At 43.4% G+C, this 288,358-nt stretch overlaps 1 protein-coding gene and 1 non-coding gene across 2 annotated transcripts; one reads left to right on the top strand and one right to left on the bottom strand.

The window, feature by feature from the left end:
• Window positions 1–56,096: 56,096 nt before the first annotated feature.
• Window positions 56,097–208,533, bottom strand: LOC126237115 (enhancer of split mgamma protein-like). The gene is made up of 5 exons (XM_049946928.1): window positions 208,432–208,533; window positions 129,948–130,037; window positions 92,010–92,132; window positions 59,375–59,581; window positions 56,097–59,293 (listed from the first exon to the last, which is right to left on the bottom strand). The coding sequence occupies exons 1-5, from the start codon at window positions 208,516–208,518 to the stop codon at window positions 59,135–59,137; spliced, it is 666 nt and encodes a 221-aa protein (XP_049802885.1). The 5' UTR covers window positions 208,519–208,533; the 3' UTR covers window positions 56,097–59,134.
• On the top strand, window positions 88,883–88,957 carry Trnat-ugu (transfer RNA threonine (anticodon UGU)). Its single transcript has one exon. It is a non-coding gene; the product is annotated as a tRNA-Thr (tRNA).
• Window positions 208,534–288,358: the final 79,825 nt, after the last annotated feature.

Genomic DNA, 288,358 nt, shown 5'->3' with positions numbered 1-288,358 from the left:
TAACATCACGGATACACACCGATTGTAAAGCGTTACGTGCAGGTGAGGAATTAATATACTAGTATATCAAGACGATGAGTATCAAGAACTCATATGGCAAGCCGAACTACACAAAGAAGGGAAAGCTGAAAGGTGGAATGAATATATAGTAGAGTTGTATAAGTGATACGATAGTAAAGGCAGTATTATGGAAGAGGAAGATAATGCAACTGAAGACGAGACGGGAGTCATCATACTGCGAGAAGAGACTGACAAAGCATTGAAGGACCCAAATTCTCTCAGAATTCTCTCATAATTATTTAGATCTTTGAGACCCAACCATGACCAAATTATTCCTCTTGGGGTGCAAGAAATTTGAGAGGCGAAATCCTCTTGGACTTCAACAAGAATGTAATAATTACAGTTCCAAAATAGTGAAACATGAATATTCCTGGTCTATCAGTTGAACAATTGGTGGATGCAAAATACTGACACGGATTGTTTAGAGAAGAATGTAAAGACTGGGAAAGTCGGACCTCAGGGATGATTTGTTTGATTTCCAGAGAAATGTAGGAACACTCGAGATAGCACCGAGGCTACGAATTACGTACGGAAGTGGACTGAAGACAGGCAGATCTACTTGTATACCCATTGTACATTTTGAGAAAGCGTTCTACATTGCTGAATGGAATAAGCGCGTTGAATTTCTGAAGATAACTTGGATACAGTGCAGGGGGCAAAACACTCGCAGCTTGAACAGTAACCAGACCACAATTGAATGAATCATTTTTGAAAGGCCGTATGTCACGCTCCACCACATTTCCATTTTAGTTCAAAATCTGGAAGTACTCGAAGAAACGCGCCGGCTGATGTCGCCGAGCGGTTCTAGGCGCTTCAGTCTGGAACCGCGTGACCCAGGGGCGGGCAAACGTTGCACGCGGCTCGTGAGCACACAGCGCTGCAAGTGTGCTGCTCGCGTGCAATCGTCGACCGGGGCAGTGGCGGCAGCCGGCAGATTGCGGCAATGTACTGTCAGGCTAAACTGCTGACGTTGATGCGAAGCGACCACTACGTAGTGGACGTTGTATTTCAAGAACCGGAAAATGCAGAGTGAAACAAGGAAACGGAGAAGTGGAGATTTGCTATCTTTTAAAAAGTAATGGGAGAATCATTTTTTCTTTGTGCAAAAACGTGAAAATTAGAAATGTTTAATACGTGGCAGTATTCTCGCTGGTCAGTGGAAGTTCAGTATTGAAGGCCATTATAACAAATTTCACAAGGCCGAGTACAATTTATTGTCGGATTCTGAGCGGATGGGGAAATTGACTGAGCTTAAGAAGAGCGATCTGACGATAGTAAATGAATCTGTCGTAGTTGCTGTTGTCACGAGAGATCTGCAACTTTCTTCCGTCATGCCTCTCATCTAACTGATTTAACATTTTATGGATCACTGTTTTCAATTTTTCAGGACGACATCAATAACAGCCCAGCGGTACGTGCAAGTTATAAGATTGCGCTTAATATAGCGAAAGCTGGAAAAGCATTTGCTGAATTAGTAAGTCTCGGTTAAGAGCAAACATCAGTGGTGAAAATTTACGTAACCGTTTGTGTTTGTCTGTATGTAGAAATTTTGTTCCACTCCACCTATGATAATTAAGTAAAACGTATCGTAGGTAATAGGTACTCTTTCTAACCACGATATCTTTCAAGCGCTCCTACTAACCTTATTCCTTCTTTCAATAAAGCAAGCTAGGAAACAAGACGCATTGCAGAGGAAGGAGCGGGCAGAAGGTATCGAGGGGAGGGGAGATAAGCGGGTGGCCAGCTTGCCCCTGTGTGCACGCAGAACATCTGTTAACTGCACGCGTGCAAGTGCACCGCACACGTGCAGGATTCCTGCCCGCCCCTGGCGTGACCACTACGGTCGCACGTTCGAATCCTGCCTCGGGCATGGATGTGTGTGCTATCCTTAGGTTAGTTAGGTTTAAGTAGTTCTAAGTTCTAGGGGACTGATGACCGCAGATGTTAAGTCCCATAGTGCTCAGAGCCATTTGAACCATTTTTCGAAGAAACGCGCATTACTTGTGAAAAGGCCACATCCCGCTCACTCCTATGTGGGTGATATTAAAAGTCGTATTTCACGTTCCGTGGGAAAGAGCCATATCTCCTGCGATACGGTCTTTTCGGTGTCGCCGTCTGTTAGGTCATACAGGGTGTTTCAAAAATGACCGGTATATTTGAAACGGCAATAAAAACTAAACGAGCAGCGATAGAAATACACCGTTTGTTGCAATATGCTTGGGACAACAGTACATTTTCAGGCAGACAAACTTTCGAAATTACAGTAGTTACAATTTTCAACAACAGATGGCGCTGCGGTCTGGGAAACTCTATAGTACGATATTTTCCACATATCCACCATGCGTAGCAATAATATGGCGTAGTCTCTGAATGAAATTACCCGAAACCTTTGACAACGTGTCTGGCGGAATGGCTTCACATGCAGATGAGATGTACTGCTTCAGCTGTTCAATTGTTTCTGGATTCTGGCGGCACACCTGGTCTTTCAAGTGTCCCCACAGAAAGAAGTCACAGGGGTTCATGTCTGGCGAATAGGGAGGCCAATCCACGCCGCCTCCTGTATGTTTCGGATAGCCCAAAGCAATCACACGATCATCGAAATATTCATTCAGGAAATTAAAGACGTCGGCCGTGCGATGTGGCCGGGCACCATCTTGCATAAACCACGAGGTGTTCGCAGTGTCGTCTAAGGCAGTTTGTACCGCCACAAATTCACGAAGAATGTCCAGATAGCGTGATGCAGTAATCGTTTCGGATCTGAAAAATGGGCCAATGATTCCTTTGGAAGAAATGGCGGCCCAGACCAGTACTTTTTGAGGATGCAGGGACGATGGGACTGCAACATGGGGCTTTTCGGTTCCCCATATGCGCCAGTTCTGTTTATTGACGAAGCCGTCCAGGTAAAAATAAGCTTCGTCAGTAAACCAAATGCTGCCCACATGCATATCGCCGTCATCAATCCTGTGCACTATATCGTTAGCGAATGTCTCTCGTGCAGCAATGGTAGCGGCGCTGAGGGGTTGCCGCGTTTGAATTTTGTATGGATAGAGGTGTAAACTCTGGCGCATGAGACGATACGTGGACGTTGGCGTCATTTGGACCGCAGCTGCAACACGGCGAACGGAAACCCGAGGCCGCTGTTGGATCACCTGCTGCACTAGCTGCGCGTTGCCCTCTGTGGTTGCCGTACGTGGTCGCCCTACCTTTCCAGCACGTTCATCCGTCACGTTCCCAGTCCGTTGAAATTTTTCAAACAGATCCTTTATTGTATCGCTTTTCGGTCCTTTGGTTACATTAAACCTCCGTTGAAAACTTCGTCTTGTTGCAACAACACTGTGTTCTAGGTGGTGGAATTCCAACACCAGAAAAATCCTCTGTTCTGAGGAATAAACCGTGTTGTCTACAGCACACTTGCACGTCGTGAACAGCACACGCTTACAGCAGAAAGACGACGTACAGAATGGCGCACCCACAGACTGCGTTGTCTTCTATATCTTTCACATCACTTGCAGCGCCATCTGTTGTTGAAAATTGTAACTTCTGTAATTTCGAAAGTTTGTCTGCCTGAAAATGTACTGTTGTCCCAAGCATATTGCAACAAACGGTGTATTTCTATCGCTGCTCGTTTAGTTTTTATTGCCGTTTCAAATATACCGGTCATTTTTGAAACACCATGTATGTTGACCACTGCAAGGCTGCACGCCGAGCATATGTTTGCGTAGATAGTTGACAGTGCTTCCTGTAGGGTTATTTTATACTTTTATCTACAATGAGCAGAAGTGATAGTTTAAGTGATAGCGAGGGTATTAACACAAAGGGTAGTTTGAGTAAATATTATGGAATAAAGAAAGCATAAGTCCAAGGAAAATAGCATGCGAACATGTGAACTACGGCGGAAATGTACCAGCACGCAAAACGGGACCTCACTGCAGTTAGGTATAGTTACTGATGTTGCGCAAAGAACGCAATAGCAATACCTTAGGTGATAACTTGCAGCCGTATTGCGCAATACGCTTAGAAATCCTAACTCAACTAGCTTTAAAACGTACTTTGAAAAATGTGCTGTTTGATAAAAAATTGATTGATTCTGTTGGTGTTTTCAGGTGTCCAAGAAAGTGTTTCGAGACTGTGACAGAGGATTCGCAAATGCAAATGCTGATACACATGAAAAGCTTTGCTGAGAAAAATACTCAGGATGGTTATTTACAAGGTCTAATTGATGCGCATCTCATAAAAAGAGAAAGGAAATCAAATGCTACAAATGTCACAGTGATAACGGCTAATTTTCGTTATCACGTGAGCAGTGATGGAAGACGCACCTGAGTTTGTAAAAATGCGTTCGTGAGTCTCCATAGAATAAAGAGAAACGTGTTCATCGTTTTAATCATCTTCTACTGCTAGACAGCTCACCGGTTGACTTGCGTGACGAATCGGAGGGTTCAAGACAATACTTAATCCCCAGAGAAGAATGATCCCTGACTAAGGGCTGTACTGAATCATGAAGTACATTATTCGAATAATATACGAAGAAAATACTTACCAGCATAGTTAGATGACGGTGGAATGCAGGAGTTATTTAAACAATGATATCCTGATGCTAAAGTGAACTACAAATTTCATTTGAAATTCGTCAAGAACAATTTTTATTACAAATTTGGAAAATCCGCAGAGATTGACGCATACTCGACAAGTGAGGAGCTAAATCAAAAAATTAAAAGTCCGAATTTGAATGACACTGCGAAAAGAGTTGCTGTACCAAAACTCATAGAGCATAAAACAGAGCCAAGAAATTTTACGAGAAAAATGACACAATAAAGAATCTTCACGCAATAAAGAATCAATAAAGAGTCTAGGTGGCATTACTATTGACTAAATGTCAGAAGATCCCACCGCTGGCTATTCCAGCGCAGGATGTGTTTTATTAAAGACGATTGTGGGTTTTGGAATTTTGCGTTGTCAACTTGCAGGATCATAAGCCAAAATTTATCTCATACCATGAGGGGCAGGCTCGTAAAGGACCCAATAAGGCCTGCCCATTGCTAAACAAATATTTTCAGGAAAATATTCCCAAAGAGGTGACAGAGCTACGTATCTTCTCAGATGGAGGCCTTCGTCAGACTAAAAATACACCGTGACCAGATTTTTGTTAGCGACATCATTGCCTGGGCGACTTGAAAAGATTATTCATTATTTTCCAATCAGCGAACATTCATTCCTGCCTTGTGATACGACTTTCGCCACAACAAAAAGATTTATTTGCAAGACTGAACGAATATACCCTTCAGACGAAATCAACACACTAATAGGAAGTGCAAGTTCCAATTTCCAAGTCCATTCAGTGCAAACTAGTGACATCATTGATTTTAAGGCATGATGACCTAAACATTTCTAAAAAATCTGTCCTATAAAGGCAATCACTGGCCAAAATTCCACGTGAACAGAAAGTGACCCTAGAACTGTCGCAGTATATGATGTATGAATACCGTGAAGTCATCCTCGGTTGTTGAAACCATTCCAGAGGATCGATTGCTTGCAGCGAGAAGATTTTTTGCTAGGAAAGCCTGTGGGGTTCACGCCTGAACTACAAAACACTGCTGTATACAGAGGAAAATTTCCAGACTTTGTGAAAAAATTTCAGACATTAGAAAACTGATTCAGTACATACCAGACGATACATTAGACTTCTACAATGAACTTTGTGAATGACCTACAAACGCCCTGTATGAACATGAAGAAGACTTCTGATTATAAACAGTTTTTCTGTTTTGTACTGTTCTAAACTTAAAAGATTGTGCAATAAAAAGCACGGCAACATATGCATCATGGTACATTCTTTATTATCGACATTTTTTATCATTTATATACTTGACTCAGCTGCAAGGTATCAACGATTTGTAGAATATTATTTATAAAAATAATTCCACTCGGAAAGACCATATCTCCACATCGGTTGCTCGACCACAACATGGGCCACGTTTTATTCTGGCACACAATTTTATGGTCACATTATGTTAAATGACCTACACTATACAGACGAAAACATTTTACACTTTGGTTTTTAACCCAAACGGTTTTTCCTTTCTCCTGAAAATTTTACTTTGGTGGATATATGGCCTTTTCGACATGGCTTATTCAGTTATAAGAGTCGAAGAACGTTATGGAAAGTAACAGTTGAGAAGGTAGTGACATAGGTTTGTCGCCTATCCATGATGTTATTCAATCTGTACACTGACCAAGCTGTCAAGGGAACCAAATAGAACTTTTGAAATGGCAATTTAAGGAACTAAAGTTCAGTGAGAAGAAATGAAAACTTGAGTTTGTCCTAGCGTATAGAATGATGAAACAGCTTACGGAATTGCATCTTGGTGACGTCTTGGACATTCGGCGATGTTTCGTTTGGTAAACAGTTTGTCGTTTTCAAAGCAAAAATGCGAGAGAACGTTGCGCAATGAAATTTAATACCTCTGTACGTAGGGCTACCCCAAACAAGAATCATAATACGTCTTATGCAGAAAGGCAAAAAACACACATACAGAGTAAATTACTTGCACACCGTACAGCTAAATATGTCCACCAGATGTTGTCGATAGTGAGTAACCATAATCAATGTTGTTTGACCAGGGAGACCGGACCAGGGACACAGCAGGATTCCAAGAAGAACTTAAGCCAGAACATCCGTCTCTACTTATAAAGTCACTTACTAACTTAATCTCACTGCTTCCTTGACGATAATATGCCAAATGCTGAAAGTGCACGCCAGAATCTCTTTGCTGTTGTATTCCATGGGGTGACCAGTCACAAGGGAATGTTCTGAAATGGTAGTTTGGTCCACTATTGTAAGCTTGTGTGACACTTAATGCTCAGCACACTGTGCAACATGCCATAACTGCAAGACATACAGTAGACGCCCTCCCAACGCAAACCAAGATCATCCTGATCTTAATTGATGGTCAAAAACACACTTCACACTGTGTTTCTGTACAGAATGGCCAATTCTCATAAAGGCAAAAAGGCCACAATCTTAGATGCCTCCTCCTTATTTCCTTCACACACTCAAGCGCAACGCGCGTCTGATTTGTCTTTTGCTATAACTATTATGGCGGAAGGCAACTTCGAGGTGGGCTAACTCAACTGACAAACTATAACGGTGTGAGGTGATACGACCCTATGAACCAAGGTAGGGGCTAACCTTCACGCTGAGTTGGATGATGACAACTATCAATCTGAGAATACTAATCAATGTGAGTCAGTTTTCTGTAAAGGACATGTCCCAACGTATCATCAACCGTTCTTCTTTCAGATAAGGTAATACAACTATTATTTTCCACCTCCATAGTGAAGCAAATATTCGGGTGAAATGAATTCAGATGTTGTGAATAGTTGTTTAAATTGTCATTTTCACAAGGTCAAACAATAAAAATATTATCTACGTTTCTAAAAAAGTAACTAGGTTTTAATTCCGCCAATCATAGAGGTCGTTCCTCAAATCTTCCTCAAAAAAGTTTGACAGTGACACGTGACAGCAGGCGCCCCTTGAAGAACTATCTTTTCATAGAAATGGTCACTGAAAAGTAAGTGGAAATCGACACATGTCAAAATAGACTAGTTAATTCAACACCAAACCTAACCTCAGCTAGCATTGACGAATCAGTTGAAGGAATCGGAGTAAAAGAGAGAGTACATCAGATCTTGATAATGAATGCAGAATTTTTGGAAGATCGTTATTAGCCAAGATCACCTTTTCCTATATGCTGTCTTGACTACTAAAGATTTTACAAAAAGCATCAAAATTCATTGAAATCACAGATCGGTGTCTCTACGCCGCCAGTGAGGTAGCTAAAAATTACAAAAATATCAGAGTCATAACTTCTGACATTGGTCGTCTTTTGCTGCATGGGGCGCTAGCTAGTTATATTGTGTGTAATCTTTCTGCATTTTTGGCTTGAAAAGACAGGTTGTGCAACTGACGATATATTGACGGTTGTCGAAGACGTCACCCTGCTTCATTCCCCTAAGTTGTTTGAATAATTACAAACATTAAGGTTTGCTGATGACATTGTAATCCTACCAGAGGAGGCCAATGGCTTGGAAGAGCAGTTGAACGAAATGGATAGATAGATGGTATAACATGTAAATCAACATATGTAAAACAAGGTCAGTTCAATGTAGTTGAATTAAACCAGGCGGTGCTGAGGGAATTAAATTCGGAAATGAGAACTGTGGTGCTGTTTTACCTATCGATATTTGGCAGTAATAATTCTCAACCCAACCTTTAACCATTTATATCGGCCACTTCTGATGCAATTCTGATTTTGTTAAATGATACAAGCTTTTGCCTTTGGCCTCGTTCATCGACGTCAAACATTTCCTCGAAAGAAGAAGGAGAGAGAATGATAACAGTTTAACTTCTCGTCATTAGAGACGGACCGCAAACGCAAATTCGAGATATACGGGAAAAGAAATCAGCCGCGTTATTTTAAAAAGAACCATCCTCGCAGTAGCCTTAATAGATTTAGGGAAACGTAAATGAGATTGGGGAAACACAGGAAACGTAAATTTGGATGACCAGGGTCTTCCCACTGCGTCACCTCGCTAGGCCATTGGTTTCAGAATGAGGTCATGTCAGCGACACAGCTTCAATTATTACTTTTCGTTTTTCATTTCTGACGGAGGAGATGTAGAGAAGTAATATAAACTTTTTAATGCTGCTGTAACTAAAGATGTTTCGCACCGGTAAAGCTGCGAACCGAGGCTGTTATTTCATCTCGTAGAAATTGCTACAATGTTGCCGACGGAAGACACATTTGTCGTCCACCTGGTGCTGATTACACGTTTTTCGCTCTTTCGCAGTTTTTGTTGTGAGATTGCCGTCCTCTCAGAAAACTAAATTCCGTACGCGTCATGCTTGTACTTCCATCTCAATTTGTGAGAAACGGAAGATTAAATGGTACGTCATTTATAATTCTGGAGCACAGCACAGACGTGGTACGAGTTTCTTGCTTCGAAATATACGAAGTCGTAATAGCATACTAGTGTTTCATTTTTTTGTTTTTATTTTTGTTTTTTATTCCACTGAGACTTGAAACGGATCTTTACTTTCGTCGTCTGTTTTTATCTCAGGGGTAAAATCCCACTGTATTATAAATATGAAGACAAATTAAGACTCCTTGTTCCGAGAGGTAAATTCCTTCCTTCCTCGTGCCTAGTTTAAAGCACTGTCGCTAATGACCTCATCTTAGACGGCTGGTTAAGCGATTACCTCCCTTAGCTTATAGCAGAAAACTGTCGTTACAAGAAAATGATTGAATCAAGTTTGTAGCGTCCGACACGACGCAGACGCTTGTGCCGAGAAGTGAAGCGTTCTCATGGTTTGTGTACAACAGCTAAATCGCGGCTGTTATGATAGTTCCACGCCGGCCGCCAGAGGCACTGTATTTCGCGTGAAATAAGTGAATCGCGGCTGTCGAAGAGTTCTGCGCCCGGCCGCCAGAGCGCTGGTTATTATATTTTTTCGTGTGTGCTTGTACCTTCTTCATGTACGACGTTTACCGTTTATTACTGTGTTTTTATGTTTCATGGATTTTGATGTTTTATGTTGTGTACAGTCACTCTGAGTCACAGTTCAGGTAGCCTCCAATAAAGAGCTGCCTTTCTAGCCTAATACTTTGGCGTCGGATTAATCAGTATTATTAAGTCGATCGGTTCTAACTACACTGATCTCGACAAGTGCAGACTCCAGATTTAGCCTCTCGCATCAGCACAACAGCTGAAATTAACTTGTGTCTGAATAACGTCAGATACAAATTCTCAAATAGTGTTGCAAGCTCTCAAGTTATAGTCCATGTACGCTATTTCCCACGATGACATAGTTTCTGCGACTGATATATTCCTTGGATGGAATCAAAGGTACTACTACCAGTCTCCCAGTGAAGCCCAATCATCACGCTGCAGGAGGCGGCAAGAACAGAAAAAAGCTACTGGAAAATGAGCCACATTGAACAGTAAAGACTAAGATTAGAAGGCCCCAACAGGTCTTATCACTCAGCCATCTCGAGTTTCTAGTTTGATGCAAAAAAAAAAAAAAAAAAAATAGAGATGTTGAATAAGGCCTGGATGAACAAACAGATAATAATATCCCGTGTCCGAACATGGGACTAACATTTAAGGGTACCTCACTCGAGTACCACGTTTCACTATCTTCTTATTCTTCACTGCGGCAAACATTCATGCATAACAATACTGAAGTCAACGTCCTTTAACGCAAAGGAAGGCAAATGAAATCGAACAAGGACTACGGGATAACTGAATAAGGAACACTAACGAAGTAGCGTGTAACATCTGTTTTTCCCCGAAAGCATCATGGCGTGGATTCAGCGACAGACCACAGTCTCAGGGGAACCATTTAACCATGATCGCTCATCCACAGCGCACGAAGATACGTCGGAGTTGGACTGAAAGTGCGCCAATGTTGCCCGATGGCATCCCAAATGTAGTTAATACGTCAGATTACCTGGTGTCATTCTTGCGGCGGAAGAGTTTTAGTCACATCATTCTGACAGGAACCGGAACGATGGGGCGGTATGCTGTCTTTCTAAAAGAACAGGTTTCCTGCAGGAGACACAAGATCAGGTAATAGGCACGTCATCTCACACGAGAATACCTCAGCCACTTGCATGAATGATGCCCTATTGGTAAGCGGGTTATTTTTCCGCTCGTACCTTTCGAGCCTGAGAGCCGCATTTACACAGTCAAGTCACATTACTGTGATAACCGACAATGTTCGACGTCAAGATGCAACGACCTCTCACAGACAGCAGGTGGCAGCACTAGCGGTGGATATGGAGAGTATGTAAAGCGTGTATATATTTGTTGCAGTAAAATGGTACGAATCCTCTTATACACATAAATGACGATGACATAATTATTTCGTATGGGCTTCATCGGCTGATGTTTTCAGTACACAGCTGACATAAATTTGTCAGAATTTCACCCTCAAACCTCTCATTATTTCGCGTAAAATTATCAGCGGAGTCAGATGATATGAGTGACACTCCATTTAGTACAATCAAAAAAACCTTTAAAATAATAGATGCTGGAAATTCGGTAATTCGAATTTTTTGAATCTGCAGAAAATGCATTTCCTCCATTTCACCCCAATAAGGACTGTAAAAAACTACAAATTAGTGTCACCTAACTCGGTTTCACAAGTTCTTGAATCCGGGGCAGAACATTTTCAGACAATTCGAAATGTACAAGACGTCTTAAGATCACTAGCTTCTTGTACAGTATGTTTCTGAGGTTCTTCGAGAATCGTCAAGGCGTGAGAGATTACGCCATGGGAAACAATTTTTTTTAGGGAAAAAATGCTAGCTGACACGTCCCGGAGACGATGGGTGTCGTTTTATTGAATTCGCCGGCCGTGTGACAACCAGATTTGGTCCCATTAGTAGGGTGTACTAACCATTTGTGCTGTACCTGCGTGATGCTTATTCCAAAAAGTTGATTTTCAACAAGAAAACATTAAGAACGAACGTCTCTAAGTGGAGAAAGGAGTTTTAGAAACTCGGCATACCACATTTCACGCAGAGCAAAACGACTGGTTTATAGACATCACACACTACATACGAACATTGCGGAGTGACTATGCTCTGCCGCCTCTCAGGGGTATATAATCACCAAACGTTATGCCTATAACGTAATTTTTCCCCATGACGTCATCTGTCATCCCCTTGACGATTTTTCGCCAAGTATATATCTGTATACAGCTTACTGTTGACGTCGTAGCAAGGTCACGCTACCACTGTGAGTATTTTAGAGAGAAATTCCAAAGTCAAGTAAAGATATGCGGATTTCTTTAAATACAGATGAGTGAAAATTTTTTCTCATAATAGTTATACCGTTTACTTATAGTTTACTTATAGTTAAGATATATTATCTTTGTAATGGGAATTCTGAATTTGGCGTGGACTGCTTTCAGTACCTTAAGTAGTGGAACTGGGCCAGTTCAAAAACAAGCTCACAGTGCAATGTGATATCACACCCGCGCCTCTAGGGCTATTGCGTGTGTTAAATTCAAGGCCACGGTGTAGCTCAAAACCTGTCACGTGTCAAGATAAGCTCCCACCCTTTGCTCTACGCACGGCATTATGCCAATTGTATGGATAAAATGATGGAAAAATGGAGCCATCCACTTTGCAGTACAGGAACACTCATTGATCAAGACCAATGGTGTGACTTAAGAGTGGCGGGAAAACCAGGTGCCCCGTTCCCCTTCCTTCCCCTCTCCTCTAACTCTAGGGCAGTTTGATAGTCTTGTCATTCGTACGCTGTGTATCGTAGTTTAAGGATCATCATGAAGCGCCAGCAGCAGAGATCAGCTGCCGCCTCCGTCCAATCCTCTACGCGAATTGTGTGACAGGGTGTTATCCTAGTTGAAGCTGATGACAAATGCTGTATTAATTGTCTTAATATTATCATAGTTAATTATCCAAAATGGTCACATCAATATCTTATATTAGTTATAACAATTACCAGTAGAGTGTTGGGCATTAGTTGTAAGCACTCCAATGAATAACCACCTACCGTTCTTTTTTACTATTTTGGGGTAATGTGTTTCAACTTTTGACCGATTTTCTCCTCCAACTGAACACTAGAGTTAAGATGCTTAGCAATTACCACTGTGTCATATTATGAGAATTACAACACTATCCCAGTTAAAATACTAGCACAATGCAATATTTTAGCAGATGTACAGACACCTCACGTTAACTAATTGGCACAGTGCGATATTTTAAGAAATACACCGACGTCACATGTTGAACAGTTTAGCACACTGCAAAAAATACGCTCTCGCTACGTACCAAGAGTATTTCACTGCAGGGAACTAACCCTGCATTATTAGTGGATTAAAAACGATGACGTCAGACTCAGGTTGTCTTATTGGAGTCTGACACTATAATATTAAAGTAAACTGGTAAAGGACGGCGGGATATTCGAGTGGGAACGTTTCTGCAGACAGGACATCATAAAAAATTAGAATGAAGCAACTTCATGCTCTTGTGCTGCTCCCACCGCAGCTGGGGATGGGATCGGAATAGTTTATTTAAAATAAACTAAAAATACAATGTGGAGTCCCACATGTGATTGCCTCCGTGGCCGCGTATAACTCTGCAGATAGTTGGCAAAGGGCCGACTGCCTCAGCCAATGCCTGCATACACTGATCAGCCAGAACATTATGACCATCTTCCTAACACAAGCGACGCGTCGTGGTACGGAAGCAGTGAGGCATTGGTAGGTCGCTGGATTGAGTTGGCACCATATCTGCACACACAAGTCACCTCATTCACATGAAGTCCGGGGAGGGGGGCGATGAGCTCTGACGCCACTTTCAATCACAGTCCTACATCTACATCTACATGACTACTCTGCAATTCACATTGAAGTGCTTGGCAGAAGGTTCGTCGAACCACAATCATACTATCTCTCTACCATTCCACTCCCGAACAGCGGGCGGGAAAAACGAACACCTAAACCTTTCTGTTCGAGCTCTGATTTCTCTTATTTTATTTTGATGATCATTCCTACCTATGTAGGTTGGGCTCAACAAAATATTTTCGCATTCGGAAGAGAAAGTTGGTGACTGAAATTTCGTAAATAGATCTCGCCGCGACGAAAAACGTCTTTGCTGTAATGACTTCCATCCCAATTCGCGTATCATATCTGCCACACTCTCTCCCCTGCTACGTGATAGTACAAAACGAGCTGCCCTTTTTTGCACCCTTTCGATGTCCTCCGTCAATCCCACCTGGTAAGGATCCCACACCGCGCAGCAATATTCTAACAGAGGACGAACGAGTGTAGTGTAAGCTGTCTCTTTAGTGGACGTGTTGCATCTTCTAAGTGTCCTGCCAATGAAACGCAACCTTTGGCTCGCCTTCCCCACAATATTATCTATGTGGTCTTTCCAACTGAAGTTGTTCGTAATTTTAACACCCAGGTACTTAGTTGAATTGACAGCCTTGAGAATTGTACTATTTATCGAGTAATCGAATTCCAACGGATTTCTTTTGGAACTCATGTGGATCACCTCACACTTTTCGTTATTTAGCGTCAACTGCCACCTGCCACATCATACAGCAATCTTTTCTAAATCGCTTTGCAACTGATACTGGTCTTCGGATGACCTTACTAGACGGTAAATTACAGCATCATCTGCGAACAACCTAAGAGAACTGCTCAGATTGTCACCCAGGTCATTTATATAGATGAGGAACAGCAGAGGTCCCAGGACGCTTCCCTGCGGAACACCTGACATCACTTCAGTTTTACTCGATGATTTGCCGTCTATTACTACGAACTGCGACCTTCCTGACAGGAAATCACGAATCGAGTCGCACAACTGAGACGATACCCCATAGGCCCGCAGCTTGATTAGAAGTCGCTTGTGAGGAACGGTGTCAAAAGCGTTCCGGAAATCTAGAAATACGGAATCAACTTGAGATCCCCTGTCGATAGCGGCCATTACTTCGTGCGAATAAAGAGCTAGCTGCGTTGCACAAGAACGATGTTTTCTGAAACCATGCTGATTACGTATCAATAGATCGTTCCCTTCGAGGTGATTCATAATGTTTGAATACAGTATATGCTCCAAAACCCTACTGCAAACCGAGTCAATGATATAGGTCTGTAGTTCGATGGATTACTCCTACTACCCTTCTTAAACACTGGTGCGACCTGCGCAATTTTCCAATCTGTAGGTACAGATCTATCGGTGAGCGAGCGGTTGTATATGATTGCTAAGTAGGGAGCTATTGTATCAGCGTAATCTGAAAGGAACCTAATCGGTATACAATCTGGACCTGAAGACTTGCCCGTATCAAGCGATTTGAGTTGCTTCGCAACCCCTAAGGTATCTACTTCTAAGAAACTCTTGCTAGCAGCTGTTCGTGTTTCAAATTCTGGAATATTCCATTCATCTTCCCTGGTGAAGGAATTTGGGAAAACTGCGTTCAATAACTCCGCTTTAGCGGCACAGTCGTCGGTAACAGTTCCATCGGCACTGCGCAGCGAAGGTATTGACTGCGTCTTGCCGCTTGTGTACTTTACATACGACCAGAATTTCTTCGGATTTTCTACCAAATTTCGAGACAATGTTTCGTTGTGGAACCTATTAAAGGCATCTCGCATTGAAGTCCGTGCCAAATTTCGCGCGTCAGTAAATTTTAGCCAATCTTTGGGATTTCGCGTTCTTCTGAACTTCGCATGCTTTTTCCAAATCGATCGGGTTCAGATATGGCGAGTTGGGGGGCCAGCACATCAATTGGAACTCGCCATTGTGTTCCTCGAACCACTCCATCACACTCTTGGCCTTGTGACCTGGCGCATTATCTTGCTGAAAATGCCATTGCCGTTGGGAAACATGATCGTCGTGGAGAGGTGCACGTGGTCTGCAAGCAGTGTACGACACTCCTTAGCCGTCATGGTGCCTTGCACGAGCTCCACTGAACACATGGCTGCCCACGTGAATGTTCCCCAGAGCATAATGGAGTCGCTGCCAGCTTGTCTCCGTCCCGCAATACGGGTGTCAAGGAGATGTTCCCCTGGAAGATGGCGTATTATTACCCCCATCTGCATGATGAAGAAGGTATCGGGATTCATCAGACCGTGCAACGTCCAGTGCTGATGACCACATGCCCATTTCCGTCGCAGTTGCCGATGTCATGGGTTAACATTGGCTTAGCTCTCGCCGTCGGCTGCGGAAGCCTATCATTACGAGTGTTCGGTGCACTGTGTTTCCAGACACACATGTACTCCACCCATCATTAAAGTCTAATGTTAGTTCCGATACAGATCGTTGTCTATCCTGTTTTGCCAGTTTGCCCAGCCTACGACGTCCGACAATTGAAATGAGTGCTGGCTGCCCAGCCCACTATGTATGGACGTGGTTTCACCATCGTTTCGTCACATGTTGAAACACTCGCCAGAGCACTCCTCGAACACCCGACAGGTCGTGCAGCTTCCAAAATGCTCGTGCCGAGCCTCTGGGCCATCACAATCCGCACTCAGTCAGACTAAGATAGCTTGTGTGCCTTCCCCACACTACACACTGACAGCACATTACATGCACCGTGCGTATGTCTGACTAGCAGTCATTCCACGACAGGTGGCGCTATTATCGCCTGGGCGGGTTTATATCGATAGCAGGTCAGTGATCATAGCGCTCTGACTGATCAGTCTACGTGGTAACATCTCAATTGTATTAAAACTCCAGTAGAGTCCTGCATTACATCAACATTCATCATGTAGTTAATCCATTAGAACATGAATTTTAACATTGGCAAGCTCCACTTCACACATCATAATCATAGGTTTCCTGCATTTAATCTTGGATTTTATCAGCCGACTTTTCTTGGAAGGCGGGGAAGAAAATGAACACCATGCCACTGACTGGCGTTTGGTCTCCGGATCGTACTGACAGCACCATGTAACAACTCCTACGATGGCGCGAATATCCAACAACGAGTGACCACGGTTCTTCGATCAAGTCCACAAGAAGAGTTTCCAACAGCTGTACAACCGATGTCAGAAGCGTGCTGTAACTGATGGTGATTACTTTGAAGGCCATTAAAAGTATTTAGCTTGCAACTCTTGTTTCCTTTATTTTATGAGACCATTCACCGAACTTTTCAGGCGCACCTTGTGTGTACAGGGTTTTTCAAAATGAATACATGAATTTTAAGGCTTTGTAGCATTTATTACATTCAACTTATAATTCTAAATAATATATCAAATGAAAGAGCTGCTCAGACGCCTTTCTTAAAAGTATTCCACGTGAGCACCATTCGTCACACATCGAATCAGTAGGCGAGTTATTCCCAGACTTTGATCAATATGACTGGAGTAACTGTTGCAACAATGCTGTTTCTGAAGTCGGGTTGATCAGTGGGTAGCGGAGGCACATTGACATGATCCAATATGAACCGCAATGGTAAATATAGCATAGCATCAGATCAAGTGTGAAAGTGGCGGTCATGCTAAACAAGCTCGGTTATCCGGCCCCACGAGGCGAATCCAACGGTCGGGTACAACGTCGTTTAACCAATCGCATACAGAGAAATTCCAGTGAGGTGGCGCACCATCTTGCTACTTAATAAAGTTCTGTGGCTCTACTTCTTCCATTTGCGGAAAGAGCTATATCTCTAGCGCATCAAGATACGAAAAATCAGATACAGTTGCTCCGCCGAAGAAGTAAATCCCATTAACTTTCCGCCAGGATATGGCACAAAAATCATTCAAGTTAGGAGAATCTCGTAGCAACCTTAGCATCTCGTGGGGATTATCTGACCTCCCAGAAGCGTACATTATACAGATATCAAAAAATGCTTTTCATCACCCCGCTTCCCACAACTCCTGAAGATAGTCCTTGACTGTGGATATTGTATCACAGACACAGTCCCTTCGACTGTTCAGAGATGTCACTAAACCCTCCCAAAGATGTAAACAACCAGGCATGAGTAGCGCCTATTAGACGGAGGGGGTCCGACAGCCGATCAGTTCCAGTCATTCCACCAGAAAGGAGGTACACGGCTCGCGTTGTCTGTAGTTCAACCATGCCTAAACGGTCAATGCTGCAGTTGGATCGCGTCCACATTGTTACTTTGTGCCAGGAAGGGCTCTCAACAAGAGAAGTGTCCCGGCGTCTCGGTGTGAACCAAAGCGATGTTGTTCGGACATGATAGAGATACAGAGAGACAGGAACTCTCGATGACACGCCTCGCTCAGACCTCCCAAGGGCTACTACTGCAGTGGATGACCGCTACCTACGGATTGTGGCTCGGAGGAACCCTGGCAGCAGCGCCGTATGTTGAATAATGCTTTTCGTGCGGCCACAAGACGTCGTGTTACGACTCAAACTGTGCGCAATAGGCTGCATGATGCGCAACTAGACGTCCATGACGAGGTCCACCTTTGCAAACACGACGCCATGCAGCGCGGTACAGATTGGCCCAACAACATGCCGAATGAACCGCTCAGGATTGGCATCACTTTCTCTTCACTGATGAGTGTCGCATATTCCTTCAACCAGACAATCGTCGGAGACGTGTTTGGAGGCAAACCGGTTAGGGTGAACGCGTTAGACACATTGTCCAGCGAGTGCAGCAAGGTGGAGGTTTCCTGCTGTTTTGGGGTCGCATTACGTGGGGCCGTCGCACGCAGCTGGTGATCATGGAAGTCGCCGTAACTGCTGTAAGATACGTGAATGCCATCCTCCGACCTATAGTGCAACCGTATCGGCAGTTTATTGGGGAGGCATTCGTCTTCATGGACTACAATTCGCGCTCCCATCCTTCGGGATAATGACATCGCTCGACTACAGTGGCCAGCATGTTCTCCAGACATGAACCCTATCGAACATACCTGTGATAGATTGAAAAGGGCTGTTTATGGACGACGTGACCCACCAACCACTCTGAAGAATCTACGCCGAATCGCTGTTGAGGAGTGGGACAATCTGGACCATCAGTGATGAACTTGTGGATAGTATGCCACGACGAATATAGGCATGCATTAATGCAAGAGACGTGCTACAGCAGTCTGGAGGTCTCGCTGTATGGTGATACAAAATGCAATGTATGGTTTCATGTGTAATAAAAAGGGCAGAAATGTTAATGTTGATCTTTAGTCCAGTTTCCTGTACAGGTTTCGGAACTCTCGGAACCGAGGTGATGCACACTTGTTTTGATGTATGTATGGTGTTCACAGTTCCACTTAGGTGAAACATCTATTCATCACTGAAGGCAATACACCCAAAAAATGTTCATCATGCACTAAAATTGTTTGCAAAGTAGGCATGTAAACCGTAGTCTGTAAGCTTAAGAGCTTGTAATAATTGCAAACGATGAGGACGTCGTTGTAGGCGTCTCGTTAACAATCTCCGCTCGTTCACAATATCCGCACAGGCGTCACCAGAATAAGTAACTGACAACTAGCCTTCCGAACTACATTGGGATTGCACGTGTAAGATTCCCTCTCTCGTTTGATATGCTCTTCAGTCACTCTTGGTCGTTCTATACTCTTCAGTTGCTTACTCGTGTACAAATGAACCTGTTTGAGTTGCTGTTTCAGTTGATGTGTTATTTTTACTAATTGTAAATTGAATGTAATCAACACTACAAAGCATTAAAACCCGTATATTCATTTTGAAACACCCTGTACGCTGCTCAGAGATGATAGGAGCTATGCTCGAAACTGGGCCGGCAAAAAAGTCTGAATAAATAAATTTTACGACCCTAAAGTATCAAAAATGACTCCAGCGATAACAAGTGTTTGGAAATGAGAATGTTACTCCCTATTACGATACAAAAATCAGTACAAATTCATCATTGTATCTCCGTGTCCGGCCCTGACAAAATAAAACGTAGTTATTGAAGGTCAATGTAACCTGTCTATAAGCCAAACACGCCTTGGTGGTACTTCATGTACTTTGGTGACCCGTACGAGCAGCGCCCCGTATACCAGGGAGTGACGCAGAATGAAGAGGTGTTCGCTGATCGTGCAGATGGGTTGCAGTTGCGCGAAGCGAAGCTAGAGTCCCTAAGCTTTCCTTTTTTCTGGGCGAAGGCTCCGTCTTTGATATTCTAGACGCGGCCGGAGCGGCATAAATTCGGGTGGGCGGTTCCCTTTACGGCGTTCACACAGCAGGCCGTGTCTGCTTTTTTGCGGCCAGCGCCGGCAGGAACGTCCAATGTACCAACGCCCTCCTCCCCCCCCCCCCCCTCCACCGCCCACCCACCGTACCAAGGGGCTACTAAGTCGCTCTTTTTAGTCCACGCCGCGACTTCCGGTCGCAGAATCCGCGCAGCTGCGTCCTCTGGCCATTCTGCAAGCAAGCCTTAAGCCGTCGACCACTGACCGCACACGCAAACTTTAGGAGGGCCTTGCCGCCCTGGCTGGATTTCGCCTACTCGCTTACAGTGTCCAGTAACATCGTCGTCCACTCGCTAATAATTTTTGCTTTCTGGAGGGTCATACTGCAGCAGCATAGATTTTCATGGTTGTTTGTTGTTGTGCTCTTGAGTCCTGAGACTGGTTTGATGCAGTTCTCCATGCTACTCTATCCTGTGCAAGCTTCTTCATCTCCCAGTACCTACTGCAACCTACATCCCTCTGAATCTGCTTAGTGTATTCATCTCTTGGTCTCCCTCTACGATTTTTACCCTCCACGCTGCCCTCCAATACTAAATTGGTGATCCCTTGATGCCTCAGAACATGTCCTACCAACCAATCCCTTCTTCTAGTCAAGTTGTGCCACAAACTTCTCTTCTCTCCAATCCTATTCAACACCTCCTCATTAGTTATGTGATCTACCCATCTAATCTTCAGCATTCTTCTGTAGCACCGCATTTCGAAAGCTTCTATTCTCTTCTTGTCCAAACTATTTATCGTCCATGTTTCACTTCCATACATGGCTACTTTCAGAAACGACTTCCTGAAACTTAAATCTATACTTGATGTTAACAAATTTCTCTTCTTTAGAAACGCTTTCCTTGCCATTGCCAATCTACATTTTATATCCTCTCTACTTCGACCATCATCAGCTATTTTACTCCCCAAATAGCAAAACTCCTTCACTACTTTGTTTCATTTCCTAATCTAATTCCCTCAGCATCACCCGACTTAGTTCGACTACATTCCATTATCCTCGTTTTGCTTTTGTTGATGTTCATCTTATATCCTCCTTTCAAGACACTATCCATTCCGTTCAACTGTTCTTCCAAGTCCTTTGCTGTCTCTGACAGAATTACAATGTCATCGGCGAACCTCAAAGTTTTTATTTCTTCTCCATGGATTTTAATACCTACTCCGAACTTTTCTTTTGTTTCCTTTACTGCTTGCTCAATATAAAGATTGAATAACATCGGGGATAAGGTACGACCCTGTCTCACTCCCTTCCCAACCACTGCTTCCCTTTCATGCCCCTCGACTCTTATAACTGGCATCTGGTTTCTGTACAAATTGTAAATAGCCTTTCGCTCCCTGTATTTTACCCCTGCCTTCTTCAGAATTTGTAAGAGAGTATTCCAGTCAACATTGTCAAAAGCTTTCTCTAAGATTTTCATGGTAAAGTAAAAGATTGGCTTAAGTCGCGTAGGAGGCCTTCGACCTTAATGTAAACTCGGAGCACTCCTTACATCACGGCTGTAGTACGCCGCTTAAAATCAACAGATCACTTGCTGTTAGAAATTAAATTTGTCGCGTTTCGGACGTCTCTCAGCATCATAATATCAGAAGATGCGTTAACGCATAGAATAGTGTCACATTACAATTCAAACATTGATTTTGAAAATATAGCTACGTGACGCTGTACTTCTCATTAAAGTGCGCGAGTAAATGTCAAAAATTCGATTTTTTTAAATTTTTGTCTTAAAAAAATTTCTGTTGTTTTTCTGATCAAAAAAATGTTTACCTCCAGCAAATGGTACGGAAAGAGAGCCCAAAAATTAGAGGAATTTAAAAGTGTCTGCACACATGACGATGTGCCTATGTCAAGCACAGAGCTCTGTTAGAAACATAATTTTGTTCTCACTCTTTCGTTTTTTTGTGATTTTTAGCCTCTACTGCCTTAGTTATACAAAATTATTTGGAAAGTAGTTCCATGGTAGGACTCAAAACGCAATTGGAAGTTTTAACAGCTGTGTATGGAAACGGATTTAAAAAAGTGTTCGGGTAGGATTAAATACTTTGAAAATAGATGTGCTCGATGCTCTTCTATGTTTCAGTGACGGCGCAGTGTCAAAGTTTAAGGTTATCGAACTGACAGGATTGCCTGGTACTCTAAATATACGAAGAGCTTTAAATACCATTGACCGCAGGAGGCACTTAAAAGCGGAGAAATCAGTGCTGGAAGCCACCAAAGAGCCTAGAATGGAAAGTGAAGCCCGATAAAGAAAGGCGAGGAAGAACAACACCAGAAACGAGGTGAATATGTACCTTGAATGTATTAGTGTTATGCAGGGTAGGCAGAGAAACAAGTTTTAACTTTAACTTGAATTGCCCAAAAGTTCACTTTCTTGACATTCTGGTATATTGGTTAAAAACAAAGAGCGAAATTTTGTATATTGTCTTAAATCATGCTTAACTAAAAATTAGACTATTCTAGTGATTTAAATTTGAAAATTAAAGACTTTTTTTTAAAAAATCTGTAAGTTAACTAATGAAATTTTTGATAAATATTATTGGAAAAATTTTTCAATCGTGATTTATGATAGCAACTATTTTTAAAATCCTGCTTGAAACATAGCAGTGTAACGACCTCCAGAAAAAAAACAAGCTTCTACTTTGTTTTGTTTCGACATATGTGTAACTATGCTGTACATAAACAATTAATATGCTTCATTTCGCTGACAACATAAAATACAATGCAGAAGAACGTTTAAGACCAAATGCTGTGGTTCATACATCGCATTGCTCTCAAAAGAACTTTTAAAAGATGATAAGCATTATATGGGCTTACAACTCTTATTTTTTGAGGTGCACTCTTTCGAAACCTGAAAAAATTTTCAGAATTTCTCCTTGTGTTCACTCACAAGTCCTCTTTAAGCAATTTATAATGTGCTGATGATAGATTGCGTCCTTAAAGCGTTAATTATAATTTATAACAATAAGTGATTCGAATATTTTAACCTATCTATTACAGCAGTGATATAAGACGTTGAGAGGCACCCACATGCCTTGCTCATACTGTGGCATCAAGCAGTCAGGCCTGCAAGATGAGTGGTCTGCCAAGCGAGTGGATTCATTCTTATTTATCGAGTAACGTGAACTCTCGTACTCACAATTAAGTTACAAATTATCCTCCTGTATGAATAATACGCAACGGAAACGCACATCTGACTATCAGTAATTTACAGAACTCTGACTGTTCACTACGCACTGGCTATACCACATTTTTTTTTTTATTTAACGGCTTTTATCAACATGTGGCCATCGCACTGAATATGAGTGGCGCACACATTATAAATTCTGGATATCATGACAACATACAATTCGAAGCAAAAGGCCACCAATCTTTTTCTTTTCACTATCTTATTTATTCCGATAAATTCTATAACCTAAACACACAAATTCTATAACCTACAACAATAACACATGAGAAATTCCGCCCAGTGGGCATGGCTTTACATTGGTGATTCTCTATCTTATGGTCTCGTAATTATTTAACGCTACAGTGCACTTTCTGGATAGGATGGTGGATCTTTTATTATTTCTCACACTTCGACTCTCACAATCATTATCACGAAACTTTCCTCCAGACCGAGCAGTACAAAAGGAACACGCATAACCCACTACCTCTGAAACTACCTTGCTACTCTCCCATGCAAACCACACATACTTAAATTACATGACATACACCACACTACAACATGAAATACAACACGGGGAATAGTCACAACATTATCACTTTCAGCTTTCCCATTTCAATTGATATTTATCCCAGTTTCACACGATACTGCCCCACTTCGTAATTCTACTTTCCTACTATGAACTCTGGAGATATATGCACATCTTCCTGTGCAATGCAAGCCAAGTGGCGTTGCTGGATAGACGGCTGAGTCACCTTGCTTCTCTCTCAGAGTATTATAGTTTGAATCAAGCGTCACACGGAAACATATCACGCAAAGTAATATTAAGAACATATTCATCACACACACGAGTCCTCAACTGATACCATGGACGAGTACTTCTCTTTATCCTTTGTCTCATACACAGATTGAGACTCACACAGTACTCACCACGTGGAAGTACTCGCCTCTAATTTCATGTCCTGCACACGCTATTTCTTAAATATTTCAACTTATAGTACACACGCTAGTAATTCAGCTTAACTTAAGCACACGGAAGTATTTCAACTTATTGCTACACGTGGTTTCATTGTGACCGTTGGTCACTTCCGAAGATTACTACGATCCCATTAATATTACCTGCCTGACATTTAATTCTCCCCACAAAAGTTCCTGAAATACAGAAATTATTATTTCAAACTACTCTTAAATATTCCACATGCATACCATGTCTCCACTCTTTTGTCTTTACGGAGCACAACTAAGACAGGTCTTAACAGCACAAGATCCAGCGGCAGAGTCCTCAAACATGGCCGTTCTTCAGGTCCTCTCGCACCTCTGCCGAAGTGGGGGAGCACCTTGCTACCGTATTGGTCAGCCACATTTCAGGCGCTCAAAGCTCAGGTAAATTTCATCTCTTTGGTCCCACCAAAGGTGGCCAAATGATCGTCTCAAAGATGATCATATATTCACATTCACTATCTGCGGTTAGCAGACGACCATACATTCATTCATTTCACAGATCTCACCAAACTGCATGTAGGGATTTATTTTGTGGGAGTGCACATGTGATCAATTAAATAAATAAATTGTCATTCTTTCCCACACTGGTATCCGGCTTCGCTGTATTAATTGAAACTGAGTTATTTTACAAAAAAAATGTTTTGCTCTGACAAAAATAAAGAAGTATGTTGTACCTATTTTCAATGTCGGGCGGTACTGTACCCTTTCACCACCGGCTACCCATGCAGAAAAAAATGGCACGGTACTATCCTTGCAATGCGAGGGTAGTTCCGAACATTTTTTGAAGAAAGCTGTATTAGAAGAAACGTAGCAAGTCATCAAAATAACCAGGAGGAGACCTTAGCCCCTGGTGACCTCAAATAGACGACCAAATGCTTTTACTTTACCAAATTATTGACACAGTTGTTGCATTATTGTACTCTCCACAATCCGGAGAAACGTACAAATACAAATTTACAACAATCCACATGAGAAATAAAAAATTACATCATACAAATAAAAAATAATGTTGAGGTAAAATTTGCTTAGTTACTGGGATCTTCGTTATTTTTATGAGTAATCCAAACTTCACTAATTCTAAAACAAATAAAAAAATACGAATTGTACTCATAAAATTTTAAATAGCTCATCGTCCAAACACAGAACAAGTAATCTGACATTCATAAATTGCGTTGTAATAATCTTTTACACGGCAATGTCTAAATACAAAACAAAATCAACAAAAGAAAAAATTGCGTACACTAGTTCCATGTATAATGTCGGGCTCCATATCAGTGCTCTAAAATATACATCAAACCTACAGAGAAATAAAACTGAGAAGAAAAACAATGAAATATACCACAAGTTACATACTGGTTACATAATATAGTCAACCTAAGACATCATGTCATACCTCATTAACTTCACGTAAGCAATTGCCACCACTACTCGACTGTGAGTTTAACCTTATCCTTGTCCACCAGTACAAATACCTGCTGCTGAGCTAGTCAGTCCATCAACTTTGATCAATACACGCAGTAAATAGTTAGCAATAAGTGCTTGAATCCACCAGTAGCTCTCGTATCTTACTCTAATGCTCATTTCTCTGTTGTTACACATTTAGACGACAAGAACTTGCATTTCGACTAGCCTTCATTACACTTTAATGTGATATATCACCACTGTGATAATGCAAATAAGCGGCTTCAGTCAACACACCAACAAGATCATTACTGTCCACGACATTAACATGAATCAGTTAATTCCGGTATTTGTTGTGCAATGCAAACTCTTGTCCTCTCTGACAACCTTACTGACCAATGCAACAAGAGCCGCTACGTTAGTATTACGCCACTGGCTAATAATTAAAGCATCATTGTACCAAATATTCTAATAAACATGCTACGTGAACTTGATAACCCAGAACAAACAAAAAAAAACACTAACTATTCTAAACACAAATGTTAATGAAATACAATTAATCTTGCTGTCCTTTCAGGAATGAAACACATAAAAAAAATTTACACAATTACAAGTACAAATACATTATTCCCTATCTTGCGAGTCACATGGAATCATTTCATTCTGTGATTTTCTTGGGGTCAAAAAGTTGCTGATAGTTTTCCTAGAAACACTGTCTCGGTGTCAAAGCTCTCCCATGGTTACCCAGACGAAAGTCTTTAAGTCACTCAAATCGGCATTTTGAACACATTAAACACAAATGTCATAGTCACTCTCAGAGTACCATCCACACGAACCTGGTCGTCCAAAATGGCCCTACAACTACTATTACCCATGGTTCTGTCCTTTCAGTTCATGGTGTAATTAAAAGTCGTAAGTTACAACAAACAGCACTTATTCCCGCACCAATTAAAGAAATGTCTCCTACTACAAATGCAAATGTCAATGTCCCACTTTAGTTACTTTTTTTTGCGTTCAAACAATAATTAGTCACCAAACGACAACTGTCATCTTTAAGTATACCAAGCGTTCCACATGAAATTCACAAAGCACACTTAACAAGTCACTGCCAAAAGTTTATGGATCCCACCGTTCAGTGGTCAAGACAAAACAAAACAATCGTCCTGTCTGCTAAAGACAAAATCTTTTCCACCACTCACACCGTGGAAACACCAGTCCTTCACTTTCCAACTTATTGACACACACGAGCAGTCATCTTGTTTCACGGCTCCACAGTCCAGTACTAGTTAATAGCTGCTGTTAAAAAATGCCCGTCGGACTCTGCCGCGCGTCGTTCATTCTACCGTCGCTCCGCCGCAGCGCGAGCCGTTGAGCTGAAGAAACCACCCGCTGTTGCCTCTGCAGGATACTGCACCCAGTCGTAAGGGTGTGGAACTTATGAATTGCCAGTGGTAGTTGCGTGTCGCCCCAGGCCGTTGACCTGTTGTAGTGGGCGCGTGGAGTGTACCCCCACCGACAGTGGAGTGGGGAGCGCCGCGGCTCTGTCGCCTCTCCCATGGCGATGTCAGCTTGGCCTCCTTCATTTTTATGTAGGTACAGACACGTTCTGCGTGCGCACCTCAGCACTACGACACCCAATCAGTTAGACCCTTCTGTGCATCTCGCAACATTACAGACAAAACGATATTCTTACAGTATTTAAATACTCATTGATTACCTGTATGATCAAGTAGATACATTGGTAATAAAAGAATCTTTGTTCTAAAAAACATAAAATTATACACCCTAGTTTTCTACACATACAACATCAACATTTATCTCTTCTCTATATACAGCCCACACTTGTGCTATTGATTGTACCTGTCGTCCCTCATACAAAACATGAAAGTGTAAAATAAAAAACAAAAGGAATAAGAAACAATCTATACAGCTCATAATTACAATATCAAATAGTAGGCTACTCTAACATCCTATCACAGTGAAAATATTAGAAACTGTTGATTCTAAAATTACAATATACAATGAACCTTTGTGCTTGTGACAGGCTGAAATTAAAACCCCTTGAAAGAGTTCTAACAAAAAAATAAGAAATAATCTACACAGCTCACAATTATCTACCACATGTTATTAAATAGTAAACTACTTTAACATCCTTACACAATAAACTTTTTAGAAACTGATGACTCTAAATCTACAACATACAATGCACCTTTGTGCTTGTGACAGACTGAAATTGGTATCTCTTTATATTTTTTACCTTTTTATTATATATAACAACATTTCTAGGACATGTATGAACCATCCACATGATGTCAGATCCTGACCTGCCATCGAGGTTCATCCAAATCAAACAATACACAATAATGTTTTGGTTACAGATCGGTAGCATCCTCTTTACAGGAGTGTGGGCATTGATCACACTACTCTACGACTCTCACTCACCAGATATCACATTTTCCCTCTCATTCAATCCATTAATACACTAACAGAATAGGTCTAGAAGTCAGCTAACCTTAACACCACCACACTCACGACAACATACCATACCTTTGCTCCCTTATACTCAACCACATAACACATGAAGCTGTTTCGGAGATAGCATTCCAGTCTCCGAATTCGTCCTTTCACTCTAGCACCTCTCTCCATCGGCTTAGCTCTGCATTCACTTTACCGATTATTCATCCTGCTAAATATCAACTTAGAATTGCGACATTTCATCTAAGAACAAAAATACACAAATTATTCATCCTGCAAAATAACTGTACACATTCTTGGTACCGTTTTGATTAGTTATACTGGTACCAGGCTTCAACAACAACAACAAAAATTACTTTTTTTTTCATGTTGCAAATGTTATGGTAAGAATTAGATTTACACTTATATTACATCTTACGTCAGTATTCTACAACGTTCACCACCTGGATCTCATACTCCCTTTATGTCCCTTCACGTTGTGCAGTTGTCCTCATCTTGTCATTCGTATTTCGGCTCTCCGTCCATCCACTACTTCATCATTTCCTGGTCTTCCTCGCCATTGGCATCAATCTCTATTGCAGCATACACAGGCCTCTCTGTAACATACATCTAAGACATCTCCACATTATTAATTCTACTCACCTTCATTTACCACTGTTTCATCACGTCGAATCTCTCTTTATTAATCACACTGCTTCACGTCGCTTCTCTCCTTAAATATCACCTTTATGAACTACTATTTATCACGTCGCTTCTCTCACTATCTACCATCTTTATCCACTCATTAATCATCACGTCGTTTCTGCTTGATCCTTATTCATATGACCAAAAATACGTACATACACCACTCTGTCGACTCCTGTTCATAACGCATTTGACCAGTCTATTCCGTCATACTTCCTGACATCCCGCCTGAAAATTGTTATGTTCGATTTGACCCTGCACAACGTTACACACCACAAATAAATACACTGACTATCTACCATAAATTGCCTACTTGCGATCTATCCTTAACTTTTCCATAATTTGATGTTAGAAGTGTGATGAAGCCCACGAGATTGTTTTCCTTTGATCGTCAGCATTTTCATGGACAATCCGCCTCACTCTGAATGGTCCACTATACACAGTAAAGATTTTGCTAGTTAGGAATCTGAGCTTACATGAAAATTAAATGTGTGCAGAGAATATACAAGCTGGGAGAAATGGGACGGCCCAAGTGTTAGAAACTAGTGGCCTCTTTCCCTAACACCAGATTCCAAACAACCATATGCAGCATCTCATTATAACAGTCACTATGACAATGACATACTACCGATCAGATGGCAGCTAATCTAAAAACTTCGATCACAATGTTGACTTTTTACATTACGCGTTAAGTACCTGCAATAGTCAAATCGCACTAATTAAACTGGACTCATTGGCACTATTACATAACATTTTTAGAAACTGTTTTTTTTTTTTGAGGAAACAGTCCTTTTACTTTAGTGTTCCAAATCAAAATTTGCAAATTTTGCTCTGAGAGACCAGCCTAACAGATTCCAGTACTGGTGTTTTATTCTGTGATCAGAAGTACGGTATTTGCACTCCTACATATCAGTAGAGTATGTCTGCTACATAGACAATTTTCAGTGCCAGCGGTAAGTGTTTTAAGGCAACATGCTAAGGGCTGATATATTGGATTCGTTTCTCCTATCCATCAATCTATTACGACAAGAAAGAAATGCCAGGATTCCATGCTCTCCTGTCATTCTGATAGTTTCTGCCGTTCCTATCCTCGACTCTGTCTGACCTATGAGTCGTGTCGCCGTTCACAATGTTGTTCTCATTACACAGTTCCTGTAACAAGTGCTGAAATGATGCGGAATCGTCTAAGCCTCTGCCTGCTATCACTATATCTCTGCACAATTTCACTGGCAACTTCGTTATACAGATCCTAAAGAGCTCCCCAGGTTCGTATGGCACATCCAAATACCTATTTCGTCTCAGCATTTCCTGATAGCACGCCACAGGATCTCTTATACCACCTTCGTTACAATTTGGCATCATCAATATGCTTTGATTAACCTGGTCCTGCTTACTTTTCGACCAGAATTCATTGAAAAACTTGTCACAAAATATCTTGTAGCTACTAGTCTTTAATAACTTCCTGCATTTTCGCTCTAGCCTCGTCCCTCAAATGATTACACACAAACTTCATTTTGAGGAGCGGTCCCCACGATGAAGGTAATGAATCTTGAAATTGAGACAGCCTTGGACTATACCCAGTTGGGTTTGCCACCTGTTTTATCCGACACAACCGTTCTTCTAACTCTCTGAGTTCGTCTTCCTCTTTCTGCCTATTTTCGTTTTTTGAATTTATCTCACTCTCCCTCTGCAATCTACCTAGTGGTGTTTCACCTTCGCTTCTGCACGCTAATTGCAACTGTGCTAGTTCTTCCCTATGTTTCCTATTTGTTTCTAATTGTGACTCTTTAAACTGTAACAGTGATTGTATCTCCTCCTGGTCGGCATAAATCTCTCGTTGCGTACTGTCAGAGCCTGTTTCGCCTCTTATCCTGATCTTTTCTACATCTGCGGTAATCGTATTCATTCTGACCACTACCTCCGCAACTTCATCCCTGTGTTTATTTAGCGCCGCTTCCTTCCGCGTGACTTGAGCTTCCACGCTGTCTAATTCCCTTTGTTTATCTGCAAGTAAGACCTCCACTAACTCTTTGATTCGCTCATCCGGCAACACGTCCCTACGTTCTGTAATATCACTCTCTATTGCAATTATTCGTACCTCCAAATTATTGGCTTTTTCTTTCACAGCGTCACATACTTGTTTCAATGCACCCAGATTCTTCTCCCCCTTATCTAACCGATTATCAACTGCGGACAGACGCTCATCGATAACTGTGTGTAGCTTCCTCATTGCCTGTTTATTTCCCTTATCCATTGCTTCCAATCTTTCCTTATTATTTTTATCCATCGCTTCCAATCTTTCCTTACTATCTTTATCCATCGCTTCCAATCTTTCCTTATTATCTCTATCCATCCTCTGTAAAAACTGCACTAGCACATTGTCATTTGCTACTTTCGACATGCTCACCTCGTTCGCCTGTGAAACTGTAGCTTCGCTAAGGGTAGCTGCACTTTCACTGCATACCTGGCCTAGTCCCGGATTGCCCAAGTCGTCGGAAAAAGCCCCCGATTGTGGACAAAGCCAGCCGCTTAAAGGATCACCTAGCCGCGGTCTGCTGAACAATTCAGCCCCTTCCGAGTGTTTGCCGTTCTCGCTCATTAACCCAAGGTCGACACCTACTTCCTGCTGCACTGCTACGTAAACCCCAGAATTACTATTCTCCATGGTGACTACACTTTTCGACTGCGACCTAGTTACTACGGACATTACGCAAAAAAAATTTATACAACGATCTTCCAGCCTTGGATGACGTTGAAAGCGATTACATAAAAAAAAATAAAAGATCCTCACCAATCCAGAAAGAAATTACGAACAAAAAAAAATTACTTCTCAGCACTATCACAATACATTCCATAAAAAAAAATCTTAACAGCAAACCCTAACACCAGAATATCCTGGCAGGGTCTAAATTATAAGAGGCACCCACATGCCTTGCTCATACTGTGGCATCAAGCAGTCAGGCCTGCAAGATGAGTGGTCTGCCAAGCGAGTGGATTCATTCTTATTTATCGAGTAACGTGAACTCTCGTACTCACAATTAAGTTACAAATTATCCTCCTGTATGAATAATACGCAACGGAAACGCACATCTGACTATCAGTAATTTACAGAACTCTGACTGTTCACTACGCACTGGCTATACCACATTTTTTTTTTTATTTAACGGCTTTTATCAACATGTGGCCATCGCACTGAATATGAGTGGCGCACACATTATAAATTCTGGATATCATGACAACATACAATTCGAAGCAAAAGGCCACCAATCTTTTTCTTTTCACTATCTTATTTATTCCGATAAATTCTATAACCTAAACACACAAATTCTATAACCTACAACAATAACACATGAGAAATTCCGCCCAGTGGGCATGGCTTTACATTGGTGATTCTCTATCTTATGGTCTCGTAATTATTTAACGCTACAGTGCACTTTCTGGATAGGATGGTGGATCTTTTATTATTTCTCACACTTCGACTCTCACAATCATTATCACGAAACTTTCCTCCAGACCGAGCAGTACAAAAGGAACACGCATAACCCACTACCTCTGAAACTACCTTGCTACTCTCCCATGCAAACCACACATACTTAAATTACATGACATACACCACACTACAACATGAAATACAACACGGGGAATAGTCACAACATTATCACTTTCAGCTTTCCCATTTCAATTGATATTTATCCCAGTTTCACACGATACTGCCCCACTTCGTAATTCTACTTTCCTACTATGAACTCTGGAGATATATGCACATCTTCCTGTGCAATGCAAGCCAAGTGGCGTTGCTGGATAGACGGCTGAGTCACCTTGCTTCTCTCTCAGAGTATTATAGTTTGAATCAAGCGTCACACGGAAACATATCACGCAAAGTAATATTAAGAACATATTCATCACACACATGAGTCCTCAACTGATACCATGGACGAGTACTTCTCTTTATCCTTTGTCTCATACACAGATTGAGACTCACACAGTACTCACCACGTGGAAGTACTCGCCTCTAATTTCAAGTCCTGCACACGCTATTTCTTAAATATTTCAACTTATAGTACACACGCTAGTAATTCAGCTTAACTTAAGCACACGGAAGTATTTCAACTTATTGCTACACGTGGTTTCATTGTGACCGTTGGTCACTTCTGAAGATTACTACGATCCCATTAGTATTACCTGCCTGACATTTAATTCTCCCCACAAAAGTTCCTGAAATACAGAAATTATTATTTCAAACTACTCTTAAATATTCCACATGCATACCATGTCGCCACTCTTTTGTCTTTACGGAGCACAACTAAGACAGGTCTTAACAGCACAAGATCCAGCGGCAGAGTCCTCAAACATGGCCGTTCTTCAGGTCCTCTCGCACCTCTGCCGAAGTGGGGGAGCACCTTGCTACCGTATTGGTCAGCCACATTTCAGGCGCTCAAAGCTCAGGTAAATTTCATCTCTTTGGTCCCACCAAAGGTGGCCAAATGATCGTCTCAAAGATGATCATATATTCACATTCACTATCTGCGGTTAGCAGACGACCATACATTCATTCATTTCACAGATCTCACCAAACTGGATGTAGGGATTTATTTTGTGGGAGTGCACATGTGATCAATTAAATAAATAAATTGTCATTCTTTCCCACACTGGTATCCAGCTTCGCTGTATTAATTGAAATTGAGTTATTTTACAAAAAAATGTTTTGCTCTGACAAAAATAATGAAGTATGTTGTACCTATTTTCAATGTCGGGCGGTACTGTACCCTTTCAAAGTGATCCTAAAATACTCGATAATACGAGGTTAAAGTTTTAATTATCATCTTGGTACGCACTGAAATCTCTGAGTTACAATACCGTTTCACGCCCTTAGAGCAGTCAAAACAAAATGGCGGAGCCCGCTGACGCATTGCTCATTACCGTACTCATTATCGTGTAGTAATTAGTGTCGACGGTAGAAACTTCGGGGCATTCGAGACGGCTGAAGAAGTCATCTACATCGGCTCGCACATCTGTGACATTTCCACATATCCACTATCCCCTAATAACGGGCTTCGCCTTTTTTTTTTGTTTCCCACTAGTATCCAGAAGTTCTATAGTCATGTACGTACGAATAAAGATGGTATTAATTACGTAATTTTTTACACTATGTGATAATTAAGGGTCATCACTACCCCTCATGAGTGAATTCTGAAGTTTCCTCTGGTATATATTACTGGGTGTTCAGCCCGGCGTACAACGCAATCGTTGTGTACAATATTTCTATGGCTGATCAGCTTCTAGTCGTAAGATCAACGAAGCGACGTCCTTTGTTAACCAGCCTGTTGGGTAGGTGGACAAAGAAAAAAGAAAAAAAAAAACTCGACATCAGGTTTAACCTCTCGCCGATGACGAGCTCATTAGAGTATAAGCGAGAATGTGCGAAGCAAGTCAGCAGTGTCCTTTCTGTGGAATCAGCGCAGAATTTTCTGAAGCGATTTAGGCAAATCACGAAAACCTAAATACCAATGGCACGGCGGGCATTTGAACCGTCGTCCTCCCGAATACGAGTCTAGTGTCCTCCCACTACACCATCATTTTCAGTACATTGGCAAAGAGAAAATTTTTCTGCCTGCAGCGAGAGACCTTTAGATGCTTATTTTTCGACAGCTCTCTTCCTTTTAGGTCAGCGCACTTTTCGGACGTTTTTGCAGCGAGAAAGTTCCAATAAATGAGGAGCTACGTTAGAAGGAAAGGAGATCGACGGTGCTCTTTTCAAACCAACTGCCCGACATTTGACTTAAGCGATGCAAACCTAAATGTCGAGATTTGAACCTCTGTCCTCCCGAATAGATTTCCATTGTCTTACCACTATTCCAACTCGCAGTTGCATTAATGATTCACTGAACAGAAATTTAGAAAGTAATCTATAAAATGAGACTTAACTGAATGTTTTAAAACCCGTGGCTATTTCTATGCACCTACGTGAAAGTAAGGTTCCAATTCCGGCAAAAGACGAAGTTAAACACTCTTTAATACGGCTGCTTGCAATAACTATCCAAGTAGATAAGGCGAAGAAAAAGGAAAAGAAGTTCAGACGTTCAGAGAGAAGGAGACAAACAAAGTGAGTGATTTAGACAGAATTTCTAGTTGTGATGAATAGCAGTTCGGTCTAAATTTAGAAAAATGGAAGTTAATGTGGATAAGTAGGAAAAACAGTCCTGTAATGTTCGAATTCAGCATTAGTAATGTGCTGCTTGACACACTCACATCGATTAAATTTCCAGGCCTATCGTTGTTAAGCGATATGAAACGGAATCAGCATGTAAGGACGGTAGTCGCGAAGGCGAATTCTCGGCTTAGTTTTATTGGGAGAATTTTAGGAAATCGTAGCTTATTTGTAAAGCAGACGGCGTATAGAACGCTAGTGCGAGATATGACTACTGCTCGACCTACCAGATCCGATTAAAAGAAGACATCGACACATTTCAGAAACGTGCAACTAGATTTGTAAGCGGTAGATTCGATTAGCACGCAAGTATTATGTAAACGCTTCGTGAACTCAAATAGAAATGCCTGGAGGGAAGATGACGCTCTTTCCGCAAGGCACTATTCCGAATATTTAGAAAACCGGCGTTTGAGGCCAACTGCAGATCGATTCTAGTTCCGATAACGTACATTTCTCGTAAGGCGCATGAGGATAAGATGGGAGAAACTTGGTCTCGTGTTGAGACTTCATAGACGGCCGTTTTTCCCTCTCCCTATTTGCGACTGGAACAGGAAAATAAATGACTGGTAGTGTAGTAGTGGTACGTAGTACCCTCCGCTATGCACTGTACTGTGGCTTGCGGCGTATGTATGTAGACGTAGAATGACATCACGTACCGAAGAATTAAACAGCATTGATAATTCACTCACATTAGCTGTACCATAGTTGTAATCTCAAAAGAGATACACGTTCCAGTATATGGAAAAAGGAGAATTCAGACGATTCGTACTAGCTATAAGAAATCGTAGTAGCCTGCACAGAAGAAGGCGGACGGATACAGGCTCTCGAAATAAATCGATAAACAAAAAAATGATATTCAGTTTGATCTAGACGCTATGTGGATTTCATTCATGAAGCCGAATCCTGTTTCTGAATGTTTCACATTTGACGTCGCTTCACTCTGAGAAGGGCAGACACGAACCAGCTACACCTAGACAGCAGGTTTTGCGAAATTAATGGCCATTACCTGTCACTCCAACGGCTGCGTAAATGATACATTCCTTTATAATTAACGCTCCTGACGAAGCCAGGGGGGGGGGGGGGGGCAGATGCATCGGTCCGGTGTCGTCATAAATAATGGCACGCACTTTTTCGATTCCATTTCTGGAAGGTAATAAGGCAGCATCTGCGCGCCGGTTGAGCTCATCGTTCTCACTCGCGAAGCCGCGCAGGTGTCGTTAATTGTCGATCTCTGTAATTACAGAGGTGGTCTTTTCTTTGTCCTGGCGGGAAACGAATGCTGAATCTTTACAAAGTGCAGCAGATGTTAAGCACACCGTCCGCTCTTTGCCTGCTGCCGTACGGAAAGTGCAACTGTCGCCGCTTTTGCAATTCATGACTGCAATTTTTACTCATCAGTATGCTTCTGCTGCGTTAACAGGCCCATACTAATAGATGTGGTGAAGCTCGAAAAAGCAGACCAGTCTGTTAACAACAGATCAATGACTCTTTCCACTCAGAGGGACTGGTTTTCGTGACTGAGGGTCCACGTTGGATGTCTCCTCAGACCCATTTACAAAATAATCAGAATACCGTTATTACCTTCCGCTGACCATTTTGGGCAGTGTCATCAATCTGGTAATTGCTTGCAAGCTGTAGTGGTGGAGGAAAATGTTTCTAAATTTCGAATCCTACAACACATTCAAGTGACAAATGATGTTAACATCGTATTGGAGCCTTTACTTAAATTAACAGCCGCGCAGGATTAGCCGGGCGGTTACAGTCGCCGTAGTAAAGTGATTGTGATACTAGACTGTTGCATGGAGGGTCCTGAGTTCAAAGCCCACCTGTACTGTAAAATTCGATTTCAACTGTGTTCTCGAGCGCACAGACCAGCACCCCCATTTCACCACATGTCCGGAACTTCGCTTCCTCGTCCGCCGCCTTCGTCTCCTCGACACTTGGCGAGTGGTACCCGGCGACCGCCCGGGGTATACACACATCACGAGCCACTCCGCCAGCCGACTTGGTAGAATATACATCTCTGACGCTCTAAAATCAGTTCTCCTCGACGCGGAACGTTGGCCGTCTGCCTTTTCGGATCATGACATCTACATCTGTACCATTAACCTACGTCGACAATCTATACGGCGCAGTGCAGGACCTTGGAAACTCAATGTCACGCTACTGCGGGACCCTGAATGTCGACAACAGGTCACCGCCACATGGCACACCTGTGTTCAACGCAGGATGTGTTACGAGACCACACTGCAGTGGTGGTTGCTGTGCGCCAAACCGGCCATCCGACGCACATTGATACACTATGGCAGAGCCAAAGCCAGGTGGAATCACCACACAACTGATTTCTACTATAGCGCTCTACGTGAACTCATGGATCATCCTCCATCCCCGGATCGTCTAAAAGAAGCTCAACGCATCGAGGCAAAGATTTTAACCTTGACCAGATGCCGTCTAGAGGGAGCCATTGTACGAGCACGCAGCCAAGATAGGATTAACGGTGAAGAACCTTCTATGCATCATATTGTTCAAAATGTTCGTCGACACCGACAGGATTTAATGACAACTTTAGACCTACCTGATGGACGGCGACTGACTTCGCAAGCTAACATTGCGGATGCATTCACAACGCACTATAGACTTCTCTATCAAGAAGTACCTGCCGGTGGAGAGGCCATTGCTGAGGTTGCCCAGGAGACACTTGGTACTCTAAACGCAGCAGTTGCAACCCTCCTAACTTCTGAAGTGACCACCGACGACGTCCAAGACGCTGTAGCCAAAGGGTCTCTGAATCGATCTCTCGGCCCGGATGGTTTACCTCTCGAATTTTACAGAACCTTCCAAGATTTGATGTTGCCACGATGGAGGGACATGTACTGGGAACTTTTGTCCGGCTCGGCGAACCCGCCACCAATGTTCATGGAAGGCTTACTTGTACCAGTCCCGAAACCAGCAGGAGGAACACGACTCGACAGTTATCGGCCGATCACGTTACTCAATTCCGACTTCAAGATTTTTCACACGCCTTCTAGCAGCGCGACTCAAACATGTCTTACGAGACATTGTTTCCCACGAACAAACATCCATAGGCGGCGATCGTAATATACAGACAGCCCTCAGTGAATATCGAGATGTGATAGCTGTGGAAACACACTCGCGACTGCGAGGCGCTTTAATACCACCGACTTCAAACAAGCGTTTGACCGCGTCAATCATGCATTCCTCAATGCAGTGATGGACCGCATGGCAATTCCCGCGACGTTCACGCAAGTGATTATGCGGCTCCTTCGTGTAGCAACGTCCAGACTTCTCGTCAACGGCAGACTTACAGAACCTATACGGATTGAACGCTCAGTACGGCAGGGTTGCCCTTTGTCTGCGGTGCTTTATGCCATTGCGATGGAACCACTCATTTGCGGATTACGGCGACGTTTGACAGGTATTCCGCTCCGGGATCATATGTTCTGCTGCCGAGCTTACGCGGACGATTTGGCCCTCGTCGTACGTTCAGCGGCCGACGTACAAGCTGCGATGCAGTGGATTACCCGTTACAGTGCAGGGGCAGGGAGCGCTATGAACGTGGCAAAATCATGCGCCATGAAGATCGGCCGCGGCCTTCTCGCAGACAGCGTAGTCCCATTTCAACTGGTGGACACCCTTCGTTGTCTCGGATTGGTGTACACGCGAGACATTCGCCGCACCTCGGCGATCAATTTTCGGGCACTACTGCAACGCATCCGGGCCAACATACAAAATCACATACTACGCCCGCTGAATATGTGCCAGAGAGTCACATTCGTCAATACCCATCTGGCAGCCCGGATACCCCATATAGCGCATATTCTGCCCATCATTGCGACAATGGCGGCCAGGTTACAGGCGGCTTTCGGCTATTTTATGTATTTGTTCTGGACACATCTTCAAAGTCCAGTATGAAGCTCTCACCTTACCGAAGCGGGACGGTGGCCTCGATCTGGTTAATGTGAGAGCCAAGACTACGGCACTTTACACCAATACTATGCTCCGGTTATGGAAAATCCAAAATGCTAGTTTTACTGGAATGTTGACCACCGAGCTCGCACCTGTTTCGAGACGCCCACCGACGTCTCTGGCACACATCCCACCTCCGATGTCACATATCGGCCGTTTCTTTTTGGAGTACAGCTACATATGCACAGAGCTCCCCAGGACTAGGAAGACGACCACCCGCGACATTTATTGCCTTCTCCGAAAGTCTCCACCTCGCAACCCCGTCGAAACACGTCACCCCCAGGTTTCATGGCCTAGAGTTTGGAAAACGATCCACCAGCCATATCACACCACTGACACTACCTCTATGTGGTACCTTCTCGTCAACGGCAAGTATACTACAAGACAGAAACTGCATGGCATCGCACTGGTGGACTCACCCCTGTGCCTCAAGTGGATTGTCGAAGATAGAGATTTACATCGTTTTGAGTGTGGGCCGGCAGCAGCCGTCTGGACCCTCGTACAGAAGATTGTGGCTTTCTACCTCCGAGTACCACCACATCACGTACCTCCTACCATGATGATATATCCCGACACGACCTACTTTCCATCGGCTAAGTGGCACGCCATCACATGGATCAGTGGCATGGCTGTCAACTACCTCTTCCGGGACGACATCGTCGATCCGGCGGTCTTTTGGACACGCCTCCAAATACATCACCACACCCTTCACCGACATCGACACTATCGGGCCACTTTCGCGAACTATTTACAGAGTATTTTCACCAACCCGCCTCAAAGCTGGAATCTCAACGAACCGTGCCAGCCAAGACTGGACGATCCCACGTTCCTCTTTAATGGTCAATGATAGAATGCATTTTGTTCTGATGGCGCGCCAAAGTGGAGCATGGTGCGGAAAGTATTCCTGTTTTATTTCACTTCTCTTTTCTCCTCCTCTTCTAAGTTTTTTTTTCCTTACACATGTTTACACTTTTCATGCATAGCTCTCTCCGCAGCCTATTTGTTTTCTTTATCCTGTGCCCCCACCCCAAAAAAAAACATTAAAAAAATTGGGTTTGCTGCTGATAGTGAGACTCTATACTCATTTATGTTAACAATAAAAATAAAAATAAAAAATAAAGATAAAAAAAAGAAGGGCGTTGCGGCAATATACCTACCTTTTATGTTTTACGTCTTCAAAGGATATTGTGGTATTTTATGAAGAACGTCGTCTTTTATTTTCATACACAAGAGGTGTTTATTTGCTTTCTCCTTACCTGCAACTTAAAAAAAGTAAAAGAAAGGAAAGTTGGTAGAGCACTAGCCCGCAAAAAAAAGGGTCCGGAACCAGGCAACTGCTGAAAAAAAAGTAAAAAACTAAAAAGAAAAGAAACAAAAGTTGGTAGAGCAATAAAAATTAAAAAAAAAACCAAAAAATAAAAAAATAAAATAAAAAACAAAAAAGCGGTCTAAGGCGCTGCAGTCATGGACTGTGCGGCTGGTCCCGGCGGAGGTTTGAGTTATCCCTCAGGCATGGGTGTGTGCTTGTCCTTAGGATAATTTAGGTTAAGTAGTGTGTAAGCTTAGGACCGATAACCTGAAACGTCCCCTTAGAAAAATTATAAATGACTGTGCTTAAACTGACACACAATATTTTTTAGTGCAACGCAATCTAACTTTCAATAATCTCTACAAAAGAATGGCCCTAACTAACAATAACCTATACCTTTCATGAATCACTTACCTCACAAAAATCTTCGTTACTCAAACAACTGCAATACAGCGTGCACCAATACTGCCAGCTGAATAAAAGATTCTAACTACTGAAGGCACTAACTACTGATAGGCATAGCAAATGAAAGATTTTGATAGGGAGCAAACAATGTATTTACCTTAATAGTGTTCAAAAGTCATAATATATATATATCAGTTCATGATATCCAGTATTACAAATTTACTCTCTCTGATGGACACACGTCCAGATCATCCGCTCTCAAAACTCCGCCATCTCTCTTCCCACATCCACCACTGCTGGCGGCTCACCTCGAACTACGCAACACTATGCGCTGTTCACATCCAACTGCCCAACACTACAATGGCGACTATTTCAACAATGCAAACCAGCCACAGACTGCACACAGCACAGTCAGTGATTTTCACATAGAGCCCTACATGGCGTTACCAACATAAAAACCTAAACAGCCTACTTACAGACCTTAGCAGTTAATTCCCGTAAGATTTCACACACATTTGAACATTTTTTGACTTAAATTAACACGCCGGCATCACGAATAGCAGGAGCTGTTTATTCCGTGAAGCACATCCTGCAACACAAACGGAGTTAGGGCAACGCTGAAAAACTCCCCAGATCGAGACCCGGATCAATCTTACAGTGTGAAATGACTTAGAAGTAGACCAAGATTTACTGTGGGAAAATAATGATAATGAATCAGACCAGTGTTAGAAAGTCATTGTTACTATCGAATTGTGTAGAAATAGAAACTCAAATTTTGGTAGTCAGTGGAAGTCAAAGAAGTGTTCTAGCCAGCGATTTTATGAACACGTAAAAACAGAATCTGATGTTGTCAGATTACCTGGTGTGGGCATAAAATTAATCACTGCTGCGGGAACATATCGAAGACCTAGTAAGAAAGAAGGTTTCTTGTGTTACTCAGTTAAATGTTTCACTTGAGAATACGAATTTTTAGATGTGTCTGAAATCAGTACAGATGTCATAGCATAATTAGACAGAATTTTTAGACATGAAACCTGAACCAAATTTGCTATTCTGGGAACAAAATTGAAGAAATTGCGCACCAAATTTCGACTATTTCGTGAGAGCAATGGGAGTATCTCCACAATATTTTGGTTGAATCTACAGAATTGTTTTCAGACAAACCAGGTCTTTTAAAGAATTATGAACATAAAATGAAACCTATGATGCATGAACCTATCTATACACATGTTTATCAGATATCATTGCCTAACGAGAAATTGGAACAAAATGAAGTAGGCCATGACGAAGAATCAGCAGAGCTGTAGGGATGAAGGAAGTACACAATCTAATCAAAGCAATGGGAAACACGTTGACCAAAATGTTTGGACAAAATGTTTCAAAACTTTCGCAATCTGCAGCAGATGATGAGAGAATATTTTACTGCAGGTTATTGGCGAATATCCTTGGTCCCACAATCGAGAAAGCTTACAGTTCTTCTATTCGCAGATACATGCTATCCGCATTAACTTTACTCAAATATGAATTTTGCCTCATTTTTCGATGGATTTTCTTTCTACGTACTTAGAAAATGAAGATTATGTAGACACAGGGTAAATGGATAGTATTTATGAAAGTCGAATAGCAGACGATATTTCACGTATGAAGACATATCAAATAGAACGAGGTAAATACTACAGAAAAGTTGAAAGTTTCTAGAAGTACAACATTACACTTTTTGCTGAATTGAACAAAACAATTCGAAAATATCCTTAAGAACATGATAAATGTTTCAACGAAAACTTGCTAGCAGAACAATCGAAATCAGTAGTGGTATGAAGAAAAGAAAACAGAACTAAAGTTGAATAGACATCACATTTTATTAGTTATGACAAAATAGCGGGTAGCGAAGAACAAAAAAATGGCTCTTATCACTATGGGACTTAACTTCTGGGTTCATCAGTCCCCTAGAACTTAGAACTATTTAAACCTAACTAACCTAAGGACATCACACACATCCATGCCCGAGGCAGGATTCGAACCTGCGACCGTAGCAGTCGTGCGGTTCCGGACTGAAGCGCCTAGAACCGCTCGGCCACCCCGGCCGGCTAGCTAATAACAGGGAGAAAATTGTACAACTATTCAAAAGTTTCTTTAAATGCTTATGGAGTTCAAGAGATTACTCGTGAATAAAGACAGTTGACAATGACAAAATCAGATTCCAGATGTAACTCCAAATCAGGGATATAAAGCCATTCGAGTGATGAAGAAAACAATGTTTTAGTGGAAATGGTTGTGGATGAAGGGAACGTAATGCAAAACTATTTGCGAAATTATTTAGAGTAAATATATGAAAGAAGACCATCTTCCAAAATTGAAACAATGATATTATTTTCCAGCTTTACAAGAAGCGAGGAAAACAAGACATAAAAGTTGTAGATATTTCAGCTTCTTCTTCAGAAATGATCAAGATTTTAATCAACTTCATTACCACCTGTAAAGACTAAACAATGGATTTTAAATAAAGTAAAGAAGTGAGCTGTGCCCTGCAAATGGGTATTGCAAGAGCTGAATCCAATTATAGGAAGGAATAATTAGTATGAATTACCACTTTGTCTGGCACCAATACTTTGAGGAACGTTGTGATACAGTTACGAAAATATCTGAACAAATATCAGTCGAGAAACAAGGCACTGATTCAACTTAACGCAGTATACAGAATAATGTATGTGTTATTCTACAGGTTCCATTGGAATTCATCAGTGTAATGGAAAACTGAAATTGAAAGAAGAGTCAGGCGATGATACTTCATATTTAGACAACTATTCTCAGCAGTCCTAGAGCAAATTTTGGCATCTTTGAACTAAGAAAAAGCAAAACACTGAAAGGGTACAGTACCGCCCGACATTGAAAATAGGTACAACATACTTCATTATTTTTGTCAGAACAACACAGTTTTTTTGTAAAATAACTCAATTTCAATTAATACAGCGAAGCCGGATACCAGTGTGGGAAAGAATGACAATTTATTTATTTAATTGATCTCATGTGCACTCCCACAAAGTAAATCCCTACATCCAGTTTGGTGAGATCTGTGAAATGAATGAATGTGTGGTCGTCTGCTAACCGCAGATAGTGAATGTGAATATATGATCATCTTTGAGACGATCCTTTGGCCACCTTTGGTGGGACCAAAGAGATGAAACTTACCGGAGCTTTGAGCGCCTGAAATGTGGCTGACCAATACGGTAGAAAAGTGCTTCCCCCACCTCGACACAGGTGCGAGAGGACCTAGAGAACGGCCACGTTTCGGCACACTCTGCCGCTGGATCTTGTGCTGTTAAGACCTTTTTTAGTTGTGCTCCGTAATGACAAAAGAGTGGAGACATGGTATGCATGTGGAATATTTAAGAGTAGTTTGAAATAATAATTTCTCTATTTCAAGAATTTTTATGGGGAGAATTAAGTGTCAGGCAGGTAATATTAATGGGAAATGAAACCACGTGCAGCAATAAGTTGAAATACTTCCGTGTGCTTAAGTTAAGCTGAATTACTGGCGTGTGTACAATAAGTTGAAATATTTAAGAAATAGCGTGTGTACCATAAGTTGAAATATTTAAGAAATGGCGTGTGCAGGACTTGAAATTAGTGACGAGTACTTCCACGTGGTGAGTACTGTGTGAGTCTCAAACTGTGTATGAGACAAAAGATAAAGAGAAGTACTCGTCCATGGTATCAGTTGAGGACTCGCGTGTGTGATGAATACGTTCTTAATATTACTTTGCGTGATATGATTCCGTGTGACGCTAGAGTCAAACTCTGAGAGAGAAGCAAGGTGAGTCGGCCGTCTATCCAGCAACGCCACTTGGCTTGCATTGCACAGGAAGACGTGCATATATCTCCAGAGTTCATAGTAGGAAAGTAGAATTACGAAGTGGGGAAGTGTCGTGTGAAACTGGGATAAATATTGATTGAAGTGGGAAAGCTGAAAGTGATAATGTGACTATTCTCTGTGTAGTATTTCATATTCCATGTCGTAGTGTGGTGTATGTCATGTAATTTGGGTATGTGTGGTTTGCATCGGAGAGTAGCAAGGTAGTTTCAAAAGATTAGTGGGTTATGCTTGTTCCTTCGGTACCGCTCGGTCTGGAGGAAAGTTTCGTGATGATGATTGTGAGAGTCGAAGTGTGAGATATAATAAAAGATCCACCATCCTATCCAGAAAGTGCACTGTAGCGTTAAATAATTACGAGACCATAATATGGAGATTCACCAATGTAAAGCCATGCCCACTGGGCGGAATTTCTCATGTGTTATTGTTGTAGGTTGAGGGAATCAGTTTATTTCATTAGTATGGAGAGGAGGATCAAGAACGTGCTTGGTAGTTGCAAATTGTGCCAGAAGGCAAAATCGTTAACTATCTCATGCAAAGCACCGCTTTTTCCGATAGTGCCAGGTAGATTGAGGGAATTCGGAGCAACAGATTTGTTTGGCCCGCTGCCTAAGTCAGTGCAGGGATATAGATATGTTTTAGTAGCAGTGGAATTGGTGTCAAAGTATGTGACTTTTACCGCATTTAAACGGGCGATGGGAAGGACAGTAGCAGCAGCAATCGTTAAAAACTTTTTGCGAGAAGTAGGAACTGTAGAAAAGTTCATAGCTGACAATGGACCACAATATAGATCCAGACAATGGCTAACCACACTGAAGAGAAGAAGGATAAAACCGGTGTTCATATCCCGATACCATGCTGCAAGTAACCCCAGTGAAAGAGTGGTAAAAGAACTGGGAAAGTTGTGTAAGATCTATTGCCATAGGCAACATAGAAGTTGGAGTATTTTTCTCAAAGTTTTTCAGGACATCCTCAATGAGCTACCACATGGAGCAACTGGTTTATCACCAATTACGGTACTAAAGAATGAACTACCACCAGATCGAGTCAGGGAGCTGGTAGATTTTCCGCGATCAGGAAAGGAGAGGCACACAGAAATTGTCAAGGTTGCGATAGAGCGTATTAAGAAAGCAGCCAAGGATAGGCAGGAGAAGCAGAAAGGAAAGATCCGTAAGATCCAATTGGCAGTAGGAGACAAGGTTCTAATTAAAACTCATCGATTATCAAAGAAGCACAGATTCCTAACTAGCAAATTCTTTACTGTGTATAATGGACCATTCAGAGTAAGGCGAATTGTCCACGAAAATGCTGTACTGATTGAGACGATCAAGGGAAAACAATCTCGTGGGCTTCATCACGTTTATAACATCAAATTATGGAAAAGTTAAGGATAGATCGAAAGTAGGCAATTCATGGTAGATAGTCAGTATATTTATTTGTGGTGTGTAACGTTGTGCAGGGTCAAATCGAACATAACAATTTTCAGGCGGGATGTCAGGATGTATGACGGAATAGACTGGTCGAATGAGTCATGAACAGGAATCGACAGAGTGGTGTATGTACGTATTTATTGTCATATGAATAAGGATCAAGCAGAAACGACGTGATGATTAATGAGTGGATAAAGATGGTAGATAGTGAGAGAAGCGACGTGATAAATAGTAGTTGATAAAGGTGATATTTAAGGAGAGAAGCGACGTGAAGCAGTGTGATTAATAAAGAGAGATTCGACGTGATGAAACAGTGGTAAATAAAGGTGAGTAGAATTAATAATGTGGAGATGTCTTAGATGTATGTTACAGAGAGGCCTGTGTATGCTGCAATAGAGATTGATGCCAATGGCGAGGAAGACCAGGAAATGATGAAGTAGTGGATGGACGGAGAGCCGAAATACGAATGACAAGATGAGGACAACTGCACGACGTGAAGGGACATAAAGGGAGTATGAGATCCAGGTGGTGAACGTTGTAGAATACTGACGTAAGATGTAATATAAGTGTAAATCTAATTCTTACCATAACATTTGCAACATGAAAAAAAAAGTAATTTTTGTTGTTGTTGTTGAAGCCTGGTACCAGTATAACTAATCAAAACGGTACCAAGAATGTGTTCAGTTATTCTGCAGGATGCATAATTTGTGTATTTTTTGTTCTTAGATGAAATGTCTCAATTCTTAGTTGATATTTAGCAGAATGAATAATCGGTAAATTGAATGCAGAGCTAAGCCGATGGAGAGAGGTGCCAGAGTGAAAGGACGAATTCGGAGACTGGAATGCTATCTCCGAAACAGCTTCATGTGTTATATGGTTGAGTATAAGGGAACAAAGGTATGGTATGTTGTCGTGAGTGTGGTGGTGTTACGAGTATAAGGGAGCAAAGGTATGGTATGTTGTCGTGAGTGTGGTGGTGTTAAGGTTAGCTGACTTCTAGACTTATTCTGTTAGTGTATTAATGGATTGACTGAGAAGGAAAATGTGATGTCTGGTGAGTGAGAGTCGTAGAGTAGTGTGATCAATGCCCACACTCCTGTAAAAGGGATGCTACCGATCTGTAACCAAAACATTATTGTGTATTTTTTGATTTGGATGAACCTCGATGGCAGGTCAGGATCTGACATCATGTGGATGGTTCTTAGATGTCCTAGAAATGTTGTTATATATAATAAAATGTAAAATATATAAATAGATACAAATACAGTCTGTCACAAGCACAAAGGTGCATTGTATGTTGTAGATTTAGAGTCATCAGTTTCTAAAATGTTTGTTGTGTTAGGATGTTAAAGTAGTTTACTATTTAATAACATGTGGTAGGTAATTGAGAGCTGTGTAGATTATTTCTTTTTTTTTTTTTTTTGTTAGAACACTTTCAAGGGGTATTAATTTCAGTCTGTCACAAACACAAAGGTTCATTGTATATTGTAGCTTTAGAATCAACAGTTTCTAATATTTTCACTGTGATAGGATGTTAGAGTAGTCTACTATTTTATATTGTAATTATGAGTTGTATAGATTGTTTCTTATTCCTTTTGTTTTTTATTTTACACTTTCATGTTTTGTATGAGGGACGACAAGTACAATCAATAGCACAAGTGTGGGCTGTATATAGAAAAGAGATAAATGTTGATGTTGTATGTGTAGAAAACTAGGGTGTGTAATTTTATGTTTTTTAGAACAAAGATTCTTTTATTACCAATGTATCTAATAGATCATACATGTAAAACACCAGTAATGGCATCTGTTAGGCTGGTCTCTCAGAGCAAAATTTGCAAATTTTTATTTCGAACAGTAAAGTAAAAGAACTGTTTCTTCAAAGAAACCAGTTGCTAAAATGTCATGTAATAATGCCAATGAGTCCAGTATAATTAGTGCGATTTGACTATTGCAGGTACTTAACATGTAATGTAAAAAGTAAACATTGTGATCTGTATGGAATACGGTACGTTTATACTGCTGTTACAGGTAACATCAGTAATGTGATCGAAGATTTTAAATTAGATGCCATCTGATCTATAGTTTGTCATAGTCGTGGTGACAGTTATAATGAGGTGTTGTGTATGGTTGTTCGGAATCTGGTGTTAGTGAAAGAGGCCACTAGCACCAAAGTTTCTAACACTTGGGCTGTCCCATCTCTCCCAGCTTGTATATTCTCTGCACACATTTAATTTTCATGTAAGCTTAGATTCCTAACTAGCAAATTCTTTACTGTGTATAGTGGACCATTCAGATTGAGGCAGATTGTCCATGAGAATGCTGTACTGATTGAGACGAGCAAGGGAAAACAATCGTGTGGGCTTCATCACATTTCTAACATCAAATTATGGAAAAGGTAAGGGTAGATCGAAAGTAAGCAAGTTATGGTAGATAGTCAGTGTATTTATTTGTGGTGTGTAACGTTGTGCAGGGTCAAATCGAACATAACAATTTTCAGGCGGGATGTCAGGAAGTATGACGGAATAGACTGGTCGAATGAGTCATGAACAGGAGTCGACAGAGTGGTGTATGTACGTATTTTTGGTCATATGAATAAGGATCAAGCAGAAACGACGTGATGATTAATGAGTGGATAAAGATGGTAGATAGTGAGAGAAGCGACGTGATAAATAGTAGTTGATAAAGGTGATATTTAAGGAGAGAAGCGACGTGAAGCAGTGTGATTAATAAAGAGAGATTCGACGTGATGAAACAGTGGTAAATAAAGGTGAGTAGAATTAATAATGTGGAGATGTCTTAGATGTATGTTACAGAGAGGCCTTTGTATGCTGCAATAGAGATTGATGCCAATGGCGAGGAAGACCAGGAAATGATGAAGTAGTGGATGGACGGAGAGCCGAAATACGAATGACAAGATGAGGACAACTGCACAATGTGAAAGGACATAAAGGGAGTATGAGATCCAGATTGTAAACGTTGTGGAATACTGACGTAGGATGTAATATAAGTGTAAAATCTAATTCTTACCATAAGATTTGCAATTTGGCAAAAATAATTTTTGTTGTAGGTTATAGAATTTGTGTTTTAGGTTAGAGAATTTATCGGAATAAATAAGATAGTGAAAAGAAAAAGATTGGTGGACTTTTCCTTCGAATTGTATGTTGTCATAATGTCCCGAATTATAATGTGTGCGCCATTCATATTCAGTGCGGTGGCCACGTGTTGACAAAAGCCGTTACATAAAAGACAAAAAGAAAATGTGGTATTGCCAGTGCGTAGTGTACAGTCAGAGTTCTGTAAATTACTGATAGTCAGATGCGTGTTTCCGTTGCGTATTATTCATACAGGAGGATAATTTGTAACTAAATTGTGAGTACGAGAGTTCATGTTACTCGATAAATAAGAATGAATCCACTCGCTTGGCAGACCACTCATCTTGCAGGTCTGACTGCTTGATGCCACAGTATGAGCAAGGCATATGGGTGCCTCTCAACACATGCATGTTGATGTTGTTTATGGTAATGTACTGTTTGCCTCTAATGTAAAATTTCAGTGACGAACAGAGCAGCTGTATGGAGTAAGTAAGCAACTAATCCAGGAAGGAAGTTATAACAAGGCAGAAGTATTCTGTGGGACTGTGTTTCACCTGGAGGACAGTGTACCTAGGAACACATGATTTTACTGGTCGGTGTTTCAATCTAATGACCGAATTTAGAATGAAATGAAGTAATGCGCACTAAGAGCGAGATATACAGTTCTCGACATTTTCTACTGTTTTTGTTGTAGTGAGACTTGAGGTTGTGTTTTCTACAGAGATTCTACATATTATGAGTTCTACATGTTTAAGTGCTGTATAGTGTATTAAAGCTATTTGGAGGATATTGTTAATGCTTTAGTTACAGTTTTATTGTGAGTATAACGTCGTATTTTACTTGCAAAGTCCGGCCTCATCGTGCATATTGCACAGTTGGTTATTAGCAATTTAGGCCATATCTCCCAGCAGATCATAAAAATATTCTGATGCTAGTACAAACGTCAATAATTTATAAACATAGGTATATTTTGAAAACTACAGTAGTACGGTTCAAAATCTGCAGATGTAGAGGTAATTTCGGGAGTACCGCAAGGAAGCGTGATAGGACCTTTATTGTTTACAATATACATAAATGACTTAGTTGACAACATCGGAAGCTCCGTGAGGCTATTTGCAGATGACACGGTTGTCTACAAGAAAGTAGCAACATCAGAAGACTCGTACGTACTCCAGGAAGACCTGCAGAGGATTAATGAATGGTGCGACAGCTGGCAGCTTTCCCTAAACGTAGATAAATGTAATATAATGCGCATACATAGGGGCAGAAATCCATTCCAGTACGATTATGCCATAGGTGGTAAATCATTGGAAGCGGTAACGACCGTAAAATACTTAGGAGTTACTATCCGGAGCGATCTGAAGTGGAATGATCACATAAAACAAATAGTGGGAAAAGCAGGCGCCAGGTTGAGATTCATAGGAAGAATTCTAAGAAAATGTGACTCATCGACGAAAGAAGTAGCTTACAAAACGCTTGTTCGTCCGATTCTTGAGTATTGCTCATCAGTATGGGACCCTTACCAGGTTGGATTAATAGAAGAGATAGACATGATCCAGCGAAAAGCAGCGCGATTCGTCATGGGGACATTTAGTCAGCGCGAGAGCGTTACGGAGATGCTGAACAAGCTCCAGTGGCGGACACTTCAAGAAAGGCGTTACGCAATACGGAGAGGTTTATTATCGAAATTACGAGAGAGCACATTCCGGGAAGAGATGGGCAACATATTACTACCGCCCACATATATCTCGCGTAATGATCACAACGAAAAGATCCGAGAAATTAGAGCAAATACGGAGACTTACAAGCAGTCGTTCTTCCCACGACATCCTTTAATTAAAATCATTAATAACTCTTTAGTTGATTTACCTGCACCAACAAATATTTCATTTTGATGGAATTTTGGGTCCGAACAGAGAAGGGGGGATCAGATAGTGGTACAATAAGTACCCTCCGCCACACACCGTAAGGTGGCTCGCGGAGTATAGATGTAGATGTAGATGTAGTTACGGTTAAGCCGTACTTTGCCAGTCATCCACGACTTTGCAACTTGAAAGTGAAGATATTCTGCTATAGAACACGTGATATTTCAGATAACCGAACTTATTTATTGTCCTAAAAAATTTTCCCGTCTTGAAAATGGAAGCCGGCCGCGGTGGTCTAGCGGTTCTAGGCGCTCAGTCCGGAACCGCGGGACTGCTACGGTCGTAGGTTCGAATCCTGTCTCGGGCATGGATGTGTGTGATGTCCTTAGGTTAGTTAGGTTTAAGTAGTTCTAAGTTCTAGGGGACTGATGACCACAGATGTTAAGTCCCATAGCGTTCAGAGCCATTTTTTGAAAATTGAATTTTATGTTAGTTGCCAACAAATTCGATTTCAGAATGCTTTTAACTTGTAACTGGTTTTTGATAATGCAGTTAAACTTTCTTATAACGACATCGGTTACAACGACAACTCGGCTATAACGTCCTGATTTCTGCAGTAAGGCCATATTCCTCGTGGTGAGCGTACTTCTCATCTTTGCTTAATACGACATATGTATATGTGTGTTCCTCATAAACAACATCTTCTTCAGCCTAAGTTAGCAACAAGAGTTCCCAAGAATCAATATAATGTGGAAGGAAATCTGTTGTAATATGGCAACCTGGCATACTATTCTCTCTGCCCTTCCATCAACAGCAGGTGTAGTATAGTCTCCTCGCCTCATTGTTCCCTTAGCACATTTATACTACAGTAGTGGTGACGAACACAGAACTCGTCAACAGTACACGCGGTGTCAGTTTCCGTAACAACAGCATGGCCAGTAAAAAAAAGGTTTTAACGGTGGAAGAAAAAGTGAAAGTGATTCACGCAATCCAGAATGGAGCTAATAAGACTGACGTGTATCGTCAGTATGACCTCGAAAATTGCGCAGTCCAAACGATTTGGAAGAACAAGGACCAAATTGTTACTGCGTTTGAACGAAATGGATCTGGAATTAAGCGGTTAGGAAAAGCTAAACGGAGCGACATCGATGAAGCGGTGCTGGTTTAACAACAGAGGAGCATCAATGTGCCCATTACTGGACCTCTCCTCAATGCGAAAGCAGAAGAATTTTCCAAGAAATTAGAAGATTATAAATTTGTGTGCAGCAGCGGCTGGATTGACAGTTTCAAGCAACGTCACGGTATTATAGAATGAAGGCTTTTCACGACCGGGTGACATGGCTGTTGATATACTTTCCGGGATGTGAGGTCGTGGTCCAAGAACTTTTCTGCTCCTTACGTTTCGTCCAGAACTGCGCTGGACTTCCTCAGAGGCGCTGCTCCGCTGAGTCTTGCCGACTGACTCACGTAAGGAGCAGAAAAGTTCTTGGACCACGACCTCACATCCCGGAAAGTATATCAACAGCCATGTCACGGTATTACTTTCGGTAAAGTGAGCAGTGAAGCCAACAGCGTGAATACTGAAACAATCTAACAATGGCTCACTACTGTGTGGCCTACAATTCGAGGCGGATATGTAGGCTGTAACATTTTTAATGAGGACAAGATTGGCATTTTACTTAAATTGACACCTGCAAAAACTCTGAAACTCGAGTGTGAAAAACGTGTTCGTGGCAAATTATCTGAAGAACGAATAATAGTTCTCGTTTGTGCTACCGCAGATAGAACAGAGAAGAAAAAAATTGGTCAAAATATGGAAATAAAAAAATGCTAGGTGTTTTAAACATGTAGAAATACCTGCCAGTGCACTACAATGCCAATAAAATGTCCTGGATGACCTCCGAATTCTTTGGATCTGAAATAAAGCGTTGGGATCGGGAGGCTGGAGGTCTTAAAAGGAAGATACTGGTTCTCGTTGATAGCTGTCCTGCACATCCTTCCCTAACTGCTCTGGGTAATATTAAGCTTGTTTTTCTTCATGCAAATTCGACAAGCTTATTGCAGCCCATGGATCAAGAAGCAATTAGGAGTCTGAAATGTCACTATCGTTAGCAATATTGCTGAAACTGATACAATGCATTGGGAAAAAGCAGAATTATTCAATTACACTGATGGATGCGATCAGAAGCATTTCCAGAACTTGGAGCCGGGTCACAGCGCAAACCATCAAGAACTGTCTGCATCGTGCGGGAATTACGACAAATCATCCGAGATTTATTTCGGCCTAAACACTGTTTTCTGTAATGATAGTGCATTACCGGCTACATTTGTTTGTAATTGAAAACGTCTGACAGTTGATCCTCAATGTTTGCTATGTTAAGATCATGTATTTCAACCACTCGGTGAGTGTTAGGTGTTGAAACTACCAATCAAGTAGTATCACAAGATTCAACTCCATCTCTAAACTGCCATTAATATTATCATTACCAAGACAGACATAATGCTAACAAACCACAGTGACACAAGTTTGCGTGCCTACCTACACCACAGGTGATGAACAGATTCACACAATCTACGATAAAAGAGATTTTTCAGACAGTTAAATGAGACAAAAATTTAAAATGTGATGAAAGACTGGAATACTGTAGCAGTTTTACCAAAACTCGAATCAGCTGAACATGAAAGCTTTCAACTATTCTCTGACAGATATTACGAGTACATTCACAATCAACTTTATACAACTCACCGTGACTAACTTCACATAACTCGATGACATGCCATTATCAATTATACACGTCCGTAATTTGTTATGTGGAACTGTTTCATACGCTTTCTGGAGGTCTACAAAGACGAGGTGGGTCGTAAGGCCCCTTGTTGTCCTTTTCTCCACTGGGTTTTTGATGGTAAATACTCCATCAGTACAGGAGCGACAAGATTTGATTCCATTTTGTTCTTCAGATTCAGTTATTTCTTCTTCTGTCCTCTTTTTTAGGATACGGCCATAGACTTTCGCCATGGATGGCATCACACTAATACCACGATAGTTTGCACAATTTCTCCTGTTGCCCTTCTTAAATATTGATGTAATTGTTGCCTTTTTGCACTCCTTTGGGGCTTCGTCACCTCTAAGGTATTTGTCAAAAATCACTGCCAATATCTCAATGAGTTTGGACGGTGCTGTTTTAACGAGTTCTATATAAATTAATCTAAATTAATCCTAGACCTGAAGACTTTCTGTTTTTCATGGCATTAATTGCATTTTGGACTTCCTTCGGTGTTACCGGTGGTATATTATCATTACTGATCTCAATGTGTGGTGGGTTCTCAGTGAAAGCCGCTCTGTTCTCAGTTAGTAGTCCTTGGTAGTGTTGTACGCATTCCTGCATGCTAATGAGGTTTACATCTGCATTATTTTTATTCTGTATTCTCATTGTTTTTAATAGCTTCGAGGCTTTATTTGCTCGTGTATTCCCCATGCTTTTTTCTATCTCTTCACCGGTTTTCTGCCAGCCTTCGTTTTTTGCCATGCATTTTAAGGACTATATTTGATGTTTTGCCATGCATTTTAAGGACTATATCTGATGATGACCAATACCTCGGCTTTATCTATCTTATTTATTAGTCATCAGTTCTTCCGCTATTTAACTTTGCTTTTTCTCACTTCGTTTCTGATAATAAACTGCTGTTGAAGTATATTTTATTTTGTGGTCCCAGTAGCTTACCCCTCCCCAAATAGCACCCTGCCGTTTCTGAAACCTGATAGTCAAGGGAAGGCAGGATGCGGTTACGATTGTGGACGGACCGTAATCAGTTACTACTGGTTGCCTTTTACAGTTACACACAATTTATTTTAAACCAGTAGTTCCAGACTCAACAATAAATAAAAATACCACGCGTTATTAATGAAGGAGTATTAACTCCTTTAGGTGTCCATCCATGTACAGCATTTAGTGATTTCTTGGCTAGATCGCCAGCACCTTTTGCTTATTTACTGTCACATCTCAGCTTCCTCCCCCTGTTCGTCCTCATTGTCACTATTTTCGCTGTCACTGTGGGTACCGCTGTCCACCCTCTGGAGACTGTTTTGGCTAGAGTAATGCTGGAATTATTGAATCCTGGTCTTAGAAGCGGCCATCCGTTTCTTCTGAAGGTTGAATTTCTTAGGATGATTTTTTTTTTTTTTTTATTGAGCGAAATCAAGCGAAAGTGATGGAGTGTTGTCAAGTTTGGTGCAAGTCACTAAGTGCTCTCGTCTTCAAATACTGGATGAAAATAGTCTGGCTAATTGCCTGTCATGAAGTACGCCACTCCCAACCCTTTGAAACATGCGTGGTTCTTACACGCATAGTGGTTCTTTCCCGACAATGCATGATATGTGTACTAACTTTGGTTGAGATCGAGCCAGTGGTTTAGGAGGAGAGATGGAACGAACATACATACATACATGCATCCACTTTTATAATATGTATGGGCGACTGGGACTGGCTATGGACATCTGAGAGTGAAGTTATATAACTCAGAAATCAATAACACAATGAAAATATGAGCTGAGTGCAATATGTTACGTACATGTTATTAATAAATACAGCTGAACTCCACTGAGATACAACTGATAAATTAGTTTAAAGAAAAACTGGAACTGTTCTTCATATTATACTTTGCCATGGCTACAATACGCCAGGCTTCCGAAGTAATGAACTAGTAGTGTCCATCGTCCAGGGGAAAGACGTGCTTGATTTGGGCCTAAAGGGATCATAGCCCCAGGCACGAAATCTCGGATGACAGTTACAACTTATTCTTCCCTATTTCTGCAGCTATTTTTTTAAATATCTGTAGTTGTTTTGCTCATTATGTGCTAACTAGTGTTTGTCGTATGCATCCTCTTGCCACACCCCTGTCCCAGTCACGGCATTCAGTCTGTGTGGCACGTGTACATCTCCTCCAGATGTGTGCTGCATCTTGTGTTATGGAGAAATGACTACAGATGTACGATTGACTTGTGTGTATGAGCTGCAGATGACTCCTGAAAATATTATTCTGCACATGTGTTTTGACCATTTTGTGTACAGTGTGAGTGATGACTGTTAATGTGTCACAGTGGGCCAGAATTTCACGTTATTTCCTCTTGGCTTTTCATTTCTTCGCTTTTTCCTCATTTCATACAGTAATCAGCATTCTTCTCCAGATATGACTTTCAAGTCGCCTACAGAAGAACCAAAAGTTCTTAATAATTACTAACATAAATTTTTATTATGAAATACAAATAACAAACTTAAAATTTAAGGTACATTAATATTGTTTCTTTATTTATATGAAAGACTATGGCAATTGCAATCAGAAAATTATTATTGATAGAAAATTTTAATACACTTAACCTACAATCAGTCAAATTCTGTATAACAATAACATTAGAACATTACTTAACTATAATTTACCCTCTTTATCTTTCTCTAACAACAACCAGTTAACACAAACTATGTAATAATTGTTTTGAGAGATAGAGATTTACAACAAATGCAAATAAATAAAATGTAACAGTTGTAACAGCTGTCACTATTAAAATTCAGAAAAATCCTCAGGTTTTTCAATAGTTTATATGAGATCATGTAAAATGCTGAGTATTTAATAAACTTTAAGCTAAAACATAGATATCAGATTTACAATTAAATTTTATAAAAATATATCTTTACCAGTTAATGTTATTTCTTACACAATGCTTTGTTATTATATAGATATATACAACTGTAGAAAACATTTAAAATAAGATAACTTTAACACCTTAACTATACAACTTGTCATTTGAATATTCCTGCATTTTTTGAATCTTATTTGCCACATAGTAACAAACATTAATTAGGGACACAATCTAATAGTAGGGATCACAAAATATCGCTATAGTTTGTTGATTTCGTAATAACATCTAAATTACATAAATTGAAAGTTTTGTTTCAGAGAGATATACAAGTGTGCATGCCTGTATTTTTCCTTTCTGCAGAAGTTAGAGCAGTTATCTCACGTCCTATACTACTAATACAGAAGCTGATGCATCGAGTAAACTGTAACAAAAATCTTGGAGTAAGATATTACCAAAACCTAATGATTTATGAACTCACTCTACATTATTCCATGATATTCAGAGTCACAGGAGGTTTGAAAGGAATTCTGTCACATCAATGAAAATTAAATCTTTCTTGTGGTATTTAGTATGGTCAGTGTCATTACCACCATCGATGATCTCTAGAAAAATAATAATGTGTACTCCACAAAAGTACGTATATATTCTTGTAGAGACTTCTGTATTTCTACTGCATCTATCTAAGTAATATTCATTGCCATGAAAATGATAATAAAAGACTTTATAATCGTTAGGCACATGCTGCCATGAATGAACACTACTTTTTGTCCATGGACGAATAGTACTGATCCACTTTGCCACCTCACTTGGTGTAAAGGTTAAATAGAGGGTCTGTGGAGGGTGTTATGTTGTGCCTAGTGGTTGTAAGGGGAAGTAGTAAATAAAATGTTGATAAGAAACTCATGTTTGGAATGGGAACAGTTATACATCTCTATCTTCATGATGCCCATGCGACCTCCGACGATGGATATTCGCAGTTGGTAGTGAGATGTGTCTCAACTGCGTTGGTAGTCACATGGTGGTCGTACCAAAGAGAACACCCTATATATGTGATGTCATGCTTCAGGCATTGTTTTCGGTATGTTTAACGAGGAGCACTGAGTTTTTCTGTACCGTAATAGTTTTCACTTTACAGGTTACTGAACTTTGTTAAAGTACAATATGAGCCATAACTCTGTTAACATTTGAAAACGCACAAATTCACGGAATAATGTTAGGTAGAAGCATAAAACTTGAAACAGATACCTGAAATGACAGGGGGTTTCATTGAAACCAAAAACGAGTGCAAAAGCGGTCAACAGATGGCACTGGACAGCAAATGTCAGTGACGCGCGGTAGGTGCGAGGTACACCGATACGTTACAGAATCGCATCACTCCTAGCCTGGTAGGCGTGGCAGATCAACACCTGCTGAAAGGTACGACTTTTATGTGAGACGGCGCTCCACCCCATATTGTGAGAGATCTCTCGCGCACATCATTTGGTGAGGATGGCGTGCTTCGCACCAGTTCCTTCATGTTTGGCCACCCAAGTCGCCAGACGTCAATCTGTGTAACTGCGGGTTGCCTGAACTCACACGTCTACCGCAATCGTCCGACCTCGTTAGCGATGCCGAAAGACTACATCAGATGGCAGTTTCCCCCGGTACTTATTGCTATGCTGTACGGCGCTATGGCAACATTGTGGCCGACACATTGACCACTCGTTATAAGGAACATCGTCTTTTCTAAAAATGGTTATGTTAATGTTTGCTTTTGTATCTTATGAAACGCCATCTGTTGGTCACTTCGTGTACTTATTTGGTTTCAATAAAACCTCATGTCATTTCAAGCAAGTGGTCACAGGCAAGGCGAACTCTAGATTGCGGTTTATTGGTAGAATCCTGAAGCGATGCAGTCTATCAACAAACGAATTTGCTTACAGTACGTTAGTTCGTCCAGAGTATTGTTCGTCTGTATGGGACCCTTACCAGTTGGATCTGATTCAAGAAATTGAGAAGGTCCAAAGAAGAACGGCAAAATTCGTGACTGGTACATTTAGCCATCGCGATAGTGTTACATATCTCATAGAAAGTTTGGAGTGGGACATACTTGCAGATACACGACGCGCTAAACGGATGTGGCTGCTCACTAAATTCCGAAATTCTATCTTCGCCGAGGATGTAGAGCATATATTATTACCTCCAACTTCCAAATCGCGCAATGATCACCATTCAAAGATAAGGGAAATTAGAGCTCGTACTGAGGCATTCAGACAGTCGTTTTTCCCTCGCGCGATCCATGAGTGGAACAGGGGGTGCGGAATATGACTTTGGCGCGAATTGTACTCTCCGCCACACACCGCTTGGTGGCTAGCGGAATATATATGTAGATGTGGATGTAGATTTTATCTATCTGACAAAATTATTCCGTGAAATATTCATTTTCCAAATGTTTACGGACTTTTGAATCACCCTGTATAAGGTGTCAGTTGCACAACAAGAAATTTAAAACGTTTGCGTCATTGTCAGAACAGCCGATACTTTGTGTAATGTCACATTCGGTAATAAGGCAGTTGATGAGACTAGTTCCACCCTCGTTCCGTGGACAGTTCAGTAGAATATAGGTTCACTGCTGCTGGGGAAGACAAGGTGTATATACAAGATTTCAAGAGGATAAGTTAGTAAATTCTGATGATCTTCATTGTACATGAATTTATGTCTCGGCGAATTCGCTGCGGACGTCTTTAACAGTTTGAATTCACCATAGCTTGCACATGCAGGTGACTCGGAATAATGACGACATGTTTACAAGCCTCAAAGACATATTCCCGGTGAGAGGCAGAGAAGGTCCACGAGTGGCAGCGTCGCTCACCAGGGCCGCCACATGCTTCCCGGCGGCTGGTGCGTCGCCTCGGGCACTGTCATCAGCAGTCCGGCCACCGGCTTGGCCAAGTCGCTGGCGCTGGGGGTGGAGGACAGCGACGCGGGGGAGGCTGCAGCCGCGGTAGGCGGCGGAGGCGACGCAGTCTCGGGGGCGGCCGCGTAGTGGTCGGCGGGGCTGTGGTCGGCGGTGGGGGCGGCGACGGCGGAGGAGGGCGCGGTGAGCGCGCAGGGCGATACGGGCGGCGAGAAGGCACCGGAACGTGGCGGCGCCGGCACCTGCACGCTCAGGGGGGCGGTGGGGGCGGCGGGGGCGGCGGTGGGCGGCGCGCAACGTGACAGGTGCGACACCAGCCGCGCCGACAGCCGCGCGTCCAGCCCGGGCAGCGACACCAGGAACTGGCACGCCTCCGTCGCGCACTGGCTGAACCCCGCCTGCCGGCAAACGCGACAGCTGTAAGTCACGGGCGTCACACATAGGGCCAGAGTCCCAGAAATGTGACCATAAATAAACAAAAGGTCGGAGTTAAGAATTTTCGTTTAATAGGTTGGCTAGAGTAATGCTGCAATTATCGGGTCTTGGTCTTAGAAGCGGCCATCTCTTTCTTCTCGTGGTTGAATTCTTTAGTCTGAATTTTTGTTTATTGAGAGAAATCAGGCTGAAATTTTTGTTAAAAGGATGCTATTACAGAAGGTACGTACCTGATTACCGACACTTACTTCATTATTTTATCATTTACCAACCATTAGTACTGGTTAATTAACTTCTTACGGGAATGCAAGCTAAAAGATTTGAAAACGCGAGCGACAGAAATGAGATAAGTTTTATATGCAGTCCTGAAGTATGTACTATTATCTTCGCGAATCAGCCGTTTGTCACGGTCTGCGCGGTTTCCCTCGTCGGAGGTTTGAGCCCTCCCTCGGGCATGGTTGGATGTGTTGTAATTAGTGTAAGTTAGTTTAAGCTAGCTTAAGTAGTGGGTAAGCTTAGGGACCGATGACCTTAGCAGTTTGGTCCCGTAAGACCTTACCACAAATTTCCAATCAACCTTCAAATCCAGCTGCTAGCCGCAATGGCTTTGAGCGACCGCTAGAGTTGCAACATGCCATTCTTTACAATGAGAAAATATAATTGAAAATTTTACTAAAATTCAAATAAAACATATATGCAGACATAATCGTACACTTGTTATTTCTATAGCATCGCTAGGAAGCTATTATAAAATAAAAATATAATTACTCGATATAAGAATATATATATATATATATATATATATATATATATATATATATATATATATATATATATATATAAACGCATTAAAAATGTGAGACGTACACTTTGTAAAATAATTGTAATGTCTCAAACTCATAAGCTGTTCCTGCACAAATTTAATTATGTGAAATTATATCTTATATTACACATTTCTTCTTTGCGGTAACAGTCTCCAAGAAAAGTGGACACTTTGTCGTCGGAAGCTACTGCCCTCTTCACACGTACTGAGAATTATGAGTAATCAGATGCTGAGCTTGATGAAGAGGATACAAATGACGGTGAGAAAGACGATGATGACGGACATGAAGATGAAGAACAAGAAACACAAGAGAAAGAAGATTAGGATGCTGAAGAGGATGAAGAGGATATAAATGTCGGTGAGGAAGATGGTGACGAAAAGCATGAAGACGAAGAACAACAAACACAAGAGAAAGAAGATTAAGACCTATAAAACTTTCAATTTTTGTTACTAGTATATGTTTTTCGTAATAAAGACAGTACTAAAGGGAATTTTGTAATAAAGTTTACCACTGAAATTATAAAACAATTGTTGTGCATTTCATAATTTTTTTCCGCATTGTTTTCGCGATATTGAACCCAACATATTTAGAATTTCTCAATTTAGATATAAAATCGTTATCAGAAGCGTCAGACCCATTTTGCCATACTGGAGCAGATTGTTACAATTTTCGCTACATTTTCTGGATTCTTGTCCATTGTGCGTTGAGCAGCCTTGCAGCCGCTGAAAACTGTGTACATTACGTTAGATACCAGCAAACCACAAACGCAGATTCTTTAAAAACATTATATCTCCCTAATTATACGCCGTACAACTTTTTACAGTTACTTTCAGTGGAATACTATCTGCAAAATGTGTTGTGAATAGAGTTAACAGTAAAGAAGTAATAAACCGAAAGACCATGCCTGATGCTGCAGTCTTACTGCATGAACAGCGAAAAAGTAGTAAGCGATAAACGGTTTTATTTTGATATTTTTGTGGGGGTGTCAGCCAGAAGTGTCACGAAGATTTGAAATTATGTGTAAAGTTTGTTGAAAGTCGCTAAGCGCTCTCGTTCTCAGTTACTCGACGAATACAGTCTGGGTCATCCGACCTGCGAAACTTTTAAGTCCTTAGCAAGCAGTTGCACATGACTGCTAAAAGCGAAAATATTTCATCACTGTACTCCGAAAGAAATTCAGTTGGTATAGAGGAAAGGGGCCTATAATGCTATAGTTCCCTAATGCGAGACACCGCGATTGTGCTGATAGTAGGTGCTGAGCTCTGACGGTGAGTTTCTTAAACAGGTCTCTAGCATGTCCGACGACGACACAGCGATCAGGACGCCATTGTTGAGCCGAACAGAGTACGTGGAGGCTGTTATAATATTTATAGTACTATTGGAGTTTTTGTGACATCGGTACTAAGTAAATATTTCTGCTTAAAGTTGAGCGAAAACAGTGTGAATATCAATCAAGATGTTTGGTCCAGTATCCTCGGTGACCAAGTGTTGGAAATTTGTGGTAAGTTCCTATGGGACCAAACTGCTAGGCTTACACACTACTTAATCTAACTTTAACTTAAGCTAAGGACAACACACACACCCATGCCGGAGGGAGGACTCGAACCTCCGGCGGGGGCAGCCGCGCGAACCGTGGCAACCAAGTGTTGGCCTTTCTTCTACACCCTCATGTGAGAATGCTGTAGACACTCTCAAGATAACATCAGACGTGTTGATAGGGTTGCACTCATACGTTCCTGCCCTGACGACCTCCGAGGCACCGTATCGCTTCCGGTGTTATGTTGGGTTCAGGTGCGGCAGGCCCGACCGTTTCAAGAGTTGTTCTCAAGACTTCGAAGTAAACACCCCAAAAACTAATTCACGGAATCCAGATACTGATGGCTCCTTTATGCAAGTACGGATCTATCTCACTGTCAAACGTAGTGCATAGGGGCCCGAGGATGGCATTAATGAGCTGCCGAAACTGATTGTCCAAATGAATAACTTCTCAAAACATACGGCTGTTTGGCGATTTTCCTTGATAAAGATCCAAACCCTTACATCGAACAGCCACTGGTTATAGCATGATTCATCGCTTGAAATCGCTTGGTTCCAGCCGTCCACAGTCCAGTGTCGTCTCTCCTTACACCACCCCCAAGCGACGTTTAGCACTGCTTACGGAAATATGAAATGGGGGGTTGCTCGACCATTGTACACTTGAAAGGTGTCTGTTGGATTCTTTTCATGTTAATTTCTTAAATATGTTGTCATTTACGGCATAAATTCCTCTTCTAAATTTACTGTCGTGTTTCCGACTATCTGGGAGGAGACTGAGCAGTGAAACGTGTTACATTCACACATAAACAAGAACGATCTGTCACACTACTACACTTTAAAACACAGTTTATATGTAATTCATGTCACACAATCTCATACGGAACCTACATCCGCTTCCTTTTACAGGGTGTTTCAAAAATGACCGGTATATTTGAAACGGCAATAAAAACTAAACGAGCAGCGATAGAAATACACCGTTTGTTGCAATATGCTTGGGACAACAGTACATTTTCAGGCAGACAAACTTTCGAAATTACAGTAGTTACAATTTTCAACAACAGATGGCGCTGCGGTCTGGGAAACTCTATAGTACGATATTTTCCACATATCCACCATGCGTAGCAATAATATGGCGTAGTCTCTGAATGAAATTACCCGAAACCTTTGACAACGTGTCTGGCGGAATGGCTTCACATGCAGATGAGATGTACTGCTTCAGCTGTTCAATTGTTTCTGGATTCTGGCGGTACACCTGGTCTTTCAAGTGTCCCCACAGAAAGAAGTCACAGGGGTTCATGTCTGGCGAATAGGGAGGCCAATCCACGCCGCCTCCTGTATGTTTCGGATAGCCCAAAGCAATCACACGATCATCGAAATATTCATTCAGGAAATTAAAGACGTCGGCCGTGCGATGTGGCCGGGCACCATCTTGCATAAACCACGAGGTGTTCGCAGTGTCGTCTAAGGCAGTTTGTACCGCCACAAATTCACGAAGAATGTCCAGATAGCGTGATGCAGTAATCGTTTCGGATCTGAATAATGGGCCAATGATTCCTTTGGAAGAAATGGCGGCCCAGACCAGTACTTTTTGAGGATGCAGGGACGATGGGACTGCAACATGGGGCTTTTCGGTTCCCCATATGCACCAGTTCTGTTTATTGACGAAGCCGTCCAGGTAAAAATAAGCTTCGTCAGTAAACCAAATGCTGCCCACATGCATATCGCCGTCATCAATCCTGTGCACTATATCGTTAGCGAATATCTCTCGTGCAGCAATGGTAGCGGCGGTGAGGGGTTGCCGCGTTTGAATTTTGTATGGATAGAGGTGTAAACTCTGGCGCATGAGACGATACGTGGACGTTCGCGTCATTTGGACCGCAGCTGCAACACGGCGAACGGAAACCCGAGGCCGCTGTTGGATCACCTGCTGCACTAGCTGCGCGTTGCCCTCTGTGGTTGCCGTACGCGGTCGCCCTACCTTTCCAGCACGTTCATCCGTCACGTTCCCAGTCCGTTGAAATTTTCCAAACAGATCCTTTATTGTATCGCTTTTCGGTCCTTTGGTTACATTAAACCTCCGTTGAAAACTTCGTCTTGTTGCAACAACACTGTGTTCTAGGCGGTGGAATTCCAACACCAGAAAAATCCTCATTTCTGAGGAATAAACCATGTTGTCTACAGCACACTTGCACGTTGTGAACAGCACACGCTTACAGGAGAAAGACGACGTACAGAATGGCGCACCCACAGACTGCGTTGTCTTCTATATCTTTCACATCACTTGCAGCGCCATCTGTTGTTGAAAATTGTAACTACTGTAATTTCGAAAGTTTGTCCGCCTGAAAATGTACTGTTGTCCCAAGCATATTGCAACAAACGGTGTATTTCTATCGCTGCTCGTTTAGTTTTTATTGCCGTTTCAAATATACCGGTCATTTTTGAAACACCCTGTATATACTGTATATGATAAGATACTGTCATCCCCCTTCCCTTCTGTGTGAGAGGATGAATGAGCAAATGTATTTCTAGTTGCATGCTGGGTGGTAGCAGACAAGCCTGTCTGCTAGAGAACAGTAGGACCAACGTCGGAAGAGGTAGCTACGCTTTCTAAAAGCAAAGAGGTTTCTATCCCTAGCATGGTTCTGTCCGTCCCTTGTCATGTTGGTATAGGAAGCTGCCTCTCTGGTCACTTCCGTTTTGTATACGGAAGCACCCTTGGTAGGAGCCCAGGTCAGTCTGTCCGCGGCAAGCGTCTGAAGTGGTAAGATCTCCGGCTAAGCGCGTGTCTGCTAAGTCCGCAGGACAATGGATTTCTTAAGTTCAGCCTAACTGAAAATTTAATCACCTTTATTTCAGGTTTAGCTCTAAAATATCTAATGTTATCTTAAATTGCAACGCAGTGTAATTCGAGTGTGAAGTTCAGAATATCTCCCGGTAGTTGCTTTGTCACTACTTTGTGAGTAAATTGGAACCACGGGTTGATCAGTAACTCTAACTAAGATCATCAATCTTAATTGCGAATGTGCGTGAGATTATAACGTCTCGTCTTGACAATATTTTTCAATATAGCAACTTTTCTTCATGTTCGACCCATGTGGGGTGTACTTTGTGAGACCAGTACCACGTGCTTATACAATTGTTTGACCCATCAGGTTAATAATAAGACGATAGTAACAAGTTCGAGGTTTTTCTTTAGTAAATTCCGTTTCGATGTAATTTATTTTAGTTATCAAAATTATTGTGGAGTTACACTCTTTGTGTAAACCAAGTTGACCACGTGAAGCATGTGGTGTAAGCATCAAATTAGCCCTCAGCTATTCTTTTCGGGAAGATTTCACAGAGAGTTAGTATGAATTTAGTATACCAGTGTGTGGTAATTTCATGACTGACAGGATTGCGCTACGAACGTAACTTCTTTGGGTGAAAATTGAATCGGTCGGTTGTGGTTAATTTCCTCTTGCATATGTTTCAACGTTCTTTGTGTGTTATTTTATGAATGCAGTGTTGTATGCAGTCTGCCAATCTTGGCTCCATATTTGATGTGTTCCGTAAGATTACAAATTCACATTTTCACAATCCTAAATAAGGCACCAGTTTAGTTATGAATCAAGTTTAATATGCTGAAATTTTAATGATCAATGTTAAAATAAATTTCCAAATATAAACTGATTTATTTCTTTTTATTTAAATAATATATATATATATATATATATATATATATATATATATATGTATGTATGTATATCAGCGGTTGTCGTATGACTATTAAAAGATGATAATTAATGTTAGTCTGGTTGGGAATTTGGTAAGCTAGACTGGATACCTGGTGAAACAGTTGCGGAGTAATGCAAGGTTAACTTCCCCAGACAGCTCACAGCTTTTAACCCGCTTTTATTGTTTATCAGCACCGCTTTCATAGCAAATTAAAGCAATACTATAATTTTTTAGCTCTCTACACACTGTCATTGAGCTAGCTAAGACTGCTAGCAACACTTTGGCACCACAGAATGATTCCTTCCACTGATCATGACCTTTTTTACAATCACCCTGAGTAATACTTTCGGTCAGTAGATGAGATCTGCCTGGTCAACAACGGTCGACTTCAAAAGCTTTAGAAAGCTCTGATCGATTTGTTTCTCAGCTGACATCAAGTGACTGGTCCACAGCTGAAGTCACTGACCTTTCCTGACCCAGCCAGTCTGCTGTCATCTTCTTCTCTGCTGTCAACTTCAATACTCTCCACCTCATTTACACTGGCGGGTGGGCTCACATGACATGCAGTGGTCACTTCCGCATTACGCAGGTGTGTCCGAATGTTTCCGATCGGATAGTGTATTTAAAACACTGTGTATTTCATGTATTGTATTGTATCGTATGTTAACCTGGGGCCTAGAAACGACGGAGAGGTTCCATTCCCGCCGCAGCAGCAGTGGTCCACAACCCCACGACGACTACCGCAGTTCACTTCACCCCTCCGCCGCCCCACACCGAACCCAGGGTTATTGTGCGGTTCGGCCCCCGGTGGACCCACCCGCCCCCCCTCCACAGGGAACGTCTCACACCAGACGAGTGTAACCCCTATGTTTGCGTGGTAGAGTAATGGTGGTGTACGCGCACGAGGAGAACTTTTTTTGCGCAGCGATCGCCGACATAGTGTAGCTGAGGCGGAATAATGGGAACCAGCCCGCATTCGCCGTAGGCAGATGGAAAACCGCCTAAAAACCATCCACAGACTGGCCGGCACACCGGACCTCGACGACACAAGTCCGCCGGGCGGATTCGTGCCGGGGCCCAGGCGCTCCTTCCCAATACGGACAGCCGCGCGTCAGACCGCACGGCTCAGCGGGCGGGCATTTCATGTATTACTCATTTGTAGTCTAACCATGTAATTGCAATGTAGTAGTCTATTTTCAGCAAAACAATAAAAAAATCTCTACCAATCGCACTACTGCGCTATGTTGCCCTTATGATGATACACAACTTCTTTTCTTTGCCCTGATTTGCTCGTGGCTTTGGGTTGTCCTAAGAAATGCAACAACCTACAGCTGTTCCCAGTAGACAGCATGCCTGTTTGTAACGTTACAGGTGACTGCTCAACGTTCCGGCCGAAAGGATGTGCCCAGTGGCCGTTTCACGAATGTCTTAATAAGCTCGGCCAACCACCGTGAGCGAATAGCGTGACCGCGTACGCGATCCACCGTTGGCCTTTAATTACGTTTAGCCGCCGTCTGCAGTTTTTAGTGTATGGCTCGTAAGAGGCTACCATCGACAGAGCCTCGGATAACGCGGCGTACTGCACAGTCCAGTGAGTTGCACAGGAAACTGTTTCAGCATGCCAAAGAGCATATCCATGTAACCAGGAAGAATCCCTTGCTGTGATTAGATGTCTAGATGTTTACTAACCGTGCACAGAAGGGGAATTGGAACCAAGACGTCTAGACTTTAGCTGGTAGTTCTCCACCATCTGACAGATAACGTAAACGGCACATATCAGCCTCGCCTTTGTACTCGATTTCACCGACGCTTGTACGAAAAATGTTAATCTGCCAGGGAGAATTAGGTGAGAAAATCTTGCAGTTACTTTTCTTTACCTTGCTTTCCGTACACCCTTCCCATCGCAAAGTATCGCCGCGTTGCCGTGAGCTCTCTAGCTTCGTGCGGATATTTGCTTCACCGATCACTGCCTTCCGCTGAATTCTGCAAAATGGTCGCGCATACGTAGAAGGTTTGAACAGTGCTGTAATTACTCGTATTTTGCTTGACAAAAGGAGACAGACAAAGCATAAAAATTCTTGTGTAACAAAACCACAGCAGTAGCTGAATAATCTTTAAACTGTGTTTCGACCACAAAAACATTTATTTTGTCGGTAACCAGATTCGGTCAGTTTTTGTCGGTGGTGGTGATCGGAGCGGGTTGACATTAGTGCAGTTACAACGCCCAGTCCATTGAGCGCCACCGCCTACTATCACTACTAACGTAATACTACAACGAATGAAAGCAATAGCATAATAAAGTTGCTGCGACAATGTCAGATCACTTATACAGGGTGTCCCAAAAAGAATGACCCGACTTTAACTTGTAATAATATTGAGACAAATGTCACTAGGTAACTGAAACAGCCCTAGATGTAATCGGCATGGTCTAGAGTGTGAGAAAAAATCCGCTAGATGTCGCTACGAGCGCTGACCTGGAGCGTGCAGCCAGTCTCGCGTAATATGGCGTCCGCGCAACAGAAGGCGTATTGTGTTATTGAACTTAGTCGTACTCAATCAGAGATCGCAGTTCAGTGGGCGTTTCATATTCGGTTTCGTGCTAAACCACCATCACCAAAGACCATTCGGTGGTGATATAAACAGTTTGAAGAAACAGGGTGCCTGTGTAAAGGTAAAAGTCCTGCCCGGCTATGCGTTCCTGAACAAACAGTGGAACAAATCATATCTAGCAGTGCTACAGAACTGGTTATTTCCACAATTTTACTCTCACAATTTCATCTATCAGTAAGATGGAGCACCACCGCACTGACAGAACAACATGTGCAGTTTCCTCGATGCCAATGTACCTCAATGTTGGATAGGGCATACAGGACCGCGAGACCAGGCTTTACAATCTTGGCCACCGAGGTACCCTGACTTAACACCATGTGATTTCTTCCTGTGGGAATATGTTAAACAATGTGTTTACATTCCTCCCTTATCTCGTGACACTGATGAACTAAAAACCAAAATATTAGCTGCTGTAGCTTCAGTGACAGAAGACACTTTACGCTCAGTTTGGGATGAATTTGGCTATCGGCTAGATGTCGTCCTTGCAGCCAATGGAGGACATATTGAACATTTATGATGGATTTTTACAAACTTCTGTCTTTTCTGAATAATTTAGTATGCAATTTGTTGGTGTTAAGCCTTTCTGCCAAATAAATAATTCTATTTTAAATCGGGTCATTCTTTTTGGGACATCATGTATTAATATGCATGGAACACAAACAACATAATATGTATAATGGTAAAATTATGTCTCAACTAATGATACATCATAATTTTGTTTGTTAGTGACATATGGATGCAGTTGAGAACATAAAGTGACCCAGTATTTATTATAATAAAATATTTATCTCAATGATTACATAATTCTTTAGAATAGGGTCTGAGGATGGTCAAAAACTGACCGAAAACGGCTATCAGGAAAATAAATGTTTTTGCAGTCGAGTCTGTTTGTATTAATTGTTCAAAATGGTTCAAATGGCTCTGAGCACTATGGGACTCAACTGCTGTGGTCATAAGTTCCCTAGAACTTAGAACTACTTAAACCTAACTAACCTAAGGACACCACACACATCCATGCCCGAGGCAGGATTCGAACCTGCGACCGTAGCGGTCACGCGGTTCCAGACTGTAGCGCCTAGAACCGCACGGCCACTCTGGCCGGCTATTAATTGTTAATGTACTTTTTGAAAGACCGCTGTTCTCCACAAGAAATCTTCTGAGTAAGTAGTTGAATAATTCTTTATTACTACTAACTGTTGCACAACCTAACGTTGCACCATTAGGTACTTTACGTAGCGAAACCGGTTTTACTGATAGATGATTGTTCAACTGCTGCTGCGGTTTTGTTTAACAAGAATCTATTCTTACAGCTGTGGTTGCCCGTGATATAAAGTGTGTTGTTAAGGCATAAAAAACTACGAACTTAAAAGACGCCTTTTCCTAATGCATCAATTAATTACTATGAGTACGATAATGAAAGTCATCTTATTTTACAATGTGTTTTCATTAATTCCCCGCACCTCCTCATGTAGTCGCCATACAGTTTTAAACATTTTTCGCAGTAAACAAGCTTTTCTGTGCCCACTCTTGCACTTTCAGTTACCTCAAGTGGCTAAAACTGTCACTAACGTCTGCTTTCAGTTCATTGTTATTTGCATGGTGCTTACTAGCCAGAAAGTCCTTCAAGTTGGGAAAAAGATGGCAATCACTCGGTGCCAAGTCCGTCTGTAGGGCAGATCAAAAAACTAGCGCTGAACCTGCTGAAGCAAATCCTTCATCAACGCAGTAGTGCGCTGACGACCGTTTTGTTTCGAACTGCACGACGTGTTGAGCTAATGGTCTGACAGTAGGCAGTAGGCCACTGCATTTGTATCTCGCGTCTAGGCATAAATTCGATGAGTAGGACAACCTTTCAACCCCAAAACAATGTGGCCTTAATCGACCATACGGGAGTCTGTTCGATGGTCAAATGACCATATGTTTGTACGGTTCACTTCTGTCAACGATTTCTTGAACGTGAAATTTAAAACTTCTGCTTTCGGTTTGCTATCTCGAACTGCCACACCAGACTGGTCAACATGCGACTGAATGGAAATCTTAGACCAGATTAAAGATTTTACAATACGACCAGAATTTCCTCGGATTTCCTGCCAGATTTTTTGCTAAGGTGTGACTGTGGTAACTGTTGTATGTATGCTTGCCGCATAGATCTTTTCACAGATGCACGAGTCTCTACTAACCTTCGCTTGTCGTCATTTGTGCGTCCCCTTTTGTACCTAGAAGGCAATAGCCTCTGTTTCCTCAGCGTCCGCCGAATTTCATTATTAAACCATGGTGGGACCCATCCTTTATCCACTAGGCACGTCGTAACTCTCCAGATCACGATTTACAATCTGCTTCAACTTTGCCCATAATTCTTCAACATCCATCTTATTGGAAATAGGTGATGTCAATTCGCTGCCTGAGAAGTTAGTAATTGTTTATCTCTACTAGCCTTCTTATTCTTCCCCCATGAACCATGGACCTTGCCGTTGGTGGGGAGGCTTGCGTGCCTCAGCGATACAGATGGCCGTACCGTAGGTGCAACCACAACGGAGGGGTATCTGTTGAGAGGCCAGACAAACATGTGGTTCCTGAAGAGGGGCAGCAGCCTTTTCAGTAGTTGCAGGGGCAACAGTCTGGATGATTGACTGATCTGGCCTTGAAACATTAACCAAAACGGCCTTGCTGTGCTGGTACTGCGAACGGCTGAAAGCAAGGGGAAACTACAGCCGTAATTTTTCCCGAGGACATGCAGCTTTACTGTATGATTAAATGATGATGGCGTCCTCTTGGGTAAAATATTCCGGAGGTAAAATAGTCCCCCATTCGGATCTCCGGGCGGGGACTACTCGAGAGGACGTCGTTATCAGGAGAAATAAAACTGTCATTCTACGGATCGGAGCGTGGACTGTCAGATCCCTTAATCGGGCAGGTAGGTTAGAAAATTTAAAAAGGGAAATGGATAGGTTATTCAGAAGGATGTAGGTTGCAGTAGGTACTGGGAGATGAAGAAGCTTGCACAGGATAGAGTAGCATGGAGAGCTGCATCAAACCAGTCTCAGGACTGAAGACCACAACAACAACAACAGCCTTCTTATTAAGTTCCAAATCGTAGTTGCTATAATGACATCACGAGCACTAATCCCCATTTCTATGCTGACATTGTCGATAAGGTCCGGAATATTTGTAGCTACAAGGTCTAAGATATTTCCATTGAGTGTGGGCTGCCGAGCTAGCTGCTAAAGAAAATTTTCAGAAAACGTTTTCAAAAGTATTTCACATGACTGTCTGTCTGTACTCCAGCACAATGAGTCCATGGACATCTCAGTCTGTGCTCGGCGGATCAAAGTCGCCTCCAGTTAGTATTGCGTGATCTTGGCACTTAAGCGCTACTGACCGTAGACGTTTTTTGAATGGCTGTACAATTGCCATAGCGGAATCGAGTCTGCGGTGAGACATCCAACAATTAACTTGGTTTCACCTACACCTGTTATACGCTACCAGATGACTTCATGATCACACTCAACTTCGACCTCAATAAAGACATTATTTTTGTCAACTGCAATGAACACTCCCGCTCCTATGGTCTCTAATCTGTCTTTCCGATGTACGTTCCACCACTCCCTGAATATCTCAGCATTACCGACCTTTGTGACCACACACCTCACGTCCCGCCTCTTGTAATGTCCAGCGATCTTCATCAATTGCAGTGACTTAGCCTAATTATTGTCTTTCAATAAAAGTGTCATTTCTGTTCATCTCACTGTGTATTAGTTTCACTCATATAACGTTGCAGTTCTTTCTATGTGTGGTCCTGGTTACATCGAGCTTTGTTACTTGGCATTGACCCATCATGTGAAACTTACTTCCGTCCTTAATTTTTGCTCACCAGTACACATATACGTAAAGTCACTTCTCAAAATGAAACCCGAGTCTGTTGACTTTATGAAATGAATGATTGTCCCTGCAGGCTCAGAAAAGATACACACTCTAAGGGAAAAAAAAAAGAACGCACCACAAAGAATTATCCGAATGGGTTGGAAATCGGCAGATGTGATGTACATCTACAAATAAACTAATCATTACAACATCAGAAAAGATTGGATGATTTCTTAAAGTGAAAGAGCTTCAAAAATTGGGAAAGTCAATAACGCGTTTAACCAACTCCGGCTCTTACTCAAGCAGTTATTCGGTTCACGCGAAACTCTTTCCAATTAGCCTGTTGGGTCCTCGAAATCCCGAACTGATTGGAGGCCCGTATGTTCGGTGACAATCAGATTGGTATCCAACGTCCAATTCGAACGTTCGATCCTCAAAAATACCGAGCTGGCTGGAGGATCATATGGAGGATGACAGTCAGGTTGGTATCCCACCGCTGGCAGGGGCCTCTTACACACGTCTTCGCTGCTCATTGCGGCCCAGTCCGTCATCTGGGCTCAGTTCGAAGCGGGACTTACAACTGAAAACAGTTCCTTTCCAGTAATGAGATTCCATGCCTACGATTTATCTGGATATGACCTGGACGGTGGTGGGATGTCAGTCTGTCGTCCGCCATACTGCCTGACAACCAGGAGTGGTGTTCTGGGGTGCCATTTCTTCTCACAGCAGTAGAATTTGGTTGTCATCTGCGGCACCCTTACAGCATAGCGTCGACGTTATTTTGCACCCCTTTTTTTGCCGTTCGTGGCAAACCATCCTGGGCTTAGCTTTCAGCACGATAAAGTCCGCATAACACGGCGAGAGCTTCTACTGTTTGTCTTCGAACTTCCCAAACCCTACCTTGGGCGCTGCTGTTATGGGCTGTGCGGCTGGTCCCGGCGGAGGTTCGAATCCTCCCTCGGGCATGGGTGTGTGTGTTTGTCCTTAGGATAATTTAGGTTAAGTAGTATGTAAGCTTAGGGACTGATGACTTTAGCAGTTAAGTCCCACAAGATTTCAGTCACATTTGAACATTTTGAAACCATACCTTGGCCAGCAAGGTCGTCGGACATCTTCCCAGTTGAGAACGTTTGAGCATTGCTGGCAGTGACCTCCAATCAGGTCGGTATTTTGAGGCTGTAACGCGCCAATTGGACATAATTTGGCACGATATCTCTCAAGAGGAAATCCAACAACTCTGTCAATGCCAAGCTTCCATATGAGCTAGGGGTGGACTTGCTCAGTTTGCGAACTTCTTTCTCTTGAATAAATCATCCAATTTTTCTGAAATTGTAATGCTTTGTTATCCCCTATATGTACATCACATGTACTGTTGGGATAATTCCGTCCTAGTGTGGTTTTTCTTTTTTTTTTTGTCTTAAAGTATATTACAGCTACATCTGAGAACGTGTGGAAAAGGTAAGAATGAATTCTTACTTTCAGCTTACATGGGAATAATGTCCCGTGGAGATTAGCAGAGCTAAAGATGCCATTCCATATACTGTCCGTGATTCAGCGGTATGGCATTTTCGTGAGTGAGCAACAGCACGCATCACTGACCACGGCCGTTTATGGCGGCGTGTCTCACCCCAGAACAATTCACTGTGCGTGTGCTCCTTGACTGCAGGTCGTGCCGCCGTCGGGACGTGCGGCGCATGGCGAATGGACGCAGACCGGCTCTTCCTGCACTGACCGCCGATTCTGAGCGCGCCCTGTCCAGACTCGAGATTCGGCAAAAAGCGGCGTCCTTGCCTCTCGACGGAACGGGACCGGCTTCCGTTCCCACACTGCTCGCGACGCGGGTCCGGCATTCTATCGGCACCAGCGCACCACTGATGTCAGGAGCGCCTACTGGGCGAATACCTCGATATCTGTGCCCAACATACCAAACGACTGGACTTGTTTCCTACAAGTGAACGGTCTCAAGTCTGCATGTCACACAGAAGGTAAGTCAGCAGACAGGGAGAGGTCTATGTCATCCATCTCAGTGTTGATCGGGATCATATACGTCGACGTCTACATCTACATATACATCTACATCAACATCTACATCTACATTGATACCCCGCAAGCCACAGTAAGGTGCGTGGCGGAGGATACACTGCACCACCAATAGCCACTTCCATTCCCGTTCCACTCGCAAACAGAGCAAGGGAAGAACGACTATCTATATGCCTCCGTATAAACCCTAATTTCTCGTATCTTATCCTCGTGGTCCTTACGCAAAGTATGCTGGTGGCAGAAGATTCGTTCGGCAGTCAGCCTAACATGGCGGTTATTTAAATTTTCTCAACAGTGTTTTCCGAAAAGAACGTCGCCTTCCTTCCAGAGATTACCATTAGAGTTCCCGAACCATTCCGTAACACTCTTACGTTGTACAAACCTAACGGCAACAATCTAGCAAAAAAATGGTTCAAATGGCTGTGTGCACTATGGCACTCAACATCTGATGTCATCAGTCCACTAGACTTAGAACTACTTAAACCTAAGGACATCAACCACATCAATGCCCGAGGCAGGATTCGAACCTGCGACCTAGCAGCAGCGCGGTTCCGGACTTCAGCACCTAGAACCGCTTAGCCACCGCGGCCGGCAACAAATCTAGCAGCCCGAGTCTGAAATTGCTTCGACGTCTTCCTACAATCTTACCTGGAACGGATCCCAAACACTCGAGCATTATTTGTTTAAACTCAGTACCACCATTAGACTGTTGTTTATTTACAGCGTTACATTTACACTTACGCAATCATGATTTCGGCCTCAAAGTGCCATTATCAAGTGTTTTCTGAAAGCAGATTAGACAATAACAGTGAAATACATAACAAGTGTATATTAATAATTTTTACTTATGGACCGTCTGACAGCAACTGAATAAAACACAATTTTAGTGCCATACGCGTTTCGCCTTTATTTTCTCCAAGGCATCATCAGTGGCCTGGAATATGTACATATGTTAGCTATTTTATTTACATTTTTGTCATTGTGCCTATAGGTTATAAACAATTTTGGTGGTTGGTATTTCCTATTAAGTAGTAATGTTTTGAACTGTACTTACAGGTTGCGTGGACAATTTCCTACATATTACGCTCCTGTTGCATTTTTGGTGTTGTTCTTCTTCTTATGAACGCCAATTTGCGGTTTTTTTTCCCATTCCACAACACTATGCACTGAACGCGAAACGCGTATGGCACTAAAATTTTGTTTTATTCAGTTGCTGACAGACGGTCCATAAGTAAAAATTATTAATATACCGTAATATTACACGCAACTGAGGAAGACAGGACTATAAAAGTAGAAGATGACATAACAAGTGATATAATCATATAAGAATCCATATTTATAATGCTTACTTACATGTGTTATACATTGCCTAAGATGGCATACTGTCGTATTAAAATACACTATTAGACACATTGTCTAAGAGTCGATATTTCTGACACGCCGGCCTCTGGTGGCCGAGCGGTTCTAGGCGCTTCAGTCCGGAACCGCGCGACCGCTACGGTCGCAGGTTCGAATCCTACCTCGGGCATGGATGTGTGTGATGTCCTTAGGTTGGTTAGGTTTAAGTAGTTCTAAGTTCTAGGGGACTGATGACCATAGATGTTAAGTCCCATAGTGCTCAGAGCCATTCGAACCATTTTTGACACTTAGCCAACTGTCATTCAGTCAAGATGGTATGCTCAGTGATGAAACAAAGCAGTAGGCTCTGCCAGAAATATCGACTCTTACACAATGTGTCTAATAGTGTATTTTAATACGACAGTATGCCATCTTAAGCAATGTGTAACACTTGTAAGTAAGCATTATAAATATGGATTCTTATATGGTTATATCACTTGTTATGTATTTCACTGTTATTGTCTAATCTGCTTTCAGAAAACAATTGATAATGACACTTTGAAGCAGAAATCACGATTGTGTAAGTGTAAATGTAACACTGTAAATAACAACAGTCTAATGGCGGTACTGACTTTAAAGATATATATTATGACTGTCGCCCCGCATTATGAAAAAAAAATTATTAAACTCGAGCAGTAATCGATAACAGATCGCACTAGCGTCCTATATGCAGTCTCCTTTACAGATGAACAACTCTTTCATAAAATTCTCCCAAGAAACCGAAATCGACTATTCACCTTCCCTATCACAGTTCTCACAAGCTCCTTCCATCTCATATTGCTTTGTAAAGTTAAGTCCAGACATTTAAACGACTTGACTGTGACGAGCATGACACTAGTAATACTTTATCCAAACATTACAGGCTTGTTCTTCCTACTCATCCGCATTAATTTAAATTTTACCTCATTTAAGGTTAGCTGCCATTCATCACAACAACTGGAAGTTTTTTCTGACTCGTACCTTCCTGCAGTCACTCAACTACGTTACCCTACCGTGCACCACAGGGTCATCAGCAAACAACCGCAGATTGCTGTCCACCCCTTCCGCCAAATCATTTACGTATACAGAGAACAACAGCAGTCCTATCACACTTCCCTGGGGAACTCCTGAAGACACTCGTGTCTCCGACGAACACTCGCCATCGAGGCAACATATTGGGTTCTGTTACTCAAGAAGTTTTCGAGCACTCACATATGTGTTGGCATATTCTATACGCTCGTATCTTCGTTAACAGCCTGTGATGGGCCACCGTGTCAAATGCTTTCCGGAAATCTAGAAAAATGGAATCTGCCTGTTGCCTTTCACCCATAATTCGCAGTATATCATGTGAGAAAAGGGCAAGCTGAGTTTCGCACGAGCGGTGCCCTCTAAAACCAAGCTGATTCGTGGACGTAAGCTTCTCAGTCTCGAGAAAGTTTATTATATTCGAATTGAGAATATGTTCAAAGTAAAACGTACATTAAAGTGTATCTCTCTTGGGAAAGTTACCCTAATATGTCTCAATGCATCTGTCTAGGCAAACGGCTTGGAAACCTGCGTCTATATCTACATCTTATGGCGTGTGGTGGAGGGCAATTCTGGACTATTATTGTCAGTAAGCCTCCGTATTAGCTCTAACGTTTTCAATTTTCTAGTCGTCGACATTTCTTGTGACATATGTGGGAGGAAGCTGTATATTTGCCGACTCTTCCTGGAATGTACGGTTTCGGAATTTCAACAGTGAGGTTCTCACTATAGTCGACATATTCGTGTCGTGATAATCAGCAACTGTATCAATATTTATTGGAATTCTCATTTGTTGTTCAGTCTCAGTTGCACATATTTAATTCGATTGTATATTTCGATCACTCAGGATAATCTTCAGATCTAAAACGTTGTAAAATTAAGTATGAACTGTCTAATATTTTACAGTAAGTAGAGAAAAATAAATTGTACTTAAATGTAGAATTTACCTCGTTAGTTGCGTCTGCGGTCAGTCCTGTCTACTCAGAGCCATGCATCAGAGTACTGTCTTTTGCAACATTGACTGCAGCCGCGACACACTGTACTCTGATGCGGTTCTAAGTAGACAAGACAGGTTCCTGATGCAAATTTTCGGGTAAAGTCTACGTTTACATACAACTTTTTTCCACTGATTGTAAAATGTTAGATGTTACATATTTAATTTTACGTTGTTTGAGGTCTGAAGATGATCCTGTGTGGTCGAAACATGTCATCTAATCAAAAATGTGCAACAGAGACTGAAAAATAAACGGGAATTCCATGAAATTTTAATACAGTTGCTGATTGTCACAACTCCGGTCTCGTAGAGTCTGCAACTGTAGTTCGCTGAGCATCTCCGTAATGCTCTCGTGTCGACAAAGCGATCCCGTGTTGAAACACACTGCTCTTTAACGTATCTCACTTATGTCCAGACGAGCAATATTAAAAAAATCCTTTGAACAAGTGTTTTTATATCTACTTTCGCCGTGAATAGCATTAATTAAGATTTTTCCAATCAGTCTCAGTCTGCCATCCGCTTTTTTACGGTTTGTTTTACGTGGTCGTTTCACTTTAAGTTATTGAAGATAAAGTGCTGTCTACTTCCATTGATTTGTCGACAATGTTAAAATTGACCAGAAGCCGGTATGAACGTAGAATCTTCTATAGTTTCACTTGCCACGTTCCTCTTTTGTTTCTTCTTACGGCCTCGACGTTTCCAACCCCTCTGCTGCGATCTTTTGAGGATCTTCTGGTGTTCCCGATTAGGTGAATAGTTCCAATCAAAACGTCGGTTGTGTAAGATGAAACTAAAGAAGAACATGACGTGGCTAACACTATAGATTTTATCTACCTTCAACAACAAACCCGCGGACTTATATAGTAATAAATCTCTTCGCCATTTTCTATGAAATACTTCACGTTTATCTACTTCCGGCTAAACTGCCAGCCACTCGATCAACCGTCGATGGTCCGAAAATCTTCCTGTACTCTGCTAGAATCTCCTGGCGTCATAACCTTCCTAAAGACAATATGATAGTCCACAAACAGAACAAAAGGGCTTCGAACGTTATGTGGTAGATTACTGACTCACATTGTAAATAGCGTATTAAGACTGCTTCATAACTCTAAAGGTTCCTCAGATTTAAACATATCATTCTCGGCAAAGCCATGGACTCATTCGTATATGCGGCATCCGGTGGAATGGGTCTTCGTCAAACACATTTGTTGGTATTATTTTCATATTTTTGGGCCACAATTATGTATTAGTATTTCAATGACACTTCCACCATTTGACTGTAAATTATATTACTATCACTATTTCGGCCTTAAGCCTTGTCAAATACAACAATGTTGGATATACAATTATGCCCAAAATAGTTGTACTTGATAATGGCCAAATGCGGAAATATCATTCAAGCATCGTTGGTTGTTATTTTCTCGCTTTTTTGGGGTTGGGAGGGGGGGCGGGGGGAAGAGGGGATGGAGAGGTCATAAGTCTGACAGGTGGTCGTAGGTCTGACACGTTTGATACGGCTTACCAAGATTTCCTATTGTGTGACAACCTCTTCTTCTCAGAGTAACGCTTAACCCAACGTCCTCAATTATTTGTTGAACTGGTTCCGAACACTTTCTTCCTCTACACGATTTTGCCAGCCACGGTTCTCTCTAATGTAACGGAAGTTACTTCCTGGAGTCTTAATACTTATCGTATCATTCTGCTCCCATATCCGTCTGACATGTTTTATGAGCATGTTGGGGCTTTCTTAAGGACCAGTCAGTTCCATGACAACACGTGGAAATGAACTTGCGAAGAATGTTGACAGGGGCAGAGGCGAATCGAGGCGAAATAAGTCAGCCTGGACCAGCCGAGGAGACCAGTGACTTTTATATGCCCACCTCAGTCAGTCCATATTCTTGAAACGAAGAATTATATTGCACTTTTTTCCAGTTAGCCACGCGGGGTAGCCGCGTGGCCTAGGGCGTCTTGCCACGGTTCGCACGGCTCCACCTGCCGGAGTTTCGAGTCCTCCCTCTGGCGTGGATGTGTGCGTTGTCGTTCGCGTAAGTTACTTTAAGTTACGTTAAGTAGTGTGTAAGCCTACGGACCGATGACCTCAGCAGTTAGGTACCATAGGAACTTACCACAAATTTCCAAACTTTTTCTTCCAGTTAATAATTGTCCCTGTTACATACACTGCCGGAGAAGATCTCAACACCTAAAAATATTTAATGTAATGAAACTGAGGGAATACATTTGTCTAGGTAACACATTTGATTAACATTGCAAGATCACAGGGTAAAGTAAGCATGAGATAAGTCACTGCAAATGTAAAATGCTGATACGTTAATAAATGGCGTAACCACCAGAATGTTGAATGCAAGGGTACAAACTTGGAGACGTTATGCTGTACAGGCCGGATGTCAGTTCGTGGTATGGAGTTCCTTGCCTGTTAATGCAGGGGCGGTTAATGCTGCTTGTGGATGATGCTGGAATTATCGTCATATGATGTCCAATATGTGCTCTAGTAGAGACACATGTGATGCTCGAGCAGGCCATGGGAACATGTCGGTTGACTGTAGAGCATGTCAGGTCACAACAGCGATGTGCGAGTGTGCGTTATCCTGTTGGAAACGTCCGTTCACGAATGCCAGCACAGCAGGTCGAATCACCAGACTGACGTACAGACTTACAGTCAGGGTCCATGGGAAAACAATTACAGTGCTCCTGCTGTCATACAAAATTGCACCCGAGACCATAACTCGAGGTGTGGATCCAATGTGTATAGCACACAGAAAGGCTGTTTGCGGGTCCTCAATTGGCCTGCTTCCAGCCAACAAACGACCGTCACTGGCACCGTTGCAAAACCAGCTTTCATCAGAAAGCAGAACAGACCTTCACCTTGCTCTCGAATGAGCTCTCGACTGACACCACTGAAGTAAAAGGGGTCAATGGAATTCACGCAACAGGGCGTCTAGCTCGGAGCTCTCTTTGAAGTTCGTTGTGTCACTGTGGTGCCCACTGCTGGTCGTATTGCTGCTGCAGTTTCAATAATACGCGCCAGAGCCATATGCCAAACACGATGGTCTTCCCTCTTGGTACTGCTGCGTGGCCGTACGGCGCCCGCTCCTCTTCCAACAGTACATTCTCGTGAACACAGCTGTCAGCAGTCATGTACAGTGGCTACAATCCTGCCAAGTTTTTCAGCAGTTTCGCAGAAGGAACATCTCGATTCTCATAGCCCTATTACACGACAGCGTTCAAACTCACTGAGGTGTTGTAGGACGTCGTGGTCTCCTGACCTTCATTGCTTACATATTCCGCCCTCACAATCATATTCCGCACATCAAGACGCTTCATTCGAACCCAAACTCGATAAGATAAAGTCAATGTTGTATGAATTCTTGTAAACGATATGCAATTAACAAGTAAGCGCACTGTGGTTGAAATACCCAAGGCTGGTGTACACACGTACATTCCAGACACGACGGTCACAGAAGCTTTTAGTTCAGGAGAGAAACCGCACAACGGGACGCCGGTCCCTTCAGAGGACGACCCAGCCTATGTCGGCCGGTGACCACCCATGTAGCGGACAGCGTGGGCCCGAGTGAAAGGGGGGAACAACCCCGTGTTCGCCTTAAAAGCAAATTCCGCTACATTGTGTGGGAGCGGCCAGCCTACGCATTCTTTACACATAGCACGCAGTTTTCAGAGATTTTCACAGGGAGACAGCAAACGCCAAACGCCAATGCTACAGGTTTCCGGATTGGTCGCCTTAAACGAAACGTCATTCTGCCGTTTTAGAAGAGCAATGCTGATTGGTACACGATATTTCTGACGCCTTGAGCTGAAGGAATAATGGAAGAAACCGAAAGATATACCCCTTCACGTCTGGCGTGGAGAGGCGCCATTCCGTTGTCGCTCTTGGAGCGAGGAACAACTCTCTCCTCAGTAATTCACTGGGAGAGCACCTCTGTCGAGAGTCAATCGAAGTGCTACTCTATATTGAGTCCTTTTGATTAAGCGTTGTTCACTGTGTTGGCCGACACACTTATTGTGCAGTGTGAACGGACAGTTATAGTTAAACGCCTGCGAGCGAATTTTGAGTGGCATCACGGTGGACTGGTTATCTGACCGGTGTACCACGCCAATAGTTAGACTAGGGGCGAATAGGAATCCTTGACTTCATCAAGGCATAGGGAGAGTTTGATTGGCGAAGGTCAATCCAGATAGAACGAGAGTTATCTTATTTGTCAGCAGCGAGCGGCGCAGACAGCAGTCATCGCAGCATACGGTGTTGTGCACTTCAGCTATTGCGAGCCCCATATTTCCTCCACAACAGTACACTTCACTGCATTTCACACGTGACAGCCTCAACCGTACCTAGCAACATTCTAAAGGATAATTATTCAAGTTGAGTAGGCGCGCCTCTCGGCCATTCTGCAAAGTCAACAACCATCTTAAACTTTCTATAGAAATTTCATTAGCGAATCCTATCCTTGAGAGGCAACTTCACATTCCGAAAAGAACCAGGATATACCTTGTTCAATTCATAACTAAAAGTGCCATTGTGATTTCTCAGAATTTTTCCAAAATAAATAATAACTTTCGTTAGTTTCATGTTTTTCTTACACTAACTAGCACTACACCAGTACGCAAGTATCCCACTAGTTACGTATGAAATTTTGTGAGTGTTTGTGTCATTTCCTTACAGCGGACGACTCCAGAAGATATTTATTGCTGAAAGTTTTTCAGACATTTCTCTTTAGAACGTTAGGAGCGTCTGTCTGACGTCTGTAGTAGTGTGGGGGTGGAAATTGCATCTTGCAGGAGCCACAGGGTAAAGGGTACATCTCAGATTAATCCGTTGCGCAGACTAACAGAATAACAGATCAACCCCACACCTCACATTGTTGATAATGGTGTTGTCGCCTTGAAGGTATTCTTGACTAACATCAACTCACCTGGTCCAATCTTAAAGGTAACTAACGCTCACGACCGTTACTGCGTGGATTTGCATCCTTATAATGGCGCTGCTAGCAGCACTCTCATGCAACTGGCTCCAAACTGGAATAGACATCACGTTTCAGATGTAGAAACACGGCTACCAACTTTAAGTCGCACATCTCCTTGTCGGTGTTGAGATTTCATTCCATCGTGTAGATTTGTATTCCAAATAGAAAATTGGATCAGATACCATTATTCATGATTTTTGTAAAGGACTGAACTATACAAATCAATGTCCGTCTCATAGTCTGTTAAAATTCAGGGCCGGTTTTGCCTCTGCAGCCATCGTCAGATCCTTCGAGTACAACAGACGCTTATTCAATACATCCACATGAATGTTACTGGTGAGAGAAGTAAGAGACTCATGTTTGCATCATGGTCCTGAGCCTGATCACGGAGATCGTTAAACGATTTTTCGGCAGTTGTCAGGAGCTCGCGAAATTGAGTCGTTCAGCAGTCCTAGGAGTTGCAGTCGAAAGCTCTCTAGAGCAGAGGTTCTGTTTTGATAACATTACTGATTTCTAAGCTCGGAAGTTAGTGACCTATATTGATCCAAAAAGTGTTATTTCCAGTGAAGAAAACTTACAAGAATTAGCAGATGCAAGGATGTGGACTGATGAGCAGCCTTTCCGATTTTTGCATTCAAGTGTGTGACAGATGCACGCATTTGTCGAGTAGGAGATGCGTGTATCAGTTCGTGAAGTCGTTAGTGGTATTTTATGGAAAATATGACTTTGCAAGGTGTAACAGAGAGACTAAATAGTTTTTATTACCTTGGAAGTTTGTTGTTTTATTGTGACATTTCACGTAGGCCTTCGACCAATTACCCTAGCTTGTCTTTCTGGAGATTATCGGGCGGAAGATATTATCGACCACCTAGAGGCACCGTAGTCTCTTAGCAGTGTACGTTTTCTAGTACAGCGGTCGAATCTCGTAATCTCTCTGAATAAACTAAAATACCGCACAGGGCCGGCCGGAGTCTGGAACCGCGCCACCGCTACGGTCGCAGGTTCGAATCCTGCCTCGGGCATGGATGTGTGTGATGTCCTTAGGTTAATTAGGTTTAAGTAGTTCTAAGTTCTAGGGGACTCATGACCACAGCAGTTAAGTCCCATAGTACTCAGAGCCATTTGAACCATTTGACACTTTGATTTTGGTGTTTCCGAAGTAGAAATTTTAACCCTGTTTTGAGGGTGCAAGCGTTTCTGGGGATCCTTGTTAAACAGTTTTGTGAAGTGTAGCATTGCTGAGGAGCAACTAGGTACGTCAATAAACGGTTGCTAATTACTCTTTGGACAATATATCGCGTAACTGGTCTCATGCGGAAGGGAGCGTGTATTCTGGCCACGCCTGCAACCCAGGCTTCGTTCCACTCCACGGCCTGTCCGATGTTAGGGGACGTTCGGGGATACTGGTTTACCTTCTCTTTCTGTCTGTCTGTCTGACTGTCTCTCTCTCTGTGTCTAAGTGGCTATTCTCCGTCTTCATGGCTTGGAAGAATCGTACTGAGACCATCCAGCACCTCTCACATAACTGCCAAAGCTGTTCCCGCTTCCCTTCCCTCTTGGAACTATGTTTCTGCATTATTTTTTATTCATATTTTCAAAATTGTGAAATTTTATAGTTAGGTATAATAAAAATGAAGCATTTATGGAAGATATAACTTTGCAGGGTCTAATAGACCATACTAAATTATTTTTGTTTCCATGAAACACAACATGAATGGATCACTGTTGTAAGTAAACCGAAAATTGTACAAGCTTTTTAAAAAAATGAAATTAAAACAAAACCTGTGAATTATTATTTATGACAGCAGTTGTACAATGGTTTTAATACGATGTACAGGGTGACTCAAAATATTAACATTTGAAAATGCACTAATTCACGGAATAATTTAAGAAGAGATGTAAAAATCGACACAAGTGCCTGAAATAACATGATGTTTTATTGAAACCACAAACGAGTGCTATCTCGTGGTCGTGCGGTAGCGTTTCGCTTCCCACGCCCGGGTTCGATTCCCGGCGGGGTCAGGGATTTTCTCTGCCTCGTGATGGCTGGGTGTTGTGTGCTGTCCTTAGGTTAGTTAGGTTTAAGTAGTTCTAAGTTCTAGGGGACTTATAACCACAGCAGTTGAGTCCCATAGTGCTCAGAGCAATTTGAACCATTTGAACCAAACGAGTGCTGGACAGAAAGATGTCAATTAAGCCTCGGAGGAGTAGTCAGATCATCCGTAATCTGGCTGCCTGTAGCTGTGATTTTTATGCAGGATGGCGTTCCATCTCAGGAAGATCTCTCGCGCACATCGATGAGGATCGCGCGTTGAGCCACCACGTCCGTCACACTTGGCCTCCCAGGTCCGCAGACAACTTAGCTTTTGAGCCATATGAAGCGCCATCTGTTGCTCCGTTTACGACCTGTTTTGGATTTTTACCTCTCTACCTACATTACTACGTGAAGCATTTAATTTTCAAATGTTAACGACTTTGGATCACATAGTATAACAAGTAACATATTTTATTACTCTCATAATATTATATTATTCTACACACACTGTAGCACGATTTTTAATTTTTTTTTTTGTTTAATTGGAAGCATGTAGTATCAGCAGAAACTTGGGTGAAGCAAAAATACTGGCTGGATGATGAAGTAAATTACATATCCCCTCCCTTTTTTAATTGTTTTATCCATCGCTGTGTCTTCAGTCGGAGGAAATCGGAAGCTACAATGAAATAGGATGTTTGCTTCAGTAATCGCACGATTCTTGATTTTTTTTTTTGTTTAATTGGAAGCATGTAGTATCAGCAGAAACTTGGGTGAAGCAAAAATACTGGCTGGATGATGAAGTAAATTACATATCCCCTCCCTTTTTTAATTGTTTTATCCATCGCTGAGTCTTCAGTCGGAGGAAATCGGAAGCTACAATGAAATAGGATGTTTGCTTCACTAATCGCTCTCAGGCTTTCACGATTATTCTGCAGTCAGGTAGCAGCGTTAAAACCATTGTTGAACATGTATAACCTTCGTAGGTGGGAGGTTTCTTTTTTTTATTTTTTTGTCAATTTTTGGACTTCTCTATGGGCGCTCCCTTGTCGGGCCTACTTCAACACCCCTTCTCCCTTGTGTGAATACTACAGTCTTGTAATGTGCGTGTAGTAGTGGTGTAAGGCCTACAAAGTATGATACAGATGTGCTGATTAAGGACATCGCGACCAATTTGCTACTTGGAGTACAAAATTATATGAGAGAAACATTACAGATTTTAACGAGACGTTTGTATAGCTATTCCTTTCTCATCTCCACGGTAGTCGTCTTGGTAATCGTTTCCCTTGCAATTGTTCGTGTTTACAGATTTTAGCAAGTCTTGAAGAGTCCATCTTTCCACATGATCATTCTAATTTATTTTCCTAATCTTCAACCGTTCTCTTGTCGACACATTTGTTCTTTCGTTCCATATGGTCACTCCTTGTATATATATTAGTACTTCCATTACCACTGCCGTTAACTTTTGTTTTACCTTATTCGTTTCTGCTGAGTATGTCAAAACAGGACGCACCATTGTTTTATATATGTTTACTTTCCCCTAAATTGGTTTCTTCATACTGTATTTTTCAGGCATCCGGGTATCCTGCCTGGCTTTGTCACTTGGCTTTTCAGTTCCATGGTTAGGTCATTATAACTAGTGATAACATTCCTCAGATAAATAAACTCATCACTCGTTCCGTTGACAGACCACCTACTTCTAATTTACATCAAACAGGTGCTTCTGATATTACCATACTCCTAGTTATTTTTATATGAGATTTCCTTGTTATATTGCTGAGCTGTTTTATTAAATTGATGAACTAATCTTTGTAGATTATCCTCATTATCTGCTTTACTACTTTACTTCTCATTTTATAGCCCAGTTTCTTTCTTACATGATTAGTGACATGGTGCATTACTAGTTGACAAGGAGTGAATTTAATGAACCTCCTTGTCTAATCCCTTTAGCTTGCATAATTTCATCTGTAAATCCTTCGTATGTTTTGGTTTACCACTGTGTAGCTGGTGAGGAGGTTTGTGTGCGTCAATGACCCACTAAGCCAGGCTAGTGGGAGATATGCTCCTGGTAGGGCTGCCGTGCCAGACTGATATTTCAGAGGAAGAGTAGTCCTCAAAAGGGCTCCTTTCTTAGTGGTACGTGAATAGCAACCACATGGGCTCTTAGCTAAGTCTGACATCACTTCCATTTTCTTTGTCAGTTTTCTTCCATTTTCTTTCCTATTACCCTCCCTTGGCCAGCTCCTTTTTTTATTTTTTATTTTATTTTTTATTTTTTACACCAACAGTATTAGATTTCGAGGCCCAAGCCGTGTTTCATTTTCCCCTTCACTGTCTACTCTCAGGAAAGGCAGGTCTCTGAGAGCCTAGGGGAAGGATACCCCCAAAAACAAAACCTTGGTTCTCCAGGTTGGGAGTCCCTGCGTGCTGACAGAAATAGTAGCAAGCCTCAGGTCTCGGAATTATCAATAAAATACCTTACACGCATTGTGCGAGTTCTGTCCCCGAAAATTAAAACCTCACCAGGCGTCTGAGAACATTCGCTATGTCCCCAGAGGCCAGACGTGAAATCTGAAACGTCAACGCAATCCAAATCGTTACTTTCTTAGAGTGGCTTGTTAAGGTGTTCACAGTTTCCTCTCCGTTCTTCCAATAGAAAGACGAGTTCTGTGTCCACCGTCTTAGTGAGTGGTACAATTACGATCAGGGCCTGGTCGCCGGATGTATTCGTAATTCTGGGAGCTGGAAAGTGGTCTTGACAGGCGCATTAGTGGCGACGGCCGGTCAGATTGGGAGCAATCTTCTGTTAATTACCAGCGGGCCCGAAGGGGTTGCTCTCCCGCCCATAACACGGTAACTGCGGCAAGTAGGTGCGGACCGTTTTTATCGTTTCCTCTCCGTAACCGGTTTCCCTTCGCCGTAAGCGACAAAGACGACGTCGACGTCTTTCAAATTAGAGAGAAACGGAACTGTTGCGAAAGGAATGCCGTTTTGACGCTAATAAAATTTATATGTCCTTTAAAAGTATTGCCTATTTAGGTACATGTACGAAAGTTTCACAGTAGGCGAGGAGCTCTAATGAGCATTTAGTTTATTCAAGTTTCTGCAAATCACCTGTGCTATAGAGGTGTTGCGTTGTAATATTACACTACAGAGTACTTGTTACTGTTGCTAACTCTTTAGTCGTTAGTTAAAGGTTACCTACACTATCTGATGAGACGTATCTTGACACTGCTATTAGTGGACCTTTAAGACAGCTTTTACTCTGATGGGTACAGTTTCATTGAGGTATTTCATTGTCTGTGGAGAAATCGCAACCCATTCTTCAAGAACCGAAACCAGAGAAGGTACTTATGCCGGGCATTGGGGTCCGGTGCGTAGTCGAAACTCTTCTCAAAGGTGTTCTATTGAGCTCACGTCGGGACGCTGTGCTAGCCAGATAATTTCAGTTACTGTCCACAAACCATTGCCTCACAGATGCGCCGCTAGCAGCGCCACGTCACCATAAGGCGTCTGTGCGTAACACACAAGTATTGCACCAGAATTAAGAATGAAATTAAAAGCTGAAGTAGCTTTTTCAAACTTTGTCAACATATGCTTTAGCGTAATAATGTTTAAACTGTCAAGTATCAGACTGATTAGATCAATAATTTACCTAAATACATCGTTTTAAGAAAAAAAAGTGGCGCTAAATAATAAAGCTAGGAAGTTTTAACTATATATGACCATGCAGCTTTGCTAGAATAGAAATGATAATTAAATGAACACCCTAGCTGCAAGCAGGCGTTGATACACTTCGTTGGGGACATGTTGAAAATGTGTGCCCCGACCGGGACTCGAAGCCGGGATCTCCTGCTTACATGGCAGACGCTCTATCCATCTGAGCCACCGAGGGCACAGAGGATAGCACGTCTGCAGGGACTTATCCCTTGCACGCTCCCCGTGAGATCCACATTCCCAACATGTCCACAACACTACATTCGTAGTGCGCCTATTAGATGTTTGCCCATCATACTCATTACTCGTGGCAGATTAATCTACCAAGTCCCGTACGAGTTCGGGCATAGCGTGTGCGTTCGCACACAAGAAGGTCAAAGGCCGGGAACCCATATTTTAATCTGCCACGAGTAATGAGTATGATGGGCAAACATCTAATAGGCGCACTACGAATGTAGTGTTGTGGACATGTTGGGAATGTGGATCTCACGGGGAGCGTGCAAGGGATAAGTCCCTGCAGACGCGCTATCCTCTGTGCCCTCGGTGGCTCAGATGGATAGAGCGTCTGCCATGTAAGCAGGAGATCCCGGGTTCGAGTCCCGGTCGGGGCACACATTTTCAACATGTCCCCAACGAAGTGTATCAACGCCTGCTTGCAGCTAGGGTGTTCATTTAATTATCATTTCAAAGCTAGGAAGCCATAAATTGGTTATAATGTGCAGATTTATGTTAAAATTAACTGGTACAAGTCTCAACGCGATTAAATCAATATTTCGGTCAGAATCCACGTTTTTAAGAAAAATTGAAGATGCTAAATATTAGACTTGGAAGTATAAAAATTTGTATGACGCTTCAGTTCAACTTAACAATAATAACTACGTGACTCCATTAAGCTACGTCTAATAGATTTCGAGTAATTTAATGAAAACTAAATTTGTAACAAAAACGTCCTTATTTGTAGTAGATTAAGTATCTGTTATACCAAGGCTAGAAAGTTTTGGTTACAGTACATGATGAAAGTGATAAAACCTATTAAATAACAAATCTATAATAAATTTCATGGCCTGGATGTAAATAATAACAAATACAAGATTCGTTCTAAAAATTTTAGAACGCGAAGTCTTAATGAAGGTGAGCTAAAACTTTTTTTGTGATTTTAACGTACTTGACTACATTCATATGGAAATTACGACATTGTTAATATATTATGTGTTCGAGAAAGTGGCTGTCTGGAAACTGCTACCGGACGGATGACAGCAGGCGTTCCCTTGACCGTCCGCTGCGCCACGTATATAAATACAGCCGAGAGGCAAGACTAGGCTTTGCTTCGCATCCAGCCAACGTTAAGATCCGCGTCAGTCAAACGCTACCGCCGGAATGCGGGCTGCCTCGGATCATGTCAAAGACAGGCTGTTACAAAAAAATGGCTCTGAGCACTATGGGACTTAACTGCTGAGGTCATCAGTCCCCTAGAACTTAGAACTACTTAAACCTAAGGACATCACACACATCCATCGAACCTGCGACCGTAGCGGCCGCGCGGTTCCAGACTGTAGTGCCTAGAACCGCTCGGCCACTTGGGCCGGCCAGGCTGTTACAAAACGCGTATTTTCAGTAATAATGGAAAGTGAACTCGCGAGGACAGTACACCGTCCTGGATCGCTTAGATTTCGCAAAAATAACTGTTAGTGTGCCAACCGTAATTTTAAAAAATCCCTTTGGCAAGTGGTGACAACTATTTTCCATTTTTGTGGCGAGCATTTATTTTAATTATCAGTAGTCATGGCGAAAGACAATTTAGTAGGAACTTACCGTAGAGGTCACGTCTGAACTGCTCATAGTGCTGTTTAGGACAGAAAGATTTCCTGCCCGTAAGAACATTATGAATATTACAATGTTGTGCGTGTGAAACTTTACCAAATATATGTATCAATTAGAACTCAAAAATCTTCATTTATAATCATAGTCCTGATTTCGCTGAGCAAACATAGAATAGAAACATTTCTTCCAGTGGGCTGGACAAGAATGAGGCAAACTGGGAACTATGGTCAGTATGTTGTCCATCGCTGACTGAAGCGCCTAGAGACGCACGGCCAGACCGGCCGGCTAGGCGCTTCATTCTGGAACCGCGTGACCGCTACGGACGCAGGTTCGAATCCTGCCTCGGGCATGGAAAAATGGTTCAAATGGCTCTGAGCACTATGGGACTCAACTGCTGTGGTCATAAGTCCCCTAGAACTTAGAACTAATTAAACCTAACTAACCTAAGGACATCACACACATCCATGCCCGAGGCAGGATTCGAACCTGCGACCGTAGCAGTCGCACGGTTCCGGACTGCGCGCCTAGAACCGCGAGACCACCGCGGCCGGCGGGCATGGACGTGTGTGGTGTCCTTAGGTTGGTTACGTTTAATTAGTTCTAAGTTCTAGGGGACTGATGACCTCAGATGTTAAGTCCCATAGTGCTCAGAGCCCTTTGAACCATTTTTTTCTGATGACGTCTGCAAATGATTAACCAGTCTGTTGGAGAATAACGGAAATAAAGAGACGGTATAAGTGCAGATATTTTTATGTGTGGTGCCTTAATGTATACACACATCACTGTATTGGTTGTTTTCTCTCTATGTCGAACGGTCTCCCCACCTCGTCACAAAATTTACGACCTGACGTTTTCTGCATGGCCGTAAATCACTACTAAGTGGGCTGCGCCTGTCAGTATAGAATAACTGTTTAGTGTCCACATGTCTACAGCTCAACACTTGACCTGCTGCTCAGGGAAAACGAACATTAATGGTTATCTAAAGTTAAAATCTTCTGGTGTGTTAGGCCGCGTCATATTTCCTCCAAAATAATCGACGTTTCGACTCCTCTGCTGGGATCTTCTTCAGGATCTAGCAATCAGTTGCTAGCAGTAGTGGACACCGGACAATCGTGAAGAAGATTCGAACAGAGTGATCGTCGATCATTTTAGAGGAAATATGACGCGGCCTAACACCCCAGAAGATTTTAACTTTAATGACAACGGCCACGAAAGCCTGCATACTTACATAAATCCTGCAGACTTACATTATTGGTTTGCTTTTGCCACATGTAGCTGGAGGTAACTAACCAACCTAAAAACATGCAACTTGTAGTAGTTAGAATTATTAGTCTGCAAATGTCACAAACATTGATGATGTGGTGTTGTACAGTACACTGTCCCCAGTCACCAATAGAAATATCTCCACTTATACCCGTTACACCCAGTATAGGGGGAAATTTCCGACTGTGGAGCCTTGACGCTGTTAAGGAGAGTCGAAACGCTATTGGAAGTGGTCGGCCGCCTGCGTGGCCACATCACGGCTCGCCTTTTGCCGTGATGTGAGTAGCGAGCAGAGAGCTGTCGGACCCACCTGGGGGGGGGGGGGGAGGGAGATTAGCGTTTAAGGTCCCGTCGACAACGAGGGCATTAGAGACGGAGCTCAAGCTCGGTTGAGGGAAGGATGGGGAAGGAAATCGGCCGTGCCCTTTCAAAGGAACCATCCCGGCATTTGCCTGAAGCGATTTAGGGAAATCACGGAAAACCTAAATCAGGATGGCCGGAGACTGGATTGAACCGTCGTCCTCCCGAATGCGAGTCCAGTGTGCTAACCACTGCGCCACCTCGCTCGGTCTGACCCACCTGGAAGCGAGGGGACTGCCAGCAGGAGCCACCGCCCTCCGACTGCGACAGCCGCTGCAGGTGGCGCACCGTCAGCTCCAGGATGTCCGCCTTCTCCAGCTTGCTCACGTTCTCGCCCTCCGCCTGCAGAAAGAGGCGCACATCTGACTTCAAAACACCGAGGTTTATGAGTGATAAATTCGATCAAAATTGCATACTCCTATTGTAAGTAGGCTGTTTAGGTTTTTATGTTGGTAACGCCACGTAGCGCTCTGTATGAAAATCACTGGCTGTGCTGTGTGCCGTCTGTGGCTGGTTGGCATTGTTGGAATATTCGCTATTGTAGTGTTGGGCAGTTGGATGTGAACAGCGCGTAGCGTTGCGCAGTTGGAGGTGAGCCGCCAGCAGTGGTGGATGTGGGGAGAGAGATGGCGGAGTTTTGAGAGCGGATGATCTGGACGTGTGTCCATCAGAGCCAGTAAATTTGTAAGACTGGATGTATATACAGGGTGTTACAAGAAGGTACGGCCAAACTTTCAGGTAACATTTCTCACACACAAATAAAGAAAAGATGTTATGTGGACATGTGTCCGGAAATGCTTAATTTCCATGTTAGAGCTCATTTTAGTTTCTTCCACCTACGCTCAATGGAGCACGTTATCATGACTTCATACGGGATACTCTACCTGTGCTGCTAGAACATGTGCCTTTACAAGTACGACACAACATGTGGTTCATGCACGATGGAGCTCCTGCACATTTCAGTCGAAGTGTTCGTACTCTCCTCAATAACAGATTCGGTGACCGATGGATTGGCAGAGGCGGACCAATTCCATGGCCTCCACGCGCTCCTGACCTCAGCCCTCTTGACTTTCATTTATGGGGGCATTTGAAAGCTCTTGTCTACGTAATCCCGGTACCAAATGTAGAGACTCTTCGTGCTCGTATTCTCCAGAGCTGCATCAGCGCATCAGGGATTCCATGCGACGGAGGGTGGATGCATGTATCCCCGCTAACGGAGGACATTTTGACCTTAATATATATATATATATATATATATATATATATATATATATAAAATAACTTTTGAACCCTATTAAGGTAAATACATTGTTTGTTCTCTATCAAAATCTTTCATTTGATAAGGATGCCTATCAGTAGTTAGTGCCTTCAGTAGTTAGAATCTTTTATTTAGCTGGCAGTATATATATAATGACTTTTGAACACTATTAAGGTAAATACATTGTTTGTTCTCTATCAAAATCTTTCATTTGATAAGGATGCCTATCAGTAGTTAGTGCCTTCAGTAGTTAGAATCTTTTATTTAGCTGGCAGTATTGGCGCTCGCTGTATTGCAGTAGTTCGAGTAGCGAAGATTTTTGTAAGGTAAGTGATTCATGAAAGGTATAGGTTGTTGTTAGTCAGGGCCATTTTTTTGTAGGGATTATTGAAAGTCAGATTGCGTGCGCTAAAAATATTGTGTGTCAGTTTAGTGTTGATCAGAATAAGTAAAGAGCGAAATTTTTGAGTACATTCAGTTCTGCTCAGCTGTTTGAAAATCAAATAACGTAAGGGGTTTATCAGCACAATCATTCACTAATTTTTCTAAGGGGACGCTTCACTATTCCATAGACAGATGTTTTATTAAATATTAGTTGGATGTGCAGTTTTGCATATTAAAAAAAATAAATAGATCATAATACACTGATGGAAAAAACCCAACCTGAAGAAGAAATTTTGAAAGATTAATGAAAGTTGTTAAGTGGGTTTCAACATTTGTAAGAAGACCTCTGTTGAAATTCCGCACCAATCGCATAAGAGTAGCGCCAGTAGGGCACTATTACAATGTAAATCAACTTTGCTTTAAATAGGCACTGCAACGATCTTGTGCGTTTGTTACATTTGAGTTTGGACATAGTGAGTTGATGTTAGTCAAGAATCCATTTAAGACGAAGAGGACGCCATTATCAACAGCTCATCTACATCTACATGGATACTCTGGAAATGACATTTAAGTGCCTGGCATAGGGTTCATTGATCCACCTTCATAATTTTCTATTATTCCAATCTCGTACAGCAAGTAGAAAGAACGAACGTCTATATCTTTCCGTGCGAGCTCTGATTTCCCTTATTTTACCACGGTGATTGTTTCCCCCTATGTAGGTCGGCGTCAACAAAACATTTTCGCATTCGGAGGAGAAGTTGGTGATGGGAATTTCGTGAGAAGGTTGAAAAATGGCTCTGAGCACTAGGGGACTTAACATCTGAGGTCATCAGTTCCCTAGAACTTAGAACTACTTAAACCTAACTAACCTAAGGACGTCACACACATCCATGCCCGAGGCAGGATTCGAACCTGCGACCGTAGTGGTCGCGCGGTTCCAGACTGAAGCGCCTAGAACCGCTCGGCCACACTGGCCGGCTTGAGAATGTTCCTCCGGAACGAAAACCGGTTTTGTTTCTATGATGTCCATCCAAAATCCTGTATCATTTAAGTGACACTCTCTCCCCTGTTACACAATAATACAAAACTCCCTGCCCTTATTTGAACTTTTTCGATGTACTCCTTGAGTCCTATCTGGTTGAAATGGTTCAAATGGCTCTGAGCACCATGGGACTTAACATCTGAGGTCATCAGTCTCCTAGAACTTAAAACTACTTAAACCTAACTAACCTAAGGACATCACACACATCCATGTCCGAGGCAGGATTCGAACCTGCGACCGTAGCAGTCGCACGGTTCCGGTATGAAGCGCCTAGAGCCGCTCGGTCACCACGGCCGGCTTCTATCTGGTAAGAATCCCACAACGCGCAGTAGTATTCTAAAAGAGGACGGACAACCGTAGTGTAGGCAGTTTCTTTGGTCCATTTTCTAAGTGTCCTTCGGTTAGCCTACCCCACAACGATTTCTATGAGTTCCTTCCAATTTAAGTTTCAACGGCTTCGTGTAACAGGGCTACGAGATTCTGGATTTTCCAGCCACGGTATTGCAGAAAGACTCGGCGGTAATGTAGCCGCTGCACATGATTTGACGACCGTGGTAGTCACGGGAAGGTACAATCGCAAGAAGACCGGTTTCCGGAAGACCACGGGAGAGGGAATACCATCGTGTTCGGCGCATTGTACTGCATCTGCAGCAACAAGTCGAGCAGCAGTTGGCACCACAGTGACACAACGAACTGTTACCAGTCGGTTACTTCCAAGAGAATCCTAGCCAGACGCCCTGTAGAGTGCATTCTACTGACCCCGCTGATCACTTCAGTGGTGTCCCGACAGCTCATTGCAGGGCAGAGTGGAAGTCTGTCGCGTTTTCTGACGAGAGCCGGATCTGCCTCGGTGCCAGTGTAGGCCATGTGTTGGTTAGAAGGAGGCCAGGTGAGGGCCTGTAACCAACCTGTCTGCGACTTAGACACATTGGACCCTCACCTGGATTTATGGACCGAGGTGTGATTTCGTATGAAAGTAGCACAAAATGACGCTTGCCCACAGGCCGCTGTTGCAACTAGCAAGTGTCGAAACGTTGCCTTGGCCTGCTAGATTGCCAGATCTGGCTCCAATCGAGTAAAAATGCCGAATCATCGGACGACAACTTCAGCGTCATCCACAGACAGCGTTAACCATGCCTGTGTTGACCGATCAACTGCAACAGTGCATATGGAACTCCATCTCACAAACTGACATCCGGCACCTGTACAACAAAACGCGTGCTCGTTTGCATGCTTGCATTCAACATGCTGCCGGTTATACCTGTTATTAATGTACCAACATTTTACATTTGCAATGGCTGTTCTCTGCTGTGTAACATTAAACGCATAAGTTTATTGCCTAGACAGATGTATTCCTGTTAATATCATTACACTACGTTAATGATTGCTTGGTATTGGGTTTCTTACGTCAGTATACAGGGTATAAATTTTAAGTTGACAAACCAGAATAACTCTAAAAATAAGCTTCACAGGAAAAAAATGTGTAGAATCCAAAGTTGATTACTTTCGAGGGGGAAATCTGCTGGTGCTAAAATTACCCGCCACCCCAGCCCCCTGCGGGTGGGGCGGGAGGCAACATTAAAATTTCAAATGAGAACCCCCAATTTTTATTGCAGAATCAGATTCTACATAAAAAAACACGTACATTTTGTCTTAAACATTTGTTTCGATTCTTGATAGTTAAGTTAGCGCTGTAATTCAAGAAAATCCATTTTCTCGGTTTGACGTGAACATAGTTAAGGATAAATAAAAAATACTTATTTACTTCGTAAATTTTGATTCACTTAAACTAAAACTTTCCCTCTTTCCCCTTAGGTTGGGTTTGAGAGAGAGGAATTAGAGTTTTACAAATGTTGAGCAAATATTGTATTAATTTTTTTCCGCAGGTTCGGGTCAACATTTGTAAAACTCCAATTCCTCTCTCTCAAACCCCACCCTATGGGGAGAGAGGGACAGTTTTAGTTTGAGCAAATCAAAATTTACGAAGTAAATAAGTATCTTTTATGTGTCCGCATCCATTTTCCACGTAAAAATGACAACATACATTTTCTAGAATTACAGCGCGAACTACCAAGAATCAGAAGAGATGTTTAAGACAAAATGTACGTTGTTTTTTATGTAGAATCTGATTCTGAAATAAAAAATGTGGGTTCCCATTTGAAATTTTAAAGTTGTCTCCCGCCCTACCCCCGGAGGGCTGGGGTGGCGGGTTAATCTTAGCACCAGCAGATGTCCCCCTCGAAAATAATCAACTTTGGATTCTACACATTTTTTTCGTGTGAAGCCTGTTTTTCGAGTTATTCTGGTTTGTCAACTTAAAATTTACACCCTGTGTATCACTAGTTACATGAACAGTATCAAAGGCAAGTATGCTTGTCGGTCTCCTATTCGAGTGACTGAGTCGAAATTGCGCGATGTTTCGGTAAGAGTCAGTCTCATCAGCTTCTGGCGAAGTGTCGAGATGGCACGGGTGTCCTATGCATGTACCTCAGACACGGCCATCTCTTCCCACCTCTTCACCCAGGCGGGGCGTCCAGCGAACCGAGGGAAGAAGTGATGAGAGATGGCCGCCACTCAAATGTGTATGTTGGATGCCCGCGTTATCTCGAATTCTCGTCAGAAGATGATGAGAATGACTTTCATCTAAACGTCGCCGGATTCCGACGCAGCCACACGCTTGCAAGCTCGCTAAGATTTCATCAGGAGTACTTTTTTTGAGCCATCAGTCTTCTGACTGGTTTGATGCGGCCCGCCACCAATTCCTCGCCTGTGCCAACATCTTCATCTCAGAGTAGCCCTTGTAACCTACGTCATTAATTATTTGCTGTATGTATTCCAATCTCTGTCTTCCTCTACAGTTTTTACCCACTACAGCTACTTCTAGTACCGTGGAAGTCATTCCCTGATGTCTTAACAAATGTCCTACCATCCTATCTCTTCTCCCTGTCAATGTTTTCCTCTTATTCCTTTCCTCTCTGATTCTGCGCAGAACCTCCTCATGCCATTCCTTACAGTCCACTTAATTTTCAACATTCGTCTGTAGCACCACAAATGCTTCGATTATTCAACTTTTGTAGTCCTGCCCTCCTTAGTTTCGTGTAACATTGCGATATATCGATAATTTTTGATTTTGGACCGTCTACCTACAACTGAATGAAACACAATTTTCAAGCCACACTCGTTTCGCCTTTATTCTCTGCAAGGCATCTTCAGTGGCCTGGAATATGCACATATTTTACTACTCACTTTACATTTTGGGACCATGTAGTCATAAGTTATAAATAATTCTGTAAGCAGGTGATCCCGGCTGTCCAGTCCCGGTCGGGGCACACATTTTCAACTGCCCCGTTTGTCTTTATCAACGCCTGTAAGCAGCTAAAGATCTGGATTTCACTAAAATTTCATTCGTTACTTTTTTCTTTCTCGAAGTAGAAATGTGATACGTAAACGCATTCTATCAACCGACCTCGTACGTAATCCCCTGACCAAGAGAGCAACGTCGGACATGACTGCTCATATCATTTAACGTTTTGAGTCCCAATAATATAAAAAAAATTATTTTAAAGTCTTTCACAAAAGTGACCTTTATCATCATAGTAAGCAACGAATACCAGAATAAACTCCAAAAAGTAAAGAATCAATTGTTTTAAGGTATGGTTTCATTTTTCAGCCACTGCGACATACAGTTTTCAGCCAACCAACATTTCATAAGATAGATTTGAAAGCAATTTCGCATTTTTCCTAGACAAAATCCCACATCACGAAAGTTCTATGCACTCATAACACCTAAAACAAAATTACAGTCCTAAATAACAAGACTAAAATTTAATAAATTTATATCAAACATAAATACTGCTCCAGTGATTTTATTTCGACAACACTTATAAAAGCAGTAGTACGAACTCAAATTCACGTTGCAATAACTTTAGATATACAGGGTGTTTCAAAAATGACCGGTATATTTGAAACGGCAATAAAAACTAAACGAGCAGCGATAGAAATACACCGTTTGTTGCAATATGCTTGGGACAACAGTACATTTTCAGGCAGACAAACTTTCGAAATTACAGTAGTTACAATTGTCAACAACAGATGGCGCTGCGGTCTGGGAACTCTATAGTACGATATTTTCCACATATCCACCATGCGTGGCAATAATATGGCGTAGTCTCTGAATGAAATTACCCGAAACCTTTGACAACGTGTCTGGCGGAATGGCTTCACATGCAGATGAGATGTACTGCTTCAGCTGTTCAATTGTTTCTGGATTCTGGCGGTACACCTGGTCTTTCAAGTGTCCCCACAGAAAGAAGTCACAGGGGTTCATGTCTGGGGAATAGGGAGGCCAATCCACGCCGCCTCCTGTATGTTTCGGATAGCCCAAAGCAATCACACGATCATCGAATTTTCATTCAGGAAATTAAAGACGTCGGCCGTGCGATGTGGCCGGGCACCATCTTGCATAAACCACGAGGTGTTCGCAGTGTCGTCTAAGGCAGTTTGTACCGCCACAAATTCACGAAGAATGTCCAGATAGCGTGATGCAGTAATCGTTTCGGATCTGAAAAATGGGCCAATGATTCCTTTGGAAGAAATGGCGGCCCAGACCAGTACTTTTTGAGGATGCAGGGACGATGGGACTGCAACATGGGGCTTTTCGGTTCCCCATATGCGCCAGTTCTGTTTACTGACGAAGCCGTCCAGGTAAAAATAAGCTTCGTCAGTAAACCAAATGCTGCCCACATGCATATCGCCGTCATCAATCCTGTGCACTATATCGTTAGCGAATGTCTCTCGTGCAGCAATGGTAGCGGCGCTGAGGGGTTGCCGCGTTTGAATTTTGTATGGATAGAGGTGTAAACTCTGGCGCATGAGACGATACGTGGACGTTGGCGTCATTTGGACCGCAGCTGCAACACGGCGAACAGAAACCCGAGGCCGCTGTTGGATCACCTGTTGCACTAGCTGCGCGTTGCCCTCTGTGGTTGCCATACGCGGTCACCCTACCTTTCCAGCACGTTCATCCGTCACTTTCCCAGTCCGTTGAAATTTTTCAAACAGATCCTTTATTGTATCGCTTTTCGGTCCTTTGGTTACATTAAACCTCCGTTGAAAACTTCGTCTTGTTGCAACAACACTGTGTTCTAGGCGGTGGAATCCCAACACCAGGAAAATCCTCTGTTCTAAGGAATAAACCATGTTGTCTACAGCACACTTGCACGTTGTGAACAGCACACGCTTACAGCAGAAAGACGACGTACAGAATGGCGCACCCACAGACTGCGTTGTCTTCTATATCTTTCACATCACTTGCAGCGCCATCTGTTGTTGAAAATTGTAACTACTGTAATTTCGAAAGTTTGTCCGCCTGAAAATGTACTGTTGTCCCAAGCATATTGCAGCAAACGGTGTATTTCTATCGCTGCTCGTTTAGTTTTTATTGCCGTTTCAAATATACCGGTCATTTTTGAAACACCCTGTACTTACTTTTGCTGGTAATGATCTCCTCAATAAGATCACCATAAAACAACACATATCACGATCACCTATAATCATATAGCACACACAAGCTCCATGCCGACTCTCCGGCCCCGGTAGCTGAGTTGTCAGCGTGACGGAATGTCAATCCTAAGGTCCCGGGTTCGATTCCCGGCTGGGTCGGAGATTTTCTCCGCTCAGGGACTGGGTGTTGTGTTGTCCTAATCATCATCATTTCATCCCCACCGACGCGCAGGTCGCCGAAGTGGCGTCAACTCGAAAGGCCTGCACCAGGCGAACGGTCTACCCGACGGGAGGCCCTAGCCACACGACATTTCATTTCATTTTCCATGCCGACTGTTACTTTGAATGCTGTGACTGCTACAATGCATTTCATTCTTAGAAGTACCTCAGTGTACAACTAGGTGTCTGCGTCTAGCAATAGCATCGGTTGTTTCATGCGAAAGGCACTGGAACTTAGAACTTAAAAAGTACTCAGAAGGTTAACAAACTTGCTTCTGAGATTTTTTCAGCATTACACAACGCACTACAAATGAAATAGTAGCTCCCGCAACGATAAGAAGTGAAAATAAAATCTCACAGCGCACAGGGAACGAACTTACAGGATAGCAAGCAACCTGAACCTGAAGAACACAGCAAGCAGATACAAAGGTTTGTTGTGGTGGAGGTGAAGTTTGGTACCGTTGATGTGCCCTCAGTTTTATTGGGACTGGCTGAATGCATGCCGTGCGTCTTGCATGAACATCACACCACTTGTTCCTACGAAGCGCTATACTTTTGAACATACTGTACCCATATTTGTTCCACGTCCAGCTGAAAAAAGTAAACGCTGTTATCACCCGTCATCACCAGCAGGGTGCATAGGCGACTTTTGGGAATTAATGTACAGGTCACTTGTTGTTTGACTTTATTACTACAGTGCTTGGTAAAAAAAAGGGAAGCACCCAAAAGACATGGCTCAAATGGCTCTGAGCACTATGGAACTCGACTGCTGAGGTCATTAGTCCCCTAGAACTTAGAACTAGTTAAACCTAACTAACCTAAGGACATCACACACATCCATGCCCGAAGCAGGATTCGAACCTGCGACCGTAGCGGTCTCGCGGTTCCAGACTGCAGCGCCAGAACCTCGCGGCCACTTCGGCCGGCCAAAAGACATGGTCGGGTGTCAGTGTAACTACGTTGACGTACACACCACCGTCGGATATTTAAGTGATTAGAGTTGCAACACCCGTCGACAAGTAGAACGGCCGCTAGAGGGCATTAGCATTGTTCGTGTTTATTCTCATTATCAGGCTTGGTAGGTTATATAAAGGGCGTGAACAGTATAGTTGAATGATTACAGTGAAGGACAAGGAGATAACAGATGAGACACACTCAAAAAATGTGCAAACGTTCGAACTTGTTACTTATGAAAGCTTAAGTAATTTGTAAATATTATTATTGTTATTGTTGTTGTGAAGAGCAAGTAGTGGTAAACAAAGTTTATAGTATAATTGCGTAGGCTTCCGCGGCCAGAGTCAGCCGACATAAAAGTTTTCTGGGTTTGGTACCGCGTCATAATGTAAAAAACTACTGCTGCTATAGAAAAACCAACGTTTCGGCCACGATTGCAGCGGCCTTCTTCTGGGTCTAATGGTGCGTTCTAGCTATGCAGTGTCCTTTATATTTTGTTGTAAGTGTTCACCGCGCATGCCATTACGTCATAATATTAAAAAGGTAGTTAGTTTCATTGGTCACTTAAGGAAGAGGGAGAGGGAACATAAATTAATAGGTTATTGCGGTGGAGGGAGAACGTGACCTCTGTTGTCCATTGGCTCTTGTGTTATGTACCATGATTGGTGGCCACCGTCAAATGAGAAGCTTGCTGCTGTTTACCAACTGCTGGACGTCGGCCGCGCGGAGGCAGTTACTCGCCGGCAGTGCTCGTGAATCGTGTTGACAGTGTGGTCTGTTGGGCTCTGATTGCTGGCAGCCAAGATGGGGCAAGCCTGAGTCCATCCTCCCTGTTCATGTTGTTAGGGTGTTTAAGTATTTCGATGACCTCTCTGATTTTGCGTTTCGTCATAATTGGCTGCTTGGCCAACACACAGGCTTTTTACTGATTTTAAATTTCTTTTCCGCAGTCATGGTGATGTTCTGCCACTGTGGATTTGTTGTGTTGCCCTAGACGAATATAACGCTCGTGCTCCCGAATGCGCGTTGCTATTGGCCTACCAGTCTCGCCGATGTATGCCTCTCCACATTCGCATTCCACCTTGTAAACGCCTGCAGTGTGTAATGCATCCACCTTGTCCTTGGTGGAGCCTAGCACGTCCTGGATCCTGCGACCACTATAGAGGACAGGCTGCACCCCAACACAGCGAAGGTGTTTGCCTATTCGGTCAGTAACGTTTTTCACATAGGGTAGGCGTACTGTTGGCTGCAGTTTGTCTATTTCCTGCCTATCTTTCTTGCTTGTGTTCGTCGACAAGGCTGTGCTTATCGACTTATGGCTGTAGCCATTGGCTAGAAACGTTGTGCGTAGCCTTTTAAGCTCAGGTGTGATGTTTTGAGTATCACTTAAGCGCTGCGCACGGACTGCCAAAGAGCGGATGACAGTTCTTCTGCGCTGGGTGGTGGTAGGATTGGGCGTGCAGATACCTGTCAGTATGTGTAGGCTTACGATATACTCTGTGCCCCAGTGTGCCCACCGTTCTCTTGTACACTTCGACGTCTAGAAATGGGATAGCACCATTCTATTCTACTTCCAGCGTGAACTGTATCTTCCCGTGCATACTGTTCAAATATTCGTGGAACTTGTGTAGCTCCGTTTCACCATGAGGCCATATAGCGAACGTGTCGTCCACGTATCTAAACCAGCAACGTGGGCGTAAAGGAGCTGAACCGAGGGCCTTGCATCAAAGGCTTCCATGAATATGTCGGCTGCCAGCGGAGATAGGGGAGACGCCATTGCTACGCCGTCTGTCTGCTCGTAGTATTTTCCTTGCCATTTGAAGTACGTTGAAGTCAGGCACAACTCAACCAGGCCGCATATGTCTGGCGGGACATGCCCCTGAAGGATGTGGATGGTTTCATCTAATGGCACGTTCGTAAATAGTGATTTCACGTCAAAGCTGACCATGATGTCCTTAGGTAATGCTACTGTCATCTTAGACACCTTGCAGTATGAAGACAAGATGATAGAATTATTAAATGATCCCATCTACAAAGAACTAAGGGCGGACCCTAAGGCGAAGATAATTCGAAAGATGCAGGCCGCGATTAAGGACTCGAGAATTGACGCTGACACAGCCAAGGGTCTTATCCCCAGAGTACCAGTATCTCCTAGAATTTACGGTGTTACAAATATACATAAGGAAAGTCGTCCTTTGAGGCCAATAGTGAATGGGTTCAATTCGCCTACTTACAGTTTGGCAAAGTACCTAGCCTGCAAACTAAGACGCCTAGTTGGCAAAACAGACTCTTATGTGAAGAACTCGACACACTTTATAGAACGCCTAAAGGGAGAAACAACTTTACCTACGAACATCATGTTCAGCTTTGACGTGAAATCACTATTTACGAACGTGCCAGTAGATGAAACCATCCACATCCTTCAGGGCCATGTCCCGCCAGACATATGCGGCCTGGTTGAGTTGTGCCTGACTTCAACGTACTTCAAATGACAAGGAAAATACTACGAGCAGACAGACGGCGTAGCAATGGCGTCTCCCCTATCTCCGCTGGCAGCCGACATATTCATGGAAGCCTTTGATGCAAGGCCCTCGGTTCAGCTCCTTTACGCCCACGTTGCTGGTTTAGATATGTGGACGACACGTTCGCTATATGGCCTCATGGTGTAACGGACCTACACAAGTTCCACGAATATTTGAACAATATGCACGGGAAGATACAGTTCACGCTGGAAGTAGAAAAGAATGGTGCTATCCCATTTCTAGACGTCGAAGTGTACAGGAGAACGGAGGGCACACTGGGGCACAGAGTATATCGTAAGCCTACACATACTGACAGGTATCTGCACGCCCAATCCTACCACCACCCAGCGCAGAAAAACTCTGTCATCCGCTCTTTGGCAGTCCGTGCGCAGCGCCTAAGTGATGCTCAAAACATCACACCTGAGCTCGAAAGGTTACGCACAACGTTTCTAGCCAATGGCTACAGCCATAAGTCGATAAACACAGCCTTGTCGACGAACACAAGCAAGAAAGATAGGCAGGAAATAGACAAACTGCAGCCAACAGTACGCGTACCCTATTTGATTTGGTTGGTTTTGGGGAAGGAGACCAGACAGCGAGGTCATCGGTCTCATCGGATTAGGGAAGGAAGTCGGCCGTGCCCTTTGAAAGGAACCATCCCGGCATTTGCCTGGAGCGATTTAGGGAAATCACGGAAAACCTAAATCAGGATGACCGGACGCGGGATTGAACCGTCGTCCTCCCGAATGCGAGTCCAGTGTCTAACCACAGCGCCAACTCGCTCGGTACCCTATGTGAAAAACGTTACTGACCGAATAGGGAAACACCTTCGCCGCGTTGGAGTGCAGCCTGTCTTCTATAGTGATCGCAGGATCCAGGACGTGCTAGGCTCCACCAAGGACAAGGTGGATGCATTACACACTGCAGGCGTTTACAAGGTGGAATGCGAATGTGGAGAGGCATACATCGGCGAGACTGGTAGGCCAATAGCAACGCGCATTCGGGAGCACGAGCGTTATATTCGTCTAGGGCAACACAACAAATCCGCAGTGGCAGAACGTCACCATGACTGCGGAAAAGAAATGTAATTCAGTGAAGCCAGTGTGTTGGCCAAGCAGCCAATTATGACGGAACGCAAAATCAGAGAGGTCATCGAAATACTTAAACACCCTAACAACATGAACAGGGAGGATGGACTCAAAAATGGTTCAAATGGCTCTGAGCACTATGGGACTTAACTACTGTGGTCATCAGTCCCCTAGAACTTAGAACTACTTAAACCTAACTAACCTAAGGACATCACACACATCCATGCCCGAGGCAGGATTCGAACCTGCGACCGTAGCAGTCGCGCGGTTCCGGACTGCGCGCCTAGAACCACGAGACCACCGCGGCCGGCGAGGATGGACTCAGGCTTGCCCCATCTTGGCTGCCAGCAATCAGAGCCCAACAGACCGCACTGTCAACACGAGGCACGAGCACTACCGGCGAGTAACTGCCGCCGCGCGGCCGACGTCCAGCAGTTGGTAAACAGCAGCAAACTTCTCATTTGACGGTGGCCACCAATCATGGCACATAACACAAGAGCCAATGGACAACAGAGGTCACGTTCTCCCTCCACCGCAATAACCTATTAATTTATGTTCCCTCTCCTTCTTTCTTAAGTGACCAATGAAACTAACTACCTTTTTAATATTATGACGTAATGGCATGCGCAGTGAACACTAACAACAAAATATAAAGGACACTGCATAGCTAGAACGCACCATTAGACCCAGAAGATGGCCGCTGCAATCGTGGCCGAAACGTTGGTTTTTCTATAGCAGCAGTAGTTTTTTACATTATGACGCAGTACCAAACCCAGAAAACTTTTATGTCGAAAGTTCATAGTGTTTCCTAGCCGACAGCGCAAAAAAGAATAGCAATTATATTTGTTTCTTCAATGAACACTTCTGATAGCTGTGATTACGATTTAAGTGAAATATCATCCCGCTACGACTGCCAGGATCCATCATTACACTGCCAACTGTGCGAGACAGCTTTATCAGCATCATTGAAAGGGACCTTATTGTAGGACTCAATTTGATCGACTGATCAAATCGTGCCATATCCAGATTTGCGTAGCCATTCGGATGTCGGCATTGTTTCGATACTGAACAGCAGGATAACGTGAGGGAAGTCATACTTCTGAACTCCACGTCTGATCACCACAAGGGAGTATCACCGTGTTGTATACCAAGCATATCGTAACACCTTCACTTTGCTCCTACCTTCGGAGAGCAATAAATGGGCATTGGTCGGAGACTAACAGCAAACGCACCAGGGAATTACCGTCCTATGAGGAGGCTGCAGTTCATACCACTCCACAAACGGCTGTGACTGGAAAGCGTGGACTGCTCATGTGCCTCCCCGGGTGACAATCATCTCCAAGTATGACGGCGACCACGTGAGAGAATGAGACCGCTCTTGGAATGTCTTCGAGAGGGCGATGTTACTCTTGTGGTCATGGTGAGGAGGCATCGGGTATTTCAGATAACGGCTGACAATGACGGGGGGAACTTTATTGCAAGATGGTAGGCCGGGGACATATTGCATCCTCCCATACTACTTGCCACGCGACAGTATCGTGGTACCATTTTCCACCAGGACAATGTCACACATGGCACATGTCCTATGAACTGTCTACGTGATATTTAGGTACGCCCGTGGCCAGCAAGATCTCCAGATTCGTCCCCGATATAACATGTGTGAGTTAAGATGGCAGGTCAAACCTATCCATTATCTAGGATATCAAGGAGCAGTATTAACAGTTGTGGACCAACTTGTGACAGAGGAGGATAGAACCGTTTTATGACAGCTTCCCCAACCGAAACTGTGCACTCACGCACGCCAGAGGAAATGCAGCATCCCGCTGGACTCCTACTGCAAAGTTATTTATAAATTTGACTCGATTTTGTGGCCATGAAATAACATCGTGTACCCGCACAACCTGTGAAGTTTCACTTCTTTTCCTTCCACCCGTCTGGCCGTTTCATATTTTCGTCGTCAGATGCGAACACCTTCAGATAACCTTAAACATATATTCAGTTCGAATACAACAAATTCCTTTGAGAAGAAAAAGTTTCTGTCCACAAATCAGTACGGTTTTAAAACAATGTCACGTGCGAAGGTAACGGCCTTGCCGCAGTGGCTACACCGGTTCCCGTCAGATCACCGAAGTTAGCTATGTCGGACGTGACCGACACTTGGATGGGTGACCATCCCAGCCACCATGCGCTGTTGCCATTTTTCGGGGTGCACTCAGCCTCGTGACGCCAATTGAGGAGCTACTCGACCGAATAGTAGCGGCTCCGGTCACAGAAAACCATTATAACGACAGAGAGAACGGTGTGCTGACCACACGACCCTCCTATCCACATCATCTGAGTATGACACGGCGGTCGGATGGTCCCGATGGGCCACTTCTGGCCTGAAGACGGAGTGCTGCTGCTGCTGCTGCTGCACGTGCGAAACTCAGCTTCCTTTTTCCTCACACGATGTCCTGTAATGAATGCCAGGCAAGTGTCATCGGACCACTGTTATTTTCTGCGTACATACATGATGTGGCGGACAGTGAAAGCAGCAGTCTGCGACTCATTGCTGTGGGGCTGTGATGTACGGAAGGTGTCGTCATTGAGTGACTGTAGGAGAAAATGAGATGACTTCGACAAAATACCTTGTTAATGTGATGAATCGCATCTACCTGTAAATGTTGAAAAATGTAAGTTAATGCAGATGAGCAGGGAAAAACAAACACGCAACGTTCGAAAACAGCGTTATTAGTGCGTTGCTTGACACAGTCACGTCGATTAAATATCTAGACGTAACGTTGCAATAAAATGGAATGAGTATTTAAGAATTTTACTAGTGAAGAACAACAGTTGATGAGTACTGTTCGAGTGTTTGTGATACGCAACCTGTCGGATTAAAGGAAGACCTCGAAGCAATTCAGAGACGGACTGACAGATTAATTATCAGTAGGTTCTAACAAGACTCCGGTATTATGGAGATCCTCAGGGAATTCAAACTGGAATCACTGGAGGGAAGCCGACGTTCTTTTGTAGGAGCATTATTGAGAAAAGAGAATCGGCATTTGAGGATGAGTAGAGAACTACTGCCGTCGACGAACATTTTGCATAAGGACCAAGAAGATAAAAGTAGAGAAGTTGGGGCTCGTACGGAAGCATATAGACAGTCCATTTAACTCGCTCCATTTGAGAGCGGAACAGGAAAGGAAATGACTTTTAGTGGTACAATGTAACCTCCCCCATGTACCATACGGTGGCTTGCGGATTATGTATGTAGCTGTAGGTGTAGATATTCACTGCTCTGATGGGAACACGTTAATGGCTTAAGGCAGCGCTCCGCAGAATTGTCAACACGAAGTGGTGTGAGTTGAATGTGTAAGCTCATCAGTCTGGCAGGTGCTCACTTAGAAAACTAAAAAATGCCAAATCAGAGTTTGTCACCCACGTACTTCTTGTGGGCTTTCCGTAATACAAAAATAACTTTGATCACTAACTACTACCCTCAGACATATTAAAGACATAAAATCACCACTCCATTTCTAAAGGATACACGAGATGCCATCTGCACCAGGATGGCTGCTAACAAACTCCTCTAAATTGCCATCTCCAGGCAAACTCAAAAAGTGCTGACTTTTCAGTCAATCAGCCTCTGGAGTAGAACACAAGCATTGTCATTTGACTCCCTGATCCAGTTATTAGCAGCCTTCTGCAAAGTTCTGGTTTGTGCCGTGAATTCTTGCAGGTTTATTTGAAACATGTGCTGGAAAAAATATTTAACAACCCCTTTTCGATGGACTGGAATGGAGCAGCGCATCAGCTCCAGATTAGCCAGAATTAAAAGTCACCTCCTTGGGGCTGCCAGATACCGACACTGGAGTGCCTAGCGTCCGAACAGTCAACCCCACGTCATGGCGAGAATATGTTGTAATCTTCATGGTAACAATTGTGACTGACACAGATGAATAGCTGAGTTCCTAATCACTGTCACATTACAATGAAATGTCTCACAGAAAGGAAGTGTTATGGCGATCCTCAAGATTGTGAACACAGCATGTATAAGGCACCTTACTGTCAATCACAGAGATGAAGATCATGCCGCGAGATATCAGCGCATTTTAACGGAAATAATAAAGGCCACTGAAGTTGCTGATAATGTAATAGATATTACTACAGCTGGAGAACGAGTAATAATAAAAAGAACGCTTAAAATTTGGCGACCAAACCGCAACAAGGCTGCAATTGTTCTGCTTTGTGATACAAGAGACGGACACAAAAAAATTATGAGTGTCCTCTCGGTAAAACACAAGACATTTATCAAGGCTTCACAAGATAACATTTTTAAAATTTTTGCTAGGTAATTTCTTAGAAATGGGTGTTCTAGACTCAATATGTAACTCTGATTCTGAACAGGCAGTCGACGCATCTTCTTCTCTAAATTCAATGCATTCTCAAATTCGTGATCCTCCATCTGTCTGTGAATTCGAGGACTAACAAAAATCCCAGCTTTCAGTTATTGTAGGCTGAATATATAAAGCAGCATTCATCTTGCGAAAGAATCCTTACAGACTTCATCAACCTTAATTTGTTATGTAGTGGTGAAATCAGTACTGGTTTGTAGTCTACAAACGGTTAGTCCCAGGCACAAAACCGATTTGACCACACAGGCCTTTTCGTATAATCAGCATGCTTCTCTAATAAAAGTCCGATAAACAGAAAAAAATTTTGTTGTATTATGAAAAAACTGTACATGACAAGAAAAATAGCAACAGTTTTGAAACCAGCATAAAACGTTGTTCAGGAAAGTATATTTAGTTCCATCATTTGATATCATTCTGATTCCTTAGTACATCCACCGAGCATGCTACCATATTCTTCGTCGGTTCTTCACCATGTAGGTTCATGTAGGAGGTCACAGAATTACCACGATTTTTCTAACCTCAAAAATCGCATGGCTTCGGATAACGGTCACTATTACTTGAGAAAATAGAGTTTACCATTTCGCTTCAGGAAGCAGACGTGCATCCGAGGATAGATCCAAGAAGGCAGAAAAGTTCTACGTTAAAAATCGTTAAGTCACTGATATTTACAGCATATAAGCTTCCCTAAATTACGAAATATTTGTAAGGAAAAAACATGCTAATATGAACAAGAAGATGGCACTGGCGACTACTTCTCGTATTTAATCGCATATGAAGATGACTCATTAAAATGTTATGCAGTGCCCACGAGAGAGTCTTGTCTTGCGCCGAGAACTATTCAGGCAATAATTACATCTAAAAAGCTTTGAGCTGCACATCTGGAACAATCATCCGCAGTTGACTGTTCTAAGGCAGTAAACAGTACAGTCGCTTACGTGTGATCATACTTGATGCTGTGAAAGGCACAGAGTCCATTTTTTCTACTTCATGGCTCTCTGCTTAATTATCTTGTGCCAATCAATAACTTCGCTAATTACGTTGCACTTGAGTCGCACGCGAGAAGCAGAGATGAGCCTGACATAAAGGCTGCCGAAACAACATATCTGTAAGGCAGGTAGCGTGCGACGTAGGCGCTTCAATGCCCTTAGTCTTCGAAGAATTCACTGTAGACAATAATTGTGTGGTCCTGAATTAGACGAAGCAATCAAGTATGTACGAAATGATTACGATTTAAACTATGTATGATCTACGTACTTAAGTGCACGTTAAGAGGTCGTCTTACATAACAATAGACGAACCATCGAGGCAAGCTGTATGAGCTGTTGGCGGGTATATCACAGCGAAAAACATCCACTCCACTGTATTCTTGGCTGTGAGACACAGTAGTAAAACAGTAGAGGACTATAGTCTTGAATTAAAATGATTTTCGCACCTCATGCAGGTGGCCTATGTTACAATAAATGAAAGGATTTGAAAATGTACTTAGAATCTATAAAAAATGTAATCGCTGATTCTATAGCAGCTGCTTTAATATCAGCAGTTTATCTATTTCGGATATCAGAAACTTGTCTGATGTATCTGTGATTGTACCAATATGTGCCCTAGTGTCATGCGTTAGCAATAAGTGAGGACAAAATGTCGGAAGGTTCACATACATAGGCAAAAAATTCTCAAAGGCTTTTGGTAGACAAATATGTCCATGAGATATAAAATATAAATACTCATTTCTTAAAAAAAGATAACGAAACTTGATATTGTGTTCCACGTCAAAATTGCTCGTAAAGTTATAGTACTCCTATATGCCACCAATGATACAGATATCTATGATATGCTTGGAGTGAGGTCGAATTCAGAGTGAAAGGGTATCAGTACTGTGATTTGCTACTGAGATTCATATCCTCAATAAATGTGAGAAAAAATGAGGCATCTGTTGAATGGGATGAACAGTTTAAAGGGCATAGAATAAAGACTGAATGTATGTTCAGCAGTTGGACATAAGCTTGTGACTTTCTGTGCTTTGTAAATATTGTAAATGTCATCAACTTTTAATCATGTGTTAGAGATCTGTGTATGTATGTAAAGAAAAAAATATTTGCTTGTGTGACGTGATACTAGCAATGTGCGTAATTAATGAATAATCAACTGACAGTAAACCAAATAAAAAAGAAAGTGGGAAAAGCAACAGAAATGAGATTAGCGATAAACTTAATATCAAAGATGAAGTGAAGAAATGCTGTCACCTTTGAAACAAACTAACACGTGGCGGACGAAATAAGGATATAAAAAGCAGACTAGCGCACACAAAGAGGACATTCCAGTTCAAAATAAATCTACCAGTAGTAGACGTCGGCCATAATTTTAGCAAGATTTTGGAGAGTGAGTTTGGAACACATCACTGTACGGAGGTTCAAATGGCTCTGAGCACTATGGGACTCAACTGCTGAGGTCATGAGTCCCCTAGAACTTAGAACTAGTTAAACCTAACTAACCTAAGGACATCACAAACATCCATGCCCGAGGCAGGATTCGAACCTGCGACCGTAGCGGTCTTGCGGTTCCAGACTGCAGCGCCTTTAACCGCACGACCACTTCGGCCGGCACTGTACGGAGGCGAATCATCGACTGCGGGATAACTAGTAAAGAAGATAATCGAAGCGTTTGAGAAGTGGTGCTACTGAAGGATGATTAAAATCGGGTGGAGTAATAAGACGGGAAAAGAGGAAGTACTTCACGCAGTCGACGAGGAGAGGAACATTTGGAAAACATTGGCAGGAAGAAGGAGTATGGTGGTAGGATATGTCTGTCGAGACTTGATAAGGCGGTACTTGTCACACTATAAGGTCAAATCTAAAGCTCCGGAAATAATCATGCTCTATTAGTCCTTGACTTAAAAAGCAAGCAACTTCGTTTATGTCGTTTTCTTATTTAAGTTTGTTGGTGTCCAGAGAGTAGCTTATTACGTTAGTAAACCACCTTATAATTTCAGTATACATGGAGCACACGGTAGCTGGTAGTTTATACTTGTAGGGTACAATCTCCCAAAAAAGTCGGTAATATTTTTTTTTAAATTACTGCATTATCTGATTCTAGGATATTAATAATATTACTGCCTCTGTGAAGTGAGTCGGTGGCTTTTAAAGAGTGCCCTCAAAATTAGTACCCGGGAAACCTCTCTGACTTCGTGGACACCACAGCAGATGTGACAAATTTGTAAATTATATACATATTGTAACTGTATTTCTAAAGTGATGTGTAATTGCCAAACAATTAATAATAAAAAGGTATGTTTCAGTTTGCTTAGTCTCTTTAAGAAATTTGTTGGCTGACCGTCATACGAATCACACAAAAAGGTATTTGATTCAAATAATCTCTACTCCTACTAACTAGCTGAGGAGTCTATGACCTGCGGAGGAAAATCAGGAGGCTTCTGTGATGGTAACAAATGCTTATGATTGGCGTAGGTATCATCAAGGCCTACCGCATGATCAATCCGTAACCCACGGTCTTCTGGGGGCAGTAGGTTTCACATTATAGTCCTTACTGTCTGTTCCTCCGAAATTGCATTGTCGGATGTATTGAGATTCTGGCGGGTTGCAAACAGGTCCAAACTTGTTCTCCCCTTCCCTGCTTCCTCTCTCTGTCTCTTTTTTGTGAAAGAGGAGGATGAGTTTACTGTGGTGTAATCGAGAGAAATTTTATCGAAGTTCATACTGCTGCAACTTAGCCACCTGCGACATTCAAATGGTTCAAATGGCTCTGAGCACTATAGGACTTAACATCTGAGGTCATCAGTCCCCTAGACATAGAACTACTTAAACCTAAGTAACCTAAAGACATCACAAACATCCATGCCCGAGGCAGGATTCGAACCTGCGACCATAGCAGCAGCGCGGTTCTGGACTCAAGCGCCTAGAACCGCTCGTCCACAGCGGCCGGCCCTGCAACATTAATGGACATTTTTGTTTGTACCTACTGGTGGGGCATTGAGAGTTGATACGTTAACAAGCCACATATGAACAAAATATTGTTCATTACAAGCAGCTTGAGGAACTTGAAAACTTCCACGTTGTCCAGCGTGCCTGCGGTAAACACTGACATTTTCTGAGGGATGGAGTACGACCCATTTCTACAACAGGTCATAAAAAAGCGCTAACCACACACGGTGCATCAATGATCTTCCAACAATCAAAGAACATTTTCATCGCATCCGGCCATTGTATTTGCACAGTTGCCGTGACTGTGTTGTTATAGCTACATGTTCCATTTTGTAGACTGTTCTTGAAGGCCGTTGTTGGCAAGCAGACGGCTATTGCACGAAGCGAGTAGTAGAGAAAAAGGAAATCTGAAGTACTTATTTAGTTTGCTGGCTCGGCTAATAAGGTAGCATTCCAGTTAAGTAGCGTTTACTCGCAATTCCTTCGTCGAGAGTGTAATATTCAACGCCAATCGATAAACAACAAAGCTGAACATCAGGTAAGTGTATTTTAGGTGTCTGTACACATCTTGCTTGAACTGATTATCATCGGGAGGAAATACCTGCAAGAAAAATATGTTTTACATATCTTTCTCTCATGCTTCTCTCTCGTAACGCCTGGTTTGTTTTTGACGACTGAGGTACATTTCTCCGTCTTTTTCGCCATTATTAACATCAGATCAACTGGTCGCAACACAAGTGCTACAGACAAATAGATAAATGACAGGTATTTTCAGACGAGTGTCAAAGCGCATTTTAAGTTGTAAGTTTTCTAGACTGACTGACGTAGTACCTTCACATGTCAAAACATAAACACAGGCTCCTAGAATTGGTGTGCAACGCCCACATTTACAATCTCGAATTTCGCATGAGAATCTTCTCTAAACGGGACCTCTTAAAAAGACGGAACCTCTTTTAAAAAAATTTAATTAACACGTTAGTTTTTAGAAAAGAAACCTGAGACTTAGGGTTACAGGAACACACTACTGGTTACCCAAATCTTATACAATTTTACAAAAGAATACTTTAGAATGCGAAAAATTTTACCACCAACAACATTTCAAACAAATTATTTTTGTAAGAAGAAAACTGTTCTTTAAAAACTGTTGAAAAGGAGGTTCCAATTGAGATATGTTCAGTGTGATAAAAATAACTTTCAACTGCGTACAAATTTTAGGCAATGCATACTTAGAACGTTTGGCAATTCCATTATATTTCTTTAAATAAAACCTTTCTAATAACACAGATAGGAACTGATAGGAACTAAACAGTAAGAGTTTAATGTGAAACCCCTTTCCTAAAATTTCAACAATTCCTGGAACATACTGATTACATATTACCTATATAATAGACAATATAAAAGAAATAGGAGCACATCTTTCTTGAATTATTAATTCCTCATTTTATTTTTAGTTACATCCTTTAAGATAGATGTGGCGACGAATCTTTATGACTATACGGGAGTAACTACACTGATGAGCGAAAACATTGCGACCACCTGCTTAATAGCTTATTTGCCCGTCTTTGGAGCGAAATTCATCACTGATTCTGCGTATCAGGGATCCGACAGTTTGTTGGTAGGTTTGTGGAGGTATGTCGCTTTAGATATCTACTCACAGAACACGTAAATCGCGTAAATAAAGGGTCGTGATTTGGATACGCTGTGATGGCTCCCTATAACGACACAGATACGTTCCATAGGATTTACAGCAGGCGAATCTGGTAGCCGAGACATCAACATGAGTTCACTAGAATGCTCCTCAAACCACTGCAGCACGGTTCTGGCTACGAGACACGGACCGTTATACTGCTGAGAGCATGCCTTCAGTTACTGCATGTCAACGTGTGAAGACGCAGAGGTGGTCTGCTGCGGAGCTCTACGTGAAGAGTCGTTGACGTCTAACTATTTAGCTTATTCTGGTAGTTTCACTGTCCTTCTACCTCTTTCCGTAGATGCTCCCGACAATAGCACGTGAACATTCGATCATATTCGCCGTTTTAGAGATACACGTTCACAGTCGCTGCGTAATAATAATTTGCTCTTTGTCAGAGTCGCTCATCTCAAGGGACTCCCTGATTTGCAGCCCACATCTTAGCTAGAATGATCCCCTATCCGTGTCTACCTCACTTACGTATTTCCATTACCGCTTCACTATCCCGCCCACCAGGCAGCATCCATCGTCGTGGTGGGCAGTTGTAATGTTTTGGTTTGTCAATGAATATTCCCTTTACAGCCGTTGAATAATTGTAGTGGCGTCGAGGAGTTTAGCAAAGGAACTCAAGCCCAGCAGCGTACCGTTTACCCGCTACATGCAAAATACCCAAACACATGTTCAGATCTCATGCATTTTCGGCGTCACTGGGTACAGTGTTACGTACGTCAGTCACTGATCGCCTGATGTCCCACGCCCATTGTAAGGTTTGTTTACACGCCAATCAGTTAAGGTTCTGATCTGTTCAGAGAGGTTCGTACCTGCTGTTGTGCTTGTGATCTTTGTTCATACTGTACTACAGGTGGGCACTTCATGTGTGCCGGCCGGAGTGGCCGAGCGTTTCTAGGCGCTACAGTCTGGAACCGGGCGACCGCTACGGTCGCAGGTTCGAATCCTGCCTCGGGCATGGATGTGTGTGTGATGTCCTTAGGTTAGTTAGGTTTAAGTAGTTCTAAGTTCTAGGGGACTGATGACCTCAGAAGTTGAGTCCCACAGTGCTCAGAGCCATTTGAACCATTTGAGCCAACTTCATGTGTGTCAAAATATGTGGTTCCGTCACGGTTGTACACCCCTCGTGCGGTGTGACATTATTTAAACCAGCGATATGGGTAACAGGTGGTGCCCGATTGCTCGACCTGCACGTTCTTCTGGTTTGAACCAGCTAGACTACTACCCGTGGATCACATGAAATGCTTGATGTACGGGACCTCTGTGGCATCCAAGGAAGATATACTGCGGCGAGTTATGGCTTTGGCGGATGCTGGAGGAACAGGGTAAGTGATCCTGTTTACCGTAATATGGCACGGAGGTACCGTATCTGTGTTGACGTCAGCGGCCGTCACATTGTGCCCTACTTGCAAGTGGATCCATGCCAAAAGCGGCGGAGAGCAACTACACTCCTGGAAATGGAAAAAAGAACACATTGACACCGGTGTGTCAGACCCACCATACTTGCTCCGGACACTGCGAGAGGGCTGTACAAGCAATGATCACACGCACGGCACAGCGGACACACCAGGAACCGCGGTGTTGGCCGTTGAATGGCGCTAGCTGCGCAGCATTTGTGCACCGCCGCCGTCAGTGTCAGCCAGTTTGCCGTGGCATACGGAGCTCCATCGCAGTCTTTAACACTGGTAGCATGCCGCGACAGCGTGGACGTGAACCGTATGTGCAGTTGACGGACTTTGAGCGAGGGCGTATAGTGGGCATGCGGGAGGCCGGGTGGACGTACCGCCGAATTGCTCAACACGTGGGGCGTGAGGTCTCCACAGTACATCGATGTTGTCGCCAGTGGTCGGCGGAAGGTGCACGTGCCCGTCGACCTGGGACCGGGCCGCAGCGACGCACGGATGCACGCCAAGACCGTAGGATCCTACGCAGTGCCGTAGGGGACCGCACCGCCACTTCCCAGCAAATTAGGGACACTGTTGCTCCTGGGGTATCGGCGAGGACCATTCGCAACCGTCTCCATGAAGCTGGGCTACGGTCCCGCACACCGTTAGGCCGTCTTCCGCTCACGCCCCAACATCGTGCAGCCCGCCTCCAGTGGTGTCGCGACAGGCGTGAATGGAGGGACGAATGGAGACGTGTCGTCTTCAGCGATGAGAGTCGCTTCTGCCTTGGTGCCAATGATGGTCGTATGCGTGTTTGGCGCCGTGCAGGTGAGCGCCACAATCAGGACTGCATACGACCGAGGCACACAGGGCCAACACCCGGCATCATGATATGGGGAGCGATCTCCTACACTGGCCGTACACCACTGGTGATCGTCGAGGGGACACTGAATAGTGCACGGTACATCCAAACCGTCATCGAACCCATCGTTCTACCATTCCTAGACCGGCAAGGGAACTTCCTGTTCCAACAGGACAATGCACATCCGCATGTATCCCGTGCCACCCAACGTGCTCTAGAAGGTGTAAGTCAACTACCCTGGCCAGCAAGATCTCCGGATCTGTCCCCCATTGAGCATGTTTGGGACTGGATGAAGCGTCGTCTCACGCGGTCTGCACGTCCAGCACGAACGCTGGTCCAACTGAGGCGCCAGGTGGAAATGGCATGGCAAGCCGTTCCACAGGACTACATCTAGCATCTCTACGATCGTCTCCATGGGAGAATAGCAGCCTGCATTGCTGCGAAAGGTGGATATACACTGTACTAGTGCCGACATTGTGCATGCTCTGTTGCCTGTGTCTATGTGCCTGTGGTTCTGTCAGTGTGATCATGTGATGTACCTGACCCCAGGAATGTGTCAATAAAGTTTCCCCTTCCTGGGACAATGAATTCACGGTGTCTTATTTCAATTTCCAGGAGTGTATTTTGTGGTATTTTGCGTGCAGCGGGAAATGGTACGTTTCTGGACATGAGTTCCTATGCTAAACTTAACCCTCCTGGTCCTCACTACAAGTCCTCAAAGTCTGTAAGGGGAATTTAGTTACATCCTGTAAGTTGAACATACGCGTTGTACTTCACTATAGCTCAAAAGAAATGCTGTTATTAGTTACAGTATATGATGAATGAAATAAGTACTAATATGTGATCGCAGGTATCGCATAACTCGGATATAAGCTTTTACAAACGTTGGTATCCGTTGTTACAGTTATGACAATTTTCCCACCCCACACGCCATCCCCTTATGGAGTTCATGAGCTGGTAGCAGACGAAAGACAAGAATAGTTGAGCATCCAGCAGTGGTGTGCTAGACCGACGGTGATGCACTTCTTGCTGTCCAGAAGAACAGACGCACTCAGCCTCAGAGCAGCTCTTGCAGGTACCTGCGCTCTGGCTTGCACGCGCCTGCGGTCAGTTCCGCTCGGCCGCATCGCACACTCGCCGCTCTGCTCGACTCGTCCCGGTATACACAGTACGGAGTGGCGCGCCTGCGTCTCGCTGTGGGAACGTCCGCCGCGCCGGAATCCCGGCTACCCGCAGCACTCGCCGTTTCTTGCTTTCCCGTGGCTTCTCCACTCGGCCTCCGGGATGCCGCCTGTTGACATTGGGCCGCAGCGCGCTCCCCACTTCAGTCGCTGCACTCGGCTCCCACGTCTACGCTCGGCCGCGCAGGGAATGCGGCGCACTTAACGGCGGCCCGCCGACTCGACGCGAAACGCCCGACAGTCTAGCGGTAAGGCTCTCCGCAGACTGTTGGCACCCCGGAACAAACGCATCGTGCGAAAGAGTTCTGCGCGGTTGGTGACCACGGAAGTGTGACGTAACAGAAAAATTCATTTGGACAGTACCGGGTGATCAAAAAGTCAGTATAAATTTGAAAACTTAATAAACCACGGAATAATGTAGATAGAGAGGTAAAAATTGACACACATGCTTGGAATGACATGGGGTTTTATTAGAACAAAAAAAAAGTTCACAAAATGTCCGACAGACGGTGCTGAACAGCAAAACGTCAGTGACTGCGCATGACAATCGTGTATAAAAGGAGCTGTAATGAGAGAGAGAATCAGATGCGCCAGCAGTCGCAGCATGTTGACGTTACCTGAAAAGTCGCTTTTAGTGAAGCTGTATCATGAGAATGGGGAACGTGCTAGTTCAGCGTTACGAACCTATCGCCATAGGAAGGGGATTCGAACGGGTAAAGGTCCGTTGACAAATGCAGCTGTGGCGAGAATGAGCAGGAAAAACAAACCCGTAACGTTCGAAAACAGCATTAGTAGTGCGCTGCTTGACGCAGTCAGGTCGATTAAATATCTAGACGTAACGTTGCAACAAAATGGAATGAGTATTTAAGAATTTTACTAGTGAAGAACAACAGTTGTTGAGTACTACTCGAGTGTTTGCGATCCGGAACCGGTCGGATTAAAGGAAGACATCGAAGCAATTCAGAGGCGGACTGCTAGATTAATTTTCGGTAGGTTCTAACAACACTCAGGTATTATGGAGATCCTCTGGGAATTCAAATTGGAATCACTGGGAAGGGAAGGGAGGGGAGGGGGGGGAGGGGGGGAGGGGGGGGGGAAGCCGACGTTCTTTAGTAGGAGCATTATTGAGAAAAGAGAACCGGTGTTTGAAGATGAGTACAGAAAGATTCTTCTACTGCTGCCACCGAACATTTCACATAAGGACCAAGCAGATAAAATTAGAGAGCTTGGGACTCGTACGGAAGCATATAGACAGTCGATTTAACCTCGCTCCATTTGCAAGTGGAACAGGAAAGGAAATGACACTGTCTGGTGGGCGCTCACCTAGACAACTAGAAAATACCTAATCAGAGTTTGTCACCCACGTACTTTGATACTTCAGGTTCACTAACTACTACCCTCAGACATATTAAAGACATTGAAACACCATTCCATTTCCAAAAGATACACGAGATGCCATCTGCACCAGGATGGCTGCTAGCAGACTCCTCAAAATTGCCATCTCCAGGCGAACTCATAAAGTGCTGGCCTTTCAGTCAGTCAGCCTCTGGAGCAGAACGCAAACACTGCCATTTATGACTCCCTGATCCTGTCATCAGCAGCCCTCTGCAAAGTTCTGATTCGTGACATGAATTCTTGCAAGTTTATTTGACACAAGCGCTTGACAAAAATGTGTAACAACCGCTTTTCGGTGGACTGGACTGGACCAGCGCATCAGTTCCAGATTAGCAAAAGTTAGAAGTCACCTTCTTGGAGATGACAGATCCCGACACTGGAGTCCCTAACGTCCAAACAGTCAACCCCCCGTCATGGCGAGGATATGTTGTAATCTTCATGACAACAATTGTGAGTCACAGATGAATAACTGAGTTCCTAATCACAGTCACATTACAATGAAATGTCTCACAGAAAGGAAGTGTTATGGCGATCCTCAAGATTGTGAACACAGCATGTATAAGGCACCTTACTGTCAATCACAGAGATGAAGATCATGCCGCGAGATATCAGCGCATTTTAACGGAAATAATAAAGGCCACTGTAGTTGCTGATAATGTAATAGATATTACTACAGCTGGAGAACGAGTAATAATAAAAAGAACGCTTAAAATGTGGCGACCAAACCGCAACAAGGCTGCAATTGTTCTGCTTTGTGATACAAGAGACGGACACAAAAAAATTATGAGTGTCCTCTCGGTAAAACACAAGACATTTATCAAGGCTTCACAAGATAACATTTTTAAAATTTTTGCTAGGTAATTTCTTAGAAATGGGTGGTGGTGGTGGTTAGTGTTGAACGTCCCGTCGACAACGAGGTCATTAGAGACGGAGCGTAAGCTCGGGTGAAGGAAGGATTGGGAAGGAAATCGACCGTGCCCTTTCAAAGGAACCATCCCAGCATTTGCCTGAAACGATTTAGGGAAATCACGGAAAACCTAAATCAGGACGGCCGGAGACGGGATTGAACCGTCGTCCTCCCGACTTAGAAATGGGTGTTCTAGACTCAATATGTAACTCTGATTATGAGCAGACAGTCGACGCATCTTCTTCTCTAAATTAATTGCATTCTCAAATTCGTGATCCTCCATCTGTCTGTGAATTCGAGGACTAACAATAATTCCAGCTGTCAGTTATTGTAGGCTGAATACATAAAACAGCATTCATCTTGCGGAAGAGTTGTTACAGACTTCATCAACCTTAATTTGTTATGTAGTGGTGGAATCAGTACTGGTTTGTGGTCTACAAGTGGTTTACGTAAGATGGGTTTAGCCCCAGAGAGAGAATCAGATGCGGCAGCAGTCGCAGCATGTTGACGTTACGTGAAAAGGCGCTTTTAGTGAAGCTGTATCATGAGAATGGGGAATGTGCTAGTTCAGCGTTACGATCCTATCACCACAAGAAGGGGATTCGAACGGGTAAAGGTCCGTTGACAAATGCAGCTGTGGCAAGAATGATTTCGAAGCTCGAAGCCACGACTTGTTTAGAAGATAGACCCCGTAGTGGCCGACCGAGCACAAGGTGTAATGCTGCTGAGACAGTTCAGGAAGAAATGGAGACTGTAGCGGGTTCGTCTATGCACGGGGAAGTCAGCGCTCGTACAGGCGCACGTCGCACCGGCATTCCATACACTACTGTTTGGTTGGCACTGAGGCGTACTCTCCGATGCTATCCGTACAAAAGCCATCGGCATCATGAATTGTTACCTGGCGATTTAGTGAAGCGGAGGGCATTTGCGGTGAGAGCGTTTCAAAAGATGGCGGAAGATGACGATTGGTTGAGTAACGTGGACCGACGAAGCTCATTTCACGCTCCGAGGGTCTGTCAACGCCCACAACTGCAGAATTTGGGCTACCGAAAATGCTAGAACTGTCTTGGAAACTCCATTGCACAACGAGAAAGTCACGGTATGGGTTGGATTTACCACATCTACCGTTATCGGGCCTTTTTTCTTCGAGGAAATGCGTGATTCTGGTTTTGTAACTGCTGCCGTGACGGGTGAGAGGTACGCCTAAACGTTACAGAATCGCATCATCCCCAGTCTGGCTGATAAACACCTGCTGGAACATACGATGTTTATGCAGGATGGCGATCCGCCCCATATTGCTAAACGCGTGAAAGATCTCTTGCACGCGTCGTTTGGTGATGATCGTGTGCTCAGCCGCCACTTTCGTCATGCTTGGCCTTTCAGGTCCCCAGACCTCAGTGCGTGCGATTATCAGCTTTGGGATTACCTGAAGTCGCAAGTGTATCGTGATCGACCGACATCTCTAGGGATGCTGAAAGACAACATCCGACGCTAATGCTTCACCATAACTCCGGACATGCTTTACAGTGCTGTTCACATTATTCCTCGACTACAGCTATTGTTGAGGAATGATGGTGGACATATTGAGCATTTCCTGTAAAGAACGTCATCTTTGCTTTGTCTTACTTTATTATGCTAATTATTGCTATTCTGATCAGATGAAGCGCCATCTCTCGGACATTTTTTGAACTTTTGTATTTTTTTGGTTCTAATAAAACCCCATGTCATTCCAAACATGGGTGTCAATTTGCACCTCTCTATCTACATTATTCCGTGATTTATTCAGTTTTCAAATTTATACTGACTTTTTGATCACCCGGTACACCTCTGGCTATCAAAACAGCAGTACCAGGAAGGATAGCAAAAAACGAAATTTTGCTGTGCGTGGTATAGTGCAGTAGAACGAATATGTGATTAAATTTGTAGTTGAATTTGGTTGTATACAGGGTGCAAAATTGGCGGGGTCAGGGATTTTCTCTGCCTCGTGATGACTGGGTGTTGTGTGATGTCCTTAAGTTAGTTAGGTTTAAGTAGTTCTAAGTTCTAGGGGACTGATGACCATAGATGTTAAGTCCCATAGTGCTCAGAGCCATTTGAACCATTCCTGACAGTGGCTAGACTGGACTATGTCAAATATTGCACTGTGTAAAAACTGGGACTTTGTCCGGGCGCTGATGGCCGTGCAGTTGAGCGTCCCACAAACCAAACGTCATCAAACATCAACAACCAGCAGGCACCATTTGCTTACGCTCCAGGCTTTACGAGCGCCGGCTGCTCTCAGTGGCTCGTCAGTCGGAGCACACGCTCTTCGCTCAGCATTCGCTCAGCGTAAGCTCCGGGTTCTGCGCCGGCGGCGCCAACCGCCCATCCAACAGAGCACACGCTCAGCTTACGGTAGCCGCTCCACGTCAGCCCGGACGTCAGCCAGGGATTGCGGATTAGCGGAAAGTTACATGCCAAGTGTTACTTCTGCTTGCAGCTGAGTAAAGAATTGTGGTTACTTGCCACGAGCTGCCTCAGAACTCACTGCAAATAATCACTGTATCATTACCAATAAATTCTGTTCTTTGCTTACATGAAGCCAAAGTATTCTTCGTGTACCATATACCACACACCACAGAACAGGGTATGGTATGCCTAGCACTGTGCGGGCCGCACCAGTACACTTCAGGTTAATATGTCAAAGGTTAATATGACTTAATATGACTTAATATGGCGTTTTTGCATGCCACCCTCTTGCGTTGCAATTTTGATGGCCAGCAGTTTACAACGACCAGAAAACGTGTTACCAATCACGACTGTGCGGTTTAGTTTAACCCAGAGACAGACTCTTCAAATCCTGATGCTGGAAGAAATTTCGACTGCCATTATTTGTCTAAATGGGTAGAGAAGTGTTCATGATCACTAAGCTTTGCATGATGAACGTGGTGTATTCTAAAATACTCGGCATTGACTCCTGGTAGTGGCTTCCTCAATGACAATCCGTCTGTGTGATGTGGAACGTTACCCTGGCTGGTGATCTGATACCAAGGCCATGAGATCCATAAGACAGTAGTTAACGGCTTGAGGTACATGCCTTCTGAAGGGGTGCTATACAGGCCCCATTGTTACCAAAGGAACAAAATACGAGCTTACAATACATCGGACGAAATTTACAATTGTAACCAACACTTGCTGCCAGATCATAACACGTTTCTCTTAATGGGGCGAAATCGTCAGATGGAAAACTTCGGGCGTAGCAGGGATTGCTGCAGATCCACTGCTACTCACAATTTATAAAGTGCGAACCAGAATTCCTCCGACAGAGGTGGTAGTATGGAACAAAACAAGAAAAAAGTCCATTAAATATGGGCTCTGAAATGCACACTGAAAAGCTATGGGCACTTGTTCATCTTCGCTTTTGTGAGACACATCTCTTCTATTAAAAACTCTTTACTTTCGATATTTTGAGAGTTGATAATGAAGACCAAAGCCGTGCGGGATTAGCTGAGTGGTCTTAGTCGCTGCAGTCATGGGCTGTGCGGCTGATCCCGGCGGAGGTTCGAGTCCTCCCTCGGTCATGGGTGTGTGTGTTCGTCTTTAGGATAATTTAGGTTAAATATTGTGTAAGGTTAGGGACTGATGACCTTAGCAGTTAAGTCCCGTAACATTTCACACACATTTGAACAGTTTGAAGACCAAAACAAGAAAAAAGCGTTCAGTAAACATGAGCTCTGTAGCACATACTTCAAAAGCTATGGACACTCCTTCAGTAGAAGAGATGTGTTTCACAGTAGTGAAGATGGAAAAGCGTACATCCGTCTTAAGGTACGAATTTTATAGCCCGTGTTTACTGGACATTTTTCTTGTTTTGGTGCATTCTTTCTCCTCCAGAAATATGAAAGCAGGGAGACTGCATTGGAAGAGATGCGTTTCGCAGTATCTAAGATGAACAAGTTCTCATAGCTCTTAAGCTATGGAAATATGATTAGTAGTTTTACAGTACCTTGCGAACTACTTCAACTGAAGACGAATGGCTAACAGAGCACAGTACGTTATACAGGAGCACGAATGTTCTTCAGAACAGACACCGGCATCATACTTTAATGCTGGACTGAGTAGAAGTGTGTCTGTACACGCAGTGCACCGAACACTCCTAACGACGGGCCTCCTGAACGAAACTTAATAAGATCTCTAATGTCCTCAATGTACATAAAAAATTTGTCAGATAGGCTGTTGTTGTCTACAGGAAAGTATCATTGTTGGATGGTCATGGGCAAACGCAGACACACTTAGACAATGTTTCCACTTGGTCTAATGAATGACAGACCTATCTAAATGTGAAAATTCAACATAATGCATATAAACAATAGAGAGAAACGATACTGTCCAATTATAAGATTACTGGTGAAAACATGGAGCATGTAACATTGAATAAGTACATAGAGGTAATACTAAGAAGCTGCATGAGATGGGAGGATTACGTGAAATGACTATTAGGGAAGGCGAATGGGAAACTTAGACTTATTGGAGAGGTTCTGGGAAAGTGTAATACATCTGTAAAGATAATAACATACGCGATGATTGTGCCTCCAGTTCCAGAGTATTATTCCGGTGCTTGGACTCTTTATCAAATAGATATAACAACAGACATGACTTTTGGCTAAATTTAGAGAACGTGTATTCCAAGAAGACTTTGCGGCTGTTCTGTTATCGGTATCAAAGTCTCTCAAAGGGATCATAATTGTGATTAGAGCTGTGTACATAACTGGTTCGTATCATACTTGACAGAATGCAAGTAGCTGTTCACAATGACCGAAACAATGTTGGAAGAACAGAAAATTTTAGTGAGTGAGCAGATATCGCAAAGGGAGCCCCACAGGATTCAATTTTGGGTCCACTCCTATTTCTTACAACAGCGAATGAGATTCCATTTAACATTCAAAGAGCATAGTTGGTACTTTCTACAGACGATACTAGTACTATAATAAATTTCATTTGAGAGAAAACAACACAACAGATTATTAATGATGTTTTACAAAGAATTATAGAGTTGTTCTCTGAAAACAGATTCTCCATAAAGATTAGGTTAGTTGGTTTGTGGGATTAAAGGGACCAGACTGCGATGGTCATCGGTCCCCATAAAGTTTAGGCAAACACACTTTATTCACTTTTTTACAACAAATAGTCGTACAAAAAAACTCACATAACACATTATCAGGAGTCCCTAAATAGTGCAGAATGCACCAAATTTTTGCGGTTACATACTCATGAAAACTTGAACTGAAAGAAGAATATTGCCAAAAATGTCAAATAATTAAGTACAGCTACTTATGCTCTTCGTTAAATTGCTAATCTTTGAAACAAACGAATAAATATACGGACATAGTTTGGATATTTCCAATCATTAATGTCTTAAAAAAACTTTTCTGGTGCTCACCCTTAGCCGTCTTACAGAAACATATACAGCGAAATTCATAATAAATAGTCTATCATAATTTGAGAAGAATAATGATATCCGTATCTAACACACTAGAGGAAAAAATGACCTTTTTTACTCACTATTAACACTGTCAGTGACTCAGGATTCAGGAAGGAATTCAGTATGCAGCGACAAATGTTTTTCGAACATTTGCCCAATACTGTAAACTGTGTGATAGAGATCGAGGCAAGTTTTAAATCCATCTCCAACCCCAGATCATTTCTCTGTATGAAAACCGTAATTGCAAGAACAGGACTAAAAGGTATTCATTTCATTACTGATTTGTTCCACACAGTTCGAGAAAAGAATCGTTCAAATGACCTATGGGACACGTTACTCACTAACCGACTAACAGAAACATAAAGTCATTGTTCCGTCGCTTAGTACGCGATAAGAATAGGGCACAAAAAGACTCATATTGATACGCAGTACCCTCTGCCAAGCACAGTACCGTGTAGATTTAGAACTACCGAATGACACTGAGAAGTGTAATGAAACTTTTGTAAAAACCCACGTTTTACAGGCGTATGTTTTTTATGTAACATGTTGTTGAGACTACAACGATTTTTTTTCAAACTGGCGATCATTATTTTTGAATGTCATTCGCTAGTTTATGAAAAGAGGGGTACTGTGATATAACACTTTCTGGTATCTGTTTTAAAGACGGCGAAATATACACGGGAAAATCGCAAGAAAATGTGAGAGCGACGTCTTTACTGCTGTCGACTGTTTCTGTCCTATTAATGAATTCCATAGCAACACCGTAGTGTCGTATGTTGCTGATAACTTCTTTGCACTTCCTACTCTTGAACTTTTGCAGCGAAATCTCTTTATTTTTATGAAGTAATAACTATTGAGTGAGGTTTTCAGCTCAGTCTTATTTGGTTCAAATGGCTCTGAGCACTATGGGACTTAACATCTGAGGTCATCAGTCCCCTAGAACTTAGAACTACTTAAACCTAACTAATCTAAGGACATCATCACACACATCCATGCCGAGGCATGATTCGTATCGGCGACAGTAGAGTATTTCTCTTTAAGCGTTCTTATACGGCATTTTCTGTGCCAGATCTTCAGAATTGCACCTAGGTACACCTGAAAGAGGATCGGTGACAGCCTACATCTCTGAGACAAATCCTTATTCACGTCGAATTACTTTGTCCAACTAGTCCCAGTCCGGACTCTCACTGTGTCATTTTTATATAATTTCATAACAGCCTTTAGATATCTTTGATCTAGTTCTATCTCTCTCATATTTTCGCACATTTTGTTGGAGGGTAAATTATCATAAGCATTTTCTAGGTCAATCACTGCAGAATGCGACTCCAGTCCAGCTTTCGTGGGTTTTGTACATACACTCCTGGAAATGGAAAAAAGAACACATTGACACCGGTGTGTCAGACCCACCATACTTGCTCCGGACACTGCGAGAGGGCTGTACAAGCAATGATCACACGCACGGCACAGCGGACACACCAGGAACCGCGGTGTTGGCCGTCGAATGGCGCTAGCTGCGCAGCATTTGTGCACCGCCGCCGTCAGTGTCAGCCAGTTTGCCGTGGCATACGGAGCTCCATCGCAGTCTTTAACACTGGTAGCATGCCGCGACAGCGTGGACGTGAACCGTATGTGCAGTTGACGGACTTTGAGCGAGGGCGTATAGTGGGCATGCGGGAGGCCGGGTGGACGTACCGCCGAATTGCTCAACACGTGGGGCGTGAGGTCTCCACAGTATATCGATGTTGTCGCCAGTGGTCGGCGGAAGGTGCACGTGCCCGTCGACCTGGGACCGGACCGCAGCGACGCACGGATGCACGCCAAGACCGTAGGATCTTACGCAGTGCCGTAGGGGACCGCACCGCCACTTCCCAGCAAATTAGGGACACTGTTGCTCCTGGGGTATCGGCGAGGACCATTCGCAACCGTCTCCATGAAGCTGGGCTACGGTCCCGCACACCGTTAGGCCGTCTTCCGCTCACGCCCCAACATCGTGCAGCCCGCCTCCAGTGGTGTCGCGACAGGCGTGAATGGAGGTACGAATGGAGACGTGTCGTCTTCAGCGATGAGAGTCGCTTCTGCCTTGGTGCCAATGATGGTCGTATGCGTGTTTGGCGCCGTGCAGGTGAGCGCCACAATCAGGACTGCATACGACCGAGGCACACAGGGCCAACACCCGGCATCATGGTGTGGGGAGCGATCTCCTACACTGGCCGTACACCACTGGTGATCATCGAGGGTACACTGAATAGTGCACGGTACATCCAAACCGTCATCGAACCCATCGTTCTACCATTCCTAGACTGGCAAGGGAACTTGCTGTTCCAACAGGACAATGCACGCCCGCATGTATCCCGCGCCACCCAACGTGCTCTAGAAGGTGTAAGTCAACTACCCTGGCCAGCAAGATCTCCGGATCTGTCCCCCATTGAGCATGTTTGGGACTGGATGAAGCGTCGTCTCACGCGGTCTGCACGTCCAGCACGAACGCTGGTCCAACTGAGGCGCCAGGTGGAAATGGCATGGCAAGCCGTTCCACAGGACTACATTCAGCATCTCTACGATCGTCTCCATGGGAGAATAGCAGCCTGCATTGCTGCGAAAGGTGGATATACACTGTACTAGTGCCGACATTGTGCATGCTCTGTTGCCTGTGTCTATGTGCCTGTGGTTCTGTCAGTGTGATCATGTGATGTATCTGACCCCAGGAATGTGTCAATAAAGTTTCCCCTTCCTGGGACAATGAATTCACGGTGTTCTTATTTCAATTTCCAGGGGTGTATTAATTTCGTTATGAAGATGTTGTCCATTACTGACCTTTCTGCTCAGAATCCTGCTTCCTCTTCATGGCGCTTGTATCTTGTTTCTTTTTCCATCATATTTTTAAGTACTTTCGTGCACAGTCTTCCAACGAAACGGATCGCTGGTAATTCCCTGTAATTATTTGGGACATTACGTGACCCTTTTTTATTCACAGGTGTTATGTTGTTCATTCCGATGAAACATCTTAGCCACTTAATACTCTTTGAAACAGATTTCTTAGCATATGCAACAATTTCGGTGGTCCATACTTTTGGATTTATCAATCCAAATCCTTGTGTTTTCTTCATTTTACAGGTCGTCACAGCCTCTCAAAGAACTTTTATGCCTAACGGCCATAACTTCTCCTGTTGCATCCTGACCTCACATCTATATGAAAACTGAGGCCGATTTCCCTGGAATAAATCCTTAAAATACTTTTTCTATTATGACTAATATTATAATGATTTAACTTGTCACCAGCTGACAGTCTCATTGATTTGATTGTTCTCCATGTCTTAGCTCTCCAGGCCCCACCAATCACCCTCTGTACGCAATCACATCTTTTCTCCCATGCCTCGCGGGATTAGCCGAGCGGTCTAGGGCGCTGCAGTCATAGACTGTGCGGCTGGTCCCGGCGGAGGTTCGAGTCCTCCCTCGGGCATGGGTGTGTGTGTGTTTGTCCTTAGGATAATTTAGGTTAAGTAGTGTGTAAGCTTAGGGACCGCTGACCTTAGACACCATTTTCTTACAACATTTTAGACAAATATTGCATATTTGGAATTAATTAGTAGCAAATAATCTTAACGTGTTTTTACGCTCACAGTAATTACGGGTAATGTTACTACAGTGTCGTTACGGTGGTATCTTTTGAGAGGCTTCCTCCTCATTATTTAAATATGGTTTATTACATAGCAAATGAACAGATTTTAATATATCAAATCAATTTTCTTGGGGAGATGAGTAACTGTGACGAAAGCTTCCTGGAGGTGCTACGTTGAGAGACGGAGGGAAGATAAGGAGTGAAAGAGAAGAAATGGAAGAGGCACAGCCGGAGTAGCAGGTGGGAAAACTAAGGATCAGTTTAAAAATCAACACAGCACAGCGTGTGACATACTTTCAGTAAATGGAGATTCTACAGCCAGGTACTGTGTCATGAAAGCCACTTACCTCCAAAGCACCCATCATCAGCTCCTTCAACTCGTCCAGGCACCTGTTGATCCTAGCCCTTCTCTTACGTTCCAGCAATGGCTTCGTCACCTGCGAAAATGATCGTTACTATCACAATGATGGCGTCGTGTAAGAGCAACTAATACACAGCATTACTTTCCCAAATACATATATCACGTCGCATCACTCTACATTTTATGTCGTTTTTAATATGGTCAAAATTACGAAAATTGGTATTTGGTTTCTCGGTCAGAAATATATGTTTCAGCATTTTTGAAAATTCAATCACTAAGGGGTTAAAACAGTGTGAAAGTTTTTTTTTAATAAATCATTATAAGTACTACTAAAGCAATGTCAAAGCTTCATCCAAGAAAAAAGGCAAAGTATTAGACTTCTCAGTTGGAAAAAAAAATGTGGTTCCGTGTTTTTGGACACTCATCTCATAGGGTGGTCAAATAGTGAATGAAAATTTTTATTAAAATATCTCATTATGAAGACATTTGTAAAGTTAAACCTTAGAAAATTTGAATTTGGCTTCTCGGTTAGAAATAAAAAGGTCTGTGTTTCACCGTTTTTCGAAATTCAACCGCTATGGAAGTGAAATAGTGGATGAAAAATTTTATGGAATATCTCATTACGAAGGCTTTTTAAAGCTAAACATCAGAAAATTTGAATTTGGCTTCTTGGTTAGAAATAAAGAAAAATATATGTTTCACTGTTTTTTGGAAATTCAACCCCTAAGGGGGTTGAAATAGGAGATGAGACTTTTTAAGAAAATATTTCATTATTTAAAATAAAAGTTAAACTAAATCTATGAAAAATGGTAATTCACTTCCCTGTTAGATATAAAGAAATACTTCTTACTGGACGAAAGTTTCTTTAAAAATATTATCAAGTACTCAAAAGGCATGATTAAGAAGAACCCAGCGCTCCACCTACCAGAATCGCTTTTAGTCAGAAGTACGTTCGGAAAACATTTTTCTATGGCTTTAATTAGCGTGAAAATTTAGGTGTTGCAATTTAAGAACAACACACAAATTCAATGAAAGAAAAATAAAAACAAAAAATCTGTGGAGGCCATACTGTCTACGCGAGCGAAGAAGCAGGCGTTACGATAATTATATATATATATATATATATATATATATATATATATATATATATATATATATATATATATATATATATTGAAAGGTGGCTACACTGAGCCACAGCGCCAGAGATCGCGCTAGAGAGTATTGTTCCGCCGCCTCCACTGGCAGTGATTATTGAGAACTCGTAGTAGTCAGTGATTATTGAGATGTCGTAGTGGGCAGTGATTATTGAGAACTCGTAGTGGGCAGTGCTTTGGGAGAACTCGTGGTAGTCAGTGCTGAGATGTCGTAGTGAGGAGTGTTTGTTGAGATGAGCTAGTAGGCAGTGCTTGCTGAGATGTGATACTGAAAAGTTCTTGTTGAGATGTGATAGTAGCGAGTCGGTGTGGAGAAATTGTAATGTCTAGAGTGCTTTTCATCAATATAAATTAAGGTAACAAACTACTTTTCTTTTCTTTCTCATTATTTCAATGTCCTGAATAATGCGTCATTACAGGTTCAGTCAACAAAGCATCTGGCTTGTGTTCTTGTATTAGAGTGTAATTCTGGTTTTCTTGAGTAATTATGGTATTTCTATTTTCTTTAATTAATTCAGTATAAATGATATTTAAAATTTCTTGTGTTGTTGAAGAAGAACCGTGCCAGATGCTTACGTTGAGTCATACTTCCACACACAGAACAGTTACACTTGTGCTTTGGTTTCGTAGGTTTTATAGTTGCTGGGGACTTAATTAATTAATTGTGTTAATGAAAATTTCCATTTCATTCTTTGTTGTTGTTCTATGCAGTCAGATTGCGTAATAATACTAGTCAGGGCCAACCGTTACGAGACTTCGTAACCGAACAGACAGCTACTGAAGCAAAAAATTAAAATTATTTGCATTCTATTTTAATTAAGCCCCCATGCAATATATATATATATATATATATATATATATATATATATATATATATATATATATATATATATATGTTTTCGAGTATCAAATATGTTGCATAAATGGACGCGACTTTTTGATTCATTGACTTCGAAGCTTAAATCTTTTACTCCACCAGGTGAGACTTTAGAAGGTTTTCGTAAATTTCAACTTGATACCTCTACCCGAGTTCAGAAAAAAATGGTCTTAGCAAACGGACAAAAAAAGTGATTCTATAAGGATCTGTTTCTATCGGTTGAGGTAGGGAACCGCAAATCTGAAGAATTACGTACGCTGTATAGACACCGTAACATCGTCTAAGTGCCAAAGAAGAGAAGTTTGAACTGGACTGGCTACGTAGCAAGAATTATAGGGAATAGATTACAATAGGAACAATATGCGGAACGAGAGGGAGAGGAAATCCCAGAATCAGTTGGCGAGATAACATAGGGGGGATACAGCGTGGATGAACATTAACACAAAGTGTACAGACAGTTCACTCTGAGAGGTGGCATGAGCCCCCTCTCATATTTCTATCTTACGATTCTCCTCTCTAGTTGCATGCGGTGGAGGGTTGCTTTTCCTTAACACGCGTACTTCCCACGCAGCGTCTCTCGTCACCCGGGTGGGCCGGTGACAGGCGGGCTCTGTGGAACTGGAGAGAGTTAAGCCGACGTGTGTGAGGCAGTCGAGTGAATGCTTTTCAGACGCCGACATTGTCAAGAGACACGCCCGCTGGGGTGTGAAGTAGCGGCTGGGCTAGAGGTTCCGTTACTTCAGAGAAACTTTGCGAAAACACTTTCTGGCGGGCTACCAGCGAGGCGTGGGAATGACTTGTGTACCCACGCAGTTGTGGCGGGAAAATTCCCGCACTTTCTGCAAAATCAGCACAGAAATTGGCGCCAAGAATCTCCATTGGTGGAATGGTAGTGCTCCGGCAATGGAGTGGAATTTCCGCCGGTTTTCGAGTTGCTGATTGGAACGTAACCACGGCCACTGTCGTGGGGGCGGGAATGTTCGGTGTTCGGCCTGTGCGGGTGCTCTGGGTAGTCGGCAGTCGCCTTTCGGTCGAGGTCGTCGAAGCAACCAGCCCTCGCCTGCGGTACGCCAGATCGTGTTCTGGGAGATAAGAAGACTGTTGGTAATGTACGTCCGCAGCACCGGCAGATAGGGATTTTCCTAGGTGATAATCAGAGCTCAGCAGAGCGCGCCTGTTCATCCTTTTCTAACTTTGTTCAGTTTCGAGTAGCAGCAATTACTATTGGGTTATCTGTGTGTCTCTCTTGAGATTTGAGTGGAAAGGAATTGGCTCCACATACCACTTCGTCTTAAACCTCACGATCTAAGTTAGGGACAACTTCACCTTTACTGTGTTTGTATGAATCTCCAATTTTAGCCAATTTGATGTTTTATATTTCCTGTGTCTCTTTTACTATTCTGCGTTTAATCTTAATAAATCATATTGTTATTTTGGACAGAACTTTCTTTCTGTTAATCAATAGAGCAACCCTATCATTCCTCACTATGCTAATGAAACCTTTGTTTATTTAACTTATTTATCAAATTAAATTATTGCAGGTGCCAAACTCTCTTCTACTCCACTAGCAGGGTTGATTAGAGTCAGTTCGCGTATTTGTTTTATCCTTGTGCAACAGCAAAAGTCGGAGTTAGAATAGGGGGGGCTTAGAGCATGATTTACACATGTGGATTCTAGTAGAATTTAGTGATAAATACACTACTAGCCCCGGCACCTCGCATAATATGGCGAGCCTTGGCCTCGGATCTTTCCTGTGAATCTCTGATAAACAAACAGGATTCTTAGTAGGAACATTCAATTTTTTTTTCTCTCTATTTTTTTAATGATTAATACCCAAGTTTTTTTTGGTAGTTCCGCGTTTAGTTTTAAGTAGCGGCGCATGACTACAGTTTTTGTTTTCAGTGTATATATTTTTTGTTCATTGTTTTTTTTGTGTTTCGCTGATGTGGTGTCTGTACCGCATCGCACTTTGTCGGATTTGTGTGCGGTTTCTGTACCACATCAAATTGTGTTTGTGATTACAGCGTTGGAACAGCGTTGTTGAAATTTTATGTTTATGTGTAAAAAATATATGGAGTAGATTAATTTTATTGTGCATTTTAGATGAATTTGTTTTTATGAATGATAACGAGAAGTAAGGCACGACTATTATCGGGCGAAGCTAAAACAAAAGAGGATAGCATAATGGATAAGGGGCAGTTTACTGACGGGAATAGGTTCGGAGATGAGATGGGCACATTTTTAGCAGGACAGGACGCCAGGGGCATTGATGAGGAAGGTGATTTGGACGCGATCTCAGAGCAGCGTTGCGGCCGTGATTATGATAGTGAAGTAGAGGATGAAACAGAGACAGGCACACAGGTCGAGACGGTAGCAGAAGTTTATAGTCAAACGAACGAGTGCAGACAGAGGCCAGCTCGGTCACGTCAGAGCTCTAGCGCCCAGGTGTCCAGAGTTACATCGCCCATGTTTGAAGAGGATCAAGAAGATGACGTAAACCCAATACTGAGCTTCCTACGATCAATGAAAGAAGAAGCTGACGAACAGCGTAAGAAGCAGGAAGAAGCTGACGAACAGCGTAAGAGGGAGAAGGAAGAAGAGGAGAAACAACGTAAGAAGGAGAAGGAAGAAGAGGAGAAACAACGTAAGAAGGAGAAGGAAGAAGCTGACGAACAGCGTAAGAAGGACACGGAGGCAATAATTTCGCATATAGGGGAAATTCGTGGGGAATTATTAACAATAAAGAAAGAATGTGGAGAAGCAAAACAAATGTCAACGGTAGCACAAAAAGTAGCAGGCCTTGCCAAAACTGCAGCAACAGGGGCAATGAAAGTCGCGGAAGCAACTTCTAAACTCGCAGGGCGCTTGCGACGTACAACACAATCCCACTCAAAATCCCTAGCATTCTTAAAAACTCAAGGTAATATCGCGGTTGCGAACTCCACGAAACGAATGGAAGAAGTAGAGAGTCGGATAGCAAAACTAGAGCAAAACGGGCACACGAGCACTGCGCGTTCGGATACCCATGATGGAGTACACAGAATTGTGTCTCCGAGGAAAAGCCCGCCGTGCTCTAGCCCAGTGACAGAGTGCGGAACTAACAATGCACACGCAGAAACAGCAAGTAATAGCTCCAATAATTATAGCCCACTTAGGAGAGTGAATTCTGAGTGCCACTTCCACTGTGATACAGAGGTTGCACATCACAGTTATCAGCAAGATAGAACAGGACACTCAGCAGACGTGCAAGTATCGGAAACGAGTGACAACACCAGTGCGAGGATCAGACAGGATTTTGATCACAATCACTTCCTGTCGATACTGAAATTCCAGAAGTTCAAAGAAAATGGAGGGTCGATGCATCCGAAGAGCTGGGTGATGCAGTTTACAAATTCATTACCGGCATCATGGCCAACCCAGGCAAAATTAGAATTCATGTGTGGACACATCGAAGGCCAAGCCGCGGAAAAGATGCGGGGTGTGGCAGTGACGTGTCGGACTTATCAGGAATTTGTTGGTGCATTCCTGCGGACCTACTGGTCAAAGGAAACGCAAGATAGGATTAAAGAGGAAATAATATTTTGTCCTGAACTGGAAGTGTCCGGGCATAGGAGCGCAACCAAATTTCTTGATGATTTACTCAAGAAGAATCAATTTTTAGATAGTCCATATAGTAACGGAGAAATCATTAAATTTTGCTTTTCCAAATTGCCAGTTAGGTACCAACAGACACTTGTCGGCAAGTGTGGAGCTGACATAGAAGCATTCAAGATTCTATTGCGCGAACTCGAAGTAGTCTTTGATAAACAAGACGCAAAGGACAGGAAGAAGGGGCAAAGTAACAAATACCACCGGCCAGGAACAGAAGACGATAGCAGATTGCATAATCGCACTGGTCAGTTAGGAAACCAGGGTTACGGAAGTCAAGGTTACGCTATTCAAGGTTATGGAAACCAAAGACACGGAAACCAGAACGTCAGGGAGCAGGGTCAATCTAGACAAGGAATCTGGGATAGAAGGAATAACGAACGGCAAAGCGACCGTAATTGGAGAGAGCGAAACCAAGGACAACGGTGGAACCAGGAGATTGAAACCAGACCCGCAAATCCTAATGCACGTCAGAGGAGGGGGAGCCTAACTAGGGATTGACGCCAGACTAGTGCGAACACAGGCCGCCGGAATTTCGCACGTAATCTCGGACCTGGCCAACTACGGATGATACATTACGAAGATTTATCAGAAATCCTGCTCGAGGAACATAAAGCAACTCCTCGACATGATCGGCAGCCTCTTATCACAGTAGCAATAGCTGAAAAGAGTCTGAATGCGATAATAGATAGTGGAAGCTACATAACAGCAATATCTGAGGCAGCATACAAGAGGTGCTCTCAGGAGATGGACTGGCCTGTCCTATCGGTTAAGAAAACCAAAATAAAAGGGGCATTAGCGGGTAAATGTACGGAGGTCACCCAACAAACAAGACTGGAATTCTCCTGCCAAGGACACAAAATAGAGTCTAACTTCTGGATCGTGCCAAATCTGGCGATCGACATGATAATAGGAACGGACTTCCTAAATGAACATGAAGCGATAGTTGATCTAGGACGAGGTGAAGTGGTTTTGAGGAAAGGGAATCCCGTCCACATTAAGTTCGACGATCAGCTGATCCCAGCTCAACTACCGTCTAACTGTGTTCGGATAAACTATGCGTGTCTGAAAGACAGAAAGGAAGAACAGGACGACGTTGCGGATAGGGGAGAGGACACGGATGAGAAGGAAGTCGGAATAATGGGAGAAATAAAGGAGAAAATAGGAGAAAAAGTGGAAGCAATAAAGAATATAAGGGGCGAACACCGCAAAGAACTTCATAAATTACTAGTAGAACATGCGGAGGTCTTCCTTCCCAAGACAGGATCAATAAAGAACTTCCAATATGAATTTCGTGTACGTCCGCACAACCAGTTTCGTGTGCCACCCTATCCAATCCCCTTGGCATATCGACAGAAAGTAGCAGCTGAAATTACGCGAATGCTGAGTGAAGGAATAATAGAACCTACGGCTTCAGCCTATAATAACCCGTTAAGAGTAGTCGAGAAGGCAGATGGTAGTATTCGTTTAGTCTTGGACTCGCGACAAATTAATACCATAATAGAACCCGAAACAGACAGACCGGAACGATTAGAGGAACTCTTACAAAACTTCCATGGAATATCAATCTTCTCATCAGTTGATCTAAAATCGAGTTTCTGGCAGATCGAGCTCCATCCAAATTGCAGACAGTACACAGCCTTTTTAGCATTTGGAAGATGTTACCGGTTTCGTCGTCTACCATTTGGTTTGAACGTTTCATCTGCCGCATTCATTCGGGGGCTGGACGGCATACTAAGCGATAATTTGAAACGTCATGTCACCAGCTATGTGGACGATTTGCTGATCGCGGAGAAATCTTGGGGAGAGCACAATGCGGTCCTCGGTGAACTCCTAGCGACATTCAAGGAATACGGTGTGACTATCAATATCGAAAAATCGAATTTTGGGACGTCCTCTGTGAAATTTCTAGGACATATCATCACGGGTGAGGGCATTGCGCCAAATCCCGAAAAGATCGAAGCGATTGAAAAGTTTCCCATTCCTACGACAAAGAAGCAGTTAAGGGGGTTCTTGGGGATCATAAATTTTTACAACCGCTTTATACATGTCAAAACTCAGAGCAGTCCTCGGTTGCATCAACTTACAGGAAAGAAGATTCCTTGGGAATGGGATGAGGCGGCCGAATCCGAATGGAAAACATTAAAATTCGCATTATTACAAGCACCCATCCTATCACACCCTAATTTAGCTGAAGAGCTTTGCATAGTAACGGACAGTTCATACTCCGGTCTGGGTGTCATGGTGTTCCAAGACTATGTACATGAAGGAAACAGGGTGTGGAAGACAATTGCGTTTGCTAGCAGAGTACTAGCCAAGAGTGAGAGGAATTACTCAGTAACCGAGTTAGAGGCGCTGGCTATTGTATGGGCGTTTGAAAAATTCAGATACCTTCTGTTTGGTCGCCAGACGAAAGTCTACACAGACCACAAGGCACTCGAGTTCTTGATGACTGCAAAGCTTAATCACAGGCGGCTCATTAGGTGGGCATCATATCTACAGCAGTACAACTTTTCGATAGAATATATCCCCGGCAGTCAGAACATTATTGCAGACGCCTTATCACGGTCACCGATCGGATTTGAGCACAACATGGAAGAAGATCTAGAGGAAAATCACTACTGCCTTTACTATATGCAGAAAGTAGCCTTTGAGAATTTTATTACCTGTAGTATGCAGGACATCAAGAAGGAGCAAGACAAGGACCCTGCCCTAGTGTTATTGAAGCAGAAATGGATAGACAGAAGACACGCCACCATCAGGCAGTTCTACCTCTTGCGTAAAGGCATAATTTTCCACCGAAATTATACCAATGACACTGAATGGGGGGTATGCATCCCTGAACACCTAATAAACAAGGTTATATGGCATACTCACCTTAGCTATGGACACTTCGGACCACGCAAGTGCAATCTCAAGCTAAGGACCATGTGTTACTTTCGAAACATGGAGCGTCGAATTCGGAGGGTACTGTCGGTGTGTAAAGACTGCCAAAAGGCTAAGCACACCACTGTGAGCATGCAGGCACCATTATACCCAATCGTACCGACCAAATTAAGACAATTAGCAGCAACAGATTTGATGGGACCTTTGCCAAGAACAAGAAGAGGATATACTTACGTATTAGTGTTTGTTGAACTAACGTCCAAATACGTTACCTTTACGCCACTGAAGAGGGCGACAGGACGAACTGTATCACGAGCCCTCATCCGGGATTTCCTACCACAGGTTGGTCATGTGAGTAGAATCATTTCTGATAACGGGCCACAGTTTAAGTCAAAAACATGGAAGGAGACGTTGCGTCGATGTAAAATTGATCCCATTTTTATATCTTCACACCATCCGAGCTCGAATGCTGCAGAACGGGTTATTAAAGAACTCGGAAACTTGTGCCGGTTGTACTGTAACAAACAGCACACGACATGGGACGTTTTCCTTAAAGACTTCCAGGAGGTGATCAATGAGGCACCCCATGGGATAACAAAATTGGCACCCATTACAGTACTAAAAAACTGGATTCCTAAGGACTTGATAACCAAGGTCGTAAACTTCCCACCAAGGGCGCGAACGCAGCACCAAGCCATAGTGGATTTGGCTCTCAAGAGGATACGGGCTGCAGCAGAGGTCAGGAAGAGACGTGCCGACAGGGGAGCTCGTCTACGACACTTCCAAGTTGGACAAAAGGTGCTCGTTAAGTCTTTCCGACTTTCGAACAAACAAAAAATGAAATGCCAAAAATTCTATTCTGTTTACAACGGCCCGTACCGTATAAGGAGAGCAGCTCACCACAATGCTTATGAATTGGAGACGCTGAAAGGAAAGAAGTCCATAGGACTCCACCACACATCTCACGTAAAGGAGTTCGTAGAATAGTAGTAGTGTAAGAAATGTACATAGTAGAATAGGCAAATATATGAACCTTTGTTCGGGGAACAATAATCGTTACATTAATAGATTAAGATTGCTAAAGTATTAACACGCTGCGTTGTCTTGCATAAGAATTTACTGCTGCTATCCTCTTTTTGTTTATGTTTGCGATCTCCAATGTCGATGGAGTAGGAGACACTACCTTTTCATGAGCAATGTTTTTGTCCTTTCCTATCTGGTGTCCATGTTAAGGGATAAGGATGAGTGACGAGACGTCGCACAAACGGGCGCATACAAGAACGTGCTCTTAGAAGCGTTCTGAGAGGTCGTGATACGCTCCATAGCGGCCACAACCAGTTCGTGAGACGTTCATACCAATGCTTGCAGGCACGCGTCAGTGCACTGCACGATTGTGGTATATTGCGCGATTTCGAGGGTGAATATGGGCAGTATAGTTTTTGCAGAGCTGCGCCGGTATCGTTGTCTTGCAAGTCGGGGTGAACCTGTGAGCATTTGACTCTAATGGTGCCCTAGACGAGAGAAATGAGGGCATAAAAGCCTACCATGCTAATGTGCTGGTTGGGGATTTAGCGTGCTGCTCGTTTTTGTCACAGATGAATCACCAAGGAATTGTACTTGGATATTCGTGACATACTGTGTAGCTGGCGTGTGTTGGGTGTCTGAATCCTCAACAGGAACCAGTCCTGGCTTGGTCATATTACATTGCTTCTGGAAAGGTGTACTTCGATCGCGAAAACCGCTTCACATAGAGAAGGAAGTTGCAACTATAAATTTATTGTCGTGTATAGCCATGGCTAACCCAGTCTCTGGAGTTTCAGTGAGGCGTAATGAAAACTCGGAGGTCATGTCGTACGGCGCGCACATCACTGTCGTCAATAGCGGCGAGCAGCAAGACATCTCAGCGTAACAGGAACTATGTAAGGGTATTGTATAAGGTAAATAAAAAAAAATAAATAAATAAATAAATAAATAAATAAAATAAAATAAATAAATAAATAAATAAAAGGGAAAGTACGATACTAGGATAAGTTAAACTGTAGGATTTAACAATAACTAGATTAATATTGTGGGGGTTTTCTACCACAAGTGTGGCGCGCGCCTGTTGAGTTGCTATTTTTCAGGTCACCAAACCACAGACCCGAGATGGAGGGACGACGGGCGAGCGAAAGTAGCGTAGTTGCATGTTCTTTATAGCACAGTAAAACTTAGACCTGCATAACAACATAATTTAATTAAAAGACGTAGAATGTAGATCGTTGGGATATGGTAGTTAATTCTTGAAGCATGTCTACTGTCGATCTATATAATTAATAGTAATATTAGTGCGGGCCCGCACATTTAGTTGTTCATCCATTACAAAGCATCAGTTATCACACACCATGTACATACTGAGATCGGTCTCTACACATATATCAAAATAAATTATTTCCATGTCTAGATTAGATGTTATAATGATTGCCATAGATTAATAACTATAAAAGTAAAATAAGAGTGTCTGAAATGACAGACCATCAATGTTTCATTATGTAAATTTATTATAACATAGAAGGTCATGGGAAAAAGTTAGGCATAAGACTTTTGTAAGAATTGTACAGATGACGAGGAACGTGGCAATGCAGAGGCCAGCCAGCGCAAAAACAAGAGGTCTTCGGCTACCTGCTAGAGGGCGAGCGTCCCGTCCTACACGCTGACAGTCACCCGGCTGCCTACCTGAGGGATTACACGGGACCCTCGCCCCGCCACAAGCGAAAGTGGGGCTGGCCGTTGACCCTGACACGCGACAGCCTGCTAGCTCTCCGGACGCGGCAGCCGCTTGGAGGGATTCCCTGCGGCAGACCACGTTGTCGTGAGTACACGAAGAACATCACATATCGTGTCAGAACCTGCGCCTCATGTGCCTCAGGACAGAAAGGGACGCTCTATACTCACCTGTTTGGGTTTTTACAACTCACTAGCATTGGCCGATCTGCATACACAAAGCAGTATCGTGCCACACTAACAAATGTATGGTCTCATGTCTTACTTCTCCTCTCTATTAGAGAGCAGTTTTTAACAATAGTCGCTCCTAGTTCGATCCTGTATGGATGACCTCACACACTTGTGGAGTCACTCCACGTGCCATCATCCCTCGTCGAACTGCAATATTGGGAAACGTAAAGTTCTGTCCAGCGAGAGAAGAGACCTAGACTAGTGATGTATCCCAACAAGGAGATCTCAGAGACAATTAATCGACGTGAGGAGAACCTATCACTGTGTCTTCCTACCGTACTGCCGTGATCATATGCGTGGGTCTGACTACAATCTCAACAGCGTACTGCAGACACTCCAGAACTCCCTATTGCTGTTGCCACAACGTAGCAACTACACCCGACGTTTAGCCTTATGTGATGTCAGTACGGTGGAATTTGTGAAGTGCCACGGATATTTCTAACAATGTGATTTAGTGCCTCATTCTCAGCACAGTCGTGAACTTTGTGCAATGTGCACGCACAATTTGATGCCCCATGAACCTTGTTTTTTTTGTTTTTCTTAAATTTCTTTCTCTTATGTTGTTTCTGTAATGTATGTTATACCTTGTATGCGTTTGTGTTTTACACTGTAATTCTTATTACAGATTACTGTATTGTTCTCCACATCATGTTTTTTTTTTGTATTTTGTGTTTATTGTTGTGTGTATGCTAACAGTGTGCCTGAAGTCCCCATAAACTGAAGCAGATACCACCACTGTCATTGTGAATGGACCATCAGTTCAGGGAACATTTTGTAAAGGTTATTCTTGCTGCAGGGAGACAGAATGAATCGGAGGTTGTAACTAGATTCTGAAAACTCACAAAGAGATTGTTAACTTAAATATTATCATGTGTGAGTGAGGTCAGGTTAGTTTAATGATTAAAATTGTTGTAACATCTTGGGCATTTAATTGCGGAGCACTCCAACTCTGATTGTAAAGAATAAACTGCTCCATATTTGGCTCAGATGCCCGGGCCATGTTTAGAGCGTGAATGTCTGCGTGAATCGGTGTTTGGAAGGGGCTCCCTGGGTATGGATGTGTGATGTGAGTGTTAGTGTTCCATATTAAGAAGGTGAAGTTGGCTACATCATAAATAATCCTCCCTCTATGAGCTGCATTTTTCAGTTGCAGTGATTTTCTTTATAGAGTGCGGCATGTGGAGTCACTTTGTAAGATTGTTCTTGGGCGATTGACTCACTACCTTGCTCCTAAGTGAGCCAACCGCTCACCAATTACAATCTAAAATGGCGTAGGGGCAATGAGAGGTGGCATGAGCCCCCTCTCATATTTCTATCTTACGATTCTCCTCTCTAGTTGCATGCGGTGGAGGGTTGCTTTTCCTTAACACGCGTACTTCCCACGCAGCGTCTCTCGTCACCCGGGTGGGCCGGTGACAGGCGGGCTCTGTGGAACTGGAGAGAGTTAAGCCGACGTGTGTGAGGCAGTCGAGTGAATGCTTTTCAGACGCCGACATTGTCAAGAGACACGCCCGCTGGGGTGTGAAGTAGCGGCTGGGCTAGAGGTTCCGTTACTTCAGAGAAACTTTGCGAAAACACTTTCTGGCGGGCTACCAGCGAGGCGTGGGAATGACTTGTGTACCCACGCAGTTGTGGCGGGAAAATTCCCGCACTTTCTGCAAAATCAGCACAGAAATTGGCGCCAAGAATCTCCATTGGTGGAATGGTAGTGCTCCGGCAATGGAGTGGAATTTCCGCCGGTTTTCGAGTTGCTGATTGGAACGTAACCACGGCCACTGTCGTGGGGGCGGGAATGTTCGGTGTTCGGCCTGTGCGGGTGCTCTGGGTAGTCGGCAGTCGCCTTTCGGTCGAGGTCGTCGAAGCAACCAGCCCTCGCCTGCGGTACGCCAGATCGTGTTCTGGGAGATAAGAAGACTGTTGGTAATGTACGTCCGCAGCACCGGCAGATAGGGATTTTCCTAGGTGATAATCAGAGCTCAGCAGAGCGCGCCTGTTCATCCTTTTCTAACTTTGTTCAGTTTCGAGTAGCAGCAATTACTATTGGGTTATCTGTGTGTCTCTCTTGAGATTTGAGTGGAAAGGAATTGGCTCCACATACCACTTCGTCTTAAACCTCACGATCTAAGTTAGGGACAACTTCACCTTTACTGTGTTTGTATGAATCTCCAATTTTAGCCAATTTGATGTTTTATATTTCCTGTGTCTCTTTTACTATTCTGCGTTTAATCTTAATAAATCATATTGTTATTTTGGACAGAACTTTCTTTCTGTTAATCAATAGAGCAACCCTATCATTCCTCACTATGCTAATGAAACCTTTGTTTATTTAACTTATTTATCAAATTAAATTATTGCAGGTGCCAAACTCTCTTCTACTCCACTAGCAGGGTTGATTAGAGTCAGTTCGCGTATTTGTTTTATCCTTGTGCAACAGCAAAAGTCGGAGTTAGAATAGGGGGGGCTTAGAGCATGATTTACACATGTGGATTCTAGTAGAATTTAGTGATAAATACACTACTAGCCCCGGCACCTCGCAACTCGACAGAAATAAACGGAAAACATTATGAAACTGATTCGCACATTGCGGCTATACATTGACGTCAGCTATTTTCGACACATGAAAATTTGTGCTGGGCCACGAATCGAAGTCGGATTTCCCGCTTGTCACGACCAGTCGCCTTAACCACTTCAAGCGCCCGAGCACGCAAACTTCCATACGTCACGAAATCACACTCTGTTTTGAAACCAACAGACGGGCCTCGAAGTTTCGGAACAGTTTCCCTTTTGAGCTGTACTTATAAACTCTTGGGGTGGCTCATTTATAACAGAATTAGCAGCTTCATTCTGGAACATATCCCAGTTGAGCGAGCAGGTTTCAGGCCACAGAGAAGTTGCTTAGACCACAGAAGGGAGGTAAACAAATTATTTAAAAGATTCTATGCCGAAAAAACTGTAATTCTGATGATCAACATGATAAACAACAGGTATTTTCCGATTTTGCTTGGGAGAAAATGTGAGCAAGGAGAGGTGCCCAAAATTCTCCTAGTATTAGCAGATGGGACATGCGGAGCCAGTTCTTGCAATATATCTAGCAGTTATGAGCTCCTATTTTAGGAAGTGGCCTCTTAAACGCAGTACAAACGAAACTGAAGTATGTACATTCTATCAAACAACAAACGAGCTATCACAGTGCTCACAGCGAAAATTAACGGAAACACTATTTACCATAACAAATACCCTAAGTACCTTGATGTAACCTATGACCGCACCCTTTCATATAAAAATCTTCTTGAAAATACCGCTGCCAAGACAAAAACTCTTAAGAATATTATTCAAAAATTGTATGGAATGACTTGGGGAGCTTCAGCAGATACCTTGCGCACTTCATCCATTGCGCCGGTCTCCTTAGCAGGCCATTGTGCCGTTATATTGCTAAAAAGCTGCCACACCAACTTTATCGACGTCCATTTTGGTAACGGGGACAATCCGACCAAGACCCATTTATTTGCTTCCTCTGCAGAGCAACATCTGTCCACCTGCAATCCACAGAAGCGAGGCATCCCTCAGAGGACACCCCAAGCTGCAGTAGAAACTGGAATTACCCGTACAGGAAGACATACCTAGTCTGCGACGAAACAGATTCCGTTCAAGAATCCCACCATTACGGTTAGAAGAACAGCTAGGTGCCAGTAATATCGAGGTGAGAGACCTGTAGGATCAGAACTGTCAACTTATTAAAAATCCTGAAGAGCGTGAGTGGTTCCTAAAACATACTTTGATACTGCTGGCACGGAACTCGACAGGAAACTGTGGGTCAAATTGAACAGAGCTCCCACTGAGCGTGGTCGATGCTCAGACTCACTTTACAGATGGAGTACTACAGAGTCTATAGCTTGTGACTGTGGTGCTCTGAATCTGCACATTAGAGAAGAATGCCCCTTGCGCTCCTATCAGGGAAGTCGAAGCGACTCCATGAAAGCTGACGATACAGTTCTCATACGGATTAGGATCTTAGATATTAACGTTTAGTTAGTTTTATATGTTGTTTTGTCATTCCGTATTCTTGTTATACACATATACTAATGTTGTACCCGTATTTTTACAGTGCATGTGAGGCATACGAATATGGTTCAAATGGCTCTGAGTACTATGGGACTTAACTTCTAAGGTCATCAGTCCCCTAGAACTTAGAACTACTTAAACCTAATTAACGTAAGGACATCACACACATCCATGCCCGAGGCAGGATTCGAACCTTCGACCGTAGCAGCAGCGCGGTTCCAGACTGTAGCTTCTAGCACCGTTCGGCCACCCCGGCCAGCGCATACGAATAAATCGATAGCCGGCCGAAGTGGCCGTGCGGTTAAAGGCGCTGCAGTCTGGAACCGCAAGACCGCTACGGTCGCAGGTTCGAATCCTGCCTCGGGCATGGATGTTTGTGATGTCCTTAGGTTAGTTAGGTTTAACTAGTTCTAAGTTCTAGGGGACTAATGACCTCAGCAGTTGAGTCCCATAGTGCTCAGAGCCATTTGAACCATTTGAATAAATCGATAAATAAAGCCTTATGCGGAGGCTTGCAAATGCGCTGGGATAGTCGAAGTTTATAAGGCGACCGATCGTGATAAGCGTTAAATCCGGGATCAGGTCCCAGCACGGCACAAATTTCATGTATCGCAAACAGCTGACGTCAGTGGAATTACAATTTCGTAATGTTTAGCCCAGCTTTAATCGTCAGTGGCAGTATCTGTTCCTTCAGACATGTACGCACGTTTGAAGGATACTGCACTGTGAAGATACACTGTATAAATATAGACATAGTAACCGTCAACGAGAAATGGGAGAGGCCCATAGAGCAGGTGTGTGGTGGTGATAAAGCTCTTGCCACACGTAAAGTAATGTTGTGTACGTAAAATTAAGACTTGGAGAACCTGATACTGATTTAGATGCATACTTTAAGGTACGACGGTCTGTATACCTGCACTTGTATCTTGTAAATTTCTCCAAAAGTGCCAAAAAAACCTGTCGGAACTAGTGAAGGGCGGGACAACATAAAGAAAAGCGTGATCACATCGCACTCGCGCAAGCTGCGCTTTCCGCCGCCAGAGTGCACACACGTATTTAGCCAGCGCTCGTTATTCCATTTTAAGCGCGACGGCGCCGCACTTAGGTGCGCCGGAAAGCAGAGATTTATTCATCGCGTGACCCGAAAATTACGGAGGTGCTCGCAGCTGGGAAGGCGCTGGTAATAACAACAAAGCGGGCGCGCTGGCCGACTACCGGCTGGAAGGCCCCACGGTAATGGCCGAGCGGCACCGCCGCTGCGATTGAAACCATTAATACAGCTGTCGGGAGGCGCACCTTTCATTACCCGTTGAGTTACGGGCCGCATTAGATCGCACTCACCCGCTTGCTCCGTGAGCGAGCGAGTGCCGAGTGTAAGCTGAACGCTCGAGTTCTCCCCCGTCCGTCCCCCACGGCTTGCGACTTGCTTATCTGTAAGATACCATCACTTGCGCCGGTACTCGATTTCCTGGCACGCTGATGAAGATCTGTGAAAGCTGCGTACCGGATAAGAAGGAAGCAACGGGCGGAAGGGGCGATGGCTGTTGGAACCTTGCCCTCTGGCCACTCGCGGTCCAGTAACATTAACGTGACCACCTGTCAAAAACCTTAATAACCATCTGTTGAGTGTGGACGTACACGAAGAGTGAGGTTTTGGAAGGCAACGACAGGGATGTGGAGTCAAGATGACTCCAGTGCCTTGGACAGCTGCGCTGGGTGTCTCGGTTGAGGATCCATGGTGCAGACAGCCCGATCGAGAGGGTCCCACAGATTCTCAGTTGGGCATAATTCGGGGTGTTTGGTGGCCAGCAGAGTATGGCGAACTAATCCTGATGCTGTCTGCACCACAAACGTACACTGCAAGCTGTGCGACCAGTTGCATTGTCCTGCTGGTAGATGCCACAGCGTCGAGGAAAAACAAACTGCATGTACAGTGTGTTAACTGTAAGACGGCACAGTTGCGAAGGGAGTGCGGGGAGAGGAGGAAGCAAGCATTGGCTGGCGAGGGGAGAGGAGCCACTGGGGGAGGGGGGGACAAGGCACGCCTACCAGTTGCAGTGCTGGCACTACAAATTGCGCGTCATGCTTACACGAAAGCAGACGAAAGGCTTAGAACTAAAACTCGTTTCAAATGTTGTTCGTAAACGAAACTGAAATCGTCATGTACATTAAAATATATATATATATATATATATATATATATATATATATATATATATATATATATATATAAATGAATGTATGTATGTTTGTCTTCTATGAGCTCACAATCCATTTGGAAATGTACTGTAATATGAATGTGTTTCGAAATAATACAGTAACCAGTGGTGTTTTCATTCAAAGCAATACGGTAGCAAGGAAAAATGAAATATAAGGTAATTCGGACGAAATAGGGGGCTCCTTCAAAGTGATCGCGAACAAAATATCTGAAATGGAAACTCACCTTTTCTTGCCAGGCGTTTGTGGTGATACGCCAGGATGATTCTTGGAAAACTGTTTGAATCTTCCAAATCTACGCATGCTTTGTCCTGTGTATGTAGCAGCAGCTCTCACTGAAGATTTGTAAATGGGGTGAAGCAATTTTTTCGGCTCCCTTTCCCTTTCGCAGCATTCAATCACACTCAATATAATTTTGCGAGTATCGTAGGCCTACCGATAGGGGTTGTTGGCGACTCTCGAGATGGACCGGCAACTGCCTCTTCACTCATTTTGATAATGTTTAGCACAACTGCACAATAAAAACACGCAGAACAGTACAGCGCAAAACAATAACGAAGAAGACGACAATGGCTACCTCGTACGACACAGTCAGCTACGTAACGTTGGCAGCAGTCGAAACTGCGTGCCTACCGAAGCCTCCCGACGTTTACCGACTTCTACCGATTCAGGACTAGGGGAGGTCTGCCACTGTAGGGGTGCACATGGTCTCCAAGGACAGTTACATACTTCTATTGATCCATTTTGCCTTCCAGACAATTACGCTCCTTCCTGTGGCCTGGACCCTTCCAACGACTGATGGAGGGTTGTACATGCCTACGGCCGTCTCTCCGTGGAGCACAAAACGTGATTTATTTGAAAAGGCTACCTGTCGCCACTCTGTAGACATCCAGCTGCGTTACTGGCGAGCAAATTCCAACCATTTGTAAGAAAATGGGACACCTACAGCCGTTCTTATGATGTCATTAATTGTATGGCCACCAGTTTAGGCGCTTCAGTGCAGCATCTTCAGGCTTTAGCTGATGCCACAGCGTCAAGGAAAAACAAACTGCATGTAGGGGTGCATTAATGGCTAACATAACTCCATCCATGGTAGAGACACAACGCCACAGTTACAGGTAGTCTGCGTTAAGCAGTTACGTTGGCCACTGATGCATCGTGTATACGGATGGTGTCAACCTCTTCAGCATCAGCTTAGGCTTGAAGACGGTGCATTGAAGCGCCGAAACTAGCTGATAGCCATACAATTAATGACATCATAAGGACGGCTATAGATGTTTCATTTTCTTACAATAGGTAACGGCTGTAGTCCTCCAGACCTTCAGTCACAAGGATGGACATACAAAGAAAAATTCCAACCTTCGTCGCCGATGAACAACAGACAGCATGGTTGCATGGACCAGGCGCCTACTGCGGAGGCCCATAATAGGTCAGTTGCTCAATAGTTGTACGCATATTCGCCAGTACACATCTCTGCGGTTGTCGTTCACCTCTGTCATCTATAGCCAGTGGCGTACATTTGCCTTGGCGCTGGTTTTGGATAGCGCCGTTCTGCCACGGACGGTATACTTTATTCTTGGCGGCACATAAACCGACTCAGACGTTTCGCAAATGCTTCCACCCTCGGCCCAAAAGGCAATTACTAGACCCTTTTGGGCGTCAGATAAACCGATCCATTTCCACATTACGACGACTGCACTATTTTCCGCATCCTCCCAAAATACACTACTGGCCATTAAAAGTGCTACACCAAGAAGAAATGCAGATGATAAACGGGTATTCATTGGACAAATACACTCCTGGAAATGGAAAAAAGAACACATTGACACCGGTGTGTCAGACCCACCATACTTGCTCCGGACACTGCGAAAGGGCTGTACAAGCAATGATCACACGCACGGCACAGCGGACACACCAGGAACCGCGGTGTTGGCCGTCGAATGGCGCTAGCTGCGCAGCATTTGTGCACCGCCGCCGTCAGTGTCAGCCAGTTTGCCGTGGCATACGGAGCTCCATCGCAGTCTTTAACACTGGTAGCATGCCGCGACAGCGTGGACGTGAACCGTATGTGCAGTTGACGGACTTTGAGCGAGGGCGTATAGTGGGCATGCGGGAGGCCGGGTGGACGTACCGCCGAATTGCTCAACACGTGGGGCGTGAGGTCTCCACAGTACATCGATGTTGTCGCCAGTGGTCGGCGGAAGGTGCACGTGCCCGTCGACCTGGGACCGGACCGCAGCGACGCACGGATGCACGCCAAGACCGTAGGATCCTACGCAGTGCCGTAGGGGACCGCACCGCCACTTCCCAGCAAATTAGGGACACTGTTGCTCCTGGGGTATCGGCGAGGACCATTCGCAACCGTCTCCATGAAGCTGGGCTACGGTCCCGCACACCGTTAGGCCGTCTTCCGCTCACGCCCCAACATCGTGCAGCCCGCCTCCAGTGGTGTCGCGACAGGCGTGAATGGAGGGACGAATGGAGACGTGTCGTCTTCAGCGATGAGAGTCGCTTCTGCCTTGGTGCCAATGACGGTCGTATGCGTGTTTGGCGCTGTGCAGGTGAGCGCCACAATCAGGACTGCATACGACCGAGGCACACAGGGCCAACACCCGGCATCATGGTGTGGGGAGCGATCTCCTACACTGGCCGTACACCACTGGTGATCGTCGAGGGGACACTGAATAGTGCACGGTACATCCAAACCGTCATCGAACCCATCGTTCTACCATTCCTAGACCGGCAAGGGAACTTGCTGTTCCAACAGGACAATGCACGTCCGCATGTATCCCGTGCCACCCAACGTGCTCTAGAAGGTGTAAGTCAACTACCCTGGCCAGCAAGATCTCCGGATCTGTCCCCCATTGAGCATGTTTGGGACTGGATGAAGCGTCGTCTCACGCGGTCTGCACGTCCAGCACGAACGCTGGTCCAACTGAGGCGCCAGGTGGAAATGGCATGGCAAGCCGTTCCACAGGACTACTTCCAGCATCTCTACGATCGTCTCCATGGTAGAATAGCAGCCTGCATTGCTGCGAAAGGTGGATATACACTGTACTAGTGCCGACATTGTGCATGCTCTGTTGCCTGTGTCTATGTGCCTGTGGTTCTGTCAGTGTGATCATGTGATGTATCTTGTAGTGTCGGCAGACTTGCCAACACTACGCACACTAATTGCAAGAGGCGGCCAAGATGCACGCGCTAACTCACGAAGGATGGAGTGAGGTCTGAAACAGGAGACTTAATGAATGCTATAAAGAAAATACGTAACTTCTGGACTACTTAACTTTTAATCCTTCCTTTGTATACATCGTTCTTGATGAGACATCTGGAGATTGTGGCGATACAAGTGCGACTCTTTAGATACTAGTTATCTAAGGCTAATGGCGCCTTGCTAAGTCGTAGCCATTAACTTAGCTGAAGGCTATTCTAACTGTCTCTCGGCAAATGAGAGAAATGGCTTCGTCCGTATAGTCGCTAGCAACGTCGTCGTACAAATGGGGCGAGTTCTCGTACGTCTCTCGAGACCTGCCGTGTGGTGGCGCTCGGTCTGCGATCACACAGTGGCGACACGCGGGTCCGACATGTACTAATGGACCGCGGCCGATTTAAGCTACCACCTAGCAAGTGTGGTGTCTGGCGGTGACACCCCATATCTGACCCCAGGAATGTGTCAATAAAGTTTCCCCTTCCTGGGACAATGAATTCACGGTGTTCTTATTTCAATTTCCAGGAATGTATATTATACTAGAACTGACATGTGATTAAATTTTCACGCAGTTTGGGTGCATAGATCCTGAGAAATCAGTACCCAGAACAGCCACCTCTGTCCGTAATAACAGCCTTGATACGCCTGGGCATTGAGTCAAACAGAGCTTGGATGGCGTGTACAGATACAGCTTCCCATTCAGCTTCAACACGAGACCACAGTTCATCAAGAGGAGTGACTGGCCTACTGTGACGAGCCAGTTGCTCGGAATGTCCTGGCCAGGGCAGCAGTCGAACATTTTCTGTATCCAGAAAGGTCCGTACAGGACCTGCAACATGCGGTCGTGCATTATCCTGCTGAAATGCCGGGTTTCGCAGGGATCGAATGAAGGTTAGAGCCACGGGTCGTAACACATCTGAAATGTAACGTTCACTATTCAAAGGGCTGTCATTGCGAACAACTGGTGACTGAGACGTGTAACCAATGGCACCCCATACTATCACGCCGGGTGATACGCCAGTATGGCGATGACGAATACACGCGTCCAATGTGTGTTCACTGCGATGTCGCCAAACACGGACGCGACCATCATGCTGCTGTAAACAGAACGTAGATTCATCCGAAAAACTGACGTATTGCCATTCGTGCACCCAGGTTCGTCGTTGAGTACACTATCGCAGGCGCTCCTGTCTGTGATGCAGCGTCAAGGGTAACCGCAGCCATGGTCTCCGAGCTGATAGTCCACGCTGCTGCAAACGTCGTCGAACTGTTCGTGCAGATGGTTGTTGTGTTGGAAACGTCCCCATCTGTTGACTCAGGTACCGAGACGTGGCTGCACGATCCGTTACAGCGATGTGGATAAGATGCTTGTCATCTCGACTGCTAGTGATACGAGGCCTTTGGGATCCAGCACGGCGTTCCGTATTACCCTCCTGAACCCACCGATTCCATATTCTGCTAACAATCATTGGATCTCGACCAACGCGAGCAGCAATGTCGCGATACGATAAATCGCAATCGCGATAGGCTACAATCCGACCTTTATCAAATTCGGAAACGTGATGGTAAGCATTTCTCCTCCGTACACGAGGCATCACAACAACATTTCACCAGGCAACGCCAGTCAACTGTTGTTGGTGTATGAGAAACCGGTTGGAAACTTACCTGATGCCAGCAGGTTGTAGGTGTCGCCACCGGCGCCAACCTTGTGTGAATGCTCTGAAAAGCTAATCATTTGCATATCACAGCATGTTCTTTCTGTCGGTTAAATTTCGCATCTTTAACACGTCATCTTCGTGGTGTAGCAATTTTAATGGCCAGTAGTGTACTTTATGTACCTTCCACTGCCAGTGGTTCCAGCGACCGTTTGTGAGTGATTATTGCACGCTGACGTCGAACGTAGACAGTGGTCACTCTAATTTGCCTGGTCTGTGTATTAGTCTTAACATTTTAGTCGCCGCCTCTGCGTGCTCGTTCTTTTGTTATTGTGTACGTTAGTGCGAGTTTCTGGTATCTGGAGGAAAGGCGCTTTTGTTCTGGCTGGAGATGACTGGCCAGTCTGGGTCGACTGTACAGTTTGATCAAAAGTATAGGGACAGCCCTTTGTAATGCGGAACTCATCAGCAGGTTCACGGGAAGAGAGCCCTTCCAGCATTGAATGAAGCGGGGACTGTTGCGTTACCAGAACAGATGCAGTAATAACGGAACGGGTGGGTCAGGAGAGCTAAGTGACTTCGAACGTGAGTGCTGGGTGTCACTTGAGTAACAAACCCATCAGGGGCCCTTCAACCCTTCTCAAACTGCCCTAGTAAAGTGGAAACGCGAAGGAGCAACAGCAGCTAAACCAAGTTTACACAGAGTAGAGTACATGTGCTGACGGACAGGGACCGTCGAACATTGTGGACAGTGGCTGTAAGAAATCGCTGGAAATTAGCGGAAGGTAGGCTATCATTCGTGAGTTCAGCTAGCACAATGACTGCGTAGGGAATTAAAAAGAATAATGTACAATCGTCGACAGTTCCATACGTACCACACATTTATGTACTCAATGCTGACACTCGAGGTCAGCCATTGGACAGTATATGACTGGAGACAAGCGATCACTCTGGCATGCGGTTTGAGGCGTCATGTCACGGTCTCCGCGGCCTCTCCCGTCGGAGGTTCGAGTCCTCCCTCGGGCATGGGTGTGTGTGTTGTTCTTACCATAAATTAGTTTGAGTAGTGTGTAAGTCTAGGGACCGACGACCTAAGCAGTTTGGTCCCTTAGGAATTCACACACATTTGAACATTTTGAAGGGTTGTCTACCATCGTGAGTAATGTCAACAGTGAGATGTGTAGGAGGTTTGGGCGTGTTTTTCGTGGTTAGACTGTGGTCCCTTTATTGTGCTTAAGAAAACGCTGATCTACCGAAATTACAAGTGGCTATAGAGGTCTCTCGCGCCAGCCGCTGTGGCCGAGCGGTTCTAGGCGCTTCAGTCCGGAACTGTGCCGCTGCTACAGTCGCAGGTTCGAATCCTGCCTCGGGCACTGATGTGTGTGATGTCCTTAGGTTAGTTAGGTTTAAGTAGTTGTAAGTCTAGGGGACTGATGACCACAGATGTTAAGTCCCATAGTACTCAGAGCCATTTGAACCATTTTTCGAGCAAAACGAATGGCTCTGAGCACAATGGGACTTAACATATGAGGTCATCTGTCCCCTAGAACTACTTAAATCTAACTAACCTAAGGACATCACACACATCCATGCCCGAGGCAGGATTCGATCCTGCAACCGTAGCGCCCTAAGTACTCGTGCATTTTTCAAGAATACGCATTGTATTTCGACTTGTTAAGAGTGCCCAAAAGGAGGGACAGTTGGCACTCAGCGTAAGTCTTACGCGGAACGGGTCCTGACACCCCTAAAAATTGGGACATTCCGCGGAAATCAAACCATCTGGCAACATGTCCTTGGGGGAAATAGTAGTCCTGTTCCCTCTGGAAAAGAGATGATGGTTTCGTGGTCTATTTCAGAAGTTGGAAGAAGGTGATCCTCTGTGGCTAGTAAAATTTTTCTTCCATTACAGAAAATTTAAGGGAGGAAGGAAAACTGTGTTTAACGCCCCGTCGACATCGAGATCATTAGAGACGGAGCACAAGCTCGGATTGTGTCAAGGATGGTGAAGGAAACGGCCATGCCCTTTCAAAGGAACTATCCCGGCATGTACCTGGTGCGATTTAGGGAAATCATGGAAAACTTAAATCTGAATGACCGAACGCGAGTTTGAACCGTTGTTGTTAAGTCCTTTTTGAAACACCCTGTATATTGGAACTAGTTTGACCACTTCTCGGTGGACAGGAGTGCTGTTCATAGCAAAAAATATGAAATGGACACTTTGCCCGACTTACATAAACCACCGTTTCAAATCACAAATGCAGTTCGTCATCCACAATGGATATAATGAACATACCTCCATAGCAACAACAATTACGTAACTTTGGCTTTTTCTAGGTGATAGTTAAAAGCTTATGGATAGCCCTCTCAGACTGGTAACAGTGGATTCAGCCACTTACGACAGAAGAAATATCTGCAGGAAGTTCGTTGCGTCTCTACCAATCTGACAGGTCTGTAAACCGTAGAATGCATTATAAAGAGGTGTTAAACGCCTTACGAAGGGCTGGGTGGGCAGAATAGCCAGGTGTTTAGGTGAGGGGCCTCCGTCCGGGGCGACCTCTGCACGTGGCGAGGTTCCGGGCCAGCGCGTGCATTTGCATAGAGCGGCGCGCAGCCCGGAATGCTAACGGCAGCCGTCGGAGTAGCAGGTGTTGGCCGGGCGCCTGCCGGCTAAGCGATGCGGCACGCCTACTGCCAGGACGCGCGTTTGTTTTGTGCGCGCGGCCGATTGGCAAGCAGATGGGCCGAGCGTGTTGCGTGCGCCGGCTGATGGCCGTGCTGTGGCGTGGCAGCTACAGGTGTCCCGGGGGCGGCCCTGCCCATCGCGATACGACACGCCTCCCTCCACACCTGCGCCGGACGCTACTGCTCATCTGACACCCGATGCCAACATTCTCGCCTTGTAACTGCTACACTTAGCAGCCCTACAGAGCCCTACAGAGCTGTCTCACTGAAAAGGAGCATGGTTAAAATCCTTGGTTCAGTCTAAGCGATTTAAATTTACGGATATTCCCTTAGGCAATTTTCTACAGTGCTACAATATTTTTGCGTCTGTGGTAACTACCAGGGAATATCTCTACTCTCTGTCACTGGCAAAATTTTTGCAAGAATCCTTTTAAATCACTTTCAGAGACTATACTACCTGAGTCTCAATACGGGTTTCGACCTTCAAGAGGGACAATTGACATGATTTTCTGTGCACAAAAACTACAGGAGAAGTGCAGAGAACAACAAAAGCCTTTACTACTTGTTTTCTACGATCTAGAAAAGGCGTTTCATACAGTTCCCAGAGAAGCCATGTGGATGGTCTTAAAACGCTTCGGCTGCCCTGAAAATTTTGTTGACTTGGTTGAAGCTCTCCACGATGATATGACTGGACAGGTCCTCTCCTAGAATGAAACAACTGGTGATTTCCCAATAACAAGTGGGCTTAAACAAGGATGCGTTCTTGCACCAACATTATTTGCCTTGTATCTGGCAGCTATGTTTTACGAGACATCCGTAAACAATGCAGGAATAGAACTAAAGTGCAGGTTCGATGGAGGATTATTCAACCAGTCCAGACTCCATTCAAAAAGGTTCACCAGTACCACTCGTGTGACAGAGCTGCAGTATGCTGATGACAATGCTTCTCCAGCTCATTCACCTGCAGAGTTGCAGCTGTCAGTTGATTCCTTCAGCAGGGCGTACGAACGATTTAGTCTCTCCATCAATATTCCAAAGACAAAGGTGATGGCACAGCCAACTCCGGGCTCCTCCGTTCCTGATTTCAGCATATCCACTTATGATACACCCTAGGAACAAGTGGACCATTTCCTCTGCCTAGGAAGCATACTGTCATCTAACTGCTCATCTGGAAAAAATGTGGATAATAGATTACGTGATGTCCATGTAGCGTTTGGACGTCTTAAAAAGCGTGTCTTCCTGAATAAAGACCTAACACTGTACACCAAACTGATGGTGTACAAAGCTGTAGCCATTTCCACCCTGCTATATGGTTGAGAAACCTGGACGTTATATTGCTGTGATCTGAAGAAACTAGAACGCTTCAATCAACAGAAGCTAAGATATATCATGAACCTGAAATGGGATGACTTCATATCCAACACGGCTGTTCTTGAGAAAGCAAAAATGTACAGCAAGGAAGCTCTTATCATTGGGCATCAACTCAAATGGGTCGGACATGTCCAGCGGATGAAAAATGACAGACTTCCACGCCAAATGCTGTACAGCGAAATGAGCACAGGTAAAAAGCCACGAGGTGCCCCTCTCAAACGTTATAAGGATCAGTACAAGAAAAATCTGAACATCGATCCGAGTAACTGGTCCACAATAGCAGGAGATCGAAGTCGCTGGCGCTCAGTTATCTCAAATGCTCTTCGAAACTTTGAGCTGGAACTTCGAAAACTGGAGAATGACAAACGCCGGAGACGTAAACTCCTCCAGGCTCAGCCACGTCCTCCACCTTCCATCAGCTGTCACGTCTGTGGCCGCCTTTTCCACGCTAGGATTGGGTTGCTAAGCCATCAACGACACTTCCACGCCTGAACCGTGACAAAGGAAATCTCAGGAGAGAAATGGAAACTCGGATACGAGTATCAGCCGACGACAATTTTTTACTCTGTACACTCTTCTCTCTAAAGTTATCAGTTCCGAATAAACTGCAGATCTCAAACTGTCAGGTTTCTGAAGCAGCATAAAAAAGTTTAAGAACCGAACGTGAGACGTCCTACCTCTAGTGTTCCTATTTTTGGCTCGATTGTGTTACGATTAGCAGGTTGCTCTAAATAAGGAAAAAATGAAAATTAATGCGAATGAGAAATAAAAACGCGTTCTGTAAAATGTTAGTGGTGTGCAACGAGAAGATCGGCTGTAGGGAAGATGAATCATAGAGTTCAGTTTATTGGTAGTATCATAGGAAAGATAGCTCGTCGACAAAGGAGACCACGTGCAGAAGTCTTGTGCGGCCCATACTTGAATACTGTTAGGGTGTTTGGAATCCTTATCAGGTTGGATTAAAGGATGACTTCAAAACAATTTAGAAGTATGCTGCCATATTTGTTGCCTGCACGTTTGATCAACACGCGATTATTACGAAAACGCTACGTGAGCTCAAACGGAAATTCCTGGATGGAAGACGACGTTCTTTTCGCGAAGCACACACAGACGTATCAGAATTTTACAAGTAGCTCCTTCTGTAATAGCACAGCCACTTAAAAGTTTGTTCAAGAGCTGTTATACTGCACTTTGTATTAAGTATTTGTGGTTCTTACAGGGTGGAGACTGTTGCTGATAAATTGCTATAAAAAGAAGTACGAAAATACACATGAATTCAAAAGTGGCTCTGAGCACTATGGGACTTAACATCTGAGGTCATCAGTCCCATAGAACTTAGAACTACTTAAACCTAACTAACCTAAGGATATCACACACAGCCTTGCCCGAGGCAAGCGCCTAGAACCGCTCGGCCACACCGGCCGGCCACATGAATTCCACATGAAAGGAGGAGATAAAGTTTAGACACAATGTTTTGTCGATAACGGTCTGATTAGTGACAACATCTTGAACATTTGCGCGGTACATGGTGATACAGCTGTCCCTACCTACCTATGGATTTTATGCAAGCTGCAACGCCTTCAAATACCACGAGCCACATATTCATATTCTCTCCATCACTACATGCACACTATTAGACCTTCAGAAAAATGAATGGGACTTTTTTGTAGGGCTTGTAACGTAGTTAAATTCTGAACTCGGATACTTTCCACTAGTGATGTAGTTTTCGAATTATGCTAAATACGTAAAAAAGTCATTCAAACACGTTTTTATTGAATAACTAGAAAACTGTGGTCTCCAGCGAAAGCATATCCCAGTACAAAATTTAACTGTATTAAATTTCCTACAAAAAGATCCGTTTCATTTTTTTTATTTATTTATTTTATTGTATGACTATTAGTTTACACATAGCGAGAGAGAGAGCGACTATGGAAGTCTCAAGTGTGGTTTTTGAAGACATTGCGGTTGCATAAAACACATAGATGTGGGCAGCTGAAGCGCTCTGTATGATTCCTTCCAATATTTGACCTACACTCGTGCCTCTGTTCCCTTCAGTCAAACACACTTTGTTTTATGTATCCGAAACCAGGAGCTGGATTTCTAGCGATGATAAATGCTCTTCAACTGGCACAAGATAATTGGGGGTTAGGCACATCTGCGTCTGCAAATGACCACCTTTGAGGAGACGCTTTGGAATTGCTATAATTGGTTATCTGCTACACTTACAGTGAGAAATCTCTAAAAGAACAAATGTGACTTCATATGTAATTGAGACTTCCAAAAATCAAATTATCGTTTCAGGGAGCACTAAGCCCATCTAATTGTGTCTGAATTATGACTTTCGTCTGGGTTTAAACATAGCTCACTCTCTACCGCCTCCAGCAGCATCGCCATGTTTGTCGACATTAGTATTCCCACAACAGAGACGGGAGGCAATTGCCAAAAGGTAATAAGAGAGGTGGTCATTAGTAGCATTCTGACTGTAGCGCAATCAATCTAAAGTTTTTTTTCCGCAGTGAGACCAATCGCTAGCAGATTTCGAGGGAGATAAAGTACAAGCTTTGCTTTAATAGCTGACAGCCGAATATTTAAATTCCTCGTAAGTAGCTTATTATGTTGTGGTAAGAGGTACGGAAGGTATTAATTGAAAGCGTGAAACGTAGGCCTAATCGGAGGGCAGTTACTGCTAGAAAGAGTAGTTGGATAGGGTGGTGTGATCATGATCTTAGTGAGAGAGCAGCTGATACTGTGTACGAAACGGATGAAGTCATAAATAACCAAAACACTACTCTGTACTAAGGAGATTGCCTACACTAAGCTTGTCCGTCCTCTTTTAGAATACTGCTGCGTGGTGTGGGATCCTTAACAGATAGGACTGACGGAGAACATCGAAAAAGTTCAAAGAAGGGCAGCACGTTTTGTATTATCGCGAAATATGGGAGAGAGCGTCACGGAAATGATACACGATTTGGGCTGGACATCACTAAAAGAAAGGCGTTTTTCGTTGCGACGAAATCTTCTCACGAAATTCCAATCACCAACTTTCTTCTCCGAATGCGAAAATATTTTGTTAACACCTACCTTCATAGGGAGAAACGATCACCATGATAAAATAAGGGAAATCAGAGCTCGTACATAAAGATCCATCCAGAATTATGTTTTCCATGATTTCCTTAAATCTCTCCAGACCAATGCCGGGATGGTTCCTTTCAAAGGGCACGGCTAGTTTCCTTCCCCGCCCTCGAGACAATCCGAACTTGTGCTCCGTTTCTAATGACATCGCTGTCGGCAAGACGTTAGACCCGATCGTCCTTCCTTCCTCTTAATAGCAGAACACGACTGGTGTTGATAGGCTTATATATATAATGTGTGTATGAAACGAATAGCACTTTCTATAATCACATAGGAAATGTGAACAAATCGAAAAAGGAAAAATTGTCGGAAGGATTGACACAGCATACACCAAAATCAATACAACCTCTAGTAAAATTAAAAGCAGGGGTGGTAATGTTAACAGTGCCATACGAATTCCACTGTTAAATGCAGAGGAGACAGTGGATAGGTGTAAAGAGACACTGAAAGCCTTTGTGAGGGGGGGATTGTCTGATATCGAGACGGAAGTAGAAAATAGAGTCGATAGGGAAAAGATAGGAGGCCAGTGTTAGAATGATAATCTGAAAGATTTTTGGGTGGCTTAAAGGCAAATAAGGCAGAATAGATAGGTAACATTTTATCGGAGCCGGCCGGTGTGGCCAAGCGGTTCTAGGCGCTTCAGTCTGGAACCGCGCGACCGCTACGGTCGCAGGTTCGAATCCTGCCTCGGGCATTGATGTGTGTGATGTCCTTAGGTTAGTTAGGTTCAAGTAGTTCAAATGGTTCAAATGGCTCTGAGCACTATGGGACTCAACTTCTCAGGTCATCAGTCCCCTAGAACTTAGAACTATTTAAACCTATCTAACGTAAGGATACCACACACATCCATGCCCGAGGCAGGATTCGAACCTGCGATCGTAGCGGTCGCGTGGTTCCAGACTGTAGCGCCTAGAACCGCTTGGCCACTCTGGCCGGCGTTTAAGTAGTTCTAAGTTCTAGGGGACTGATGACCTCTGATGTTAAGTCCCATAGTGCTCAGAGCCATTTGAACTCATTCTATCACAATTTGTAATATCAGTGGGGGAAGTAGCAGCCAAACGACTATGTAGAACTGACGATATACAATCAGACCTTCGGGACGGACACCGGCTTTTACAGAGTTTCAAAGACAGCAAGGGCCGACGAGTGCGTGTATTATCGCCTAATCAGCTTAACAGGTCATGGATCCAAGTTACTGACCAGAATAATTTACAGAATATTAGAAAAGAAAGTTGAATATGTGTTAGGTGACGATCAATTTGGCTCTAGGAAAGGTAAAGTCACCAGAGAGGCAGTTCTGACGTTGTCGTTGATAACAGAAGCGAAAGTGAAGACAAGACACGTTCCTAGGAGTTTTCTACCTGGATAAAACGTTCGACAGTATCAAAAGGTGAAAAATGTTCGAATTTCTGAGAAAAATACCTATAAGGTATAGGGTAGGCGGGTATCATACAATATGTACAAGAGCCAGCAGGGAACGATAAGAATCGAAGAACAAGGACGAAGTGCTGGGATTAAAAATGATGCAAGACAGGGCTAGTCTTTTGCTCCTACTGTTCTGTCTATAAGCAATGACGCAAATAAAAGAAAGTTTCTAGAGTAGGATTAAAATTCAGTGTGAAAGGATTACAACGATAAGTTTCGCTGATAACACTGCTATTCTCAGTGAAAGTGAAAAAGAAATAAAAGGTTGTATTGTTTGGAACGAACAGTTTAATAAGGGCCGGCCGCGGTGGTCTAGCGGTTCTAGGCGCTCAGCCCGGATCGCGCGACTGCTACGGTCGCAGGTTCGAATCCTGCCTCGGGCATGGATGTGCGTGATGTCCTTAGGTTAGTTAGGTTTAAGTAGTTCTAAGTTCTAGGGGACTGATGACCACAGATGTTAAGTCCCATAGTGCTCAGAGCCATTTGAACCATTTTGAAGTTTAATAAGGACACAGACTGAGAATAAACCGAAGAAAGAGGAAAGTAATGAGAAGTAACAGAAATTAGAACAACGTGAAACTTAACATAAGTATTGGGAATCACGAAGTGGATGACGTTAAGGAGTTCTGCCACCTAGGCAGCAAAATAACCCATCATGAACGGGGCAAGGACGACATAAAAAGCAGACTAGCACTGGCGAAAGGGCATTCCAGTAGGGAAAAGTGTACTAGTATCAAACAGAGCTCAATTTGAAAAAGAAATGACGTTTCAAGCACACTATTGTATGGTAGTGAAACATGGACTGTGGGAAAACCGGAAAAGAAGAAAATCTAAACATTTGAAATGTGGTGCTGCAGAAGAATGATGAAAATTAAGTGGAGTGGTAAGGTAAGGAATAAGGATGCTCTCTGAGGAATCAGTGAGGGGAGGAATATATGGGAAACAGTGGCAAGAAGAAGGGACACGATGGTAGGACGTCTGTTAATACATCACGTAATAACTAAGGGAGCTGTAGAGGGTGAAAACTGTAGAGAAAGACAGAGATAGGAATACACCCAGCAAATAATGAAGAACGTTGGTTGCAATTGCTGCCCTAAGATGAAAAGGATGGAACTGGAGTGGCACTCGTGGTGTGTTACGTCAAACTAGTCAGAAGACGCACATAATTTTCCCAAGCCTTTTTTTGTTCCTAAATGATGTGTATTCCTGTATGAATGAAAATAGTGACATCCAAATAAGGAGGTTAACTGGGCCAGAAGAAGGGGAAGTGAAGGGATAAATAAGAACGCAGTGATATAGAAACGCCGAGCTCTGTCAACGTACTGCTGGTACCTACGTATAAGGATATTAAAAATTCAGAAAGGAGTTCGACACTCTTATATTTATGTACATTTTTATTCTTAAATAGCATGGAATATCACTTCGTTTGAACTCGTCGTCCCTCTCTCTTTCTGTTTTGTGCAGTGTGATCATCTCGGTGGACTTGCGACACCTATCACCTATAAAATGAAGTGTCAAACATTCTAATCTCCCAAGTATTAAAAATCCATGTCTTCCTCCACTGTCAGTCACATTATCTGCTCTGCTGACGCTGTAGTAACCAGCAACCGCAGTCCCTTCTTTAAAGAATCGAATTCCGGTGTAGAAAATAACTTCAAGTGTCTGATTTCTTCACAGGTGAGATAATAAGTATGTAAATCGCAAAGTGCTCTCGCTCTCAAATGCTGGATTCTGTAGCCTGGGTAATTTGTGTGCCGTAAATTACGTTGCCTCAGGTTTCTAACTTTAATATTAGGCTTATTATGTTAAATCTGTAACGTAAGATTATACCTCTTAATCAGTAGATTATGACATAATTGTGCGGAATTGTACGAAAAATAACTTTTTTCCCCTAGGAAGTCGTTTGATAAGCAACTTAAAACTGCAACTGGGTGCCGTTTTAATTTTTTTACCTTCACCCATTTTACGCCTCCTCCGAATGGTGGATTTCAGCTTCGCTTATTCTACAGCTTCTCCATTTCGTAGTTCACCTGTACATTTAAGCTCAAAACTTCCATCTGCTGTTTATTTGCAGTACTTCCAGTTTCCTTTTTCCATCATTTTGATCTTTGTCAGTGTTATTTCCAGCTTTTTTGTCACAATGTAGAGTCTTGGAAATTTATTTCTTCGTTATATAGGATGGTTATAAACTTTCACCACCTGAGAGGGACCTTCATGAAAAATAAGTGATTGTAGGACAACGAATCTTTGTGGATAGGTTTGTAAGGACATTCGGAAGGGACATAAAGAATAAATCATCGAAAGAAACACATATTAATTTCCATATGAGAGGGTTCAATCCAATGATCTTGTTGGTTACATAGTTTGAAAACGATCGGCCGATGATCCGGTTTACTCCTGGGAGAGGTCAACGGCCAATTGCACCCCAGATTGTTGGGAAAGCTACTGTTGCCATGGCTGAGAATGCTGGAAGAATGTACGATCTTCAAGCAGCTGAACTCTCGATGGTTCACCTTTCGAAGTATTGAGAAATGATACCCGCACAAACTTAGACTATCAACCGATGGTTACTTTTATTGTCCTCCGACAAGACCAGTCTTACAATGTCCATAGCGTGGTAACTATTTAGATTCAGAGACGAAGAAGAGATGAGAGATATCACTCAGACTTTGCCTTCTGTACTCGAGGTGTTGTAATGGTGATAGAGTCACTCTGTTAATATCTATGAAATCTTATGTCCGTAGCTGTGATCATCCAGTGAGGCAGACCCCAGCAGGAGACTCCATTTTCCTATAAGATAAAGATTGTATGTATCCAAGGCAGTGTCAGACAAGTCTGAAGAGTTAGCAAAAGGGGAAAGCTTCACGAGTATAACAAGAGAAAAGTACGAGGCACCTAGGCGGCTTTGAGCACCAGAACATCACTAAAGGATTACCGACACTCATGCTCATAAATTAAGCATAATGCTGATACATGGTGAAACAAACGCTCTGGTGGGCGGTTTTCGGGTTTAAATCACCTCGGTGAATTTGACCTGCGGTCGTCGCGCGGTGGCGCTGGCAGTAGTCCACATACGCAGAGGTGTGTTGGTGTATGTCAGAGTACGGTATAGCGAGTAAGCGTGCAGACGTTTTCAGACGAGCTAATGTGTGTGGCTGTGTGTTGACCCTCCGTGTGCCACAAAGTGTGATCTCAAGATTATGACAACAATTCCAGGAGAGAGGAAAGGTGTCCAGGCGCTACAGTATGGGACGTCCACAGTGTACAACACCACAAGACCGACATCTCACCACCAGTGCCCGCAGACGGCCACGGAGTACTGCAGGTAGCCTTGCTCGGGACTTCACCGCAGCCACTGGAACAGCCGACATACGACTGAACAGACATGGTTAATTCGCCCGGAGACCTGCATGGTGCATTCCACTGACCCCTCGTCACAGGAGAGCCCGTAAAAACGTGTGTCATGAACACAGTACATGCTCGTTGGAACAGTAGCGCAAGGTTATGTTCATGGACAAGTCCAGGTATAGTCTGGACAGTGATTCTCGCCGGGTTTTCATCTGGCGTGAACCAGAAACCAGATACCAACCTCTTAATGTCCCTGAAAGGGACCTATATGGAGCTCGTGGTTTGATGGTGTGGGGTGGAATTATGATTGGTGCACGTACATCCCTGCATGTCTTTGACAGAGAAACTGTAACAGGTCAGGTGTACTGGGACGTCATTTTGCACCAGTATGTCCGCCTTTTCAGGGGTACAGTGGGTCCCACCTTCCTCCTGATCGATGATAACGCACGGCCCCGCCGAACTGCCGTCATGGAGGAGTAGCTTGAAACAAATATCAGGCTAATGGAGTGGCCTGCCTGTCCTCCAGACCTAAACCCCATCAAGCAAGTCTGGGATGCTCTTGGTCAACGTATCGCTGCACGTCTTCAGACCCCTACGACACTTCAGGAGCTCTGACAGGCACTGGTTCATGAATGGGAGACTGTACCCCAGCAGCTGCTCGACCACCTGATCCAAAGTATGCCAACGCGTTTCGCGGCCTGTGTAGGTGTGCATGGTGATCATATCCCATATTGATGTCGGGGTACATGTACAGGAAGCAGTGGCTGTTTGTAGCACATGTGTTTCGGGACGGTTTTCTTAACTTATCACCAATACCGTGGACTTACAGATCCGTGTCGTGTTTGTTCCCTATGTGCCTATGCTATTAGCGCCAGTTTTGTGTAGTGCCACGTTGTGTGGCTCCACATTCGGCAATTATCCTTAATTTATGAGCATGAGTGTAGAAGGAAATATTTTCAGCTGGTGGCACCATGGAGACGGAAGTCGCACTTAAGAAAACAGAAATAACCTTGTAAACCATAAATATCATTTCAGGACGGGAGTAAGAGAGGGATAAGGGGGAGATCTATGGAAGGGGCAGACATTGGTGTTGAAGAACTTACAGCAGGTCCACAATTTACAAAAGACGCCTCCCTCCGCTCAGCTTCTGACTGCATAATTACAACCAATGAGGTGGTGAAAGCCCTTCAGCATTACTTCAAGTCAGGGACTGGCGAGAGCGAAGGGGAAATCGATTAAAACTCGGATGTAGACACCCTAAAAGGAGTGTCACGGCATTTAGAGCAGACAGGAGTACACAGAACAGCCGGTCAGTGTGGCCGTGCGGTTCTAGGCGCTTCAGTCTGGAACCGCGTGACCGCTACGGTCACAGGTTCGAATCCTGCCTCAGGCATGGATGTGTGTGATGTCCTTAGGTTAGTTAGGTTTAAGTAGTTCTAAGTTCTAGGGGACTGATGACCACAGATGTTAAGACCCATAGTGCCCAGAGTTTTTTTTTTTTTTTTTTTTTTTTTTTTTTTTTTTTTTTTTTTTTTTTAAACACAGAACAGGCAGGTCCTAGTGGAAGTCGGATTGAGGGAGGACATAGAAGCAATTCAGAGGCGGGCTGCTAGATTTGTTACTGGTAGGTTTGATCATCACGCGAGTGTTGTGGAAATGCTTCAGGAAATCGGGTGGGAGTCTCTGGAGGAAAGGAGGCGTTCTTTTCGTGAATCTCTACTGAGGAAATTTAGGGAACAAGCATTTGAGGCTGACTGCAGTACAATTTTACTGCCGCCAACTTATATTTCGCGGAAAGACCACAAAGATAAGATAAGAGAGATTAGGGCTCGTACAGAGGCATATAGGCAGTCATTTTTTCCTCGTTCCGTTTGGGAGTGGAACAGGGAGAGAAGATGCTTGTTGTGGTTCGAGGTATCCTCCGCCACGCACCGTATGGTGGATTGCGGAGTATGTATGTAGATGTAGAAGTGGAGAGAGAGCGGTATTGACAGAAACATCCGAAGTTATTAGCCGATCAGGTCTGAGCAGAGTTACCTGCAGTAGTTCGGAATGTAGGTGGACTTCTAGCCGAGTAGCTGACGTCTCCTGAGTGTACTGTCGTGGGTGCAGACGGTGTTAATACCGACAGTTTCTTTTAACAGACCGAGCGGTGCCGGTTAGTCGCCGTCTCCGTGTAAAGGGTTGGTCTTTCGTGGATACAACTTATTTAGGTTGAGGGTACTCTCTGAAAAAATTCAGTAGAGAATCGAAGCATTTGAGATGTGGTGCTGCAAACGAATGGTGAAGATTTAGATGGACTGATAACGTAAGGAATGAGGAGGTTCTGCACAGAATCAGAGAGAAATGAAATACGTGGAAAACACTGCGAAGGAGAAGGGACAGGATGATACGCCATCTGTTAAGACATTAGGGAATGACTTTCGTGGTACTAGAGGGATCTGTAGAGCGGGAAAACTGTAGAGGTAGGCAGAGATTGGAATACATCCAGCAAATAATTGAGGACGTAGGTTGCATGCGCTGTTCTGAGATGAAGAGATTGGTTGGCAAAGGAGAGGAATTCGTGGCGGGTCACATCAATCCAGTCAGAAGACTTAAAAAATATAAAAATAAATAAATAAAATAAAATAAAAAACTTTTCGTCATTCAGTAATAATCCCTATCCTTATCTTTTGTAATAAGGGAATTTTGACGAAATAATCAGCTCAAGACTTTTGCTCACTTAGACTAACCAACTATTTCCCTGTATCCTCGGAGACTGTCTCCTAATTGCAAGCAACACTCAGGCCGTTTGGGACACCACAAGATAACGTTCAGACTGCTGAAAATTTGTATTTCACGAGTATTAGGATGAGGTAACACATCTTCACTGGCCTTATAATTTCCCTAATTTAAACATTATTAAGTCAACATATTTCTTGAAGCTGGTACCTCACACGTCGCAAATATTTTTTTAAAAAAATCATAGATTACCACGAGTAGCTGCTTACAAATACTTCTTAGTTAGAATCAGTTTCATTCCTCACACCTTCGTCACATATCTTAAGACACTCGTAACAGTTTACACAGCGATGTAAAACATATTAACATAAAATTCATCATAGGTCACTATTGTCAAGTTGTATGATGACAATGTAACACATTTTACAACATGAGAACAAGTCACTTGCTTTCAGTATTCGAAACACAATTTTACAACCTTCCAGTATATCTCAAATAACTGAACCAGCTACTTCTCACGTATTTGTGTAAGATCCCATTAATCACCATTAATGAATTATGCGCACGCATACCTTGGAAGAATGGAAAAGAAAATTGAGGGTCTGTTTAATGACGATCAGTTAGGAAAGGTAAACGCGTGAGAGGGGAAATTCTGACGTTGCGTTTGGTAAAGGAGGTAAAAAATTTAAGACAGCTTCACAGGATACATAGGCAAACAAAAAACCTTAGATGATGTAGAATCATGCGGAACTGTCAGGAAAATATGTGTGGAAGATGTTGAAAATTCTGAGTAAGCTTTAGGCGAAGATGGACAATATAGAATATTAAAAAGAACAAATAAGGAACAATAGCAATGGAAGATAAGGAACGAAGTTATCGTTATAAGACAGATTGTAGTCCATCGCCCCTGATGAAGAGTGGGATTAAAATTCAGAGTGAAATGATTGCAAATATAAGATTCTCTAGTGACATTGCTATCTAAAGTGAAAGTGAGGAAGGACCAAGTTGAATGGGATGAACAGTTTAATGATCACACCCAATAAATTGAGAATAAACCAGAGAAAGACAAAAGTAATGAAGAGTAGCAGAGGTGAGCATAGTGATCAACTTAACTGGATACCACAAACTAAGCTAATTTAGCAATTATATTACCTTGGAAGCAAAATAACGCATTACGGGCGAAGCAAGGTGGAAATGAAAAGCAGGTTAGTACAAGCGAAAAGAGCATTTGCGTCCCAAAGAAGCGTACTAGTATCAATAATCGGCCTTAATGTAGGGAAGGAACTTCCGTAGATGTACGTTTGTAGCACAGAATTGCATGGTAGTAGATCATAGACTTTGGGAAAAACGTAAAAGAAGAGAATCGAAGCGTTTGCGCTGAAAATTTGGTATAATGATGAGAAATGTGGAGGTTCTCCACAGAATCGGTGATGAGAGGAACATGTGGCAAACTTTTACAAGAAGTGGGGCATGATGAAAGCACAGGTAATAGCGTCCATGACACTTGAACAAGCTGGGGAGGATAAAAAACTGTAGGGGGAACAGTCTGGAATATATCTATCAAACAACTGACGATGTTGTGCGCAAGGACTACTCTGAGATGAAGAGTTTGGCAATGAAGAGGAATTCATGGTGGGCGCCTCAAACAAAAAGTAAAGTAAGTCTTCAGGATAATTCAGTCAGTTTTGGACACACTAGCTAGTGCCGATCATATTAGGTTGCTGCTCATATTGTCATGTCTAATCGCAACATAAGAGAAGTTAGCAGTAAAACTGGTGAACAAATGAGCTACAGAACAGCACTGTTTTAACTTTCGCAATACCGAGAGGGGGGAGTGGGGCGGTGTATTTTACTCTCACCTTTTGAAAATATTGTAATGTAGTCAGTTACTTCATATTTTAAAATTTTGATAGGAATAGTTATTTATGGAGTCTTCTAATAGATTCCATAAATGTTATATATGTTTCAGTTAAACTTAACCCAACGATTTAAGTAGATTTAACTTTTCACAATGTATATCATGACCCTTCTTACATATCCATATCTCTTTAAAACGTATGTTGCGGGTAAAAGTCAACAAGAAGTAACGAAATTTGTATTTCTTAATTTTTTGTGGTGGTTATAAAGTACCTGCTCTCTTGGTGGTACACGTCATTGAAAGTGCGTTGGTATTGCTAATAGGGTGCTAAAGTATATTTTCAGGTCCTGGCCCCTACTTTCAGATCAGCACGTCTTTAAGACGATGGTGATGAGGTCCCATACTGCGAGGAGTGTAGGGTACGATACGGGAGACCCGCACGCCGTACTAGGCGAGATCATAGTGGAGGTGGTTTGCCATTGCCTTCCTCCGACCATAATGGGGATGATTCATCATGATGAAGACGACACAACAACACCCAGTAATCTATAGGCAGAAAAAAGCGCTGACGCCCCGGGTTTTGAACCCGGAACACCGTGCGCGGGAAGCGAGAACGCTACCGCAAGACCACGAGCTGCGTACCGTCTTCATCTGATATATTATTAGTATAAGTTAATAACAGTTAACGAATTTAGTTTTTAAAATTTTTTTTAGAGTTGGCATAAAGTAGCTCTCACTTGGTAATAAGCGTTATTGCAAATGAGTTGGTTTTGTGGGAGTTAAAATGTTCAGATATTCATGAGTGTTTAAGAATGTAAATTTCCAGTGAATATGTTGCGCGTCTGTTACTGTATGAAAGTCTGACTCTAATCGACAAACCTGTTTATCCGGAGGTTTGAAATCTTCGGAGCTGAAACCGTGACTGATCTTACATACTGCGTCTTTCGCCTGACACCGCCCCCATTGTCTAAGGCTTACAATCGCGTGATCCTCATGTTAGATTTTTTCATGACCACCGAAGATTCTTCTGAAGCTTGATATGGGGTCCCACTAAGCCTAGTGAGATCAGATTGTTTGAATTCATAATTAACCACTCTGATATGCATCGTTCCGAACTAGCTTTGAATCAAAGGGGTTGAACCAGTTTATGAGTCAAACATTTTATTTTACGGACAACTCTTACGTCCGAAAAACAGCTTTGAGGCGTCGTCTGGATACCGGCTTAAATAGCAGATCCCACCACAACTCGTTGAAGGAGTGGGTTTACAGGTCGGAGGAAGCCAGCTGCGTGATGCACGTGCAGTGTGGTTCGCTACCGCTAAACTCGGCTACATCAGCAGTGAAATGCAGGTATGTTGCTTACGAAGAGTGCTTTCATTTGACTCAAAAAGTCTAAAATGTTTCTTATTATAGTCAAAGCAACATGTAAGAAGTAAAGAAAAAAAGAGCTGTGTGCCCGGGTGATGCAACTGTCACACGTTCGCAAGAAAAATATTTTTCACAGTCGGCTGGCTGCATTAGCATGCGCGATTAGACCCAGCTGCAAGATCGGGCCTGTTATTACTTAGTTATCTGCCGACCGACTGAAAAAGTGGAACCTCCACAGGACAGGTTGAGCTTCGTCTCAAAAAGCCGCCCAGCTCGACATCATCTCTGTCGTATCGCTCCACAACACCCTGACATTTTTTAAATGCTGGCAGCAGTAAATTTAATAGTGAGGCTTGTGAATGTAACGCAGTGTTGCACCTGCAGCGAACCACGCATGTATTTGAGTTTTTCCTCTCTCTTAATGAGAGCGCACTGTGTCCTTGGCGAACAAGTTCTCATCATAGTCACTTATTACGATTTATAATGTCGTTGCACCTTGACTCCGTTCCTGCTCTGAACTCTGCTCATACACGTCCCTTTGAGTTTAATAACCGGATTTTCTCAAGATTGGCAATGGTTTATGAAGGAAACAGCGCGCATCGAGTAGTTGGGTCACGTACGTACGCTCGACTCTTCTCTGCCAGTATCTCAGGGGTGGCAACAACGCCGGTTGCGAGCCACATGCGGCTTTTGCTTCAGTCTAGTGCGGCTCTTGAAGACTCGGTAATGCTGTACGTGTGCGTCCTTCTTGATGCCTCGATAACGCTGTACACGGCAACTAGTAGCGACAAAGCATACTTTATATCTCTTTAGTGGACGTCGTCTTCGTGTCATCCATTGCAACGTATGGGTTCCTGTTGGTTCGTTGGTTGTTTGGGGGAAGAGACCAAACAGCGAGGTTATCGGTCTCATAGGGTTAGGGAAGGATGGGGAAGGAAGTCGGCCGTGCCCTTTCAAAGGAACCATCCCGGCATTTGCCTGGAGCGATTTAGGGAAATCACGGAAAACCTAAATCAGGATGGCCGGAGGCGGGATTGAACCGTCGTCCTTCCGAATGCGAGTCCAGTGTGCTAACCACTGCGCCACCTCGCTCGGTATATGGGTTCCTGGCCGAGCTCGTCTTCTAGTACTGGTCTCTACAGCGAACACCAACATCGATTTCCCACGAGACGGAGACTGTTCTCCAGCCTGGAGATAATAGGTCTATCTTCATATAATCCGGGTAATGAGGCGTGGCCTGTTTTCAAAGCAGAGTGACTTCCATCGAATGTCCGGTGTTTCGTAACATCTTCTGGAACAGAAACATCTCCGAGGCTTGGTTGTAAGCAACATCTTACAGCAAGCAATAAAAGCAAGAAATGTTCAATTAAAGTGCATGTATTTTGCTATGGAGGCAGATTGGCGGAAAAGTCTGCATTAAAACAAATTCGTTGAGCAGTATGGTGGCCCGCGAAATCGGGAGTCAGTCGACAGGCACTCGACGGATTTCAGGTTTTAAAAGTGTTGCGCATATCAGTACCAGAGTGACTAATCCTCACAATCAGCAACCAGAAAACACAGAATGTAGCTTCGGCAGGTACGTGAAGGACTGGAGTTGCAATTCTCTAAAATATACTACTGGCCGTAAAAAATTGCTACACCAAGAAGAAATGCAGATGATAAATTGGTATTCATTGGACAAATATATTATTCCAGAACTGACATGTGATTAAATTTTCACGCAATTTGGGTGCATAGATACTGAGAAATTAGTACCCAGAACAACCATCTCTGGCTGTAATAACGGCCTTGATACGTCTGGGCATTGAGTCAAACAGAGCTTGGATGGCATGTACAGGTACAGCTGCCCATGCAGCTTCAACACGATACCACAGTTAATCAAGAGTAGTGACTGGCGTATTGTGACGAGCCAGTTGCTCGGCAACCATTGACCAGACGTTTTCAGTTGGTGAGAGATCTGCAGAATGTGCTGGCCAGGGCAGCATTCGAACATTTTCTGTATCCAGAAAGACCCGTAGAGGACCTGCAACATGCGGTCGTGCATTATCCTGCTAAAATGTAGGGTTTCGCAGCGATCGAATGAAGGGTAAAGCCACAGTCCGTAACACATCTGAAATGTAACGTCCACTGTTCAGAGTGCTGTCAATGCGAACAAGAGGTGACCGAGACGTGTAACCTCATACCATCAAGCCTGGTGATACGCCAATACGGCGATGACGAATACACGCTTCCAATGTGCGTTCACCGCGAAGTCGCCAAACACGGATGCGACCATCATGATGCTGTAAACAGAACCTGGATTCATCCGAAAAAATGACGTTTTGCCATTCGTGTACCCTGGTTCGTCGTTGAGTACACCATCGCAGGCGCTCCTGTCTGTGATGCAGCGTCAAGGGTAACCGAAGCCATGGTCTCCGAGCTGATAGTCCATGCTGCTGCAAGCGTCGTCGAACTGTTCGAGCCGATGGTTGTTGTCTTGCAAACGTCCCCGTCTGTTGACACAGCGATCGAGACGTGGCTGCACGATCCGTTACAGCCATGCGGATAAGATGCCTGTCATCTCGACTGCTAGTGATACGAGGCCGTTGGGATCCTGCACGGCGTTCCGTATTGCCCTCCTGAACCCACCGATTCCTTATTCTGCTAATAGTCATTGGATTTCGACCAACGCGAGCAGCAATGTCGCGATACGATAAACCGAAATCGCGATAGGCTACAATCTGACCTTTATCAAAGTAGGAAACGTGGTGGTACGCATTTGTCCTCCTTACACGAGGCATCACAACAACGTTTCACCAGGCAACGCCGGTCAACTGCTGTTTGTGCATGAGAAATCGGTTGGAAACTTTCCTCATTTCATTACGTTGTAAGTGTCGCCACCGGCGCCAACCTTGTGTGAATGCTCTGAAAAGCTAATCATTTGCATATCACAGCATCTTCTTCCTGTCGGTTAAATTTCGCGTCTTTAGCACGTCATCTTCGTGGTGTAGCAATTTTAATGGCCAGTAGTGTAGGAACAACGAATACTAGAGAGCGTTAGTGTTATTCGTGTTTATCGTTGTTACCAGGCCTGATAAGACATGCAGGGTGATTCAGCTGCTCCTACCGATGGGTTTTAAGCAACCCACAACGCCTTCAAAAAGCATATGCGTGATTTTCATATTCTCTTACTCGCTACAGGCAAGCTGTTAGTCGTACATAAAAAATGAACATGATCTTTTACTATAAAATTTAATGTAGGTAAAATTTGTGCTGGGATACGTTTTCGATGCAGGTCATAGCTTTCGACGTATCGAAGAAAATCGTACGAAAGTGGCCTTCAAACGCACCTCTACCCCCAGATTCAACACTCACCAGCTAGGATTACTGGTATGTCGTTCATGGCAACCCCTCCTTGCACTGTACAAAAATTTTCCCTTCATGGCATGCCATCCTGAGACTACATTTCAGCAAGATAATAATCGCTCCCACACGGCGAGAGTTTCTACAGCTTGTTTTCGTGCTTGCAAACCATACCTTGGCCAGCAGCGTCGCCGGATCTTCCCCCAATTGAGAACGTTTGGAGCATTTGGGATGACCCTCCAATAAGCTTGAGATTTTGACAATCTACCGCGCCAGTTGGACAGATTTTGGAACGATATTCCTCAGGAGATCATCCAACAGCTCCATCAGTCATTGCCAAGTCGAATAACTGCTTCCATAAGAGTCAGAGGTGGACCAACCGTTACTGACTTGCTCAATTTCTGAAGCTCCTCCTCTTGAATGAGTCATCCATTTTTTGAAATTGTAATCATTTCATTCCATGTAGGCTTTCACGGCCGGCGTCTTCATCAATAAACACTTCCGGGCTAAGTTGCCGTGGTCGATCTGTAAAACTTCTTCTCCCTAACGTTCCGTTCTCAACTACGGAGAACATCTTCGGAGGTGAGTCAACGACTGTCAACGAGTCAACGACTTCGGAGGTGAATCGTTGACTCACCTCCGGAGATGTTCTCCGTAGTTGAGAACGAAACGTTAGGGAGAAGAAGTTTTACAGATCGACCGCGGCAACTTAGCCCGGAAGTGTTTATTGATGTTGTAATCATTTGTTTGTCTGTACATGTACATCAAATCTAGCAATTTCGGCCCAGTTCGGATAACTGGTTCATGGTGCGTCTTCTTCTCTTTTCTTTTGCGTCTTTTTCTTTCTTTGTATTTTAGTGTGTACAGTCAGTAACAGCTCAGACGGAAAATGTTTTCTTTTCTAAACTATGAAAGTCTGGGTAGGAAGGAGATAAGGGGAAAAATGAACTATCCACCCAAATGCTGTGAGTCCAGCAAAATAATACCCGCCCGCACACGGCGAGAGCTTCTACTTCTTGTCTTCGTGCTTTCCAAAACCTACCTTGGCCAGCAAGGTCGCTGGATCTCTCCCCAGTTGAGAACGTTTGGAGCTTTATGGTCATGGCCCCCCACTAAACTTGAGATTTTGTTGACCTAACACTTCAGTGGACAGAATTTGGCACTGTGACACCTAACTCGGTAGAAAGTGGTGTCACATGTTTCATGTTGTATCGTGTTGCTGGCGAGGCTTTGGAAACAAGAGCACGTTAAGAGCGACGTAACTAATGAAGTATGGATAGAATTTTCGAGAGCCTCAGCTGTGTTTCCAGAAGAATTGGCCAGATACTTCTATCTAGGATGTTTCTTGTCTCTTATGTTGGCCACGGACGCGTTCAAGTACGTTCTCAGCTCTGATGTAATGCTATTTCAGAAGATACGAGTTTGACCGATCTGTCGCGGCTTTTCCAAGACGACAGTGGAACTTCTGGGAACTCTGGGAAGATTAAAAATGGTGCGAAATTTGCTGGTTTGGGGCCACTGCAGAGTGAAAGATCGGTTCCGAAAACAGTACCTGGGCAATGGCTCAATCTCTTCTCCACAACACTTTTTTCATCCAGGAGGACTAACTCTCCATGTAGTTGTGCACTCCACCTAGTTGCGCAGAACAGCTTCGTCGAAAGTTACGAAGTAGGACACAGGTGTCGGCAGAACTGAAGCTGCGGAGGCGTGTAATGAACCGTGTCCACGTAGTTCGTGGGAGTATTGACCACCAGAGGCAAGAGTCTGTGCACGAGTTTCTGTTCAGCATACAGTTTAAATTATCAGAAAATTTCGATAGTGCTTCTATATGTGAGGTAAGAGTTAATATAAGATTGCATTCAAGAAGTAACGAACTGGAGACGGTGAAATGAAACCCGCTGAATGTATCGTAGTGTCATTGCCTGCGGGAGAAGGTGCGACCCCTATAAAAGGTCCCAATCTCGCTGCTAGAGGGACACAGGCGCACATCCGCATGACAACATGAGCGAGCATGTGAAAGGAACGACCATCCACTGCACTCAGTCGTGCTGAGAACTGTGAAACGGAGGTTTCAAAAGAAGAGCAAAGGGATGTAGCTGAACCGTGGTAAAAATTACTGTTTTGAAGAGCGCGCCGCAGCGCGTAGTGTGAAGCAGTCGCCCTCCGTTTCTGGCGGTGGCGGCCGCTGTGGCAATCGCAGCTTTGGTGTCTCCCTCTGGTGGAAAAGGGGAAAGGTTGCCTGTTCACGTGCATTTAAGGGGCGCTATGACCTCTCCAGTCGGGCAGTCAGTTAGGCAGTTAGTGTCTGTCTGTCGTTCGGATCAACCTATAAAGCCGGCAAAATCAAAGTCTTCCCACTCCGCCAGTAAGAGAACTCGGCGAGTGGTCGCCCGGTCGGGGCTTAGTTCCGGCATCTGAGTCTGCGTGTTAGGCCGCTAATCCGCTCGAGTTTGCTCAGGCAATGGTCATTGGCGGTTGGATCGATCGGTTGGTCGGTCGCGCACTGAGATACAAGATGACTTGTCCGTCTTGAGCGTCGGCGCATGTGAGGTCGCAACGTGAGTCCAGTGGGCCGCGGCGTATAGCGAGGGGTAGTCACTTCGCGGTCGACACGAGAGCAACAGGAGTCAACCCACGACATCAGTCTGGCCGGTGCGAGCTGCGACGCCGTGAGACGAGAGATCGGCGCGCCTTCCTGCGTCCGTTGAAGTGGCTGGCAGCGGACGGTTCGGGAGAGCGATTTGGGGTGATGCGTCAGGTCTTCTCGAGAAATCGCAGTTTATTAGAAGTAATTGGTGATACGTTGTTTGATTTACTCTTGTTAAAGTCTGTTTGTTTTCTTGGTGAGGTCACCAGCCGTTTTGCTTTGGGGTCGTCCCACCATTCTCTCCGTTTGCCCGCCCGCTGGAAGGTGGTTGTTTATAAATTGGGTGGTCCGTTTTTCCCTGTGGAGTAGGGGCGGTTAGAGCAACCTGTGGTTCAGGTTGTTCGGTAATCTCCCTATCAATCTACCGTACGTTAGTAGCTGCCTCTGTCACGTTTATCGGATTTGATGTGTTAACGAATTTATTGCTTGGAGTGTAACGGCCTAATATGTGAAATATGTTTTGATCTTTGGAAACTTTGATATTATTGCCAATGATCTTGAGAGGCGGTATCTGTGTACTGTAGGGCATCTTAACTATTGTTTGGCCAACCTTTTAGAATTTTATATAAGATTGCATTTCATGGGCTTTTATTTAAATGATCATTTTAGTATATAAAGTTGCCACCATTTCACCGTAAGACTTTTCTTAGAAGTTAAAATCAAGTTGCACCTTCGGTGGCAAGGTTAAAGGCAAGGTTAATGTTGTGTCGATTCCCTAAGGTCTCGACACAATGAGTGGCTAGGTGCACGCGAAACTAACGCAGACGGGCGTAAATTCTGAAACAGGAGACTGGATGAAAACTATAAAGAAAAGAAGAGAGATTTTAATATACTTAACTTTAATGTAGTCTTGTTCTTGTTGAAATACATCTCTTGCATAGTAGTAAGCAATTAGCAATGATACACGTGGCGCCTTGCTAGGTAGTAGCGATGGACTAGCTGAAGGCTATTTAATATGTCTCTCGGCAAATGAGAGGAAGACGTGATACGTGTGGTCGCAAGCTATGTCGTCCGTACAACTGGGGCGAGGTCATGTCCGTGTCTTGTGACCTGCCCTGTGGTGGCGCTACGTTTGCGAATACACAGTGGCGACACGCGGGTCCGACATGTACTACAGGACCGCGGCCGATTTAAGTTACCACCTAGCAAGTGTGGTGTCTAGCGGTGACACCACATTCCTCCCCCGCAAATCGGCGAACGGTCGTGAGATAAGGCTTCCGCCCGCCGTGGGGAGGACCCCATGTTGACGTATGCGATGAGGTGGGGAGCCTAACAACAGGCGAGGCTGTGCCACCCGCACCCGGCCATTCGGTCCGAGGGGAGCTAGGAAACGCCTGCAAACCTAGTCCAGGGTGCACGTCAACATGAGGTGTATGCGCACGTAATGATATAAGAGGAGCCGCGGGGTCGACCTCCATGTGGTCGGAGCACCCGACGGGCGAAGACGACATCTGGTCCGGAGCGGGCAAGCGGTCCATGGCGGAGGACGGCTGGTCACAGGAAGCAAGCGGCGGCGCGTGACCCAGGGAGGCGCGAGGCGGCTGCAGCGAAGCGTCCGCTGCTGGCGGCGCCGGCGGCGGCTGCGGCGGCGCGACGCCATGAGGCAAAATGGAAGGCATCGTCGGTAACACCTGGGGATGAGGCGAGCCAGTAGATGGGTCCCCAGGGCGCTGACCTGACGGCTCCGTCGCTGAAAGCAGACGGGGAGCGGCAGAACCCAGGCGACGACAGAGGCGCAGCTGATTGAGATGCCGACGCACCTCACCAGAGGCCCCCAAAACCAAATACATCGCGCGGCCGAGGCAGCGAAGAATGCGCCCTGCGAGCCAACGCTGTGAACCGCGATAGTTGCGATAATAGACAACGTCGCCAGGAGCAAAAGCAGGAGTCTGCCGCTGCACAGGAACCCGATGTGGCGGATGCAACAAAGACATCAGAGTTCGATGAGATCGACCATGGAGCAATTCAGCCGGCGAGCGACCATCGCGGGGCTGAGAGCGATACGAAGACAAAAAGAGCAACAAAGCGTCCTCCCGAGAATGCGACTCTTTCAACTTCAACATCTGCGACTTGAAAGTCCGGACCAATCGTTCCGCGGCACCGTTTGACTGAGGCGAAAACGGCGCGGATGTCAGATGTTGAATACCATTGGCCTTGCAGAACGACTGAAATTCTGCGGACATGAATTGTGGGCCATTGTCGGAAACAATAGTCTGCGGAAGACCTTCAATGCAAAAGATAGCAGACAAGGCTTGGATGGTGGCAGAAGACGTCGTGGAAGACATCCGGACAACAAAAGGAAAATTACTGAAAGCATCGACCACAACCAACCATCGAGCATTCCAGAATGGACCAGCAAAATCGATGTGCAAGCGTTGCCAAGGGGAAGTGGCTTTCGGCCATGCAAAGAATTTCCGCGGCGGTGCGGATTGTTGTTCGGCACACGCCACGCAAGAGGAGCACATTTCGCAATCGCAGCATCGATTCCGAACCAAGTACAGTGCTGTCGAGCAAGTTGTTTCGTACGCACTATACCCCAATGTCCTTGGTGAAGAAGCTTTAAGACAGAGGACTGTAACGAACGTGGGACTACGACTCGAGACTGATCATTATCGGAACGCAACAACAAAACACCACGTCGTACAAAAAGTCTCGCCTTGTGAGCAAAAAAACGGCGAACCAAAGGATCCTCGATCCGTGACTTTGACAAGGGCCAGTGCGTAGCAACAAAACGCAAAACGGGAGCAAGGACAGGGTCAGCAGCTGTGGCTGTAGCTACACGACGAAAATCAATCGGAAACGATGCGACCACGTCATCGGCTTCCGAATCAATGAACATGCAAGCAAGTTCGGAAGAATCGAATGCTTTATCCTCAGCAACAGGCAAACGGGACAACGCATCAGCGTTTCCGTGCTTAGCAGTGGACCGATACAAGATATCGTAGCGGTACTGCGAGAGAAAAAGAGACCAGCGAATGAATTTCTGCGCTGTACGAGGAGGTACAGGCTTGTTCGGATGAAAAAGCGATGTCAAAGGTTTGTGGGCCGTGATGATTGTAAAGTGACGACCATACAAGAAATCGTGAAACTTTGTTACACCAAACACTAGAGCTAAAGCTTCTTTCTCTATTTGTGAATAATTTCTTTGCGCAGATGAGAGCAATTTGGACGCAAAGGCAATAGGGCGATCATGCGAGCCATCCTTGTGCGCAAGCACAGCACCGATCCCGAAATCCGATGCATCTACCATCAACAAAAGGGGTTTTCGGGGATCGAATGGCGTAAGGCAAGTATTTGAAAGTAACGCCGATTTCAACTGGCGAAAGGCGCGTTCGCATTCCGTCGTCCAGACGAACGGAACACCTGTACGGCGTAAGCGATGAAGCGGAGCTGAAATGGAAGAAGCATTGCGCACAAATCGGTGATAATAATTTACCTTACCCAGCACACTCTGTAGCTGTTTTAAGTTCTGCGGTGACGGCAAGTCCTGAATGGCACGAAGGTGCTCTGGACTCGGATGTATTCCTTGGGCATTTATGACATGCCCCAGGTACGGTAAGTCACGAGCAAAGAACACACATTTGTCCTTCCTCAAGCGAAGACCATTTTGTCGCAATACCTGAAATAATGTTCGGAGATTTTGCAAATGTTCTGCTTCTGTCTTTCCTGAGATTACAATATCGTCCAGATAGTTCGCAGCAGTAGGGACCGACGCACAAATAGTTTGTAAATATTGCTGAAATAAAGCAGGGGCGGATGCACACCCGAATGGCAGTCTTTTGAAGCGATACAAGCCAAGATGCGTGTTAACCACTAAGACGCGCTGGGATTCTTCGTCCACAGGTATTTGCAAGTACGCACCTGCTAGGTCCAATTTTGAAAAATATTTTCCCGGGCACAGTTTGTCAAAAAGATCTTCCGGGCGGGGCAAAGGAAAAGTAGCAGTCACAAGTTGTGGATTCACAGTTGCCTTGAAGTCCACGCAAAGTCTCAAGTTTCCGGAAGGTTTTGGCAAAATTACTAAGGGCGAGGCCCAGAGAGAAGCCTGCACACGTTCAATTACACCTTGAGATTCTAATTCGGCTAATGTTTTTGCGACCTCATCACGCAATGCGTGGGGAACATTGCGCGCTCTGAAAAATTTCGGTTGCGCGTTGTCTTTCAGTTCCAAATGCGCTTCATAGTTCTTAGCGCAACCAAGGCCCGGTGCAAAAATGTCTGCAAATTCTTCACAAAGACTAGAAACACTGGCGGAAGGCACAGTCTGATTCACTGATAGGACCTGATTCACTATAGACAAATTAAACAATTGAAACAAATCTAAACCAAACAAGTTCACGGCACTAGAGGAACGAAGAACATAAAATGACACAAGTTTTGTCTGTCCCTTGTATGTTGCAATAAGGCTGCACTGTCCTAACACAGGTATATGCTGTCCTGAGTAACTAGTTAACGTAACATTTGCGGCACGCAATGGCGGGGCGCCCAGTTGTTTGTACGTGTCGTGATTAATCAATGAAACTGCAGCTCCGGTATCGAGCTGGAATGGGATCACTTTTCCTGCAAAGTCTAAGTCCACAAAAAGTTTATTGTCTTGTTGACAACAAGAGGGACTGTCTCGTGCAATGTGAACTGAGACAGGTACAGAAGCACTTGCGACTTTACGGGATTTCCGGCGACGTCGACGCACACTTTGGGTGGGACGAACACAGTCACTGTTAGCTAAAGTGTCACTGGACGGGTGGGCATGAACTACATGAATGTCCATGGGCGAAGGTCCACTAGCCTGATTGTCCTGGGTTCGATTCCGGCGCGAAGCAAAGGGCCTGGAATTTGTGTGATTGTCCGATCTTAACTTTTTCTGGCAAACACTTTGTACATGTCCTTTCTTGTGACAGTAAAAGCAAATAGCTTGGCGTGACGGGCAAGTTTCACGCGAATGTCTAGTTGCACACCGCGGGCAAGATTTCACTGCATTTGCTTGCTTACGCGGCGCACGTGGTTGCCAGCTAGGCGGCCGCTGCGAAGTCGGGCGCGAGGGCCGCTTAGCGTCCCGTGCAGCGGGCCCGGCGGGCCGATTAACGTGACACACTGCTGGCGAAGTTTCAAATGATGCCTGAGCAAAGTCAAGTGTGTCTTGCCTGTCCAATATGTCTATCACTTGTTGCAGGGAGGGATTAACTAGCTTCAAAATCTGTTCCCTTATGCGAACATCAGAAACGTTCTGTGCAATTGCATCACGCACCATAGTATCTGAATATGGGAGGCCACATTCACAGGCAAACGCGCAGTCTCTAGTAAGGCCTTGCAAAGTTGCTACCCACTCCCTATTAGTCTGACCGGCCGTACGTTTTGTACGAAAAAACGTATACCGTTTGGCAACTACATTTACTGTTTCTTTGAAATAGGCATCTAAAGCCGACAAAATTTCCTCGTAGGACAGAGTTGCTACGTCGCGTCGGGGAAACAATTTCACTATCACACGGTAGGTAGACACACCGACACAAGAAAGCAAAAACGGCTGCCGCTCTTTACCTTGAATTCCATAAGCTGTGAGGTGGAACCGGAACTGATCGGCCCACTCAGTCCAGCTTTCGGTTGTGGCCTCAAAAGGCCTAAATGGCGGTGCGACAGCGTTGTGTGGCTGCGGTAGCGAAGAAGCGGCTGCCGCCGCATCGGTTTGCAGCGCACGTTGACCCTGGACGAGCTGTCCAAGGGCTTCCAATAACGCCTGCGTCTGCTGATTCTGCAAGCGAAAAAAGTCGGACAGTACATCTGGAGAATGCGGCGAAGCCATGACACAAGCAAATTAGAGAAAGTATAACACAAAGACTGCAACGTGGGCGCGGCACCACTCCTCGGCGCCAAAATATTGTTGTGTCGATTCCCTAAGGTCTCGACACAATGAGTGGCTAGGTGCACGCGAAACTAACGCAGACGGGCGTAAATTCTGAAACAGGAGACTGGATGAAAACTATAAAGAAAAGAAGAGAGATTTTAATATACTTAACTTTAATGTAGTCTTGTTCTTGTTGAAATACATCTCTTGCATAGTAGTAAGCAATTAGCAATGATACACGTGGCGCCTTGCTAGGTAGTAGCGATGGACTAGCTGAAGGCTATTTAATATGTCTCTCGGCAAATGAGAGGAAGACGTGATACGTGTGGTCGCAAGCTATGTCGTCCGTACAACTGGGGCGAGGTCATGTCCGTGTCTTGTGACCTGCCCTGTGGTGGCGCTACGTTTGCGAATACACAGTGGCGACACGCGGGTCCGACATGTACTACAGGACCGCGGCCGATTTAAGTTACCACCTAGCAAGTGTGGTGTCTAGCGGTGACACCACAGTTAATATTTTAATTGTTAGTGTTTTGTACCATTTCCATCCATCCTACGGGGGGTGCATAGTTTGTGTGCTTGTGTAAATGGTTAAAACTCTTAGTTTAAAGTTATCTGGTGTGTTGCAGATTTGCACCAGTGTAGTCTTTTAGAGGCTGTTATGAGCGGTCGTAACTACGGCCGTGTCGAAAGGGAGCGGCAAGGTTCTCTGCCCAAAGGCTCATACAGTCAAAACTTGTTTCTTTCTGCCTCTGAATAAATTGTAACTTTGATATTTAGAGGTTGCTTTCTGATTATAATTTTATATCTGTTTCTTTTAAAAAAGGCTTTTAGGCACTAATAAAGTGAATAAAATTTCAATTTGTTAAAAGGAATTTGGTTACGATTTCATCAGTTACTCCCTGGCAACTACTTCCATGCTTACATAGTGTGAAAAAAAGTGTTACTGTTCTTGATGAATCGCTAGGAAATAAAATAAATTCTTAAGAATATTCTTTGGAAACAAATCACGGTTCAGTAGCGCGTTTCGTGACTGTGGAAGGTGTGAAGATTACTGCATTTCCTTTACTAGGCTCAAAGTGCGACACAGGTCATTCAAGGAAGGACGGATGACGTCGGACCATGACGCACGATCTGGAACGCCACACCGTGTTACCGATAACATTGTTCAGCGCGTGGATACTCTCATTACTCAAGCACGGATTCTGAAAATATCGTTCATGTGAAAAACAACTAGCTCTTTAAATTCATGAAGTAATGAAATTTTTGGAAATTTGTTGTAAGGACTATGGGACCAAACTGCTGAGGTCATCGGTCCCTAGGCTTACGTACTACTTATTCCAACTTAAATTAATTTACGCTAAGGACAACACACACACCAATGCCCGAGGGAGGACTCGAACCTTCGACGGGGACAGCCGCGCTAACTGTGACAAGACGCCTCAGACCGCACGGCTACCCCGCGCGGCGAAGTAATGAGTGACATCGACAGGGAATGTTAAATTGATTCCATATTTTTCGATTTCCATAAGGCTTTCGACAGCGTCGAGTACAACAGAAGTAACCTCCAGCGTTCCCCAAGGAAGTGTTATAGGCCCTCTATTGTTCCTGATCTATATTAGTAACACAGGAGACAATCAGAGTAGTCGTCCTAGATTGTTTGTACATGATGCTGTTATTTACCGTCTATAAAGTCATCAGATAACCAAAACTAATTGCATATTTATTTGGTGCGAAAAGTGGCAATTGACTCGGAATAAAGGAAAGTTTCTACATGAGTACTAACAGAAATCCGCTAAATTTCGATTACGCGATAAGTCACACAAATCTGAAGGCCGTAAATTGGACTAAATACTTTGATTACAATTACAAATAACCTAAATTGGAACTATCTCATAGATAATGTTGTGCGTAGAGCAAACCAAAGACTGCGATTCATTGGCAGAACATTTAGAAGGTGCAACAGGTCTTACACCACACTTGTCCTCCCTATTCTGGAGTATTGCTATGCTGTGTCGGATCCGCATCAGGTAGAACAGAAGGATGACATCGAAAAAGTTCAAAGAAGGGCAACTCGTTTTGTATTATCGCGAAATAAGGTAGATAGTGCCACAGACATGATACCTGAATTGGAGTGGCAATCATTAAAACAAAGGCGATTTTCGTTGCGACGGGATCTTCTCATGAAATTTAAATAACCCGTTTTCTGCTCCGATTGCGAAAACTTCGATTGCGAAAACATTCTGCTGGCACCCACCTATGTAGGGAGAAATGATCATCACGATAAAATAAGAGAAATTAGAGCTCTCACTGAAAACTTTAAGTGCTCGTTTTTCCCGCCCGCCGTTCGAGTGGGGAATGGTAGAGAGACAACTTTAAGGTGGTTCATTGAAAACTCTGCTGGGCAGTTAATTGTGAATAGCAGGGTAATCACGCAGATGCAGATGTAGAAGACTAGTAACTTATTGTGGCAGCCTTTGGCTGGAAATGTAAGGAAGTGAAACTCCTGCACCCGTGCTTTCGACGTTATTTATTACATAGCAACCAGTTTAGGTGACACAGTACACCCTCTTCACGCCTTAATTGATGCTGATTGGGTGATCTCCAACAGTATCAATGGCCAACATCTATGAACTGGTTTCCGTAGAATACTGTAACAGCGATGTTCTGGTTGCAGCGCCAGTTAAGGTCTGAAGATGGTGTACTGAGTCAGAGAAACTGTTTGCTATATAATAAATAACATCGAAAGGAAGACTCAATTGTTTCATTCTGTTACATAAGTAACTGGCTGTAGTCCCAAAAACTTTCAGTCAGAAGGATGGAGACTGGCTGGATAAGTCGGATTGAGTACTCTCCATGCAGTTGTCCATCCTTCGATGAATTTCCGTACCTGCACTCCTTCCGCTGTTAGGAAACGCCCAACAGCCCTTAGCTCTTCTTCTGAAGACCCCAATTCACCGTTTTCAGCGTGACCGAGTATAGTCAACGGCGGACGCGTGCGAATGCTCGGCTTGCCTTCATGTGGGCGTGCACGTCTCTCTCTGGTGATGAGTTTGGAACCTCACAGGGATCGCACCTTCTCTCACATGTAATGACGTTACAATCCATTTAGTGATTTTTATTTTATGGTCTCCAGCTCATTTTCTTTCGCGTGCACCTTACAGTTACATTTGAGAATGAAAGCAGAGAAAGATGTGACGACCGCAAGCAATGAGAAATAATTAAGAGTACATCGTTCTATGAAGACACGGAACATCTGATACATGAACTGCTTCCGTTTTTTCTCTACTTTTGGTCTCTCTAACAATCCTCAGGTACAGAAACGTCACCACTATGTACACATGTTTGTACTGAAATTTCTGAACATGTTCATAAGGTCAGCCTATGTCAAAAATTCCTCAAAGCTTCTTTTGAAAAACCCCTAAATTCGATTTTAGTAAACTAACGACACAGATGGACGAGAATTTAAGTCTTAATGCGAACATATGTACACCAGGGTGATGTTTATACAGGTGAAAATGGTCTGACAAAGGCTGTAAAATAATTGCAATTCATTACATTTCTACGTGTTGTGAGTTTCGTGCTGTTATACAATGAAGAGCCAAAGAGACTGGTACACCTGCCTAATATCGTGTATGGCCCCGCGAGCACGCAGAACTGTCGCAACACGACGTGGCATGGACTCGGCTAATGTTCTGAAGTTGTGCTGGAGGGACCTGACACAATGAATTCGGCAGGGCTCCCCACAGATCCGTAAGAGTACGAGGGGATGGAGATCTCGTCTGAACAGCACGTTACAAGGCATCCAAGACACGCTCAGTACCGTTCATGTCTGGGGAGTTTGGTCGCCAGTTGAACTTTTTGAGCTCAGAAGAGAGTTCCTGGAGCCACTCTGTAGCAATTCTCGACGTATGGGGTGTCGCATTGTCCTGCTGGAATTGCCCAAATCCATCGGAATGCACAATGGATACGAATGGATGCAGGTGATACTTACTTACGTGTCACCTGTTAGAGTCTTATCACTCCAACGGCGCACGCCCCACACTATTGCAGTCTCCACCATCTTGAACAGTCCGCTGCTGACATGCGGGGGCAATGGATTCATGAGGTTGTCTCCATACCCATACACGTCAATCCGCTGGATACACTTTGAAACGAGACAGAACAGGCAACATGTTTTCAGTCATCAACAGTCCAATGTAGGTGTTGATAGGCCCAGGTGTAAAGCTTTGTGTCGTGCAGTCATCAATGCTACACGAGTGGGCCTTCGGATCCGAAAGCCCATATCGATGATGCTTCGTTGAATGGTTCGCACGCTGGCACTTGTTGATGGCCCAGCATTGAAATCTGCAGCAGTTTATGGAAGGGCTGCACTTCTGTCACGTTGAACGATTCTCTTGAGTCAATGTTGGTCCCGTTCTTGCAGGATCCTTTTCCGGTCGCAGCGATGTCGGAGATTTGATTTTTTTACCGGAGTCCTCATATTTATGGTACACTCGTGAAATGGTCGTACGGGAAAAACCCCACTTCATCGTTATCTCGGACATGTCATGTCCCATCGCTCGTGCGCCGACTGTAATTCCACTTTCAGACTCACTGAAATCTTGATAATCTTCAATTGTAGCAGCAGTAACCGACCTAACAACTGCGCCAGACACTTGTTGTCTTATTTAGGCGTTGCCAACCGCAGCGCCATAGTCTGCCTGCTGTTTACATATCTCTGTATTTGAATACGCGTGCCTATACCAGTTCCTTTGGCACTTCAGTGTATTTCTGTATTTGACTACGCATGCCTATACCATGTTCCTTGGCGCTTCATTGTTTAGCAAAACTTTTTCAAACTAATTTAATTGAAGTTATTTTGTATGCTGTTGTTGTGGCGTAACAAGCTAGTCACGCTACACTGAGGAGGAAGCCGAAAAGCACGCGTACACACACGCCGACTGGCGTCAAGTCTGGAACAGGATAAGTTATGACTGCTATAAAGAAAATACGTAGCTTTGTAATATACTTAACTTTTAATGCTTCCTTTGGTACATCTCTCTTGACTATACAAATGAGACTCGTAAGATACATGCAGTGATACAATTGGCGCCTTGCTAAGTCGTAGCCATTAACTTAGCTGAAGGCTATTCTGTCTCTCGGCAAATGAGAGCAAAGGCTTCGTCAGTACAGTCGCTAGCAACGTCGTCGTACAACTGGGGCGAGTTCTCGTACGTCTCTCGAGACCTGCCGTGTGGTGGCGCTCGGTCTGCGATCACTCAGTGGCGACACGCGGGTCCGACATGTACTAATGGACCGCGGCCGATTTAAGCTACCACCTAGCAAGTGTGGTGTCTGGCAGTGACACCACAGCTATTTATTGATTTTTATCAGAAGTTACAGTTGTTAGAATAGATATACAGGTTGTTTCGAAATGGATAAACTGGTTTTTATGCCTTTGTAGCATTTATTACATCCAACTTATAGTCATAAACTATACATCAAATGAAAGAACAACTAAAATAGTTATGATTATATCGATGTGTGCAAATGGAAAAGTACTGTACTACCAAGAATGACTGAAAAACTTGTCGCACGAGTAACTCCAAGAAAACTGTTCGGAAAGGTAGTTGTGAACTAGCAATTCCAGTGATGTCTGTGTGGAGACTTTTAAGGATACGGTTACAGCTATAACCTTATTGTTTTCAGTGATCGTATCGTCTTCAGTAATAAATCGACATTTCTCCCAAGTGGGAATGTAAGAACAATATAATATATCCATCTTCGGGGTCAGCAAATAACCCATCCCCACCCCCACCGAAATGGTACAGTTGCAACAAGACTCCCCTAAACTGAATATTTTTGCGTCATATCGAGGCGGAAAATTTATAGTTCATCTTTTTTCGGCGAAACAACTATAACTGATGTTTCCAATGTTGATGGGCTACGACTACGGCTCCCTCCTCAGCTGGAGAAAGTTGGACCACAAGTCTTTATCTGGCAGGAAGGTGGTGCGCTGCTCACTGGCATAATTCAGTATGGGATTGGTTAAACGATGTTGTACCCGACCGCTGGGCTGGCCGCAAGGGGCCGGATGGCAAGCTTGTTTTGCATGACCTCCACGTTGTCACACTGACGCCATACAATTTTTAACTTTGGGGATTTATAAATCATCGTGTGTATGCGCCTCTGCTAGCATCTGATCTATCTGGCTTTACCAACAACATTGTTGCAACAATTACTCCAAACACACTGATCAACGTTTGGAAAGAAGTCGGCTATTGACTTGATGTGTTACGAATGGTGCTCACATTGAACACTTGTAAGAAAATCTATTGAGCTTCCCCTTCATTTGATGTATTATTTATAATTGTAAGTTGAAAGTAATGATTACTACAAAGCTATAAAACCCGTATATTCCTATGAAACAACCTGTGTAATTAATATAAGGAACAACAGGCCTGCTCTGATAAATTGAATACACTTGGCACGACTAGAGGAAGAATGTGCTTCAATCTTGGAAAAAGAAAAGAAAATATCTATTTCATTGCTATGTATACTATGCTAAGAGCAGAATAATTGTCTTCTCAGAAATACATAAAATTAATGACTGGACCTGAGATTGCAAATATCTCAACAACTTTTTCATAAATAAGAAAAATAAAATATTTTCAAGACTGACGAAGAAAACAGCAGAGATTACAAGAAGATTGTGTGAACAGAAAGGATAACGAGATAGTCTTGAGAATAAATATCACCAAAATTGAGCGATCCAGGACTGGATCATGAGATGAAAGCTTAGGAGAAATTGATGGCACATAAAACAAAAGAGATACATAATCATAGCCCTGATTTGTGCTTAAGTTTCTAATAAACATCCTCAGAAATCTCGTATTACCTGTTGATCATGCACCGTAAATCTTATAGCAGATTGCTTCCCGTTTGTCCAACAGCCACTCTGTTAGCTCCTAATCTAGCATCAGAGTCCATTAAATTGCATAACTATTACCCGTTTCGTAGCTATTCGGAAGCAGATAAAGCAGCTTGGCAGGCCAATTAGGTCCGTTGCTTACTCAGTTTGAAACCAATCTCGTGTTAATTACTTGCCGGTTGGTCACAGTTAACTCTTCCTCGATTTCAGTGACGCCGCTACTTCTGTGCGAAGTCTTTTTTTGTGGCACGGAGTTTAATGACTATTGCCTCACTCCGTGAAGAAGGAACATTAATTTTTTCCTTAAACATCACGAATGTATCGAAGTAATGGCTGAGGTTTTTCAGGATTTTGAACCCTAAAAATACTATAAAAGAGTACGATATGGAGATAAGCAAAGTGTTGAGAAAGCAAGAATATTTCTCTTCCAAAATGAAATCACTTTGGATTCAACAGTGATCATTCGTGTGAAACAGTTACTCTCTTCAAAAACAATATCTTGTAAACTGACGTCGGATTAAACACCGCTAGACACCAAGTTCGATACGTCACTGTAGCCTGAAGTTAATCCACCAATTGCAAATAGGAAAATAAACCCTAGAGCTCATAATAATCGTGGATTAAACTTGAATTTAGTTCCGTACTTATGTAATTATTACGCAGCCTCCTGAAATTATATTAGCCGTAAAATAATTCTGTAAGTTTCTGTGTAGTTTAAGAGACGAATCAGAAACATAGCTAGTTAAAAACGACAGTAATGATACTTCGTAAGAAATGTCAGAGGAGGCGGAAACTGTCGACATTGACAGATGAACATCTCGCAGCTTCAAAGAACTGATGAAATAAGGGCTCGTTGCGCAAGGTAAAGTAAATCCTATGTGGTCAGGGCTACGGGACTTCACCATCAACGATACCAGAAGATAGCGTTACCGTTGTAGGGAAAAAGCTGATCTTTGTTTGCTTAAGGTGGTTGTCTACCACATCCACTACAGTTATGGCCTGTCATACATAGGTCATACTGTCGGTACCATCCAGGTCCGATCTAAAGAACGCACGATTACAGCTATAATAGCACAGATATTCTGGAGTGCACGTCCATTTACTGGTATAGTGTTATTTGGGACAGCTATCTTTGCTTGAATTCTGATTCAGTTCTGTTCTCTCGTTGGACAAAAAAGAAAGGGATAGAGGTTCTTGCTCGTACATTGTTGGTTGATACACTGGTGAGCAGAACTTAGGGACGAAAGTAGCGTGATGTGTCACTGTCGATTACCATAGCTGGAAGAAATTTGGTCCATATATTGAAAGTACTTCTGCAGTATAATACAGTACAATCCAGTACAGAAGGCAACTGAAAGAGATATGCAATGAGAGCGAACGGAAACGACACTTTTATTCAGAGAATAGTCACACTGCACAGACCGTGATTTATGCCGGTCCTCTGGAGATTATAAAAAAGGAGGGAATAGGGTGTGTGATCTCCACAAACAGCAATGCCCTCTCTGCAATGTGCTCCCGGGCTGGCCACAAGATTGGTAAGGAGTTGTTGTGGAAGGGTGGTTCAAATGGTTCAAATGGCTCTGAGCACTATGGGACTTAACATCTATGGTCATCAGTCCCCTAGAACTTAGAACTACTTAAACCTAACTAACCTAAGGACATCACACAACACCCAGCCATCACGAGGCAGAGAAAATCCCTGACCCCGCCGGGAATCGAACCAGGGAACCCGGGCGTGGGAAACGAGAACGCTACCGCACGACCACGAGATGCGGGCTGTGTGGAAGGGTGTTCCATGCCTCGATCAGCGCGGTTCACACCTGCTGGATGGTCGTTGGGGCGCGTGGACGCGCCGCAAAACGCCTCCTAAAGGGATCGCACACGTGTTCGTTGGTATTTAAGTTGTCAGACCAATTCGTTCGCCGAATATCTTCTCGTTCCACGAGCTCCTCCCCCTGGACAGTTAGAGGCGGTCGCGCATTGTCATTCCTGATGAAGAAGTCAGGACCAAATAAAACCCTGAAAAGACGCACATGGGGAAGGAGTACAATAACGTTGACCTCTGAGATTTGGAGATTACTACGTCTATACAACATCATACTTCCCCATACCATAAAACGTGGACCCCCAAAACCATCATGTTCCACATTGTTCGGGGGTGCATTATGTCCAGAATCACTACTCAAAGTGAATCTGGTCTCATCCGTGTGGGGCACGCCATGCCATTCCTGTTGATCCAGCCCCTGTGTTCTTGGCACAATCGAAAACGGTGCCGATATGCGGGTATCAAGGGAACTCAACTTACTGGTAATCGGGCAAAGAGATCACCCAAAATTGTCACAATGCAACTGTGGAGGGTGAGATTACGTGTCTTCCAGTCCTGTTAAAACTGGCTGCAATTGCACCCGCTGTTAGATGTACGTCCCTTCTTGTCTGTTGCGCAAAGTAGTGGTCAAGTGCGCTGTAGTCGACCATGGTCACCCACGTCATATGGGCAGCAGTTCCAGGTGCTTCTAAATGCTCCCCATGCACGTGAAACAACGCTGCGAGGTTTCTCAAACACCTGGGCTACATTCGTCACACATTGTCCTTTTTCCAGTGTCTCGACGATTCTTCCCCGTGTGAAGACGTCCAAATGTTGTCTCCGGGTCACGTTGTAATGAAGAATAATGTTGTAATGAATAATAGCACCGGAGTACGTCGTAACTTCTCTCTGATTAACACATACTGTATTTTTCCGGCTGTGCGGAATGACCGCGCTGTCACACATTGCGCGGCCCCTCCCACCGGAGGTTCGAGTCCTCCCTCGGGCAGGTGTGTGTGTGTGTGTGTGTGTGTGTGTGTGTGTGTGTGTGTGTGTGTGTGTGTTCAAAAATGGTTCAAATGGCTCTGAGCACTATGCGACTTAACTTCTGAGGTCATCAGTCTCCTAGAACTTAGAACTAATTAAACCTAACTAACCTAAGGACATCACACACATCCATGCCCGAGTAACACGTATTATGTTCGAGTATAATGACTTTTCTGGAGACTAGAAATCTACTCTCTAGGAATCAGCATGGGTTTCGAAAAAGACGGTCGTGTGAAACCCAGCTCGCGCTATTCGTCCACGAGATTCAGAGGGCCATAGACACGGGTTCACAGGTAGATGCCGTGTTTCTTGACTTCCGTAAGGCGTTCGATACAGTTCCCCACAGTCGTTTAATGAACAAAGTAAGAGCATATGGACTATCAGACGAATTGTGTGATTGGGTTGAAGAGTTCCTAGATAACAGAACGCAGCATGTCATTCTCAATGGAGAGAAGTCTTCCGAAGTAAGAGTGATTTCAGGTGTGCCGCAGGGGAGTGTCAAGAGACCGTTGCTATTCACAATATACATAAATGACCTTGTGGATGACATCGGAAGTTCACTGAGGCTTTTTGCAGATGATGCTGTGGTGTATCGAGAGGTTGTAACAATGGAAAATTGTACTGAAATGCAGGAGGATCTGCAGCGAATTGACGCATGGTGCAGGGAATGGCAATTGAATCTCAATGTAGACTAGTGTAATGTGCTGCGAATACATAGAAAGAAAGACCCTTATCATTTAGCTACAATATAGCATGTCAGCAACTGGAAGCAGTTAATGCCATAAATTATCTGGGAGTACGCATTAGGATTGATTTAAAATGGAATGATCATATAAAGTTGATCGTCGGTAAAGCAGATGCCAGACTGAGATTCATTGGAAGAATCCTAAGGAAATGCAATCCGAAAACAAAGGAAGTAGGTTACAGTACGCTTGTTCGCCCACTGCTTGAATACTGCTCAGCAGTGTGGGATCCGTACCAGATAGGATTGATAGAAGAGATAGAGAAGATCCAACGGAGAGCAGCGCGCTTCGTTACATGATCATTTAGTAATCGCGAAAGCGTTACGGAGATGATAGATAAACTCCAGTGGAAGACTCTGCAGGAGAGACGCTCAGTAGCTCGGTACGGGCTTTTGTTAAAGTTTCGAGAACATACCTTCACCGAAGAGTCAAGCAGTGTATTGCTCCCTCCTACGTATATCTCGCGAAGAGACCATGAGGATAAAATCAGAGAGATTAGAGCCCACACAGAAGCATACCGACAATCCTTCTTTCCATGAACAATACGAGACTGGAATAGAAGGGAGAACCGATAGAGGTACTCCTGCACCGTAGCGGTCGCCCGGCTCCAGACTGTAGCGCCTACAACCGCACGGCCACTCCGGCCGGCTGTGTGTGCGTGTGTGTGTGTGTGTGTGTGTGTGTGTGTTGTTCTTAGCATAAGTTAGTTTAAGTAGTGTGTAAGTCTACGAACCGATGACCTCAGCAGTTGGTCCCTTAGGAATTCCCACGCATTTGAACATTTTTTGTTTGTTTTTTCCGTTTCTTCAACTGCCTCATGGGTTGCAGGGCCAGTCCCACCTGGCGCTGTACGTGCTGGCTTCTCGGCACTTGACCAACGCTCTGTACCCAACAGGGCAGCCTCTGGCAACACGCTTCCTCATTTTCATTCATTTCCACCGAGTAGGTAATATGTTGCGTTACTTTGTCTACCTCCTCCTTATGGGTTATTTCACTGTCACGTCTGACTTTGGCTGTGTGGGGGCGCTATTTGTTTACAGCATGTTGTCTTTCTGCATAGGCTGTCTTTTAGATTCTTGGTTAGCGGTACCCAGAGAATCGTAGTTTACACTGCCAAGAAAAGCACTATTTCGTTTCATCCGTCCCTCGAAAATAACAGGTAGTTCACCGTGCGAAACGTCCGTGGTTTCCGAGGACGTTACACGGCTGCAGTTACTTAGCTGTATCGTTTTTTCTCACTACGAGTATGCTCTCTTACTTAACTAATAGGGCAGTAGTAAAGACAGTCTTTTTGTGTAGGATAATTCAAAATTATGTTCGAAGTTATATTCAAAATTATGTTCTAAGTCATATTCAAAATTATTGTCCTATCAGACCTGATGAACATGTATCTGTTAAACATACACCTAACGTGAACACTATTCAACTTGCGCACTGCATATTTCCATGTGTTAAGTCAATAGCGCAGAAACATCTTTACTGACAACTAGTTTCGGGTGAGTGAAATGGTTCAAATGGCTCTGAGCACTATGGGACTCAACATCTGAGGTCATCAGTCCCCTAGAACTTAGAACTATTTAAACCTAACTAACCTAAGAACATCACACACATCCATGCCCGAGGCAGGATTCGAACCTGCGACCGTAGCGGTCGCGCGGTTCCAGACTGTAGCGCCTAGAACCGCTCAGCCACTCCGGCCGGCTAAGTCCCATAGTGCTCAGAGCCATTTGAACCATTTTTTTGAAGCCCATGCCAGTGGTCTCTTGGTACCACAAATCCAGAATGCGGTCCCCGAAGTGCTCCTCCAGGACATCAAACACTCTCCTACTTGGATGGGGTGGAGCTCCGTCCTGCATGAACCACAACTTGTCGAAATCAGGGGATGAAATAATCTGCCAAAACCTTCGCATACCGTTCGGTAGTCACCGTGCCATCATGGAATATTGCACCGATTATTCCTTGACTGGACATTGCACACCACAGACTCATCCGTTAAGGGCCAAGAGACTTCTCGATCGCGAAATGCGGATTCTCAGTCACCCAAATGCGTCACTTTTGCTTATTGACGAACCCATCCAAATGAAAGTGGGGCTTCTCCGCTAAACCAAACCATACTCGCATCAAAGTCCTTTTCGCAAGTTCTGTGGTCAATAGTGTTGGCGAAACACAACCGCTGTTCAGTGGCCCTGTGGCTTCATGGCTGATGGGTTGAATGTTGTATGGGAAGAAAGGCAGGTCTGCAACAGTAATTTGTCGCAGTGTCTCCTGGTTGATTCCCACCTGTTGTGCAGTTCGTCTGATCAATTCACTGGGGCTGATTTGAAATACGGCACGTGTCTTCTCAAGCGTTTTCATCCTTCTTGGACGACCGACATTGCCAACACTGTCATCGGCGAACACTACCCGTTCTCCCAAGCTTGCGAATCAAATTCTGTTTTTTTTTTTTTTTTTTTAATGGTTCAAATGGCTCTGAGCATTATGGGACTTAACATCTGAGGTCATCAGTCCCCTAGAACTTAGTACTACTAAAACCTAACTAACCTAAGGACATCACACACATCCATGCCCGAGGCAGGATTCGAACCTGGGACCGTAGCGGTCGCGCGGCTCCAGACTGAAGCACCTAGAACCGCTGTGCCACAACGGCCGGCATCAGATTCTTCATTGTAGCACATTTGGACCCGTTGGCTTCGGCATGAATTCGGTCACAAACTTCCTTTGACCCGAAGTTGGGCTGTTGTTGCACAGTAGGACTTTACAAATCTATATGCTCAGGCAAGGTGTAGCGTGACGTTTCCACGTGCAAATGGCCGACAACATCGAGGTGCGTGAGCATAGTAATTCCCTTCATGCCAACCGTGCTGTTTGAAAGTCCTAACACAAACCGTTCAGAAGTTATGACGATTTTATTACATATACACTCCTGGAAATGGAAAAAAGAACACATTGACACCGGTGTGTCAGACCCACCATACTTGCTCCGGACACTGCACGGCACAGCGGACACACCAGGAACCGCGGTGTTGGCCGTCGAATGGCGCTAGCTGCGCAGCATTTGTGCACCGCCGCCGTCAGTGTCAGCCAGTTTGCCGTGGCATACGGAGCTCCATCGCAGTCTTTAACACTGGTAGCATGCCGCGACAGCGTGGACGTGAACCGTATGTGCAGTTGACGGACTTTGAGCGAGGGCGTATAGTGGGCATGCGGGAGGCCGGGTGGACGTACCGTCGAATTGCTCAACACGTGGGGCGTGAGGTCTCCACAGTACATCGATGTTGTCGCCAGTGGTCGGCGGAAGGTGCACGTGCCCGTCGACCTGGGACCGGACCGCAGCGACGCACGGATGCACGCCAAGACCGTAGGATCCTACGCAGTGCCGTAGGGGACCGCACCGCCACTTCCCAGCAAATTAGGGACACTGTTGCTCCTGGGGTATCGGCGAGGACCATTCGCAACCGTCTCCATGAAGCTGGGCTACGGTCCCGCACACCGTTAGGCAGTCTTCCGCTCACGCCCCAACATCGTGCAGCCCGCCTCCAGTGGTGTCGCGACAGGCGTGAATGGAGGGACGAATGGAGACGTGTCGTCTTCAGCGATGAGAGTCGCTTCTGCCTTGGTGCCAATGATGGTCGTATGCGTGTTTGGCGCCGTGCAGGTGAGCGCCACAATCAGGACTGCATACGACCGAGGCACACAGGGCCAACACCCGGCATCATGGTGTGGGGAGCGATCTCCTACACTGGCCGTACACCACTGGTGATCGTCGAGGGGACACTGAATAGTGCACGGTACATCCAAACTGTCATCGAACCCATCGTTCTACCATTCCTAGACCGGCAAGGGAACTTGCTGTTCCAACAGGACAATGCACGTCCGCATGTATCCCGTGCCACCCAACGTGCTCTAGAAGGTGTAAGTCAACTACCCTGGCCAGCAAGATCTCCGGATCTGTCCCCCATTGAGCATGTTTGGGACTGGATGAAGCGTCGTCTCACGCGGTCTGCACGTCCAGCACGAACGCTGGTCCAACTGAGGCGCCAGGTGGAAATGGCATGGCAAGCCGTTCCACAGGACTACATCCAGCATCTCTACGATCGTCTCCATGGGAGAATAGCAGCCTGCATTGCTGCGAAAGGTGGATATACACTGTACTAGTGCCGACATTGTGCATGCTCTGTTGCCTGTGTCTATGTGCCTGTGGTTCTGTCAGTGTGATCATGTGATGTATCTGACCCCAGGAATGTGTCAATAAAGTTTCCCCTTCCTGGGACAATGAATTCACGGTGTTCTTATTTCAATTTCCAGGAGTGTAGTTCAATAGTTGTCACCCTGTATGTAGAGTCACGCAATAACTGTGGCTTCTGAAAATATCACTGGTCTAAAATGTCTAGTTACTAGTACACATGCAGATCCGTGAGCGCATGGCGGAGAAAACTTTTCTTCGTCACCGAACTTCGGCGGCCAACAACTCATTAACTGTGCCTCTCCGGCGATAGTTTTTTGCTTGTCCTAGGCAACAGGGTGCCGCGCCGGTGTTCGGGCGCTGTATTCTCGAGCACACTATATATTCTTCCCTGAACAAGCAATGTTTATTTTGGGGATAAGGCTGTGGGCGTTTCTCACTCGAGATAGAAATTTACTGCAGATTAGGGAACTCACGTTTAGTCATCTGCCTGATTCGATGCCCGACCCTAATAGCCCCCCCCCCCTCCCCCTCTCTCTCTCTCTGCCTTTTTCTCTGTGACATCCATCCTTCTCTCTATCTTCCTCTCTTTCCCTTTCTCTCTCTCTCCCCCCCCCCCCCTCTCTCTCTCTCTCTCACACACACACACACACACACACACAGACGCGCGGACTCACACAAGCGCTCGCGGGCGATCGCGTGCACACACAGCTTAAAATCAGAAACGAATTGGTACGAGATATTAACGCCAACCGTAAAGCCCACATAATGGATTGGCAAACCTGACCGCTGTAACAAACTGCTATATGAGTGACTATGCTTTTTGTACACGTTCAGGCGTGAAACGGGCTATTGCTTGATTAACGCATGATAAAAGAACGGTAGCTCGGCAATTACAGTAAAACCTGTTCATGAAACACCATGTTTTTCTTCTCATAAGGAATATCAGTCGACTGAAGAGTATTACTGGGTGTGATGTCTAATAAACCTGTCATACAGGTTTTTTTTTCCAATGGGGAATGAAACAGCCGAGTTTCGGATCAGAGACTGTATCATAGCACCTTCCACTCTTTATGTCACAAACAGCATTAACCGAAAAAGTATACGTTTTTCCTCGCTTTTTGAAGTTTTTAAGTGATGGTTTTATGATTACTTACAGGCTTGGAGAACCAGACACCAGTGCAGAATGCGAGAACTTGGATCAGTATCCAACTCATTTTCATGAGAATTTTCTTTTTATTCTCGTTGGTTGCTTTGTGTTTTTCCCGCATGTCTCTTTTCAAATTTTCATATCAGTTTTGGCTTATGGTCCTGAATTCCGTAAGCCAATTATAAGACTCTTAATGAAAGTCACAGGCTGTGGTGGACGACCCTATTCGGTGCAGATCGTCCTACGGCCAATGAGTGAGTGGAAATGTATCCCTAAGGACTCTGCAGTTTTCAACGACAACTGGATACATTAGAGACATAACTTTACAAGCCATAAATGTAAAATTGTAGCCGGCCGGTGTGGCCGTGCGGTTAAAGGCGCTTCAGTCTGGAACCGCGTGACCGCTACGGTCGCAGGTTCGAATCCTGCCTCGGGCATGGATGTGTGTGATTTCCTTAGGTTAGTTAGGTTTAATTAGTTCTGAGTTCTAGGCGACTGATGACCTCAGAAGTTGAGTCGCATAGTGCTCAGAGCCATTTGAACCATTTTTTTGTAAAATTGTAAAAAAAATGAGATTCGAAAACAGTGTAAGATATAGGTAAAAGGTGCAATACACAATGTGTATAACACCCAGAAACCAGACGAAATAAATCTGGGGTGAACAGCCTGGTATGAGTGCGCATAGAACAAAATATTTCGGCAATCCACCACGTTGCCATCATCAGGTGCGCTGATGTACCCGAGATTTATTTCGTCATAAAATACGCCTGGAGAAATTGAAGAATCACACCCAGAAACCAATTACACAAAATAAGAATGGAAGAACAAGAGCGAAAAGCCTGGATTAAAAGGAATGTAAGACAGAAATGTTCGCTCCTGCTGTTCAGTCTACACCCCGAAGAAACAATGACCATAATAAAAGAAATGTTCACAGGTGGGGTTAAAATTCATGATGAAAGAATACCAATAATAAGATTTTGTGATTACATTGCTATCCTCATCCCGGCGGGGTCAGGGATTTTCTCTGCCTCGTGATGACTGGGTGTTGTGTGCTGTCCTTAGGTTAGTTAGGTTTAAGTAGTTCTAAGTTCTAGGGGACTGATGACCATAGATGTTAAGTCCCATAGTGCTCAGAGCCATTTGAACCATTTTTTTGCTATCCTCAGTGAAAGTGACGAAGAACTGCAAGATTTGCTGAAAGCAATGAACAGTCTAGTAACTAAGCAATATTGACTGAGAGTCAACCGAGAAAAGACGAAAGTAATGAGAAACAGCAGAAATGAGAGTAGCTAGGGACCTAACATCAAAACTGGAGACCACAAAATAGACGAAGTGAAGAAATTCTGCCACATTGAGAGCAAACAGCGATGAAACAAAACTCCTCCCGAACAGGACATGAAGGTCGAAAGTTACCGACCGGCCGTCGTGTCATCCTCAGACACGGCCGTCACTGGATGCGGACATGGGGAGGCATGTGGTCAGCACACTGCTCTCCCGGCCGTATGTCAGTTTCCGAGACCGGAGCCGCTACTTATTAGTCAAGTAGCTCCTCAGTTTGCCTCACAACGGCTGAGTGCACTCCGCTTGCCAACAGCGCACGACAGACCGGGTGGTCACCCATCCAAGTGCCAGCCCACCCTGACAGCGCTTAACTTCGGTGATCTGACGGGAACCGGTGTTACCACTGCTGCGAGGCCATTGGCGCGATGAAACACGGAGGACATAAAAAGCAGACCAGCACAGGCAAGAGGGCATTCCTGGCCGAAAGAAGTCTACTAGTATCAAACATTGGCCTTGACTTGAGGCAGAAATTTCTGAGAATGTGCGGTTGGACCACTGGGCAGTGGGAAAATCTGAAAAGAAAATAATCGAAGCGTTTAAGATTTGGTAATACAGGAGAATGTTGAAAATCAGATGGACTTATAAGTTTCTGCTCAGAATAGGTGAGGGGAGGAAAGCATTGGCAAGAGGAATGGATAGTATGACAGGACATGGAATAACTTCCTTGGTACTAGAGGGAGACGTAGAGGATAAAAACAGCAGGGGAAGACAAAGACTGTAATACATCCAACAAACAACAGAGAACACTGTGTGCAAGTGCAACTCTGAGACCATGAGGCTGTAGGAGAGAAATTCGTAGAGGGCGCATCAAACCAATAAACTGATAATAAAACGTTAAAAATATAACATATGAAGTGCCTTTGTTTTGGGGGGGGGGGGGGGAGGGGGGGGGGTTCTACTCGATCTTTTGCCGACCGTTAGTTATGTTCGTGACGTTTTGAAACTGTGCATGATTGAAACTAATATTCCACAATCATTATTGGCAGTGGATCCAGAGAGGAGGTTGTGGAGGGGACTGAATCTTCAACAGTGCCACCTACTCGTACTTGCAAAATCGCAGAAACAAGAGTTAAGCAACCGACAGTCTAGAATGTCTGAACATCGGAACATCGCCGTGTTTCAGTGATTAACGAAATCAGGATAGGTCCTTTTCCTTGTTAAGACAACGAGCACAAAAACGTTTTCGTCTTTCGGATCTTCAGGCACTTAGTGAGACGTATATGTGGAGCAAGGATAATGCTCAGCGGCTCGGTGATTGGTACGTAAGAAATCTGAACATTATCGTGAAACTTGAAACTAGAAATGCTGACTCTTAAGGGAAAACAAGCCAACATACGACTGTATACGTTCCGTTGCTTAATGGGCGCTTTCAATGCTCAAATATGTTTACATGTGTCTATAACAGTATCACTAATGACTTTACTTAAAATGAGAAATCCAAAATTTCATAAGGACATTTTGAAAAAGTAGGCATTCGGGATCAAACAATCCCGTGACATAAAATTCACACTCATTTTTCAGCTGCAACAGTGATGAAAGTTGTGTCTTGTAATCTCAGACAGAGAATTTTGTCAAATCCTTAAGGTGTGTAAGGACATCTACATCTACATGGATACTCTGCAAATCACATTTAAGTACCTGTCAGAGGGTACACAATTCTCTATTATCCCAATCTTATATAGCGCTCGGGATGAACGAACACCCATATCTTTCCGTACGAGCTCTGATTTCCCTTGTTTTATCATGCTGATCGTTTCTCCCTACGTAGGTCGGTGTCAACAAAATATTTTCGCATTCGAAGGAGAAAGTTGGTGATTGAAATTTCGTGAGAAGTTTCCGTCGCAACGAAAAACGCCTTTCTTATAATGATGTCCAGACCAAATCCTGTGTCATTTCCGTGACACTCTCTCCCATACTTCGCGATAATACAAAACTTGGTGTTCTTCTTTGAACTTTTTCGATGTACTCCGTCAGTCCTACCTGGCAAGGATCCCACACCGCGCAGCAGTATTCTAAAAGAAGACGGACAAGCGTAGTGTAGGCAGTCTTCTTAGTAGGTCTGTTACATTTTCTAAGTGTCCTGCCAATAAACGCAGTCTTTGGTTAGCCTTCCCCACAACATTTTCTATGTGTTTCTTCCAATTTAAGTTGTTCGTAATTGTAATACCTAGGTATTTAGTTGAATTTACGGCTTTTAGATCAGACTGATTTATCATGTAACCGAAGTTTAATGAGTTCTTTTTAGCACTCATGTGGATTACCTCACACTTTTCGTTATTTAGGGTCTATTGCAAATTTTTGCATCATTCAGATATCTTTTCTAAAAGGGAACAGCAAAGGGCCTATAACACTTCCTTGGGGAACATCAGAAATCACTTCTGTTTTACTCGATGACTTTCCGTTAATCCCTACGAACTGTGACCTCTCTGACAGGAAATCACAAATCCAGTCACATAACTGAGACGATATTCCACAAGCACGCAATTTCAATACAAGCCGGTGTCAAAAGCCTTCCGGAAATCCAGAAATACGGAATCGATCTGAAATCTCTTGTCAATAGCACTCAACACTTCATGTGAATGAAGAGCTAGTTGTGTTTCACAGGAACGATGTTTTCTAAACCCATGTGAACCGTGTGTCAATAGACAGTTTTCTTTGAGGTAATTCCTAATGTTTGAACACAATAATGTTCAAAAATCCTGCTGCATATCGACGGTAACGATATGGGCCTGTAATTTAGTGGATTACTCCTACTACCTTTCTTGAATATTGGTGTGACCTGTGCAACTTTCAAGTCTTTGGGTACGCATCTTTCGTCGACCGAACGGTTTTATATGATTGTTAAGTATGGAGCTAATGCAACATCACACTCCGAAAGGAACCCAACTGGCATACAGTCTGGACCAGAAGACTTGCTTTCATTGATTTAAGTTGCTTCATTACTCCTACGATATTTACTTCTACGTTACTCATGTTGGCAGCTGTTCTTGATTCGAATTCTGGAATATTTACTTCGTCTACTTTTGTGAAGGTATTTCGGAAGGCTGTGTTTAGTCACTCTGCTTTGGCAACACTGTCTTCTATACTATCTCCATTGCTATCGAGCAAGGAAGGCATTGCTTCTTGCCGCTAACATACTTCACATACGACCAGAATCTCTTTGGATTTTCTGCCAGGTTTAAAGACAAAGTTCCGTTGTGGAAACTGTTATAAGCATCTCACATTGAAGAGCACGCTGAATTTCGAGCTTCTGTAAAAGATTGCCAATCTTGGAGATTTTGAGTCTGTTTAATTTTGGCATGTTTGTTTCGTTGTTTCTGCAACAGTGTTCCAACCCGTTTTGCTTACCAAGGAGGATTAGCTCCATCGTTTGTTAATTTATTTGGTATAAAGAGAAAAGAAAATGTTCATAAGAGTAGCAAAACAAAAAGTGATTAAAATATCTGACTCAAAATCCAATACGTGGAATCTTGACTGAAATACTGTTATGCAGTATTATCTCTTCTTCACGTCGTTTAATCCATACTATGGTGTTTGATGTTAGATAACATTTAAAGTACGTTTGCTGAACCTGGTGACACCGTAACTTTAAGTGAAGGCTGCTGAAGAGCCAGAAACAAGAAGAGGCACAAATAAGCGAGCTGATAGTTAAAGGAAAGGCGGAAATACGAACCCACTGCATGAAGACTAGACCAACTTTGCTAGGCTTACCTTCCAATAAACTGTGTTCAGCAGTGCCTCCTAGAGGTCTGTTTACTTCAGCCAGATTACGTTTTACAAAGCGGAAACAAAATCTGCTTTTCGTAATGAGAACTAGATAACAGCTTATACAGTGGGACAACAGAATTTCTCGATTTTCCTTTCCAGCTGAGTCATCATTTCAATACACCCCCTTACACTTATCTTGCAGATGAAACTTATGACGAACACCAGAAGTTCACAATTTGCACTCCTACTGAGTTTTTGAAATTAATGTTAAGAATTGAATTACGGTATATTTTTTATTACAGGCCATCGATTGCGGTCTAGGATAAGACCGTTGTCTGGTCCACTCTAACAAATAAGAACAGAAACAAGTAAAACAAAGTGTGTGAATAGAAGTATACAGCTGTTACTTGAAACAACAATAACTACATCAAAACTTATATCACTCTAGCAAAGTACTTACAAAAGCTATATATCTGCATAATTATAGTACTAATTATCAGATGTACACTATTCCATCATTACTATTAGCTGTATGTGTATAACATTGTGTCCATTTGCCCTCGTAACGTTAACTGTGCGGTAAACTCTGACCAGAGTAGGTCAAAGAAGCATTTAAGCCAAAGGAAACATGGGTCGACTTGAAAGGTCGATTATTAATAACAATCAATAACAATTAACGACTGTGAGAGCAAATGCGCACAGTACTATACGTATATAGCTAACAGTAATGATGGTGCCGTGTTACAGTGTACATCTGATAACTGGTACTATAACTACGTAGATGCTTAGCTGAAATTCTTTTGTAAGTGTTTTGTTACAGTGATGTAAGTTGTGATACATTTACTGCCGCTTCAAGTAACAGCTGTACACTTTCACCTTCCACGCTGTGATATGTGTGTTTCTGTTGTTCTTTGGTACTGATGGTCTGATCCTAGACCGAAATCGATGGTCTGTAATATAATAAACCGTTACAGCTGTGTATTGCATAATGCAGTTCTTAACATTAATTAAAGCTGTGCAATATCACCTACATAAAACACTTCTGAAATTACTTTGTCCTCTCCTTAGTTTACAATTAAAAGTGACAGAAACTTGTACGTTGGTCAGAAAAAGGAAATTTTAAATTATTTACTTTCATGCAACAATTATTAATAAAATGTACAGGTTCCTTTCATATGAATTTCTTTGTCATTTTAAAAACAAAACTATAGAAGGTGATAAGTACTGTTAGTTGCGAGGAATGGTAAGAACGTATTTTCAGGACCTTCACAGAGCACTTACATAGCTAAATATAGTAGCAGGAAAGGAAAATCACCCTCGACAGTCTCGTTTTGTAACATACAATAAGTATCATTGCCGTACTTGAGAGTCTCCATGGACCACTGTACGGATGAGACTTAGTTATTAAATAAAGTGATGTCTTGAAAGTATGCTAAACAAGTGCAACAAAGATGAACAGAGGTGGAATTGGCTAAAAGTGAATTTTAAATTTGTACAAATACTAGTTTCCTTATCAGAACTCATTCAGGAAGACTGAAGCCTCATCATTACGTGAGAAATTAATAAGTTTTAGATCTTAAGTATTCGACCATCATAGAAATATCTCAGTTTCTTGGATAAGGATTTATTTTGTGAGGCCAGCCTCTCCAAATATTTCGACTTATATACAAATTTTAAAAAACAGTAGCAAACTAGAGACCTTTTTACTATTTAGTCTTACAAAACATTTAGAAACAAAATTTCTTGTTATTCAATAAAGCGCATATGTTGAGAGCCACTCAGCTGCAATGAAATATGTTCGTGGTGTGAAAACAGAAATAAGTTCGTTTTGCAAAGATGGACCTTTAATAATTTTTCGCCCTACATAAAAAAACATAAACATTTAAAATAAATACATAAAATAAGATTAAGCAAAAGCTGTAAAAAACTACCAGCACATCACCACATATTATATGTAACCAGATTTGGTCATGATAAGTTGAGAAATTTATGCCACTTTGTAGAAATAATTTAATGGTTCTGCAGATCATGTTCGTTGATTGTTATTATCACGGGTCCCCAAGTTTCACGTTGTTCTGCATCACGGTTCATTTTCATTGAGTAAATGTTTCGACGATCATGCTGTCATCATCAGGTGGGCATCGCTTTTTACTTGTGGAACTTCATTCGTGGATTAAATCTGAATGTTGAAATTGAACAGTTACTGATTTTACTGTGAGAAGACAATCAAAAACATTTTTGACGCTAAGCATTTTGACAGTACTGCCAATAACACATTTCATATGTGTTCCATGAATGCAAAAATAACGAAATCCCCATTCTGATCATAGCCACCGAAAGTAGTAGTGGGCGTAAACATGGAGCATGTACATTTCCTCGTCAAATCGCTGGCTACGAAAACACCTCTGCTGGTTACAATCGTCGCTCCACATACAAAATACAAGAAGGTCCACTTGTCAGTGGTGGCATCATCTTTGAAACAAGTAGTTGATGTAAATAATGTACGACCGGCGCAAAACATTGCTGTCATGTACGCCGTAGTAATCGGTGAAAGCCCTCGAAAATTGGTCACTTATAAACAAAACAGTAACATACAGTGAAAAACGTTTAACACTAAAATCCTTAACACGAAAAATCGGTTTACCCAAAGTAATACTGCAGTCCCGTCAGATCAACAAGTAATTTCGTACTTTTCTTCTACCTGAAATAAAAACTAATTAACACGAAAAGACTTCACCTGTCGGTCGAATAAATTTATCGGTTCTCAGCTGTAACGACCCCCGACGTCGTCAAGATTTATTGGCTTATCTTTCCAATGTAACAACAAGTTAAGAGTTATTTGTCACTGTTTATTTTGATAACTTGTTCCGAAAGTTTAAACCTTCATCGCCAGGTGAATTTTTGCGGGTTATTATGGTGTGTACGTGTTGTGTTAGGAGTTCGGGGTAATCCGTGGCAACTGTATTCAGTTGTCACACGCTCCTTTCTCTGTCATGATATGCCATATGTACACCATCACACTTCGTACACACGAAGTTGATGGTATAAATGTAATGTATAAACCATGACACTAAGTAAACACAAAGTGTGATGGTATAAATGCGGTGTATCACGACAGAGAATGGAGCCTGTAATCACTGGAGCCAGTACCACAGGTTACCTTAAGTCTTGAGACATGAGTAACATGCTACATTTATCCGAGAAAATTCACCTGATTGTGGAGATCTGAACATTCGAAACGCTTTGTAAAAATAAATGAACATTGACTGGTAACAATAAACTTGTTGTTTCATTCCATATCAGCAACAGTCACGGTAAAGCATAAGTTTGGCTATCTTTTTTTCGCTAGACCGGACAAAGGATAAGTTGATTGCTATTTTACAGCTTGTCTTTCGATGCTGCAACTGTCAAAAGTCTTCAGTCAGTTTTCAGGTACATTAAAACCGTTTCATGTATTTTGTTTTTAAATATATATACTGTAAATTTATTTGTTTATTTATTGACATGCGATGCTAAAGAAATCGTGAAACCTTCTACGTTATTGAATTGTCTTACATATCAGTGGATGAATTTGTTGTAGGCGATGATGATGATTTGTAGTCCCTGTCGGTACTACGTCAGTAAGGCAGAACACCCTGAAAGGTATTCCAGCTGTTTAGATGCGCATTTGACTGACGAAACGTAGAAAACTATGGACTATTTGTTAAAGATTTTATGCTGAAAAAGACACTGCAGAAGTACAACCTCTTTCCACAAAAAATAAAAAAAACGATAGTGTACAGTACTACATACATTTTCAGTATGTACCTAAAAGAGTAAATTTTAGGATAAAACTAAATTTGTGTCTTTGAAATAAAATTTGACAAGGTCAAAAAAAAATTTTTTTTGTCACATGTAACGTTTAACATGAAAAAATACTTCGTGTCCCAAAGTTTCATGTTAAACATTTTTAACTGCACTCACTCATCGGTGATTAATTTGCTTTTACTAAGTTACAATCGTTAATTTTTTGCTGCGATGAGAGGTAAACACTCCGTGCCTAGTGCCGTCCATAAATGAAAGTATTTTCTGTTGACCACTGATCATAGTCCTGCAACGGTTTGGATAGGACAAGAACATATTCCGGATGAACCGTTATTACGCGTATCCAGCGTCGTCATTTCGGCGTGTTACGCCATTGTCAAGTGACAGCTCACTGTAAAGTGCGTCAATGTATATTGTTTCTTTTAAGAGGACACTGTGTCCTGGTGTCAACAACCATGTTTATCCACAATCATGTTTATCAACAACCATGTTTATCAACAACCATGTTTGCATATTCCATGCGAAAAAAAGACAGGAGTCTTCATCACGTATACAAAACAACGTACTACTCAACCACGATATTACTGCACTTGGCCTGCTGCGGCCGTCATCGGAAACACGCGATGACGTCACAGTAAACAAGTTCGGTGTTGATTAAGGAAAACGTACCGCACTGTGGGTGATTTCAGGACAGTTGTGCATACAGTACCAAGTGGTTTAGCGTGACCTCGTGTAATATCACTATAAAAAATGACTTTAAGCTACCGAAGCGACAGTGTTGTGGTCGACTAATAGTATTTCCGCCAACTACCAAGTGCATCAAAGCGTAATGTTCCTTTCAAGAGGACACTGTCCTAGTGTCAACGATGTTTACATTCACATGGGCGCAGAATATGGCAGAAGACTTCGTGCCTTACATAAAATAGCGAAGCAGTTCATATAATAATTAGCGTCGAATCCACGAGCACATAATTTACACTGTGCGTCCACCATACGTGACATAGTAATTATTACAAGAAGTGGTGCTTTTTTTTATATATATAAATGACGAAGGCTCCTGTCTTGTTATGGACGTGGAATGTGTAAACACGGTTGACACAAGGGCATGAATGATACGCATTGATGCACTTCATGTGAAGCTATCACCTGAGAATGGCCTAAGCGCAAGGAATCGTGATCGTGGTGAGTAAATGTTGTCAACTGAAAAAAAAAAGAAAAAAGTAGTAAGTGACAACATTAGATTAGCGAAATGTGACTGTGACGTAGTGTTGATAGTGATGTATGTGGCATAAGAGGTGAGGCACGTGTCGACAGCTCGGAAGGAGTGGGCGGGCGAGCGGTACCTTCTTGTACTGCGTCGTCCTCGAGACGGCGGCGGCCGCAGCGGCGGCGGCGGCGACGTGCGTCTGGTGGTGGCGCGGCGCCAGCATCACGCTACCTGCGCGGCCGCTGGCCTTCTGAGGCGCCGCTCGCGCACGGGGCTGCTGCGCGCGCACGCCGCTGCCGGAAGGGTGGTGGGGGAGAGGGTGAGGGTGGGGGGTGGGGGTGGTCGCGTGGGCAGGGAGGGGCGCCGCGCGCTCCCCACCCGCAATTAGCCCGCCTGCGCCACCGCAGGTAATCAATTACTGCACTCGGCGGACTGCGTCACTGGTCCCGCTTTGCGTTGAAGGCAACGGTTGGCACGCAGCTCCTCCGCACTCGCTCACTACGTTGGAACCGTTTTTCTTTATTTTTAGGATCACGTAACAGCCGCAATTCCTCTTCCTTGCTTGCAGTCTCCCATTTCTCCAGCACTCCTTCCTCTTCTCCCCGTGTTGTCTTTACTTTCCTTCTCTCCACACGGTTCCAGATTTCTTATTTATTCTGCGTTGAAAGCCTTCGAATTTTAATATTTTATCCTTAAAATGATTTCTGTCCGGTATTTCCGATCGTTTCTTTCTAGATCCTTCTTTAGTTCTGTAATGTCCGCCCCCGGTAGCTGAGTACGCTACCACCTGGAGAGGGTGGACTTGGTCTAGTGAACGTATATGCAAAGGCACGGGCGTTATCCGTCAGTACGATTTTCCGACAGTGGCGCGGTCAATTTCGCAATACCTCGGGTGCGTTGGCCGATGTACTAGCGCCCACTTCAATGCTGCCCCCAGTCAGTGAGGGTCATATTTCACCGAAGCTGTCACATTTCAAGTCTTTTTTTTTTCTTTTTCTTTTGTTTTTCTAGATACGTGTGTCTTGCTGTAAATATAATTTGTCAAAGCACATGATCTCTCCATTTTCTCAACTCTACCATGTACTGCAAATGTTTCTACTCCATTCTGTTGTGTTTCTATGAATTTTTTTGCATCTTTTATATTTGCATGAATTTTGTTTATTCACATGAAATTTTGAGATGAGTTCTGTTTGCTAACTGGCCGGACTAGCCGAGCGGTTCCAGGCGCTTCAGTCTGGAACCACGTGACCGCTACGGTCGCTGGTTCGAATCCTGCCTCGGGCATGGATGTGTGTGATGTCCTTAGGTTAGTTAGGTTTAAGTAATTCTAAGTTCTAGGAGACTGGTGACCTTAGATATTAAGTCCCATAGTGCTCAGAGCCATTTTAACCATTCTATTCGCTATTTCCTCCAGAAGATGTATTTGAATAACTGTGGAACGTCCCCTTTGAACAATTATACATGACTGTGCTTAAACTGACACACAATATTTTTTTAGTGCAACGCAATCTGACTTTCAAAAATCTCTACAAAAGAATTTCCCTGAGTAACATTAACCTATACCTTTCACAAATCACTTACCTCACAAAAATCTTCGTTACTCGAACTACTGCAATACAGCGAGCGCCACTACTGCCAGCAAAATAAAAGATTCAAACTACGGAAGGCACTAACTACTGATAGGCATAGTTAGCAAATGAAAGATTTTAATAGAGAACAAACAATGTATTTACCTTAATAGCGTTGAAAAATCATAATATACATAGCAGTTCATGACATCCAGTCTTAGAAATTTCCAAACTCCGCCATTTCTCTCCCCACAACCACCACTGCTGGCGGCTCACCTCCAACTGCGCTACGCTACACGCTGTTAACATCCAGCTGCCGCTGCCCAACACTACAATGGCAGACAACAATGCAAACTAGCCACAGACTGCACACAGCACAGCCAGTGATTTTCATACAGAGCGCTACGTGGCGTTACCAATAAGAAAACATAAACAGCCTACTTACATAGCCCCCATGCTTCCGACAAAAAATTTAACAAATTGTTTTGGGCAGTGGCCAATAATGATTTGATAAAATTTTTCATAATTACAATAACAAAGAAATCAAAGGCACAGACTTATTGATATAATGTTGGTCAAAAGCTAAAATTTTCTCATAGTCCATAAAGACAGCCCTGATCGTTCATCACAGTAAAATAGCAGTGTTTTAATCAAAGTCTGATCAGTAAAAGAGAATGCACACGGAAGTAGTGGATTTCCATGCAGCCTTGAAAAAGTATTGTTGTCCTTCCAACGGAAAGACAGTGCTGACTCTTGACATGCAGACAGGTAATGGGCCACAACAGAGCAAACCCACAGCAGTCAGTCGAAGTTTTGAAGAATATTGGTAGGTAGGTCATCACAGAGTAGACCCACTGTAGTCCTGGTAGAGATTACGGTATTGGTGGGCCATCAAAGATGCAGACCCACTATAGTCCTTGTAGAGATAATGGTATTGGTGGGCCATCAAAGATGCAGACCCACTGTAGTCCTTGTAGAGACAGCCAGCAGCCATTTGTTGCAACTGTGCAGGTGCCCAATCACCATCGAAGAGTCTTGCGGACAATATAGCAAGTCCATAAACCACCACTTGTGCACTCACAAAGTTTTTGGTATTGTCCTTAGAATCAGCAATGCTGTTATCCAGTCCCTTGCTGAATTATTAACACATGTGCAAACACTAACAGTCCCTACTTCTCACATATTGTCCATATACTATGACCAACAGAAATGTGTGCAGTGAAATGTAACTTACAAGTTACTTAATTTGATGAACTGGTGTAAATTACAATTTTATAACATAAGAATACAATAACAAAGGTACAAAATACATAATTAAAGAACATAACAATACAGATAACATTTGTGGTAAAGCAGGCTTTGCAGAAGAATCGAAATAACATCTACATCAGTGTTACAGGAATTATGACATAAGTAAATTCATGAAAGAGAATAACTTTTGAAACATCAACTTCACACATGAGCATTAAAACAAAACAGAATAAATAATGTCTAAACATCTTTACAAAGAAAATAACATATTATTAGAAAAATTCCACCACAAAACTCATATTAGCTAAACACATAAAGACAGGAAAAACAAAAATATACAAGAGTACACAAACACATAGCGGAATAACAGAAAGGGAAAGGACAGGGTTTGTTTTACTGCAGTATCTTGCAAACAAAACTTTCTTTACTTCTTGGAGACCTCCCTTCGTTCTTAATTATTCTAAAAAGTGCTATCTATACCTGCTTTCTGTACTTTTTTGTAAAACTTCTCAATGCATTTCTTCCAATTCATCGCAACTCATTCTCTTATATAGTCTACCCCTCTCAAGCTAACTTAAATCTACTGAGCTCAGATGCTAAACTAAGGGGCGAGGCAATGCAGCAGCACAAAACAATTAACGGAAACAGCAATGACAAAAAAATGCAGATTTGTAAAGCAAGCAGCATTATAGAAATTAGCGAAGCAATTGCAATATTACAACTAATATAAGGCAATGTGCAGCAAACAAGAAAAATAAATCAGTAGTAAACTGGCTTAGCAGAGTAACACAAATGAAAATTCAGTAGTACTATGCCTGGCAAACAACAGCAGCAAATGCAATAACTTATATCTAAACATGACAAAGCTCAAGCAGAAAAAATATGACAGTAAAAATAGCCATGTTTAATACCTATGTCACACATTAACACTAGGGTGATGCATCACCTTAACTTACACTACTAAATAAGTTACCCAGTCATTGACAAAAATTATGTATCCAATTCCTGTGAAGAGAAATGATTTTTTGTGCTCCCTCGTTTTCTTTGAAGTAGATTATATAGTTATTATGTACTGGATCTGTAGGCATAAAATATTTGTATTAGTACATCTATAAAATTTTATTTTAACCAATGCTGCAGTGCAGCTAGAAACTAGATATTAAACAAAATGAGCAATCTCTAAACTGCAGAGACAATAGATGTAAAATGTTTCTCATCATTTCATTAGGCATTTTAGTAAATCTCATAAATTAAGAACTCAACAGTGTAATCATATGTTTTCAAGTTTGAGCGTGTCGTATTTGCGATGATTTCGACAAAGAAATGTCAATAGCGAGGATAATGGCCTTTTTCTCTCTCCATCTAATGGCTTTCTGTTGTCAGACGACTACCTCTCAGCTGGGCACCCAAAACGCATTACGTCAAGGTCACTTACCTTTCTTACTGAAATATTTACGACAGCAGTTTCCGCTACAGTGGCAGTATCATATAAAAAATTTCACAGGTCAAGAATTTGCGTTGCAAATGTGTAGAAACAAAATCCTATGGATATAACAGTGTCCAAAAAATTTTCGTTGGCATTGTAATACATTCACGCATTTACATACATTTCATAACTCTTAAAGTGCGATTCTTGGTTTCCAACAACCTTTTTCACAAACCAGAGTCCCTAACCACTACTCATTATTCCTTATCTTATTACAAATATACATATTCGTCGACGCTTCGTCAATATTTCATCATAAGATACGTAGCATAATCAAATAACTCATATAGCATCAGCTTATTGATCATAAACATACCTCAGCAGTATAATACACATCGTCATCGTAATAATAACATCGTAACACCTCAGTCAAATCTCAAAAACGTCATAGCTTTCTGCAATAATTTCAAAACCTAAAGAAAATTCTCTGCTCATTTCAATAGTGTCATCTACCTCAAACGTACTTTACAATCATGCTCCCTTACCAATTACATCATTCAAAGCTCTCATAGTATCACAATGGTTCTGAAAAAATATGAACAGTTCACAAAGTACAGACAAAATACAATTTCATAAGTGTGAAGTTATCCAACTGTGTAATTACGTAAACATCTGTCACTGACGTAGTAAAAAAAAAGTTTCTTTCTCTGTTAAATGATCAGGTAGCTGTGTAATTTATGTGTTAGAGAAATATGGTACCGATGTGTAAAGTTGTATAAGCAAATACCATATTAGCTAGGGCTCCTTGTGCTTGCCACGCACATGGTACACAAAGTAAGCGTGTACCCCTCTGAGGATTAATGTAATTATACCCTCAGGTGTTACAGATTACAGCAATGGAATTAAATGTATCACGGAAAACCTTTGTATCATTGTACTTCAAATATCTTTAAAAACAAATGTTTTAAGTACAAAATTAATCACTCAAATATGTGTACTGTAGCGCTAAACTGTGCGTCTTGTTGTAAGATAATCTCTGTGGAAGTGTCATAGTTATCGTCCTCCGAAAGCTAAGTTCTGCAGAAGTCAATGTACTTACCTCATGATAAACAAAAGTGAAATGCTTTGCGTATAGATATCTTATTTATTACGCTTATTGCCGTGATGAAGAAAGTACTGTGCTGTAACGTATTGTTGTGCTACGGAAAAGGCTGTCTCATTGTAGCTATACCACAAAAGTTACTACTAAAACATGTTTTAGTTTCCAGAATAATTCAGAAAAACTGTGCAGATATAAAACAGAAACACCTCAGAAGCAATATTGTAAATTGTCATTCATTAGTAGCGTCGTGATATAGTCGTGTAGCTGTCAAATAAACTAAACACTTTTGTAAGATAATCTCTGTGGAAGTGTCGTAGTTATCGTCCTCCGAAAGCTAAGTTCTGCAGAAGTCAATGTACTTACCTCATGATAAACAAAAGTGAAATGCTTTGCGTATAGATATCTTAGTTATTACGCTTATTGCCGTGATGAAGAAAGTACTGTGCTGTAACGTATTGTTGTGCAACGGAAAAGGCTGTCTCATTGTAGCTATACCACAAAAGTTACTACTAAAACATGTTTTAGTTTCCAGAATAATTCAGAAAAACTATGCAGATATAAAACAGAAACACCTCAGAAGCAACATTGTAAATTGTCATTCATTAGTAGCGTCGTGATATAGTCGTGTAGCTGTCAAATAAACTAAACACTGTGTCGTCTGCTCACTATAACAATGCATTCGTAATTTCTGTTTAAATAAGTTCTCTTGGTTCTTGATTAGATAATTAACTTCAAACATTGTTGCATGTTAACAGTTTCTAAGTGTGACAACGCGTACTAGTAGCGTGAAGTGAAAAATTTTATGGTAAAGACTAAGTTAAAAAGCAGATTATCTCTCAAGAAGCGGCTTTATATGTGAAGTGTGGTGAAATCCTTTACTCTTAATAGTACTCAGAGTTTGAACTTGAATGCAATTGTCATGCGGTATACGTCGGTAAAGAATACTGGAATTTTTTCTCATGGTTAGCGTCTATGTTATTTTTCTCTGAGCCAGCCACACGTGGCTGCCTGCGGTGCGGGTCATTGTCTGTTACTTTGTTGGCGCGCGTCGTTATTGGGATTAGGAGACCTAACTTCTACAAATTCACCTTGACGAGAAGGCCCTGCCCTCTTTGAAGCTCGCCAGTTCTGATGAAATTCAAGTCTGTCGTTACGATTATTCCGTTTGTCGTCATGTCGGTAGATACCATGGTTTCTTTCTTGTCGGTCACGTGGTGGAGAATTTCTCCCTGAATCGTAACTGCGCGCTGGACCGTTGCGTCTAAAATTATTCTGTCTCCCTTGATTGTGATTATTTTTGTCCCCTATTTGTCTGTTTCTCTGATTGTCTCTGTGATAGTCACTACCGCGGAGAGGTGATCTTTCCCTGTAATTATTACTACTGTGCCAACGGTTGTCATACGGGTGGTGTCTGTTTTGGTCACGATTTGTGTTGTGAGAATAGCCTTGTCGTGTCCAGTTATTATTTCTTTCATCACGGAATTGCGACGGATGTGACCTGTAATTGTTGTGTTCCTGTTTTCACGTTCCGCGATTGTCAGTGTCAATTTCCAGTTCTTGTAACAGTCCCTGAAAAGCTTCAATGTCGTCGTTGCAACGTCCTGCTAAAATAATGTCGTAAATGTTCAGGCAGTTTGATTAAGCAAATGTGGATGAGTTCTGAGGGGCTGTATGGGTTTGACAGGTACTGATTCTTGTGCAACATGTCTTCAAAATATTTCACAAGACTGGAGAATTCAGATTGTTCGATATGTTTCATCATTATGATGCTATGTTTTACTCGGTCTTGTGTAGCTTGAGACCAATATGCTGAGAGGAAGGCATGATAAAATTCTCCTTCACTGGGACAATCGTGAATGACCGATCGCATTCTTACAGCTGGTTCATTCTTTAAGTAGCCACACATAAATTCTAATCTGTGCTGCACTGACCAGTTGGGAGGAAAACAATGAGAGAATTGATGAAGCCACGCTTGTGGATGAATGTAGTTGCCAGAATTCCTAAATGTTTTGAATTTGCGTGTTGTAATGAACAGCTTATAGTCAAAATCATCGTGTCAGCGAGTCGCATGTCAGTCACTGTTACGTCGTTTCGGCGGTTCCATTTCAAAATTCGGTGCACCTAGCCAATTTCTTTCATAATTTCCGAAATGTCCTGTGTTATTATTTTGTGGTTGTTCCGTATTTCTATGTCCCTCTTCCCGTACTGGAGCGCGAGTGTCCTCTGAAATATGTAATTCTTGTATTACTTGTGCCAACTGATCTTGTACTTCCTGGATTTCTCTTTTGTACTGTGTATTGATTTGATGTTGATTTTGTTTGAATTTTCTAATTTGTTCATACTCTTCAGTGTCCGTGAAGGCTACAGGTCTTGTGTCATTCAGATCATCATCTACCTTTGTAGATAAGTTAGTGAACTGATCTGAAAGTTCGGCTACTTTATCCGATAGTGAAATTATTTCCTCTGTGTGTTTTTCTGAACCAAGTTTCAGAGTGTCCATTTGTGTTGAAATCGTATCTACTGTGTCCTTTAAGTTTTCCTGAGTTTTTGCAAGTTGCGTAACCGAATCGGTAGATGCTACTGAGTCAGTTTTAGCTTGCAAGGTGTCGTGATTTTCATGAACAATAGTTTGCAGTTCTTTTATGGCTGCTTCATGATTCTGTAATGCGTTTTCATGACGCGAAAAAATAGGTTGGAAATGCTCACAAATTTGTGTTTTTACGTCATTACAGACCTTTTGACATTTCGATTCGATTTTAAGTAACTCAGCAGTTAAACCTTCACGTGTTTGTTCAAGTGTGGTATCTAAATTTCGAAGATTTTCTTCCATCGTGTCTAACTTTTGAAGATTTTGTTCCATTGTGTCTAACTTTTGAAGATTATGTTCCATTATGTCTAACTGTTGCTGTGTTTGTCTCTGATTTTGTTTCATTTGTTGCATTAATTGCAATAATAATGTATTTGTGTCTGGAATCTGTTCCTCTATGCTTTTCGGCAGTGAATTTGCACCGGCAAAATTCACATTTTGACAAGCGGAAAATGTGTCTTGACTCATTTGGGAAAACGGTGAGAACCCAAAACCTGAGTCTACAGTATTTGCAATATTGTGTTCTGTCATTCCCGATTCCTGAGGCGAGCTGTTGCCGACCGATCGATCGATAATGCTTCCCTGCTCACTACCTGTTTCACTGTCTACACCATTATTTGACGCCCGCTCCATTTCCCTATGCACAGTTACCAAATTACTACTTTGAATGTCTGTTAATTCATTACGCAGTGGTGCTGGTAAGCTACGCTCGTCGTCACTATTATTTCTCAGTTTACTTTGGAGCCTAGTGTTACGTTTTTCACACGCCATTATTGTCACAATATTTCACACGACAACACAGAAAAGCACAATTTGAAGAGCAAAATAAGAAAACACATTAACATAGCATTGAAAATAATATCTAGTTAATTGCAAGCGCAGCTGCGAAATAATTGGCGCAAATTTACATGCGTGCCACAGCTGTTTTACTGTACAACAATGAAAGACTGCGACTACAAAGGAGATACTATCTACAATTACGCGCTGGCAATAAACAAAATCTACACTAATTACACAAACTACAAGAAAAAATCAGAAGATTCCAGTGAGGTTTCCTCGGCTAAGGGTCGACATATGAAACGTCTCCTTAGAAAAAATAATTAAGACTGTGCTTAAACTGACACACAATATTTTTTTAGCGCAACGCAATCTGACTTTCAAAAATCTCTACAAAAGAATGGCCCTGAGTAACATTAACCTATACCTTTCACAAATCACTTACCTCACAAAAATCTTGGTTACTCGAACTACTGCAATACAGCGAGCGCCACTACTGCCAGCAAAATAAAAGACTCAAACTACGGAAGGCACTAACTACTGATAGGCATAGTTAGCAAATGAAAGATTTTAATAGAGAACAAACAATGTATTTACCTTAATAGCGTTGAAAAATCATAATATACATAGCAGTTCATGACATCCAGCCTTAGAAATTTCCAAACTCCGCCATTTCTCTCCCCACATCCACCACTGCTGGCGGCTCACCTCCAACTGCGCTACGCTACGCGCTGTTAACATCCAGCTGCCGCTGCCCAACACTACAATGGCAGACAACAATGCAAACTAGCCACAGACTGCACACAGCACAGCCAGTGATTTTCATACAGAGCGCTACGTAACGTTGCCAATAAGAAAACATAAACAGCCTACTTACAACTGTGTCTGTCAAATTTACGGAAAATATTGCAAAATGGTCTGTAAAAGCAAGACAGTTTAACTTAATTCCGTCTGTTTATCTTTTACATTTTATTCAAAGTAACTTACGTCCGGTCTTTAGTATGATGCAGCTCTCCACGCTACTTTGTATCTACAATGCTGGTCAATGAAACTGCAGCAGCCGGCCGGTGTGGCCGAGCGGTTCTAGGTGCTTCAGTTTGGAACCGCGCGACCGCTACGGTCGCAGGTTCGAATCCTGCCTCGGGCATGGACGTGTGCGATGTCCTTAGGTTAGTTAGGATTAAGTAGTTCTAAGTTCTAGGGGACTGATGACGTCAGATGTTAAGTCCCATAGTGCTCAGAGCCAAACTGCAGCACCAGGAAGGACAGCAAATAAATAATAAATTTTAATTATTCTGTCTATAACGCACAGTAGGAACAATACGTGTTTAAATTCGTAGGGCCGGCCGGGGTGGCCGAGCTGTTCTAGGCGCTTCAACCTGGCACCGCGCGACCGCTACGGTCGCAGGTTCGAATCCTGCCTCGCGCATGGATGTGTGTGATGTCCTTAGGTTAATTAGGTTTAAGTGGTTCTAAGTTCTAGGGGACTGATGACCCCTGATGTTAAGTCCCACACTGCTCAGAGCAATTTATAAACTCGTAGGTTATTTGCGTGTATACAGAGTGCGAAATTTAGTACACAGAGCTGCCACATCGGGCAGCAGCGACTGCTCTAACCCCACAGGAAATTGAGTCGAACTAAACTTGGATGCAGGCACCTCAATTCACACTACTTCAGTCTTATGCTTAATCGTAGTGGCTCTCTGTCTCTGATGAACCCGTGATCAGATGTTACCAATGGATGAGATACCTGGTGAATTGGCAGTCAAGACCGCAGGCGGAAACCCTCGGAGGCAGGAAGAACATCACTATCAACAAGCAGTCTTGTGTTATCTTGTTGAATGATAAAGGTTCGGAGACCTCAAAGACAGGTAGCAGGTGCCGGCTTCAAAATGTCAGAAACAAAACACTTGCTGTCCAAATTAGCAAGAGTTGATCGCTGTGTATCCAATGATATCCATTACTATCCCGTTAGGTGGTGGCCACGATTGATGATGATGAATGCCATCTGCCACAGTTCGTTCTCCTGACAGCCTCCACACATGCGTAAGTGTGTATGATAGGACACGACAGATTCTGATACGTACTCTTAGACGTTACTCCTCCTTACGTGGAACGTAACACGAACCTCTCACAAACAACCAGCATTCCAATGCTACTTCTCAATCAAAAACGTGCTGTGTTATCTTTCCATACCTGTGGTCTATTAAGCCATTCTCTCCATATAGAAACTGAAGTTGCTTCCTAGCGTCCGTTTGCATGTGCAGGCTAATCTCAGGAACTGTTGTAGGTATTTTGATCTGGTATTCACTAATAGGTGGACTGGCTGACGACGAAGTACAACGAAGTGTTTGTAAATAATTTATAAACATTTCTTACAAACTGTCTGAATGTGTGAAAACGTTACCGCTGCCACCTACCGAGCAGCAGCCATAACCAAGCGATGATGAATTCCTAAATGTATTTTGGACATCAGTAGATAATGGTTGCTGTATATATTATATCCTCTGTATACTGTATAGAATAAATTATCAAGTCTTTAGCAAATATATTGTACTTAGATTTTTCTCCCTTTGAAACCCTCCTGTAATAGTAGTACATGTTGGTATCTGAGCACTGTGTAATTGTTGTCAGTGTTGTCAGACTCGGAGCTCATAACGCTTTCTTAAGTACTCATGTCTTTCAGTGACCTCGCGCTGATGTCAAATGTAATGATTCCTTAGTTAAAACTCCAATTTTTTTTGAAAGCAATCATTATGGTGACATCTGTCTCTTGATACAACGTGTACTCTGAGACGGAAGAACTTCGCTGTTAATAACCGTCTGTATCACTGAATACGATTCATTTGTTTGCATCCATTCGTATTCCGCTAATTCCGACCCTACCTATGAAATCACTGACAGAAAGAGAATTCTGCTTACGAAGTGTGTGGCAAATATACAGGGTGGTCCATTGATAGTGACCGGGCCAAATGTCTCAAGAAATAAGCATCAAACGAGAAAACTACAAAGAACGAAACCCATCTAGCTTGAAGGGGGAAACCAGATGGCGCTATGGTTGGCTCGCTAGATGGCGCTACCATAGGTCAAACGGATGTCAACTGCATTTTTTTAAACAGGAACCCTCATTTTTTATTACATATTCATGTAGTACGTAAAGAAATATGAATGTTTTGGTTGGCCCACTTTTTTCGCTTTGTGATAGATGGCGCTGTAATAGTAGCAAACGTATAAGTACGTGCTATCACGTAATATTCCGCCAGTCCGGACGATATTTGCTTCGTGATACATTAACCGTGTTAAAATAGACCGTTTACCAATTGCGGAAAAGATCGATATCGTGTTGATGTATGGCTATTGTGATCATAGTGCCCAACGGGCGTGTGCTATGTATGCTGCTCGGTATCCTGGACGACATCATGCAAGTTTCTGGACCGTTCGCCGGATAGTTACGTTATTTAAGGAAACAGGAAGTGTTCAGGCACATGTGAAACGTCAACCACGACCTGCAACAAATGATGATGCCCAAGTAGGTGCTTTAGCTGCTGTCGCGGCTACTTCGCACTTCAGTAGCAGACAAATTGCCCGAGAATCGGGAATCTCAAAAACGTCAGTGTTGAAAATGCTACATCAACATCGATTGCACCCGTACGGCCGGCCCTGAGTGGCCGAGCGGTTCTAGGCGCTACAGTCTGGAACCACGCGAACGCTACGGTCGCAGGTTCGAATTCTGCCTTGGGCATGGATGTGTGTGTTGTCCTTAGGTTAGTTAGGTTTAAATAGTTCTAAGGGACTGATGACCTCAGAAGTTAAGTCCCATAGTGCTCAGAGCCATTGCACCCGTACCATATTTCTATACACCAGGAATTGCATGGCGACGACTTTGAACGTCGTGTGTAGTTCTGCCACTGGGCACAAGATAAATTACGGGACGATGACAGATTTTTGCACGTGTTCTATTTAGCGACGAAGCGTCATTCACCAACAGTGGTCACGTAAACCGGCATAATATGCACTATAAGGCAACGGAAAATCCACGATGGGTGTAACAAGTGGAACATCAGCGACACTGGTGGTTTAATGTATGGTGTGGCATTATGGGAGGAACGATAATTGGCTCCCATTTTATCGATGACAGTCTAAATGGTGCAATGTATGCTGATTTCCTATGTAATGTTCTACTGATGATACTACAAGATGTTTCACTGCATGACAGAATAGCGGTGTACTTCCAACACGATGGATGTCCGGAACATAGCTCGCGTGCGGTTGAAGCGGTATTGAATAGCATATTTCATGACAGGTGGATTGGTCGTCGAAGCACCATTCCATGTCCCGCACGTTCACCGGATCTGACGTCTCCGGATTTCTTTCTGTGGGGAAAGTTGAATGATATTTGCTATCGTGATCCACCGACAACGCCTGACAACATGCGTCAGCGAATTGTCAATGAATGTGCGAACATTACGGAAGGCGAACTACTCGCTGTTGAGAGGAATGTCGTTACACTTATTGCCAAATGCATTGATGTTGACGGACATCATTTTAGCATTTATTGCATTAATGGGGTATCACGCTGTAACAGCATGCGTTCTCAGAAATGATAAGTTCACAAAGGTAAATGTTTCACATTGGAACAACCGAAATAAAATGTTCAAACTTATTGAAACGTCCCCTTTTGAAAAATTATACATGACTGTGCTTAAACTGACACACAGTATTTTTAGCGCAACGCAATCTGACTTTCTAAAATCCCTACAAAAGAATGGCCCTGAGTAACATTAACCTATACCTTTCACAAATCACTTACCTCACAAAAATCTTCGTTACTCGAACTACTGCAATACAGCGAGCGCCACTACAGCCAGCTAAATAATACGAGGGCGGTTCAGAAAGTAACCTCCGATTGGTCACAGTGCGGGTTGTGGGGGGAGTAGCGACGCCATCTGTGCGTTCACGCACTCAACAGGTCAGTCGGCATCAAGCCGCGGTCTAGTGAACGTCGTACCTGCGCTAGTTTAGTTTTTGTGGCAGTTTGAAATGTGTGCTGCAATAGAAAACCCCGCCAATTGTGAAGTGCGTGCTGTCATAAGGTTTTTTACAGCCAAAGGATATTCTGCAGCAGCTATTCATCGTGAGCTTTGTGCCGTGTATGGACCAAGAGTTATGAGTGAAGGAGTTGTCCGTGAATGGGTACGTTTATTTAAAAGTGGACGAGAAAACGTTCATGATAAAGAGAGGAGTGGTAGACCATCATTGGTGACTGACGAACTCGTTCAGACAGTTGATGCAAAAGTTCGTGAAAATCGACGTTTCTCAATGTCGGAGTTGTCTACTGGTTTTCCACAGATTTCTAAGACTCTCTTGTACGAGATAGTGACAGCAAGATTGGGTTACCGTAAGTTCTGTGCACGATGGGTGCCCAAAATTCTTACCGACCACCACAAAACTCAAAGAATGGCCTCTGCATTAGACTTTCTGTCACGTTATGAGGACGAAGGAGAACCATTGTTAAACAGAATCGTGACCGGTGACGGAACCTGGATTAAGTACGTGAACCCTGAGACAAAAGAACAATCAAAGATGTGGGCACATTCAAATTCGCCTACCAAACCAAGAAAAGCCTCGCAAGATTTTTCTGCCAGAAAACTGATGGCAACGGTGTTTTGGGATGCCAAAGGGGTGTTGTTGGTTGAATTCATGGAACGTGGTACGACCATTAATCAAGACGTGTACTGTGAAACAATAAAAAAGTTACGACGGGCTATACAGAACAAACGCCGTGGTATGCTGACTTCCGGTATCGTTTTTTTGCACGATAACGCCCGTCCTCACTCTGCTCGCAGAACAACGGCCCTTCTTGAGTCCTTCAAGTGGGACGTTATCAACCATCCACCTTACAGCCCAGACCTGGCGCCAAGTGATTATCACCTCTTCATGCATTTGAAGAAATGGCTCGGGTCACAGCGGTTTGATGACGACGAAGAGCTCAAAGATGCGGTCACAGGCTGGCTCCAGGCACAAGCGGGTGATTTTTATGCAGAAGGAATTTCAAAGCTTGTGAAGAGATACGATAAGTGCCTCAATCGCTATGGAGACTATGTAGAAAAATAGTGCAAAGATGTAGTTGTAAGATGTATATATTAAAATATTTTTATTTAACTTGGTGTATTTTTTTAAATCAACCAGAGGTTACTTTCTGAACGGCCCTCGTATTTTAAAAAAACGCAGTTGATAACCGTTTGACCTACGGCAGCGCCATCTAGCGACATCTGGTTTCCCCTTCAAGCTAAACAATTTCGTTCTTTGTAGTTTTTTTCGTTTGACGCTTATTTCGTGATATATTTGGCCCGGTCACGATCAATGGACCACCCTGTGTAACGAAGCTTGTTCCATGTATCATTGTGTCGGAATTTATTTGCTAATTTCCGTTGCGCATTCAATTAATTTACAGGGTCAATAAAATATTTTCCGTTGGGACTTCGTAAGACATTGCACATAGTGGAACTGAGGTATGGAAATACTCCCATTTGCATAAGTTATAACGCTCTTCAGAAATGCAAGGTTTATAGCGACAGTGACGCCCCTTAAAAATATCTAAAACATTTATAATACAGACTGAAGCGATGAATGAAAATTTATACTAAGGCCGGGACTCGAACGCAGGTCTCTTGCTCACGAGGCACATGCATCAACCACTGCGCCGCCCTGGCACAATGGCTTTGCACAACTGCACGGACTACCCTAGCTTGCATCCCTCCTCTATCCATATTCCTATTGTCACCTCAGCACACTTGGTGTTCCTCCTGAACTCGAACAACACTGCAATGGTTCTCCTACTGTATTGAAATAGCATCTCGGCATCGAACGAAGCGGGCCAACCACAGGCTTTAACAAAATGAAACTGTATGGTTCCAGACACCTTCTTAAACCTCAAACATATATCACGCAGACTGAAGCGATGAATGAAAATTTTTACCAAGGCCGCGATTCGAATCCAGGTTCTCTGCTCACTAGGCACGTACACTAAACACTACGCCACCCTGACACGGTGGCTTTGTACAACTGCCACTGTGCCAGGATGGCCTAGTGCATCTTTATAATGAGCAGAACACCTGGTTTCGAATCCCAGCCTTAGTAAAAATTTTCATTCACCTCTTCAGTCTGTATTTACGCATCGTAGATGTCTGAGACTTTAAAAGGTCTCTGGAAGCGTATGGTTTCATTTGATCTAAAAAATGACCATGAACCAGAAGTATGGGTAGCTGTTTTTGAACGGAAAGGATCCTTTTAATTTGTTTACTTCAATGATCAGAACATGGCGTCAGCATAAGATGCAAGAAGATGCACTTCAAGGAAATATAATAGCATTTATCGAAAGATTGAGGAATAACTGTGTCAGTCATTTGATCTAAAAGCTACTTATAACACAGTGACAAAATCTGCGCAATATGACATAAATTCAAACTGTGCATTCAGCATTAGTGGTATTTCACTTAGCACTAAGAATGTGACCACAAATCTGCACACTATGGCTATGCGACCATGCAAATGACGGCAGTGCAGCGTCTTTCAGTCGTTTCCGCCGACGTTCGGGAAAGCCGGTCATTCTGGTTTCTTTCCCGTTATGATTCTTGAAGTTTAGCCGGCGCTCGTATTCCATGGCACGTTGGGGTTGCATCTGGGTGACGTCGACATCTCGTGACGATATTTCGGCTAACATCCATTCAGACGTGTTCGGGTAAGTGTGAAACACTCACCTGAAGATAGCTGAATGATTGTCAGCCGAAATATCGTGGCAAGACATCGACGTCATCCGGCTGCAGCCCCTAAACTTCACAGAATATTTTTTTTTCTTTGTGGATCGTTTTCCCCCTTGTGTCTCATCCAACTTCCGACATTTACCATTACAATTTTTGGGTCATAAACTACGTCAATCTTACTATTGACAGCAGGTATGAAAAATCTGTGAATTATCGCCTTTTTGTAGTTGAAAGTTTTCTACTGCCAGACGGTAACAAATCACATGGGTTAAAGCAACTGAAATCTCGTGTTAAACGGAGCTCGCAGTTTTTTGGAATGTCTCACCATTTCCGAGGCTCTTTTCTTTCACGTTATTTTTCTTTCTCCGAAAGTTATCTGCAAAATTTTGGAATTAATATGCGAAATGTGTCCAAAAAGCATCGGGACTTTTTCAATTTCGCAGGCTGTATTTGTCTGATTCGCGCACTTTTCCGTTGCTGTGTCGGTAAACATGTCTGAAATACATCTGTTCACAGGTAGCCATATTGGACGTTTAGTCTGTCGTCAGTTGCCAAGAAAGTTTCGTTTGCTGGCTTACGAGTGGCCATTTTTCATTTGCTTTCAAAATGGATGAGGGAATTTGCGTAAAATTTTCCTGTAAATAAGGAATAAAATATAACAAAGTTTTAGAAATGTTGAATATTACTTTTGCTGAGTCTGCTACGAGTAGAACAAGTGTTTACGAGTTGTATTAGCGTTTCTAAGATGACCATAAGAAGTTGAAGATGGCGAACGTTCTGGACTCTCGAGTACATCAACAGGCGATGAAAATATGGAAAATAATGAAAGGAATGACTCTGAACGAATCACAATCAGAGAAGTCGCTGATGGAGTTGGCATATCAATTGGCTCATGCCACGAAATATTTTCGGATGTTTTAGGTATGAAACATGTGACAGAAAAATTTGTGCCATAGGTGTTGAATTTCGAGCAGAAACTACGGCTGATGGAAGTTGCTCAGGAGTAGCTAAATGAAGTCAGAATGATTCACAACTGCTGAAGAGCGTCATACCAGGTGACGAGATATGTATGTATGGATATGACGTAGAAACTAAGGCTCAATCGTCCCAGAGGAGGCATTCTGTACAACCAAGACCGAAAAAAGCTCGGCAAGTGCGGTCGAATGTGAAGGTTCTGCTCACTGGTTCCTTCGAATATAACGGCATAGTTAATCAATTCTAGCCAAATGGTCAAACGATCAACATGGTGTACTACCCAGGAGTTCATTTCTTTTTGCGGGAAGTAATCCGAAAAAAAACCGGATTTGTGGTGAAACAGTTCATGGCTTTTGCATCACGATAAGGCACCTGTTCATACTCCACTCTTTGTTCGCGATTTTTCGGCAAAAAACAAGGCTGTAATGAAGCCCCGGCATCCATATTTGCCAGATATGGCCAGATATGACTTCTTTCTCTTCCAGAAACAAAAAGAGAGTCTTAAAGGGCCGGCGTTTCACAAGCGTAGATGAGATTAAAAGCGCATCGTTGAAAGAGTTAAGTGCTATCGCAGAGATCGAATTCCAGAAGTGCGCCGGGGACTGGAAGAAGTGCTCGCATAAATGTGTGATATCTAATGGGAAATACTTTGAAAGAGATAATATTTATATAGAATAAATAAAAGTTATTTTACAAAAATTCCCGAAACTTTTTGGACACACCTCGTATGTAAAAATATAAACGATTTTAGCAATTTTGGGGGACGTATGGTACAGGTTTCATGTCGCCGCAAACCCAAAGGAGCTGAGTTAATTCTATGTTTAAATATTCGAGAATACCAAGAGAGAGAAATATCCCGTGCGGTCCATTACTAGTAGCATTTTATCTGTCCAGTGGTCCAACGCTGAACCGTTGCATCTTGAGGATTCTTGCTATCCAGTTTCTTTGACCAGAGCAAAAACTGGTAAAGTATTTCGTTCCGGCAGGAAAGGATGCCGTGACGGACGAGACTTTATACAGCAGTAGAGCTGCTGGCCGCGATGCGCATAAAATACGAGTAGCAGTGGGCGGAGCGCAGTTCACTGGCAAAAAAGGGTAGATATGTCTCTTTTCAGTCCCGTGCCGGCTCGTGACAGCTCGCGATAGCTCTTACTCTCTTAGTAAGCAGTGTAACCTCCCCACAAAATAGTATAAATATTAATGATAATGAATAAGATTCTAATTTTTTTTGTGTAACCGCCCCACAAAAAAAAAAAATAATAATATAAATAAATATTATTGATAGTGATTCTAATTTTAGTGTAACCTCAGAACAAAATTGGTTCCCATTTATAACCTCCCTACAGAAATTCATTCACATTTAACCTCCTCACAGAATTTGTTTCCCATTTAATGTGCCCACAAAATTCTTTTCTCATTTAATGTAAGCTCGAAACAGAAAAATTCCTAAACCTCGTAATAAAAAATAAATTCAGTAACCTGGTAAATTTTGGACGACAGCAGTGCTGCGTCATGGCCCTGTAAGATAATTCTGAATAAAAAACCAAAAATTCTTACCTCAATAAAGTCGCCAAATATCTGCTCTTACAATAAATTTTTCCGGCACAGCACTGTGCTATGCTGGCCGATAGATTTGTCATTTATGAAAGTAAGTAACTGATTTTTCTTTTGCAACAATCGGAATGATCATGGATTGGAGAAATTAGTAAATTCTTTAAATTTAAATGAATGCTTGTAAAAAAATTACTTTATATGACAAAAATTATTATTAGGACATTTTTTAAAAAATTTTACATGGGAGTTCAGATAACATTACTAGATATGCGCGAGGCTGCTTTTTTACCTTATACAATAATGCTCAGGCTCCGGCATCGCTGCACCGCGACCGGCCCAACCAACACGATATACTATTCCAGACCAGAGCAGATTGCAGACAAGCGCAGACTAGCAACAACTTACTGCTACAGCTACACATTTCCTACTCAGTCAACACTGCTCTCTGGTTAGCGATTGTCTTATACCTTGCATATCGCAGGCAGAGCACGAGCAATACATCGAAATTACATCTGCTCGGACCTCTTACATAACCCTCGACTGGGGGGGGGGGGGGGGGGGGCAAAAATTTGGCAGCGATGGTGAGTCAATTGGACTTGTCATGAGCAACAAATTTTTCTTAATCAACTAAGTTTACAGTCACAGAATATATACACATATATAAGTGCAGAACATGAAATGAAATATAGTGCACGTGCACTGAGTACAGAACATATCAAGCAATGACAAAATGTATACGCAATGAGTACAAATCATATTAACAAATGACATAAAGTGCACACGCACTGTATATATTTTTTACCATTTTACAAGAACTAGGATAGGAAAGGGAAGGATTGCATCATGGTTGTAGCACAGTAGGTTGCACGTAGCTGCACTGAAAGTCCATATCTTTCTACAGAAGCACAACACCAAGTGAGACAATCTGAAGTTCTCTTCCCTGAAGTATTAATCAGTGTAGCCAAGACACTGAAATGTCGTATTAATATTCAATGTTATCAATTTGGTAGTACGTTAGGTACACCAAACAGTGGGACCATAATAACATCTCCATCGCTCAAGCTGGTGGACAGCATGATGTGTCAACACCACACTCTTTCAGAATCCATACTCTTTCACCAACGTAGAATTAGTGCAAAAACCAAGTATAGTGCTCCATGATCATGAGGATGGACAGGACAAACGGATATTGCAGTAATTTCTGGTAATTAGGTCAGAAGGTGAAAGACATTAAGTCGTATGCTAGTCATCATTGAGAATTACGCTAGTCTATCAACCGATTTGAGTAATTGGTGGCACTCATTGCCTAGTTACTAAATATTTCTGTACTATGTATGGAGTATTACAGTGGACATTGGCACTCATTGGCCAGTTACAAACCATTTTTATGCATTATTCAAAAGTGATCATTCAAAGCAAGAGTTAATTAATGGCATACCATTTACATAATTCATCTAGTTATAGTAATCATTGGCACTCATTGGCCAGTTACAAACCATCAGAAGTCATCATTCAAAACAGGAGCTAATGGCTGTAGCATCAAGCTACTGGTACTCATATATAATACCATGTAAGTGACATAAGACAAATTTAAAATATAAGAAACAGTGGCATTCATTGGCCAGTTACTAAACATATAGCAAGTATTGAATATTACAAAATATTTTTCATCATTCAAGTGACATACGACATATTTAAAAATAATTATTGGCACTCATTGGCCAGTTACAAGGTATTCATATAGTTTTATAAAACATTATTCAGTATTATTTAGAAATCATAATTCAAAATGAGAGTTAATTATTGGCATAGCATTTATAGAGTATAACAAAAACATTATTTACAGAAATTATTGGCATAGCATTTATACATTGGTACAAAACATCATTCAGTATTACTCAGAACTCATAATTCAAGTGACATAGGACATATTTAAAATGTAACACACTGTAACTATTACTTAAGGTCTGTGGTTAGAAAACATCATTCAGTATTACTCAGAACTCTCTTAAACTGGTAGCATTATTTGGGACTGGTAATACATTTTTTTGTGCTAGCAATGCATTGCGTTGGGATCGATAATTAATTGCTGGGGCATAAAAATATTTGCTTTTGACTTATTGCTCAAATAAGGATTAGCATCATCATTCGTCATAAATCAGCTGTAGCAAGGTTATGAAACAAGTAGAGTAAATGTGATCACATTCATGAATGATACACACAAATGGATAAAAAAATGCAAGTACTAGAACAGGTTTAATAACTAACTGCTTATAGCACATTAATTTCATGAATAGCTTCTCTTGGAAAAAATACAAAATGGATTATTAAGCTGAAAGAAGAAACGCATATAATGCTGAAAAGTAGTGAATTTCGAATTAACAGGTAATGAAACGTGTACTCAATATGTATGTACTCTAGCTGTCCTTTCCAAAACATTCAGTCATTATACCATGCGACATAAGACATACTGTCAAAACGAACTGCAACAAATACTTAAATAACTACATAGCATTTCTTAACTAACAGTAAATATATAAACTTCATCATTATTCTCATCTGCAAGGAAAAACTTCATTATTCATATTACCATGACTTCATTACTATCATCACCTGCAAAGAAAAACTTCATTATTCATATTAGCATATTGTTCATATAACTATTCATCACCATTCATTGTCATCTGCAAAAAAGACACTTCATTATTCATTATTCATATTACCGTTTACTTCATACAACTATTCATAGAATAGAGTTTCTTATTTCTAGCATATTTCATCCTTAAAACTAAGATGTGTAGTTCTGTCTGACAGCCTGCATCAATCGCCTCGTATTCTGAAAGAAAAAATTAGTTAAGACCGCTATCATATGATGTGTATAGTATATTCTTGTTAATGCTTGTTAATTCTGATCCATTTACTCTTCATGACGAGGTATTACATCTTCTTTCGTTCATTCCGAAGGTGAAATTCCCATATCATAGTAATCCACTGTGGTTTGTTTAATTTATTTCTTTTACACGTTATTGCTTTCTGAAAATGATGAATAAGGATTAATATCTTGCATTTAAATCATATACTCATTAAATAAAAACTTGTTTCTAGTGATATAATTAAGCATACAGCATAGCATGACAGAAAACGTATTATGTCAAAAACATAGACAGTGTTCAGGTGCAAAAAATGTACACAGAGTATCATAATGTAGTAGCAAAAAAAATGTAAAATAGTCACGATGTTGAGATATCATAAGGCAAAATGTCAAAGTCCACTAGTGTTTGTTATATCTTAAAGATTACATAGTGCATACAAACAAAACAGGAAAACAATCATACATAGATGAAAAATGGAAAATGTGCACGGTCTGATATATAACGACAAGAAAAGCGACCTGCTAACCTTACCTTGCCGGGCACTTGCCAAGAAAAAATATGATAATCATCAGTAAGTAGTCACATAAATATAATTGCATCATTGGTCATATAAAAATCAGAAAATGGCATTACAGTGTGATAAATCATAAAGTATGTTCATTCAATAAAGGGTTTGATATTGGAGACATGGTGATTGCCCTTGCTTTTTCTGGTTCTCAAAGTTTCGACGTGTACTACATTGGGGTGAGGAATACTGCGAATTCGATATGGACCTGCGTATAGAAGCTCAAATTTACTACATCTACTCTTTCCTCTGTTGGATAAATAATGTGTGCGTACTAATATCTTCTGTCCAATGTGAAAGTCACAGCGTGTACAAACCTGTGCCTAGTGCGCTCTGCGGCACGTTTGATGTTGTTCAGCACAATGTCAATTATTTCATGGTGTCGTAGTCGACGAGATTTAGGAAAGGTTACTAATTCTTTAATTTTGTTAGGTGGTTCAACATTTTTTAATATAACAGTCGGAGATAGCATAGTGGATTCATTTGGTATGGAGTTAATTACATCCTGGAATGAGAGTATGTGTGTGTCCCAATCAATATGTCTTTTATGGCAGTATATTCTACACAGTTTACCAATTTCTTTCATTAGACGTTCACAAGGGTTCGAAGAAGCGTGATACTTGGATATATAGATCGGAGAAGTGTTTCTTGCTCGTAACATACGTGTCCATATAGCAGATCGAAACTGTGGTCGATTGTCGGAAATTACTTTCAATACATGCCCTACATGAAATAGAAAATGTTTTACAAATGCTTTCGAAACAGATTTAGCAGTAGCTTTGCGTAACGGAGTGTCTGACTTAGCTTTCTGGCAAATTTTACATGACGCTAAAACTCGTCGAATACGTTTCTCCATGTTGGCAAAATAACAGTTCTGTCTCAGTATAAGAAAACATTTTCTGGCTCCATAATGTGTGTAACTTAAATGAGTATACCAAATTAATTTGTTAACAAGCTCGTCAGGAATACATAGTAACCAATTGTTGCTGTCAGGCTGAGAGCGGCGAAACAGAACATTATTGCGTACAGTGTAATGGTTTCTTATGGTAACATTATTCCTATCTTCCCAAGGGTGTTTAATTTCTTTCCATACGTTGTCTTTACTCTGCTCTTGTGCTATGTCTCGTAATGACGACGAAATGAAATTTTCAAATGCAACTTGTTGAATATACATGACGCTGAAATTTGCTTTGCAGAAGTTGGTTGCGATGTTTTGCTGATTGTTGCTGAGAGAACGGGACAGTGCGTCTGCTACAATATTTTTTGTACCGGTAATGTGAACAATTGTAAAATTAAATTCCTGTAAATAAAGTTTCCATCTGCTTAATCTGTCGTGTGTAAATTTAGCGGAAAGTAAAAACTGTATAGCTCTATGATCTGTGTAAACGGTCGTATGTCTTCCATAAAGAAAATGCCGAAATCTCGTAAATGCCCATACAACACATAATGTTTCAAGTTCTGTGACAGAATAATTGCGTTCAGCAGGTGATAGAATGCGACTCGCAAAGGCGATGTTTTTAATTACTGTAGTACCATCTTCTTCAATTTCCTGAAAAATGTGTACGCCTAAAGCAGTGTTAGAACTGTCGGTGGCAATGGAAAAATTTATAGTAAGATCTGGATGTGATAAAAGTGGTGCATTCAACAAAGCTTGTTTCAGATTGACAAATTCAGAATGTGCTTGTCTATCCCAGGACCAAATAGTGTTTCACCTGTCAATTGACATAATCTAGGGGTGTCTAAAGCAGAGTAATGAATAAATTTACGGAAAAAGTTAATTAAACCCAAAAAGCTGCGTAGTTGTTTCTTCGTCGTAGGAACAGTAATGTCACGTAAAGCTTGAAGTTTTTCCGGATCAGGCGCGATGCCTTCTGCTGAAATTACATGTCCAAGAAATTTTATGGAAGTTTTACCAAATTGCGATTTACTGAGATTAACTGTGAGTCCTTGTGCACGAAAAGTTCGTAACACTTGTTCAAGAATCAGATTGTGTTCAGACAGGCCTGCCGAAGTGGCCGTGCGGTTAAAGGCGCTGCAGTCTGGAACCGCGAGACCGTTACGGTCGCAGGTTCGAATCCTGACTCAGGCATGGATTTTTGTGATGTCTTTAGGTTAGTTAGGTTTAACTAGTTCTAAGTTTTAGGGGACTAATGACCTCAGCAGTTAAGTCCCATAGTGCTCAGAGCCATTTGAACCATTTTTGTGTTCAGACCAGTTAGCTTCTGCAATAAGAATGTCGTCTACATACGTTGTGATTCTGTCTTTTAATTCTGTCGGAAGTATAGTATTCAATCCGCGAATAAATGCTGCTGAAGAAATAGTTAAACCGAACGGTAATTTACAAAATTGATAACAGTCACCAAAACAGAGAAAAGCCGTGTACTTTCTGCAGTCCGGATGGAGCTGAATTTGCCAAAATCCAGACTTCAAATCTAATGTGGAATAAATAGCAGTACCATGAAATTTCTGTAGAAGTTCTTCTAGTGTCTGTGGGCGATCTGTTTCATTAATAATAATGTCATTGATCTGACGTGAATCAAGTACGAGACGAAGTGAACCATCCTTTTTCTTAACAATATGGAGTGGGTTTATGTACGGACTAACTGCCGATTCAATAATTCCTTGGTCAAGCATAGCTTGCAATTCTTTATTAACATGTTCTCTGTGAATATACGGAATGGGATAATGTTTGGCTTCAAACGTGTCTTGCTGTTTAACTTGAAATTCATACATAAAACCGGACATAGTACCAGGGACGTTGTCAAAAACTGGAGCTTGCTGTAAAAGAATTTTGCGTAGTTGCGTGCGTTCGTCGTCTGTATTTGCACTGCTCTGTTTATTAGAAATCATCTGTATAACGTCATAGTCGGCTTCGTCTGGAGTATTATAGTTGTGTACGTACGTATCTGTGAACAATGTGGAATGACAGTCTATGTTACGTGATGCGGAAATGACCTCTGTACGATTAATTGTTTGTTCTTCTGCAGATAAAGAGTGCTGAAATTCTAAAGCCAGTTGTACATTTTCATCCTTTAACATTAAATAGGAGTTTTGAAAGTCAATAACTGCGTCATGTTGTACCAGAAAATTCGTACCTACAATAACGTCTGTTGTCAATAAAGGAACAATCCAAAAATTTGAGTGAAATGTATGACCTGCAATACAAAACGATAAATGTGTCTGTAATTTTACATCTGCTCCTTTACCAGATGCTGCTCCTTTTACTTTGGTTTTGCCTAATGGTAACGTAGCATAGGTATTCTCTTTGTTACATTCGTTGAAAGTTTCCTCATTTATAACTGACATAGGTGATCCAGAATCGATTACTGCTGAAAATTTGGATGATCCAATCTTTACTTCAATGACAAGGTGTGAAATGGTTTTTTGAACAACTGGTCTTTCCTGCAAAAGAGTGTCTCGGATGTCGTCAAAAGTAATAACATTTTCGTGAACAAGATTCTGCGTGTCAAAAGTATTGCTTGCGTTACTGGAAGATGTAACCTGTACTGTATCTAGTCAAATTCTATCTGACGTGCTATTATTTTCGGGAGGATGCTGTGGCATTTCCACTATTTGTACTGTTCTGTTATTTCTTCCTGACGTATTACGTTCGTGATGATATCTACTGTCTGGTTCATTCATGATAATATGTTGTTGCGGATGATTTTGCTGCTGATAAGACCGACTGTTATTAAACGTACGCAGAAAATTGTGCTCATTACTTTTACTTCTGTCATGATAGTCATTTCTATACGGTGCATTGCGATATGAGTTGAAATGGTGTGTTTTCTGTACGTACTGATTTCCTTGTTGCTGTGCGTTACTATTTGGTGTGGCCGCCGATACACGTGTAGGCGGCGAAACATTAAAGCTTGGGTTGACCTTGCACATTACATTGTTGGTTAGGTATGCTAACCGGCTGGTTTTGTTGTTGTTGTGGGGAAAAGCCTCTATTGTTACCAAAATGCGTTTGCTGTTGCTGATAATTTTGTACATATTGATGATTACACTTCTGTCTTTCATTAAAATTACGCTGGTAGTTCTGGAGTGTCTAATGAAAATTGTCACTTTCGGTAAAACTTGTCATATCAGGTTTTCTTTACTCATACCTAATCCTAGATAGATCGATAGTTGAAGAGCTGTTTCGATAGATATAAAGGATAGTAGAAGAGAAGGCGGAAGTGCAGAAAACTAAAGATGAAATAGCACTACTATGGTTCGGGGCCCTGTGCACGCTACGGCACATATTCATCGAAGTGTAATGAATCCCCTGAGGTCAATTACGCGCTGCAAATAAATTCTAGTTTCTGCGTTACAGACCAAGCTGATGAAAATACAAAAGCAAATTGTCGTATCCAGTCCAAAGCGTGAATCTGTCTTCTGTCATTATTAAATACTTTAAATTTCCTAACAGATAGAAAGTGCTTGTAATAAAAATTATCGTCTCTGTATGTCTTAGCAGGTTCAAGATTGTATGATAATCTGTTTGTCTGTGTCTCTTCGGAATCTAACTCACGTACTCTCTGTAAATTACTTAAGTTATACTGGCTGTGTGAGTCTGACAAATGTTCGCAAAGTGGCGTATGCTGTGATGTGTTAAAGGCTGAAACATTTTTCATCTCTGTCACTTCTTGCTGTAAAGATGACAATTTTCTACGTAATGTATGATTGGACGAACCTATCTCACTGATTGTCTGCTGTAAGTTTTGGAATTCAGGTGTTTGATTAAACGAAACTGGTTAAGTATCGTCCGATTTGGTGTCATTATTACTTTCGATAACGTCAATACGACTGGCCAATTCATCATATTTTTACCTGATCATCGTTTTTAGTATCGCAAGCATTAATTTGTTCTTGTATTTTACGTGTGGTTTTCTTCAACTTTTTAACGTCTGCTTTGATGGCATCGGGATCCTGAATTAGTTCTAATTGTTCAAGTCTGTCGGTCACTGTCTGAAAGTCTACTGTGTGTGTGTCTGTTTTTGATTTAAGATCGGAGATTTCATCATGCAATTCGGTGTTCAGCTGTTTGATTTTATCTGATACTGTAGCAATATTGTTGTCTACGTATTTTTTTGCTTTCGTAAACAATTTACGCTTATCTTCCTGTCTCTGTGCAGTAATTGTTTCCATGACTTGTTGCTTTACTTTATTCTGTTCCTGTATAAATTTACGGTAACGCGTTTCACTGTTTTGTAGGTGGTGATTAAAACGTTCGTCAATTTGGCTGTTCTGTTGGTCAAATTTCGCGTCTACTTTCGCATCCAGTGTACGTGAAAGTTCTGCTGACATTAATTTAAACTCGTCGCGTAACTGTGTTGCGTTTTCAGAGCATTGTTTAGCGACTGCACTAATTTCATCTCTAAGTAATTTCGTTGTAGCTGCTTGCGTATTCCTTAATTCTCGTGCCAAACTACTGTTCCTAGCACAAGTCTTAATTTCCTCACGTAATTGTCCCTTAGTATCATGAAATTGCACGGCAACGGCTGTAATCTGTTCACTAAGCTGTTTGGAATTGTTATCAAGTTTTTCATTAAGTTGTTTGTAATTGTTGTCTTGTTTTTCATTCGACTGTTTAGAATTATTGTCTAGTTTTTCATTAAGTTGTTATTTGAGATTTTCATTATTTTCATTAAGTTGTTGTTTGAGAAAGCTCGCGTTATATTATTGCAAAATATAATTGAGAGTGTCTCGAATATGATAAGCGAGTTGGGACAGCAATCATTAAAACAAAGGCATTTTTCGGTGCGACGAAGCCGTTTCACGAAATTCCAATAAGTAGATTTCTCCTCTGAAAGCCAATACTTTTTCCTGACTCTCACCTTCATAGGAAGGAACGACCATCTAATGAAATAAGAAATCATCTTCAATAACTCTAGTCCGAATAGTGCGAAAAATTCGCAGATATCTCGAGACTTTTTTTTCAAAACGCGTTCATTGTATGAAACTCATGCCAGTTCTCATTATGGTGGATAGGATATAGCACATTATACCCAGGTGTTCTCAGAAACGGAACATTTACATTTATAAAGCACCTCGTGCATATGGCCATGTCCGTATTCGTGGCGCTCATTGACGACTGATTGTTAATTCTTAAAAATCTATCATCTATGAGCGCTACGTTTACGGACATGGCCAAGTGCAAAAGGTGTTTTTCAATTACAGATGTTTTATCCACAATAATGGTAACATGGGATGAGTTTCTTACAATGAACACGTTTTGTACCAAAATTTTTTGAAAACCAGAAGATGACAGTTACATTTTTCGAAACCGTTTAAAAATTAAGTCGAATTTATGCGACCTTGGCTACTGAAAGCTTTTTACCAAGTAAAACACATCGTTCCTTCCCATTCCTCAACATGAAAATATTCAGTTTCGAGAAAGACTTAACAGGCAAACATAAAAGAAGATAGCAAAAGCCATCTTCGGCTTTGAAGTGATCAACAACTGCGTTAGTAATTGAACAACAACTATTAGAGTCGGCCGCTGTGGCCGAGCGGTTCTAGGCGCTTCAGTCTCGAACCGCGCTGCTGCTACGGTCGCAGGTTCGAATCCTGCCTCGGGCATAGATGTGTGTGATGTCCTTAGGTTAGGCAGGTTTAAGTAGTTCTATGTCTGGGGACTAATGACCTCAGATGTAAGTCCCATAGCGCTTTGAGCCATTTGAACAACTATGACAAACGTTACAGGATAACCTCTGCTCCTGACTACACCGAATGTGTGGATCGTTCTAAGCATGTGTGAACAATCGTTGTCCATATGGAGTCTATCATTACAAAGCTTACCGGTAGCGTTCGTAGCTCAGTGTGTTGTGCAAGCTTTCTCTTGTGAGTTTCTAACACTCCTTTGTGGTTTGTATTTCAGAGAGACATAACCATCTATCATGAAAATCAGCTACTCAGGTGGGACATCATTTGTCACATTTCCCGTGCGAATCTTGTCGGGATGCTATCTTCGGCAATGGCACGGTTGATTTCTACTTCCTGCGAATGCCACTGAGCTAGTGCTGCCAATGTTGCCTGGCCTTGGGTCTTTTATTTTTGATTAGGTCTTTCTTTTTGATTAGCGACCAGGCCAGCCTTTAGGCTGTACTGCTGTTCATTTTCTTTACGATTCACATTTTTAGCACAGACTGTAGAGACAGAAAAACGATCGTTACTTTAAAGCTATAGGCTGTCCGTTTGTCGATTCTCACGGTAACAGTTGTGAACAACTTAGACTACGGTATCAGTTCTCCACGACCCTAGATGCTGTCGCTCTGAGGAATTAGTTAGTTCCTGGACGCTCCTGCAGGTGTCAACGACTCTGGATGACTTCCAGTCGCTGGGATTGTATGTAAAGCGAGGAATGTGCGCAAGGTCGACGCTCGATTCTCCTCGGTTGATGACAATGGCTGGTTGGCCGCCAGCCAGAATCAGGCATGGAGACCAGATTGCGACCGGCCCATTCAATTTTCTTGTAGGGGATTTCCGCTTGCGCGTTATACTCTGATAGAACCCCTAGCGGCTTGCTCGCTGCACGAGTTCCTCTTTGGAAGAAATAAAAGGGGGATGCAATAACAGTCCACTGCCTCCTCTGTCCAGTTAAAGAGGCTGCTTTAATGAGACGAAACATGATGGCAAGTTTCTGGCAGGTACTAAATATCTTCACTGGAACTTCATCTCGTTCATTCAGGTTTTCCTCTATTCGTATTTTATTCACATTCAGACAGGTGCATGCAATATGTTATACTTAACTTCTCCAACTCCTTTCCCCGAAACTGAACAGTCACACATTCATTCACCATGTTCTCCAGCAGTCGGTCGAGCAATGTGCTCAATTAATTGAACTCTGGACTCCAAAGCGGGAGCAGCGGTTCGAGGTAGTAAGGAGACTAAACATTAGATAGTAACGGTCCGTATTAAGTTTCGAATTTTTGTAGAAAGCGAAACTGTTTTGGACTTTAGTTCCATAATGAATTACCCTACAAATTTCACATGTTGAAATTCGATATTGGTGCAAAGAATGCATGTCAGTCCAAAAATGTAAACCACTGTACCATATACCGAGCTTTTTCAGTGTGACACGCTGCATTGTACGTAATACCATTCGCAGATAAATAAACAATTTCTTCTTTGTGAAATATAATACGTAATATTATTTCAAAGAAATAAAAATTAAGTAAAAAAGAGGTAAAACATTTAATTAATAAACATTGTAAAATGTTTCGTAGTGCTGACTGCGTAGTTATTCTCATCGTGGTTAGCTACAAAGTTTATTTGTCCGCGTCTCAGTTGGATAGATATGGTTCAAATGGCTCTGAGCACTATGGAACTCAACTGCTGAGGTCATTAGTCCCCTAGAACTTAGAACTAGTTAAACCTAACTAACCTAAGGACATCACAAACATCCATGCCCGAGGCAGGATTCGAACCTGCGACCGTAGCGGTCTTGCGGTTCCAGACTGCAGCGCCTTTAACCGCACGGCCACTTCGGCCGGCCTGATAGATATCGTAAATTGAAGAAAGTGTATGAGTACACAAGCGTCTGATACATGAATTTTAAAAATCTGAGGATCACCACCTTAATTATTAAAATAAGTTTTTCAGTTTTGAAATAATTTGTGCTATAATGAGATGTACTACCGACTATGCATGGCATGGCCGGATTGAATTTGAAGATGACTCTCGTTCAGGACGCCCTTCGACGTAGTTGCTACCCACCTTCCACACGGACCACGACCGTATCTCACCACTGACTTCTGGTATAAGTCGCACGCAGTCAACGTCAACAACTGTATGGGCCTGAAGATGACACTGTAACAACGTTGAAACTAGTTGCCAAAATAAAATCGACCACCGAGCGAGGTGGCGCAGTGGTTAGCACACTGGACTCGCATTCGGAAGGACGACGGTTCAATCCCGCGTCCGGCCATCCTGATGTAGGTTTTCCGTGATTTCCCTAAATCTCTTCAGGCAAATGCCGGGATGGTTCCTTCGAAAAGGGCACCGCCGACTTCCCTTCCCCAATCCAATGAGACCGATGACCTCGCAGTTTGGTCTCCTCCCCCCAACACAACACAACCCAATAAAATCGATACCTTAAATACAGCTGGAGGGATTTCTTCATTTTTAATATAAATTTATACCAGCTGACGTCCCACTGTCCTCCATTTCAACTATGGATGTACGAAGATTGCCGGCCGGAGAGGCCGAGCGGCTCTCGGCGCTTCAGTCTGGAACCGCGCGTCCGCTACGGTCGCAGGTTCGAATCCCGCCTCGGGCATGGATGTGTGTGATGTCCTTAGGTTAGTGAGGTTTAAGTAGGTTCTAGGGGACTGATGACCACGGCAGTTAAATCCCATAGTGCTCAGAGCCATTTGAACCATTTTGTACGAAGATTTCCCGTTTTTTTGCTTACACGATGCTTCTTAATAGGCAAGAGGTTGGTATCTGCTGCTAGCCATATTCCATTTATTGGTGAAACGCTCCACGCCTAAGCATGGTGGTGAGCACTTGCTAACAACATTGATTGGATAACAAGATTTTGAGGGAATGGCAACGGGTTTGGATGAGCGGAGCCATTCATTGGCTGCCCTTTCTTATATCTGCGTAACACTGTGGTGAATTTGTCACTCTCAGTTATACTCTAAGGACTTGCAACGGCTTGTTGGCAGCTGTCTTCAAAGGAGAAAACCGTATTTGCCGTCAGAGTTTGGAACAGAGGCCTACCGAAACCGTTTTCATGAACGGTAGCGCTCTGGGGATCCACTTCACTCCACTATGGCCAATGCAGACCATGGGCTGAACAACTGGGAGCATTTCTTCCTTAAAGAGATAATTTGAAGCCTTCTTCCTGAGTTAACAACCTTTGCACGTCCAACAGATGAGTAGAAAAATAATCAAATATCGCTGAAATGGTTCAAATGGCTCTGAGCACTATGGGACTCAACTGCTGAGGTCATTAGTCCCCTAGAACTTAGAACTAGTTAAATCTAACTAACCTAAGGACATCACAAACAACCATGCCCGAGGCAGGATTCGAACCTGCGACCGTAGCGGTCTTGCGGTTCCAGACTGCAGCGCCTTTAACCGCACGGCCACTTCGGCCGGCGTAAATATCGCTCAGCTATGTGTGTTTGTGGTGTCACAGTAGATACAGATTACGCGAAGTGTAGTCAGAACCACAATGGTACCTGAATCCGAGATATTCACTGTGACGATTTTACTGCGCTGCTCATCACGGTATTGCCAATACATGCAGGAGCATCTGCTCAACAGCGATGCGTCCTTCCTGCGCATCTACACTCCTGGAAATTGAAATAAGAACACCGTGAATTCATTGTCCCAGGAAGGGGAAACTTTATTGACACATTCCTGGGGTCAGATACATCACATGATCACACTGACAGAACCACAGGCACATAGACACAGGCAACAGAGCATGCACAATGTCGGCACTAGTACAGTGTATATCCACCTTTCGCAGCAATGCAGGCTGCTATTCTCCCATGGAGACGATCGTAGAGATGCTGGATGTAGTCCTGTGGAACGGCTTGCCATGCCATTTCCACCTGGCGCCTCAGTTGGACCAGCGTTCGTGCTGGACGTGCAGACCGCGTGAGACGACGCTTCATCCAGTCCCAAACATGCTCAATGGGGGACAGATCCGGAGATCTTGCTGGCCAGGGTAGTTGACTTACACCTTCTAGAGCACGTTGGGTGGCACGGGATACATGCGGACGTGCATTGTCCTGTTGGAACAGCAAGTTCCCTTGCCGGTCTAGGAATGGTAGAACGATGGGTTCGATGACGGTTTGGATGTACCGTGCACTATTCAGTGTCCCCTCGACGATCACCAGTGGTGTACGGCCAGTGTAGGAGATCGCTCCCCACACCATGATGCCGGGTGTTGGCCCTGTGTGCCTCGGTCGTATGCAGTCCTGATTGTGGCGCTCGCCTGCACGGCGCCAAACACGCATACGACCATCATTGGCACCAAGGCAGAAGCGACTCTCATCGCTGAAGACGACACGTCTCCATTCGTCCCTCCATTCACGCCTGTCGCGACACCACTGGAGGCGGGCTGCACGATGTTGGAGCGTGAGCGGAAGACGGCCTAACGGTGTGCGGGACCGTAGCCCAGCTTCATGGAGACGGTTACGAATGGTCCTCGCCGATACCCCAGGAGCAACAGTGTCCCTAATTTGCTGGGAAGTGGCGGTGCGGTCCCCTACGGCACTGCGTAGGATCCTACGGTCTTGGCGTGCATCCGTGCGTCGCTGCGGTCCGGTCCCAGGTCGACGGGCACGTGCACCTTCCGCCGACCACTGGCGACAACATCGATGTACTGTGGAGACCTCACGCCCCACGTGTTGAGCAATTCGGCGGTACGTCCACCCGGCCTCCTGCATGCCCACTATACGCCCTCGCTCAAAGTCCGTCAACTGCACATACGGTTCACGTCCACGCTGTCGCGGCATGCTACCAGTGTTAAAGACTGCGATGGAGCTCCGTATGCCACGGCAAACTGGCTGACACTGACGGCGGCGGTGCACAAATGCTGCGCAGCTAGCGCCATTCGACGGCCAACACCGCGGTTCCTGGTGTGTCCGCTGTGCCGTGCGTGTGATCATTGCTTGTACAGCCCTCTCGCAGTGTCCGGAGCAAGTATGGTGGGTCTGACACACCGGTGTCAATGTGTTCTTTTTTCCATTTCCAGGAGTGTATATGTCTACCCAGCCGTGAAGAGCGTTGCGTTTCAAGGTTTTCTTTTCTTAGGTAAATAAGATTCCGGATTGGTATTGTCTCCAATGGTTTTTCTACTCAGCACAATAAGGGCTGTGTCAGATTCATTATAATGGTTCAAGTAACAGTAGGTGGGAGGCGAGAAGTGTTTTGTGCTACGTCACAGTTTCTACCATTAGTTAATAAATCACAACCATAATTCCAGCATCATGATTCCCTCGAGTCAATCCTGCTAATAACCGTTTGTATTGTTTCATGCTGTAAATAGTCCAATGCATGCCATCACTTTGAAAGAAAAGATGCGACGCCAGGACATCCCTTTGGCATTCTATAGCATCTGCTTGTACTAGAAATAACTGCACCTTACATCCCTTTGTGTCGGACTGAACCATCCACGTAGGGCGTACAGTAATTGTTTCTCTCTGAAATTGACGGAACTCTTCCACATCGCAAATGCCTAACTTCACCCCTCCTCGGAGATCAGGATTACTTCTTGTGTCTTTACCTGGGTATATTTTCCCAGAGATAGCCATTTTAGTGACTGAAGGTGGACTGTAAAACACCAGTAATGTGCATCAAAGCTTACTACTGGAAATTTGACTAGTAAATGAGCCTTCCGTAGGCTGTCTCAGAAGCAGCAGCGTAGGACTCAATTGCCTACGTAGCACACGGTGCACTGCTTCTGCAATGCTATTACTTCCACTCTAGCATCTCCTGTACTCTCCAAGAGAGACTGTAAGAGTCTTGCTACTGCGACTCTGGTATCGCGTAGATTCATTTGGTTCTGTGTCATGTTCAAATACTGGTTTACCCTCGCCGTGCTTTCACATATGTTGTTAGGCCTGTAATCAAGAAATTACTTCATATTGCTCTGCATGTGCTGTAGCTGTTAGTTTGCACATTTTTGACATGGTTTTTGCATTTACGGAAATACTATTTTGTGACTCTTCAGGCTTTCCCGGCGGATATGTTGTAAATAGTCTTCACGGGTGTGCCGCCGGATGACGTTGTGCAAATCCCACAATATTTCTTCGGAGCAACTGTCCGACATCATCAGGTGGTTGAACCTCGCTGGTGGCTAGGTACGACTGACAAGATCCGCATGTCGACGCCGCTGTATATAGAGCACGCGCGTGAAGATTGCGCAGGGGCGGAAACCACGCATGCGCAAAAAATTTGCAGGTAGATGGCGCCAGACTCAAACGCCCTCTGCCGGGAGACGCAGAGCGGCCGTTTTGCGCGTGCGCTGACGCTGTGTTTACTAACATGCTGCCAAAGTTATGACGGGTCTATTATCGAAAGCTCTTTGCTTTCTCGTCGTGATTTAACAGCAGCCAATGCAGGCTTCCAGTCTTCCAGGCTGTACTCAATTGAAATCCCGCATCCCTGTTGATAAGATTATCAGCTGTACGGATATGTATTGCCTCCTTAATGACGCAATCCCAGAAAGAGGATGCTGGGGATAAGACTTCCGTCTTTTCATAAATCATGTGATGTCCTGTGTTCAGACAGTGTTCTGCAATTGCCGACTTCTCCGGTTGGCGTAGGCGTGTATGACGCTGATGTTCATCGCAACGTTCTTGTACTGTGCGACATGTCTCTATATGCCGCCCCACACTGACAAGGAATCTTGTACACACCACGTTTCCTTAGACCGAGATCATCCTTAACCGAACCTAACAGGTTCCTCAGTTTTGCAGCTGGTCGGAAAACACACTTGATGTCATATCTTTCGAGGACTCTTCCGATGTCGTCAAACATGCCACCAAAGTACGGCAAGAAGGCCAGGGTGGTGGGTGTCTTCGTATATTCATTCTGCTCCATAGATTGAACTCGCTTGGGACTGAATGCATTACGTATCTGCCTCTCAGAATAACCGTTTTGACGGAAGACTGTCTTCAAATGTTGCATCTCACTCGGCAGGCTTTCAGAGTCAGATACCACACGCGCTCTATGATCTAGCATACGTAATGCACTACCGCATTGTGCTGGATGATGGCAGCTTGTGGCCTGAAAATATAGATCTGTATGCGTTGGCTTGCGGTATACGCTGTGTCCCAAGGTTCCTTCTGCTTTCGTACTAAAACATCAAGAAATGGTAGAGTGCCATCTTTTTCCACTTCCATAGTGAAGTTAATATTTGGATGGAGCGAATTTAAATGTTGAAGAAACGTAGGTAGAGTATCCAGTCCATGTGGCCAAACCACAAACCTATCGTCAACATACCGCAGAAAACAAGAGGTTTTGAGAGTGGCTGATTGTAGTGCTTTATCTTCAAAGTCCCCCATAAAATAATTGGCCACCACAGGAGAAAGAGGGCTCCCCATGGCGACACCGTCCACTTGTTCAAAATATTGGTCTTTAAATAAGAAGTATGTTGAAGTAAGCACATGTTTAAATAGTACCACTATGTCCTCGTCAAACTTGTTACTAATGAGCTCTAAAGAGTGCTGCAAGGGCACCTTTGTAAATAAGGTGATGGGATCTTACTTCCGTACACCACCTCATAGAGCCAGAGCTCAGTGCCATCATGCACCTTTGAATTGTATGTAGTGACAACAAAGAGTAGGTAAATGTCCCTGTCGTTGTGATGACTATTTATGTAATAGATCAGCATTCTACCAATGGTTCGGTGAATGTATTCAGTCCTCCCATGAGGAACTAGTTCTTCGTTTCCACTTTTGTAACAGGTGACATTGGTGTTTCATTAGTTCTTACATAAAAGTTGTGCCCTGATCAGTAATCATATCCCCATAACCAGTTATACACAATTTCTTGTCCTACAGTACTCACTTGGTGGAAATGCAGTCACCGTGACATAAAACGAAAAATACTCTTTGATGTTGTGAGATTCCACATCCGTCAAACTCTTCTGATGCACTAAAATTTGACAGACTCCCAGAAGATTCTCCTTAATTACTCTTTACAGTAATTACTAGTAAATCTGTTGAAGGAGCAACTCAGTAGCTTATGGATAAAACACTGTTTAATCTTCGCTTTTCATACAATGATTGACTCTCACTGTATTTTACAGACAAGCTCTTAACATGAACATACAAAGAAGCCTTAATGCCATTACATTCTTGTCCGTCGGACATTGGGGTCATCGGTATTCCTTGTAGCACATCGGCACAGACGTCTCTTTGCTGCACTTGTGGGCGATGTCAGGTGTGGCTCAACCATACTCAGCATCGCACGAAGGCCGAAGAAATATCTCAGATGAATAACTCACAACAACAACAACTCCCAACTAGGGCCAACTGTAAGTTTATAGAAAATGATTTTATCCCCCTCCCACTAATGTGAAATTCATCACGCTTGTTCATTTCCATGCTTCTACAGTATGTGACTTTCCCAGCAGTTCATTACATTCATCAGGATTATTACTTATAAAATCGTGGAATATCTTGTACCCTCCGTATAGTGAATACATAGTAGTTATCCACTGGCATTTGACTAAGGTTTAAATTTGCAAATTGTGAACATGGTGCAGAATTTATAGCGTACTTGTCAAAGTCCTGCCTCCGCACTCACCACCAATATACTTCCACTACCCCACGAACCCCTTTTCTGCATCCTCCAATACCTGATAATGTGAGGGTGTGAACTAATTTTAATACTTTCTCCCATGGCACATCAGCACAAAGTAGCATGGATGAAGCTTTTTTGTCCTACATGGCACCCATTATGCGTGTTGAACTGTGATTGTAGTAAAATTCTCTCAAGCTTCCACCTTGTCAAGCGATTTAAAAACCATAAGCTTTCAGCTGAGTACCCTTCAGCCATTATCAAATGGTGACTGTCTTTTGGGTGCTGCTATCATCCCTATAAAGCCGACGTGACTTGTGACAACACTGGGGCTCCCTTCATCACCATGTAAAGTAAGTTTTTTGTTGCACGATGGCCGCACCTGCTGCAAACTTACTGTGAACGGGTCCCAGGCTGTGTTCAGTTGCAGGTCTCTTTCTTTATTGGGGGTGTTGTCGCAATTTTTTATCTTGATCACTTCTTAATTTCTCGCGCCCTGCACAGCAGTAGAATGCAAAGTCTGTCCGACTTAAAACTGTTAGCAGCCCTGTGGTATTGTATGTACTGCTGGTGTTCTGAGGCCTACATCGTCTTTCCCAGGCCTCATGATTTATCACTGCTGGTGTCCTGAGGCCTACATCATCTTTCCCTGGCCTCATGAGTTATCGAATTTTTGTTGGAGCCCTAAAAACCAATTGATTTTATGCCTCTTTAGGAGTTGGCTAATCTTTCCTGCTACTGAACCACACAGCTTCTTCTCCTCAGGGTCCTTCTGCTTCTGTGTTTTCAGAAGGATTGCTTGCAAACTCTGGTGTATGTTGTAGCCATTTTCCTTGAATAATTTCCGTAAGTGCCTCAATTCCTTCAGTAAGTTTTCAGTGTCTAAGGTGGCTTCTGCTCGATGCATCAAGGTCCTCAGAACTAAACGTTTCTGCGATGGGTGGTGGTAGCTCTTAGCGTGCAGATATCGGTCTGCAGCTGAGACATCCACTTGCTTTACAGAGGACGAGAACGTCAAGGAATGGTATGGTATCAGCGGTTTCTACCTCCATCGTGAACTTGATGTTGTCATAGATACCGTTGATGCAGTACAAGAATTCTCACTGCTTTCCACGTCCATGAGACCAGGTTCTACCATGTCGTCAACGTAAGGATAAAAGTAAATTGGCTCTGCAGGAGCTGTGTCCAGGATGATGTCCTCATAGTTCTCCATACACAGGCTGGCTATTACTAAACTAATCGGCTGCACATTGCAACGCCGTATGCCTGATTAAAGTATTCTCTACTAAACAAAAGAATGATGACGTCGGAGAGTGCTTAAATAATACACCCACAACACTGATGTCGAATAAATAGGAGAGCAGATCTCTAGAATCTTGGATGGGAGCTTGAGTGAATAGTGACACCATATCAAAGCTGACTATAATATCTCCTTCTCGAAGACGCAGGCATTTAATTCGAATGATGAAGGCAGTCGTATTCTTGGCGTGATGCACACAGTGGCCAACGTCCAGACTAAGTAGCTGGATGGATGTTTCAGGAGTTTGTAAGTTGGAGACCCAATGGTGCTCTCCGTGCAACATAGAGGTGCGTTCTTCTTGTGAACCTGTGGAAAGCCATACAGTGTAGGCGGTTGAGGTAAGGGAGGGAGAAGATTTTTAATGACAGCAACCAAAATACAATCATCAGATGACAATGACCAAGGAGTCCTCGGGTGAAAGCTCATGGATTTTAAACCATCTGACGCCACTGGAAGCTCGAGAAAATTTTATCAGTAGATATCGTTGTGGAATAGGAGGCAAACTTTTGCAAGCAATTAAAGGTCTTTACATGGATAGTCAGGCAGCAGTTAGAGTTGACGGTAAATTGAGTTCATGGTTCAGAGTAGTTTCAGGGGTAAGACAAGGCTGCAACCTGTCTCCACTGTTGTTCATATTATTTATGGATCATATGTTGAAAACAATAGACTGGCTGGGTGAGATTAAGATATGTGAACACAAAATAAGCAGTCTCGCATATGCGGATCACTTAGTTGTGATGGCAGATTCGATTGAAAGTTTGCAAAGTAATATTTCAGAGCTAGATCAGAAATGTAAGGACTATGGCATGAAGATTAGCATCTCCAAAACGAAAGTAATGTCAGTGGGAAAGAAATATAAACGGATTGAGTGCCAAATAGGAGGAACAAAGTTAGAACAGGTGGACGGTTTCAAGTACTTAGGATGCATATTCTCACAGGATGGCAACATAGGGAAAGAACTGGAAGCGAGGTGTAGCAAAGCTAATGCAGTGAGTGCTCAGCTACGATCTACTCTCTTCTGCAAGAAGGAAGTCAGTACCAAGACTAAGTTATCTGTGCACCGTTCAATCTTTCGACCAACTTTGTTGTATGGGAGCGAAAGCTGGGTGGATTCAGGTTACCTTATCAACAAGGTTGAGGTTACGGATATGAAAGTAGCTAGGATGATTGCAGGTACTAGTAGATGGGAACAATGGCAGGAGGGTGTCCACAATGAGGTAATCAAAGAAAAACTGGGAATTAACTCTATAGATGTAGCAGTCAGGGCGAACAGGCTTAGATGGTGGGGTCATGTTACACGCATGGGAGAAGCAAGGTTACCCAAGAGACTCATGGATTGAGCAGTAGAGGGTAGGAGGAGTCGGGGCAGACCGAGGAGAAGGTACCTGGATTCGGTTAAGAATGATTTTGAAATAATAGGTTTAACATCAGAAGAGGCACCAATGTTAGCACTGAAGAGGGGATCATGGAGGAACTGTATAAGGGGGGCTATGCTCCAGACTGAACGCTGAAAGGCATAATCAGTCTTAAATGATGATGATGATGATATCGTTGTGAAACCATGCAATCAGCTGTCATTGTGTTTTAATATCTAACACTCCGCATCAGCGTTTTGCAGCTTCTGCCATTCTTCAAGACTTCAATCAGGTGCTCATATGACACCCGTCTTTCTGCCTAGTCCATCAGAATTACCATTCTTTCTGTGCCCAGCTCGTGGATTATCTCAGAGTATAATTCACTTAATTTCGACACCCACTGAGGCAATCTTATCAAAGTATCTCTCAGCTCTAATAACTATTTTAGAGCTATGTGTTAAGTCTTTTAGACGAAACAGCATCAATTGATACTGGTAATGCCCCCAGAGGAAGATAAATGTGGTCTTTAACTGCTCCTCTGGCACTTTTTCCAACTGCTCATAGCCGCGCGGGGTAGCCGCGCGGTCTAAGGGCGGCTTGCCATGGTTCGCCTGGCTCCCCCTCATCGGCGGTTCGAGTCCTCCCTTGGGCATGGGTGTATGTGTGTGTGTTGTCCTTAGCGTAAGATAGTTTAAGTTAGATCAGTAATGTGTAAGCCGAGGGACCAATGACCTCAGCACTTTGGTTCCATATTAACTTACCACAAATTTCCAGTTCCCAACTGCTGATAACCGCTGTTTTGATCTATTGTAGAAAAGTATTTGCGTTGTTCCAAGTTATCTAATGTTTCCGTGATCTCTAGTGTGGGACATGCATCCATAACCATTCTAGCACTTGACTGCAATAGAAGCTGTACTTCTTTATTGTGTCTGAAGAGTTTTTGGGTACAAGACAACCAGCGATCCCACGTACTATTACTCTCTTCAATAATGCCACCATGCAATCGATGATTAATAAACTCTTCCATAACTGGTTCCAAATGCTGACGTATTCTACACAGTTTTATACACGTCGGACACTTCTGGGAGTCTGCCGTGTGTTACGGGTGTTGCAATGATCCACTAGTATTTCACAAATCCGAAAATTTTGTCAATACTTTCTCCATGGCTATCTTCAAATGCTAAATTTTCTCATGCGTCGTAGCTGTACTGATGCTTTGCTTATGGCAGACGTCCACACTTGACTGTCCATATAGTTGTCATCCAGCCGTCCAAATTGGTACCAATACCCCTTTTTCAAAAACCGGGATCGCTGCAGGCACTTATGTTCTGTGCCATAAATCATGGCAACTAAGGAACCCTCTGCTTCTCCATACATCTTTGTAGCACTGAATTTTATTGGGAGTGCCGTTGGTCTCTAACAACTATTTACTACTTCCTTGTCCATTTTGTTTTCTACTCCTACAATCCCACCTGCGGTGTTCCATGACTCTGAACTCATGGCTTTGCGGTTGGCGATAATGCTTCCGAATGTGGCCCAAGCCCACATCTATAACATTTCATATCTGTAAAGAAAGCACCGCATTTATCCTGCATTTGTGTCACTACATCTCTACCCTGATGGTGACTGATAAATCCTTTGGGTTTCCTATTCAACATCTCCTAGACATGTCGGGTGGCAGCTCCTAAATAAGACATCAAATTTTTTATGCCCATCATCCTACAGAATAACTCATCCTGGCCTCGCACTTTACGTTAACTGATGGTCTGAACATTTAATTTTCCGATTCTGTGTAGAAAACCTTCTACTCAGTTATTCTGCTTTTGGGATATTTCACTGAAATGCTCACGAAAGAGTCTGGTACTAGAATGAAGGCTTTCACGACCGGATGACACAGCCGCTTGTAAACCTTCCGGGATGTGAGGCAGTGGTCCAAGAAACTCTTCCGTTCCTGACGTTTCGTCCAGGACTGCACTGGACATCATCAGAGGCGCTCCTCCACCGAGTCTTGCCGACTGACTGGTCGGACGTCTGAGAGCGACATATAATACTGTAGGAAAGGGGGCGTGGTCGAAGTAATACATGATAAGCAGAGATAACCCTTGTCAAAGATAAAACTTAACTATCGATTGTCGTCTTGTCAAAGATAAAATTGTCTAGCGATTCTGCAGTGCTACTGTCCATATGTCGCTAAGTTTCATTGCCTCCTCTTTTCTGTTAAAATTATCCTGATGCTTTTAAATTTCAATGGCTTCTCTGCATAGTCATGGATAATAATTTGACGTTGTAGATAAAATTTCTGTTTCGGAAAACTTCACTTCGTTGTTTCCTGAATGAAGAGCATACTCTTCTGCAGCTGATTTTTCTCCATTTTTCCTAGTCGGCAAAGAGTTTTGTGCTCTTTTAGCAGTGTATTTACGCTCCTTTTGGTAGTTCCAATATAAACTTTAACGCATGTACACCGAATTTTGTATACACCTCATGTCGACAGAGGAGGGCGTTTATGTTTTACAGATCGAAGTACTTGACTTATTTTCTTTGTTGGTGTAAAGACCGGTTTGGTTCCAATGGCTCTGAGCACTATGGGACTTAACTTCTGTGGTCATTAGTCCCCTAGAACTTAGAACTACTTAAACCTAACTAACCTAAGGACATCACACACATCCATGTCCGAGGCAGGATTCGAACCTGCGACCGTAGAAGCAGCGCAGTTCCGAACTGTAGCGCCTAGAACCGCTCGGCCACATTGGCCGGCTGGTAGCGGACATCCACACTTAAGTGAGCCAGTGCGCCGTTATGTTGTATCCACATCCTCTCACGAACAGCCAAGGGTACGTTCTCCAGAACACCAAGTTCAGGTGGCCATCAAGAAGGCCAGGTAGATGATATGGCCCAATGAGATTGTAGCCTACAATACCAGTCCAGATATTCAAGCAGAAATTACTTGGTGTTACTCCACTACTGCGTGAGGTTTTTTCTCATCCTAACATGGCTGTTCCTGCTGTTCGAAATACCATCAGGATCAAATGAGGCCTCGTTAATAAACACCACCATTTGGAGGAAATCTGATCGATCAATGCATTGTTGGAGCAGCCTCTAGCGCAACGCGATGCTTGGTGCAAAGTCAGTCACAAGCATTGCATGCTCTCGTTGTGAGTGATAAGGACGTAATTGTTGTTCTTGGAGTATTCGCCACACTCTAATACGCTATGTCATCAAAAGTATCCGGACACCCCCAAAAACATACGTTTTTCATTTTAGTAGCATTGTGATGCCACCTACTGCTAGATACTCCATATCATTTACCTCAGGAGTCATTAGACATTGTGAGAGAGCAGAATGGGGCGCTCCGAGGAACTCACAGATTTCGAACATGTTCAGGTGATCGGGTGTCACTTGAATCATACGTCTGTACGCGAGATTTCCACACTCCTAAACACCCCTAGGTCCACTGCTTCCGATGTGGTAGTGAAGTGGAAACGTGAAGGGACACGTAGAGCGCAAAAGCGTACACGCCGACCTCGTCTGTTGACTGACAGGGACCGCTAACAGTTGAAGAGGGTCGTAATGTGTAATAGGAGACATCTATTAACACCATCACACAGGAATTCCAAACTGCATCAGGATCCACTGCAAGTACTGTGACAGCCAAGCGGGAGGTGAGAAAACTTGGATTTCGTAGTCGAACGGCTGCTCATAAGCCATGCATCACGCAGGTAACTGCCAAACTATGCCTCGTTTGGTATAAGAAGCGTAAACATTGGACGATTGAACTGTGTAAAAACTTTGTGTGGAGTGACAAACCACGGTACACAATGTGGCGATCCGATGGCAGGGTGTGCGTATGGCGAATGCCAGCGTGTGTAGTGCCAACAGTAAAACTCGGAGTCGGTGGTGTTATGGTGTGGTTGGTTTTTTTCAGGGAGGTGGCTTGCACCCCTTGTTGTTTTCCACGGCACTCTCACAGCACAGGCCCACTGTTGAAGAGAAATTCGAGGACGTCAGTTGGGCCTTTCAACACGATCGAGTACCTGTTCGTAACGCACAGATTGTGGTGGAATGGTTACACGACAATAACATCCCTGTAATGGACTAATGGACTGGTCTGCACAGAATCCTGACCTGAATCCTATAGAATACCTTTGGGATGTTTTGGAACGCCGAGTTTGTGCCAGGCCTCACCAACCAACATCGATACGTCTCCTCAGTGCAGCAACCCGTGAAGAATGGGCTGCCATTCCCCAAGAAACCTTCCAGCACCCGATTGAAAGTATGCCTGCGAGAGTGGAAGCTGTCATCTAGGCTAAGGGTGGGCTAACACCATATTGTTTCCAGCATTACCGATGGAGGGCGCCACGAACTTGTAAGTCATTTTCAGCCAGATGTCCGGATACTTTTGTTCACATAGTGTACGTGCGGCGCCCATCTCACGTACTATACGACGAGTACTTGTGGGATCCGCTGCAACACGTTCCAGTACCTTGTCTTCAAAATAGGATTGCGAGTGGTCCTCATGTTGTCCCTCATTTCTTCTTTCCATCTTTCCAATAAACTAGTCTCCCGCATTCGTCGATCAAGAGAAGTAAACGCTCGTCGTGGCGGATGATACTTGTTAGGAAACTGTTCCCTGTACAGCCTTTCAGCAGCGAGAGCACTGCAACGTACTTACCCACACAAGAAGTGCATGTCAGTGAGTTCTGCAAAACTGTACCGGTGCTAGTCCATCACATTGTACTGTACGTCTCTGAATAGCACTGAGTAATGACTGGGTATGTCGTTGATTCATAGCACGTTCTGTCACGAGTCAATGAAAATACGATACAGCAGAGCCTTACGGACAAGTAAAAGTAAACAAAACCTGCGTCATGACTTCCTAGTAACCAGGCTCATCATCTTCATTTCCTTGCAGAAAATAAAGAATGTACTCGTAAATAAACAGCACAGTATGTTTAAACTTGTACACATTTTAGTTGTAAATAAGACAGTAAACAGTAACGCTAGACAAACCGGTAGACAAGTTTACTTCCATATCACCTCAAACTGGCTTCTCCGACCCCTGTTCCCTACCTCAAATTGTTCCGTGGAACATACTCTTTTGCACGCTCCTATGGAAACAGCATTGTAAGATGGCAAGAACTATGTCTCTTACATGAAGTCATTAAAGATCACCTAACTCACATTGAGTGAACAGTAGGGCTGAACAAAAATGACTGACAAGGCACAATGCATCTTGTAGAGGGTATAGTATGAACGTATTGGAATAATTAATGTTGGGTGATGGTTTTAAAGTAATTCACACGACATGAAAAACTTTGTGGAAATGCATAGATTTACTGGAGGCTAGTTTATCCCAGGGAAGTATTCAGAGTTGACCGTGGCCGGCTGGGGAGTGACGAAGGGAAGCGACAATAGGCAGCTTAGGGCGGCTCAGGCTCTGACAAAATGGTAACGGGGCGTGGCCTCCAGCTGCCTTAAGATGAGTGACAGTGAGGGGGGTGGTTGACCCCATGCTGATGTACCGGGAAGAAGACGGAAAACGGTACGCCTGTTGATAAATGTCCGACATCCCGTTTTCAGTGAAACACGCAAGAAAGCCGCACAAAGCTATGGTGGAGCAGTCAACAGAGGCCAAAATATGCGTGTTCGTGACTATAGCAACTTCACACTGAATTCAATCCACAGAGTCTAAAGTAAATCAGGTGAAGAGCAACAGAATGAAATATGCCGGCCTTCGATGGGAACATAGTACCAAGGAATTTGAAGTACTCTCCTGGGAGTCAGAATTCCGGAAAAATTGGTGTTTTGTGCAGATGCTAACCTTGGTGGGTGGCCTGGGAGGAGCTAAATAGCAGAAGTTGAGGGGAAGGGAAATTTTGTGGGAATTTGTTCACTTCCCACAGCAGGCATTGGTCGGCACTGGGAAGCGACGCATAATTAATGCGATTTGCTCTGCAATTGGCGTAAGTGATTTTGATGGAGGGGAAACCGAGGCGAAGAGCAGACTGGCAGAAGTCTCCGTGGAAGTTTTCTGTTCCCAGCTTGCCTAGAGTGCGGATGTGGCGTTCTTTACTCTGCTTGCCTGAGAGAGAGTGAGCATCTCTGCAGTTTAGGACTTAGCAAATGGAACGATTGAGCTTGGAGATAGAAAGTTTTGGTTCAGCTACGTACTGAGCAAGATAGTTAGGAGTGAATAGACGAGTGCAGCCTTGCAGCACCACGAGGCCAGCCGACGTCCGCAGAATGACGCCGCCTCGCCACGCTGAATTTGGTGATATTGCACCCGCTCCGACTTGAGTTAGGCACTGATTAATTTGCTGGATCACGTCGGCAAAGTTTCCACGAGGGTCTCATGGGCCATGTATTGTGGAATTCTTCTGCCACTTCGCATTACGCCTGGGTCAGTCGATCGGAATTAATTTTGATTTATCGCGCTTTACTCCACGTAAACGCAATTTATTACCACTGCCTGTTAGGAGACTCATGTAATGTGACGACTGAAGGTCGGGAGTTAAATTTGTGCTAATCGGCTGCATCTGTTTTCAATCAAGTAGTTGAAATCCCAAGTCACTTTCTTAATTAATTTTATGTTCAACATTTGCATCTGGTGTTCAATAGCTGAATATAACATCAATGAGCACCCCTTTTTAATTAAAAGTGATCAATTCTGAATCAATTAATGTCAACACTGCCACCGCAGTTCAATCAGGAGTCACAGGGCCTTATTACTTTCTTTGCGTTTTCCGATATTGCGGCAGTTTAGCACTCTCTGTTTATCTGTTTCTCAATTAGCTGGGGTGAACACACGCCAAAACCAGATAAGTGACGGGTGGGGTGCTACAACATGTATAAAGTGTGTCCGAGGGACCCGGGAAACAGTGCAGTCGTCGTAATGCGGAAACGGAGAGATTTATCTGAAATCAAAAATGTCATAATCATTGTCGTTCGGGCCGAGGGCGGAAGCAGTTCCGAAACGGCTATGTTTGTAAGCTATTCGCGTGCCATCATGATAAAAGTTCACAATGCGGTACCCAAAGCAGTCGCCGAGGCAACTGTGTTGTACCACGGGCCATAGATGACAGAAGTGAACCACGGCTGTGAAGTTGTGTACAGGGAGTAGAAGTGGAATTGCTAAGCAACTGACCGTCCACACGGTCCAAGTGGCTACCCAACAGTGTCTCCTCAAAGACAGTTCAGCGAATAATGCTGCATATGGTCCTCCACTGCAGGCGCCTAATTCACGCACCCATGCCGACCACTTTTGATTGGCGACGAACGAATGGAATTTCCACGCCAATGTCGCAACTGGGCGTCCCCTGAGTGGCCTTTCCAAATTTGTTGCCGTTGACGTGTACAGCATGAAACGTCTGAAATAAAACACCCTGCAACAATTGTCGGATGGGTACAGGCCCGAGGAGGGATCGCTATGATCTGGGGAATGTATTCTTGGCATTGCCTGGCTGATCTCGTCATTCTGGAAGGCACACTGAATTAACAAAAGTATTCATCTGTCCTTAGGTATCATGTTCAGCCCCAGTTTGTTGTTCCTCGGCGCGATGGTATGTACCAGCAAGACAATGCAAGGTGTCACACAGCTATCAGAGTACGTGCTTGATTTGAAGGTCACCGAAATGAGTTTACCGTACCTTCCTGGGCGCCAAAATCCCCACGTTTTAACCCAGTCGAGAACCTGTAGGCCCATCTTGATGGGATGGATCCTCAGTCGAGAAACGTACCGCAGCTGGCCACGGGACTGCACTGGAGTCGTTACGGCTCCATATCCCTATCGATATCTTCCAGAATCTCACTGACCCCATAGGTAAGGTTCGCGCTGCAAAAGGTGGGTATTTAGGATTTTGACTGGTTGTCGCATTAATGTGTGTGTGTGTGCGTTCGTGGTGGCATATAAATGTATAAAGCACCATCGCCTACTTCCGCTGTTTGATATGTTAATAGGTTTTATTAAGCGTAACGATTCTATGCTGTCTGTTACTAATCTAAGTGTACACTGTGTATCTGAAATAACCAAGCCTGCCGGCAGGAAACGTATTCTAAAGTCTTGTCTGAGAGACATTTATGGATTAAATGATTTGTCTTCTGTGGCAGAATTCAATTAGTGACAAGATCGTCTGATTAAACAGAAAGAGTTCCGGAAGCTCCATAAACATTAAAACTGATGCCAACTGTTAAGCTGAAGAATGAACGACGATCCAAAGTAAAAACACAATCGCGGCCTGCGTAAAGAGTTATAGGTTCCTGAGCTACTTTGGAGACACTGCGTGCATTGTACTTGATACACTCTGTATAACAAACTGAATAATCTCAGTGAATTCCTGTCGCTCTTTCACACAGCAAGCGCAGGGAATACATCCTATTACGTGAAAGCTATGCGATTACACGTATTAGCGCCTACAGAAAATGACGCCTAATCGGTCCACCAAAAAGACCTCGTATTATAATTCCAGATATTCTTTTCCGATTCGTGTATCAAGACATCACAGATTTTTACGTCAGTCATGTTTTTGTATTTTTATTCGCCTAATTTTATGCAGTCCCAAACTCTAATCTCAGAGTACTCTTGTTAAATTTCACAGATGACAACAGCCGATTACTTACAGAGTCAAAAGTATGAATTTTTAGACTGCGTAGTATCGGAAATCGCTCCCGGTACCTAGTGTGTCCCTGTGCGTTGAAATACAGAAGGCACTTCCCCTGAAAAGGAAAGGGAGGACATCGAGAGAAGTAAAAAGGAAAGGAGACGCTCAGTTGTAAATGTTGGCCGCGTGCAACGTCAAACAAAAACAGATCATTCAGTTCACTTGCTCTCTGCCAGACACCAGCTAATGATTCACGCTGAACGAATCTGCGACTGAGCCAAATGTCCCTTATCTTGCATTCAAGATACTGAGGTCGAAATGGGCACGCCTGAATTCAGAATTTGCGGACACTACTTATTCAAGGGCAACTTCGTTACAGCGACGATAAGACGTCTGGAATTTAGAACGACAACCTTAAAATTTACTTTACATGCTCCAGCGCAGTCCGAATACCTGAATACAGTACGTCAGAGAATAACGTCGAAGGAAGGTACGCCTGACGTTACTAGTGAGTCCAGTAGAATAATAGCTCAGTTTCAGGCGAAAGAGGTATGAAATACAGTAGTTGTTTCTGATACTGCACTTGTTTTCCGACACACCATCTTTCAACTGAAACAGGAGGAATACTTGAGAATTGTTGAACACTTGTGACACTAAACAAGGGCAAATAAGGTAAAGATCATGTCTTTGGTGCAAGAAGTCACTTATCTTTTGGTTTAGTCTGCTTCTGGATTTAATAATTTTTGAGATCATTATGGAAAAACAGCAACCGTACTTAATATTTTAGTAAAACGTAGTCCAGATCTGAATAATAATAATAATTATTATTTTTAGAACAATGCACACTGTTCAGCTTTTTAGTTGCTGAAGCGCGATTCTTTAAAACTAGCGAAAACGTATCTTCAGCTGCCATTTCCTTTTACTGTCTCATTGTTACCTGTAAGGGAAACGTGGATCGCCAGCCAGCAACACATCATTAAGTTAAACTATTCGTACTTTATCAATGAATGGTTCGCTAATACTCACGAAATATTTTCAGGGGGATAAATTTTTGACGTTTTTAGAAGGGTAGTCATAAAGTTTTAAATGTCACCACTAGAGAAGTCATCTCATCTGGCGTGACGTAGCTGCAACATTTCCACAGCTGTAGAAAACGGATTAACGCACGATACCCGGCTTCATCAGCAGGCTGTACCAGACACATGCCTGCAAACAAACAAAAAATTAACTACCTAACTTCATTTGTACATGGTGACAGTTGAAATTTTATGACCGCTTTCGTATCTCTGTCGTGCTTCCGCACATTTAGTTGGATACAGATAGCATCTTATAAACTGAAGCCACATTCCTATGAGCATTTCATACTAAACGCATGTCGTATTGAAAAATTCAATGAAACATAATGTAACAGAGAAAACGTTGGTGTTGTTCAAGAACTCTTAGCATAAGTGCGGGTTCCTCGTATTCTACAAAAACATTTCGTTCTTAACGAATAACGACAGTTAAGAACTTAAGAGATAGCGCTGTCTGTCATTATTTCCCGACGGAGGAGGTGCTGCAACGACAAATGTTCTTACTTTTCAGTGGTTTTTGTTTGACAATAATATATTTTCGCCGAAAATATTAATACAGCTCACTAGTGTATCCTTTTAGCGTATTCATAATTTTTTTGAAAAGCAGAAGTATTTTTCGTTTTACATTGGGTAATATATCTAAGACAACTTTTAACTATTTCCATTGGTATTTGCTTACTATTTGATTTTATCTCTGTTTACTATGCAAAATCCCGTGTGTGTTTAGAATGTTTAACCTAACCAAAGAAGTTAATCAAGAGCTGGACAAGCCTTTAAGACGCAAGATGAAATTATTCTACACAACGGAAGAACTTATGGCCCCAGCTGTGGAAGGTGTTAACACAAATTTTAAATGAAGGTATTAATTTATTAAATTAAAAATACAAATTAAACGCGTCTGACTATGAAAGAAGTTCAGTTAATATTAAAAAAGTTGCCCTAAGCGAATTATACTAAGTAAGCCTCCTGGCTTTCAGTATTGAGGGTAAAAGAGAACATGCCATTTATATGCAACCGACGTTCTAAACTTAGAAGCTTTTATCCCAATGGATACAGTGATTGGCGACCTGGCAGTCTTAGGAACGCACACATCTACTACAGGACTTGAGGCAGATAACCACAATGATCTGAGCAAACGCGGACCAAGTGTTCACCCACGATGCCAATGCCGCTAATAATTCTCACTGAATACTCAGCATGAGACCCCAAGGAAAATGCCATTGAGGGTGTGTCCCTGTGCTAGTGGATGAGGGTCGTGTTCTTGCCAACGTGAATTGTGAACCCCGATCGCTGCTAAGACATACACCAGATCTGCACCTCCCAGTCTCCGGGCGAACTCTTCCATGTAGCTGTGTCTCCATCCAACAACAGTTCCCCACACTCTACAACTGTGCAGCCTGCTCTTTTCTTCCGACCAAACAGGAAATCCCCGCCTGTTGCTGAACAAGAATACTTATCCAGCCAACGGCGTGATTTTTCTAGCACAAAAATCGCTCCAAGAAAGCTTGCTGCGTTAAAACTCCAATGACTTTCCAATTCGCTCTTCCTTCTGTTCCCTCTTACAAGGGGAGGCCGCCAATTGTGAAATTCAGATTCGATTCATACTGCGCATAATAAAAGCTCATGGCCAGAGGTGTAATGTGGCAAAGCACCAAGATGCACTTCTCAGCCGTTGTCGAGAAACTCAAGTTAAAATAAACCGTTGCGGTGAAATACTCTAAACGATGAATAACTTCCATCAGGGTCGTTGCGCAGTGGTAAGCGCTCGGGTCCGTAAGGCGAAGGTCGCCGGATCGAATCTCGCGCCATGCAACATATTTTTATTATTAGTTTTTTGTAATTAATATATATATATATATATAAACTATTAATGAATTGCTTATGCATGTTGGTGAAGGCGGATCGCTCTCCAATTGTACCGCCTCCATTTTTCCGTTTTTCCGTTTGTTTAACAGGGTGTACCAAAGCTCTCACGTCCGCACTGATTTTCGACAATGTTACAAGTTGCGCTAGGGACCGCATCTACCTTCTTTCGAAGTTAGCAGGCAATTACGCTGTTATGCGGCGGTTCGTTTCTGTCCTTCAAGTGTAACGAACGAGTAACGGAGTTTATATTTCATACCTGCCACAGCAAATTTGTGTTCGTGGGGTTTCTATTCTAATTCGAACGTTTGACTTACGCTATACGTATTCGTTTCGGAATATCGTTTCTACGTCTTCCGTTAACTATACGTGGTTAACATTATGAAGACAATTAATAACATTTGTGAAATACAACTTTGTTTGCGGAAAACATAATGATGTTCGAAGTCGCCAGTTTTTCCACGACTTTCAACAACTTATTATATGCATAATTGTTGCAACTGATTGCCGGGAATTGTGTGTGTGTGTGTGTGTGTGTGTGTGTATATATACACACATTTGAATTACAAAAAACAAATACTAAAAAACAAGAGGTTGCATGGCGCGAGATTCGATTCGGCGACCTTCGGATTACGAACCCGAGCGCTTACCGCTGTGCCACGACGCTGTAGAAAATTATTAATCGTAGAGAGTATTTCACCGCAACGGTTTATTTTAACTCGATTTTCTCGACAATGGCTGAGAAGCGCATCTTGGTGCTTTGCCACGTTATACCTCTGGCCATGAGCTTTTGTTATGCGCAGCATGAATCGAATCTGAATTTCACAACTGGCGGCCTCCCCTTGTTAGTGACATCACAAACATTTTTACCAGTAATGCTTTTTCACACACAGTGACTGGCCGCACATCGGAGGTCCTTTGACAGTAAAAGAACTGCACCCAGTGCTAGGCTGTTATTTTTCTGAAAGCCGTGTTTCTTTAGGAAATCGTAAGATAGTTGTAGCTGAAGGCACCCTTCAGATCACGGGAAAGTGCCAGCCTGCCACTGATAAAGTTCCTTCCCTGGCCTTTGCCCAGCCTCGGGGATGGAGGTGGCTCATGAACGCACAATAGCTGCGACCCCCCGAGCCCAGCCGGAGATGTGACTTTCATGGAGGGAACACCTGAGGCTGCCTCCCTCTGCGGATGTCAGAGGCTGCTTTTTTCGTTACGTCAGACGCCGCTGTGCCTGTCCCGGATCCAACGTTCTGCCCTGTCTTCACACACTCTCAAAAATAAAACAAAAAGACGACCCGTGCCACGTTATGTGTGGTGAAGATCTGATGTCAGTTAGAAGTCAGTACGTACAGTCACAGGTGTCTCTTTCGCTTTTATAAATATTTTTATCGTGTTCTTCCCGTTGATGGTCCTCTAAGTAGCGTGTTGTCTGTTTAATTTCTACGAAAAGCAGTGTCTCCAGACAACTGAACCATAAGAGAACAGATATCAACATTTACATACATACTCCGAAATCCACCATACGGTGCGTGGCGGAGGGTACCTCGTACCACAACTAGCATCTTCTCTGCCTGTTCCACTCCCAAACACAACGAGGGAAAAATGACTGCCTATATGCCTCTGTACGAGCCCTAATCTCTCTTATCTTATCTTTGTGGTCTTTCCGCGAAATATAAGTTGGTGGCAGTAAAATTGTACTACAGTCAGCCTCAAATGCTGTTTCTCTAAATTTCCTCAGTAGCGATTCACGAAAAGAACGCCTCCTTTCCTCTAGAGACTCCCACCCGAGTTCCTGAAGCATTTCCGTAACACTCGCGTGATGATCAAACCTACCAGTAACAAATCTAGCAGCCCGCCTCTGAATTGTTTCTATGTCCTCCCTCAATCCCACCTGATAGGGATCCCAAACACTCGAGCAGTACTCGAGAATAGGTCGTATTTGTGTTTCATAAGCGGTCTCCTTTACAGATGAACCACATCTCCCCAAAATTCTACCAATGAACCGAAGACGACTGTCCACCATCCCCACAACTGCCATTACGTGCTTGTCCCACTTCATATCGCTCTATAATATTACGCCCAAATATTTAATCGACGTGACTGTGTCAAACGCTACACTACTAATGGAGTATTCAAACATTACCGGATTCTTTTTCCTATTCATCTGCATTAATTTACATTTATCTATATTTAGAGTTAGCTGCCATTCTTTACACCAATCACAAATCCTGTCCAAGTCATCTTGTATCCTCCTACAGTCACTCAACGACGACACCTTCGCGCACAGCACAGCATCATCAGCAAACAACCGCACATTGCTATCCACCCTATCCAAAAGATCAATTACGTAGATAGAAAACAACAGCGGACCTACCACACTTCCCTGGGGAAAAATGGTTCAAATGGCTCTGAGCACTATGGGACTTAACATCTGTGGTCATCAGTCCCCTATAACTTAGAACTACTTAAACCTAACTAACCTAAGGACATCACACACATCCATGCCCGAGGCAGGATTCGAAACTGCGACCGTAGCGGTCACGCGGTTCCATACTCAAGCGCCTAGAACCGCACGGCCTCATGGGCCGGCTTCCCTGGGGAACTCCAGATAATACCCTCACCTCCGATGAACGCTCACCATCGAGGACAACGTACATTCCTTGCTTACGAAATGGGTGCTGGTACTATCGTCCTTAAAATTACTGTGGAAACTTTGCTACTTTTTATAACAGGTACATCTAAATGTCTTTGGATAAAGTTAATTACAAAGCAGCAAGGAAACAATCAAAAACATAAAACCCTCTTGGTATGTTAACCCTCTCAAAGCTGATTTGAAATTCTACATTCCAAGATTACATCACCAGGAGTGAAGATGATTATCGACACACTGAGTTCTAACTGACCATGTGGAAGGCCGACCATCTCCGAATGTGGTTTTGAACACCAAAATGCTTGACTACGTATGGTCTTAGTGAAGCAGTGTGTGGCGTCGTTCTCCAATCTTAGTCTGGTATCTACAGGGCGATCCAGTTTAATGTGGGTTCCAAGTCACAGTCCACCTTGCATTTTTCATATTAACAAATTGTTGACGGGAATGGCGCGATAAAAATGGAAAAATGCTAGGACTGACTGAACCCCAGACTTTTTTTTTCTTTTTTATGAGTGATCAGTCTTGTGAGTGGTTTGGTGCAGCCCGGCACAAACTGCTGTCCTGTGCCAATCTCTTCATCTCAGAGTACCACTTGGAACCTACGCCCTCAATTATTTGCTGGATGTATTTCAATCTCTGTCTTCCTCTACAGTTTTTGCCTCTACAGCTCCCTCTAGTACCATGGAAGTCATTCTGTGATGTCTTAACAGATGTCCTGTAATCCTGTCCTTTCTCCTTGTGAGTATCTTCCACATATTCCTTTCCTCTCCGATTCTGCACAGAACCTCCTCATTCCTCACCTTATCAGTCCACATATTTTTCAACCCTCGTGTGTAGCGCAACATCTCAAATGCTTCGAGTCTCTTCTATTGTGGTTGCCCCACAGTCCATGTTTCACTACCATACGTTAGTGTTTATGGTATGGCATTAACACGCCTGCCAACGTGCCACAATTGAGCACTTACAGGGTTAGAATATTGAGCCTTGTTTGTGCCAAAATACTGCAGTGAAAAATTTTGTGGACTCTTATTTCTGGTTCATGATCGTGGTGTAATTCGTCTTGTCTATTGGGGAGACTACTGACTATCGCAGTACATGTGTAGATCAGTTGAAACAGAAACTGTCGCAATTTATCTTCAATCTTCAGGTTTTGTTTTATTTTCTTTCGTGAGCTATTTTGGTTCAAATGGTTCAAATGGCTCTGAGCACTATGGGACTTAACATCTAAGGTCATTAGTCCCCTAGAACTTAGAACTACTTAAACCTAACTAAGGACATCACACACATCCATGCCTGAGGCAGGATTCGAACCTGCGACCGTAGCGGTCGCGCGGTTCCAGACTGACGCGCCTAGAGCCGCTCGGCCAGTGAGCTATATTATTTTCATGCAAGATTCCTTCACAAATGGTGGATAAATGCAGAACACAGACTGCATTCCTTTTTTCTTTTTGCTTTTTCATGAACTTCACAAGTCTGTGTGTTTCACGGTAATCTCCTACTAACGTTTGCGAGATGGAACCAAGTGTGACAGTGGCTGTAATGTCTTTTTACGAGAACCAACACCACAAACATGAAGTTTTCTCTTATCCTACTTCGTCCGTGTTGGCTTTTATACGAGTAAATGACTCTGTTTATTATATGAAACGATATACACTCCCTGACAAAACGAGTGAAACATCCAAAAGTCACCGGTTGAGAGGGTATGTGGAGCTAATTCAGTGATCGAGTCAAATTTGTCAGTATGAACCTACTTATTAGCGTGATGACGTAGACATGTGGCCTGGATGTATGCAGTATTTCGGTTGAAAGGAGTGTCATGAAGCCGTTGTTACCTCTCCTGAAGCAGAATGATCCACTGCTACTGTAACTGATCCTCAACACCCTAGATACTGGTTTTGGGAAAAGAGCTGACTTCAGAGCTGGTGCGAAACATGTTTTGTCGGGGACAGTTCTGGGGACCTTTCTGGACACGGGAGCTCCTCAACATCACACAGATAGTTCATAGAGACGTTCGTCACGAGCGGACGAGCATCGTTCTTTTGACAAATGGCTCCACAATACGATCGCACGGGAGGTAACACATGAGGAAGACAGATGTCCGTAACGAATCATTGGGCCGTTAGAGTCTCCTCATTCGCTACCAGCTGTGACGTGAAGTCAAAAACAATGACTGCCATCACCATGACGCTAGGAATAACACCACTGCACATATCCAAACACCGGTAGAACAGGACTTCTCCTCAGGCTGGCGCCAAACTCAGCGACGATGGTCATCGATGGCAGTGCAGGGACAAAACGATACAATTTTTCAGCGGTCCATACTTCCAGGTCACGGCACAACTCCAGACACAACAGTCTTTGTTTTAGTACTAAACGCAACCTACGCTTGGGACGGAAATTCCCAAGTCCTACTCTTGCTAGTCTCTGACAAATTATGTAGGATGCCACAAAGCGTAGCAGCGAGTCCATTACTTGTTCTCGGATAGCGGGTTACTATGTGACTGATGCACAGTTCGGCGTTACTCCATTGTGGTGGTCAGTCGTCGTCCAACAGAACCATGACAAAGAGTAGATCTGCCCTCATATTCCCATGCGGTACAATCTTGGACCAGTGTCACATAAAACTTTCCCTCGAATCATCATATAGCACGATTCGAGCAGCTGGCCAAATGGAGACACACAATGCGGCCCCCTCTCAAACTCTCCCAGGTGCTAAAACGTAGTCTCACACCAGCAAGCAGCATATACGCTGAAGCGCCAAAGAGACAGGTATAGCCATGCTATTCAAAGGCAGAGATACGTAAATAGCAGAATAAGGCGCTGCGGTCGGCAAAGCCTATATAAGACAAGTATCTGGCGCAGTGATTCGGTTACTGCTGCTACAATAGCAGATTATCAACATTTAAGTGAGTTTGAACGCTGTGTTACAGTTAGCGCACGAGCAATGGGACACAGCATCTCCGAGGCAGCGAGGAAATGGGGAATTTCACGTACGACCATTTCAGGAGTGTGCTGTGAATATCAAGAATCCGGTAAAACGATCACCGACATCGCTGCGGCCGGAAAAAGATCCTGAAAGAACGGGACCAACGACGACTGAAGAGTGTGGTGTCACCGCCAGACACCACACTTGCTAGGTGGTAGCCTTTAAATCGGCCGCGGTCCATTAGTATACGTCGGACCCGCGTGTCGCCACTGTCAGTGATCGCAGACCGAGCGCCACCACACGGCAGGTCTAGAGCGACTTTCTAGCACTCGCCCCAGTTGTACAGCCGACGTTCATAGGAATGGTTCACTGACAATCACGCTCTCATTTGCCGAGACGATAGTTAGCATAGCCTTCAGCTACGTCATTTGCTACGATCTAGCAAGGCGCCGTATTCAGTTGATATTTATTGTGAAGCATGTATCATCAAGAGCGATGTTCTACAATTATGGATTAAAGTTAAGTATTCAAGCCACTACGTTCTTTATTTATTAGACTCCTTTAAGTGTTCCAGACCTCACGCCAGTCTGCGTGAGCTTAAACGCGTGTATTTCGGCCTCCTCTAGCAACACGGTGTTGGCTCTTCTGCCAACACTTCAAAGAGAATCTTCCGACGTGACAGAAGTGCAATCCTTCCGTAAATTGTTGCAGATTTCAGTCCTGGGCCAGCAACAAGTGTCAGCGTGCGAAGCATTCAACGAAACATCATCGATATGGGCCTTCGGAGGCAAGGGTACTCTCATGTGCCCTTGACGAATGCACAACACATAAGCCTTACGCCTCTCCTTGCCCGTCAACACCAACATTGAACTGCAGATATTTGGAAACATGTTGCCTCGTTGGGAGAGTCTCGTTTCAAATTGTATCGAGCGGATGAACGTGTAGGAGTATGGAGACAACCTCATGAATGCATGGGCCCTGGATGTCAGCAGGGGACTGTTCAAGCCGGTAGAGGCTCTGCAGTTGTGTGGAGCGTGTGCAGATGGAGTGATACGGGACCCCTGATACGTCTAGACACGACTATGACATCCTGTCTGATCACCTGCATCCATTCATGTCCATTGTGCGTTTCGACAGACTTAGGCAATTCCATCAGGACAATGCGAGACCCCACACGTCCAGAAGTGTCACAGAGTGGCTCCAGTAACACTTTTTTGAGTTTAAACACTCCCGCTGGCCACCAAACTCCCGTGGCATGAACATTATTGAGGATATCTGAAATGCCTTGCAACGCGCAGTTCACAAAAGATCTCCACCCTCTCGTCCTGTTAACGGATTTATTGACAGCCGTGTAGGATTCATGGTGTCAGTTCCCTCCCGCACTACTTCACACATTAGTCGAGGCTATACCACGTCGTGTTGCAGCACTTCTGCGTGCTCGACAGGGTCCTTCACGATATTAGGCAGGTGTACCAGTTTCTTTGGCTTTTCAGTGTATATATCGTTTATTTTTTCCGTTTCAGTTGCACATTTTTTTATGCAATACTAGCAAACCCGGCAATGCTTCGCAGTTGCTAAATATATATGAGAATTTCATATATCTCCTAATCTTCCCCTCCCTCTCTGTGTCGACTTCCTTCTCTCCCCTCCTCCTTTCTCTCTCCCTCTAACTTCTACTACCGCCTCTCTATGCCCACTTAATCCCCTCCCCACCACGTCAGCCTTTCCCCTCCCCCCCCTCTCTCTCTCTGACTTTGAGCCTTATTCATTGTTATTGCGAATGAAATCTTGATTGGGAATTGGAGTCGCCTAAAATGAATGGGTTTGTAACATTGGTATTCGGGATATGAGAGAAACCTATTATTGTAATCATACCCCGATAAGCCACAAATACTACTTTCCAGTTTTCTGTTTAAACCGACTGCGAGGAAGAAAACAAGACGGCACGTTGTAGTGCGTAAAATTTTTCTTTAGGGTTACGTTTAGAGAGATAAGAATAAATAAGGGAGAAACAATTTGTCTAATAGTTTAAATGGCCTGTTACTGTGGTTAAGAATGATTGCGAGAAGGAAAACGAAATCGCACAATTTCGCAGCACAACGGAGCACAGCATTTTGTTTCACACAGTTGATTTTAACAGAAAACCTGTACACTAAAGAACTTTTCCAGGTTTTTCCTAATAACGTTCAATAAACCTTCCTGATTGGCTGTTTACTATTTCTATAAGAAGATGATTTCTGTCGAAACGGTTATTAGAATATAGTGTAAACATTCGAAGCAAATTGGTGCAAAGTTTTTCGAGATTATCAGGTTTAGAAAGAAATAGAACACCCTTAACGACTGGAGACAGGACATTCATATTCAAAGGACATGTACTTTAGTGTGCTCTGCAGAAATGATTAGCATTTCAGTCACCTCGGCTTAGCATGTATCTTGTTGTCTAGCGGGCACAGGGTCTGCCATGGGCCCTGATAACTTGTTCCATGCGTGATGGCATCAACGCTTATAAGGCGCGAATAGCATCCTTTTGTATATCCTTGCATGCTGCATTCAACCGGTTCCAAAGTTCATATGTGGTGGTCGGCACACCGCTGCAACCGTCGTTTCGCGATATCTCACACATTTTCGATTGGCGGAAAATCTGGTGATCTGGGCCCATGGCAAAAGGCTGACATCCTGTAGCAATAAGAAGGACGCGTTCGTGTAGCAACATATGGTGGTGCATTGTCTTGCTGAAAATGGCATATGTGGTGTTGTGCATAAAGGGTATGGTTACGGTTCGCAGATTGTCATCCACGTAGGTCATACTGGCCACAGTGCCCTGGACAAGCACCGACTAGCGGCAAGTCTGGTGATATGGTGGGCCAGGGCAAAAGGCTGACATCCTGTGACATCTTGCCCCCAGTGACGTCGTTCCATACACCATTGCCGTCTAGCATGCTTCTGCACATTCGTCAAAGATAGGTGGAGAAGTGGACGACGCGCACCTAACCCGTGTCGTAATATACGGCGATGGACTGTCACCCCTCATAATGTACACTTTTCCACTGTTGCGCCAGAAGCGAGGAGGATGCAGATCTGTCCTGAAATGCCGTTCAGATGAGGTGTCCATTTTCTAGGGGAGTGGTCTGGGTGGTGCGACCTGACTCATCCCATCGTGTTCTACGACCTTCCCCGAACCACACTGCACACACCCGTTGCACGGCCCAAATATTTCTTCCCACAGGAACAGCAGTTTCCCAGATATTCTCTCATGCCAATAATACGCCCTCTTTCGAAATCACTGATCTGACGGTACAATTCGCGCGTATGTCTGCGACGCATCCTGTATGTCTGCTCAAGTCACACTTATCATTACCTTTAATTTATGGCAATAATGAGAGCCACAGGCACATTTTACCGGTGGGTAGTGCTCTTCCGCGATATCAATGTTGCCCTTGAACCCGCGGGCCGATATAGTTCAAATGCTAATGAAATATACCGGGTGATCAAAAAGTCAGTATAAATTTGAAAACTGAATAAATCACGGAATAATGTAGATAGAGAGGTACAAATTGAGACACATGCTTGGAATGACATGGGGTTTTATTAGAACCAAAAAAATACAAAAGTTCAAAAAATGTCCGACAGATGGCGCTTCATCTGATCAGAATAGCAATAATTAGCATAACAAAGTAAGACAAAGCAAAGATGATGTTCTTTACAGGAAATGCTCAATATGTCCACCATCATTCCTCGACAATACCTGTAGTCGAGGAATAATGTTGTGAACAGCACTGTAAAGCATGTCCATAGTTATGGTGAGGCATTGGCGTCGGATGTTGTCTTTCAGAATCCCTAGAGATGTCGGTCGATCACGATACACTTGCGACTTCATGTAACCCCAAAGCCAATAATCGCACGGACTGAGGTCTGGGGACCTGAAAGGGCAAGCATGACGAAAGTGGTGGCTGAGCACACGATCATCACAAAACGACGCGCGCAAGAGATCTTTCACGCGTTTAGCAATATGGGGTGTTTTTTTTTCGTTCTAATAAAACCCCATGTCATTCCACGCATGTGTGTCAATTTTTACCTCTCTATGTGCATTATTACGTGGTTTGTTAAGTTTTCAAATTTATACTGACTTTTTGATCACCCGGTACTAATGTACATATCCTGTGAATATTAACGTCCTGTCTCTAGTCGTTCAAGGTGTTCTGCCTTTTCTGAACATGAATGTATATATGCCTATCTCTATCCGAATGTTCATTAGAGTGTCGTGTAAAAATCTTAAGTAAATCGGTCAAGAACTTTTCGAGATTTTTCTAACAATGTTAAGCAACAACTTGCCTTTATATAGAAGTATAAACAGATGAGTAGTTTCGATGACATGCGATCATCTTCAGATTTATGCATTTGCCTAAGGAATCCGTCCTGTCATAAAGAAACAGCACACCAGAATACTAATCATCTACATTCCCGCCGATGGAGTGTACGTGTACGAAGTTACACAGACGTCCAACCATACCTTCTGTACGAAGTTATATTGACATACGACCATGTCCCCGCGCGGGATTAGCCAAGCGGTCTGGCGCTGCAGTCATGGATTGTGCGGCTAGTCCCGGCGGAGGTTCGAGTCCTCCCTCGGGCGTGGATTTGTGTGTTTGTCCTTAGGATAATTTAGGTTAAGTAGTGTGTGAGCTTAGGGACTGATGACCTTAGCAGTTAAGTCCCATAAGATTTCACACACATCTAAACATTTGAAGCATCATGTCTTCTAACTTCTTCACTTATTTACCTGGCTGTGTACTTTACGTCGAAGTCAGATGTTAAGTATAACAGTGGCTGCAACAATCAGAAACACGTTTAAAGCATTTTTCGCATTAGGATACGTGTATATACACTCAAAACATTTTGTGGTTCTTAAGACAGACGTGTACCCAGGCGATTCTCATATTCTGTTGAAAGGGTACAGTACCTCCCGACATTGAAAATAGGTACGAAATACTTCGATATTTTTGTCAGAACAACACATTTCTTTTGTAAAGTAACTCAATTTCAATTAATACAGTGAAGCCGGATACCAGTGTGGGAAAGAATGACAACTTATTTATTTAATTGATCACATGTGCACTCCCTCAAAATAAATCCCTACATCCAGTTTGGTGAGATCTGTGAAATGAATGAATGTATGGTCGTCTGCTAACCACAGATAGTGAATGGGAATATATGATCATCTTTAAGTCGATCCTTTGGCTACCTTTGGTGAGACCAAAGAGATGAAAATTTTACCAGAGCTTTGAGCGCCTGAAATGTGGCTGACCAATAAGGTAGCAAGGTGCTTCTCCCACTTCGACGGAGGTGCGAGAGAACCGGAATACGGCCATGTTTCAGCACTCTGCCGCTGGACCTTCTGCTGTAAAGACCTGTTTTTTGTTGTGCTCCGTAATGAAAGAGTGGAGGCATGGTATGCATGTGGAATATTTAAGAGTAGTTAGAATTAATAATTTCTCTATCTCAGGAACTTTTGTGGGGAGAATTAAATGTCAGGCAGGTAATTTTAAGGGGATTGTAGTAAACCAACGGTCACAATGAAACCACGTGTAGTTATAAGTTGAGATACTTCCGTGTGCTTAAGTTAAGCTGAATTACTAGCGTGTGTACAATAAGCTGAAATATTTAAGAAATAGCGTGTGTATCATAAGTTGAAATATTTAAGAAATATCATTCCGTGTGACGCTAGATTTAAACTCTGAGAGAGAATCAAGGTGAGTCGGCCGTCTATCCAGCAACGTCACTTGGCTTGCATTGCACAGGAAGACGCGCGTTTATCTCCAGAGTTCACAGTAGGAAAGTAGAATTACAAAGTGGGGCAGTGTCGTGTGAAACTGGGATCAATATTAATTGAAGTGGGAAAGCGGAAAGTGATAATGTTGTAACCATTCTTTGTGTAGTATTTCATATTGTTGTGTGGTGTATGTCATGTAATTTGGGTATGTGTGGTTTGCATGGGGGAGTAGCAAGGTAGTTTCAAAAGATTTGTGGGTTATGCTTGTTCCTTCTGTATCGCTCGATCTGGAGGAAAGTTTCGTGAGGATGATTGTGAGAGTCGAAGCGTGAGATATAATAAAAGATCCACCATCCTATCCAGAAAGTGCACTGTAGCCTTAAAATAAATTACGAGACCATAATATAGAGATTCACTAATGTAAAGCCATGCCCACTGGGCGGAATTTCTCATGTGATATTGTAGGTTGTAGAATTTGTGTGTTTAGGAATAAATCAGATAGTGAAAAGAAAGAGATTGGTGGCCTTTTTCATTAAATGGTATGTTGTCATAATGTTCCGAATTTATATAAAAGCCGTTAAATAAAAGACAAAAAGTAAATGTGGTATTGCCAGTGCGTAGTGTACAGTCAGAGTTCTATAAATCACTGATAGTCAGATGCGTGTTTCCGTTGCGTATTATTCATACAGGAGAGTAATTTGTAACTAAATAGTAAGATACGAGAATTCATGTTACTCGATAAATTAAGGAAGGATCCACTCGCTTGGCAAACCACTCATCTTGCAGGCCTGACTGCTTGATGCCACAGTATGAGTAAGGCAAGTGGGTGCCTCTCACTGTTTCGCAAGTTTCTTATCGCAAAGCCTCTGGAAGCATTTGGTAGTCATCTTTTCTGTACGAAATCTATGTGCAAAACAGTGCTGGAGTATCGCTGATGGCATGAACGTTCTCCTTGTGTGAGGGTGGCGACCCATCCGTCTCCAACAGATGCCGTGGGAGCCGAGGTATCAGTATTCAGCGCCTGGTCCGGCTATTGAAAACGCAGCCGGGAGGAGGTGTGCAGAGATTAATGGTGGCGGCAGGTACAGGGAGGTGGTGCCAGCCGGCTGGTCACGTGGCCTGCACGCGAGTGGCCGCGCCGACTGCAGCGCCTCCCCCTGGTCCCAGCCAGGCCCAACAGGTGCACCCCGACAAGGTCACAGCGGTCGTTTCCTCCGGCGCGGGTTAGGAATTTTCCAGCTACTAGGTACAAATACGAAAAAAACACAACTACGGCGTAATTGTCTGTCCCTACAGAGAGGTTGTTCAGTCCCTCACTGTACGTAAACGACGTACTATTTCACAATTAACAATCCAACAATTAGCTTTTTAAAACTTTTGTTCCATGAGCTTTACAAGCAGCTACAGTCATGAAAAAAAGTACTCATACAGCGTTGTTCAAATGTGTGTGAAATCTTACGGGACTTAACTGCTAACGTCATCAGTCCCTAAGCTTACACACTACTTAACCTAAATTATCCTAAGGACAAACACACACCCATGCCCGAGGGAGGATTCGAACTTCCGCCGGGATCAGCCGCTCAGCCCATGACTGCAGCGCCTAAGACCGCTCGGCTAATCCCGCGCGGTATACAGCGTTATTCATGTAGAATAACATTATTTAGTAGAACTAAAAATCGAAATCAGAGATGTTTTTTGGTAAACAATATAGGGTTTTCTTCCCAATCAGTACATATAAAAGGATTAACTAAATTAGCCTTCTGCAGAAAAGAAATAAAAAATGTATTCTACATACAAAGCAAATTACAATGTACATAAATACAGTATAATGAAAACGTTAGTACTTCGTAGGCATTCCTGTTCTACATATCATTTCTGTTAACTTCTTTGGAATGGAATGAACCAGTTTTTGGTAGCCTCGGAGATAATATTTTGCCATTATTGTTGAAGACACTGTTTCAGAGCAGCCTTACTTCGTATTTCATGTTTTCTCACTATTCTTTCTAGCGTACTGCAACGATGTTCAATTGGCTTAAGGTTTGCGCTCTGCACTCTGTGCTGGAAACTTGAATGCATGAGGAATATGGTACAACAACCAGTTCGAATAATTTCCACTGTATGCTTAGGGTCATGGTCTTGTTGAAAGTCGTAATCTGTGCCTAAATTCAAGCTATCAAACCTGTTTTGCAGATTTTCTTTTAGGATATCTACATACTGGACCCTGCCTTCAACTAAAGCAAGTTGCCCAGCATCGAATGCAGCCAAACGTTCACATACCATAATTCCTCCACAACTGTGCTTTACTGGTGCTTGAAAGTGTTTGGGATCCAGTTCCATATCTGGTCGTCTCCACCCCAAAATTCTGACATCATTTACAAAATACGTTAAATTTACTTTGATCTGAAAAAAAAATACCTTGTCCCAGGAACTCGTGTTATTGTTTCACATAGTTATGCTAATCTAAGTCTCAGTTTCTTGTTCTTCTTGCTTGTGTGTAATTTTCTTCTGTGTACCCTAGTTCCATAGCCTGCACTAATTAAAATATAGCGAACTTCCACTGGTGTGGTTTCCTTCCAGAAGCCATCATTAACTGTGCAGACAATGCAGAAGCTGTCAATTTAGAATCTTTTCTGGCTGTCCTTGATAACATACACTCAAAAAAAAAAAGAAGTTTTGCGTCACCTTGGATGCGAAAGTACCGGAACCGTTACAGAAAATTGGAATAGAGGTCAATATAAACATAATTTCCGCCTTTTTTATTGCTCATGAAAACCACACATTGCATGTTGTACCACCATACAGAGAGACCTTCACAGGTGATGGTCCAGATTGCTGTACACACCGGTGCCCTCTAATACCCAGTAGCACGTCCTCTTTCATTGATGCATGCCTGTGTTCGTCGTGGCATACTATCCACAAGTTCATCAACGCAGTGTTGGTCCAGATAGTCTCACCACTAAACGGCGATTCTGTGTGGATCCCTCACAGTGGTTGGTGGGTCACGTCGTCCGTAAACAGCCCTTTTCAATCTATCGTAGGCATGTTCCATAGTGTTCATGTCTGGAGAACATGCTGGCCACTCTAATCGAGCGGTGTCGTTATCCTGAAGGAAGTCATTCACAAAATGTTCACGATGGGGGCGCGAATTGTCGTCCATGAAAACGAATACCAGGCCAATATGCTACTGATATGATTGCGCTATTCATCGGAGGATGACATTCACGTATCGTCAGCCATTACGGCGCATTCCCTGATCACCAGCGGCGTACTTCTGCCCCACATAATGCCACCCCAAAACAGCACGGAACCTCCACCTTGCTGCACTCGCTGGACAGTGTGTCTAAGGTGTTCAGCTTGACTGGGTTGCCTCCAAACACGTCTCCGGCGATTGTGTGGTCGAAGGCATATGCGACACTCATCGGTAAAGAGAACGTGATGCCAACCCTGAGCGGTCCATTTGGTATGTTGTTGGGCCCATCTGTACCGCGTTGCATGGTGTTGTAGTTGCAAAGATGGAGTTCGCCATGGGCGTCGGGAGTGAAGTTGCGCATCATGCAGCCTATTGCGCACAGTTTGAGTTGTAACACGACGTCCCGTGGCTGCAGGAAAAGCATTATTCAACATGGCGGCGTTACTGTCAGGGTTCCTCCGAGCCATAATCCATAGGTAGCGGTCATTCAATGTAAAAGCAGCCCTTGGGCGGCCTGAGCGAGGCATGTCATCGATATTTCCTGCCTCTTTGTATCTCCTTCATGTCCGAACAACATCGCTTTGGATCACTCCGAAACGCGTGGACACTTTTCTTGTTGAGAGCCCCTTTGAATCGCGGTATTGACCGTCTAGGCATGGTTGAACTACAGACAACACGAGCCGTGTACCTCCTTCCTGGTGGAATGACTGGAACTGATCGGCTGTCGGATCGCCTCCGTGTAATGGGCGCTGCTCATGCATGGTTGTTTACATCTTTGGGCGGGTTTAGTGACATCTCTGAACAGTCAAAGGGACTGCATCTGTGATACTATATCCACAGTCAACGTCTGTGCTCAGGAGTTGTGGGAACCGGGGTGATGCAAAACTTTTTTTGATGTGTGTATTTCGTTCTCTTTGCGTTAGCCTCGTGGTCGACAACTTCTGTCGCTAATAATGACCTCATCTTTCTCTAAATCGTGATATTATGGATTGAACAATAACCCGTATTCTTCCAATAGTACCAGCTATTTCTGAAAATGATTTTCCCTTTTCATAATGGCCGATAACTATTTACCTTTCCGTTGCAGTTGTTTTCTTCCCTTTTCAGCCCATTTTGTTGTTACACAGCATTCACTGCGTATCAGAACTAACATGCACAATGTGCAGCTGGCCACTGAAGGTGTACCTTATTTTCTGATAAATGAAGTTATTCTTCACGAACAGCGGTGTGTGAATACTTTTTACCATGGCTGTAAATCTCTCTCTTAAGCGGTAAATACCTTGGGCCCTATATCTCTTGAAACACATTGTTCTGTCCACAGAATTCTTGTTTAAGGAGTTACAGTTATTGTACTTTGACCAAATGACATGCTATTGTTTGGTTTCAAAAGATTATAATTATCCCTGCATCTGTAAATTCACACAAAACAAGTCTGAAAACAGTTCACATCGCACCAGCGCCACGTTATTTACATTGCTTTTCTCTTTTAGTCCTGTAATGGAATAATCTGCATTCACATTTCCTCTACCTACAAAATATGATTGCAGAAGTGGTTGTAAAGGCCCGCTTTGGGTAAAGACTCACATCTGGTTTTTGAATTGACTGCCACCAGCTCGAGGGTTGACCAGTAGGTGGCTGATTTGTCTTATTGTAACTTATTGTATCATGAACGGAAAGTTCGTCCCGGCAAATCGCTCCAGAGATGAGAAAAGGTCTGTTTTTTTTTTACTACTTTCATGTAATTTTTCTTATGTTTTACTTGAAACAGTATACTGTAGAGTCTGAACAGAAGAATCAACGAATTACTCTTTTACTCTACTGAATTTAAGCTTCACTTTCGCATGGAAATAATTGTTCCATCTGGTACCCAAAACAGACAATAGCGAAATGGGGCAAATCCCCTCAGGTGTTTTGAGGTAAATCCCTGCAGCTCCATGTACGTTACGACAGTTCTTCATTGATAACCGCTGCAAAAGATGACATTCAGCACATTCTGCGTGGAATTATCTAACCTAAAGATACAATTCCGCTCTCTACCATAAAGATTTAGGAGGAACTTTCTGGCAAAGCATTGAAATTTATGCTTCCAATATCGCCACTTAAAAAAAAAAATAGTGTAAAATGAATGCTTGGGAAAAGAAATGCTTGGTGCTGAAAAGGAGAGATGCGCCAAAGAAAGAAAAGAGCGCACTATAGAAACGAATAGACGTATGCTCTTTTTCTTAACATCAGTGTCAAAAAAGGAAGAAAACCGATCAAAAAGCCAGTTGATTATTCCTTAGAATCAGATTCAGACGTCTCTCTTCATGACAGTAGCTCAGATGTGGACTTATTATTTGGCTAGGAAATATCCGAAGAAGAAGAACAAGAGAGTGGGACTTCAAGGAAGAATCAGAAGACCTAACACACTATTAGTTGGTAACTGTGTAGTTTAGCTGAAGTAACCGAACTCTTTCAGGTTGCTCCACTAATCCTCCTTTCGTGAAGAAGAAAGCATTATTTCTGTACAAGTACTTTTAAGCATTATGTTCAAATTTACGAGACACTTCAGTGCAGTATTGAGTTGAGTAATACAACATTACAAAGGATTATTTCGAGTGTTTTATTATGGTTCAAAATGGCTCTGAGCACTATTGGACTTAACTGCTGAGGTCATCAGTCCCCTAGAACTTAGAACTACTTACACCTAACTAACCTAAGGACATCACATACATCCACGCCAGAGGCAGGATTCGAACCTGCGACCGTAGCGGACGTGCGGTTCCAGATTGTAGCACCTAGAACCGCTCGGCCACTCCGGCCGGCGTTTTTATTACGCAGTCATCCATTTTTATCCATGTTTATCTCAAATGCGGCGGACGGGAATTATATCACAATGTTAGAAGTAGTCGCAATCAAGCTACTGTAGCCCATTACAAATAGTATTGTTAAGGTGCTTAAAACTGTTATTAGCAAGGCAAAGAGCATGTGGTACGCAAGCAGAATAGCTAAATCACAGGATAAAATTGAAACCATACGATCAGTTGTGAAGGAAGTGTCTGGTCAGCGAAACAATTCGACGATGTAAAGTCAGTTCGTATAAAAAATATTTCTGTTACTGGTAAGTGAGATGTGTGTACAGTATTTAACAATCATTTTCTGAGCATGTCTGGTGAATTAAATAAAAACTTAGTTTCTACAGGGAATCATATAACTCTCTTAGAAAATGCTTTTCCGAAATTGATGTCTGAAACACTCCTCTGTGGTGCTGCAAAGGGGGAGATGTAGTCAATAATTAAATCACTGAAGACTAAGGACTCGCATGGACATGATGGAGTGCCTAGCAGAATATTAAAGTACTGTGCTGCACATGTTAGCCCTGTACTTAGCCATATCTACTGGACATTGAATGGAGTGTGAGAAAACAATGGTTTTGTCCACAGCAACGTCTTTCTGGGACTCCATTATTGAAGAATCCGTAGAAATACGACTGGCGGAAAATCTGTTAAACCGTGACAGCGGCTACCAGCTGGACAGTGCATGGAATCCCATCATCTCCACGATTTGCTCAAATCGAAGACGACAGAGTGCGTCGACGGCCGTGGCAAACAACAACGCAGAGGGCGACTGAGTTCCGCTATTCCACCAGGGAGGGCGCTGCCGGCGGGCAGTGTGGTTTATCTATCAAGTTTTCGACGCATGTGCAGAATAGTTACAGTACGCTATATATTGCTGAACGGAGGAGGTTTTCGTCCCTCCTTCTCCCAGAGCGGATTTTCCTCCTTTCCCCCTCGCCCCTGAGACCCTGCACCCCATAGTTGCCTCTTTCCTTCCCACATCCCTCCCTACCTGGCCCTCCTCAGCGCGCCCCCCGCTTTTCTCCCCCATCTCTTCCCCTCCCTCCCTTCTTCAGGTCTCCCTCCTCTCCTAGCGCCTGGCAGATCCTCTGTTTTGATCATCGTCAGTGTGCCACATCAGTGTTGTGTTTAGTGCTGTGTGCTTCTTTTAAACAGTTTTTTATCTCCATTTTACAGTCACCCCGTTTTTTGTCTATTGCCTTCCATGATGTTCCCCCTTTTTTTATATCTATGTTCACCATATCCTCTCCTTTGTTATTTTTTAAATGTCTTCTATTGTTTGTTCTATGTCTTTCGGCTGAAGAGCAGCGCATAGGCTGCTGCCAGCCCGCCCCGAAGGGGGAATTGAAATACAATAAAGGAAAAAAAAGACGTTTTCGCCAGTCTGCGACGGCTCACCTGAAGATGACTGGCAGGTGCCCAGTTGAAATATCGTGCGAAGTATTGAACGACGACCGGCTGCATGCCCGAAATTTGTTTGAACAACGAGGACGTTTATCGAAAATCTGTTAATACCAAGACGGCCAGCAGAAAACAGAGTGCTCATATGAAACATGGTGGAACATAATGAAGAATTATTTATACAATTTCGTCAGTGTGACAAATGCCTTTCTTTATGTGGCCGTTCCAGTGTATTTTTCTCTGGATGCTCACTTCCTGATATTTGAGGGTTCTGACTGTTTCTACTGATGAAGCGCCAATCGAATAATCGAGCAAACATGTCTTTGCGATTGTTACATTCGTTTATGCTGAGGGCCACCTGCTAGTCTTGGCACCAAATACCCTATTCTCTTCCAGCATTTGATTACCTTTTGTCTAACAGCACCTGCGAACACCGTCCTGAAAGTGATAAGCCAAAGCATTACGCTCCTGCATAATAGCGTGTCGGTTCACATACCGAACCCAGTGCAGTAAAAAAAAAAAAATGGTTCAAATGGCTCTGAGCACTATGGGACTCAACTGCTGTGGTCATAAGTCCCCTAGAACTTAGAACTACGTAAACCTAACTAACCTAAGAACAGCACACAACACCCAGCCATCACGAGGCAGAGAAAATCCCTGACCCCGCCGGGAATCGAACCCGGGAACCCGGGCGTGGGAAGCGAGAACGCTACCGCACGACCACGAGATGCGGGCCCCAGTGCAGTAACTATTCTGCGTGACGTGGAATCGATTAATCACTAGCATGTTTCTGTTGGTATGTGGCGTCAGATGTCTACGAAAAAGCCACAAAATTACCATACACTACTGACCATTGGTTTGTAGGTGCGGAAATGGCTACCGATAGCATCCCAGATATGTTCCGTTGGGTTCAGATCAGGCGAATCTGGTGGCCACGCTATCAACATGTGTTCAGCATCATGCTCCTCAAACCATTTCAGCACGATTCTGGGTTTGTGATGGACGTTATCCTACTGGAAGGCGCCATCACTGTAGAGGAAGACGTCAAGTGTGAAGAGAAGCAGTTGCTCTGCAACAATGTTCACGTAGTCCACAGCTGTCATGGTACCTTACTACAGTTGTCATCAAAGACACCATCGATCAAGTTGTGACGTTATGAGACGTCGGCTCTCGGAGCGATGGGTGGTGGTGAGTGTTTTCGTAGCTTGCGGCAGCGCGAGGCATGCAGGCGGGTTGCGGCTGAATGCTGGATGCATGAGGCTTTTCCACAAGGCCGGAGCGTGCCTACTTGGCTGAAGGGGGCAGACAGCACAAGGGCAGCTAAGGTGGCTCAATTAACGAAAATACGAGGTGTGGCTAGAAAAAAACCGGACTAGTACTGGTGAAACAATAAAACGAAGGCAATAAGGCTGAAAGTCGCGTGGCCTGTCACGTGACTCTCGCTCCGCCTACTGCTCGAGTTTCATCTGCCTCCTGCACTCAGTCTGCCCGTGGCGTCTGTTTTAAGTAGTTGACGTTTTGTCTGTGCGTCGGAAAATGTTGAGTGTACAGAAAGAACAGCGTGTTAACATCAAATTTTGTTTCAAACTAGGAAAATCTGCAAGTGAAACGTTTGTAATGTTACAACAAGTGTACGGCGATGATTGTTTATCGCGAACACAAGTGTTTGAGTGGTTTAAACGATTTAAAGATGGCCGCGAAGACACCAGTGATGACACTCGCACTGGCAGACCATTGTCAGCAAAAACTGATGCAAACATTGAAAAAATCGGTAAACTTGTTCGACACTTTCCGTGTCAACTCCTGTTAACTCAAGACACTGCTCTGATTGTTAAACGACGATCTTGTCGAACAAGTTTAACGATTTTTTCAATGTTTGCATTAGTTTTTGCTGACAATGGTCTGACAGTGCGAGTGTCATCACTGGTGTCTTCGCGGCCATCTTTAAATCGTTTAAACCACTCAAACACTTGTGTTCGCGATAAACAATCATCGCCGTACACTTGTTGTAACATTACAAACGTTTCACTTGCAGATTTTCCTAGTTTGAAACAAAATTTGATGTTAACACGCTGTTCTTTCTGTACACTCAACATTTTCCGACGCACAGACAAAACGTCAACTACTTAAAACAGACGCCACGGGCAGACTGAGTGCAGGAGGCAGATGAAACTCGAGCAGTAGGCGGAGCGAGAGTCACGTGACAGGCCACGCGACTTTCAGCCTTATTGCCTTCGTTTTATTGTTTCACCAGTACTAGTCCGGTTTTTTTCTAGCCACACCTCGTACATTGCAATCCCTACGAACTTGATACGGAGAGACTAAATACACCAGGGGCGAGCTCATTGCAACTTCAAAGATGATTCTAGGATAAATATTAAGAAAAGTTACAGTTCTGTTAAGTATGATAGGTTATAAACTTAACAAATAAACAACTGGAGCATTGTGATTGCACGAAGTGTGTAATGAAAGCTGATGATGTCAGTAACATCACAATAAGCTACTTTCTAGACCACACATGTATATAATCAATTACAGATGGGTTTATTAAAAGTTGATATCCAAAAGTACAAATACTATACATCCACTGTTACATGTTATATGAAGGCAGTATGAGTTTCCCAAATCATTTTCTAATCTTCCTAGTGGATGTGTATACACTATTTACTAGTTCATATGTGTTTATATTTTACATAAATTTCGCCACACTGTTAAATCGGATATAAGCAGTCTTTATGAACTTTGTTCAGAACTTGTTCAATACTGTGTTTTTATTTTAACGAAATATTACAAACTGACCGCAACAGTTTTTCTGTTTGCTCATATCTTACATGTATGTACAAATAGCTTTTAATTTGAATGGCTGTCATTATTTATGGGTCCAATCTGTATTCAGTAGGGTGTGCGACCTCACAGAAAGTATTTAAGGGCACACGTTTGGACATGCATGGCCTATTTCCACGGATTGGTCATTTATGGTGAATCTGTGAAGTGGCTGAGTGACCGAGCAGCTGCATAAGTTACATAAGCCAACTTTTTTGTAATAATTTCTGGGAGATCGAGTTAAATACTTTAACTTTTCAGTGGAAGTGAAATAATTTTGTGAGCGCTAATATTCTGAGACATCGAGGGACCATTAATTTAGTATTGGAGGGAAGTGTGGAGGGGAGGGGTAAAAATTATAGAGGGAGACCAAGAGATGAATACAGTAAACAGATTCTGAAGGATGTAAGTCGCAGTAGTTATTCGGAGATGAAGAGGCTTGCACAGGAAAGAGTAGCGTGGAGAGCTGCATCAAACCAGAATTCGGACTGAAGACCACAACAACAACAACAACAATAACAACAACAGCTGTAAACTTTACGTCATTACTGGTCTTTGATTACTTGATTGTGTTTCGGTGATGATTTTTCACGATTTTACGGGCTTTAACTTTGGTTTCTTAATTTGAGCCAGCGGTGATCTAAAATTAATTGCTGTATTTGTGTATTCAAGGTGAGAAATTGCACTTCTGTACTTACAAAGTCTGCTGTTGATTTTGGTGAATTAATCTGAGGTTAAAAGAAACTTGCTTGCGCGTGTTCACGTATGCGATGCTCTGTTCACACTACATACATTAATTATCATTTAATTGTTTTTTATTCGATTCTAATATGCAATATTTGTGAGGCCTCCATTCACTAACGTGTGAACATTATTGTAAACGCTTGTTTAGTGTAAACTATGCCTCCCTGGCTTTATCAACATCATTGATCATAGGGGACAGAGCCCTATCAATGACACCAGAAGTGTGTGCTCCAAAACACTCAACGCCTGCATCAACACTGAACACATCGCCGCCTATCCTTCTTAGAAAGCCTCCAACCACGTCCTTTGATGATGCGTTCACGTCCAACACTTTATCGCCAACGCATTGTTTCATCGCTTTCAACCACTTTTCAGAGAAGCACACGAGAGTAGCTTGCGAATAGGCAACCAGGTTCGCAGTTTCAGAGATGCTAGTTCCAAAGAGACAGTCCATAACAGCCTGCTCTTTGCAAAGTTATTAGTCTCACTGTGTTTGATATACTCATTTTGTTAGACTCAGCAATTGTTTGGATCGCGAGAGAGCAGAATGTGACGCTCCCGAGAACTCACGGACTTCGAACGTGGTCAGGTGATTGGGTGTCACTTGTGTCATACGTCTGTACGCGAGATTTCCACACTCCTGGTCGCAGGTTCGAATCCTGCCTCGGGCATGGGTGTGTGTGATGTCCTTAGGTTAGTTAGGTTTAAGTAGTTCTAAGTTCTAGGGGACTGATGACCACAGCAGTTGAGTCCCATAGTGCTCAGAGCCATTTGAACCATTTTTTTTCCACACTCCTAAAAATCCCTAGCACCACTGTTTCCGATGTGATAGTGAAGTGAAAACGTGAAGGGACACGTACAGCACAAGAGCGTACAGGCCGACCTCGTCAGTTAACTGACAGAGACCGCCGACTGTTGATGAGGGTCGTAATGTGTAATAGGTAGACATCTATCCACAACATCACACAGGTATTCCAAACTGCATCAGGATCCACTGCAAGTAGTATGACAGTTAAGCGGGAGGTGAGAAAACGGATTTCATGGTCGAGCAGCTGCTCATAAGCCACACATCACGCCGATAAATGCCAAACGACGCCTCGCTTGGAGTAAGGAGCGTAAACATTGGACGGTTGAACAGTATGAAAACGTGGAATGATCCGATGGCAGGGTGTGAGTGTGGCGAATTCCCAGTGAACGTCATCTGCCAGCGTGTGTAGTGTGTGTAGTGCCAACACTAAAATTCGGAGACGGTGGTATTATGGTGTGGTCGTGTTTTTCATGGACGGGGCTTGCATCCCTTGTTGTTTTGCGTGGTACTGTCACAGCACAGGCCTATATTGATATTTTAAGCACCTTCTTGCTTCCCGCTGTTGAAGAGCGATTCGGGGATGGCGATTGCATCTTTCAACACTATCTAGCAGCTGTTCATAATGCACTGCCTATGGCGGAGTGGCTACAGGCAATAACATCCCTGTAATGGACTGGCTTCTACAGAGCCCTGACCTGAATCCTATAGAGTACCTTTCGGATGTTTTGGAGCGCCGACTTCGTTCCAGGCCTCACAGACCGACATCGATACTTCTCCTCAGTGCAGCATTCCGTGAAGAGTGGGCTGCCATTCCGCACGAAACCTTCCAGCATCTGATTGAACGTATGCCTGCGAGAGGTATACTGTCAAGGCCAAGGGTGGGCTAACACCTTACTGAATTCCAACATTACCGATGGAGCGCGCCACGGACTTGTAAGTCGTTTTCAGCCGGTGTCCGGATACTTTTGATCACATAGTGTATGTACTTCCCTTTCCGCGTCACATGCTTACTAGGCCACGAGGTTGCGGTCAATCTCACGTTGAGCAGAGATCATAACGTTGTGTCTACACGGTGTAACGGGTATAAGTTCTCATTTTTTATATGTGGTACCTTAATATGCACACACCTCGGTGTGTTGGTAGCCTTTTCTCTGCGTTGAACAGTCATACCACAGACAGAACACAAACTTTACGACCTGATGTTTCCTACATGGTTGTAACAGTAGCACAAACTGGGCTACTGCTGTAAGTTTAGACTAACCATTTGCATTGTTGTATCCACACTTCATCGTGTCATTGCTCTTGCCACATGCATTTGGACATACTAAGCTCAACTCCGTCCGAACACGCCTCGAAACACCAAAAGGCACCCACCGACCGCCATGTCATCCTCATCTCATAGGCGTCACTGGATACAGGTGTGGAGGGGCGTGTGGTCAGCACACGGTACTCCCGGCCATTGTCAGTTTACGAGATCAGAGCTGCTACTCCTCAATGAAGTAGCTCCTCAGTTTACCTCATAAGGGCTGAGTGCACTGCACTTACCAACAGCACTCGGCACGCCAGGACGGTCAACCATTGACCGATTAGCCAATCCCGACAGTGCATTGTTACCACTGTGGCAAGACCGTTGGCACTGGGAGGTAAGAGACAACCTAAAAACATAGATTCATAGCAGCCACAATTATTAGCCCTCAAATGAAGTAAAACAGATATAATATTGCTCAGCTGACCGCCTTTAGTCACGAATAGAAGCATCTGCAATTACACCCGTTACACCGTGTGCAGTATGAGCATTACGGTAATTTTATTTGCACGTGGGTAAAGATTCTTGATATATTGTTCAAAAGAAAACGTTGTCCGTTATGAGCTGTACAATTTTCGATTTATTTCGACTTCTTAATCGCCGGCCGCGGTGGTCTCGCGGTTAAGGCGCTCAGTCCGGAACCGCGCGACTCCTACGGTCGCAGGTTCGAATCCTGCCTCGGGCGTGGATGTGTGTGATGTCGTTAGGTTAGTTAGGTTTAAGTAGTTCTACGTTCTAGGGGACTGATGACCACAGATGTTAAGTCCCATAGTGCTCAGAGCCATTTGACTTCTTAATCGTTATCATGCAACAATCAGATATTCTCTGTTTGCTGAACTTCGTCACTAGTTTTGTAAAGGCCTCGTCGCTGCTCCAGTAGAGGACGGGTTCGTGAGTTCGTGAAACGGCCTCTGGTGCAGTGTAGCGCTAAGACAATTTCTCCTTGCCATCACTACACAGCTGTGCCCCAGGGCCGGGTAGCAGGATAGGAGAATGAAGGTTCTACAACTCTCCAACAAATTAGTGACGAAGTCACACAAATGAGTTAAAAGGTTTACTTGCTTTTGTGACTAGCTGAGACTTATGACCTCAGCAGTTGAGTCCCATAGTGCTTAGAGCCATTTTTGTGACTAGCTGAATATTGAGGTCTGTAACACCGATTGTAATATAACACAAAAAAGGCCCTCAATGGCTAGGTGCAAATAATCGAAGGTAAACTGCACTAAACATAGCAAATGCAACTACAGCAACTGTCGAATTATAAGAGTTCACTAAACGACGTTCCCTGTTTAAGTCAGTCCTGGACAATGATCTATAACCAAGTGGGCGAGATCTGCTCTTATATCTTCCGAGAGTCTTCTGTCCGTTGTCGTCCGGCCATTGGTGAAAACGAAATCGGTATCTTCATTCTCAACGTTGCCTGTAGTGCTCGTGAAATTCGTGCAAGTGGCGTGTCCCTTTGGCAGTGGTATCAGATCGCATGTTTGCGCCTGTGTTGCTTTTGCCCTGGCTGTGCCTTCTTCCAACGATACAGCACTCTATATCTCAATTCTCAATGGATGTAACACTAATGGACTGATTTGTATGTTACATCTGTTGTGATGTATTGTAATGAGGTTAGCTAAATGTTGCTTGATAATAATTAAAAAGTGAAATTGGCTAATAGCAAATAAAATGAAAATTTTACAGGTCATAACGGAAAACATTTTTTTAAGGGAATACTGCTCTCTAATATACCTGTTTATAGTAGAAGTTAATTTGACACTTCTCCTTAAAAATGGTGAATTCTAACCGTTAATATGTCTTCATTCCAACTACAAACTTCGTTCGACGCCCAGAAAATCTCTCTCCGTTAAGATCGTAAAGGCCATTCCACACTGCACGTGGCGTGCGTGTCTGGATGTACGCCACGTCGGCCACGCTAGCCACGTACCAATTCACGTAGCGGCGATAGTTGCGATGCTATACCGGCCACATTTTATGCCAGTATGCAGAAAGATGTCAACTCCGACGGTTCCGTGGTGTCAGTCTGGATTTTCGTGCGGCTTACCTTGGTTTCATGACACCAGCAGCAGCGACAGTACTGACGATGAGCTGGTTTTATTGTATACTTTGGCTTCAAGAAACGAGTGGGTGCATCCAATCAATAGTAAAAGGAAGAAGCATGGCGAATACCACCACTTTATGCTTGATCTTGAGGCGGATAATGAAAAATTCAGCACCTATTTTAGGTTAGGTCATGACCAGTTCAGTGTGGTCCTGACAATGGTTGACGGTGTCATCAGGAAAAAAGACACCACCTACAGGGAAGCAATTAGTAGCAGGGAACGACTGGCCATTTGTTTAAGGTAAGAAAAAATGCAATTTTGACAGTATTATTGAATCTATTTATTCTTTAATACACTACTGGAAATTGAAATAAGAACACCGTGAATTCATTGTCCCAGGAAGGGGAAACTTTATTGACACATTCCTGGGGTCAGATACATCACATGATCACACTGACAGAACCACAGGCACATAGACACAGGCAACAGAGCATGCACAATGTCGGCACTAGTACAGTGTATATCCACCTTTCGCAGCAATGCAGGCTGCTATTCTCCCATGGAGACGATCGTAGAGATGCTGGATGTAGTCCTGTGGAACGGCTTGCCATGCCATTTCCACCTGGCGCCTCAGTTGGACCAGCGTTCGTGCTGGACGTGCAGACCGCGTGAGACGACGCTTTATCCAGTCCCAAACATGCTCAATGGGGGACAGATCCGGAGATCTTGCTGGCCAGGGTAGTTGACTTACACCTTCTAGAGCACGTTGGGTGGCACGGGATACATGCGGACGTGCATTGTCCTGTTGGAACAGCAAGTTCCCTTGCCGGTCTAGGAATGGTAGAACGACGGGTTCGATGACGGTTTGGATGTACCGTGCACTATTCAGTGTCCCCTCGACGATCACCAGTGGTGTACGGCCAGTGTAGGAGATCGCTCCCCACACCATGATGCCGGGTGTTGGCCCTGTGTGCCTCGGTCGTATGCAGTCCTGATTGTGGCGCTCACCTGCACGGCGCCAAACACGCATACGATCATCATTGGCACCAAGGCAGAAGCGACTCTCATCGCTGAAGACGACACGTCTCCATTCGTCCCTCCATTCACGCCTGTCGCGACACCACTGGAGGCGGGCTGCACGATGTTGGGGCGTGAGCGGAAGACGGCCTAACGGTGTGCGGGACCGTAGCCCAGCTTCATGGAGACGGTTGCGAATGGTCCTCGCCGATACCCCAGCAGCAACAGTGTCCCTAATTTGCTGGGAAGTGGCGGTGCGGTCCCCTACGGCACTGCGTAGGATCCTACGGTCTTGGCGTGCATCCGTGCGTCGCTGCGGTCCGGTCCCAGGTCGACGGGCACGTGCACCTTCCGCCGACCACTGGCGACAACATCGATGTACTGTGGAGACCTCACGCCCCACGTGTTGAGCAATTCGGCGGTACGTCCACCCGGCCTCCCGCATGCCCACTATACGCCCTCGTTCAAAGTCCGTCAACTGCACATACGGTTCACGTCCACGCTGTCGCGGCATGCTACCAGTGTTAAAGACTACGATGGAGCTCCGTATGCCACGGCAAACTGGCTGACACTGACGGCGGCGGTGCACAAATGCTGCGCAGCTAGCGCCATTCGACGGCCAACACCGCGGTTCCTGGTGTGTCCGCTGTGCCGTGCGTGTGATC

This window comes from Schistocerca nitens, chromosome 2 (assembly GCF_023898315.1).
Source record: "Schistocerca nitens isolate TAMUIC-IGC-003100 chromosome 2, iqSchNite1.1, whole genome shotgun sequence".
Taxonomy (NCBI): domain Eukaryota; kingdom Metazoa; phylum Arthropoda; class Insecta; order Orthoptera; family Acrididae; genus Schistocerca; species Schistocerca nitens.
The sequence above is the reverse complement of the archived record's forward strand: the minus strand, read 5'-3'. Positions and strand labels throughout refer to the sequence as shown.

Coding starts and splice junctions, on each gene's coding strand:
- LOC126237115 (XM_049946928.1), bottom strand. CDS start 208,518: ATGCTGGCGCCGCGCCACCACCAGACGCACGTCGCCGCCGCCGCCGCT. Junction 92,133..129,947: donor TGATGATGGGTGCTTTGGAG/GTAAGTGGCTTT, acceptor CTCTTTCTGCAG/GCGGAGGGCGAGAACGTGAG. Junction 59,294..59,374: donor CGCCGCCCGTATCGCCCTGC/GCGCTCACCGCG, acceptor GCCGCCCCCGAG/ACTGCGTCGCCTCCGCCGCC.